The sequence below is a fragment of the Chrysemys picta genome, chromosome 1 (assembly GCF_011386835.1).
Source record: "Chrysemys picta bellii isolate R12L10 chromosome 1, ASM1138683v2, whole genome shotgun sequence".
Classification (NCBI taxonomy): domain Eukaryota; kingdom Metazoa; phylum Chordata; order Testudines; family Emydidae; genus Chrysemys; species Chrysemys picta.
In genome coordinates this window covers 318,469,725-318,737,201 of record NC_088791.1, presented here as the reverse complement: position 1 = coordinate 318,737,201, position 267,477 = coordinate 318,469,725, and the positions used below count along the sequence as shown (strand labels likewise).

At 43.0% G+C, this 267,477-nt stretch overlaps 2 protein-coding genes and 1 long non-coding RNA gene across 4 annotated transcripts; 1 reads left to right on the top strand and 2 right to left on the bottom strand.

The window, feature by feature from the left end:
• Positions 1-3,249: 3,249 nt before the first annotated feature.
• On the bottom strand, positions 3,250-8,048 carry LOC101948469 (vitelline membrane outer layer protein 1-like). Its single transcript, XM_005289994.4, has 3 exons — positions 7,858-8,048; positions 6,456-6,559; positions 3,250-3,623 (listed from the first exon to the last, which is right to left on the bottom strand). The coding sequence occupies exons 1-3, from the start codon at positions 8,026-8,028 to the stop codon at positions 3,329-3,331; spliced, it is 570 nt and encodes a 189-aa protein (XP_005290051.1). The 5' UTR covers positions 8,029-8,048; the 3' UTR covers positions 3,250-3,328.
• A 47,726-nt stretch (positions 8,049-55,774) lies between these two features.
• CWF19L2 (CWF19 like cell cycle control factor 2) lies at positions 55,775-226,415 on the bottom strand. The gene is made up of 18 exons (XM_005289979.5): positions 226,188-226,415; positions 204,560-204,670; positions 195,014-195,133; positions 193,202-193,312; positions 184,909-185,028; positions 182,832-182,925; positions 180,199-180,314; positions 177,837-178,546; positions 169,984-170,080; positions 165,952-166,044; positions 131,000-131,125; positions 129,557-129,694; positions 92,059-92,271; positions 86,464-86,580; positions 75,336-75,491; positions 73,682-73,762; positions 60,832-60,933; positions 55,775-56,975 (listed from the first exon to the last, which is right to left on the bottom strand). The coding sequence occupies exons 1-18, from the start codon at positions 226,272-226,274 to the stop codon at positions 56,835-56,837; spliced, it is 2,733 nt and encodes a 910-aa protein (XP_005290036.2). The 5' UTR covers positions 226,275-226,415; the 3' UTR covers positions 55,775-56,834.
• Positions 226,416-226,816: 401 nt separating this feature from the next.
• On the top strand, positions 226,817-242,509 carry LOC122174136 (uncharacterized). Of its 2 annotated transcripts, XR_010597852.1 has the most exons (4): positions 226,817-226,955; positions 237,982-238,069; positions 239,954-240,026; positions 242,373-242,509. It is a non-coding gene; the product is annotated as an uncharacterized LOC122174136 (long non-coding RNA). The 2 variants fall into 2 exon arrangements; XR_006175555.2 differs by lacking the exon at positions 239,954-240,026 and having other exon boundaries at positions 242,373-242,503.
• Positions 242,510-267,477: the final 24,968 nt, after the last annotated feature.

Sequence of the window (267,477 nt, the reverse complement as noted above, 5' to 3'; positions counted from 1 at the left end):
ATTTCTCCTATATTAACCAATCGTTCCAAAATACCTGGAAGGTGCAAGTGCATGCATGTACCATACGCCACTGCACCCTTGTCCTTTCTGGTATAGCTAATGGAGAGGTACAAGAAGTGTATCCGGTAGTATATGCAAGTGCCTGGGGAAATGAAACAGGGTACTATGAAATAGTGCCAGAAGGAAATGGACTATGATGAATACCCGGAGAGGGATGGAAACAAATAGGAGCCCAATGAAAATGGGGCACCTTAATTAAGAAAACTTGGGTAATGTAACAATAGAACAATCAACCAGAGGTGTAATAATTGTAAAAAAAAATGCACTTGCTGGAAAATATAAAATTATTGAAAAAGCTGTAGAGAATATAAGATCTAAAATGTGTTCCTGGTATGATGTTATATGTCAAATAACAGAATGGAATGGAATTAAATGGGCAATGGGCACAGCAAAGAATACCATGTGACTAAAATAGTGGGAGTCACTTTCCTGAATGGGTGTTAAGAGAGACAATTATCAAGATTGGGCCCCTAATAAAGAGGAACTCCATTAGTCTGGAGTTCTTTGTGAAAGTGCTGAAGGGGATTGGTCACAGCCCTTGAAAAAAACCCTGTGCCAAAGCATATTACGTAATGTTAAAAATGCTTCTCTGGATTTCAGGCTCCATTTAATACAACAAAAGATTTTATTCAAAATATATTGGACACCACAGAGATTGCCCAAGATAAAGGCCTTATCCTCTGATGTTAGTTGGCCCTGTAACAAAGAAAAAGGAACGCTGATGCATATGCTGTGGGATTGTCCAGTATCAGGTAGCTGTGGAAAGAGGGGGATAGAAAATGCTTTGCTTCAGCAGTCAAACCTCAGCTGAAAATTGCATTCAAAGATATTTACCTGCTAACCTAGTGTAACTACGCCAGAAAAGCTTTGGTTCTTAAAGGCTACGATGATTATTTTTGGGGTGGTGCGGAATTGGTGTGGCCATACTGAATGAATGGTGAGAGCATGGCTTGACATGACTGAACTGCGAAAGAGGATTCTGGGAGCAAAATCCTTCTCTTAGCATCAGGCAGATGGCAGAGGTGAAACTGACTGGCTCCATGCTGCGTGTATGATCAATACTGAACTTTGAGTCAGCAAATATGTCCACTTGAAAGCAGACAACACATGTAGAACCTCCTGGGTGGAGCATGGGCTGACCAGGACATCTCAACGCTGTTGAAGGACATCACACAGGGGGTTGAAGTGAATGATTGATAAGGGAGTGAATGTGGGGTAATGCTCAGTTGGCACCACTCTGCAGACTCCTCCTAAAGTATTAAGTAAAAATTAGTAGGACTGTGAACCAGAGGGGTTTCCAGGCAGCCAACGCCTTGCCTTGAGGGAATCCGAGACAGACCAGACGGCTGAGGAGACCAGACCTGGAGAGAAGAAGTCTTCCATAGAAATCTCTGTTTGCCAAGCAGGAACTGTGTGAGGCTAGCACAGGGCCTGTTTGTGTATGTTTGTGAAAGAGAGGCTCGCTAAGAGGAATGTATAGCTCTTAATGTATAGTTCTTTAATGTCTAACATAGGAGTTGTGTGCTTAATGTAACCCTATACTGCTTGTGTAATTCCTTCTCAAATAAACTGCAGTATATGCAAGTTAATTACTGTGGACCTTTTCCACTGGTATGATAGTAATCTGCTCCACTGGGAGCCATTAAAGATCCATTCAGGGGTAGTAGCCCCCTGGTGCCAACAATTATCAAGTGCATACATTTTACAAAAATGGTTGGGTAGGCTTATGCCCAGAACAGAGCAGTGGCATTAGGACATGGCTAAGTAGCAGCCAAAGAAAGAATAGGTTATCGCTACTGTTAGTATATAGGCTTCTTTGTCAGCCTGAGATAGAATTCTGGGTTTGACTTTTTGATACTCTTAAATCTTATACTAACATGTGAACAAGGGACAAAGACACTGTGTGTGTTGCTTCTACCTGGCCAGACGGGTTTATTAGTATAATGGGAAGCCATAAGGGATAGAACTAAAGGGTTACAGGGTATGGTGGGAGTGTAATATATGAGCATACACTGAAAGGTTGCCTGGCTTCTTTCTCAAGCTAAGGTCAAGCAACCACTTAGGACGGGCATGGGGGGATGGCAGGAGGGAAGAGGCATAAGAAACACTAAAAGCCAAAGAAAAGCCTGGCCTTGGCCAGAACACAAGCTCACTCCTTACCCCTCCCATGGGATACAAAAGAGGTGGGATGAAGACCCCAGACTCACTACCCTCCAAAACAGAACATGACCATAAGGTATAAGGGGTGGGACCGAGGGCATGCACTGCAGGTATATTTGGGGCTGCTAAGGGGAGCGGGGGGTAAATGGGGAACAGGGACACAGGCAAGCCTCTGCGGCATCAGAGCTGGGAATGGATCACTGGGAAACAGATTCTGCCAGCACGTAGAGCTATGGATATGTTTGCTTGGAACTAACCCCAATAAGCATCGCATTGCCTGCACTTCGGACTTCTGCTTTCTGTCTGCATGACAAGAACCAGGAGAGGGGGTGAAGGGAAAGTCCTCCAACAGCCACAGAGATCAATTATATGAAGTTGAATAAATTTGGACCCTGTTTCTAGATACATTTGGATAAAAATGTTGAGATGGCTCAAATAATGCCACACTCCCATTCAACCTTACCCCTCTGCTTTTTCACTCACCACCAGTTCCCTCCCTCCCTCTATTCATGTATGCCTTCTCTTATTGTATAACTATTACTCACGCTATAACATGTATGTCTATGTAGCATTGCCTGGATTTGTTGTGTCTGGTCTTGCAACTTTAACAAGTTGTAATTGCATAATTTTATTGGAGATCCTGTGAAGCATGCCATATTTGGAAACACACAGCTGTAAATCATTTATCTTTTTGTATCTTTCATTCTCTACTTCTTTACAAAAATCAGTCACACACAGACACACACACAAGATTTGGCCCCAGTCATTTCTTGGTTCTCTGGACAAAAAATTTTAACAATTTTTAGAATAAAATTACTTGATTCCCAACATCTTGAAAAACCCCCTTCTACCCAATATGGCCATGCCTCCCTTCTCCGTCCTTATCAGAGACATTATCTCTCCCCCTTCCACGCTCCTCCCTGTCTCCTCTCCTCCTGGCTCACCTCACAATCCAGCGTTCCCTTGTAGATGTGGAGATGGTACATGATCACATGTCTGATTTGGGTCAGTAAGACAGACACCTTCCTGTTCAAAAGCAGAGCTAAACTTTAATGGTGTTTAATGGGCAGGTGCTGGTGTTGGGCGTTGGGCAGGGACAGGTGCTTGTTTAGTTGCAGCAGAAGAACTTCACATCATTGAGCGCTGTGTCATCCCCACCTCCCTGGGGTGCCTCCACCTTCGTCTGGAGCCCACAAATGCCCCCAGAGCTGCAACGATTGCTCCATGGGCCAAAATCACCCCAGGAATTTCCAGTGCCCATCAGCCAGGTCCCATCTGAGCATGTGAACTGGATATTGTTGGCTGCTGTGTCATCGCCTTTTCCCTGGGATGGTTCCACTCTCAGCGAGAAGGAGATCAGGTTGCTCTTGGGGCACCGTTGGACGTCACTCCAATCGCCCCACCTGCCAGAGAAGAAAATAATTACCGGAGACTTATTCAGTATGCTATTCACCATGGGGCACCAGTCATCCTAGCTACTGTGCACCAAGCCCAGTGTTCATAGGACACACACCAGTGACCTGAAAACAGGCCTGGAAGGACCTAGGGTATTTTGTTTTCTTTTTCTTGAGTAGTGTTTTTTCTTGCTTGTATTTAACCTTAGAAATATCAGAGCCTGGTCTTCCCTGGTTTTGCTGGAGGACTCCCTGGGGGACTCAGGAGATGAGCCTTGAGTCACAATTTAGGAAAATGTGTGAAGAACTTATCAGGTCTGGTTGATATTACTGAGTTATGAAGAAATGCTACTATGAAAACCTGCTGTATCATAAATGTCTCTCTGTATGTGGATCCACCACTGCTGAGAGGACACACACCAAATATTCTCCAAACTGAAGACAACGGGGAGGCACTTAATGTTAATGATGATGCTTTGACCATGCAAAAGTTATGTAAAAGAGTAACTGCATTCCAATGCAAAAAATACTTCCTCCTCTATCTGAGGGGAGGGGATTTTTTGAGCAGTAGAAAGTTACCAAACACAGAACGAAAAAAGCAGCTAGGTGACCAGGACTCAGGAGGGATTTAAAGATGGGGAAAGAGTCAGACAAGAAGAGGAATCAATTGGCAGAAGAGAGCAAGATCAGAGAAGCTGGGAAAGGGAACTCACATGCCGGATGACTTCTCCCTCATGAACACCCTGCAAGAGGCAGGGGATACCCTGCCTGCCAGCCTTCCTGGACGCAGATGGCTCCCCCAGCATCCCAAAGGACGGGTGAGCTGGGAAGTGAGGGACATTGCAGTTAGGATGCTTATTGCTTTGTATGATCTGTACTCTCTTGGATTTAATATGCTTAAGTAAAAGCACAGTTGTGTTAGACTCTGGGCAAAGTGGCTGAGTGTGTGGGGTATCTTGGGGGTCAGCACTGGTCCTGGGGGCCTAGGGAAGGTGGGCGGAGCACAAAGCCACTAGAACAGGGAGGTGCCAGGGGGCTATGACCCCATCACTTTTCCTGCCTTAAGGGCGAGTGACAGGAGGAGGAGCCGGAGAGGAGCGAGCGGGGGGTGAGGCCTCTGGGGAAAGAGGTGGAGCGAGGGGACGGGACCACGGTTTGGGCACTGGCATTTCCCCCACTTTTAGGGAGCTTCCGGCGCTCCCATGAAGGATTAGCAGACAGTCATTGCCCAGGAAATGTGCCAGAGAGGCCACAGGAGGAACCAGTGTTGCAGCCTGCTGAGCCCCAAGCACATGGGGATCCAAGCACACAGAGGCTTGGCTTCCCCTCACAGCTGTCCACAGGATGGCTAGAAGGTGCCCCCTGACTGGATCTCAAGTATCAGAGGGGTAGCCGTGTTAGTCTGAATCTGTAAAAAGCAACAGAGGGTCCTGTGGCACCTTTGAGACTAACAGAAGTATTGGGAGCATAAGCTTTCATGGGTAAGAACCGCACTTCTTCAGATGCAAGTAATGGAAATCTCCAGAGGCAGGTCAAGTTTCTTTCTGACTGGATCTGTGACACTTTGCGCTGAATCTTATACCCACACATCCTTTTCCCAAGTTCCCATTAGACAGTAAAGAGAACCTACAAAGCCAGGTTATCAAGAGTCAGGCTCTGAGCAAAAGTCAGGCCCGGTTACAAAGCAGATGCTTGCTGTGTGATGCATGCACTTGGCAAAAAACACAGGTACTTCCAAGAAGTACTAGGCACAGGGTATTCATGTGTGCACATTCTAGAAGATGCAGGTACCCCCCAACATAAAGGTATGGCATAAACACAATAGTGGGAGATGGAACAGGAACACGCCGACCCCAAGAAAAAAAGGATGGGAGGACAGGATGGGATGATGGATGAAAATATTTTGTTTGAACCAGGAGGTACGAGAGGTAAATAAATAAATAAAATAATGGAGATATCTTATCTCCTAGACTTGGAAAGAACCTTGAAAGATCATCGAGTCCAGCCCCCGGCCTTCACTAGCAGGACCAAGTACTGATTTTGCCCCAGATCCCTAAGTGGCCCCCTCACAGATTGAACTCACAACGCTGGGATTAGGAGGCCAATGCTCAAACCACTGAGCTATCCCTCCTAACCACATCAGAAGGGTAATTCATTTATATCAGTGTATGAAGGGGTCACAAAAGGGGTGTCTGTCTGGCCTAGGGGGAAACGGAAAGTCACGCCACTTACTGAGCCAGTCTGTTGTCATGGGCATACATGTATTAGTGTTCCTGTAAAGTCTATGGGGTACTAGTACCCTGCTTTGTTGACAGTAAACCTGGCCATGTGCCTTCACCACTGAAACGAGTCTTTTGGAGTCTTCTTGGGCAGTTCGATCGAGGTCTGCTGTACCAACTACCTGGCCAGAGCCGGTGCAACTCACAGAGTTGAGAACTGACAACAATGTCAATGGCAAAATCCCTCTCATTCCAGTAGGGCCAGGCTTTCCCCCAAAGAATATGAAAGGATGTAGCGAAAATTCCTTTTCCCACCCCCCAATTGCTGCAGCTTTCACAGTGGACTCTGGGGTTGGTATCATTTTACTGGTTCTCTCCAATTCTTCACAGCAACTTCCAGGGCACACAAGATCAGAATTTTAACATGAAATGGCCAGCTGTGTCCATCATAAAGAAGCAGAAACAGAACAGCCAATGCCCTATTTTAATTTTCCTTTACAGATTACCTCCAAACAGAGGGAATAGTCCAAGAAGAGACCCTGTGCAAATGGCATTGTTCATGGTTATTCTCTCAGCACTTGCAGAGCAGGAGGGATGGGAGAGAAACCAAAGAGCTACTCACGGGCCCACCGTGGACTCGATTATGGTGCCATCAGTGCAGAACAGGCGAATGCCATTCAAAGCCGTGTCATCTTGTTTTTCCCCACCGCCTTGGTTCGGCTCCACCTAGGAGAGGGGTACAGGAGATGGTGGCACAGGTACAGATTGGTAGGAGAAGGGTTGGGAGTCCCCCCCACTCCCCACCAAGCTAATAAACCCTACCAACTTCCTGTTATTAAATTAACTGCATTTCTTAAAAGAAAGGAAAATGTCCAGTAATAATCAGCGCCAGCAGGCTCCTGACACACGTTACAGCTACTGCCCTGGGAAGCTGGGAGGCAACTAAACAACCGTTCCCATGTATTTTCCCCTGTATGTTTTCCATATCTTCAACATCCACTCTGTCAGGAAGAGACCCTGGATCCCAGCTGGGAAGGGTGAGCAGGCTGCCCCTACCCCACAACCCCCCACACTGGATTTTCACTCTTGCAGCAACACACAGATTCACAGCAGTTAGAGAGGCGAGATATCCAGGCTGGATTTAAATGCAGTGGTGATGGGACTCCCACTCATTCCCTTACTCCACAGACTAACAGTTCCTTCTCTGGCAGGGAAACCTGAGGCCTAGTCTACACTAGAATAGTTTTGCTGTTCTATCCTTACTCGCAATGTCCTCCTTGTGTAGCCGTAAATGTAGTAGCAAAAAAATACTTTTGCTGGTATAACTTATTCCAGTTTGGTGAGCAAAATATACTGTCCTGGCAACAGCACTTTTGTCACATCTACTAGGACTTTTGCCAGCACAAAAATATTTTCAAAAAATGAAATAAATCATACCCTTAACAGGCATAGCTCTGCTGGCAAAACTTTCTAGTGGAGGCCTGCCCTCAGAATGAGTTTCAAGCAAAACTTTCTTCACTCATTTTATTCCCTTCCTCCTACTTTTCCCCCACCCCCTTTCATGTTAACACCTTTCAGATACTTACAGACAGTGGTCACATCCCCACCTCTTACTCGCGGCTCACCCGAGCCAGACAGATTTAGCTCTTTTAGTATCGCCTCCTAACTCTGCTCCTACAACCCCTGACCCTGTCTGCTTTGACAGATGTCTCTGGCTGAGCCCAAAGCAAAGCCCCATTAACCCAGCTGTGCAGACAATTGTGTTCTCATCTCCTTTCTGCCCCAGCTCTGGGGTCACTGACATTCCCTGCCCCACATCCTTTAATAAACTCAGTGGCCCTGTATGCTGATGGCTGACCAGAGTCTGAGGAAGAGAGGATTTTGAAAAACCCTGGAACAGCCTAGAGTCAAGAGAAGTTCTTGCTGAGAGCCTAGTGATGGGATGGGATGGGATGGGATGGGATGGGATGGGGTGGGGTGGGGGGGGGAGTGAGGAAGTGGCAGGGAGCTGGGAAGAAATTTACCTTCAATGCAAATCCATAGGCGTAGCCACGGGGGCAAATATCCTTTTTCCCCCATTCACCCCACGGGCCTCCATTGGGTACATCGATGCTGTAGATGTACCTTTGTGCCCCTGCATCTTGGAAGCAGCAGGAGAGGAGCAGGTAGAGCCCTACATGGATGAGGGGCTGCATGGTACAGTATCAGCTCTGGAGCTACCCAGGGAGAAGCTTGTGAGTGACTAACACCCCTAAGCACCAGGGAGATTTATACCCAGGAAAGCTAGGCTGGGTTTCCTTGCTGGCACAGTGCCAAACCCATCTGGGAGTAATCACTTGTTGCCACGTCCCTGTGCCTAGGCACTGACCCAACCCCACTCACACACAATGGGCTCATTATTCCACAGTGAGACTGTCAGGGGCTGAAGGAAACTGCTGCCCAGAGCCCGGAAGTGGGCAAAAGTGGGACTGTGTGTCCTGAGGGCAGGCTATGGATTTTAGGGAAGCCGCTGAAGGTTCAGGGGGAAAGAGAAGCGGGGGAGAGGACCTTGCGGCTGTGTTGAACAGAGGATCCTGGGATTGCCAGGGGGAGAGAGAGAGAGATTTTTTTTTCTTTCATAGCTTTATCTCAGGGTCTCATTTCTGCTCCCTGCAGCTCCCTGGCACTGAGTGGTGAGATTTCCCCCCACCCTCCCTACCCCATCTCCCTGTCCATAAGTCTGGGCACCCACCAACCAAATGGTAATTTTATCCATTCCAGGCTGGAACCATGTGGTCCTGGATGAGCAAACACATCTGTTTTACAAACCATTGTTCCATGCTCTTCACCTACCAGATGCTGTCTTGCCTACCCCAGACTCTGCCCCATGGGCTGGTGCGGGAGGTGGTCACCGTTCAGTCAGGATGTGGCACACCCATAGGATAAAGCTAAGACACTTACCCTTGGCTACTTACCTTTATGAGGAAGCAAAGGCCATCTGCAGGCTCTGTCTCCTGAGAGAAAACAAGGCCAGTTAGACTGTTTCTTCTGAGGTGCCAACTCAATTCTTAGCCCTTTCTATTTAAATCTGTGGGACAAGCCCACCTCGTTAGGACAAATCCAATTTCTACAGAAAAGCTTCTTAAAGAACAAACAAGTCAGCTTCTGGGGAGAGAAGGGCCAACACAGAAAGGCTTCAAGAGCTGGGGTCATTGTTAACAGTTGCATGTGTCAGTCCTGTGATTGAAACTCCCAGAAGGCAGGGAGCTTGCTGCTATCATCTGTTGGTGAACAGGAGAAAGAGTGGCCAAGAGATGCTTCAAAGCTGTTTACCCAGAACTCCAGAGGGACAGAAGCTCTACAGCAGGGGTAATCAATTATTTTTTGTCAAGTTCCACCAAATTTCTTGGTCAAGGTATAGTCAAGGTCCAGATTCTAGAGAAAATACAAAAATAGTAAAAATAATTATAATAATAAGTAAAAAAAAAAGATTTTGTGGTCCATTCAAATGCATCTGGCAGTCTGGATTTGGCCCTAGGGCTGCCTATTAATTACTCCTGCTTTACAGGGTAAGGAGTTCTCTGCCACCATTGGTTGTTGAACAGGGAAAGTACAGCTACCGGGACTTCATTTGCATACGTTTTCTTCCCATGAATCCTCCAAGTGACACTTTGGGGAGTCACCAGAACAATACACGAATTCCAAATTGGTGTGGGAGTGGGACTGAGGTGCAGGGAGGAGAAGGGGTGCACCTTGCTTATGTCAAGGAATATGCTGGGGAGGTGCGGGTCATCTACAGATCATTAATCCCCCTTCATGGAAGAACTTGCAAAGAGATGTCAGAGGCTACTCTACAACAAGAGATTATTCAGAAGCAACTTTGTGGTGAGAGGCAGCAGTAGACAGCAGCAGAGTTGAGTGAACACTGGTTGAAATCACCATAGATGGGTTTTGTGGTGGAGCCTCAGGACCAGACCAGGCAGCACTTCCCCTGGGGGTGGGATGCAAGTTGGCCAAGTGCTGTCCTGGACTCTGGGACTATGCTCCTCATTGACCCCAACCATAAGTGGGGTTTAGTGGCGGGAAGGAAGTGATGTGTGAAAAAGGTAGTTGCTTATTGGACATTCACCTGGAGGGTGGGGAACTGAGTTAACAGACTTCTGCCAAAGATACCATAGGGTGGCTAGTTTATTCATTTATATGTATAGTTGGTGTGTTTCCCCAAGTTGATACTGTGTCCCCTTGCACCCAAATAAAGTCATCCTTGTTATATAGGCAGATTCAGTGCTTGCGAGAGGGGAAGTATTGCCTGCTAAGGGAACCCAGGGGAACCCAGTATGGCCATTCTTATGTTCTTATGTTCATTTTTCCCTGGTTTCTGGGTGGGGGCTCAAGCTGTTGGTGTTTGTTAATTTAAAGAGAAACCCCTTAAGATATCTGAACCCAAACTTTGTTACTGCTGACAACACCTGGAAGAAGGGGCCCATTTATTATTATAGACTGAGCTGCTGGCGCCACCTAGAATTAAAATTGCCCAACAGTTCTTCTAAGACTCTCTTTTCAGTTGCTTATAACTTTGTCAAACTGTAACAATTTGCCCTGAAATTTTCCATGCTGGGTGACTGCCTCAAGCTGAATTTTTCTAGATCTGCCTAGATCCTGCCTTGCCTCACCCCAGGGAACCCAGCCTGACCCTTGGATCCAATTCCTGACTTCTGGCTCCACCAGCTGGCCTTGGACTCAGGAGCTCAGGGTCAGAGCCTGTTCCGGGCTACCTGCTCCAACCACTAAGCATGACCACCCACATCCTGGTCTCTGACAGCAGCAGAAGAAACTCCAGCTCAGCCTCATAGAGCTAAGGGGAGGAGACCACGAGAGACATTTGGCTGGTGCTGGGATATGGCAGAAACCAGAGAAGAAAAACCTGGGATGTTTCAAAGGGAGAAGAACCAAAGAGCTATTTAAAGCCCCACAAAGGACTCAACAATGATGCTGTCAGCACAGTGCAGGCAAATGCCATTCAGAGCTGTGTTGTTGTGCTGTGCCCCACTGCCTTGGAAGGGCTCCACCTGGGAGACGGGCATCAAAGAGACAGTGAGTCAGGAAGGGATTGGAAGAGGAAGGGGGTTGGAAAAACCTCTCTAGCTCAATAACCCATATTCTGGACTTGGGGGAGGGGAAATGACACTTTTCCACACTTCCCTTTATTAAATCAAAATTAACTGAATGTTTTAAAAAAGGAAGGAAATTGCCCCAAAGGAGGCTTCTTCCACATGTACCATGCCACTGCCCAGGCAAACAAGGAGCTGGCTAATCATCTAATCCAAATAGCAGCCTGAATGTTTCCCACCCTATTGCTGCCTTGGCCTTACAGACTGGACTCTGGATCCCAGTTGTTAAAAGAAGAGGCTGCCCTGCTCCCCTCTACACCTGCCCCCTCATTGGATTTCCAGTGGGGGAAGTAACATATAGAACCACTAGAACCAGAGAGGGGAAGATTTCCAAGCCAGATTTAAATGTCCTGTGGGAAGGGGCTTCCAGCTTTTCCCTTAGGGAAAGACTCCACAGGCTAAGAGATCCCTAATAAACAGACTGAGCTTCAAGTGTAATAGCCTTCCTTCATTTCATTCCCTTCCTCCTAGTTTTACCCCTAAACTTCTCCCCTCAACCCCCAGATCCTAACCCCCTTCAGATCTTTACAGACAGTGCTCACATGCTCTCCACTTGGTCACTGCTTACCAGAGCCAGACACATGTAGCTTTTCCAGGCCTGTCTACACAAGAAAAGTGCTGGAGATCAGGCTGGGGTGTGATAGCTAACCTTCACAGTGAACATTTCCCTAGTGGCAATGCAGTATAAGTGCTCAATCTTGGTTTAACTAGCCAAGGTGGAGACTGTGGGGAGCTTGGAGAACCCCCTGAAAAGTTAACTGAGAAACTGGTACCCTGCACCTACATTGGTAAAAAGGTCACCTTTAAGGTGCGGTTAGCTAATGCATCCCAACCTAATCGCCATTTCTCTTTTGTTGTTGACACCTAGAATCTCTCCCCATTATTCAGCTACTGCAGGCCCCGAGCCTTTCTGCTTCAATAGACTTTCTGCTCCGTGCACAAAGAGAAGTCCCTTGCACTCAGCGATGTAGACAATTCTTTTTGTCATTGGCTCTTATCAGCCCCAGTTCTGGGGCAACCTGCTTCCCCTCTGGTAGTAAACGAAAGGGACCATGCACTGAGGGTTGGCTGGAGGGCTCAGGAAGAAAGGAGTCAAAAACCTAGATGCACCCTGGCATCAAGCAACATCCTCAGTGTGAGACTGGGTGATTTGCACTGTGGGGAAATGGCGGAGAGAAGAGGGGGTAATGTTACCATCAGAGAGAATCCAAGTCTCTGGAGTCCAATTTCTGAGCTCCCCACTCATCCCACACAGCTCCACTGGGCACAGTGAGGGTGGAGATAGTGTTCTGTCATCTTGGAGGAAGCAGGAGAGGAGCCGGCTGAGGACGGCACTGGCACAGGGCTGCATGGTAGTTCCTCTCACTGCAAAGGAAGAGAAGCTGGTGAATGACTAGCAGCCCTAGGCACCGGGGGAACGTATACCCAGATAAGTTGGAGTTCTTTTCACTGGCCTGGTGTCAACCACATGTTGGAGCAATCGCTCATTGCCACATCCCTGCACCCAGCACTGACCGGGCACTCACTGGCCTGACCACCCCTTGCACATAAAGGGCTCATCACTCCCGAGTGATCATAGAATCATAGAATCATAGAATATCAGAGTTGGAAGGGACCTCAAGAGGTCATCTAGTCCAACCCCCTGCTCAAAGCAGGACCAATTCCCAGCTAAATCATACCAGCCAGGGCTTTGTCAAGCCGGGCCTTAAAAACCTCCAAGGAAGGAGACTCCACCACCTCCCTAGGTAATGCATTCCAGTGTTTCACCACCCTCCTAGTGAAATAGTTTTTCCTGATATCCAACCTGGACTTCCCCCACCGCAACTTGAGACCATTGGTCCTTGTTCTGTCATCTGCCACCACTGAGAACAGCCGAGCTCCATCCTCTTTGGAACCCCCCTTCAGATAGTTGAAGGCTGCTATCAAATCCCCCCTCATTCTTCTCTTCTGGAGACTAAACAATCCCAGTTCTCTCAGCCTCTCCTCATAAGTCATATGCTCCAGACCCCTAATCATTTTTGTTGCCCTCCGCTGGACTCTTTCCAATTTTTCCACATCCTTCTTGTAGTGTGGGGCCCAAAACTGGACACAGTATTCCAGATGAGGCCTCACCAATGTCGAATAAAGGGGAACGATCACGTTCCTCGATCTGCTGGCAATGCCCCTACTTATACAGCCCAAAATGCCGTTAGCCTTCTTGGCAACAAGAGCACACTGTTGACTCATAACCAGCTTCTCGTCCACTGTGACCCCTAGGTCCTTTTCAGCAGAACTGCTACCTAGCCATTCGGTCCCTAGTCTGTAGCAGTGCATGGGATTCTTCCGTCCTAAGTGCAGGACTCTGCACTTGTCCTTGTTGAACCTCATCAGGTTTTTTTCTGCCCAATCCTCTAATTTGTCTAGGTCCCTCTGTATCCGATCCCTACCCTCTAGTGTATCTACCACGCCTCCTAGTTTAGTGTCATCTGCAAACTTGCTGAGAGTGCAGTCCACACCATCCTCCAGATCATTAATAAAGATATTAAACAAAACCGGCCCCAGGACCGACCCTTGGGGCACTCCAGAGAGGGAGGAGGTGGGGGACCCCCTGCTCAGTCCAGAGGCAGAGTGGGGAAAAGGGGCCCATAGGACAGGCTGTGGATTTCAGTGATTGATGCTTGAGGTACAGCGGGGCAGGGGAGAGGATTTCAGGACTGGCAGGCGAGGGATGCAGAAAGGTGCTGGTTTTTTTAAGTTTATAGCCTTCACTCTAGGGCCCCACTCTGCTCCCTCCCACCTCCTTTCAGGTCGTGGGGGCTCCGGCCCAATAGTACATCTGTTTGACCCCAGCTGGTGTGTGCAATGCTGGCTGAGCAAACTATGACAGAATATACTGCTGTGTTCACACTATACACATTGTTGTAATGGTGATCATAAAAGATACCTCCCAAGGCATACCTTGTAAATATTCATAATTTGTGTATCAGTAATATCATGGCAAAATGCCCATAGCAGCGTTATCTGTGAAGATGTAAACATAAGCTGAGATCATGACTAAAAGTATGTTTTCCAGAGAAGTCTGGGGAGTGGCTAAACCTGTTCCTCAGAAACAGAGGGCAAGCCGATGCCTCGGCCAAGCGTAAACAAGGCTGATGGACCATTACCTGCTCAGTGGCCATTCTTTGACAGGAAAGGGGGCAGGTGCAAAAATCTACATCTTAGCTGTGAAACAGCATGGAGTGTGCCTTGTGGAAGCAGAGCAAGGCCTGGCTGACAGGGATTTAAAGGGGATTTCAAATCCAACAATCTCTGTTAGCCAGAGTCAGACTAACTGACACACAGACCGCCTGTCACTTTGCTCCCAGCTGGAAATGCTTCTCAAAAGGGGCACGGGACTTTAAAAACAAGGGGCAGACACCCCCTTTCCCTCCTTGTCACATGCACCTGAAAAGACAAAAGATGCAGCCATTGGCCTCTGGGGGAGGGGTCCTGACCTAAAGAGTTTGTTCAGAAAGCTGCTGAAAGCATGGGGTGAGAAAACTTTAGTTTGAAACTAACCAGTGGTGAGCTGGAGCTGGTTCGCACCAGTTCGCAGGAAATGGCTGTTAAATTTAGAAGCCCTATTAGAACCGGTTGTCCCGGGACAACCGGTTCTAAAAGGGCTTTATTTAACAAAAACTCCTGCAGCTGTCCACCCTGCCCCAGCCCCAGCTCACTTCCCATTCCTCCCCTGAATGCTCCGCCCCCCTTCCCCTCCCCCTTCCCTGCTTCCCGCAAATCAGATGTTCGCGGGAAGCCTGAAAAAAGCAGCAGGCACGCAGGTAAGCTGGTGTGCGGGGGAAGGGGAGGTGCGGCCGGCTCAGCCCAGCCGAGCATCCCAACCTAACCGCCATTTCTCTTTTGTTGTTGACACCTAGAATCTCTCCCCATTATTCAGCTACTGCAGGCCCCGAGCCTTTCTGCTTCAATAGACTTTCCGCTCCGTGCACAAAGAGAAGTCCCTTGCACCCAGCGATGTAGACAATTCTTTTTGTCATTGGCTCTTATCAGCCCCAGTTCTGGGGCAACCTGCTTCCCCTCTGGTAGTAAACGAAAGGGACCATGCACTGAGGGTTGGCTGGAGGGCTCAGGAAGAAAGGAGTCAAAAACCTAGATGCACCCTGGCATCAAGCAACATCCTCAGTGTGAGACTGGGTGATTTGCACTGTGGGGAAATGGCGGAGAGAAGAGGGGGTAATGTTACCATCAGAGAGAATCCAAGTCTCTGGAGTCCAATTTCTGAGCTCCCCACTCATCCCACACAGCTCCACTGGGCACAGTGAGGGTGGAGATAGTGTTCTGTCATCTTGGAGGAAGCAGGAGAGGAGCCGGCTGAGGACGGCACTGGCACAGGGCTGCATGGTAGTTCCTCTCACTGCAAAGGAAGAGAAGCTGGTGAATGACTAGCAGCCCTAGGCACCAGGGGAAACGTATACCCAGATAAGTTGGAGTTCTTTTCACTGGCCTGGTGTCAACCACATGTTGGAGCAATCGCTCATTGCCACATCCCTGCACCCAGCACTGACCGGGCACTCACTGGCCTGACCACCCCTTGCACATAAAGGGCTCATCACTCCCGAGTGATCATAGAATCATAGAATCATAGAATATCAGAGTTGGAAGGGACCTCAAGAGGTCATCTAGTCCAACCCCCTGCTCAAAGCAGGACCAATTCCCAGCTAAATCATACCAGCCAGGGCTTTGTCAAGCCGGGCCTTAAAAACCTCCAAGGAAGGAGACTCCACCGCCTCCCTAGGTAATGCATTCCAGTGTTTCACCACCCTCCTAGTGAAATAGTTTTTCCTGATATCCAACCTGGACTTCCCCCACCGCAACTTGAGACCATTGGTCCTTGTTCTGTCATCTGCCACCACTGAGAACAGCCGAGCTCCATCCTCTTTGGAACCCCCCTTCAGATAGTTGAAGGCTGCTATCAAATCCCCCCTCATTCTTCTCTTCTGGAGACTAAACAATCCCAGTTCTCTCAGCCTCTCCTCATGAGTCATATGCTCCAGACCCCTAATCATTTTTGTTGCCCTCCGCTGGACTCTTTCCAATTTTTCCACATCCTTCTTGTAGTGTGGGGCCCAAAACTGGACACAGTATTCCAGATGAGGCCTCACCAATGTCGAATAAAGGGGAACGATCACGTTCCTCGATCTGCTGGCAATGCCCCTACTTATACAGCCCAAAATGCCGTTAGCCTTCTTGGCAACAAGAGCACACTGTTGACTCATATCCAGCTTCTCGTCCACTGTGACCCCTAGGTCCTTTTCAGCAGAACTGCTACCTAGCCATTCGGTCCCTAGTCTGTAGCAGTGCATGGGATTCTTCCGTCCTAAGTGCAGGACTCTGCACTTGTCCTTGTTGAACCTCATCAGGTTTTTTTCTGCCCAATCCTCTAATTTGTCTAGGTCCCTCTGTATCCGATCCCTACCCTCTAGTGTATCTACCACGCCTCCTAGTTTAGTGTCATCTGCAAACTTGCTGAGAGTGCAGTCCACACCATCCTCCAGATCATTAATAAAGATATTAAACAAAACCGGCCCCAGGACCGACCCTTGGGGCACTCCCGAGAGGGAGGAGGTGGGGGACCCCCTGCTCAGTCCAGAGGCAGAGTGGGGAAAAGGGGCCCACAGGACAGGCTGTGGATTTCAGTGATTGATGTTTGAGGTACAGCGGGGCAGGGGAGAGGATTTCAGAACTGGCAGGCGAGGGATGCAGAAAGGTGCTGGTTTTTTTAAGTTTATAGCCTTCACTCTAGGGCCCCACTCTGCTCCCTCCCACCTCCTTTCAGGTCGTGGGGGCTCCGGCCCAATAGTACATCTGTTTGACCCCAGCTGGTGTGTGCAATGCTGGCTGAGCAAACTATGACAGAATATACTGCTGTGTTCACACTATACACATTGTTGTAATGGTGATCATAAAAGATACCTCCCAAGGCATACCTTGTAAATATTCATAATTTGTGTATCAGTAATATCATGGCAAAATGCTCATAGCAGCGTTATCTGTGAAGATGTAAACATAAGCTGAGATCATGACTAAAAGTATGTTTTCCAGAGAAGTCTGGGGAGTGGCTAAACCTGTTCCTCAGAAACAGAGGGCAAGCCGATGCCTCGGCCAAGCGTAAACAAGGCTGATGGACCATTACCTGCTCAGTGGCCATTCTTTGACAGGAAAGGGGGCAGGTGCAAAAATCTACATCTTAGCTGTGAAACAGCATGGAGTGTGCCTTGTGGAAGCAGAGCAAGGCCTGGCTGACAGGGATTTAAAGGGGATTTCAAATCCAACAATCTCTGTTAGCCAGAGTCAGACTAACTGACACACAGACAGCCTGTCACTTTGCTCCCAGCTGGAAATGCTTCTCAAAATGGGCACGGGACTTTAAAAACAAGGGGCAGACACCCCCTTTCCCTCCTTGTCACATGCACCTGAAAAGACAAAAGATGCAGCCATTGGCCTCTGGGGGAGGGGTCCTGACCTAAAGAGTTTGTTCAGAAAGCTGCTGAAAGCATGGGGTGAGAAACCTTTAGTTTGAAACTAACCAGTGGTGAGCTGGAGCTGGTTCGCACCAGTTCGCAGGAAATGGCTGTTAAATTTAGAAGCCCTATTAGAACCGGTTGTCCCGGGACAACCGGTTCTAAAAGGGCTTTATTTAACAAAAACTCCTGCAGCTGTCCACCCTGCCCCAGCCCCAGCTCACTTCCCATTCCTCCCCTGAATGCTCCGCCCCCCTTCCCCTCCCCCTTCCCTGCTTCCCGCAAATCAGATGTTCGCGGGAAGCCTGAAACAAGCAGCAGGCACGCAGGTAAGCTGGTGTGCGGGGGAAGGGGAGGTGCGGCCGGCTCAGCCCAGCCGAGCATCCCAACCTAACCGCCATTTCTCTTTTGTTGTTGACACCTAGAATCTCTCCCCATTATTCAGCTACTGCAGGCCCCGAGCCTTTCTGCTTCAATAGACTTTCCGCTCCGTGCACAAAGAGAAGTCCCTTGCACCCAGAGGTGTAGACAATTATTTTTGTCATTGGCTCTTATCAGCCCCAGTTCTGGGGCAACCTGCTTCCCCTCCTGTAGTAAACGAAAGGGACCATGCACTGAGGGTTGGCTGGAGGGGTCAGGAAGGAAGGAATCAAAAACCTAGATGCACCCTGGCATCAAGCAACATCCTCAGTGTGAGACTGGGTAATTTGCACTGTGGGGAAATGGCGGAGAGAAGAGGAGGTAATGTTACCATCAGAGAGAATCCAAGTCTCTGGAGCCCAATTTCTGAGCTCCCCACTCATCCCGCACAGCTCCACTGGGCACAGTGAGGGTGGAGATAGTGTTCTGTCATCTTGGAGGAAGCAGGAGAGGAGCCGGCTGAGGACGGCACTGGCACAGGGCTGCATGGTAGTTCCTCTCACTGCAAATGAAGAGAAGCTGGTGAATGACTAGCAGCCCTAGACACCGGGGGAAACGTATACCCAGATAAGTTGGAGTTCTTTTCACTGGCCTGGTGTCAACCACATGTTGGAGCAATCGCTCATTGCCAGATCCCTGCACCCGGTGCTGACCGGGCACTCACTGGCCTGACCACCCCTTGCACATAAAGGGCTCATCAATCCCGAGTGATCACTCCAGAGAGGGAGGAGGTGGGGGACCCCCTGCTCAGTCCAGAGGCAGAGTGGGGAAAAGGGGCCCATAGGACAGGCTGTGGATTTCAGTGATTGATGCTTGAGGTACAGCGGGGCAGGGGAGAGGATTTCAGGACTGGCAGGCGAGGGATGCAGAAAGGTGCTGGTTTTTTTAAGTTTATAGCCTTCACTCTAGGGCCCCACTCTGCTCCCTCCCACCTCCTTTCAGGTCGTGGGGGCTCCGGCCCAATAGTACATCTGTTTGACCCCAGCTAGTGTGTGCAGTGCTGGCTGAGCAAACTATGACAGAATATATTGCTGTGTTCACACTATACACATTGTTGTAATGGTGATCATAAAAGATACCTCCCAAGGCATACCTTGTAAATACTCATAATTTGTGTATCAGTAATATCATGGCAAAATACCCATAACAGCCTTATCTGTGAAGATGTAAACATAAGCTGAGATCATGACTAAAATTATGTTTTCCAGAGAAGTCTGGGGAGCGGCTAAACCTGTTCCTCAGAAACAGAGGGCAAGCCGATGCCTCGGCCAAGCGTAAACAAGGCTGATGGACCATTACCTGCTCGGTGGCCATTCTTTGGCAGGAAAGGGGGCAGGTGCAAAAATCTACATCTTAGCTGTGAAACAGCATGGAGTATGCCTTGTGGAAGCAGAGCAAGGCCTGGCTGACAGGGATTTAAAGGGGATTTCAAATCCAACAATCTCTGTTAGCCAGAGTCAGACTAACTGACACACAGACAGCCTGTCACCTTGCTCCCAGCTGGAAATGCTTCTCAAAAGGGGCACGGGACTTTAAAAACAAGGGGCAGACACCCCCTTTCCCTCCTTGTCACATGCACCTGAAAAGACAAAAGATGCAGCCATTGGCCTCTGGGAGAGGGGTCCTGACCTAAAGAGTTTGTTCAGAAAGCTGCTGAAAGCATGAGGTGAGAAACCTTTAGTTTGAAACTAACCAGTGGTGAGCTGGAGCTGGTTCGCACCGGTTTGCAGGAACTGGCTGTTAAATTTAGAAGCCCTTTTAGAACCCATTGTCCCGGGACAACCGGTTCTAAAAGGGCTTTATTTAACAAAAACTCCTGCAGCTGTCCACCCCGCCCCAGCCCCAGCTCACTTCCCACTCTTCCCCTGAATGCTCCCCCCCCCTTCTCCTCCCCCTTCCCTGCTTCCCGCAAATCAGATGTTCGCGGGAAGCCTGAAACAAGCAGCAGGCACGCAGGTAAGCTGGTGTGCGGGGGAAGGGGAGGTGCGGCCGGCTCAGCCCAGCCGAGCGGCTCCCTCTGGCCCAGCTCCTGGTCCTGGCCGAGCGGCTCCCTCTGTCCTGGCACCCCCGGCCGAGGGCCCCCAGCCCCAGCCCAGCCCCAGCCCCAGACGAGCGCCCCCGGCTCCAGCCCCGCAGCTCCCTCTGGCCCAGCTCCTGGTCCTGGCCAGAGGGCAGGGAACAGGGGGATTGAATGGGGCCAGTCAGGAAGGAGCAGGGGTTGGATGGGGCAGTGGGGGGCAGTCAGGGGCAGAGGTTCCAGGGGTAGTTGGGTACAGAGAGAAGGGGTGGTTGGATGGGACAGGGGTCCCGGGGGGGCATCAGGAATGAGACGAGGGGTTGGATGGGGCGGCAGGGGGCAGTCAGGGGACAGGAAAGGGTGGTGGATGGGGCAGGAGTCTTGGGGGGGGCGTCAAGGAACGTAGGGGGTTGGATGGGGCAGGAGTCCTGGGGGGTGGCCACGACCCCCTCGTGGGGTGAGGAGGAGGGAACCTGTTGTTAATATTCTGGCAGCTCATCACTGAAACTAACATCGTGTAACTTTAGTGCCCTTGGGGGCAAGATGGAGTCCGCTCTGCAGGCAGCTCTGGCCAAGAAAAAGCGTGCGCAGGAACGCAGCAGGGAAAGTCCCTTCCACCCCTGGGGCATCTGTTCCAACCCCCCCGGAGTGAACACACACACACAGGAAGAGTAGAATGACTATAGGAAAGGGGAATATTTATTTACATTGGGATGAAAGGAGAAAAACAACAGGGGGAAACATAGAGGGAGCGGTAAAACAGGGTTACATTCAACACAAGGTCCCACAGGCCCAGTGGTACCACAGTCTGAAAGGGCAGACACTGAGCAGAGTTTAAGAGTCCTGGGCAAAGTTCCAGTCCAGTGGTGAGTCTTGGGTGCTCCTGGTCGTCTACGATGCCAGTAAACTTCCCCCAACAAACCCCCTCTTCTGCCGCTCTCTGCAAAGCCACACAGAGCGACAACCTCCTCACTTAACTAGCTACAGCCTCCCTCCTTGTTCCCAAGGCAGAGTCACAAGCCCCAGTACTCACAGCCCCACGCAGCTCTGGGCAGCAGTGATACTGACTCCAGCTCCGGCCTGTCCTTCTCGGCGATTCCTCCCTGGCACAGTGCCCCTCCTGGCTCCTGTCCTGGGGTGTCCCCGATCAGCCATTCTGGCCCTCCCAGGCTTCAGACAGGTTCTTGGCTGCTTCACTCTGTGAGGGCCTGCGGGCTGCAGCCCTTCTGTCTGGAGGTCCAGACACACATCCTCTTGCTCTCCCCTCTCACTGCTCTCCCTGCCCCTAACAGTTCTTCCTCCTTCTGGAACAATCAGCACTTCTCCCCCTCCGTGGTCAGGAAAAAGCTTTAAAGGGACCAGGCTCTCTAAACCCCAAAGGGGTTACAATAGTTTGTTAAATTAGCCACCAATAAGCATTTTATCTTTATTTTTCTTGTAACCATTCTGACTTTTATGCCTCAGTACTTGTACTCACTTAAAATCTCTCTCTTTTTAGCTAATAAATTTGTTTTTTTATTTTATCTAATCCAGTGTTTTTAAGTTGAAGTGTCTGGATAACTATTTAAAATAATAAACTGGCATATTATTCCTTTAAGAAATAGCACACTTAATATATTTGTACTGTTGAGGAGAGGGCTGGGCAGTACAGAACAGACATTTCTGGGGGAAGGTCGGGGACTGCAGGTGTATTGGGGTCACCCTGCAGCATTACAAAGGTTGGTAAGAGCCAAGATGTGGCTGGCTGGCTGCAGCACCCACAGACATACCTGGGAGTGACTCACATGCTGGAGGCTTTGTGAGCAGTCCAGATTGGAGGCTACAGCAGCAAGGCACTGTAAAGGGCACCCCAGGTTACAGGGCCAGGGAGACACAGTTACTCATTAGTCTGTATTGTGCTCCGGTATGTCACACAAACACCTGCTTCTCCATCCATTGTTCCATGGTCCTTGCTTGTGGAAACATCTTTCCTGTTGGCCTGTTTTGCTGTAAGATGGCTACCTTTACATCTGCTTCAAACTTCAGGACCAGACTCCAAAGAGAAACTGCTGAGCTCCAGTTCATTTGCAAATTTGACACCATCAGATCAGGATTAAACAAAGACTGTGAATGGCTATCCAACTACAGAAGCAGTTTCTCCTCCCTTGGTGTTCACACTTCAACTGCTAGCAGAGCACCTCACCCTCCCTGATTGAACTAACCTCGTTATCTCCACACTGATTTATACCTGCCTCTGGAGATTTCCATTACTTGCATCTGAAGAAGTGAGGTTCTTACCCACGAAAGCTTATGCTCCCAATACTTCTGTTAGTCTCAAAGGTGCCACAGGACCCTCTGTTGCTTTTTACAGGGAAGAAGGGTTCTTTATGCCACCTCAAAGTCCAGACAGTTTTTTTCTTTTCACTGCTTTACCCTCCCTACTTCTGAGAAAAATTGACCTGATCTGGATCCCATCTTGGCAGCAATTCAACTGTCCAGAGGAGGTCACTGTTGAGCAATATGAAGCATTGGCTCACTGAAGTAGCTGAGGGCACCGATCACATGGGAGAGAAGGTCTCAGGAGGCTTTAGGGCACCTTTGTCCTGATCCCCTAGTTCATTGCTTAAGGAGCTTGCAAAAGATTTGCTTTATTCTGTGTCCAGTTCCAGATCTTCTTAAAGGTACAGTGACCTACAGTGAGGGCCTATCACAGAGCACGGGTACTCTACGTGGCATTGAAGAGGAAGCAGATGCCATGTCTGACACCTGGCAGAATACTCAGCTACTTAAGAGCCTGTTTGGAGTTTGTCAATTCATTTAATTCTGAATGCGATGCTGAAACCTCGTGGCTGGATTGAATCCAAATGCTACAGAAAATCTTTCATGAGAAACTATATGAGGCAACTTCTAGAAAGAGAAGCTCTAACAGGGAAATGCTGCCAAGTGATGGGATCCTTGTTTGTGGTTGCATGGTATTTATTATACAATATAGGCAGGGCTCCAAAGCGTTCCACAGTTTTTTTTAACAGCCAGTCCTTTGGATCAGCATGACTGGGTGCAGAGAGAGTTTGGTGAGAGACAGGATTTATGGTTGATGTCAACAATTCATTCTGTCTGGTCAAACACATCCTTCAAAGGACAGCTGTAAGTCACAACAGCACCTGCCTTCTCCTCTGATTTGGAGGTGAAAGCACCAAGTGACAAACCGAATGGAAACCCAAGGACCAATTCCGCATCACCCCGCACCTTGTGCTATCATCTATATCAGTGCAGAGTGGGGGCAAAAGAGGTGCCAAGTGCTACCATTCTGATGCACTCAGAATGCACTCAAGTAAATGTCCATTGGGACCACAGTACCAGAACAGAAAGCACGCAAGTTGCTAATCACTTACATGTTCTCTTTTATAGCAGCTGTTTCAAGGCAACTCACCACAATTTACAGCACATTAGATAACATCGCATTAATATACAGATGCTGGAGACCTGAGTCTGGTGTCTCCTGCTCATGAGAGCATTTCTAGCAGTGTGTGTGAATCATTCATACTTTCCCGTGTTATACCTGGCATTTTACCCTATTGCATAAAATGTGTAACAGTACACTGTCCTGTGGGGCAGTTCTACTGTAGCAATGTCAATTATTCATGTACTGTTTTAAACACCAGCTGTTCTGTAAACATGTTTCCTCCCTTTGCTTTCTTTTTTGGAGCTAGAGAGAGAGAACATTGTCTTGTTCTACACAAGCAATTTACTCGTTTAGGAAACTCCTAGTTACTTACACACTAAGGACAAATTCACCTCCCCCTTATATCAGTGTTATGCCTGAGTCATTACAACACCTTGTATACTCTTGTGTGCTGTCAAGTAAATAATAGTAATAAAAGTGGGGATCAAAAGGTGATGTAGAAATGCTGACAATATTTTCTTCTAGGAGTAACAGAAAAAGATGCTGAACCCTCTGATCTTCTCCCCTTTCAATTCAAAGCGTAGACTTTTTCACACGTTGCATTAATAGCCTTCGGAACTCACTGCCACAAGATATAATTGAGGCCAGCTGTTAAACACAGTTCAGAAGAGGGGTTCACATACATATAGATAGCTATAACTGGAGTTGAAATAGCAATTATTAAAAATGGGGAAAAAAGTATTTTGGAAGCAATATAAACCCTAATGTTTAGCACACAGATCAACTTCTAAGTACTGGGGGCTTGGAAGAAACTCTCCTTTGGGGCAGGTTATCCCATAACTGCCTGCTGCAGACTTATTGTTCCTTCTCAAAAGCAGTAGGTGCTGGCTGCTGCTGACAGCTAGATTCTAGATTAGCTGGACCCCCTGATCTGATCCAATATGACAATTCCTACACTCCTATGATCCTTCTCACCTCAACCCATCTCTTTCCTTTTACTAAAATTTCAAAGAGGGCCCAATATAATTTTTTTTTGTGAGGTCACATTGGATAATATTGTGAAACTTTTACACACACTAGTAGCAATTTTGATCAGAGATTTTCTCTAAAGGAACTATGTCAATACACTGGGTTGATTTCTGTGTTGCAAAACTCCCTGTGTAATTTTGTTCCTTGTTATAGAGCAGGGGTGGGCAAACTTTTTGGCCCGAGGGCCACATCTGGGAAAAGAAATTATATGGCAGGCCATGAGTGCTCATAAAATTGGGGCTGGGGTGCGGGAGGGGGTGCGGGCTCTGGTTGGGGGTGCAGGCTCCAAGGTGGGGACAGAAATGAGGAGTTCAGGGTGCAGAAGGGGGCTCTGGGCTAGGGTGGTGGAGTAGGGTGCGGGGTGAGGAATGAGGAGTTTGGGGTGTAGGAGGGTGCTTTGGGCTGCGACTGGGGGGGTTCGGATGGCGGGAGGGGGATCAGGGCTGGGGTAGGGGGTTGGGGTGCGGGAAGGAGTGCGGCTGGGGATGAGAGGTTTGGGGTGCAGGAGGATGATCCGGGCTGTGATAAAGGGGTTTGGAGGGTGGGAGGAGGATCAGGGCTGGGGCAGGGGGTTGGAGCACAGGGAGAGGCTCAGGGGTGCAGGCTCTGAGCGGCGCTTACCTTAAGCGGCTCCCAGAAGCAGCAGCATGTCCCTTCTCCGGCTCCTACGCAGAGGCACAACCAGGCTGCTCTGCACACTGCCCCATCTGCAGGCACCGCCCCTGCAGCTCCCATTGGAGTGCCGGAAGGGGCCATTGGAGCACATAGGAGCCTGAGTGGGGCCATGCTGTGGCTTGTAGGAGCTGCGTGGTGCGGCCCCTGACCCTGTGCCCTGGCTGGAGCGCTGGAGCAGGGCAAGCCCCAGACCCTGCTCCCCAGAGGGAGCTTGCGGGCCAGCTTAAAACGACTCATGGGCCGTAGTTTGCCCACCCTGTTACAGAGGATAATGGTGTCCTTTGAAAGCCTCCCAGAACAAGGCTGCAATGGCCATACTGTTGGATTAAAATCTTGCAAGGATTAGGAAACAAGCATCTCACCATTCTCTCTCTGGAATAGCACTGAATTATACCAAGAAAAGCAAAAATATCACAGACCTAAGACAGTGGGTTCATCATGATGCTTCTAAGTCTCACATTTGCAGAAATAAGCTCTTGTTTTACTTTTGAAAAGGCTGCTACAATTGTAAAGCTTTGGTTACATCTGTGTCCTGGTTTGTAGACCCTGTACATATTCCAACGGCTTATTGTTTCGCTATTTTTCTGATTAGTGACAGGCCTTTGTGATGAAACAACTAATATCTAGACATCTGATTCCCCCGCCTTTCTCAATGTTGCTTGTCTGCCTTCGCAGATTTGTCTAAATGTACCTCTGTCACCTATAATGCGGTAATAGGCCTCAAAATTACTTCATCATCTCGCTTCTCCTACATAGGTATGGCTGATTTTCTTTATCCTAAATTGATGCCATAATTGCACCTCTCTCTTTCCTTAGTGCTAGTACCTTTTAGACATCAGCTTCCAGAATTTGCAAGCTTTCAGAGCAAGGAGGGAGAAAAAGCATAAGATAATTTTGATGGCGTCAGTAGTCTGTAGTGCAGGAAAATCCCTTTGGGTTTTAGTGACAGGGTTACAGCAGAGAGAGCAGCCATCTCTGGCACTGCCCCAAACACCTGGCCAAGGTGCAGTCAGAGGGGATTATATGGGAGTATCATGATACATAGGTTTGATTCCCCTCTGGCAGAAATTGGAATGTGGTTCAGGCAGCCCTACACTGAGACTCAGGAGATTTGGGTCCTTTTCCTGGCTCTCCCCCTCCACACTGTTGTGCGAACTTGAGCAAGTCACTCCATCCCTCTGTGCATCTGTTTCCCCTCCTTCCACCCATGGTCTGTTTGGAGCATAAGCCCTTGGGGACAGACACTGTCTCTTACTGTGCCTGTAGAGCACTTAGAATAGTATAGAAGTGTGTTGATTAGGGTCTCAATGCACGACCAAAGAAAGAGCTTGGCATCGCCATGGATAGTTCTCTAAAAACTTCAGTTTAATGTGCAGCAGCGGTGAAAAAGGCTAACAGTATGTTAGGAACTATAGGAAGGAGATAGAAAATAAACCAGAAACTAGCATAATGCATGCAGTTCTGGTCGCCCCATCTCAAAAAGGATATAGTGGAACTGGAAAAGGTTCAGAGAAGGGCAACTAAGATATGGAACAGCTTCCATATGAGGAGAGACTAAAAGGATTAGGGCTGTTTGGCTTAGAAAAGCGATGACTAAGGGGGGATATGATAGAGGTCTATCAAATCATGACAGGTGTGGGGGGGAAAGTGTTATTTACCCTTTCCCACAATACAAAAATTAAGGGGTCACCCAATGAAATGAATGGGGGCAGGTTTAACTCAAACAAGAGGAAGTACTTGTTCACACAAGGCACAGTTAAGCTGCTGAACTCATTGGCATGGTATGTTGTGATGGCCAAAAGTATAACTGGGTTCAAAAAAGAACGGGATAAGTTCATGGAGGTTAGGTCCATCAATGGCTATTAGCCAAGTTAGTCAGGGACACAACCCCATGCTTGGGGCAACCATAAACCTCTGACTACCAGAAGCCAGGAGTGGAAGACAGGTGGATCACTCCATAATTGTCCTGTTCTGTACACTCCCCTGATGTGGTGGTAGAGGCCACTGTCAGAAACAGGATACTCAGCAAGATGACAATGGTCTGACCCAGTCTGCAGCTCTTACGTTCTTGAGTATGTACTGTAATATAAATAATACAGTCATGTGGCTTTTCTGCTCTTTTTCACCCTCTTCAGGATTTCTAAGAGGACGCAATCTGGCCCTCAATGAAGACAGCTCCATGTAAAGTCAAATAGTTTTTGACTAGGAGAGACATGTCAAGAGTCAAAAGAGCTTTTCTTTTCCCACTGACACTGTGGCAAAGCAGGGCTATGTGAGCTGTTGGGTTAGATTTTTAGCCAGTGCCAAGAATGCTAAACTTCAGCCTGATGCACTTTAAATCAGTGGTTTTCAAACTACGGGTCGCAACCCAGTACTGGGTCACGGAATGGAAGGGACTGGGTCACAGAGGCTCTGGTCCACACTGCCAACCGGGCTGTTAAAAGTCCTGTTGGCGGTGCTGCCGGGCTAAGCCAGGCTAGTCCCTATCTGTTCTGACACTGTGCTGCACCCCGGAAGCGGCCAGCAGCAGGTCCGGCTCCTAGGTGGGAGGGCCACAGAGCTCCATGCACTGTCCCCGCCCCAAGCACCAGCTAGGCACTCCCATTGGCTAGGAAATGGCCAATGGGAGCTGGGGGAGGGTGTCTGCAGGCAAGAACCATGTGGAGCCACTTGCATGCCTCCGCCTCGAAGCCAGCCCTGCTGCTGGCCACTTCCAGGGTGCAGCATGGTCCGCGGTGCCAGGACAGGCAAGAAGCCTGCCTTAGCACCCCTGCTGTGCCGCTGACCAGGAGCCACCCGAGGTAAGCCTGTGCCCCAACCCCGCACCCCAATCCCCTGCCCCAGCCCTGAGCCCCCCCAAAACCTGGAGCCCCTTCCTGCACCCCAAACCTCTCATCCCCAGCTCAACCCAGAGCCTGCACCCCCAACCCATAGTCCTGACCCCCTCCCACACCCCAACCCCTTGCCCCAGCCCAGAACCCCCTCCTACACCCAAACCCCTCATCCCAAGCTCCGTTGGGTCGTGGGCATCAACAATTTTCTTCAGCCAGGTCACCAGAAAAAAAGTTTGAAAACTGCTGCTTTAAATGGATGTTAGAATCCCCTGGGGAGAGGGAGAGAGTGGGGAAGATTTGTAATGGAAATGTCTCTGAACCATGAGGGGTCCACAAAGCTGCCAGAAACAGAGCAGTCACTGTAGGATCAAATGTCCATCGCATCTTTTTCTTTTATACTCAAGAAATAAATTGTAAGTCATCTGTTCCCATAAGCTAATGGAATGTGCATCATTCCTTGATATATAAAGAATAAATTATACCATTAATCCAAGAAATACTGAGCCTTCTAAAATAAAAAAAATAACTGATATGTTAACACGAATCCTTATTAGGTGACATTGCAATGAAGTGCTATAAGGTATGGGCAAAACAGGCCGAGACACTGACTCACTCATTCAGCTTCCTAGGCTGCAGGGAAAACGTATTGCTGGGATGCAATCTTTTAAGAGCTCAACTTGGCAGTTGACCACAGAGGAAGTCAATTGACTCCCTGTACAATCCTTGCTTAACAGTCTAAAAAAACCCTCTTAGCTCGGTCTCACACAGACCAACCATCCAAATGAATGTTCAAAAGCAAAAGTGAGATTGTTTCAGAAAATCCCATTAAAAATAAACTGGAGCATCTAGTTAACCATGCTGTAAACATCATTAATTACCTGAGCAAACATATTTCACAGTCACTATGACCTGCAGGTCCAGAGAGATGAGGAAAACACTTTCATTAACCAGTAACAGGATCTGTCACCTTTGGAAATGTGCTCTTCAAATGTATATATGTGTTCATGTGATCAGTCCCCGTAACATACCCAGGACAATTCCTATTGACAGCCGGAAGGCAGTGAGTATCTAATGCAGTTTCTTCTTCTCAGAAAGCCAAGGACCATCTTAGAATTAGGCAGACCCTAGTCAGCCAGCATCCCAGAAACACAACTTTCCACAAGAGCTTTAAATGAAGAGGGGAATCTGGCTCTGGACATTCACCCCATGCAAGACCTAGCCACCCATTTTGAGGGCTCAAGTGGGACCTAACCATTGTGTGGTCTCTGTGTTTTGTACAGGGGAGAATTTCCCCATGAAGCTGAAGCTCAGGTGGGATTGCCTTAGACATGGCTCTTTAAATCCTCCTTGGTTCCATCAGCAGCATGGAATTCAATGTATATCAGTTAGTCAATATACTGAGACCATCAAACACAGGAGTGATACAATACTGAGTAACAGTGAACTATTCCAGTGAGCGGCCATGATCCAAGAGTGCACAGATCAGCTGAGCTCTGTAGCCAGCAGAACCACAAGGAAGAATTATAGCTCCAGGGTACAAAATGTGTCTTGCTTTTAATTTTATTTATTCCATGGATCCTCGCCCTGGATCTATGTCTGTTCTTCTTCCTTGTCTTGCTGCCTTTCCTGAACCCTCTTCCAGCTTCCCCCTTTCCTTTGCCTACTCAAACTCCACTTCTGTGCTTTCCCTTCCTTCTCGACCAGATTAAAAAATGTTGGGGACCTGTGCACTATGGAAATTAGGCCCCCCACCTTCCTTAAAGCACCTCCACCCATACATGCCCCACTGCACACAGACCCTCAAATGCCCCTCTCCCCAGACACACACACACCAACACTCCACCAGCACCCACTTATCCTAACAGCCCCGTCCCCACATGTCAGCCACCCTAACTTACATCCTGCTCACTGCAACCCCCTGGCGCAGCCCCCAACATCCCAACCCTTCCAATATCCCCCAACCCAATCCCATATCGCCCATTCCTCCCACCCCAAACATTTCTCACTTGCCCCCAGCCCAAACATTCTCCACTCACCCCACAGCCCCCACTCTCTCCACCACACCCCAACATCCCAGCCCAGAACCCCTCGTCCTACAGCCCAACAAAACTCCCCACTCGCTCCCATAGCCTACAAACAACTCACCCCCAGCCCCTCACCTACCCTGGGACCTTCCTGGCCACTAACTTGTGCCCTCCCATCTTAACACTCCATTCCCATCCTGGCCTACAGTGGTTCCTCACAATCCCGGCCACCCAGCTCTGCTCACTCTCATCCCCTGCCCCACACTCACATGGCCCCACGCCACTCACGTTTGGCCCAGTTACACCCTGTCACAATGGAAGGGTGTCTGGGCCAAATTGGAATAAGTGGCATTGCAATCTGGGGAGTGGGTTGCAGTGCCACTTGTTTTTTTGTTTTTTCTCTTGTGGTCAGGTGCTCCCCTGTGATGGGGCCCTTGGGCCAGTGCACCAAGAGCACATTGGTTAATCTGGGCCTGCCTTCCTGATGTCTGAACATTGTCCTTGCAAGGTTGCCAGAGCAACTCTCTGTCTCCCCATTTGATGATCTTTCCTTTCCCTTGGCATGCTGCTGGGATAGGGATTCCCCATTATGGCACTGTTTGGTTGATTCTTAATTCACAGATGTGATGGCACTCCAGTGAAAGACTAAAATCCTTTTTTTTCCACAGGTCACGTTGCAATGAGAGCTGGTCAGAAAATGGGATTTTTCTCCATGGAAAATATCAACTTTTTGATGAAAAAAAAATCAAAAACTGAAATTTTGCCAAAAGCTACAAAGTTTTGTTTTTGTTTTTTATCTGCATTTTTTTCAGTTTTCTAACGAAAAAGCCAAAATTCTCAAGGAAAAGAGACATTTTCAATCCCAATGTATATTAAAAAAAAAGTTAACAGCAAATTTACAACCAGCACAACTGCAACCCATAGTTTATCATTCCCCTGTCAATTGCCTTAGTCCAGAGGTTCTCACACTGTGGTCCGCGAGCTCCATTCAGGTGGTGCGCAGATAGTTCCCTCTAAGGTGCACGCCTGGGTGGCTGCACACAAGACAATGAAGGTCTGCCCACCTAATTAGTGGAGCTGCGCAGACGTGGCTCCACTAATTAGGTGCCTGGACCCTGGAGAAAACACACATGTAAGGTGAGGTGGTAGCCTCAGAAGGAATGGGGACAGGTGGGAGGGGGCAGTGGGGTGAGAAGAGGGGGTGGGGGGAATTTGGGATATGCAGGGCTGCGGTGGCAAGAGAAAGAAGTGACTTTCCCCAGCTCCTCCTTCCCCGCCCCAGCTCGGGGATTGCTGCGGTGGGGGAGAGAAGGAGAGACCCCTCTCCTTCCCAGCACCAGCGGGGGGGCTGCCGCGGCTGGGAGAGAGGGCACATCCATCACATTAGAAAGGTAAGACTACTGATATTAAAATATGAGTTGTGTGCTTTTATTTGTTGAAAAAAAACGTTAATTATTATGAAGGGTTTTTTTTATATAGCGCTTTTATCCTAAGCACTTTGCAATAGTTAGCTAACGGTACAAACAACATTTGGAAAGATCATTAAGTGGTCCGCTGAGACTCTCAGCAATTTTCAAGTGGTCCACCAAAAAAACAGTTGAGAACCAGTGGTTTAGTCATTAAACAGGCTCTCATGAACTTCTGACTCCCTTCTCCATGTTTGATCCTACTCAATGTTTTAAACATGTTCTGAAAATCAGGCTTCTCTGGAGAGCTAAAGCATGTTCTCTCATTTCTCATCCTTATGAGAACTCTGGTAAAGGGGACAAAACAACAACAACAACTGTGTTTACAATGATCTGGTTTCCAATTTAAAAATGGTTGGCTGAAATATCACCCTATCTATGTTTTAAAAGCTTCTGAGAATTTCCAAGACTTCCATGATTGGAAGGCTCCATATACATTTCATCTCTGACATAATTCCATCCTGAGAAGTAACCACTATACAGCACTATAAAGAGAAAGCCATTATAAAAGTGATGGCAGTGAGATTTGTTGAAAAAGCGACAGGCACAAAAAGCTTAAATTAGACAGCTACAAAGAAGCTTTAAAAATAAGGGACAGGGAATAACTACGAGTCATTCAACTCAGCGTTATGGGAGTTTCATTAGAAAATATTTCCTCTAACTGATGGGAATAACTGTGGCCCTTGAAATGACTAGAACTGGGTATTTTTTATTGTTAATGTAACCCTTCTGCCCATCTAAGTTGGCAGCAACAAGGGCCAGGTTCTGTATCTAGGGGTTCCGTTTCAATACCGCAATGCAAAACCGGCTCGAGCCCCCACCCAGTGACCTGGGACAATTACATACCACCCCCTGGGTGCCTCTAAGAGGTAATACTTCCCCTCTCGCAAGCACGGAGTCTGAGTGTAGCAGAAAATGTTTAATAACATGAGGTAAACGACATCAGCATTAAACTGGGAAAACACCACAAACAGCATTCATAACACAAACCATGAGCAAAAAAACCCACCCCAGCAAATTGGGCTGTGTCCTTTCCCTTTGGTTCTTGAATCCAGCAACCCAAAAATCACCCAGAGTCCCCAAAGTCCAACACCCCCAAAGTCTCGGTCCCTGGTCAGTGCAGCCAGAGTAAAAGGGGGGCAAGCAGGGTGTTAAGGGACACCTTACGTGATCCAAGGCCGGCCGGCCGTCTCTCCATGGGGTTCCGCCACAGCCTGCACCACGAGCCGGTCCACTTCCTGCCGTCCCACAAACCACTCCGCTCACCGACCTGTGAGCTGCTCCAGCCGTCCCTGCAAACAGCTCCGCTCACCATTCCTTGAGCCTCTCCAACCATCCCCGCAAGGCTCCACGCAACTCGTTGCTCCTCCAGTCGTCCCCACAGATTGCTCCGCCAGCTGCTTAGGAATATAGCTTCAGGCTCCCCCACTAGTTAACACAGCACTTAATAACTTTAACTCTTTTGTGATTTCAGCTCAGAGTAGGGGAGCCCCAGTGCTGGTGCACTATTGACCCAAAGTGAATTCAGCTCAGCAGCCTGTAACTAGACTCCTAATAGAATCAAATTTAGCTCTGACATTCAACAGTGGAGAGAGGAGATGGTGCAATTGGTGTTTCAAGCCCTCGGAGTGGGCCCATACCATTAGGTACAAACACCTGTCCCCATCCTCTCTTAATTCACTGGGTTTTGTAACCCATGCCCCTTGTCAAGCAAGTGCTACTTAGGTAATGGTGAAGGACTCACTCAGTCCTTCTGTCATACAACAGTTCCACTGGCCTTGATTCACAGAATCAGAGTAACAAAACTTTATTCTTCCTGCCCCAATAACAGAGAAACTGGGGATCCCTCACCAGCCAAAGTAACCACTTTCAGTTGCTGTTGTTTCATGCCAGGCAGGTGGGTGTGCCTATGCAAACAAGATCAGCCCCTGGAGTTCTTTTCCACACTCGTCATAATTCACCACCAGATGTCAGGGTAGAGCTCATCCTGACTCTGCTTACATTAACAGAGGTCAGTTTCCATTCAAAGGCAGCAGGTTATAACATGGCTACCAGTGGAAAGGGTTATGAAATTAAATCTTTGCCTCTACTTCCATGATGTGTATAGAGCTATGACAGAGTGCTGGGAAAGAGTAGGTGAGGCCTGCACTCAATTGCTTAGAGGCTAATTAGTGTCCCAGGAGAAGCTGATGGGGGTAATGAACTCAGCTGGCCCCATCAGCCCACAGCTGATAAAAGCAGCACAGGAAGGATGTGCAAGGGGAGAAAGGGAGGAACAGGGCTAGCTGAGCCTAGCCATACCAAGACCTCAAAGTAGGGAGATCTCTGTTCCCCTCAGGTCCTGCTGAGGGCAGGGCCGGCTGCAGCGTTTTTGACGCCCCAAGCGGCAAAAAAAAAAAAAAAAAGATTAAAAAAGCCGATCGGCAGCACTTCGGCAGCAGCAGCTCAACCGCACCACTTCATTCTTCGGCGGCAATTCAGCGGCGAGTCCTTCACTCCCTGTCTTCCTCTTCGGCGGCACTTCAGCGGCAGCTCAAAGAGGAAGAGAGGGACTGAGGGACTCACCGCCGAATTGCCGCCGAAGAGGGAACCGGAGGAGCTGCTGCCACCGGCGTGCTGCTGAAAGCCGCCGCAGTGCCGCCCTCAGACCACCCGGGAAGCCGCCCTTTCCCGTTTGCCGCCCCAGGCACCTGCTTGCTAGGCTGGTGCCTAGAGCCAGCCCTGGCTGAGGGGGCCTAAAGCTTGGCAAAGATTGTAAATAGGTGGGAGCATGGGGGACTGCGGTGATACTGGTGAAGGGAGAACTGAAATAAAGCAGTTTCTGCAGGGAAGATGACAAGGGCAGAGGTGGGCCCTTGTTACAAGGAGACCTGTGATATACAAAATAGGCCATGCCATATCTACCATGTGTGAAGCAGCCTTCCCAAGCCAGCTCGGCCTCACTGACTTAAACATATTGTGTAGCCATTTTACTCTGACCTGTGAGCTGGCCAGTTCTGACAAGCTAACGAGGATGGTGCTCGATCAGTACTTGGATGGGAGATCTCCAAAGAAAATTCAGGATGCTGCAGGGAGCAGTATTGGTGTTTCAGTAAGTGATGCTCTCCCCTCTGAATCTACACTCCATGTCCCAAGCAAGGTGTTAAGGTCACAGCGCTGTCTTTCATATTAAATACCAAACATATGCCCTAATCAGTTAGTCATTAAAAATCCACAAGAGCAGAGGTGTTAGCCCTAGTTTTCAGGCCAAACCCCGGTGTAAGGTCATAGAAGTTAAAGGAAGAAAAGATTTAACAGCATTAGATCATCAAGTCCACCTCCCCGCTATCAAGGCAGAACACATCACCATCTAGGGAATGCATCAGATATTAAATCAATTTACACTGTTGTCATGGGTAATTGCATTCTGCCTGTCTAAATGGTATTCTTCACTGCTGTTGAGTTTTTGCCATGCATTGTTAAACAGCTGCTACATTCTACCCCAATGATGGACGATCTAATTCTTACCTATAAAGCTTCTAAAGTGCTTTGGGACCCATCCACATGAAAGGTGCGGTGAAAATGTACATTTTTTTTGGTTCTTATTCACATAGAGGCTGAAAGCATTTAGCAAACACATGGCATAGAGCTAGTTCCATTGTCTGCTGGAAGTATTTATTTCAATTTTGTGAAAGGACTGTTATTTTAAAATATTAAAAGACACGACATTTTAGCACAACCAAGTTGTGTGCACAGGAAGCCAAATTGCAGTGGTAGTGACAGTAATCACAGCTGGGTGATCTTGGGTGAGTCACTTAAATCTCCGTGCCTCAGTTTCCCATCTGTAAATATGATTAATAATATGTCCTTTCTCCCACCCTTTGTCAATCTTGTCTGTTTACATTGTAAGGTATTTGGGACAGAGACTGTCTCTTATTAGGAATCTTTGCAGCATCTAGCAGAGTGGGGTCCTGATCTAGAGGCTACTGTAATACCAATAAAAAATAGCAATAATTAGATTTTTTTCTTTGGAAACATTTTTGAACCAAGAAATAATCATTGACTTCACTAGAAACCAAAATCAGCCATGCAAATAGGAAACTGTTAATTATTTGTCTGAAAACTAATTGGGAGAGAAAACAAAGCCTGAATCCCACATGCACCTCTGTTCCAAAATCTGAGCATCCGCAACAAAATAAAGTTGTTAAGAAAAGCTCCACGCCCTTTTCAAATATTTGCAACTTTAGCTTAATTTCAAAACACGATTGTGGGTTGAGCTAAGGCTGCTTGTGGGTGGGTGAAACCACGGCCTTTCATTCGAGATAAATGTATAGATGTGGTTGAAACAATAGCCGTAGCACTCAAAACTCGGGCGCATTGAAAAGCTTGAGTAGAAACTGAGTCATGTGGCCTCAGGGGTTAGGGCTTTGATTGGTGGAACTGTTTTGGTTTGTGCGTGTGTGAGAGAAGGGGCAGAGAGGAAGAGAAGCAGCCAAAAGCCAAGCAGACAGTAACAGAAGTGCTGGTGCTCGTGATGGCCCTGAAAGAAAGCGAGAGAGAGATTTTTGGACACAGACTGCTGGCTGCAAGGCAGGTTTGGCATAGTGAGCAAAAGAAGTTTGTCTCCTGCTGTTTGATTGTTACTGTGTTCAGGGAAACAGGACTTCATGTATAATCTTTGTCAGGAAACAAGATTGCATCAAAGAAAATACCTGCTCTGTCACCAATTTCTCCTCCTAGTGGAAACAACCTGCAGGATCCAGAACTTTGGCTATCAGCTTGGGTCCCAAAAGGGTAACACTAGTTCCCATATTGCAACCAAGGCACGGTGTATTGGAATCTTTTCAACTTCTCAAACAAAGAAAAATATCTGAGCTATTTATCATTTCAAAATAACCGGGCATGTGAGGCCAATGTCTGGGTTGCGTGTAGTTCAGTCAACCCGTTTTTTCATGCTTTTTGTTTGTTTTGTTTTGTTTTACCCTCTGAATGATGGTTAAAGAGAAGAGAGCCTTTCTTATTACTTCTGAGGCATTCATGGCCATGTGATCAAAATCCTGGTCTCCACAATATTGTACAAGATATATTCTAATAAACAAATAGCAACAGTTTGACATGCCCATAAAAACACCACAGGAAATACCCATTTATTCTGGGTGGGTTTATTTTCATTTTGATTTTTGTGGTACGCACAGACAGTTGAGCCCCTAGGACCATGTTTCCATGGTCAGCTGGGGACCCCGGAGTTCTCTACTGGTAACGCTATTAGAATTCAGTTGGTCTCAACAATTGAAAGGAGATTCTTAAACCAATTTGCATGTCAAATTATTGTCAATATTTGATCATGTTAGTGGAAAACTTATAGGCTAAAATATTGGACCAGATTCCTCTCTCTGTTACAGCTGTTCAGACTCTGCAGTGCTTCTCTGCAGCAGCATGGGTGGATTGGAGCAGGGCCAGCAGCTCTCCGGTTATGCAGATGGATTGACCAAAAGGAGAGGCGCAGTGCTGCTACTACACCTCTGCTAGCATAGAATCCATGGGGTAGTTGCAGTTGTGAGAGGTGCTGCATACCTGGGGATAGTATTGTTGCAGTGTGGATTCTGCCCTCCCAACATCCAGGCCTGTTCCCCCAAGTTTTGCACAGGGAACCAGAAAGTGGTCCTGAAAAATCAGCAGTTATATTAAGGAATTGTAATTCATTCTGCAAGAGTACAGAAATCAGTTGTGGGGCAAAGTTCCATAGAGATGACACTGCATAAGAACGGCCATACTGGGTCAAAGGTCCATCCAGCCCAGTATCCTGTCTACCGACAATGGCCAATGCCAGGTGTCCCAGAGGGAGTGAACCTAACAGGTAATGATCAAGTGATCTCTCTCCTGCCATCCATCTCCACCCTCCGACAAACAGAGGCTAGGGACACCATTCCTTACCCATCCTGGCTAATAGCCATTAATGGACTTAACCTCCATGAATTTATCTAGTTTTCTTTTAAACCCTGTTATAGTCCTAGCTTTCACAACCTCCTCAGGCAAGGAGTTCCACAGGTTGACTGTGCGCTGTGTGAAGAACAACTTCCTTTTATTTCTTTTATCGTTACGGTGGGCCAAAAACTCCTTCATGTCACAATGTGCCCAGCACAGGCCACTGCATGGTGAGAGATGAGGGGGGTGGGAGCCACCCTGGTCTGATAGCAGGGACTGTCTGGACCTCTTTGCTCTGGAGCTAGGCCTGGGCCACTCCCATCTCAGCATCCTAAGGGGTGAGAGGCACCATTAATATGGAAAAGCAGTAAATGATGATAATGCAAAGAACAGTAATAGAAACTCCAATGCGATCCCCCAAGTGGTCTTTATTCAACTTGAATTCAAATGATTTGATGTTTTTGATCTCTCAGATATGCTCCATCTGAATGGACTAGTATAGAACTATATAATAGTGCAAATAATAAATTATTAATAAACAAATAATAATAGAACTAAAGTGTGTTTTCATTGCGCTGAGGAAAGGAGACAAAATACCAGCACTGACCACATTTTCTCACATTAAAACTAATAGGAAAAGTGTATAAAAGATGCGGACAGCCTGTGAATATTTACTTTTCTTTTCAAAGAACTCCCACTGTGTTCACTAAGAGCTGCAGACACACAATTACCATAATTGACAGAGTACTAGAAAGTTCAAATTATATGTTTAAATATTTACAGACTCTGAGATGGATGCGATGATCTAATAGGGTCTTTCCTGTCTCTAATTTCTGTGATTCAGTTGTTGGATAGTTTTATTATTTTCTTTGAAGTAGCTTTGGCTTCCCCAGGTTTCCCCACCAGCCTTCAGAGGATGAGATAGTGACCCTCTCTCCAGATCTAGCACTCACATTGGATTGGCCAGTGGGGGTTCACTGGAGAGAAATAAGGAATTCCCACCCAACATGGGGTTAAAAACTCCACAGTTCCAAACCAAGAGGAGCTCAGATCTCTGAGCCCTAACATGGGAGCCGGCTGTGCTACACCAGGACAACCCACTGTCTTTGCCCTGAAAGAGATCTATTCCAGCTTCAAAGTGCAGTGACTATCAATGGGAATTGTGCATATAATTCTCCAGTGACTCAATGGGAAAATTAGAGCCCAGAGTCTCTAAATAAAAGAAAACACCGAATTAATTAATTTCTTTAATCAAGGAAATAAATAGCAATGGAAATTTTCTACACAGGCACGTTGTCCAAATGATGGAGTGACTCAGCAAGCTAAGTAATTGGCCTGTTATGTGACTGCACTTGAAGATGCAGTTGGGGTCTGTATTTTATTTTTTTAAAGCCTTGCTGGTAATGATTAAATTGAAATAGAAGAATTAGCACAAGGTTGTCAGACCTGTGATTATAAAAGGCCCTGCTGTCTGTTGTGATACAAATGAGGGTTCAGTGCCAGAGAATAATTAACTGCTGTAGCACCAAGCTAGAATTTCATAACTAAATATCATTAATAAGAGGATCCAGCTGTGGAACAAACTTCCCAAGGAAATTAGACTGATCTGCATGTGACCACGTTTAGATAACTCTGCAAGACCCTCTGTGCTACAGCTTTTCTGTGAGAACCAGAATGACATTAACAACTCTCCCCTCCCCCAAAAAATCTCTCTCTCGCACACAGATAGCCAAAGAAACAGAACATACCCCAACTGACACTTCCCACAACTAGGGTGACCAAATGTCCCAATTTTATAGGGACAGTCCCGATTTTTGGGTCTTTTTTTTTTTATATAGGCTCCTGTTACCCCCTACCCACCGTCCCGATTTTTCACCCTTGCTGTCTGGTCACCCTACCTACAACCAGGAAAGGGAGAAGAATCTCCATAAAGTCCACTAGGCACCTCATTATACCAGTCTACTCAATGTGGGAGATGCTATGATGATGAGTAGTAATACAAAGCCCTAAGATACAATGAATAGAAATGCACCTTCTGGTAAAGGACATAATGGTAAACTGAACAGCTTAATGTGGACAACACATATTCTGGGAGGAACAAAACCACAATGAAAACGAAACAACTAGAAACATTCCCTAAAGGTCAGAAAGGCACTAGGCAGGAATTGTGTGAAGAAGATTTTAATATTTATAAATGAATCAAAGAAAATAAAATCTTGCATTATTTTATTGTGCTGTGTGCAAAATGAGCCACACAGCTTCAGATGTGAACCATCAAATATTGCTCTAGCAGTACTGTAGAACTCTGTGATTATAGAGAACTTTTGTAATAATAGACTATACGAACAATTAAGAAATTTAAAGTTATTTTTAATATTAACTTATGTTTGTTCAGAATCGTTATACTGTCATTACCAAATTGTTTAAAGCTGCTTTATTATTGTTAATTACACTGAAAAGAAAATTGTTCCTATTGGAATAGCCTCCTTCAATACAGAACTTGGGTGGGTAACTAGTGAAGGAACTGATTTCAGATTACAGGACTCTACTAAATTTGTAGAGAAATGGGGTGTACCACTATTGATTTTTTTTCAAAGATCAGTATTGAACTGTACATACCATATAAATGTGGGCCCTTAAATAGTCTTTACTATGCCACAATCGCAAAAAAATAAGTGACGCACAGGTATTCCCAATTAGTTTTTCTCTATGAAAGTCCTAATGTTGGTGAGTGTGTGAGATAAAGAAGTGTTAATAACCCTGTCACAGTTCCAAGGTAAGCTGTATCTTTGACCCCTCACTCAGTCTCTTTGTGGGTCACCTGTCAAGCAACAGGCCAACCGCCCGTTCTTCTCTAAGGGTGGAATCCTGAGATTTACCCCACGTTTAGACTGGGTCACCTGGATACAACACCCCTGCTTACCAACCTGAGCAGCCCAGTTGGGTCTGGCGCCTGCCAGACTCATCCCTTCAGGGACCTGAGATCAGTATGGAAAGACAGTGACACAGGACAGCCACTACAAAACAAAATATAATTTATTTATCCACAGAAACAAAAACAGTGAGGGAAAGGGTTCAAACAACAAAGCCTATATGTATATTCTCTTATCTAAAAGCTGTCTAATTTACCCTATATCCCAACATCTGGGAGTGGAGGGACACTGTTTCCCAGCAGTCCCTGCTTCCTCTCTCCCTCTCAGATTCAGGGCTCAGGTTTTTATACCCTTTCAAATCCTTTGTTTTATATTTCCCACAATTTTCCAGATTGTGCATAACTGCCCTCCCCTCCTTGGGCTTACCAGCCTGTTGATCGTAGTGTGGTGAGAATAAACTGTGGTGAGTGACCAGAGAGATTGAAGTGTTCTCCTACTGGTTTTTTAATGTTATGATTCCTGATGTCAGATTTGTGTCCATTTATTCTTTTGCGTAGAGACTGTCCAGTTTGGCCAATGTACGTATCTGACATCAGGAATCAGAACATTCAAAAACCAGTAGGAGAACATTTCAATCTCTCTGTTCACTCAATAACAGACCTAAAAGTGGGAATTCTTCAACAAAAAAACTTCAAAAACAGACTCCAACGTGAAGCTGCAGAACTGGAATTAATTTGCAAACTGAATACCATCAGATTAGGCCTGAATAAAGACTGGGAGTGGTTGGGTCATTACAAAACCTAAACTTAATTTTCCCAATACTAATTTCTCCCTACTGTTATTCACACCTTCTTGTCAACTGTCTGTAATGGGCCTCTCTTACCACTTCAAAAGTTATTTTTCCTCCCTTGGTATCCTGCTGTTAATTGATTTATCTCGGTAGACTGACCTCACACTTGGTAAAGCAACCCCCATCCTTTCATGTATTTTTCCCTGCTCCTGTATTTTTCACTTCATGCATCTAATGAAGTGGGTTCTAGCCCACAAAAGCTTATGCCCAAATAAATTTTTAGTTTCTAAGGTGCCACAAGGACTCCTTGTTGTTTTTGCTGATACAGACTAACACGGCTACCACTCTGAAACCTGAATTAACTGTTTTAACTCATGTAGCAGATGGCACACTAGTGGTCAATTAAACATAGGTCCCCATAATATTAATTAAAAAAGAGAGATTTCCCATGTTCTTCACACCCAAAAGACACTGAGAGCTTTTCAACTTAGGGAACAAACTAGTATCTGAATCATAAGTGACCTCTTCAAGAGAAATGAGATTATGAATTTCCAAGAAGTTTAAAATAAATTACAGTGCCTGGTATTGTCAGTATTCACAGCATTAGTCAGAATGCTACATGCCTACCCTAAATACGACTCCCAGCAATGTAGAAATGAGGAAAAGTGAAAGTCTTGGGAACAGAGCTCCTTCTACACTATATACGAAGACCTAGTTCTAGCAAAGACCAGAGGAATGTATTTTAATGGCACAGGGACACAGGAGAGACATTATTTATTATTTGTGTTACAGTAGGACCTGAGACCATGAACTGCTAGACTGAGACCCTGCACTAGACTCTTCTTCCTATATGAAATAGAAAGAAAAGTGAATTAGTTTGGCTAAAACAGGTATAATGGATTCTAATGAAATTACTATTCCTTGCATGTATTAAACAGATCGTGTGTACATATGGTGTAATCCACTCATCTCTGTCTTTTCCAATACTACTACTCGGCACCAAACCCTTTGCTCAAAAAATAAAAAGTTACAAGAAAAGGGGGTGTCCTTCATGCTTCTTTACAGGACTGCTCAGCAGCGGCAGCAGCATTTCTCTGCCCTTGTATAAGTCAACCAGCAGAAGGCAGATGCCCCCTTTTGCTAACCAAGGCTGATTCTGGGATAAAAGCAACAACGCTCAGTCCAAAATATTAAAATTTTGCAAAGTTGCAAGCAACTGATAACAGGGTCTTATAATGGAAGTGTCCATCAATCTTAATTCTAGGTTGTGCTACCAGCTCTGAGGATGATATAGCCTGGTATTTACAAGATGATACGTCTTGCATTTCATTGATCACCTTTCAATAAGTAGTACATGAGCTGGGAAAAATGGATGGTTCAAAAGATTAGCTACAGAACAAAGAGACTTTTGTCTGTTGGTCATCATCTTAAATCTAGGTCAGAGATTTGGAGATCAAATACCATTACCATCAGATGGCTGTTCAGACATCAATGTGCAATGACATGCAGTTCTTGGTGCACATCCTAATGGATAGGGATCCATACCACAACTGGCTCCACTGCAGGCAAAGGTATCAAGGTGTGACAATATGGGAAATCTGACTGTACGATTTATGAATGCTGGTTGCATTGAGAAATTATTATGTGGCTGTTACTATGCAAATTGCTGTATTATGCATGCCTCTTAGGATGTGTATCCGTCATGAGCTGCAGGGTTGTGCCACATCTCCACCAGATGAGGGACAATGGTGGGTTGTTAGAAATCAATGACCACCTATTAAAGTGGAAACAGCTTGAAACAAAAGGTGATTTTTGCTCAGAGAAAACAGATGTCTCTTACCTGTCCATAGGGGACTGGAAGCTGGAGAATGGGAAGTTACCAAACATGGAACTAAAAAGCCAAGGAGTTGGTAGGGGGATATATAATCAGACTCTCAGAACCACCAGAGAAGCATGACACAAGAAGACGCAAGACACACAAGAAGTTTTGCCAGGAGGAAAAAAGAGGTCAAATTGGGCGAGCTCAGATGAAGCAAGCTGGCATAGGGAGAGAAGGTTCCATGTTTCAGAACACAAACCATGCCCTGGAGCAGGACGACTCTGCGAAGGACTGTGACCCAGGGCCGGCTCTAGGTTTTTTGCTGTCCCAAGCAAAAAAATTTTTGGCTGCCCCCCACCCCAGCCCTAGGCTCTCCCTCTCCCCCCCAACTGCACCCTCCTGCCGCCCCAGCCCTGGGTCACTGGTAACTCGCTCCCAGGGCGGGTCATTCAGCAGGAATTTTGGATGTGCACAGAACACAGACAGGATTGGTTCCCATATGGTTACAGAACTGCAGTAAAGTGGAACAATTTTCAGCTTGTGTGACTGGAGGATATCTGGATGCATATTATAAGACTGTCCTACATAAATGAGGAAAAGTTGAGGTGCCTTTATTATTCTTTTGTTCCATTCTTTGTTTCTATGGGGAACGCACTATCACGGTCTTCCTTTCAAATAAATAAAACTAAAACTTAAAAAATAAAAATAGCAATGGCTGTTGAAAATAGCAATTCCAGTCCCAATAACCACTGGGAAGCATTTCTTGCTCACTTTATTCTACTTTTTCTACAGCAAGTTACAGTGGATCAGTATATTTGATTTGGGGGAAATGAAGTAACAGCTGCCCAAATAGAGCTTGTGCACTCCTGAATTTTGAGGGTGTTCAAATCTGGAAGGCAGGTGCTAGATTCCCTTTTTGAATATTAGCTAAATCTGGAAAGGAAAAGTCAATTTCTGCTTCCATGGCTCAGAAGTGGAAATCCTCCTAAGTGCCTGGTTCTGTATCTAAAGCTGCCCAGGTCCAGAGCCTCTCCTCCCTTACTTTTCATTTTAAATTCTAGTGGGATCCACGGACCTCCCTTGCTAGGCTTCAGATAGAGAGGTGCAATGTCCATTTAGTCCCCCCAATTCCTTCTTTGGGGGAGAGCCCAGGGCTGGGGCGGCAGGGGGTGCGGGTGTGGGGGTGCGGGAGAGCTCAGGACTGGGGCAGCAGGAGGTGCGGGTGGGGGGGGAGCCCAGGGCTGGGGGAGCAGGGGAGTGCAGGTGGGGGCCAGTGTTGGGGCAGCAGGGGGTGTGGGCGGGGGAAAGCCCAGGGCTGGGGCAGCAGGAGGTGCGGGTGGGGGGAGAGCCCAGGGCTGGGGCAGTAGGGGAGTGCAGGTGGGGGCGGCAGGGGGTGTGGGCAGGGGAGAGCCCAGGGCTGGGGCAGCAGGAGGTGTGGGTGGGGGGAGAGCCCAGGGCTGGGGCAGTAGGGGAGTGCAGGTGGGGGCGGCAGAGGGTGTGGGAGAGCCCAGGGCTGGGGCGGCAGGAGGGTGCAGGTGGGGGCCAGAGCTGGGGCGGCAGGGGGTGTGGGCGGGGGAGAGTCCAGTGCTGGGGCAATACAGCAGTGCAGGGGGAGTCCAGGGCGGGGGGTGGGGGGCGGGCGGCAAAAAACCTAGAGCTGGCTCTGTTCCTACCATTCACAGCAAGCTGCAGATTTCAGTTCCATACTCCTTCCCCCACCCTTTCCTGTTGCTAGTGGCCAAGGGAATGCTGGGAAATGTAGTTCTTTCCCTGCTCCAGGGCTGGCTCTATAGGCAGGGAGCTAACCAATGAACTACAGCTCCCAGGGCCCCCTGTTGGTTCTCAGCTCCCATGCTGGATTCTTGCGCCCTTTGCAAATCTGCCGCCCCAAGCAACTGCTTGCTTTGCTGGTGCCTAGAGCTGGCCCTGCTGTGACCTCATCCCAAAGAACGACCTGGAGAGGCAAGGAAACTGAGGCATATATGGATCTATGTATTTCTCATGCGATTAAGTAAAGAGCAATGATGTATTAGACCTCTGTATAAAGTAACTGTGCAATATGCGTACACCTATCGCATGGCTCCTTGAAAAGGTAAACCAGAGGGGTCACAGATTTGGTGGGATTCTGGAAGAGGGTGTTCAAACTATGAGGGAGCCTGAAGAGTCAGCTCTGGTCCTGGGGGTGGCCAGGAGTCTGCATGATCGCACCTTGCAGTATGAGGAGGTAGACAGAGGCTCTGCACCTTGGGCGTGTACCTATGGATGCAAAGACGGACACAGTGCCTGAGCTCTTTTCAGACTCTGGACCCTGAATGAATAGTTCATTTAACCTGAAGCTATTCGTGAATTTGACACGAATAGTTTTGGCCATTCATAAAACGGCCAGAGGAGGAGGAGAAGATGGCAATACTGCTACTGCCATCTTTAGCCCAGTGGTTCGGGCACTCAGCTGAGATCTGGGAGACACCGGTTCAAGTCTCTGCTCTGGAACAGGTCTATAATAGACTTTTTCAATTCATCAAAAATTCCAACAAGTTGCAGGTTCAGTTCAACTCAAACCAATTTTCCCCCCATAACTGCCACCAAACTGAAACCTCAGTTATTCACGCACCTCTAATCCAGGGTGCTCTCCAGGGTTGCACCATCACAAGGCTAAGACATTGCTTGACACTGTTTGGGGGAACGCTTGCACTGCTGCCACTCACAATGCACCTGTTCTGGCAGACTTCAGATGTTTCAATCTGGTGTATTTCACAAATGCAACTCCCACCAAAAAACTAGACGGGGGCTGTCACATGCAAAGCTGGTGTCTGAAAACTGAGAAACATGGGTCAGTGATGTGTGCGCATGTAGGTCCTGTATATACTTAGTAAACCTTCAGTAATATGCTTAATCTGGTGCCAGTTTAAAGTCCCATTTTTCTAGCACTCGCATTACTGGATGTGGGGACACACAGAACCTACTTGCTTTGGGTTTTCATGGAGCACCATTAGTGGTTTGTATTTAGTATGCGAGACTGATATCAAGGGGCTCATCTGCTCTGCTGCTTTGCTTAACTTGTAGGAAAATGCACTAAGGAAAAGGCGAATGTTCAATTTAATTGCGAGGCTGGATTTGTTTTTCCTTCATGGCTAGGAAGACAATGCAATTATTACAGACAGCCATTGACGCAGCATTCATGGCCTACGTCCCACCCGGCCCTGATTTGAAATGTTCTGGCAAAAGTACAGAATAAAACTGAAATTATGTATACACGAAGCGTTTAAAAGCATGTGTTTGCACAAGGCAAAGAGCATCTCCAGGAGACACGCTATCAAATGGAATGGATTTCAGTGGGATTTTTTGGGGTGCACAAGGAATGCATAATCAAGACCTGAAGTAGGTTTTCTGAACTTTACTGATGATCCTGAACTCCAAGGGCTGTGGTAGGGACGGGAGATGTGCACACAGTAGGAAGATGGTATAAGACCAAATTCAGACCTGGCTATGGGACAGGGGGCCGCAACTTTAGTGAAGTCTGTGGGTGCTCAGAATCCCTTAGGCACAGGCCTTTAATGTTTGTCAAGTGCTTTGAAGATGAAAGTGCCCAGGATTAAGATCCCCAAGGGTGGTTGTTTTTTTTTAAACAAAATATTTTCAAGAGTTATTTTTAACATCTCACTTTTAATGGGAAAGAGAAATTTTCTTTTTCACATAATTCAGCAGACAGCTGTGTAAGGAGACAGGGGTTATTCATACAGGTGTAGGGTGACTGCCCCACAATCTATTTCTGTTCTGGTGCTGAGCAAAATATGGTTCCCTTGAGAAAAAATATTAAAAGGAAAGGCTAGAGATCAGAGAAAATTGGAGAGCAGATATGTAGAAATCTCTTGAGAAATTTAGAGAAAATAAAAGCTATTTGAAAAAGATGAATAATACTTACTCCCTGATTCAATGTCTATCCCAGGAAAATACTTATTAAAATGTTTAGAGGGCTTGAAAATCCTGGGTCTGTTTTGGACAAATTGGACAAAGTACTCAGGAACGAACAGATTAGGTTGCATATAGTACTCCACCTCTGCTAAATACAGCTATTACTTTGTTCTTTTATAGCACTATCTGTTTCGAATTCATCAAGCCTCCCGATGTCCCTGCAAGGTAGGAAAGAGGTAACATCACAGCTCTACAGATGGGAATGAGATGCAGAGAGGCTAAATTACCTTCTAAAGGTCACACAGGAAATCTGAGCTGAATGGAATGGAACCCAGACAACTGATTCCATACTAGCCACAACACTATCCTTCCCCACTCTCTTTGTATGAGTCTACACCTGCTGAATACTGGTACACCACACTGAGTGATGATGATGGGCGATCACTCGTTACCGAGTATGATCATTTTCCATGGGAGTTATGGGTCCTCAGGTGGCTAATAAGGCCAATCCTTGAACCACAAGTTGTATTGCAATGAGGGCAGATATTTTCAGGCTCAGCAGAAGGCTGTTGACCATGACTGGAAGCCAGTCTCTCCTTCCTCCTGCACCTCTTGTCCTCTTCAGCTTGTTGGTGAGCAAGTTCAAAATGCAGGGGACCATCACATAGGACTTCACTCCATTTTAAGCAATCCTGAGCAAGTGTCTCCCAAGTGTCAATGTCAATATTACACTTTTTTAGGCTGTGCTTCAGCAAGTCCTTAAAACGCTTCCGTTGTCCACCCACGTTATGGTATCCTTCTTTCAGCTGAGAGAACAGGACCTGTTTTGGGAGGCGATGGTCTGGCATCTGGACAACATGTCCAGTCCAGAGGAATTGCTGACGGATGATCATTGCCTCGATACTGGTGGTCGTTGCCTCCTCCAGAACACTAATATTGGTGCGCCTGTCTTCCCATTTGATCTTCAGAATCTTAGGAAGGCAGCGTTGATGGTGCCTCTCAAGGACTTTCAAGTGGTGTCTATAGGTTGTCCAAGTTTTGGACCCATACAACAGTGTTGGGAGAATAATGGCTTGATAAACAAGAGGCTTGGTGTCTGTTCGAATGTCGTGATCTTCAAAAACCCTGTGCCATAAACAAGAAAAAGCTACACTGACACAGCTCAGGCGATGTTGAATTACTGCATCAATATCTGCCTTGGATGAAAGATGACTTCCAAGGTAGAGGAAATGATCGACATTCTCCAGTGCCACTCCATTGATTTTGATAGATGGGGCATGTAATACCTCATTTGGAGAGGGCTGATAGAGCACTTTCGTCTTCTTGATATTAAGAGTGAAGCCAAGACATGCGTAAGCATCGGCAAACACATTCAAGATAGTTTGAAGATCTTTCTCTGAGTGGGCAAAGATTGCGTTGTCATCAGCTTACTGAAGTTCCACAATAGATGTTGTGGAAATCTTACTCTTGGCTTTCAGCCTGCTAAGCCTGAACAGCTTTCCGTCCATTCTGTAAGTGATTTCAACGCCAGCTGTAAACTTCCCAGCAATTATGTAAAGAATGAAGGCAATAAGAAATGCAAACATGGTTGGAGTGATGATACAGCCGTGTTTGACTTCTGTTTGTACTTTGAAAGGTTCATTCCGGGAGCCAGTGCTGCTCAGAACAGTCGCTTTCATGTTATCATGAAACAATTTTAGGACATTGATGTATTTATCAGGACATCCAATCTTAGAAAGTATAGTCCACAGGGCACGGCGATTCACTGAATCAAAGGCTTTAGTTGGATCAATAAAAGCCATGTACAGTGGTCGGTTTTGCTCCCGACACTTTTCTTGCAGCTGCCGTGCTGTGAAGATCATATCCACAGTTCCACGACATGGTCGGAAACCACTCTGTGACTCCGGTAAAATTTCTTCTGACAGGGGCAGAGGCCGGGTTGCAAGGATCTGCGCCAGAACTTTGCCTACAATGGCTAGGAGGGAAATACCACAATCATTTCCACAATCCACTTTATCCCCTTTCTTGAAGAGGGTGATACCCAGTGAAATGAGGGTATCTCCTCCTTTATCCAGATTTTAAGGATAAGCAGGTAAAGCTGCCGATTTAGCTCTGGCCCACCGTTTTTAAAGATTTCAGCGGGGATCCCATCTAGACCTGCTGCTTTGTTGTTCTTCATCTGCTTGGTGGCATTGTGTACTTCATACAAATTGGGAGTGTCTCCGAGCTCATCCCTAAATGATCATTGAGGGATTTGCTCAAGGACTTCATCTGCAACCATAGAATTATGGTTAAGGAGATCTTCAAAATGTTATTTCCAGTGAGAATTGATGGTGGTGTTGTCCTTCAGAAGTGTGGTTCCATCCTTAGAGCGAAGAGGATTCATACCATGACAAATTGGCCCATAAACAGCCTTGGTGGCACTAAAGAAACCACATGTATTGTGGATGTCTGTGAGATGTTGGAGTTCTTGCGCTTTCTCAGTCCACTATTTATTCTTGAGTTCTCTGGTTTTATGTTGGACTTCCGCCCTCGCCTTGGCATGGACTTCTCTCTTTATATTACCAATTTATGTCATTCTGCCAAGCATGAAATGCCATTCTCTTCTCATTGATAAGTTGCTCAATTTCAGCATCATTCTCATCAAACCAGTCCTAATGTTTTCTGGTTTGGTAGCCTATGGTTTCCTCGCAGGCATGATGCTTACTGCTTTCAACTGGCTCCAATGTTCCTCAATTTCTTCCAGAAACTTTTCTTCTAAGACTGCTTGGAAGTGGTCATGCTTAATAAGGTCCTTCAAATCTTGAACCTTCAACTTGCGCCTGACCTGCTTCTTTTGCAGCCTCCATCTTAATTTTCATTGTGGATCAAATAAGGTGATGATCAGTCCAACAGACATCAGCACTTATCATTGCTCTTGTGAGAAGTACGCCACTACGATCTTGGGCACAAACTATGACATAGTCGAGGAGATGCCAGTGCTTTGACTGTGGGTGTCTCCAAGATGTTTTGAACTTTTCCTTTTGTCAGAAAAGAGTGTTCGTAATAAGAAGTTCATGTTCAGCACACTTGGTCAAGAGCAGAATTCCATTTGAATTGCTTTTGCCAACTTCTTCTTTCCTGATTGTTCCTTTCCACAGGTCTGAGTCTTGTCCCAACACGTGCATTGAAATCCCCCAGAAAGGGTCTCCAATAAAATGGTTTCCAACTGAGAACAAAAATCTTCCTTTACATTCTCATGGGCATCCAGTGTTGGTGCACAGGCGCTCACAATAGTTGCCTGTTGATTTTTGGTGAGCCTCAATTGGAGTGTCATAAACTGCTCATTGATGCCAACTGGTACCTCAGAGAGGCACCTTACGAGTTTGTTCTTTATAGCAAAGCCCACTCCATGCAATCGGGGTTCATCTATAGATTTTCCCTTCCAGAAGTAGGTGTTTCCTCCTTTCACCTCCCTCACCTGTCCTTCATCAGCTCTTCTAGTTTCAGACAAAGCAGCAATATCAATGTTGAACCGACTCAATTCACGAGCAATGATGTCTCTACGTCGCTCTGGTTGGTCACTGTTTGAGTTGTCCATCAGGGTACATACGTTCCAAGTTCTGAAGTTGAAAAGTTTCTTACATTTTCAATCGCTGAGGTGGTGATCCTGCTGGATGCGGCTATTCAGCCAGTAAAAACAGGCAAGACTAACCCCCGCCCCATGTGGGGTGAGCAGAGTGGATCCTAAAAAAGAACTGCTCAGTCATGGGTGAAGCTGCCGAGATGCTCGACCCATCTCAATTCTCGAGCGAGACGACTGTATCACACACACACACACTGCCTGTGTGTCAGTCTGTGACTAGGAACTTGCGGATTTCACTGTCCTGTTCCCGTCGCCACTCGCTGATCGCCACCTGACTTTTGACTTGTGCAAATGTTATTTTCCCAAAAACTGGAAGATGTCTGTGCGGGACTTCTTTTAAAATGGGGAGACACTGCACAACAGTCACCACACTATCCTTGACAGATAGAGACTTGAAACCAATGGCATGGACACTATGACTATTGGAGATCCTCTATCTGCTGCAGCCTTCATCCACCTTCACAGCCGTTGTAACATTACACAACAGTTTCACCTCCATTGTGCAGTTATCTTCCGTCTGCTCTGCCGTTAGGGACTTCTTGGATCACACTTTGTCTGGAACTTCGCCCTTGACTATTCTGCCATGGGTGACCCTAAGGGAGTACATGACTCCAAGCAGCATCGCTCTCGGGGTCATTGAGACATGCAAGCCTCTCCACCACTACAAGGTACAGTATAAACAAAGCAATACAAATAGAGCTGGTTGGAATGTTTGTCAAAAATCTGTTTTGTCAGAGTGGTAACATTTTGCAGAGCTGCATCAGTTTCAATGAAATTTTTGTCAGTTTTAAGGTTCAGGGCTGTCTGGTCATTCCTGACTAGACACAGACAGAGCCTGAATTGAAAAGCTCAGGATTTCTATCTGAAAACAGCCACCTTGACACAATTCCATTGTGTGAAAACGTCAAAAGGTTTTCATTCCGGTACAGAACAAAAAATTTCTGAAACCCCTAAAATTGCCATCCTCCTGCCAGCTCTATAGAATAAGCTATTATACACCGAGGGAGAGACATTGTCTATATTGAAGTTTTAACACCAATGTAGGTTGAAATCCTGGCCCTATTGAAGTCAATGGCAAAACTCCTATTGACTTCGACAGGGATGGATTTCATCCCAGCATAGATGTGGTGTAACAGTATAGCCAGCGAAACTTGGTTTCATGCTACAGTGTAGCTACACTAGTGGCTAAAATCCCACCATAGACCAGGCTTGAGCTTGCACTACTGGTCAGGACAGAAAAATGACTTCTGACAGGGAAGTAAAGGGAAGCCACAAGAGTGGTCATGTGCCCCTCCCCAGCAGTGCAGGCAGGTTGGTTTGCGTGACCAGAGCAGCCGGTAGAGACATAAATCACTGCCAGAGTGGGGGGGCTGGGCAGTCATGCATGTGAGAGAGAAAAAGACACTTTGTCCCTCTCGCTCACTATTGCGGCACGTTCGGCATGGAGGGGCAGTGCTTTGGGGTGTTTCTGAGGACGTAGGTGTGGAGCTGGCTCCGTCCCCTCAGGCAGAGCAGAATGTAGCAGCCTGCCTGCTTAGTGAATTCTTCCCATTGTTCTTAGTGAATTCCCCCAGGAGTATAAAACAGGTGTAAAAATTTTAAGGCTCCTTTACATTGCCAGATTGGTGTAAATGAGCCTTATTGTAAAGGACAGTATGGCCTTATAAATGCTTATGGTGCTTTAGTGATTAGAGCTGATCTAAATTTTTGGACTGAAAAAATTTCCTATCAAAATGTGCTCCACGAACTGTGAGCTACTGACCTTTCTGGAAATGGTCAGTAACCAATATAAATTGTGAGTTTGAGTCCCCGGCCATCGCTTGCTCTTCAGTTGCCTATGATGTAACACTGAGCATATGGCTGCATATATTTGTTGACTAATAACTAGAAGTAAAGGGTCAATACTAACTACATTGCTATTAGACAGAGAGGGTTTGAGGATTTCCTCCAATGCTCCCCACTCCCATTCTCCATCCATTGTATTGTAGTTTAAATAAATTACCATAATAATTGAAACCAGTGTGATTATACTGCATTATTTTAACAAATAAAATATGCAGAATTTTAAAATATTGTGCACAGAATTTTTAATTTTTTGGTACAGAATTCCCCCAGGAGTAATAAGGGTTATTCTCTATTGTTTATATAAAGAGATCTTTGACTTGTCAAGGTACCACATATGGAAAAGAGGTACCTCAGTTTGGCATCTCCAGTAGATGGTATTGAGCAGTGCCTCAGCTAGATCTCCACTGCAGCAGCAGCACTGCCATAAAAGTCCAAGTCCTAATGCAGAAATTCAACCCACAATCATCTAAGGCTCCAACAAATAGTGTTACTGACATCAAGTGTGGTAGGGAGTATTCTTTACAGGCCAAGGAAAGAAGCATTAATGTTCAGCTTAATTCAAGCATTTTGTGAACATTTATTTGTCACATTTCATATACCAAATGTTATCAGAATTAGCACATGCACAAGTGAGAGATATACAAGCAGTTACAACTTGAAAACGCCCCCCATACAAAGGGCCATATTTCAATTTCAGTTACAATAGTGTAAAACTGGAGTAAGTCCACTGAAGACCAATGGAATGACTCTGAATTTGCACTCTCAGTAGTATCAGAATCTTGCCTAGTGTACATAGCAGTAATTGGTTATTCAGATGATAAATGACTGAATATTTGGACTAAATAAGCTCAGAAGCTTGCCTCTCTCGCCAACAGAAGTTGGTCTAATAAAATATATTATCTCATCCACCTTGCCTAATATCCTAGGACCGACATGGCGACAACACTGCATGAATATGTGTGTGACATTTACAATAGATCCCCCAAAAGGTGAAATTTATCTTCAGTGTTTCCATAAGCAGTATTTTCAACATCTATACTTTGAAACTACCTCTGTTGTGTCTTTTCTCTTGTTTAATTTAGATGCAATATTTTCTGTCCAAGGGCTTCAAGTCCATGGGGATTGTCTTTAAGTCTACATTAAAGGGTAATCTATTCGCTTGTCCTATTGCGGAGCTTTAGGTTTGGATTTGTATAACTTTTTGTGAACACCCACTTTGTTTTTTAGTGTTCTCTGGGGTACTTGCATTACAGGAGCGAAAATTAAATTAAATCATTCATTGTTTTTCTGGGACTGCAGGAAAGGACAACTTAAAATCAAATTCAGGGCTGTACATGTCCTTAAATTCCAACTCATTAATACAGAAATTCCCCTCAGCCTAAAGATAAAGAAAAGAAGACCGCTGGTGTGGTTGTGTCTAGCATTAGATGAACATGTAACCATGAAAATCAACTTTGTTGATACTTCTCATAGAGTACAAATGTTTATTACTACTAATTCTGACCCCCTCGCCTCACAACACAGGCAACTAACCAAGCAGATACAATAGACCCTCAGAGTTATGAGCACCAGAGTCACGAACTGACCAGTCAACCACTCACCTCATTTGGAACTGGAAGTACGTAATCAGGCAGCAGCACAGACCAAAAAAAACAAAACAAAACAAAAGAGCAAATTCAGTACAGTACTGTGTTAAATGAAAACTACTAAAAAAATAAAGGGAAAGCATCATTTTTCTTCTGCTTAATAACATTTCAAAGCTGTATTAAGTCAATGTTCAGTTGTAAACTTCTGAAAGAACAACCATAATGTTTTGTTCAGAGTTATGAACATTTCAGAGTTATGAACAACCTCCATTCCCAAGCTGTTCGTAACTCTGCAGTTCTACTGTATTGTAAAGACTTCTTTGAGGCAACCAAAGAGTTAATGATTAGCTTTGAAATCTGGTATGGAATTTTATGGAAAAGGTTAAACATTCTGGTAGAACTCCCACAGATTTTAATAAAAGATAGTAACAACGCGGATTAAATTCATGCTGGCTTCAACATCAGTGTAGCCAAAAACTGCCCCAACAGATTTTTTCTGCTGTTCTTAAAACAATAATTTTCAACTTTTCTTCAGTTCTGAAAGTTTCTACTAGTTTAAGAGAAAACATATAGCATGTATGTATGTCCCTATACATATAGCATCAGATTCTGCTATCCTTTTCCAGGTTGTGTAGTAACTTGCTCTACTGATTTCAATGGAACTACTTGTGGAGAAAGGTACTGCCCATTGTGAGGGTAGTAAAATGTAAGCCTGTATTGAGCAATACTGCCAGAACTGATAGAAACATTCAAAATGAAAGTTTTAAGAAAACCTACTGCACAGCAGTTGGAAATGGCAGTTATTCTGATCTGGAACTAAAGTATTTTGTTGTTGAACTGAACTTCAGTACACAAGCCAAGCAGTAGGGAGGGATAAGGGCTCATTGAATAAATACTGAGAGACCCTTAGGTAGAAGAAAGACTAATCTATCTACACATGAGAACTTTAGGAAATACACAGCCAGGAAGGCAGGGGGGAAGGGAGAATTTTTGGGAGAAGTGACATTTCTTTAGGAAAATGCATTCAAGATCATTATGTATTCTGGAGCTCCCCATCTGCTCCCACTCCAGGATACGAAAATGACTTTTCCCTGGGACCCAAAGACCTGAGACTTTGCCACTTTCATGGTTATTCCTTAAGGGACATGCTTGGTCAGATACAACACATGCTTTCAGGGAGAAGGCAGATTTCAGTTGTGCTTTAGATAGATAATATGGACTGCATAGTAGCCAAACTTGTTTTCTTGGCTTTACCAGTCCTTTCTAGGACCTGTGTAATGAGGCTATTATTTCATCATTTATCTTCACTATGGTCTCTCCAATGTAGTTTACTTTAGATCAAAAACCCATTAGATTTATATAATCAAAAATGAGAGCTGAGTCAATACACTTTTAGAGAATATTGTCCGAGAAATTCAAAGAGAAAAACTAACCACGTCCTCTTGCTTGAGTCAGATAAAAGTGGCAAAAGTTAACTTGAGAAGGGGTGATGTGCTAGAACAAAGACTGGCTTATGCTTTTAAAAGCTACAGCTTAAAACCTTGAGTGCACCCAGTGGAAGAATGTGTAAAATGGCTGACAAGATATGAGGGTGTCATAGTTAGAGCTGGGTGAATACATTGATTTTTTGGTTCAGTGGCCGAACCAATATATCTGTAAAACAATTAAGTTTTTTTTTTTTTCTCGACAAGATGAAAAAATGTTGCTTTGAATTAACATTTCATTTTGAACAAGTCAATTTGAAACACGTCCAAATGGTTTATTTTGACATTTTCTAGACAAACCATTTAGACATTGCCAAAAAAATTATTTTCTGGGGTTTTTCGGCCAAAACAATTTGCCAAAGTCAACTCAAATTTGCAAATACTTTCACAGCCCCCAAAATGCCTTTTTGGCATATTTAGTATTCACCAATTTTTTCCCCCCAGTTCTAGTCACAACACTTGGGGCCAGATTCCGAGCTGGTGTAAATCAGCTTAGATCCACTGACTTCAGTGGGACGACACCAATTTCCATTAGCCAAGGATGTGGCCCTTGATGTCCAAGAGATAAATTGTAATCTTGTCAAAGAAACATCGTAAAATGATATATTAGTTATTAAAACAAAGATGGCAGTTTATTTATAAAATGATCTTCTCAGCAGCAATACAATGAGACAGATTTGCAAGATTACTGTACAAAATAATTGACATACCACATTTGTGTAACTGGGTCATGCTTACTTTATTCTGTATGACTCATGTTGTACAAAAAGAAAATGAATGTTAAAGGAATACACTAATTATTGTGGCTGTTTAACCCATCAAAAGTTTATCTAATGAAATACCAATACTTTCTATAGTCCTTTGAATCTCAGCGATCCATTTCATAGCCTGACTGGGTCACGATAGCAAGCTGAACTGTATAAGAAAACGGTTCAGTGGGAAGCCTGCTTGAACCATATTTCAACACAGTTCACAAATACTGTTCCATTCTGAGCATAGGCCAGCACAGGGCCTGTCAATCACATAAATCCTGCTTTGAAAGCTTAAGTGAGACTTAAAGCCTTATTACAGGCCCTCTGGCCGAGGTGAATTTCACCCGCAGAGTGCACTGGTGTCCAATATATGTAATGATCTTCATCTGAAAGAGCAGAGGGACTAAAAATAGAAACAAAAAATTCCAATAAATATTCCTAATTTAACAGTGTATTATTCAAAATGTCCTTACGATTAAATCACTATCAGAAAATATAGTCATTCAAATAATTAAATATTGACTTTGTGCTAAATAGAAGATAAGTAACTCCAATTCAGAGATCAGAAAAATACAAAAGCGGAATTGCATTTTGCTGAATTTAACTAGCATGCAAATGTTGACCTTTTTATTGGCTTAGTTTACAAAAACAATTCTGTACATTTCTGATCCATTGGCTTACAGTTTAGTTTGATTCATCTGTCAAATATGTGGTGTGAAAAAAAGATGAGCGTATGGACAGTCTGGAGTTTAACAGTATTTCTAATTTTTAGAATGTTTACTAGCAACATATAAAACACCTGTGTTTTACTTAAAATATGAAATATCCTTTAAAAAATAATTTAGAGTATATACTGTCCTTGATTTCTGTCACTCTCAACATCTCTTTTGGATTCATCCAGTTGGGTAAAGGATTCATTCTTTAGTTTTGGTGACATCATATGGTTTCCACCACTGTGCAAATTGCAACACTTTCTTCCTCTGATCATCAAAGTTCTCTCTAATTCCTTTTTTCCAAAGCCTTGGTTCCAAGTCCAGCATGCCACCAATTATTTCCTTTGCAAGTATAAAAGAGAAAATAAAGAAAAAGGCTGAATGGTTGTATGACTTCACTTAAGGCTATTTTGCAATCAAACAAAGAATGTATATGTTTCCTCAAATGTCACTCACCCACCTTGTCTCTCTAATATTCTGGGACCAAGAGCCAGCCTTAAGGTTGCGTGCCATGGTCAAGAAGCAAGGAATGACATGGGCCTGGGGTGCGAGGCCATGGAAGGGAGCTCAGGGCAATGGGGGATGGGCAGCAGAGCCAGGGTGCAATGGGTGGGGAGCCCAGAGTGGCAGCGGGGCCTGGGGAAGCAGTGAGGCCTGGGGCAATGGGAGGGGGAGCCTGGATGGGGAGTCCATGGAGGAAGGAGAGACAGAGGCAATGGGGGCGGGGGGGAAAGCCCAGGGAGGCAGCGGGCAGGGCCGGCTCTAGGCACCAGCAATACAAGCTGGTGCTTGGGGCGGCACATTTTTAGGGGCGGCATTCTGGCGCGGGCCATGCCGCCCCTAAAAATGTGTCCCGGCCGCCCTAACTCACCTCCGCTGCTGCTGCTCGCGCGCCACTGCTCGCCCACCCTCCCAGGCTCTCAAACCCAGGAGGGAGGGGGAGATCCCGAGCGGCCGCGGCGCGCGAATCAGGTTTGAGAGCCTGGGAGGGCGGGGGAGCAGCGGCGCACAAATCAGCTGTTTCGCGCGCCGCGGCCAGTCAGGATCTCCCCCTCCCTCCCGGGTTTGAGAGCCTGGGAGGGAGGGGGAGCAGCGGCGTGCGAAACAGCTGATTCGCGCACTGCGGCCGCTCGGGATCTCCCCCTCCCTCCCGGATTTGAGAGCCTGGGAGGGAAGGGGAGACCCTGAATGGCTGCGGCGCACGCGCTGCTTCTCCCTCTCCCTCCCTCCCTCCAAGGCTTGAGAGCCTGGGGGGAGGAGGCAGGGCTGGGGATTTGGGGAAGGGGCGGAGTTCAGGCGGGGCCGGGGGTGGGGTAAGAAAAAAACAGGGGGGCGGGGGGAGCGGCCAAAATTGTTTTCGCTTGGGGCGGCAAAAATCCTAGAGCCGGCCCTGGCAGCGGGGGCCAGTGCGCCAAAATACAAGTTCGCCCAGGGCACCATTTTCCCTAAGGCCGGCCCTGCTGGGACCGACACGGCTACAACAACACTACATAGTCAAGGCTGAAAGAATAGAAAACCTGAATGTAGTTAAATGTAATATTTTAAGAAATTAAATTCTGAAAGCCTTAAACTCTCCAAAACTAGACTGCAAAATGGAAAAATTCAGCTCGTCAGGTGAGTGACTCAGCCAACAACTTCTAAGGTACAGCATTGAAATGCACTCTACAAGGATCGTACCACTGTAGGGCTATGTGGGTGTATTAGTAAGTTTGTGATTTAAGTAGACAAAAGCCCAGAAATTCACAGGCTCCCCCACTCTGTTCGTAGCAATATTTGAAAAAAGATTAAATTATTCCCCAAGTCCACTTATTGTCTGGTTTTTCATTACTGATTCTTCCAAGAAATTATTACTGTGGCTTAATAAAAAAACATAAAGCTCTTATTGCAATTCGTAGTTTATGCGATAAATTCTCAGCATATGCGTGCAAGGATTTAACCACATAACTCCTAGTAATATTATCAGTTATGTGTGAGAGAAATAGCGTATATGGGAGTACAGATGTTATACAAACTTGAATTCTTTTTATTTTTTAAATGGATTTCATCTAGAAAGGTTCTTAAAGAAATTTTTTTCTATCAAGATGAAACTTTCAAAGACAAGCTGTTTGACTTATGGCCTAGCTCCCAAATATAAAGATTACCAAATTGTCTTGTTTGTGAGAAGAACGACGATATCTGGTCATGGATTAATTTTGCTGATGGATGAATGCTGAGTGGCTTGTTGTTGCTAGGTCTTCTCAATTACTTATTTTGATAGGATTTTGGATAGACTCTTCTGTAACACAATGTCATCTCAAGACCTTTCACCTGGACAAAGCCACGTCAGCTTCCTCAAAAATGGTTTTGTGTTCTGTATTTTTGATATTTTGACAGTCTCTGTGGTCTCTCAGCAAACACTGAATATTTTTTAATTGATGGCTTAAGTGGGACTTTTCCCAAAAGTGAGTCTAGCTGAGGAAGGCCTAACTCAAATCTGATGGGACCAAGTTGCATGTCTCCAGAATAGCCTCACACTTAATTTTCTCAAAGGGCTTGGAGGGAGGCTCTCTGCAAGGTAGAGTGAGTGAAGCTTGCCTTTCGGGTCACTGAGCCACCTGAGGGAAGATTCACATTCCAGAAATTCTGAGGCGGATCACCTCAGGGAGAGGAAGGCAATAATCAACCGACGGGCTACACCAGCTTTTGGCCAATCTCCAGGCCTGAAAGCATGCTAGAGAGAAGTGCTGTGCCAGCAAGATCACCATCTGGCCCTTGTCTGCAGTTTCATCTCCTACTCCATGAGAATCTAGAAGATTCAGAGAGCTGAAGACTTTGTGAACCCCCATTATCTTAAGTATTTTAGTTCTAAAAAAACTTTGACTGTCACATGTAAATTTGGGTGCTAAATTGTCTAATTGTTGCTTATCTAAATATTATTATACAGACTAACAAAATATTTTTGTTGGGAGTTTGGGGAGTAAAGCAGTAGCCACCATGTTAGAATTGAAATCTAATCAGGAAGCTTTGTAATTGGTTTGTAGATGGTTGTTTTAGCATTAGCTAATTTAGGTTCAGTATCAAAATATCAACCAGGTCCCAATTATAGATTCAATTGACTTGGGTGAAATTCTTTAGTTGAGTTATAATCAAATGGATAGCCACCTTCTTAGGATTTATAAGGATTATTTGTTGTATTAATCTAACAAATGAAGTAATCTGATTATTTGAATCCACTTCAATATTGAGATTAACTTGTTGATTTGACCTTGATTTGATAGCTGCACTGTTTAATTCTTAGTTTAGTTTAGTATTATGAATAAGGCTAAGATTTTGTCATGGTAATTTTTGCCATAGTAATTTCGCAGACAGGTCACGGGAAATAAACAGAAATTCACAGAAGACCATGACCTGTCCATGACTTTTACTAAAAATAACCCTGACAAAATGAGGAGTGGGGGGGGGTCCAGCACCCACCGCTGCTGCTATTCACAGCAGCTGGGAGCTCCTGGACAGGTGGCTGGGAGTTGCTGGGGCCCCCCTGCCCCAGCTCAGAACTCCGGGGGGCTCCCCGCCATTACTTGGACCTCCAGGGGCCACCTTCCGCCCACGGTGGCTGGGCACTCTGGGGGTGCCTGCCGTGCAAAACAGTTGGCTGCTCTGGGGGCTGCCTGTGACAGCTTGGACCTGCGGGGGACCCTGCTATGGCTCAGAGCTCCGGGCAGGCACCTAGGAACTGCAGGGCCCCCAACTGCCCGCAGGGGCTGGGAGCTCCGGAGGGGCCCCCTGCCACAGCTCGGAGCTCCGGGGAGTCCCCCTGCCACAGCTTGGACCTCCATGACATAACCATAGCCTTCATTATGAACAGTAGGTTAGCTTTGGTGATATGCACTCTTGCTTTTATTTTTGTTTAATAGTTTTAATAAAATTTATTAAACTGATACTGAATCACACTTCTTTCAGTTAGCAATGTGGATTCAGAACCTTTGAGGACGAAGGTGGATATCAGCCAGCCCAAAAGCCTGACAAGATCCCCCTCAATTAGCCTTTGGTTCTCACGTATGTGACTTAAATCCCAATGCACTGCATAGAAAATCTACGACCATCTAGTAAACTGTGATAAAGTATGTTAAAATAACTCAGTGTTGGTGATGTCTGATTTAGTTACTGATACAAAAAATTCAATACATGACAGGTGCTTTGGACTTGTACATGTCAATACCTTTCCAAAATAATGAGGGAACTTGTGCTGATCTTCAATTACATGAGCAAAGCCTCCTTGAAGGCCGAAGTCCACAGAGAAGTAGGGCAAGCCTCTAGGAATCTAAATACATACAGAAAACATGCATTTTAGATATTTTAATAGACTGTATTTACAAAAGAACTGCTATTTTTAATTAAGACGCCCCACAATTTATTAAAAGTGAAAGTTGTTTTTAAAGTTGGCAGTCAGTATTAACACAGAAGAAATTTAGGCCCTGATCCTGCAAAGACTTAGGCAGGTCAATGGGACTAACAGTGTAAGTGAAGTTAAATATGCCCGTATGTATTTGCAGGATTGGGGCCGTATAGGGTATATCTACGCAGCATTCTGGGGTGAGCCTCCAGCCCGGGTTGCCTGACTCGGGGGAGTGGGTTCCTGCTAGCACTCTAAAAATAGCTACTATAGACAGCGCTTTGAAGTTGCAGATTGGGCTGTAGCTCAGGCTCTGACACCTTGGGAGGTGGGTGAGCTTCACAGCCCAAGCTCTGGTACAAGCCACAATTTCAAAGCACTGTCTATATCACTATTTTCAGAGTGCTAGCATGAGCCCCACTGGTCCAACTCTGACAAGCCGGGCTAGGAGACTCGCTCCAAAATACTGTGTAGACATATCCATATTGTACTGCATCTTTCATACAACCTGCATCACAAAAATATGTTTTTATACAGCTAAATAATCTAGCTGCAGAGTTAAAAAAAATGAAGGGGAAAAGAACAGGATACAGAAACTGGAAGAAGAGACGTTTGAAAATAGATGGAGAGATTATGACATGGAGTGATTCAGGAAAGCTGAATCCAGATGGCAGGAAGTGCAGAGAAGAAGATTATAACATCAAATGTGGCGAGATTGAAGGGATGGAGAGGAGACTGGCTTAGAGAGATATATGTATTAAGAGAGAACCATCATCATTAGAGATTTCCTTATCTTCTGGACTATAGTTGTGTCAAGCATGGGGAAATTTAAGAAGCAGGACTGCAAGTTAAATTATTGCCAGGAATGAAAAGTATGCTGCAGTAGAGACAAATGCCCCAGATTTTAGTCAGACACCTTTATTGGTGGCCATTTTGATGCCCTGAAAAAAGAACTTTGTAGAAAAAACAAAGGCAGGCATACAATGCTGGAACAGCCCCACTAAACAAGTTATGGAAATTATGGACTAACCTGTTGAAGGGGAGATTTTCATAGTTCACTGAGCCTGCAATGAATTGGCCAGCCGGCCAAGAGATACCGCTAAGAGAATTTTCATTGGGAGAAGCGGGAGCGGTGCCCTTGAAAGATTCATTAGTTGCTATGATGTTACAAGGGGAGTATTGCTGCTTCATGGCAGCACACTATTTTATCTCTACTCATTGCTGAGCGTGTTCCTGCATAGACAGATGGTAGGAGTTATTGAGTCTCAAACACACAGCTACTTCCTCTGTTCCAGGAATGAGCTTGGAAGAGGAAAAAAGGGGGTTGCATTGTCTTACTTGAAAACAGTTCCAAAAGGTTAAACAAAGTTCTTCCTTTCTCCTGGTAGGCTTTGTATAGTTTTGTGTAAGGACATGATTTTGATAATTAGCGAATCAGGTAATTTATGAGTGATAACACTGTGTGAGTTGTTTAACATGGCTTCAATATACAGTGTGTCCTACTGTATACAGGTCTTACTACAGCATATAGCAACTGTTATTGCTTACAATCTTTGTTAAATTTTCTTTAGCAGCCTGAACTATGTGGCTATTTCAATATTTGTGTTATTTTCCATTACTGCTAGAGATCCTTTTATAAGAAACTAAAATTAAAAGAAAAATTTTGATTAAGACATTTGTTAAAAGACAGTAGCAAATTAAAAAGATGAATTATTCAATAGCTGACCCATGGGATTATTATGTCTGCTTATCAACAGAATCTGGAATGCTTTAAAAAACAGTGTTGACTTGACAAATCACATTTGCTCCTGTAAATTAAATTCTGACCTGCTGTTGTTACAAATAACCTCTAAGATTACTACATACTGAAAGAGATTAAAGGAAAAAATATGTTTCTCCCTTTTTCATAGCTTCTCTCATTTAACAGCACTCTGTGTGAATTGCACTGTTTTGCTTAGGTCATCAGCACATCTTGTCTCATGCACTAGCATAATGACCTCACTCTCATGTCCTGATCTGGGGGGAGCTCACTGGCACACACTTTCTCTAGCCCTGCAGGAGGGTGTTTACCAGCAGCAAATAAAGTTGAAAGTGAAACTGATTAGGCAGCACCCAGATGTGTGCACACAGAGACAAAGGAGAGTGTGGAAGAGGGAGACTCCTCAGGATGTTTGGCGTTCTTGTTTTCAGGCCTGCCTAAAAAACTTTCTAAACAAGATCAAGAGAGCAGAAAAACCCTGATTGTTTTAAAGACATTTTAAAAAAATGTTTAAGACAAATCATTTAAAGGGAGCTACACCTCTACCCCGATATAACGCGACCCGATATAACATGAATTCGGATCTAATGTGGTAAAGCAGTGCTCCGGTGGATCAAAGCAAGTTCGCTATAACGCAGTTTCACCTATAATGCGGTAAGATTTTTTGGCTCCCAAGGACAGCGTTATATCGGGGTAGAGGTGTATTAGAAACTTGAATATTTGAATACTGAACACAGTCCAGCACTGACGTCAACTTTAAAAAATAATCAAGTTGACAGTTGATTCTAAAAAGTACCAATAATTAATGTGGGTAAGGTTGGTCTTTTAGTCTATGTCTAGGAGCCTTCTGTAGATCCTGTTTAAGTCTATGAAGGCAGTGAGGGGGAGAACTTCTACATCTTGTCCTAATCTTGACCAAGAGCCTTCCAAAAGGAGCAAGAGACAAGCGCAGACAGAGTCTCCTTAATTCTCTTCCACATACTGGGTCAAATTGAGCTATGGGGTAAGCAGGCATAACTCCCATTGACTGCAGTGGAAACTGCACCCACCAACAGCAGAGCTCAATATAGTCCACTATGTCAAGGATGAGCCCTAAATTGAAAACCATAAACTCATTATGCTGTCTCTCATTACTGCTATGCAAATCAACAGCATGTATTTATGTTTCAGTACTTAAATGGATTAGGAATATACACAACTAAACCTGCAGTGAGGGTATGCTGACAAATGCTTCCTGAATTATTTTTAACTTAAATTTAAATTTGCTTTACAAATTGTTCTGGCACTGCACTCCCATAACCAATTTAGTGCTGTAGTTATCAAAGAGGAATAATATAAGAGGAGAAATGCCAGGAGGGGGAAAGGGAAAACAAATTATGTTATGTTAGAAGCACTTATCCTTGAAATTTAGGTTTGTATCTAGAAAATGAAACAAAGCTTTGATATATTGGTTCTGACTGTCTTGAAACAGGTAACAACAATGCTTCCTAGTAACATTTCCTCATCTTCATGGCTTAAGTAAATGGAAACAATGCTAAATAACGGAAGAAGATGCACCAAGTCCCCAGTATTCCCTCGCTGCACAGAACACACAAACAACAATGAAGAAATCCTGTGGAAACAGGATGATGGGTGGAATGAAGTTTGTACCAGGAACAGTAACAGAACTACTGAGTAGCATCTGCTCACCACAGAGCTACCTCCATGAAAACTATACTGGAGCTGAAGGTTCTGTGTTGAAAAGTACTTTCTTCACATTTATAGAAGATCGGACTTTTACCTCCTGCTCTTCAAGTAAAACTTCACCCCCAGAATTGATATCCTCATCCTTTTATAAGCCTTTGTCCTGCCACACTCCAAACCACTCCAAACACAACGGTCTGTGTTTTCTCTCCGACTTTAGATTGTAAAACCCTTTGAGTAGGTAGGAACCTTTTTTATATTTGCTTGTTATTCACACTATAATAATAAGTGTTAATTTTAATGCATTTATTATATATATATACATTTTTATATGTGTGTGTGTGTATATATATATATGTGTGTGTGTGTGTGTGTATATATATACACACACACACACACATATATAAAAATAAGACAAGGAAAATCTTGGGTCCTTGTACTTATTTTGTAGAGTGCATACATAAATTCATCAGTTCATCTTTTGTTTCATCATATTCTTGGAACTTGCCATCTTTACTTAAAAGAAAATATATATCTTTTTTTAACGAGCCCTCAATGCCTCATTACAAGTAATCAATACATAAAAGATCAGGGTGCTTCCACGGCTAAAAACCTAAAACAGTGGGTGGAGACAGCATAAACTACTATAATGACCTCTTGAGACCTGCCCTGTCAGGGAGATCAGTGTTTTTAGGAATAATATAGCTCTTTTGACATGCAGATGTAGGCACAGTAACTCCCAAGTGATACCATAAGACCTACTGTGATACACAATAGAACAAAAGTGGTTGACCAGAACAAAGCAGTATGCTCTGCACTACAATATCAAAAATGAAAAGTAGGTCCTTGTACCTAGAGCTTTAGAACCTACCGGCTATGGCATTGATTTTGGGATGTTGGAGTAGAGAATTTGAAAAATCCTGGGTTTCGATAGCTGCCTAAAGAAATGATCTAAGCAACCTGTAACTGGCTATGAGAAATTAGAAATGGAAACATTTATTTGGATTTACTTGAATTGGGAAAATTAAATGCAAAAAGTGGTTGGCTTCCATGAGTCTATACTGGTTGTACTTTCTGGTATCTAGGATAATAAAACCAGAACATTAAAGGTGAAATTACATTAAGTGATGATTCATAGTTTGTCATTGGCATGCATGATGCTTTACCAAAAAAAAGTACAAGGTTCCTGACTCAAAGAGCTTTCAAGCGAAGGGCTAGATTGTGTCCCCAGGCTCAGCCCTGAGTCAGGGAAATTATGGGTTTGGCACAGGGGTGCTGGAACTAGGAGTGCTGGGGGTGAGGCAGCCCCCTCTGGCTTGGTGTCCATCATATACACGGTTTACAGTTTTGTTCAATGGCTTTCAGCACCCCCACTATAAAAATTGTTCCCAATGCCACTGGTTTGGCACAGTAATTACTAGGTGAAAGTATATGGCTTGTGTTATATAAACAACTGATTAAACAATAAATTTGTAAGCACTTAGAGGATGATACGGTTATAAGGAATAGGCAGCAGGGATTTATCAAGAACAAATCATGCCAAACCAACCTAATTGCCTTCTTTGACAGGGTTACTGGCCTAGTGGATATGGAAGCAGCAGCAGATGTGATATATTTTGATTCTGGTAAGGCTTTTGACACAGTCCCACATCACATTCTCATAAGCAAACTAGGGAAATTTGGTCTAGATGAAATTAGTATAAAGTGGGTGCACAACTGGTTGAAAGACCACACTCAAAGAGTAGTTATCAATGGTTCACTGTCAAACTGAGAGGGCTTATCTAATGAGGTCCCACAGCAGTCTGTCCTGGGTTTGGTACTATGCAGTACTTTGGTTACTTGGATCGTGGAGTGGAGAGCATGCTTATAAAATCTGTGAATGACACCAAGTTAGGAGGGTTTGCAAACACTTTGGAGGATGGGACTAAAATTCAAAACAACCTTGCCAAAATGGAGAAGTGGTCTAAATTGAACAAGATGAAAATTTAATAAAGACATGTGCCAAGTACTTCACTTAAGAAGGAAAAATTAAATGCACAACTACAAAATGGGGAATAACTGGCTAGGCAGTAGTACTGATGAGATCTGGAGGTGACAGTGGATCACAAATTGAATGAGTTGCAAAAAAGGCTAATATTACTCTGGAGTTAAAAAGAACGTTGAATGTCAGGCACAGGAGGGAGTTGTCCTGCTTTACTCAGCATTAATGAGGCATCAGATGGAGTAGTGCATCCAATTCTGGTCACCACACTTTAGGAAAGATGTGGACAAATTGGAGAGAGACCAGAGGAGAGCAACAAAAACTATAAAAGGTTTAAACTGACCTATGATGAACGGTTAAAAAAAACTAGGCATGTTTAGTCTTGAGAAAAGAGGGCTGAGAGGGAACCTAATAACTGTCTTTGAATATGTTAAGGGATGTTATAAAGAGGATGGTGATCAGTTGTTCTCCATGTCTACTAAAGTCAGGACAAAAACGAATAGGCTTAAACTTCAGCAAGGGAAATTTACGTTAGATATTAGGAAAAACTTTGCAACTCTAAGGGTAGTTTATCTGTGGAAATGCTTCTAAAGGAGGTCGTGGAATCCCCACTGTGACATTGCACTCCATATGTTTTATGGAAATATGCTAATGAGTGAATATAATGTAACTGGAATATGCTTTATGCAAAAGGTCTCTTGCAAGGTATCATTACAAAGCTTATAATCTACTGAGTGTGTTTATCCTATTTGTATGTATGTATCATTGTTGTACCTGAAGCTAGAAATATAAAGTATAACTCTGAGGTACTACAGTAATTATGCAAAGTGTGGGCCATTGATGATGGTTTAGAATCTTGATGGCTCCCGTTGACTAGGACAATTGGTTGTAAATGGCTTTGTTTACTTGCAAGCCTTCCTGTGTTCGCGTAAGCTAGCCCAGGAAGAATGGTGGAATCCATCTTAAAGCTGGTGCTTTTCCATTTAGAAGGAGGGGTGTGGATCCAGAGAGAAAGGATTCCCGCCTTGTGCCACAGCTATAAAAGGGGGTGGAAGAGAACAAAGGGGGGTCCCAGTAATGAGAAAGCCCCTGCTTTTCACCTAAGATGCCTGCTGGAACTAACAATGACTGTACCAGGGGAAAGGATTGGGCCCAGACTAGGAAGGAGTTTAGTCTGCGAAAGAAGCTTATTGGAACATCTCTGAGGGTGAGATTTACCTGCATTCAGTTTCTTAATGTATTAGGCTTAGATTTACGTGTTTTTGCTTTATTTTGTTTGGTGACTTACACTGTTCTCTCTGTTACTACTTGAAACACTTAAATCCTACTTTTTATACTTAATAAAATCACTTTTGTTTATTAACAGGTTTCAGAGTAGCAGCCGTGTTAGTCTGTATCCGCAAAAAGAACAGGAGTACTTGTGGCACCTTAGAGACTAACCAATTTATTAGAGCATAAGCTTTCTTGGACTACAGCCCACTTCTTCGGATGCATCCGAAGAAGTGGGCTGTAGTCCAAGAAAGCTTATGCTCTAATAAATTGGTTAGTCTCTAAGGTGCCACAAGTACTCCTGTTCTTTTTGTTTATTAATTAACCCAGAGTAAGTGATTAATACCTAGGGGAGCAAACAGCTGTGCATCTCTCTCTATCAGTGTTATAGAGGGCAGACAATTTATGAGTTTATCCTGTATAAGCTTTAGAAAGAGTAAAACGGATTTAATTTGGGTTTGGATCCCATTGGGGACTGGGTGTCTGGGTGCTGGAAATAGGTGACCCGCTGAACAGTTTTTGGTTAAAGTCTGCAGCTTTGGGGGTGTGGACCAGACCTAGGTCTGTGTTGCAGCAGGCTAGCATGTCTGGCTCAATAAGGCAGGATTCTGGAGTCCCAAGCTGGCAGGAAAAACGGGCTCAGAGATAATTCCAGCATGTCAGGTGATAGTCCCCTTGTAACCGGAACCCGTCACACCCATCACTGGAGGTTTTTAAGAATAGGATGGACAAACATCTGTCAGGGATGGTCTAGGTTTACTTGGTCCTTCCTCAGTACAGGGGACTGGACTTGATGACCTCTCAAGGTCCCTTCCAGCCCTACCCTTCTCTGATTCTATGTACAAGGTCAGATTAGCTGACCATAATAGCCTTAAAATCTATGAAGAGAGCTGGTGTGTAAGCTGTACTACCCAGAAGTAGTCCCTCTCAATCACAATTCCTCCTGTGCTCCCTTCTGGCTCAGGGAAGAGGGAGGAGGAAGTAAAATAATGCAGCCCTTGGGAAGGGGGCTGTTCTCACATACCCAGCCATATCTTCTGGCCAGCATGTAGGTGGGGATAGCCAAAGCTCCATACATTTACTATTCACAACACCCATACATTTGCTCCCTAATGGGAACATCCACAGAGCAGCTTCTGTTCTCCACACAGGACCCACACCTGATGTGGTCATGCCAAGGAGACTGGGAGAAGACCTAATTTCCCTCTACATTTGCATTAACATTAGTTAGGATCTGACCCTAGCTTAGAGAGATAACACAAGTAAAGGCGGGGGAATAGGCATGAAGCCAGAAAAAGGACAGTGAGCAATGGGAAAGGTATACAACTGATGGGTGAACACTGTTGTACCAAAAAAGCAGACTCCATAAAAAATTTTTATATTTCTTGTTTGCTTGTTTATATAGTATAGCACCAGGGTAGGAGCAAAGAGCCATAGAGACTAGTGGTAAAAAATACTAATCAAAATAAAGGAGAGACAAAGTGAGGGAAGGAATAGCTTTTATTGGACCAACTTCTGCTGATGAAAGAGAAAGCTTTTGAGCTACATAGTGCTCTTCAGGTCTGGAAAAGGTACTGAGAGTGTCACAGCTAAATACAAGGTGGAATGGATTGTTTAGAGCAGGGGTCGGCAACCTTTTAGAAGAGGTGTGCTGAGTCTTCATTTATTTACTCTGATTTAAGGTTTTGCGTGCTAGTATTACATTTTAACATTTTTAGAAGGTCTCTTTCTATAAATCTATAATATATAACTAAACTATTGTTGTATGTAAAGTAAATAAGGTTTTTAAAATGTTTAAGAAGCTTCATTTAAAATTAAATTAAAATGCAGAGCCCCTCTGACCGGTGGCCAGGACCCAGGCAGTGTGTGCCCCTGAAAATCAGCTTGTGTGCCGAAGGTTGCCTACCTCTGATTTAGAGTAAGTAGTTAGCACATACTCTAAGACTGTTGTAGCCGTGTTGGTCCCAGGATATTAGAGAGAAAAGGTGGGTGAGGAAATAGCTTTTACTGACTCAACCTCTGTTGGTGAGAAAGACAAACTTTTGAGCTTGTACAGAGATCTTCATCAAGTCTGGGAAACTTCCTTTGAGAGCAATGACTGAGGGGTCAGATATGGACTGATCACTTTGTGAAAAACATTTACTCACAGGTGATATGGTATTTTTGTCTTATTTTTCTATATGAGTTCATTTGAGAGCATAGTGATTGTCTGGTTGCACCCACAAAGTTGTTAGTGGGGAATTTAGTGCACTGGATGAGATATATCACATGTTGTGACAGGCATGTGTAGGATACATGGATCTTGAAAGGTGTGTTGGGGGTGAGGGTATTGATCATAGTAGCAGTGGAGATATTCTTGCAGATTTTGCATCTGTTGTTCTGGTAGGGTCTGGTGCAGCTTTGAGTTGGTGGGTCCTGGTCTGTGGGGAGCTTGCTTCTGATGAGCCTGGCGAGGTTGAGGGGTTTGAATGCCAGAAGAGGGGGCTTGGGAAAGATTTCTTTCAGGATGTGGTCCCCATTGAATATGGATTGTAAATATTTCATGATAAGGATGAACAATTTTTACAAAATGATCACTCCGTATCAGACCTCTCAGTCCTTCCTCAAAGGAAGCCTGTATAACACCTTCAAAAGACAAGCCTGGAAGCTTAAATTCATAACTTTGCTAGACAGTAAAGATCATGGTCTTAATAAAGATACTAGATTTCTGGGTCACTACAACAATCTGTAAAAGGGGCGGGGGGGGGGGGGGCTTTTGCCCTATGTTTGCATAGGTGTTAGTGGGCCCTTCACCTTGAATGGTCTCTTAGAATAACTACACCGCTACCTCAATATAACGCGACCCAATATAACACGAATTCGGATATAACGCGGTAAAGCGCTGCTCCAGGTGGGTGGGGCTGTGCACTCCGGTGGATCAAAGCAAGTTCAATATAACGCGGTTTCACCTATAACGCGGTAAGATTTTTTGGCTCCCGAGGACAGCATTATATCGAGGTAGACGTGTACTACTTATGCTAAACAATCTGTTCTACCTTGTATTTAGCTGTGATACTCTCAGTACCTTTCCCAGACCTGATGAAGAGCTCTGTGTAAGCTCAAAAGCTTACCTCTCTCACCAACAGAAGTTGGTCCAATAAAAGATATTATCTCACCCACCTTGTGTCTCTAATATCCTGGGACCAACACGGCTACACCACTGTAATCAGAATAAGTGGGTTTTGAGGAAGGGGTTGAAGAGGGATAAGTAGAGAAGAGGGTATAAAAAGGAAAGAGGATTAGTTTATCTTGGGGCATGTTTAGTTTAAGAAAGGAACTGGGATATGGAAATGTGGAAGATTTTAAAAAGAACAGGAGTCCAATCTATAGGTAGAGATTCATTCATGGTTATGCAGCACTGATAAACCACCCAAACAAAGGACAGGTTTCAGAGTAGCAGCTGCGTTAGTCTGTATCCGCAAAAAGAACAGGAGTACTTGTGGCACCTTAGAGACTAACAAAATTATTTGAGCATAAGCTTTCCAAACAAAGGAGTAAAACTATATAAGACACCGACAAAAACTGTTTCAAAGCATAGAGAATCATTTTACAATATAGTGGAAATTATACAGCTCTATTATTATACTCAATTATGAAGAGTAGCTAGGAAGAAAGAAGATAGGATTGTTAAACAGCATCTGAAACCCTTAGAAATATATTATGGTGACAGTCAATAAGGAGTTACATATGAACATCCAGTGCAATCTGGTAGCATAAGACCCACCAACAACCACCAATTCTGGGCTGCACAGGTAGAGAGGTCACAGAACTGGGAGACAGTGCAGCAGTGCTTAGACTACTGCATTTGGTTCTGTCTACCCATTATCAATCTCCTGCTCAAAAGTAAGACTGCATTAATTCATTACAATAGTGTCTTTCAATAAAGCAAGCTGATTTTTGTCATTACCATTCTTCATAATATACCATTAACTACTGGAAAAGATAAATAACTATAATCTAGCACTATACAGACACAATCAATCATAAGGACTTTAATCTAATGGGAAAAGAGCATGATCAGGATGACAAAAAAAAAATCTTAAAATTTATTCCTGACAAATTGAACATGTATATTCTCTTATACAAGACATCAAGAAGAAGGAAAATGTAAAGGGGAGATAGAAGAACCAAATCATCACAGCTAAAATCCCAGTTTATTAAAAACAATTTTCTAGAAACTAGGCTCTAAAGGACTTGATAAACTTTAGGGGTGTTTTGCCATTGACTTCAACAGGGCCAGGATTTCACCTAGGTATACAGTGTACTGCTCTTTAGACACGTGTTATGCATGGTCTATAGTTGATAGTGTTTTTAAATCAGGCTGAGCAAAATAAATATGCTGTTAGACATATCTGCTGAATAAACACAGATGGGATAAAGTAAAGAATTAATCTACCGTTGCAAGATCTGTTTTAGATTGTCAGTTGTGTTGTGTAAAACACCATGCACACCTTTGGCTCTATCTAACTAATGTATAATACATGGTGGGTCGCTCAGATATAATAAAAGGGAAGAGAATCAAGATAAGGAGCCTGAATGGCAGTCAGAAAGATGGAAACAATCAACCACTGCAAAAAAAAAAAAAAAAAAATCTACAATCTGTGGCAACCTTCCTGCAATACGATGCTTCAAGAAATAAAGATCCTCAATAAGATCACTGAGCAGACCCTGTGTTGTGACCCATTCTAAAAAATATGGAGCTGGTAATGCTAAGAGATGGATTACGAAATAAAAAGCCAAATCAATGGATATGATGAACTAAAATACCATGGCTTAATGAGACCATACAAAATCCATGGTATCAGCACAACACAGAAAAAAATAACAACAGGACGATAAAGAATATAAATGGCTTTTAACAAGAGAAGAGACAACTGCGTTAAAGAAAATAGTAGTGGAGAGATAGGTGTTTTGTCAGGAATACACAAGGTAACTAATGAAGCAGACAGAATACTTTATGAAACTAAGAATGGGTACAGAAAGCTCTGGAAAGATATAAGATCTAAGGAGGCTCACGCCCTGCAGTGAACTGACAGAAATGAAAATGTTAAAATTACTCAACTGTGTAACATTTCATGCTTAGATACACTTTCCTCATTTAAAGGGACATCTTCAAGGTTGTTAGTCTAAAAACTGACCTGCCTCAAAAGTGGTCTAATGTTGAAGGTCTCATCTTCTGATTCCATCTTTTTCCACCCCGCACAAACTGATTGCTGTTGCGGAAACTATATAGATCTTAAGAAGATATGCAACGTACCATTACATAGTAACACACAATAGATCCGATGTGTTTTTAACATCATATATGTGTGTGCATGTGTGCCAAAATTGCCTGGTGCTGCCCAGGCTCAGTTCATGGATTTCTAAAAGGTAACTTCATCAGGAGACCACTGTCAAGGTAGGCCAGTTTTTAAACTTAAAAAACCTGGCATTGTTCCTTTAATAACTACCCGATATGAAGATGTGTTTCAGTATAATGCTGTACAGATAGATACAATATTTTTCTCTCCTTTAAAAATAGGGTTGATATTTATACCTGAAATCTCCATGATATGTACTTTAATAGGATAGTAGTCCATACTGGGCAAACACAAAAATTATACCACACTTTTTCTAGCCCAGTAACCAACCTCCCTTACGATCTCCCCTCAATTTTTTAAATTGTTTACAAGGATATGGTGCTGGAAATTGCCTGCAGCCAGCAATTTGATCTCAGCCAGTACTTTGAGTCCAATTCAATGCCTACTGGAATCAATAGTAATCTTTTCATTGTCTTAAATGGAGGTTGGATCAGGCTCCTAATACCCACCATGTCTTCATCATCTGTGTTTATTCCATGGGACTTGGTCCTCTCACCTAATTGCTCTCTCTCTCTGAGATACACAATGATTTAGAGGTTGAGTGATCATACGAACATTTCATGTTAAATGATCTTCAGTACTTACAGACTTCCTGACATCTTTTGAAGAAAGATCAATCAACTTCTTGTTCATGGACCACTCTTCATCACATTCCAGTATAGCTTTCTGTAAAAGCATTGTATCTAAATGTGAAAACAGCCCCTCACACAGCAAAGCACGAAGTGTAACTTTTTAATGTAATAAAGTAAATTTTGAGGTATACTATGCAATGTGAATACCAATAATTCCTCTGCTAAGGAAGTAGCTTTATTTTTGGCAACATTTCTGCAATTTTCAGAAAGTAAATATTTTATAGAAATAGTGGGTAATGCTCACATTTTCATTTAATTGGTTTTTTTTTTTACTTCTTTAGTTTTATAACCACAACCTAACTTTTGCCTAACAAATGATCTTTAACAAGAACTTTCAATTTAATAGAGAATAAAAAAGTCACAGGTCACACATCCCTATCACCATGCTCACTAAAAGCCACTGATGAGTTCATTAAATTTTACTGTTCTTTTCTGCAGTAGACTCCAACTTAGAAGGCTACTGGCATTCAAAGACTTATAATGCTAAGTGTCTGCCCTCATAGTATGGAAATGGAATCTACTGCACCTACAGTTTAAATGTCAGTTGCCATGTATTTTAATAGCGGAAACACTTGAAAGATAATGAAAGTTATGTTCAAATAGCTCTGTATTAGATCTTGTGCATTACTTTCCTTTTAGTGTTTAAAGGGAAAGAAAGGTTTAGTAGCATCTAGTTTGATATTTAATGAACCCAAACAGGTGGAAAATTTCACATGTGGTGAAAGCAAGTTACTGTGTCTGCATTAGTCAGATTGACTGTTACACATTGTTGGAAACAAAACAAAAAATGTGATTTCATTCCAGGGGAACTATAAAAACCTCAAGAAGCAAGTCACTATCCATGTCTGCAGGCACAGAGGGCCCCATATGCTGTTTATTGCTATGGGAAGTAGACTCTTGACGAGCCCATGGGTAGGGGGGAAGAAGAGAGCACAGCCAGGCACTGGAGCTGCTACTATGCATATTCACTGCCTATTGCTCCCCACACAGCTGGGACGCAGGCAGTGCGGAGGCTAAGGCAGCCTCTGAGCTGCAGCAGCAGACATGGAGCAGCTCTGCTGGCACTCTGCAGTGTGAAATGGAGAAGTAGTGTTCCTTCCACACCTGCCCAGATGACCTCTCTAGTGCTGAGTCCACTTCCTCAGTCTGGGTGCTGAGCATAGGGTTTGGCCCTAATAGAATACATAGATACATCTAAATGGTATAAATTCCCACATGTTAAAATGTTTGAAAATCCTTTCCTCTTTTACTTACCTGCTAAGACCCAAATTCTGGGTTTTGAGTTTCTCCTGCAGGAACTAATGATATTGCAAACCCTTATAGCCCTGCAAGGAATTCAGCTTCTTGTGGAATCTAAGAGTGTCAGATATTAGAACCCTGCACAGAGAAGAACAGCTCTTCCACTGGCTCACGTGTCTGAAGAGAGGTTCAAACCCTGCTATAGTTCCTGAAGTGGGGTTAATAGGACCCAGCTAGTCTAACACCAAGGGTTATACCTTGACAGGCAAAAAAGATGTGTTTTTCAACAGCTGTACTCAAGAAATCAGAAATAAAAGTAATATGGGAAAGCCATTGAACTGACTGAAGGTTAACAACTTTTTAAATACCTTAAAGTAGATGGGAGCCATATCCCCCAGTTCTTTTGGGAGGGGAATGCATTCATATACCATATGATATCGTTTCTTTATACTCATGTTTGTCTCTAGGAAGACACAATCCAATTCTTTAGCTTCAAACATCTTTACCAAGGCCTTTCTGAACATCTGTAAGAGAAAAAGATTATAAATGGAAATGTTTAAAGCCCCCCAAACTCTGGAACTAAAAGCTCGAGTCTTTCACTAAGAACACCACCGATGCATGGTATGGAAAATCTAACCCCAGGAATGAACAGCCAGAATGACTCAAAGGACTGAGACTACCACATGATCAAATATACAGAGCACTAGACTGGGACTCAGGAGACCTCAGTTCTCTTTCCAACTTGGCCATTGGCCTGCAGGGTAACCATGGACGAGTCATTTCATCTCTCTATGCATCAGCTTCCCCATCAGTAAAATAGGAATGATGATATTTGTCTCCTTGGAAAAGCGCTTTGGGATCTATGGATGAAAATCACTCCATAAAAGCTGGGGATCACTATTCAATACTCTTAGCTAGCAACGTCAGGGACAGAAATCCATTTGCCTAGTAAACTAGTACTAAATTGGGAGGGTGGGTGGGAATTATCTTTCATTATGTGCTGCAGGCCTGCCATTGGCATGTCCCCTGCACTGGGGCTTGAAGGGGGCCTGTGGAGGGCGGTTTAAAGTGGCTCAACACCAATGCCAGGGAAGTTATTCCACGGCCCACTGCAGGGCTTTTACAGCTCCTGTATACCATCGCAACTGCATACAGCAGCCAGAGCGTGGGTGACACACACACTTCTTTTTTAAGACAGTACAACAGCGAGTGAAACTTTCTCTCCTCAGTTCAGTGACAAAGCATTTTACTGTTCAGATCTAGTCACATAAGAAGCTCTTAACTGATCCAAATACTTTTTAATGCTTGCGCTGGAATAGACAAATACTTTCCTTCATTCATCTTATCCACACAATTGCTTGCAGTAGAGTTTTTTTGTGTGGGGAGGGGAGTCAAATAGAGTCTCTAGCTTACCCTTTTCTCCATATTACATTTACTACCAAGACCTGGGACAAAAGAGTTCCTTAGAGTGTGAAACTGCAGAATGGCCTAATTCCTCCTTTTTTTTAAAACCAAAAGCAGAAAAATGAAAACTAAAAATGAAACAGAAGTAGCTTAATGTTTTCCATCAAAAATCTGATGCCTCATCCTTTCAAAATACACAACTAGCACACTACAAATCACAATAAGTTTCTGCCCAAATCTGTCAAACTACAGGGTTACATTTAGAAAGGAGCAGAATAAACTGTAAGCATGAAAAGGAGACTTTCATAATATTTTCAAACTCAGCCTTTTCATCATTAACTAGCCCTAGAATTTTGATGTCAGGCTGAGTATCACCAGTAGGTGATTGGATTCTTCCTCTCAGTTATGTTTTTCCTCTAGTTGATGACAGACGACTGTAAAATTATTTGCAAGATATCTGAATAAAGGCCATGTGAAACTTCCCCTCCCTTTGCTTCCCAACTCATCCCTAATTCTCTATAAAGGCACAATTTCCTTGTAGCTGCTGTGACAAGGCTACTGAGGCAGGCCAGGTGTTGCAAAATAAGAATATTGTCCCCAAGTGGCAATGGCATTTAAAATAAAAATTTCTTCCCTTCCCTGGCCAATAACTCCAAGAATTACACAATAATCACTGCTTTTTGTTACGTCATGCCAAGTTTCTGAGTAAAATTTAATTTAACAGTTGATGCCTTAGAAAACGCCACCTTCAGTGCCACCACATTGCTCCCTCTGCACTTGCATTAATGCCACATTCCTCCCCCGGAATTTAGGGGAGCATTAAACCAAAAACCAGGTGTGATACTACCATCTTCCCACTACCATCCAACAATACTAAACACTAATACTAAACATTCTAAAAGCTCAAAAGATCTTCAGATACAGTTTGTATTGAGTAACAGCCAGCCTACCATTTCTTAGTATACTTAGGACACTCTGTTTATTCAAATTCTGAAAGGCCTAAAAAACACCATGTAACTCAAGACAGTCAAAAACAGTTCACAACAGCATACAACAGAGCACAGCATATGCTCAGATGCAGAGCACTTTAATAAATTACTATAGTATAAGCAAAGGTTTACACACTTTTATATTATTTAAATGATTTTTACACACACATTGCTTTGGCAGCTGGACATGTGACAAATTAAATAGAAGGCCACCATAAGAAAAACTACCCAGCAATGATAATTAGCCAAAAGATGCAACTTGCAGAGCAGTATGAACATCAATAAATTCTTTATAAATATTTAAAATATAATCAAAGTGTCCGGCCAGTTTATTTTATTTTTATGTTTTCCCCCAAACAATAGCAGAGTAAAATATTGCCTTTAGGTCAGAAAAGTTTGCTCAGTTGTGAAGTAAAGGTCTGATCTTACGCTTATTGTAGTCAATGGGAATCTTTCCACTGAATTTAATTGGAGTTGGATCGAGCTCCAAAGCCCCTCTGGGTTTGATTCTTGTATTATCCCGAACATTTTAACCCTCTCTATCATTGTACATTCCACAATTTACAATGAGAGGTGACCACACTGGTTGGGATAAAGAAAGATTTTTTTGTTCCATCTATCAAACTGGACACTGCCCCCCCCTTTTTAAAATATTTTAAAAGTTGACCCTTTTCCCCACATTTATGCACAATTCTACACCCTGTCGCTCTCGATGAGATCAGAGGTGTCTAAACAGCAAGAACGGTCATTCTCGTGGTATTTTTGTCCCATCCATAAAAAGGAAGTACAAGAAGCCTTCTCTCTCAATATTTCCTGACAACATTTCCAAATGGGACTGGCTAGTTTAGCTGAGATCTGGTTTAAGAATCCAAACCTTTAGGATTCTTACCTAGAACAATCCTTTTGAAGTTTACCCATCATTAAATTATAGTCACAGATGCAGTATTTTCTGCTCTCAAAACCAGGCAGTATAATATATAACAAACATAGAGGTACAATACATATTCTATCAGCACTGCACTTTTTAATGTTAGGACACTGATCCTATCAGATGTAGAATTCAGAAGCAGATTTAAAACCTGCTTACCATTTTATTTCCACAGGAGTTTTGCCAGAGTAAGGACAGCCAGGTTTGGCTCAGAGGTTTAAATTTGGTAGCAGGGAATGCCCACTTTTAAACTCTCTCTACTCTTTCTCTGGGCCCCAGATGGGAAAATACTGCTATGCAGTCCCAGAATTACTGAGTCTGTATAGAGTGTGTGTATGTGGTAATTAAGATGACTCTGCTCCCATTCAGCCCCAGGCCAGTGAGCATCTGGAGAGTTCCTCCATTGGGCTACAAATTGATATGCAAAAAAGTCACTTGTATGGATGGTCATGAAAAACAAATAGCTGTGAATGCTAGAAGTGTCACTCCAGTGGGTCACTTGAATAAAAATTTTGGAATGCTTTTGCAGTAATTGCTCATTCCTAGTGTTGTACACCACTTTTATGTATAACAAATGCTCTCTCTTTTGCTATTCTGTATTATCCACTCACTGAACTGAAGATGCCTTTATAACAGACCCAATTCAGTAGCATCTGCAAACTTGACACACTTGCTTTCACTGTAATCATCCTAGTGTTAAGACAAAAAATAAAATAGCAACAATAGTTCTAACTACTACAGAACTCCACGGCTAATCACTGTGTAGCATGTAGCATAGGTAGCCTTTGTTTCCTCTGCTGTAACACAAATACAATCTGTGGACCTATTGTTGCAAGGCCTGTACCCTCGGATTGGAGCTCTGATTTGTTGAAAGTGGAAAAAATAACTGTTTTAACCTGGCTCAATACCCCTCCCTACAATCACCAATCTATTCTGAGTGGACCCACTCACTGGGGCCCACATGCTTCCAAGCCAAATGGCTCTGGGTAGAGTCTCGTCACTGTTTTTAGCTCTGGGTCCTTAGCTCACACTACTGGGCTCAGACCTCTTATCTCTTGGAACCACCCAGTTGCCCTAGACCAGAGGTTCTCAAACTTCATTGCGTGACCGCTTTTTAATAACAAAAATTACTACACCACCCCAGGAGGGGAACTGAAGCCTGAGCCTGCCTGGGCCCTGCCGCCTGGGTGGGGAAGGGCCAAACCCCGAATCCTGAGCACCGCTGCCCAGGGCTGAAGTCCTCGAGCTTTGGCTTCAGCAGTTGGGCTCGGGCCCCAGCAAATCTAAGCCAGCCCTGGCGACCCCATTCAAACAGAGTCGCGACCCAACTGCTGCCCTAGACCCTGAAACCAGTGTCTGAGACCTCCCAAGCCCCCTAGTTGCTTTCACATGATCTCTCAGAGCTCCACTAGGCTAAGGGCACCCTGAACTCTGGTTTAACCCCTTCAAGGACAACATGGCAGGTAAGCAAGGAACACAGGCTTAGCAAAGGAATTTCTTAACTACAGTCACTTTATTCTTAAAAAACACTCATGAGTTACACATCTTTGAAAACAAAAAAATCCTGAGATGCACCTTCCCCATAGCATAGTGGCTCTCAAACTTTTGTATTGGTGACCCCTTTCACACAGCAAACCTATGAGTGCGACCCCCCTTATAAATTAAAAACACTTTTTTTATATTTAACACTATTATAAATGCTGGAAGCGAAGCAGGATTTGGGGGTGGAGGCTGATAGCTCGTGACCCCCCACATAATCACCTTACGACTCCCTTAGGGGTCACGACCCCCAGTGTTAGAACCTCTCTCTCTCCCTCTGTGAGTCTGAGGTTTGTCAGCATTTCAGGCTGGTGGGTGAAAGGCATAACTGCAGCGTCACTCTGGAAGAATGTATTTTAATCAGTGGCAGATTTAGAGTTAGTGGGGCCCTGTGCTCAGCTTCATTTTTGGGGGCCCTCCTTGGGACCCAGCCAAGAAAAAGAACATTCTCTCTTATCTCCCCCCCCACACCTCCCATTTTTCATTCTTTTTTTCTTCATCCTCCTCCTATAAGTAATAGGAAGTAAATGAAAATAAAGTGAAGTACCTTGATTGTTTTTGTAGTCTAACTTGTTTTTCCACAGACTACTTGAGGGTCTCGGTGGACCACTTAATGATCTTTCCAAATACTATTTGTACCGTTAGCTAACTATTGTAAAGCGCTTGGGATAAGAGCGCTTTATAAAAAAAATGTAAAAAAACATTGGGATGTGGGGTCTGGCCAGGACTTAGGGTGCGGGAGGGGGCTCAGGGCTGGGAGTGCAGGGTCTGGGAGGAAGTTAGGGTGCAGGAGCAGGCTGGGGTGCAGGGTCTGGCCAGGAGTTAGGGCATGGGAGGGGGCTCAGGGCTGGAGCAGGGGGTTGAGGTGTGGAGCTCTTACCTGGGGTAGCTCCTGTTTGGTGCGAGGGGTGCAGGTGGGAATGTGGGGTGGTGGTGGTGCAGGAGTCAGGGCAGGGGGCTGGGGTTGTGGGGGTGTCTTTGCTCCGCCCTGCCCTGATTCCACCCCCTTCCCCAAGGCCCCACCCCTGCCTCTTCTCCGTCTCCTCCCCCGAGTGCGGTATGGCCCCGCTCTTCCCGCTCCCTCCTGGAGCATGCGGAGCGTCAGCAAACAGCTGTTCAGTGGTGGGGGCAGCGCTGGGAGGGGTGGGGAGGTGCAGGAACACAGCACGCTTGGGGGAGGAGGGAGCTTGGCTGCTGGTGGGTGCGGAGCCTGCAGCAGGAGCTGGCAGGACCAAGCTTCTGCCCCCACAGCTGCCCGGCCCTGGGGTCCTCTGTCATTGGGGGGCCCCATGCCAGGGCACCCTATGTTTCACTGTAAATCCGCCTCTGATTTTAATGTATTTTGTTTTACAGCATTTAACTCCCCAGTGGACACTCTTAGTTCGCAGTAAAAGTGCCCTCGGGCCGTTTACCTTAGTCACTTTAAAATGTATTAAGCTAATGTGCAGAAAAACACTTTTAACACACAGTTAAGTGTCCCCATAAAGAGTACAGAGTAATTAATGTGCTGTAAATTCACACCCTTAGCGCACACTAACTTCCCCATGTAGAGAAGCCCTAAAAGTCTAAAATATATAATGTCCATTTATTCTCTCTCATCAGTCTCATAAACATCCTCTTCTCATCTATCTTTAATCAAGATATATTCACCAGCTGTTCCAGAGATCATTCCTAAACTATTCAATTTTTCAGCATGTACCCTATTTCCAATAGCAGGATTATTCCATAACTGTTGGCATGAAGGGAATCACACTCCTTCCATAGCTTATAAACTAAATGTCTCTATTTTTTTCTTCCAAAAAAGTTTTTTTAAGCCATTTTTTGCTCTCTCAAACTTTCTTCTGAACATGTGAAAATGTTTAACAAAGCTTCTCCATTTCCCATCCCCTAGTCATTTAGGCATTTTTTTAAATAGGTAAGTTATCTAGATCTGATGAACTGCCAAGTTTAAGGCCATGTCTACACTACCCACCGGATGGGTGGGTAGTAATTGATCTATCGGGGATCGATTTATCGCATCTCGTCTAGATGCGATAAATCGATCCCCGAATTGACGCCCGTACTCCACCTCAGCAGGAGGAGTAAGCAGAGTAGACGGGGGAGCCGCGGCGGTCGACTTGCCGCCGTGAGGACGGCCAGGTAAGTCGAACTAAGATACTTCGACTTCAGCTATGCAAATAGCATAGCTGAAGTTGCGTATCTTAGATCGATCCCACCCCCCCAGTGTAGACCAGCCCTAAGAGCCTCTAACCTTTTTATACCCATTACAAGTGTTATTTTCACACTGCTCCAATGCATTCCCAGATGTCGATTTGTAGACTAAAGCAGGGGTTCTCAACCTTTTTCTTTCTGAGGCTCCCCCAACATGCTATAAAAATTCCATAGCCCACCTGTGCCACAAAAACTGTTGTTGGTTTTTTTGCATATGAAATAGATTAAAAGTCAGGGCTGAAGTTAGGGGGTAGCAAGCAGGGCAATTGCCTAGGGCCCCATGCCACAGGGTGCCCTGTGAAGCTAAGTTGCTCAGGCTTTGGCTTCAGCCCCGGGTAGCAGGGCTTGGGATTCAACTTTGTGCCCTGGGCCCCTGCGAGTCTAACGGCAGCCCTGCTCTCTGGTTTATTTTGGTGGACCCTCTGGTTGAGAACCGCTGGACTAAAGAAAGAAAATCCCTCTTATTTTTCTATCTCTGGTTCCTGACTTGTCACTATTTCCTGAAAATACACAAGCTTTTATTTAGCTATTACACTGCAGCCCACACACACACACACACACACACACAGTAATAGTTACTGTTAGCTGAGTTACTGTGTTTTACAGTATTTAAACTTTTGCTCTATTTTTCTTTTCCCCCCCCTTTGCCATGTTGATTTTACTTCCTATTTGAGATTTAATCTTTCAAGGAATTTACACTATATGCAGCAGGATTTCTTTCCTTTCCTTCCCTGTTTAGCAAGAGTCCAATTTAATAGATGACACTATGGCTGAATTATGTCAAATCTGTCCAATTCCATTCTTAAGCTATTTTTTCTTTGCCAATTTAAAAAAACAACAACAACTATTGCTTTTTGTTCATAATCACCAAGGTATTGAAGATCTGACATTTACAATGTTGTATCACATGTAACAGCATTCCTAATCTGAATGTGCAATTACTGTGACTACATACACAAATTAGGGAATTCTATATGTCAAGGACTAATTTTCTGCACAATCACATATCCCCAGAATACCTTTCTATGTCTCTTACAGGGTTGTTTGCACAGTCAATTCATTCACATCCAGAATAGTTTGCATAATCTAGTAATTCATCTAAGTTACAGCATGCAGGGATAGGGCACTGGCAGTTTTGAATGCCATTATTATTTGTTAAACAAGACCAGTGTGTTCAGCAGGAGGGAAGACCCAGAAGTGGACACAGTGACTGCCTCCAGAACCTTACGAAAATAGAAACATAGAACATGAGAGAATAACTGAAAGTTGAAGCTAGACAAATTCAGACTGGAAGTAAATAAGGCACATATTTTTAGCAGGGAGAGTAGTCAACCACTGGAATTTACCACGGGTGGTGGTGCATTCTCCATCACTGACAATTTTTAAATCAAGATTGAATGATTTTTTTTTTTTTTTTAAAGAGATGTGCTCTAGGAATTATTCTGAAGTTCTATGGCCTGTGTTATGCAGAAGGTCAGACTAGGTGATCACAGTGGTCCCTTCTGGCTTTGGAATCTAGGAATGTAACTGATTTCTTTTTTAAACTGTTAGTCTTGGTCCCACGTTGTCTTTTCTGTCTCTTATTTGCTACTTACAGCACTTTTTTTTCAAATGACATTTTAAGGTCTTTGGAGCAAGAAGCCTGTGTGATTTCTACAGCACGTAGTACAGTAACTCCTCAATTAATGTCATCCCCGGTTAACATTGTTTCATTATTAGGTCGCTGGTCTATTAGAGAACATACTCCTTTAAAGTCCTGCAATGTTCCCTTATAAGGTTGTTTGGCTCACCCCACTTGGCACTCCTGCCGAGGAATGGGGTGGGGACGCGGGGGCTTGCCTGCTCCCTGGCTGGAACGCTGGGCGGGCGGAGTGAGGCAAGCCCCCGTGCCCTAAACCCACTCCCCCTGGAACGGTGGGCGGGCGGAGTGAGCAAGCCCCTGAGCCCCGACCCGGTGACGCCCCTGCCTCAACCAAGCTTCACAATCATCATTGGTGAATACAGTATTAAATTGTTTGTTTGAAATTATTTAAAACATATACTGTATATGTCTATAATGTCTTTTGTCTGTTGAAATTTTTTCCCCAGGAACCCTATTTACATTAATTCTTATGGGGAAATTGCATTCACTTAACATCGTTTTGCTTAAAGTAGTATTTTTTCAAGAACATAACTAGGAAATGAAGTGAGGAGTTACCGTATAATAGAATCCCATCCTGATTAGGACATTTGGGTGCTATGATAATACAAACAATATACAATAAATGGCAACCGCCTCTGCTGTGCCTACTTCCAGTGGGCTTTCATTAGATGATTTACTACTATGTTGAAAAACAGATGAAAAATACACCTGTCACACTCCTACAGCTTTGAGTCACTTTTTTCCTCAGAGTCTTTTGTCCTTTAGTTCTTGGGCCTTAAAATTCCACCTGTCATTCAGGTATGGGATGTCAGTTTTACAGGATACCCATGCCATTGAATGGAAGTTGCCCTGAATTGAAGCAAATCTCCTACAAGACAAGTTGCCTGTTAAGGTTCCAAGGCTGTTTGCTATGGATTTCTTAGTGGATGGCCTTTGAGCTACGTCATTACATTTCATAAAATCTCTTTCTACATTTGGTCACGTCTGCTTTGACCCTTGGCTTCAAAGATCTTTAACATAGAAAAAGCAAGAGCGCGGCTGGGCTGCAGGCTATCAAGGGCCATGCATCTGCGCAGCCACAAGGGTCTGAACTGGAGAGGAGAGAGGTGGGGGTATGTAGGGCTGCGGTGGGGAGAGGAGCCTGTCCCCTGCCCTGGAGCTGCCCTGGCAGGGAGAGTTGCCTCTCTCCCAGTCCCAGCCCCGGAGCTGCCACGGCCAGGGAGACATGCCTCTCCCCCGGCCCTGGTCCCGGAGCTGCCGTGGTGAGGCGCTCTCCCCCAGCCCTGGGGCTACCGCGGTGGGGAGAGGCGCCTCTCCCCCGGCCCCAGGTGGTGGCAGCGAGAGAGGGTTGGGGTGAGTCCTCTCTCCCTGCCACAGACCCGGGGCAGCCTGTACCCCAAACCCCTCATCCCCAGACTCACCCCAGTGCCCGCCACCCCCCCCACCGGAGCCTCCTCCCACACCCCAACCCTCTGCCCCAGACCCGAGCCCCCTCCCGCACCCCAAACCCCCCATCCCTGGCACCACCCCAGAGTCCACACCCCCAGTCAGAGCCATCACCTCCTGCACCCTAACCCTCTGCCCCAGCCCTAAGCCCCCTCCCACACTCTGAACCCCTCAGCTCCACCCCCGCCACACATCACCTCCATATTGATGCACATAACAAAATTCATTTCGCACACAGATGTAAAAAATTAGAGGGAACATTGAAAAATATTATAATTTCCTTTTTTGGCACTTTTGACCATTGAAGTCAGAGTGAAGAAATGACCAGTTCAGTCACTCTCTTCTGAAGTCTTGATCTTTCCCATATTTGCTGGGCAGGTGCCTTTGACTGAAAAACTTCCTGGACAAGATTCATCAGGACTGTAAATATGTATAATGTTTTGAAGAGATATCAGAAACTAGGCCTACAACAAGCTAGATCAAAGGAATAATGATGAGAAACACACTGAATGTGAAATCCTGTTAACCAGGATTGGCAAACTGGTGAACCACTTGGCTTTCCAGCTCTTGACACAATTAATGCCCAATTTATCCATAAAAGCCAGCAGTGAATATAAGAATCTGAAAAACTGGCACAACCATATATTACAATATATATCATAACTAGGCACCTATTCAAATAATATTGAGATAAGATATTTTGGTCACAAAAACTGGTAACATGAAATCTGATGGTGCACATTTTTTTAAAAATTTGTGTACAGCTCATCATTGTACCAGTGTGTGAGTGTTATTCAAAGGTTTAAAAGGGCAACTAATGTAAAACTGAGCCCAATGAACAATAAAGTAGAAGCCGAAAGAAGGGCAAAGTAAAAATAACTCAAGAGATCATGTGAAAGAGGGAGGACAAAAAGATCAAACAGATTAATTAACTCAAACAGAAAGACCATGAGTAAAATTTTCAGAAGCACTTAGGTCTCACTGACTTTCATTGAGACTTAACTGCTTAAATCACTTTGATGCTTTTGAAAATGCTATCCCTTACACTATCTCTTGAGGACAACTAGCAAACTCTGGTGTATTTAGCTAGGATGGAATTCTATGGGGGCGGGGGAGGGGTGTCCCTGAAGTGAGATAGTTCTGTCCACAGCCAGAACCAGCTCAAACCTCGGAATGGAAAGCAGAGAAAACCCAGGCAACCTCAAAAGCCCCCAAGGGCTATGGATCGGAAGCAAGTCACTTACAATACGTATATTAATATATTAATCAAATTATTACAAAGTGGCTAGAAAATGAGCTATCTTCACAGCTGTAATAAGTAGCAGTGCTTTGCTGACCTGGATTTCTTCCCAGATGTCTTCATCCAGAAGTGTTGCAGCAGTGTGGTGCTGCAAAGGGGCTATCACGCAGTGGCCTTCAGTGAGGGACTGATAGTTCGGCAAGGATAAGTATACCTAGACAAAAACATTTTCACTCCCAATCACAAAAATACTCATTTCTTTCCAATGTCAAAAAACATTTTAATCCAGCTAAAGATGAACACGGGATTTTACTAAAATTTAATCTAATAAAGGCAGTTGTCCTCTTCCAACAATGTTTAAAGCAAGAAAATCATATTTAAGCCGATTTAAATTAAACAAACAGTAGGGTTCTGGCAAGTCAGTTAAGCTGATGAACATTGTGACTGAGCTTCTTAGCTTCTTTTGGGCCAGATCCTGAAAAGCCCTGAGCCACGACAAGCCCAAAATCATCAACAGGAGAGGAGGGTGCTAAGTAACTTAGAGCGGGCCCTTTGCATATCATATTTACTTTGCTAAAACAATACTAGTAGTATCGAGACAATGTGGTATCAGCATTTCTACTAAGGGTATGTCTACACTACCCACTGGATCAAAGGGTAATGATCGATCTATCAGGGATCGATTTATCATGTCTAGTGTAGACGCGATAAATCGATCCCCGATCACTCTGCTGCGACTCCTGTACTCCACCACGGTGAGAGGCGGAGTCGATGGGGGGAGCGGCAGCAGTTGACCCCGCGCCGTGAGGATGCGAGGTAAGTCGACCTAAGATATGTCGACTTCAGCTATGCTATTCTCGTAGCTGAAGTTGTGTATCTTAGGTCGATCCCCTCTCCGCCCCAGTGTAGACCAGGCCTAAGTATTATCCCAAATATAACAAAAGTCATGCTGTTCAGTCTACTGTGGTTGCAAACTCTCATAAAAAAAGGAGAGATTATTTTTACTTTTTTCATTTATTATTATTAATTTTAAATCAAGTAAAAATAATTAAAAATAAAGCATGAGGAATTTGGGGGGAATGGTAAAAAGCAAACTCTATATTAAAAGTGTTTCAGATTTAATGGGTCAAAAATATTTTGTAATTTTGTAAGATTTATAAATATCAACAGAAACAAACAGACACTCAGAATACAACTTGAGCTGAAGTATAGCTCCTTAAATAATGTAATAGCATTAGCATTTGATTATTATTTGTGCCAGGTTTCAAAGGAGAGTATGGGGCTTGGGGATTTAATCCCACAATTCTATGAAATAAAGGGATAGGACAGCCCCACGGATAATTGATGGAGTTTGGGCAGAAGGAGGTAGGAATCAACAGTCTAACATGTTTTGCCCAAGGAGAAATCAGGCCTAATGCCAGGTCTGCAAGGCAGGACATCCTTAACATATGACACACAGAATTTGCAAGGAAAGATGGAGTCAAGTTCCATCTGTTAGTCAGGATCAGGAAGCTCTCACTACCAATCCACTGAACATGTGAATGCAGATTTCATAGCATGTTTGAAATGGCTCTGTCAACTAAATGGGTTGGAAAATGGGTTTCACCTAAATTAAAAAATTTACAATGAGTGGATGGAGGTTGTATACAAATTTGGGAGGGGGTGTGTGTTTAAACCCAAATAAATAAATAAATAGTCTCTATTTACTTTATAAGCAATGACTGAATGATCAGATTCAATTTTATTCTTGATTTCATTACAATTGTAAATGCAATTTTATTACATCATAGACTTAAACACTGGACTATCCTATCCTGCCCTCACATACATGAATGGGAAGGCAGAATTTGATTTCAGCATATCAAATAGTCCTACTCTGAAAATATGTGGGTATCTCCTAACTCTATTGCATGAAGTATTTCTGAATTTGAAACCCCATGTAAAATCTCTCAGAAACAGAGATTTCCAAACATCTAGATACTTATTGCAAGGTTTTTATGGTTTCAGAGCAGCAGCCATGTTACTCTGTATCCGCAAAAAGAACAGGAGTACTTGTGGCACCGTAGAGACTAACAAATTTATTAGAGCATAAGCTTTCGTGGGCTACTGGTTTTTATGGTTTTTAAATAAAAGCTGTGTTACTCTGGCCTTAAGGTTGTAAACATTTATCAGTTACTTAAGAGGGGGGAAAGAGCATTTATTTATATAATTCTCAGAAAATACTAAAAATGGAAAGCTTGGATAATAAATGTGAAGTTACACTTTAAAAACTACACACACAAGCAAGGGAATTCACAGTTACGTTTGCCCAAAGAACTGTCCACATTCCCTACTTGCCTTCTACTCTTTGCATTTGTTCCATTTCCCTTGTGGCTTGAAATATGAAGATACTGATTTGAATTTTTGATGAAGGAAATTCAGGTACAGACTAAAATTCATGGCTTCTGGTTGCTGCCATCTTAAATCCAATCCATTTGTATAGTTTGTCTAAGCTGCAGATCAGCAAAGCTTAGCTACCCTCTTAGGTTTCCCACCCTAGGTTTGAAGGTACAGGGGGAGAATTTTTTATTTTGATGAGGGGATTGTAATTTAGACAACAGTTCAGTCATCAAGGTATGGATTTTTTTATTTCTATTAATACATTGTGTAATGTGATGTTACACCCCATATTCTTTATGGAAATACGTTTATGATATGGATATGGCATAACAGACATTTTATGCAAGATGGGTCTTGTAAGGTATCATTGGAAAGGTTATAATTTACTGAATGTGATTAATCCAATTTGTATGCATGTATCATTTCTGAATCTAAAGTTAGGAATATTGACTATGTAACAATTACAACTGGGTGTGTACTTGGCAAACACTGACATGACAACAGGCCATCAGCCTTGATGGGCCACTAGGAAGAAACAATAAGACTTTGAAGATACTAATCTCTCGCCTTCATGAGAGGTGTCCTGAGACGTATCTGTGACACTACTAGGTCATGTGGTCATGTCACCTGGTACTAAACATCATCTTGGACCTCTAATAATTTTCCACTAAAAGGAGGGAGAGGTCAAGACTGGGAAACAAAAGATTCCTGCCTTATGTAAATCTTATTTAAGGCTGGGGAGTAAGTTGATTCTTCACTGAATCCCCACCCAGGATGACTGCTGGAAACACCTAAGGAACAAGGACAAAGGGAAACGGGGAGGAGTACTGAACCCAGGCTGGAAAAGGAATCTACTCTGTAAATAAGATACCTGAAGATTTAAGCTGCAAGCAGGGTAGCTAACCTTCAAGAATTTCTGCAACCTGCCCCAAAAGCAACATTTAGAGTGAAAAATTACTTCTTGAAACCAGTCTCTAAGATCTTAAGCTTAGTATGCATGTTTTGTTTTATTTGTTTGGTAATCTGCTTTGTTTTGTTTGCTATCCCTTATAATCACTTAAAATTACCTTTTATAGCTAATAAACTTATTTCTTGTTTATAACATAATCCAGTTTGTGTAATTCATATCTAAGGTGGGGGGGGGAGGCAAGAAGCTGTGCATATCTCTCTCCACATTGAGGGAGAGGGCAAATTTTCATGAACTTGCGCTGTGCAGACTTGGGTTCACTCCCCACAGGAGGTGTGCACTTGAGTGCTCGACAATTTCCTAGCTGAATCTTCCCACAGAGAGCTGTTTGCAGACTCTGTGTGATTCTACAGCTGGTGCGTCCCTACCTCTTTGTGTGCGCTTCCAGAGACCGGAGAGCCTGATTCAACAAAACAGGGAGAGGGAGCCCAGGCTAGTGGAGCAGGCGGGCTCAGTGAAACCCCAGTACATCAGGTGGCATCCCGGGACAGGGGATGTCCAATCCATCACATGTACATTTACCAAGGGCTTTGAATGGATACATCTAAAATATGTATTTAATTTAGCTCAAACTTTATCTAATTGCTCTATTTCAGCACAAGTTGCACCTATGAAATTTCAGTGTGGTTGGTTTCATTCTGATGATGTTAAAATGGGAGTAAAGACAGAGGTGAAAGTAAGCCGGTATGGTCTGGTCTGGCGTACCGGTAAGAGCCGGTACACAGCTGACCGTACTGGCGGGGGGCAGCTTCCCCGGGGCTCTGGCGGCAATTTAAAGGGCCCAGGGCTCTGGCCCTTTAAATCGCTGGCAGAGCCCCGCGGTAGCAGTAGAGTCTAGGAGCCCCGGGGCTCCGGCAGCGATTTAAAGGTCAGCAGTCCCGGGGTAGCACTGGCGGTATCAGCCAGGACCCCCGGGCCCTTTAAATCGCCTCCAGGCCGTGCTGAAGGGCTGGCTGGGGTAGTCTGAACCCAGCCCCGCCTCTTCCGCCTGAGGCCCTGCCTCTTCCGGTTTAGCCACCCCCCTCTCCACCTTGCTCAGGACTCCGTCCACCCTGCATACCAGTAAGTCCCTTAAGTTACTTTCAGCCCTGAGTAAAGATGATAATAAAGTTTACCATAAAAGCTCTTCAGCCTCATCTATGGAGAGGCTAGCATTTCTCTATAATCAATATGTGATACAAGTGATTTTATGTGATGATTACACCTTACAAAACATGCTATTGCAACATCTTTCATTGTACAGTCCAAGACACTTCTTTTCCTAAATACAGCGTCAGTTCTCATCAAAAAAGATGCCAGCCAATACGTTATACCAAATACTGGTCAGGGCCAGCTCCAGGCACCAGCTCAGCAAGCAGGTGCTTGGGGCGGCCAACGGGAAGGGGCAGCACGTCGGGCTCTTCGGCAGCAATTCGGCGGCGGGTCCTTCGGTCCCTCTCAGAGGGAAGATCCTGCCGCTGAATTGCCACTGAAGAAGAAAGCGGTGCAGTGAAGCCGATCACGATTGCAGCTTTTTTCCCCCCCTCCCCCCGCTGCTTGGGGCGGCAAAAACCCTGGAGCCGTCCCTGATATTGGTAATGCTAAACATAGATGCATTTAATCAAACTGCAATTTCATGCTAACCTGTTTCAATCTACACTGTGTAGCTGTAAAGTAATCCAACTGTAACCTTCTGAACAGCAGTTATAGCTGTCTTTGGATCTATACTCACACACCACAGGTAGTTGTGTGTGCGCGGTGGTGGGAGGGAGGATAAAGGATGCAATTATACTACTTTCTGAATTATACTTTACTCCTTAACTGCTTCTAATTCCTTCCTACCCAAAGTGAACTTTTTTCTTCTTATATATTCTAGGGGGACCAAAAGTCCTGATGTTATTGGGATTGTCCCAATATTAGGGGCTTTGTCTTGTATATACAACCTATTCTCTCTCCTTCCCCCATCCCAAGTTTTCACACTTGCTATGTGGTCAGCCTAATCTATTGACGCTGACCCCCATTTGGTCTTTTGCATATTCATCTACCTTATGTAATCTATGTGTTCAGCTATTTTATCATTGTTTCAGTGCCCTTGAGGATTTTCCATAGATACCAAGGTCAGCTGCAAATCTGAAGAGGATCAAGTTCTGAGAATTAACTTCATCATGCAAGACAGATTCATGGTTTTTTTTAATCTCACCCTTGAGGAATTTTCCTTTCTGTTTAATTGGAAGGGCCAGGAAAATAACATGTGAATCAATAAATCATGCCAAAGAAGCAATTTTATTTTTAATCTCAGGAAATTCTAGCACTAAACTGCCTTCCTTTATTTTTTTCCATGCTCATGTCAAATTGCTACTTTCTTACCTTGATGCCAATTGCAATAATAAGATGTTTTGGAAGTTCAGGACTATCAAAACAATATGGGCACTTCTCCATACGTGCAACAAGCTGATGATGTTCATAGATTGCTTTTCTTCTGTGTCTTTCGTCTTCTTCTCCACTCCGCTCTCCCTTAGCTGCTTTGGAAACAAACATGTCATCCAGTGTGTAGTACTCTCTATCAGTTTTTTCTGCAAACTAAAAAGAGACAAAGAAAATATATATGTGTACAAATGAATAGAAAAGAACTAGAATTATGTAGGACATTCTAGTATTACTTAACCAGAGAGGTATGGTATCTAGTCTCTAAGATGCAACAAGGACTCCTCGTTCTTTTTGCTGATACAGACTAACACGGCTACCACTCTGAAACCAGCAACAGCAGTTTCTCCTTTCGCATGGCTTCTTCCAGACACATAATTATGAGATGCTTGGGTCAACTGACAGCAATCATGTGATACCCATGAAAGATAAAGTAGCAAACATACAGTTGACTGATATAAACAAGCAGAATATAATATCACATTCCATTTCAAGATAAACTTCCTTCTGGAGCTGAAAATATCTAGTCTGATATCTTGAATTTACATAGCTTAAATTTAAATTGATATACAAACTTCATCCAGTACTTTTTGATAATTTTGACCTTTGGAAGCTTTTATTTAGTATCCGTTGTGATTCCCAAACGTACCTAAAATGGGACAAGTGTCCAAAACTGTAAATATAGTTTTCTCTATAATTTTTTTTCATGGTAATTTTTTTTAAAATATCTCATTTTCACAGAACAAATACCACTGAGTTTTACTTGGCATTAACCACCTGTATGTTCTATCTAATTTTACATCATGCGACATAAATGTGATATGGATACTGTTTCTGTAAAAAAAAAATGTTTTGGCACCTTTTAAAAATAATTCTTACCACTGGAGTAATAACTACAAATAGAAAACATGGTTTTGTTATTTACATGCACTTTCTTTATGCTGAACAAGAGAATACATTCAAACAGATTTTATTAGTACTCTCTTTTCCTTCTTCCTTCTACTACCAGTGCTCATAAAATCATCTGTCCTGAAATACCCGACTCTATTGCTAGCATTCATATTTTGCACATACGCACCTATGCTAATTCTCCTTACCAATTAAACAGTATTGAGCTCACTTATGTAAAAATTTTATCTTCAGTCTCAATTTTTATTCTTCCTTGCAAGCAACTATTGCAAACATGGATTCACTAGCCTAATTTAACCTAAATAAAAATATACTCTCTCTATATGCAGACATTTTATATACACATTATCTGATTCTAGGTGGAAAAAAATGAAAGCTTTTAAGTCATTAGGCCATAAGCTGTAAAATTGTAGTTGACTCCCCAGTACATAAAACGAAAGCTGTCAAAGTGTTGGATTCCCTGCAGAGTGAGGTCTGAAAGTTTGTGGTATCTAGGTTTCAGTGTGGTTTCCATAGAAACCACACAGCTGCGCCTCTAAATTTTTCAAATAAATGACAGCAAAAATCCCTATAATTTGTGTGCACCACATTTAGTACTGATCAGAGTGTGCACTGCACCATCTATACAATTCATTCTATTTATCTTTACAATATACTTACAATATTATAAAAAAATATCATTTGCATCATTTTTAGAATTATATTTTTTCTGGAAATAATCTCCCCTTCTTTTTTCTTTCTTTCTTTCTTTTTTTTTTTTTTTTTTTGTGCAATGGAGAAACTTCTTGTGGGATTTCTTTTAAATTCTTAAAATCAAGAACTTCTCTATTAAGGTATTACTTCTATATTTTTAAAAAATGCTATAATGCTGTGTTAGTCTTTTGTTATTGATTCTGTCATGCCTGCAGAGTGGTGGTATACATTCCTTTCTGACTTCCCATGTACTGCCCTCTGTACCAAACAGCGATCCTGATTTAAAATGTATAATTAGCAAAGATTTGTTATGAATGCATTAAAAATACTTTCCCACAAAACTTTTCATTATGCATTTTTAAAAATGTGATGTACTACTATTAATATTAAAAGTGCTGCTCTCTTAGATTCCAAGGATTTTATTTTCAGTAATACATGTTTTTCCCAAAAAAAAGTGTTCAAAAGAAGGGACTTTACAATACTGAAGATTTACCAGTTATTTCAGAATCTGCCATGGTAAACTAAGTCAATTAATTTCTAAAAGAAAAGATGAAAAATAGAAGAGTGGGGCCAGGTTAAAAAAATCACAATAAAACAAAAAATAAGTATTTTTGGCCACCATCAATAAAAACAGGTGACTTATTGATCTGGTTACAGAAATTTAATAGAAAGAGGAGCTTTCTTGTTAGGTCTCTGTGACCCTAAGAACCTCTTTATGCCTACCAGCAAAGGGCACATTCAATGCAGTTTGGTCAGAATATTTAGTCAGTGATGTAAGGTATCGTATCTAAACTGATCATGAATATCATTTCATGATATATGTTTGGGTTGCACATAAAAAGTTATGTATGTATACTGGAAATATGTACTTAAAACATGTTGTGAAGGCAGCTAATAAACAAGCCTGCCTAGGGTTGCCAGGCATCCAGACCGGAATGCCCAGTTGAAAAGGGACCCTGGCGGCTCCGGTCAGCATAGCTGACTGGGCTGCTAAAAATCCGGTTGACCGCAGTGCCAGTGGGGTGGGCAGGCAGGCAGGCTCCGTGCCCGGCTCCCAGGAAGTGGTGATATGTCCCTCCAGCTCCTAGGTGGGGGACAGCCGGGGGGCTCTGTGCACTGCCCATGGGCTCTGGCTCCAGCCAAGTGCCGGCTCCGCAGCTCCCACTGGCCAGGAACTGTGGCCAATGGGAGCTGTGGTGGCGGCGCCTGTGGGCAGAGGCAGTGAGCGGTGCCCCCTGGCCACCCCTCTGCCTAGGAGCTGGCGGGACATGTCACCATTTCCTGGGAGCCTCATGAGGTTAGCGCCACCCGGAGCCTGCACCCTGAATCCCCTCCTGCACCCCAACTCCCTGCCTCAGCCCGGAGACCCCTCCTGCACCCCAAACCTTTCATCCCCACCCCAGAGCCCGCACCGCCAGCTGGAGCCTTCACCCACTCCTGCACCCGGTGAAAATGAGCGAGGTGGGGGGGGGAGTGAGCGGGGGAAGGACCTTAGAGATGGGGCGGGGGCCTTGGGAAAGGGGCGGGGAAGAGGGTGGGGCAAGGGTATTCAGTTTTCTGCAATTAAAAAGTTGGCAACCCTAAGTCTGCCCTAGACAAAGGAATGTGGATTTACCTGCAAGAATCAAGTTAGCAGACAGGAAACAAAACAGCATGGCTTGATTACAAGCAAGGACAGTGAAAGTACATTTGCATATATGGTAAACAAAGTGATCAAGCTGATCAATAAAGCAAACTGAGCAGAGCATAAAGAATGGGCTTGATGCCTGCACCCTCAAGAACAAGTAACAGGGAAAAGGAACTTTGGTTTTAGTTTTCAAAGAATACATTTCAAAGCTTTTTGAGATATAAAAGGGAAGAAAGGGGACTCCTTTGTTATGCATCACTTAGGAGACAAAGGAATCAGCACCCACAGATTCTGAGAACAGTGGATCCTCCTTCCTAAGGGGCTGGTAGCTTGATGTAAGTCACAACGTTGCTTATGCAAAGATTGTATCTTACTGAAGTTAAACTTTAGTGACTAGAAATTGTTATTTTTGTTTTGTTTGTGATCATAACTTTCTTGTGTTGCTTAATATCACTTAAATCTATGTTCTTTATTAATAAACATTCTTGTTTTATTATAAATTCAACTAAGTGCTGTATATTGATGTATAGTGTGCATCTTCAGCTAAACTAACAGGCTGGTATGTCTCTTTAGAGGTAGACTTGGTAATTTCTGTGAGTGTGCAATGATAGGGATTGGATTCTTCAGAGACACCACTCTGGCAATCTTGGGTTCACTGAATGTTACCCACAAGGCACGTGTTAGACTGGCATAGTCTTGAGGAATTTGCTGCCAAGGCAAGGAGGCTGGAGCGTTAGGGAGCTGACACAGTTTAAGTTCCAGCTTTACTGAAGCAAAGGGGTAACACAGTGGCTTACAGTCCTGGGCACCCTGAAGAGTGTCACAGTCTCTGACTCTGTATTTAATAAGTGATGCTGTACTGCTACAGTATGTCAATCGGCAATACTTTTATGCTAAACTTAGGTTGCTTCTAGATACAATTCACTGCAACTTTCACCTTGAATAATTGTAATGATTTTCTGCATCGAAATGGCAAGACAAAGAATATAGAAAGTGCACTCTACAGCACATTTTGGTTCTGAGACTGCTGTATTTTCTGAAGCGTAGCAGACTTGTGCATCATCAGTTTTGCATATAAATGCCATAGAATTCAAGAACAGCTAAAGAGAGTTAATACAGCAAATGTCCATGTGTAATAAATAGTGATATATATTAGACTCCTAGTATGGCAGGATAGATGTTACTGGGAGGTATTTTGTTCAATGGGCATAATAAATCAGCTTCCAGGTCTGTATGAATTACATCCCTCTCTTTGTTGTCTTACTGAAAAGTGACCTTGCAAGAATTTAGAAAAATAAACAAGTTTAGAGACATAACCAAATAACCAGGTAAGAGATTCATCCCATGAATGACTGAAAACATATCTGCCACTTCCCCTTCTTTTGCAGGTCCTGAAGTTCTGCCCTTTTATATAAGGTCAGTTCCCCATCAGTGCTGTCACATCCACCAGAGCTCTACTGAAGCCCACATACTGCCCATATGGCTGGCTAGTCTATATTTCTCCACAGAATTTTGCAGTTTGCTTGAAGTTATGCTATATCTTATAGGAAATAAAATATAAACAGCTTCCCAATCTAAGCATCTTATGGGGAAAAAACAAAACAAAACAATACAGGCTCATTTGGATGTTAATTTACTAAATGTCCCTTTTGCTTGGAGCACTGTGGCACGTAGATGTAAAGTTACATTTTGTAAAATTTGTTGGCAAACCACCTTAAATGTGTTGTACAAATGATGCTAGTTCAGACAGATCAACTTCCTTGTTCAGGCCACATTTGAGAAGCCTCTTTTTAAAAACAGAGGATCTTTTATTTAAAAGAGAAAAGCTCTTCAGGCTAAAGGACATTTCTTCTCAGAACGAAAAGCATTAAGCCAATCATATCAAACATTCTGAACATGGATTCTTAAATATCTGTGTGACTAGCAACTAAGGCTAAATAATAAAGATTCAGCAAACTGAAACCTCTGAGTGATAGTCCCCCTTGTACTGGCTCTTCTGCAATGGAGTCCTGTCAGCATGAACCACTGATCTATTTACATGAGTTGACTCTACAGTGCATGACTGCTTAATTCATTTTCTCTTTCCTTTGAAGACTAAATGTTCTTGGGGATGATCTCCCTGCCTGACATGTTCAGATTTGGCCACTTGTTAATTACAGTAATTGTAATTCTTGACCCAACTGGCAGCCACAGTAATTGAAACGCAGTCTTCTGAATACAGCAAAATTTGCGAAGTATCTCCTGAGCTTTCTGGGTCTCTCTTCAGGTAATCTGATGAAAAACACTTAGACCTTATTTTCCAGAGCAGAAAAGTAGCTTTTCCCTGCAAAATGGGACCACTAATACTACTTATTCCCCTTCAGGCTCCTTGAATAATTCTTATACTTCTACTCCATATAGTCCTGCAGGTTCTGAGCAATATGTTCAGGAGATAAGCACTTGTATTTCCAAATGATTGGAGACAGATTTTTAGGATGTTTGGTCTCCCTAATACCACTTTATTTTCCAGAAACACATATGACTTTTTCCACATACTTTCCTGCACAGCAAAATTAACTGTTTAAAAATGCTCTTTCTCCATTTTACTATGTTATTCTAGACCAGAGGTTCCCAAACTTATTTGGCCTACCGCCCCCTTTTCAGAAAAAAAAAATTACTCAGCGCCCCCCTTTTCAGAAAAAAAATTACTCAGCGCCCCCCTGGAAATCTACCTTCTTTAAGCGAACAAACAGAAAGATGCAGTGACAAATTTGCATTCTTTTATGTATCTATATTTCTACCTACATCCTACAATATAGTAAAGAAAGATGTGTTATTAGAATATCGCCCACAACATCAGGTATACAGTGGTTTTTGCGTAAGACGGCAAAAGACAACCAAACTAAAATACTAATGAAACTAATAAACTGGGTTTTGTTCTTTGCTCAGCATTAGATATATGTATTTGATATTAAATTGTCAAATATCAAACTAACTTTATCAAGAAATAATTAATTTTAAAAATAATATGCAATTAAAAATCAGTTAATAGTTTTAATTTAGTTTGCCCTTATTTAAATAATTGTTCCTTATTAACACACGCCTTATTTACCAATTAACACAGATGATTCGATAGATATAAATAAATGTTAATAGTTAACAGTTTTTTTACAATTTCATTCCCGTTTTTGTTAATATTGTAATAAAAAATATGACAAATATATTGACTGTACACTTCAAATAGTACTGTACCGACACAAGCCTGCTACAATTTTATTATTATTAAGCACTAGAGACACAGAAACGTACGGTAGATATGTAAGAAAATGTATAAAAATACTCACGTGTAAATTGCTGTTTTATTGAAACAACAATAATACAATTTGCTTTGTATGTGATCCGTAATCCGTAAAGATCGAAGGTATTGAATATGAATAAAAAATTTTAAATACTTATTGCACTATTGTTAACTGCTTTTTACACAACTCAGAAACAATCTAAATTAGATTTCATACATGTCGCCTATTTATAGTATCATATTGTAAACGAGTCATTACACGCACATATTCCTGCCGATGCATGCTGGACTTCCCGACAATGCGCGACACGCTCGCCTGCCAACACTTGCTTGTTAAGAGCTGTTGGCGGACTTGACACCTGATCGGTTATAATTTGTGAATTTATTTGGAAAATAAAGTAATCAGTACAACTTTAACTCTGTTACACAACAGATGAAACATGTACGAACGGTTTTTCAAAATTTTCTTATATTCTCTTGTTTCTTTATGCTTCCACCGCCCCCTTATTTTTATTCAACGCCCCCCAATTGCACCCGAGGCTACTACTGCCCCCCTGGATCGTTCCAGCGCCCCCCAGAGGGCGGTATCGCCCACTTTGGGAACCTCTGTTCTAGACCTACATTTATTAAATAAGAGAAGATTCCTGGGGCCTGAAAACAATTATTTAAGAAAAATGTTTTTGGCGTCAAAACCAAGTTTCTGTGTTCACGTCATTAAAGGGTATGGGGGAAAACAGAACTCAGTCTGAGGCACGGGTCTCAAACTCAAATGACCATGAGGGCCACATGAGGACTAGTGCATTGAACCGAGGGCCACATCACTGACACCCCCTCGCTGCCTCTGGCCCTGCCCCCACTCCACCCCTTCCATTAGGCCCCGCCCATGCCCCACCTCTTCCCACCCCATTCCAACCCCTTCCCCGAAGTCCCCACCCCAACACTGCCCCCAGGGGGTGCAGAAAGGGTGCAGGGTGCGGCGGGGGCTCAGGGCAGGGAGTTGAGGTGCAGGTGGTGTGCAGGATGCGGCAGGGGGCTCAGGGCAGGGAGTTGGTGGGTGGGGTGCAAAAGGGTGAGGGGTGCAGCAGGTGGCCCAGGGCAGGGAGTGCAGGAGGGGTACGGGATGTGGCAGGGGGCTCAGGGCAGGGGATTGGGGTGAAGAAGGGGTGTGGGATGTGGCAGGGGGCTCAGGGCAGGGGGTTGGGGTGCAGGAGGGGTATGGGATGTGGCGGGGGCTCAGGGCAGGGAGTTGGGGTGTGGGATGTGGCGGGGGATCAGGGCAGGGGGTTGGGGTGCAGGAGGGGTTCAGGGTGCGAGCTCCAGCCCGGCGCCGCTTACCTAGAGCGGCTCCGGGGTGGCAGCAGCGCACACTGGGGCCAGGGCAGGCTCCCTGCCTGCCTGCCCTGGCCCCCAGCTGCTCCATTCCAGGAAGCAGCTGGAACCGTGTCCCTGCAGCCCCTGGGGGGATGAAGGGGGGCTCAGGGTTCTGTGCGTGCGCTGCTCTTGCCACTCCTCTAGGTACCTCCCACGAAGCTCCCATTGGCCGCGATTCCCTATTCCTGGCCAATGGGAGCTGCGGGGGGCGGTGCCTAGAAGGAAGCAATGCAGGAGCCCTCTGCGTCCTTCCCCCTCCTCTCCCGGCCCGAAGAGGCGTGCTGCCAGTTGCTTCAGAGAGCGGCGTGGGGCTCGCAACGCCACAGGGGGCAATCCTGCGGGTAGGCGGGGCTTGGCGGGCCACACGCAGTAGGCCCGCGGGCCGCGTGTTTGAGACCCCTGGTCTAAGGGAATAAATGCTTATTTTGTTGCCTATTGTCACATACACCATAGGCTTCCATGGCATTTTTCAGACAATTAAAAGGCCTATTTTTTCCTACAAAATGTTGAATTCTAGTTTGTTAAAAATTAGAAATCGAACCTGCCTGCCTAAAAGAAATGAGCAAATAAGCCACTAGTTTCTAAACTATCTGGCAATCAATCCAACAGCATGCAAATAAGAGTCCCAAGCATGCTCAATGTGGGAGCTCCACTGTTCTCTTTAATTACTCCTTAAAATTGACAGAAAATAGGGAGTAGTAAAAAGTGATCAAGGGACCAGCACAAAAGAACATAAAAGGTGAGGGGAAAAAAGTGGTTGGCACTTGGAAGATAGGTTCTCTGTGTGTGATTAAGCCAAGTTACAACAAAAGGAGAACAGGATAAAAGGAGTATCACCTCCAATAGAATTTAAGAAAGGACCGTGCAAAAGGCTAAGTTAAAAAAGTTGACACCTAGAACTGCTACAAGTTACATGGGTTTGTTATGACCCTCCAGGTGCCATTATGTTGGTGGGGACTGATGAACATTCTGGTTTCTCAGCACAATATGGATTGCTGGCAGGGATGGTGAAGCACCAGCATACCAGCTGTGCACTACACATGATTTCCTCACACCTGGAAAATACTCATCTACTCGCTTAGGGCAGCTGTAAGGCTCCCTTGATGCTGGTACAGCAGTGCAAAGGGGACTTAGCAGGGCTGAGAATCTGGCCTATTATGCATAGAATGGAACAGCAAGTTAACAGATGAGAGACCAACTTAATAGATGAGAAGTAAGTATTCTATTCAGGTGAAATACTACCCATCTCTCTTATAGCAGAAAAGTTTGGAAAATAATCCCCCCCTTTCAATTTCGTAGGTTAAAAAGCTCTATAGTGAAAAAAATATATCCTACTTTTTTCTTCATATACACATTTCCTTCAAGCATTGTACACTGAACTTATCCTTTCTCCATACTTTTTCGTTGCTTCCACATGAGACTTCATAAGTTTGCTTAGGTTTCCTAATTTGTATTGTATTACACAATTGTCAAACTTCATCTGACTATTAGTTAATGACAGCCATTTTAAAGTACTAAAAAGAACCCAGGAGTTCGTGAAAAACTTGGCCAAATAGAAAAAAAAAACCCAAACACAGTCTTTAGTGTTAGCGAATAGTGACCACTGAGCCAATCAGCAAGACAACTGAAAATGTCTGTTTCTGTATGAACAGCAGAATACCTTTAACAAGCACTGGAAGACCAGAGTCATCCAGCTAATAGGCATTTTTCCATAAACTCAAGGTAGACTGGCTTCTTGATTCAGTCCAGGAACACTCACCTAAATACAAGGCATTCTCCATATTAAACGAAATCTTAAACTATTCTCTGTTTAAATGGAAAGATGCAACAACAACTTACTTTGGGGATAAGATTAAAATACTTAGGTTCAACTATAGATTGTTAAATACACTACCTGAATTTCTGCAAACGGGCGTTTAATGGCCAAAGCAGGAACAAAACCAAATTATCAAATTTGAGTTGAGGGCTAGATGACTCGGGAAACCGGTGCCAGGTATCTATAGATACAGCTCAAATGAATCTGGAGCCATTTAATATTGTCAGTTGTTCAAATCTAGACCAGACTAAAAAATCTTGTCATCTGATATCTGTTAAGTTGGTTTATGGTCTCAGTCCAGTTCCCATGGCCTAGCAACCGCAGACAAAAAACACATCCACAGCTGCAAGCAGAAAGATCAAGCATAAAGACTAAACCACCCACTCTAAGTTAGAGGCGATCTTCTAGAATATGGGAGACACACGAGTTGTGGGGAAGCATGAGAAATTATACACCTGTACTTGTGCTATAGATACAACTTTTCAGTTTCCTGGCTGAAAATACACGGTTTTTCACATGCACTAAATTCATTAAAAATGTATTCAACATGAGCAAATTTAATGTAATTTCCCATAAACCAGTTAACATCCTCGTATATATGTGCAGAATTGTTTATTATTATTACTATAACTATATTGCTCCATCAACCTGAAACTCTACTATTTCTGGACACCTAGACCCTCATGTATATCTTTTATTCCATGTCCCACTCCCTCTTTTCTAACTATTCTCCAAATCCATCTGTTGATATGATTAGCCAAATTCTAACTTGAGTAATTACATTCTGCCTGCCTACATTTCCCCATACTCTCAGTGGATAGGATATTTCCCTCCCTCCCCCCGCCCCCCCCCGTTCTTAACCATTGTATAATTTTGCTGTCTGCTATTAAACAGTTGCAGCATTTCACCCTAAAAGTGACAGAATTTCAGGGATAGATGGAGTAATCCTTGTATATAGTTTGTACAGAGTTGTAGTCTGTGTTGCACTCTGGAATGAACAACTTTGGCATAATCATAGAATCACAGAAATATAGGACTAGAAGGGACCTCAAGAAGTCATCATGTCCAGTCCCTCCATCTTGAGGTAGGACCGACCAAGTATATCTAGACCATCCCTGACAAGCTTTTGTCTAACTTGTTCTTAAAAACCTCCAATGAATGACAAGGTTTCAATAACCTTCCTTGGAAGCCTATTCCAGAGCTTAACTAACTTTATATAGCTAGAAAGTTTTTCCTAATATCTAACTTAAATCTCCCTTGCTGCAGATTAAGACCATTACTTCTTGTCCTACCTTCAATGGACACGGAGACCAATTTATCACCGTCCTCTTTAACAGCCTTTAACATACTTGAAGACTTATTAGGTCTCTCCCCACCCCTTGATCTTGTTTGTTAAAGACTAAACATGTCTAGTTTTTTTTAACTGTTTCTCATAGGTCAGGTTTTCTAAGCCTTTTATCATTTTGTTACTCTCCTCTGGATCCTCTCCACATCTTTCTTAAAGGGGTGGTAACCAAAACGGGATGCAATACTCCTGCTGATGCCTCACCAGTGTTCAGTAGAGTAGGACAGTTACCTCCCCTAGTTTACATATGACTCTCCTCTGAGTACACCCCAGAATGATATTATCCTTTTTTGCAACCGCATCACATTGTTGACTCATTCAGTTTGTGATCCATTATACCCCCAGATTCTTTTCTGCAGTATTACTGCCTGGCTAGTTATTCCCCATTTTATAGTTGTGTATTTGATTTTTCCTTCCTAAGTGTAGTACTTTGCACTTGTCTTCATGAATTTCATCTTACTGATTTCAAACCAATTCTCCAATTTGTCAAGAGCGTTTTGAATTGCAATCCTGACCTCCAAAGTGCTTGCAAGCCCTCTGATGTTGGTGTAATCCACAAATTTTGTAACATACTCTCCATTCCATTATCCAGATTGTAAAATTGTTTGTGAGGTAAAGAGTTCCAGTTATGTGCCATGTACAAGGTAAGTTTACTTCCTGACATGTCCAGGAAAACTGAAATTTGTGCATCTTTTAGAATACAAGCAAGTACTCCAGGTTCACTTTAGAGAGTGAAATCAAGATAATAAAAGGCTATTCCCTTGAGTTTGGGTCTTGTGTTCTATTACTGGGTAGGCAAAGGGGAGCTTGAGATGGCTGGATCTTATTTAATCTATTTATATATATTGAGCATATGGATTTTAGTAAAAAGTATTTGAAGAAAGACTTAACTTATCTTAATTTTTCTCCCTAGTGACTAGTGATTGTAGCAGGAACAATAATTTCAGGGATAAATGAGACTGAAGTGAATACTGTGACAGGCTGCCAGATTCTAGAACCCTTCATACAGATGCAGGGCTACTCTGCCGTTTCATCTTGGCTCCCAGACCAGACAAGTCTCATTAACTCCAACTCAGAATGACAGAAGTTAGAGATTCTCTAGGATAAGATGTGCTAGCAACAGATACAGGAGATCTTGCAGGAAAAAAAACATAGGAACAGTGAGCTCAGAAGAAAACTTAGGCTAATTCTTAGGTTTGCCATTTTATGTAAGGAATAAAGGAATACCCCACAGGAAAGGGGTTGAAGTTTAAAAACTAAAATAGTATGTTGTATTGAGATGGGAGTAGGGACTCGAACTATTACATCTAAACATATATAGTAAAGGGATCAGGAAGACAACCATTGTCCCTGAACATCTTATAGAAACATAACTTTTTATGGTGGAACCAAAAATTCCATGTTACCCTCTCAAAGTTTCTACCAATTCCCTTTTTGTGGTCATTTTGTGGGATGCAAGCAACTGGATATGACATCATTATTAATATTTAAATAAGACTTTTCACTTCTAGATCATCTCCGTATCTCAATACTTTAAGTGACTTACCCTAAGTCAGACAATTAATGTGACAGAGTGAGCAAAAGAAGTCAAAGTACAGGACTGGAAGTCTGGTGATCAAACTATGTACTTTCCTCAGCTATTGATGTATTAATGCAGCCAGAGTAGATCACTGTAATATTTTCACTTATCTTCAGTGCTAGCTGTACCAATATGAAGTTCCAACTCTGTGTATTTCCAATTTGCTGTGTATTTATACCTGCCTACTGTATTTTCCACTCCATGCATCTGATGAATTGGGTTTTAGCCCATGAAAGCTTATGCCCAAATAAATTTTTTAGTCTCTAAGGTGCCACAAGGACTCCTCATTGTTTTTGCAACTTTGTACTATTAGCTTGGTGTCAATTAAAATAAACTTGGGAGATTCCCTACTGCACCTGTTCTCAATTAAAAAATATAGAGATTAGATGCTAAGAAAAATCAGTTACATCATTGATTACCCCGGGGGGAAATTCTGGTGAGGACATTCTAATAAGAATCTAATGAACTGCATACTCTACAACACTTAAAAGACTTTACTGTCGTTTTAGTACAATTCAAGAATCTGAGCTCTTTAAATATATCAAATACAACTCAAAGGGAGAGACCAAGACAATCCATTCTTCAAGGAGGCCAAGTAGTACAGTGGAACCACAGGCGAAGAGTGCTCAGTCTCTGATTACAGAACATGAAGTCAAACCCATGGGACACAAAAATCAGGCAGCTGCAGTCTAGAGTAGACCATAAAAACACAAAAAACACAGAATAACAATTTCCTGCTGAAACTAACTGATGGGGTCCTAATAATAAAAATAGAAAGCAGTAAAACAGAAATCAAATGCTAAATCAACCCAGTCAGTGTTTCCTTCTTCTCCAAAAGATTTCATGATCCACCGTGAAGTTACAGATCGATCCAATAACACAAATATTGACAGGAACTATTATGTGAATATTGTCACAATATTACCAAGTTTAAAACCTTACCATCATTTTTCAAATATTCTGGTGGTGGAAGTGGATACGGAATGTCTCTGCCACTAGCCTCCATAGAAGAGAAAGTTTAGAAATGAAAAATGTTATAAATTAGGTAATCATTTGGCAACAAGTTTTCCTTGTGTTTGTTGTTTTAAGTAGCAAGGGGAATTCCTAATTTTAATATATGTTCTCTTCAAAATAAGCTAATAGTAATACTAAATTTTTTTTTATTTTCCAAGCACTATACAAACGCTGCAGATCTCTCTTTCCCAAGGACCTAACCCTGCAATATGAAGCACACACCCAGACTAGTGCAGCCAGGCCGCTACACTTGGTAGGACCAGGCCCTAATCAGCAAGGTTGTCAGTCTACAAGATATTGTCTCCAGGGATAGCTCCCAAAATAGATAGCTACAATCCAAAAGAGAGAGAGAGTGTGTGTGTATGTGTATTATTTCCTCACCAATACTGGCTCTTTTCCAGTAGCTACATTCACATGGAACAATCTTAACACCATACAACTGCCAGAAATGTGGCTGGGTACAGTTATCTAGCGGATGCATATCCCATACACAACTTCATCCCCCAAATCCCATCAAATGGACCTTCTACATAGTTCTCAAGGTACGCAAACAAGGGAACCCAGGCAGACCCACAGCACTCATACTGAAGGAACATCAGGACTCATAGACTTTAAGGCCAGAAGGGACCATAGTGATCATGTAGTCTGGTCTCCTGCACATCACAGGCCACAGAACCTCACCCACCCACTCCTGTAAAAGACCCATAATCTCTGGCTGAGTTACTAAAATCCTCAAATCATGATTTAAAGTCTTCCAGTTACAGAGAATCCATCATTTGCTCTAGTTCATATTAGCAAGTGACCCATGCCCCATGTTGCAGAGAAAGGTGAAAAACCCCAGGGTACGTCTATACTACCCGGCGGATCGGCAGGTAGTGTACGATGTATCGGGGATCGATTTATAGCGTCTTGTCTGGATGCGATAAATCGATCCACTAATCGACGCCCGTACTCCACCTCGGCAGGAGGAGTAAGCGGAGTTGACGGGGGAGCCACGCCAGTCGACTCGCCGCCGTGAGGACGGCCAGGTAAGTCGAACTAAGATACTTCGACTTCAGCTACGTGAATAGCGTAGCTGAAGTTGTGTATCTTAGTTCGAACCCCCCTGCTAGTGTAGCCCAGGCCCCAGTCTCTCACAATCTGGCCTGGGGAAAAATTCCTTTCTGACCCCAAATGTGGTGATCAGTTAGACCCTGAGCATATGGGCAAGACCCACCCGACAAACACTTGGGAAAGAATTTGCTGTAGTAACTGAGAATCACTTCATCTAGTGTCCCATCTCTGGCCATTGTAGATACTAGCAGTCGCCAATGAGCTACATGCCATTGTAGGCAATCTAATCATACCATTCCCTCCATAAAGGTATCAAGCTCAGTCTTGAAATCAGTTAGGTTTTTTGCCCCCTCTACTCCCTTTGGGAGGCCGTTCCAGAAATTCACTCCTCTGATGCTTAGAAACTTGTGTCTAATTTAAAGCCTAAACTTGTTAATAGCCAGTTTCTATAGAAATCATCCTCAAATCATTCACCACAGAAAGGGCCAGTTTCTTGCAGGACACAATCAACTTCTTTCAGAAACTCTTCAACATTAACAATCACTCTCAGAACATCATTCTTGTCAACATGGATGTTGCTTCCCTATATACCAACATCCTCACCATCATGGCATCGTTGCCGGCTTCAAATATATACAGTACAATGGCAAAACACATTGCCAAACTCACCCATTTCATCCTCACTCCTAACAAGTTTACACTGAAAATCAAACACTTTGTCCAAACAATGGGTGCAGCCATGGGTACTAGGATGGCTCTCCAGTATGCCACGCTCTTCATGGGCCACCTCCAGGAAGAATTTCTGGACAAATGCACAAAGAAATCCATTGATATACTCAAAATGAGTCAATATTTTCATCTTCTAGACAAATGACCTAAATTCCCTCATAGATTTCCATCACAGCTTCAACAACCAACACCCATCCATCATACTCTCTCCAGAACACTCCCACACCAGCATCAACTTGCTGGATATCACGATCAGCTTCAACAATGGAACCCTACAGACAACTCTATATAAGAAACCCACAGATCACCACACTTATCTTCACCACACAGATCCAGTAACCAAACACACCAAGAAATCTGCTATCTACAGCCAGACACTCAGGTACTACAGAATATGCTCTGAGGAGAAAGTCTGGGATACACACCTTAATACACTTAAAACCCCCTTCACCAAACAAGGACATTCTACCAGAGAAGTAGATTGAAGCATGGAACGGGCCACCCACAAATCCTGAGAGAAACTGTTTCAATACAGAAAAAAACCTCACTGAACACACACCCCTATTTGTCACCTACCACCCCACTTATATGGGGGATCATTACACAATTACAACCCATACTTGATGAGATCACATCCTGAAAGAAAACTTCCCCCAAACGCCTCATCTGGCCTTCAAACAACCTCCCAATCTTGCCAAGTTCATCATCAGAATCAAGCTCCCCACAGGCCAGCACACAACAATTCAAAGCGGCACCAGACCCTGCCATGACAGATGAAAAACCTGCATATCTTCACTGCTATGATGATCAATACCCCACCATGACATACCTTTCCAGATCCATTGGTCTTACACATGCCTAACATGACATGTGGTGTACCTCACCCAACACACTAAATGCCCCCAATAAAAATGATATGGGTGAAATGAGACAATCACTACACTCTCAAATGAACCCACACAGAAAAATGATAAAAAACAAAAACACCCTATCACCGAGGGCAAACACTTTTCACGAAACAATCACTCCATATCTCATTTGTCCTTGTCCTCAAAGGAAATCTGCACAACACCTTCAAAAGACAAGCCTGGGAGCTTAAATTCATAACTTTGCCAGACACTAAAAATCATGGCCTCAATAAAAACACTGGATTTATGGCTCATTAAAACAATCTGTAACCCACTAACCTGCCTTTGTCCTACGATCACAGAAGTGTTAGCTCCACAACCAGAGAGGCACAGAGCTGAGACACTCAGCCTCCACATTGCTCTGGGGCTAGAGAGGCCAAGAATCCCAGCTCTTTGGCTGCCTGAGTGTGAAACTCACAAGAGCCTTCCTGGCGGGCAGTGAGGAAGCTGAAAAATTCCATTTGTCAATTTTTCTGGAAACACCTTATCTCAAAACATTTTTCAAAAACACTAAATTTTTCACAGGAGGGTATTTCTGTTTTCCAGCACCCTCTAATAAATACACTAAAGATTGTGGAACACTCAGATACTATGATAATGGGGCCATGATGTTTCCAAGGTAGACACACTTGCATCAGCTTTTGAATAGCTTTCTCTCTTCGGCTCTGTTATCTTCAAAAGTGGATAGGTCTGTCATAGTGGTATAGAGCAAACATGGGTTAAATCCAACAAAAGGTGTCCAGAGGTTTCTAAACATCTACCACAGAGGTTTACAATAAAATCAATATCAGAATAATAGAAGATTAGGGTTGGAAGAGACCTCAGAAGGTCATCTAGTCCAACCCCCTGCTCAGAACAGGACCAACCCCAACTAAATCATCCCAGACAGGGCTTTGTCAAGCCAGACCTTTAAAACCTCTAAGGATGGAGATTCCACCACCTCCCTAGGTAACCCATTCCAGTGCTTTGCCACCCTCCTAGTGAAATAGATTTTCCTAATATCCAACCTAGACTTCCCCCACTGCAACTTGAGACCATTGCTCCTTGTTCTGTCATCTGCCACCACTGAACAGCCGAGCTCCATCCTCTTTGGAAACCCCCTTTAGGTAGTTGAAGGCTGCTATCAAATCCCCCCTCACTCTTGTCTTCTGCGGACTAAATAAGCCCAGTTCCCTCAGCCTCTCCTCGTAAGTCATGTGCCCCAGCCCCCTAATAATTTTCATTGCCCTCCTCCGGACTCTCTCCAATTAGTACACATCCTTTCTGTAGTAGGGGGCCCAGAACTGGATGCAGTACTCCAGATGTGGCCTCACCAGTGTCAAATAGAGGGGAATAATCACTTCCCTCGATCTGCTGGCAATGCTCCTACTAATGCAGCCAGCCCAATATGCCGTTAGCCTTTGTGGCAACAAGGGCACGTTGTTGACTTATATCCAGCATTTCGTTCACTGTAATCCCCAGGTCCTTTTCTGCAGAACTGCCGCTTAGTCAGTCGGTCCCCAGCCTATAGCGGTGCATGGGATTCTTCCGTCCTTGTTGTCCTTTCTGCACTTGTCCTTGTTGAACCTCATCAGATTTCTTTTGGCCCAATCCTCCAATTTGTCTAGGTCACTCTGGATCCTATCCCCACCCTCCAGTGTATCTACCTTTCCCCCCAGCTTAGTGTCCTCCGCGAACTTGCTGAGGGTGCAATTCCATCATCCAGATCATTAGTGAAGATGTTGAACAAAACCGGCCCCAGGACCGACCCCTGGGGCACTCCGCTTGATACTGGCTGTCAACTAGATATCGAGCCGTTGATCACTACCCATTGAGTCCAATGAGCTAGCCAGCTTTCTAGCCACCTTATAGTCCATTCATCCAATCCATACTTCTTTAAATTGCTAGCAAGAATACTGTGGGAGACCATATCAAAAGCTTTGCTAAAAATCGAGATACATCATGTCCAGCATTTTCCCCATATCCAAAGAGCCAGTTATCTCATCATAGAAGGAAATCAGGTTGGTCAGGCATGACTTGCCCTTGGTGAATCCATGTTGACTGTTCCTGATCACCTTCCTCTCCTCCAAGTGCTTCAAAATGGATTCCTTGAGGACCTGCGCCATGATTTTTCCAGGTACTGAGGTGAGGCTGACCAGTCTGTAGTTCCCCGGATTCTCCTTCTTCCCTTTTTTAAAGATGGGCACTATATTTGCCTTTTTCAAAGATAATGGCCAATGGCTCTGCAATCACATCCGCCAACTCCCTCAGCATCCTCGGATGCATTAGATCCGGACCCATGGACTTGTGCATGTCCAGCTTTTCTAAATAGTCCTTAACCTGTTCTTTCACCACTGAGGGCTGCTCACCAACTCCCCATACTGTGCTGCCCTGTGCAGCAGTCTGGGAGCTGACCTTGTCTCTGAAGACTGAGGCAAAAAAAAGCATTGAGTACTTTAGCTTTTTCAACATCTGTCACTAGGTTGCCTCCCCCATTCAGTAAGGGGCCCACACTTTCCCTGACCTTCTTCTTGTTGCTAACATACCTGTAGAAACCCTTCTTGTTACCCTTCACATCCCTTGCTAGCTGCAACTTCGATTGTGCTTTGGCCTTCCTGATTATACCCCTGCATGCTCGAGCAATATTTTTATACTCCTCCCTAGTCATCTGTCCAAGTTTCCACTTTTTTGTAAGCTTCCTTTTTGTGTTTAAGCTCACCGAAGATTTCTCTGTTAAGCCATTCTGGTCGCTGGCCATATTTGCTATTCTTTCTGCACATCGGGATTGTTTGTTCCTGTGCCATCAATAAGGCTTTTTTAAAATACAGCCAACTTTCCTGGACTCCTTTCCCCCTCATGTTAGCCTCCCAGGGGATCCTGCCCATCAGTTCCCTGAGGGAGTCAGTTTGCTTTCCTGAAGTCCAGGGTCCATATTCTGCTGCTCTCCTTTCTTCCTTTTGTCAGGATCCTGAACTCTACCATCTCATGGTCACTGCCCAGGTTGTCACCCACTTCTACTTCCCCTACCAATTCTTCCCTGGTTGTGAGCAGCAGGTCAAGAGGAGCACGGCCCCTAATTGGTTCCTCCAGCACTTGCACCAGGAAGTTGTCCCCATCAGTCTCCAAAAACTTCCTGAGTTTTCTGTGCACTGCTGTATTGCTCTCCCAGCAGATGTAAGGGTGACTGAAGTCCCCTAATTTTATTACTGAGGATGATATGTGAGAAGGAAAGAATCCAGCATAATATAAACCGATAAAGGCTATTTACCCCTGCAATATAACTTTGTGAAGATTGATGAAAAGGACATTTCAGTATTATCATATCCTTTCTGACCTAAGCAGGTCTAAGACAATGTAAGTATTACTTCTGCTTGGGTTATTGAGATGTTGTTTCTTTATGATGAGAAAATGAGGCCCAAGGGTATGGATGGTCTCTCTCAGAGAGGCAATCTGAGATCTGTGCTACAAACACTTTGCGGCGCAACTTTGTTTCATGCTCTTGTCAACACATACATTTAGATGGCCAGAAATACATAAATCAGTCTAATACTATATTGATTCAGTTTTTCCACTGCTATAGAGACCACCTAGAGTGTTACAAACTGCTGACAGTCTGTATATTCATACTGAGCTGCTCTATTTATTGCGTCCCTTATCCCTCTGACACTAGCATGCTCTTTGAGCGCAGCCTTTGCAAAAGGAGTAGTATTAAAGTAGTGTGTCAATATTATACTGAAAATAAGTCCCACTGGACAGGATTCTGCTCCAAGAGTAGACTATTAATGTCATAGATCTGACATATACATAGAAGAATTCTCTTTTTGATTTGAAAATTACCTCTATATATTTTGGTGCAAAGAGAGAAAATCTAATTAAATATAATACAAATGTAATGAAATAAACCTGCATTTTTCTATCAAGCTCACTTCCAGATTTTGGTACATGTTATTTTTATCTTTTTTCTCAATTAATGTTTTGCAGACACCTACTGAGCCTTAGTTTTTCCTGTTCGATCACTAACGCAATCGAATTTCAAGTTTATTCCATATAATTTAATAAAAGTGCAATGCTGCTATGAAAATCTGAGAGAAAGGTCTATAGATTGTATAAAATGTATCAGTTTGATTTTAAATTGCCATAGCAACACTTACGTCTTCAATGTTAAATGTCAGTTTATATTTATGGAATATTGTACTCGTAATATATTTTGGGAAACTGCAACAAAAAACACCACATTTTTATTTTAGAATATGAGTCTGAGTGACAAGAATACATCTCCAACATATTTAAATTTAGTTAGCATTTAGCACCTATTGTTTACGTCAAATCACTTCAGAAAAGTCTTCTTTCAGTTCTCATTCAAACAACATTTGCCTAAATCAAATCATTAATACTGCACTTACAAGGTTTAATTATGTTAATCTCCTTATTACTAGTCCAAGTTGCACTATGACCACTGACAACTAAGTTTGCAGGCTCTAATACAGAGGTATATGCAATGTATGCCACCAGACTCTGCTCATTGAAATAAATACAGCTAATAGTGTAAAATAATAATTACATCAGATTGATAGTATTTAAAATTGTAATATAATTGAACAGCATCCAACACAACAATGCCCCAATCCTGGTTAGGGCCTGTCAGTGTCACTGACATGCAAACATTATTATTAACAGCTAGAAACAAACGTAGGACTATTTTAGTGTTCTACTGCTTGAGTTTTAATGCTTTGATATCAGAATATTCTTAGGTAGATGGGCATCCCTATCAAACTTTCAAGTTTGCTTAGATGTCTCGTCGTATTTTTTAAAATGGAAAATTATATATTTTGTTAGAATTAGCCATTAAGAGTTAAAAATTCGGTGGCATGGCAGTAGGCAGGGAAGTCAGCAATCATATAAAATCTTTTTTAATAAACCAAACAAACACACATCTTTTAACCTCAGAACTCTGCTTTTAAATGTGGAACTTTAAATTCTCTGCACATTCTAGTTTAGGGTTACTTCATTTTATTTTTTAAAAAGGAGGACACTCCATGGGGCCCCGCCCCCGCCCCAACTCCGCCCCTTCCCCGCCCCAGTCCCGCCCCAACTCTGCCCCCTCCCCTGAACGCTCTGCCCCCTGCTCCTGCTCCTCCCCCTCCCCTGCTTTCCGTGAATCAAATGTTCGCGGGAAGCCTGAAACAGGGAGGCAGCTGGGACTGGGGCTGGGTGCGGCGCGGCCCCGTCCGGCCCCCCTGGCCGAGCGGCTCTCCCTGGCGGCCGGCCGGCCCAGGCCAAGAGGCTCTGGCCCTGGCGTCTCCCGCCCGGCTCGGCTCGGGCCCTGGGGCGCCGGCCCCCGGCCAAGCGCCCACGCCCCCGGCTGAGCGCCCGCGCCCCCGGCCGAGCACCACGCCAGCCCCCGTCCCCTGCCGAGCACCGCGCCGGCTCCAGCCCCTGCCAAACACCGTCGGCCCCGCCCCGCCGGCCCCAGCCGCCCCGGCCGAGCAACGCCGGGCCCTCCCTCCATATTTTCCCGGACATGTTCGGCTTTTTGGGATTTCCCCCCAGACAGGGATTTGAGGCCCAAAAAGCCGGACATGTCCGGGAAAATCCGGACGTATGGTAACCCTATTCTAGTATGCATAATTATAGTACACAGAACTACCACAACAATGTTGTATAGGACTTCAGTTACACTTTGATGTAATTCAGAATACTTCTGATGTTGACCTGGCAATTTAACATGGACTACATCTATGTGATTCTGGATGCTTCCAGGTTTTCTTTTTCATACTGTCTATGTTTTATTAATGTTGATTTGTTTTTATGTCTAAGATCTGATCTGTTTTTGCTCTGCTCTACATTTTGATTAAAAAGTAACAAAACTAAAGAAACAAGATCTGCCAGATACATTAAATTATGTAAAACCAAAGACAGGTGTTCAAAATAGTATTGAGTCAGTTATTTATAGAACACCATTCACATATTTAACCTTTTATAAAAATACCCTCCAAAAAGACATTTATAAAAGCCAACAGAGCATAAGAGCTCCTTTGATCCTGTCTTTGATATATTTGTGAAGTGTGTTGTGCCAAACAGGTTTCACCAGTTTAACTGACAGCAAATTAGGTTTATTATGTAACAGAGTTCACAGCAGCAGCATTAAGCTCTTAAATGATACTTTTCAGTCACAGATATCAAGTACAGATTTTACAGATAGAGAAACTTGTGAGGCACAAAGGTGAGGTAACCCCATTCAAGGTTACACAGCAAGTCAAAGGCAGAGTCTGGAACAGAACCTGGGTTTCCACCATATTGCCTTTGGAACCAGAGAGTGTTACCACGCAAATGTCTTTCATTTTGCCCTAAAATACTAATACACAAATGATTTTTAAGTTCCTGGGCAAATCCATAACTAAAAATCAAATATTAATAACACGATTATTTAGCCCTTTTTCCCCCCAAATAGTTAAAGGATTTAGTGCATTGTTATAAATTAATGAAAAGCAGATTTTTATTTTTAAAAGTTAAGCTATTTCTAATGAGTATCATAAGAAGTCAAGATGCCATAACATGTCATTATAATAAATCTGTCACATTCTTCAGTTTTTTGTGTAAATTTATCAAAAAGTGAAAGGTTTTGACTAAAAATAACAGAAATACCTTAAATATAATTTTCACATCATACCCTAAAAAATCATTTTTATTATGGTTGTGCCCAAAAGCTATGGATATCAAATTAGATAGATAGATAGATAGATAGATAGATAGATAGATAGATAGATAGATAGATAGATAGGATAAAGGTTTTATCAGCATGCATTTGGGATAGCTGAATTACTCACAAGAGTCAAAGCCACAAGTGACTTAAGCCAGTTATTTGAAATTAGCAGTAATAAAACCTTTATACTTCACATATATTCTTATATGCTACATATTTTGCAGAAAAGCTTTTCAGGGAGCTTTTATATATTTTATTGGCAATATTTCTATACTCCTCTATCTATAAAGTTAGGCTCCACTAGCACCACGTGTCCAACTCCTTTTCTGAAGGGGGAGAAGAAACCTATAACTAGAGTCATCAAAAGGTTATCTTGTGACGCTGGCAGACCAGGTCCCACCTCATGCCAAAGCCCCAGGCCAAATGATTTGTGTGTTACTATACATCAAAGTGATTGTTAAATGTGTAAGAGTGTATTTGGGTGTTTAAACTTAATGAAAATTAATGGGATGTTACATGCACTGTTTTCGTTTACCCGTACCCTGTTATAATATAGTAGCAAATGTTTACATTGTGCATACCTCTGTAACTAAATAATTCTTCAAACCAGAAAGAAGCCTTGTGGAATGCAAATGAAGAACTTTATCAGAAAAACGATAATTTCAAAGCAAGTGGTCATTCTGTGTGATGATCAGAGGTCAAAGAGTCTAAATGCATTTCTTACCCTCTGTCATCAAAGGAAGAGCCCGCCTGCCAGCTTGTTTTTTGTGAGAGGAAGCTATTAGTATGGATTCAGAGAAAGATTCTGCAACTCTGGATTATAACAGGGTAGAATAACTAAACAAGAAGTCTGAAATCCCCAGAGTTATATTGGGTAGCCCTGAGAGACTTTTGGGAAACTCGCAGATTGCTACTACACCTGCTACCGTTTGGAATTATAGACTCTGACTCACCTGTACATATATTTTATCTGTGCTAACCTCTCAATAACTCTCATAGAATCATAGAATGTCAGGGTTGGAAGGGACCTCAGGAGGTCATCTAGTCCAACCCCCTACTCAAAGCAGGAACAATCCCCAATTAAATCATCCCAGCCAGGGCTTTGTCAAGCCTGACCTTAAAAACCTCTAAGGAAGGAGATTCCACCACCTCCCTAGGTAACGCATTCCAGTGCTTCACCACCCTCCTAGTGAAAAAGTTTTTCCTAATATCCAACCTAAACCTCCCCCACTGCAACTTGAGACCATTACTCCTTGTTCTGTCATCTGCTAAAACTGAGAACAGTCTAGATCCATCCTCTTTGGAATCCCCTTTCAGGTAGTTGAAAGCAGCTATCAAATCCCCCCTCATTCTTCTCTTCTGCAGACTAAACAATCCCAGTTCCCTCAGCCTCTCCTCATAAGTCATGTGTTCCAGCCCCCTAATCATTTTTGTTGTCCTCCGCTGGACTCTTTCCAATTTTTCCACATCCTTCTTGTAGTGTGGGGCCCAAAACTGGACACAGTACTCCTGATGAGGCCTCACCAATGTCGAATAGAAGGGAATGATCACGTCCCTCGATCTGCTGGCAATGCCCCTACTTATACAGCCCAAAATGCCGTTAGCCTTCTTGGCAACAAGGGAACACTGTCAACTCATATCCAGCTTCTCGTCCACTGTAACCACTGGGTCCTTTTCTGCAGAACTGATGCCTAGTCATTCGGTCCCCAGTCTGTAGCAGTGCATGGGACTCTTCTGTCCTAAGTGCAAGACTCTGCACTTGTCCTTGTTGAACCTCATCAGGTTTCTTTTGGCCCAATCCTCTAATTTGTCTAGGTCCCTCTGCATCCTATCCCTACCCTCCAGCGTATCTACCACTCCTCCCAGTTTAGTGTCATCTGCAAACTTGCTGAGGGTGCAGTCCACACCATCCTCTAGATCATTAATGAAGATGTTGAACAAAACCGGCCCCAGGACCGACCCTTGGGCATTCTGCTTGAAACCGGCTGCCAACTAGACATGGAGCCATTGATCACTACCCGTTGAGCCCGACGATCTAGCCAGCTTTCTATCCACCTTACAGTCCATTCATCCAGCCCATACTTCTTTAACTTGCTGGCAAGAATACTGTGGGATACCGTATCAAAAGCTTTGCTAAAGTCAAAGAATAACACATCCACTGCTTTCCCCTCATCCAGTTATATCATCATAGAAGGCAATTAGGTTAGTCAGGCATGACTTGCCCTTGATGAATCCATGATGACTGTTCCTGATCACTTTCCTCTCCTCTAAGTGCTTCAGAATTGATTCCTTGAGGACCTGCTCCATGATTTTTCCAGGGACTGAGGTGAGGCTGACTGGCCTGTAGTTCCCCGGATCCTCCTCCTTCCCTTTTTTAAAGATGGGCACTACATTAGCCTTTTTCCAGTCATCCGGGACCTTGCCCGATTGCTATGAGTTTTCAAAGATAATGGCCAATGGCTCTGCAATCACATCCGCCAACTCCTCTAGCACCCTCGGATGCAGCGCATCCGGCCCCATGGATTTGTGCTCATCCAGCTTTTCTAAATAGTCCCAAACCACTTCTTTCTCCACAGAGGGCTGGTCACCTTCTCCCCATACTGTGCTGCCCAGTGCAGCAGTCTGGGAGCTGACCTTGTTCGTGAAGACAAAGGCAAAAAAAGCACTGAGTACATTAGCTTTTTCCAAATCCTCTGTCACTAGGTTGCCTCCCTCATTCAGTAAGGGGTCCACACTTTCCTTGACTTTCTTCTTGTTGATAACATACCTGTAGAAACCCTTCTTGTTACTCTTAACAACTCTTGCTAGCTGCAACTCCAAGTGTGATTTGGCCTTCCTGATTTCACTCCTGCATGCCTCAGCAATATTTTTATACTCCTCCCTGGTCATTTGTACAATCTTCCACTTCTTGTAAGCTTCTTTTTTGTGTTTAAGATCAGCAAGGATTTCACTGTTAAGCCAAGCCATTTGTTACTGGATTGGTGAAATCTAATTATTGAATACACCACCGGTTTGGAGTGTCTGCTCTGTTTTCTGCTCGGAAGTAGGCACTCACGGTCGTGAGCCACTCTATACAGCGTGACATACCTAAAATAGATTTTCCATACATCACAGTGTCATGATTTTAAAGTTTGCTGTCTTAAAATAGCAAAGGTAGAAATTTTTTTTCCCACCCTTGGAAATGATGAGTTGGGGGTTACTTTAAAAAGGCTTTATATCAAGATGTTCAGGGAATATAAGAACGGTTAATAGACATTGATGGACCTATCCTCCATGAAATTATCTAGCTCTTTTTTTACTCTAGTTACATTTATGGCCTTCACAACATCCCCTAGCAATGAGTTCCACAGTCTGACCGTGTAACAACAGTATGTTGTGTGAAGAAATACTTCTTTGTGTTTGTTTCAAACCTGCTGCCTATTAATTTATTTCGGTGACACCCTGATTCTTGTGTTATGTGAAGTGGTGGATAACTCTTCCTTATTCACTTACTCCACATGATTTTATAGACCTCTATCATATTAGTTGTCTCCTTTCCAAACTGAACAGTCCCAGTCTTATTAATCTCTCAGCATATGGAAGCTGTTCCATACCCTTAAATCATTTTGTTGCCCTTTTCTGTACCTTTCCCATTTCTAATGCATCTTTTTTGAAATGGGATGACCAGAACTGAACGCAGTATTCAAGGTGTGGGAGTACCATGAATAGTGGCATTATGATATTTACTGTCTTATTGTTGGGGCTCCGTGTCTGTCATGGAGGTCGCGGAAGTCATGAATTCCGTGACTTTCCACGACCTCTGTGACTTCTTCAAGGGCCAGTGTGGCTGACCCCAGCGCCGCCCATGCAGCTGGCTCCAGGGCCAGCTGCTCAGGTGACCTCCAGGACAGCCACACCAGCAGTCGCGGTCCTTGGCCCCGGGCAGCGGTTCCCGGTTGGCGGGCCAGAGCAGCCGCGGTCCTTGGTCCCGGGCAACGGTTCCCGGTTGGCCGGCCAGAGCAGCTGTGATCCTTGGCCCCGGGCAGCGGTTCGCGGATGGCTAAAGCAGCCGCAATCATGGGCTGCGGTCCCCGGCAGGCCGATCGGAGCAGTTGCTATCTGCGGCCCCAGGCAGCAGTCCCCGGCTGGCCTGCCAGAACAGCCACAGTCCACTGGCCTAGGCAGCAGTCCCCTGGCAACCAGCTGGAGCAGCCATGGTCCACTCACCCAGGCAGCAGTCTTCGGGCAGCCGGCTGTAGCACCCGTGGTCCATGGTCCCTGGCAGCTGGTGCCGCTGGCCCTGGGCACCACCCCAATAGCGGCCTCCCCGGCACCTCTTCCCCCACCCCCAAGATTAATCACAGGTATTTTAAATATAAGTCATGGACAGGTCACGGGCCGTGAATTTTTGTTTATTGCCACTGGATGATCGAGGTGCTGAAGGAACTCAAATGTGAAATTGCAGAACTACTAACTGGTATGTAACCTATCATTTAAACCAGCTTCTGAACCAGATGACTGGAGGATACCCAATGTAACACCGATTTTTTAAAAAGACTCCAGAGGCAATCCTGGCTATTACAGGCCAGTAAACCTAACTTCAGTATCAGGCAAACTGGTTGAAACTATAGTAAAGAATACAATTATCAGACACATAGATGAACATAATTTGTTGGGAAAGAGTCAACATGATTTTTGTAGAGGGAAATCATGCCTCACTGATCTACTAGAATTCTTTGAGGGGGTCAAGAAGTATGTGGACAAGGGTGATCCAGAAGATATAGTAGACACAGATTTTCAGAAAGTCTTTGACAAGGTCCCTCACAAAAGGCTCTTGAGCAAAGTAAGCTGTAATGGGATAAGAGGGAAGGTCCACTCATGGATCACTAACTGGTTAAAAGATACGAAACAAAGGGTAGGAACAAATGGTCAATATTCAGAATGGAGAAAGGTAAATAGTGGTGTCCCCCATAGGTCTGTACTGGGACCAGTACTGTTCAACATACTCATAAATGATTTGGAAAAAGGGGTACACAGTGAGGTGGCAACATTTGCAGATGATACAAAACTACTCAAGATAGTTAAGTTCAAAGCAGACTGCGAAGGGTTACAAAGGCATCTCACAAAACTGGGTGACTGGGCAACAAAATGGCAGATGAAATTCAATGTTCATCAATGCAAAATAAAGCATATTGGAAAACATAATCCCAACTATACATACAAAATGAGATGGGGTGTAAATTAGATGTTAATAATTAAGAAACAGATCTTGGCGTTGTCCTGGATAGTTCTTTGAAAACATCCACTCAATGTGCAGCGGCAGTCAAAAAAGCTAACAGAATGTTGGGAATCATTAGGAAAGGGATAGATAAAAAGACAGAAAATATCATATTGCCTCAATATAAATCCATGGTATGCCCACATCTTGAATGCTGTGTGCAGATGTGGTCACCCCATCTCAAAAAAGATATATTGGAATTGGAAAAGGGGCAGCAAAAATTATACAGAAAGGGGCAGCAAAAATTATTAGGAGTATGGAACAGCTTCCATAAGAGGAGAGATTAATAAGACTGAGACTTTTCAGCTTGGAAAAGAGACAACTAAGGGGGGGGGGATATGATAGAGGTCTATAAAATCATGATTGGTGTGAAGAAGGTAAATAAGGAGGTGTTATTTACTCCTTCTCATAACACGAGAACTAGGGGTCACCAAATAAAATTAATAAGCAGCAGGTTTAAAACAAACAAAAGTAAGTATTTCTTCACACAACGCATAGTCAACCTATGGAACTCTTTGCCAGAGGATGTTGTGAAGGTCAAGACTATAATAGGGTTCAAAAAAGAAGTAGATAAGTTCATGAAGGATAGGTCTATCAATGGCTAACAGCCAGGACGGGCAGGGGTGCAAAACCATGCTTTGAAGTGTCCCTAGCCTCCATTGCCAGAAACTGGGAATGGCAACAGGGGGTGGATCACTTGATGAGTACTTGTTCTGTTCATTTCCTCTGAAGCACCTGGCATTAGCCATTGTCAGAAGACAGGATATTAAGCTAGATGGACCAATGGTCCGACCCAGTATAGCCGTTCTTATGAGTATGCTTAACACAGTGGGCTATCTATAGAGGAGACAGCATAACCAAACACATTGATTTGGCAGATTCTTTCTGACAGGCAGTGTGGCTAAGCACAATGAGACTTGGGCCTGTCATACTGGGCTCTATTCACAGAATATGTAATCTCTCTCCCTGGGATATAAGGGTTTGCTCAATAAATAGGAAGTGGTAGGCAAGCTTAATAGAGGAACTGCTACTGTACCCCCGGTATGTGTGTGGGTATATTATATAATGCCTGTGTATTATAAATTACGCATATTTTAACATCTCGGCTGCAAGGGACAATTTATTTTATACCAATAGCCATGCCTAAGGAATAATGACAGACACTCGACAGCAGCACTTCAGCCTTATAAGATGAATGAAACTACTCAGAAGAGTTAAAGGGATGTTTTTCCTCCCTTCTAAGCAGGATATCATTTTTAGACTTTCAGCAATTTCCTTCTACTCCTCTTCTTGAGAATGATGGATTCCTTTTAGTGGATATATTTTCCATTTCTCTCTCAAATGAAAGCACAAAAGAGAAAGTAATTCTTAAGTGTCAATTTTGTGCAGTATATTATTAACTAAAACTGACAACAGGGGGTTTAGCTGCTAAATTTAAAATTCTACAGGACGAAAAAGAAATGCACTCTGCTGCATCCATTTACAATTGCTATCTTTGCTTTCTAAAGATTCACCTACAGAGCTCCCACACTGCAACACAAGATGGTCTAAAAGGACTATATCATCTTTATTTTTAACATTTTATTCATGTTTCAAGCTATGCAAAGTACACAAAGACTGCAGCACTCTGTACATCCACATCCAAACTTTCAGACTGTTCCCAAAGCTCATACACTAGCACTGTTATTGAAATAGCTGTGAACTGGAAGGCATTCTAAAAAATGGCATGCAAATTTAAAGGCACTTTAATGTCAGTTCCTTAATATCCAAACTCAGGTACACTCCTTCCTGTTCCTTAAGCGACAATATAAATTAGGTGTCACCTACATTTTGGGCAACTGAGAGCCAGACCCAATGTGCATAATATGAAGCGCAGAATACAACTTCATCTTTAAACGAGGTATAGCCAATGGAAAGTATAAGTTCCTAGCGTACAATGTTCTATCACATTGAAACACTTCTCTTTTTCTACAAGACCTAGCAAAGAGCAATCTGTAGGTTTCAAGAGAGTCACCCTGCTAACAGGCTCATGATGTAAGGCATGTTTGCTTAGTAGTATAAAAGAGAGAGCAGCCAGGTTTGAGACAAAGTCTATTGAAGTCAATGGGAGTCTATTTATTTCAATAGACTTTGGATCATACCCTCACGGAAGAAATGTAGGAAGATGATTAAAAGAGAGGAGACGCAGTAAGTCCAGATTTTTACAATATCATATAATCATAGAAGTGTAGGACTGGAAGGGACCTCGAGAGGTCATCTAGTCCAGTCCCCTGCACTCATAGCAGGGCTAAATTATTATCTAGACCATCCCTGACAGATGTTCGTCTAACCTACCCTTAAAAATCTCCAACCACAACCTCCCTAGGCATATAGCTTATGTGTATATCTTATTAGAAAGTTTAATGCCAAAAATGTTAAAGTAAAACACACTCCAACCATTGGCATAGTTTGACTTCTATATTTGGAGGGACAGAGGCAAGGCATGGAGGGAGGGCTCACAGGGTCACATTCTCCCCAGAGGCAACGTGTGTAGGGGGCACGTGGGATAACATGCTCACCCAGAAGTGACAGTGGGGGGCTGACGGGGCCATGAGATGCTTCCCGCCACTGCCCTGGCACTCCCGGCTCTGCGGCTGCTCCTGAGGAGCCAGGGCAGCAGTGAGGGAGCGCCTTGGGGAGCATCTCATGGCAGCCGGCCTCCGCGGGCGGAGGCCAGCTCTAGGGGGCATCTCTGGCAAGCGCCGGGCTCCTTGGGGGAAAGGCAAGAGCACATTAGGGGCACAGCTCGGAGCTGTGCTGCCCACCCCGTCTGGAGAGTGCCTAGGCATGAAGAAGCGATCCAGCTCAGGTTCCACAGCGTGAAGAGCTAGGGACCCGAGCGGGCCGGGTGGCTCCCACCAGCTTCCAGTCTGCCAGCTTCTGGCAGGAGGCAACAGTTTTCAAACTGTGGGGAGCATCCCCCTACAGGAGCAGGCCATGCAGTTTGAAAACCTATGTGCTAAATGGAAGGCAGAAATCTGGTGAGGCACAGAACCCCACATCCCCTTCCCCCACATGTGCTGTCTCCGGTTTGGGGAGACAATGCCCCCCATACTCCCTCCAATTTCCACCCCTGACTCCAATGTTTCCTTTCAGATCCCAAGATACATCTTTATACAAGGTGGAAAATTCTGAGAGGCCCGGTGGTAAATGGAAGAACACAGAAGTCTCATATTCTTAAGCATACAAAATGGAATAACCTATTTTCACAGATTTGGAGTACAATCAGTGGGTTTTTTAACGTTACATAATCCTGTCACCGGAAGTAGAAATAAATATTTTCTTTAGTTTTTCTTTTTTACATATATTTTGTTTTTTAAATGTCAGTCTTCCAAAATGCAGGAAATTACATATACTATTTCAAATTTTAACAGAAAAAGAATTGGAAATTATGGTTTCTTTAGATTGAAAACCAATCAAGTCTCTTTCCTGATAAATCTAAATGCCAACTTACATGGAATGGAGTGTTCCTGTAAGTCACATCACAATGATGAAGACTTCAGCAGGGATTCCATCAGGTCCAGATACCTTATTGTTCTTCATTTATTTGATGGCTTTCTGTACCTTGAGGAATGTTGGAGGGGTCTGAAGTCATCCTTGATAGGATATTGAGGAATTAAGTCAAAGATGCTTTCGTCAACAATGAAGTCACGATTCAGGTGGTCTTCGAAGTATTTCTTTCATCGTGCATTGATTGATTTGTTGTCCCTGAGGAGATTGGCTCCATCTCTGGACCTAAGGGGTGGTTAGCCCTTTAGTACTGGGCCCGTAGAGGGCTTTGGTGGCATTGAAGAACCTGTGCATGTCATAGGTGTCGCCGAGTTGTTGGTTCTCCTTTGCTTTATCCTCCCACCATTTGTTCTTCATTTCGCTTTTCTGCTTTGAATTGATGCCATTCAGCCAAGCACAGAAGGCCTTACGCTTACGGATCCGTTCTTGGATTTCCTGATCATTCTCGTCAAACTAGTCTTGGTGGTTCCTAGTTGAGAAGCCCAGTGTTCCTTCACATACAGCATGGATGACTGATCTGAGTGCTTTCCAATGATCTTCAGGGTTCTCCATCTCGGTTTTAGTATTCATCAGTTTCTTTGTAAGGCACTGCTGGAAAAGGTCATGTTTAGTTGGGGCCTTAAGACTCTCAAGGTTGATCTTCTGTCTGGCTGATTTCTTCCACATTTTTCATTTTGGTGCGAGTTTCATGGAAATGATGAAGCGGATAAGGCAATGGTCTGTCCAACAATCATCTGCACCAGTTACTACTTTGGTGATGTAAACATCTTCACGATCATGAGCATGGACAAACAGATGTCAGTGCTTAGATTGTGGGTGTTCCTTTCTCTCCCCCCCAAAAGTAGACGGAGAAGAACTGGCTCATCAGCTTCACGCTTTAATACTCAAGATTTGGAATTCAGAAGAAATCCCAGCTGATCTTAGGGATGCCATAATCATGACCTTCTTCAAGAAAGGAGACAAATCGGACTGTGAAAACTATCGAGGAATTGCCCTGTTGTTCACCTCCAGAAAGATTCTTGCCAGAATTCTGCTCAATCGGCTGCTCCCCTTGGCTGAAGAAATCCTCCCAGAATTGCAATGTGGATTCAGACCATCTTGGAGTACCATCAACATGATCTTCACTGCCCACCAACTTCAAGAAAAGTGTGAGTAACATCAACCTCTGTATATGGCCTTCAAACCTCACAAAAACATTCAACTCCATCAATCATGAAGCTCTGTGGAGAATGCTCCTTAAATTCACCAAAATTTGTTGCCATCCTCCAACTCCTCCATGACAACATGTCTGTGACGGTCGTCAGCAATGGATCTGAAAGGGATCCCTTCCTAGTCAAGACAGGAGTCAGTCAAGGCTGTGTCATCGCTCCAACCCTTTTCTCCATCCTCCTTGCTGTCATCCTCCTCCTCATTGCTGACAAGCTCCTCTCCAGAGTTGACATCCAATACAGAATGGTTGGCAAGCTCTTCAACCTCAATCGCCTCTGATCCAAGATAAAGACTATTACTAAATCATTCATTGAACTCCAACATGTGGATGACTCTTACATATATAAGTAGTCCCATGAACATGAAAATGAGCTACTCACACAAAGTTAAGAACTTTAGTATCTGTGAGATTGGGAATAAATATGGATTTAGGAATTAATTTTAGGCATCGAGGTTTTTAAATTTTGGCCAGCAGTTATAAGTACTCTATAAAATAAATTCCACTACCAGCTGACAAATACATTAACTGAAATCAGGATAAAAACATACACTAAAAAAATCTATGGGTCAGAGATAAGATTGTTGTGTTATGATGAAATATGCAGTTATTTAGACTGTGTTTAGTATAGCAGGTGGGAAATGGAGAGTTTATGATGTCCTTAACTATTCATTTGCTTACTTTTGTATGCTGGTATTTTGTAAATGATGCAATATGTAACTACACTTAATTAGCAAACTTAAATAGTGTTTGAAACCAAGTTTTTTGTTTTCTTCCCATTGACTTAACTGCAAGCAGAATCTGGTCTTTATCTTTTGAGTGTGCTGGTCGGAGACCAGAATCAAAATGTTTGTCAGAAGTCATGATAAAACACATCTGGATGAGACAACTCGTTTTCTAATGTTTTGATAATCTCTAGAAAAAGACTTCCGGACAGCTGGTCTTTCCTTATTCTTTCCTTCAGGCAGATGTTATTGCTTTTTAGATTTTTCCAACTGCTCACAAATCTTTTCCAAGTCTTGCCTGAAGGATTCCTCAAAGAAAGGACAACTTTACAGTTACATTAGAGGGTGTTGCACTTCCCTGCCAGATAAATGACAAAAGTCTTGTGTATGTTGCTGCCCAGTTCCACACTTGCAAGGCTTTCCAACACAAAGACTCCCTAATCCCACCCTCCTAACTCATGTACAAATCAGTGGTCTAACCATCCAGAATCAAAACCACCCTTTGAGAACCAGGTCTCTGAAAGCCTACAGAACACCCAGGACCATGCTTAATGATAGAACCTCTGTGAAGAGTAAGCATCCTGAACGTGGTATCCCTCTGTGTGAACTCTCCATGCCAGGCAGAAATCGTCCTTAGTTTGGAATCGGATAGGTTTTATTCTGCAACACAAACAGCCTATGAGGTGCAAACTCTTTGAATGGAGTCCAACATCCAACTGCAGTGCATAAGTCTCTGGTTGCTCTCTGATTACTGAGCCCTCAGGATCCACTAAGATTATCTAAGGGTACATCTACACTACAGGGGGGAGTCGATTTAAGATACGCAAATTCAGCTACGTGAATAGCGTAGCTGAATTCGACGTATCGCAGCCGACTTACCCCGTTGTGAGGACGGCGGCAAAATTGACTTCTGCGGCTTTCTGTCGGCGGCGCTTACTACCACCTCTGCTGGTGGAGTAAGAGCGCCGATTCGGGGATCGATTGTCGCGTCCCAACGGGACGCGATAAATCGATCCCTGAGAGGTTGATTTCTACCCGCCGATTCAGGCGGGTAGTATAGACCTAGCCTAAGGTTGGAGGTGTGCTTGACATCTATGACATGGTCCCTGTTGGAACATGAAAGCAAAGCAATTTTTCTTTTTCCTTCTTGGACTCTTGTACAAGAAAAGCAGGCTTTCAGGTAAGTTTCATGTCCAGCAGGGTTCTCCATTTGTCTTGCAGCAGAAAAACTGGCATCTGGGGTAGTTTACCATGAATCTTAGTGATTCTAGCACCTTGATGAATAGAATAGAGAGATATTCTTATCCTTGAGGAAATGGTAGCCATCATCCAATTAGAGGAACAAATGGTTCTTAAGTAGCCCTCTCAACTAATGCTCAGCATTTAATAAGCTCACACCTCACAGACACCAGACCAAACATTGATTTGGTTGTGCTATTCCTCTATCAGAAATCTGAGATATATCTAGTGGATGTTCTGTATTTCCTGTGTGCATATAAGTGCCCACTAGGTCCAGAGCACATAACCAGTCCATCCTCAAGTACAGGTAGAATTGCTGCCTGACACATAATCAGAACTTTTCTCTGACAACCAAGTGACTGAAGAGTGTGAGTTCCAGTCCTCCCCAATATTTTCTGTATCAGGAAGTACGTGAAATAAAACCTCTTCTGTCACTTGCCAAATGGTAAGGATTAAATCCCATTTTTGCCAAAAGGGTCTGGATTTCTTGCAGGTCCTCTTCCTGATACTGTTGTACTCAAGGTCATTATCAAATTTAACAAATTTTGCAACCATACTTGAAAATTATGAAGATAGGTGCCTAAGGAATCATCAGTAACAGAAGTCCCATATTCTTCCTCTTACAGGCAGATCTTTGGACTTCGATAGGCAGGCTGGATATGTGCTATTGAGCCTTTCAAAAACATGAAGCTTTTGTTGCATTTAGCTCTGTTGCCAAGGTCCCTCAGTCCTCTGCTGATACTGAGACTTTTAAATCTTATTTATCTTTCTCTGCTTCAATGGCCTTTCACGGCAATTTATTTCATGCAGCATATTCATTATGTTTTACACTAAATATTGCCAAACTGATGGACTTGAGGTTTATTATTTTTTTAAAAATAAATTGTTATAGTTCTGCATCACTGACCCATCAAAAGAACTTTTTCTATTAACACTTGTCAAAGTTATGAAGACTTCTCTTAGGTTAACCCAGCCCTATTCACGACAGAGGATAAATTTAACTTTCTTAACCTAGCCTAATAGGGACTTAGATTCTTGAGGTATGGTATTATCCCATCTGAAGGTTAAGTAGTACCTCCTACATGAACAGCACCAGTTCTTTAGTTTTATGTTCTCTTCATTTGTTAGTAAACCAAGTGTGTGTGTTTTATAATTGCTGTGCACTGAACTGATGGTTTTAAAGGTATTTCCACAATGGCTCTCAAATGGAACTAAACTTCCTGATCAGTATGCTAGATAATCAGTTTAGCACATATATCCAAGTTGGCTCCTTGATCCCATACTAATTATTTTACAGGTGTCTTCACTGAATTGCACTGGTCAGAATTTCATCAGTATCTCAGACTTGATATTATGGTCACTAAAAACTAGATGCTCTTTAATTTCTGCCTTATTTACTACACCAGACTCATTTCCCACTATTAGCTCCATGCACCATTACTTTTTTCCCACTACTGTTTTCTCACCAATATCTTGTAGCTAAAAGTCTACGGGGTGGGGGGTGGGGGGGGGGGAACCACACACACACTGGCCATTATATAATCCTACTTTATCTGCAAAAATCTCTCTTTGTTTAATCTTATCATCCTGTTCTAATGGTCTTTATCATCAGTCAATGCCCCCCATTTCTTTTTGTTTTTAAAAAAACCCTTAGCTTCAGTTAAAAAGGTCGCTGTTGCTGTGTCGGCATAAGCACCATCATTTTGCTGGCAATAGTCTGAAACTCATATTTCCACCCCACTTCCTTTACCTATCCTTTCTGAAAGTGATATTTGTAAACTCTACACACTAGGAATTTAACATCCTAATCAATGATTTAGCTTAACCAAGCTTTGCCTACTGCACCGCAGGACTCCAATTCATGGAAGTCACAGAATCCTATCTCATCAGTTTGAGCGTTACCCTATTTTGTTCTTCATGAAAAGATAGGTCTCCATCTCTACTCACTGTACTTGACGAAGAAGTAAAACACACCTAAATGCATTTACAGCTATAAGAAAGATTACACTAACATATACCTACCCCAGTAGACATTTGGAACATGGTACTAAAATATATTTAAAGCACTAAGGAAGGTAGCATACAATATTTGAGATGTTAATGCATAACATCCTTTATATGTGCAAATGTATTTCTAAAAGAAATCTTTTACAAGCCAAAACAACCACCATTCAGGACATGTGTACATGCCAAAATAAAATTTCATTTGAGTTATCAGGGTGCAAAGAAATCATCTTTACAAAATTCTTAATACGTGAAAAAAATTAATTCTTTCAAACGGCTGAACTAATTTTTACCCAGCTTTCAAAAAACAAAACAAAACAATCCACATCCAGGCTAATAACAAGAATAGGAAGATTAATCCCAAACAGTGATTTTTTAAAAGAAATTTGAAAATAAGGGTTTACAATGGAAATGCTATTTCAATCCTAAGTACAAATTCATTCACACTATGCCTTACCTTTGATGCCATTCGCATGAATAGTGAGTTTTGATCCTCTGCTGTTCTCATCTTTTCATTTTTGACCAAATCCTTCAGGCTCAGATCATCATCATCCTGAAAGTATCTGACCCTTTCTTTATCTATGTGAGTAGCACCCTGAAAATGGAGAGATTGAAAATGACTATTAATCTGGACTTCACTGGGACCAGGATTTCACTAAAAGGGTTTAAAGAGTTCAAGTGTTTAAGAAATGAACCATGGAAGTTAACTGAAAAAGCAAACAGTACATGAGAATGGGATGTTCCAAAGATATTCATAACTCAGATCAGTTTTTGAACTCCCAGGGAACTTTATGACCTGTGCCAGAAACAACAGTGGTCTCATGGAGAATTCATGCAAAGCTGATGTCTCTGTTGTGTGATGTCGCCATAGCTGGTGAAGCTCCATCCTAGTTCATACTAGATGTTTGTCCACAGCATCCTGATTTATACAATTGGTGGTATCTCTTCAGGAAAGGCTCAGGACTGAACACTGTAGATGGACACTGACATAAGTGGTGATGGTATTTTTCCAAAATGGATAACAATTCTTTCACCACACTCATTTGTCAAGTTGATCTGTCTTACTAGCCAAGGAATTACTTAATAAAGACGTGAATCCCCTGCTGCTCTCAGAAGCTCAAAACCCAAACTTAGAATCCTTCTGTGGATATTGAATGGGCTTTTACTAAAATGTCCCAGCCTGCAAGAATTAATTTTAAAAGTTATAGACATTTTTTGAAAAAGTAAAATGGAACTGAGTAGGAAACAGGAGCCCTCATTGCAATGAATATGACATAGACTAATAAACAGACACTGAGCCAGTATAATCATTTAATATTTACAATATAATATCACCCAGAGTGAGCTAGACATTGTACAGTGCTATAAGTAGACATGGCCGCTTCCCCAAAATGTACATAGGCCAATATTTTGCTCTACCGAAGAGGATGAAGATCCCCCTATTCATATGTCTTTTTCATTATTTAGTGTTTTGCTTCACATAACTACAAAATAGAACAAATAGCTTTTAGGACCTAGACAAGTTATCATCAAGGTATTTGGCTTGGTGTGAAAAGATGCTCTACTAATCTTTTTTGATTTAATATATATATTTACATGATTTATAAATAGTGTATTTTATTTGGCTAAGATATATTAATACCTTGAAAAGATTTAAAACATTTGGTTAAGTTTATATTTAAATAAATTCCCCATGAAAACTCTAAGGGGCAACACCACAACTTTAAAACAAAGCTATTTTTCACCATCTAGTTCATGTCACTATACTGAAAATTAACTCGTTTTCCCAGCTACCTACCTACTCTTTCGATAAATACATACACCAGTTATGCCCTCATAATAGTAAATTTACAAAGCAGTCTAAGAATTACATTCAATAAAGATGTTATATAAAGTGTACCATCTGTCTCTTTCGTCTTCCTCCTTTCGGCTCCAGTGGTTCTGCCATTGTGTTCACAGGCCATGCTCTTCCAGATTGATCTGTTCTGACAAGGATCACTTCATGGTCTTCTTGCAAGCTTGTAGCCTATGTCAGGTTTTAAAATAGGTTTTTAAAAATATGGTATAGGAATGGTAAAACAAAGCAAAAACATGGCAAGAGCAAATAAACTACTAAAATTCTGAAGCCTTAAGCATGTAACAGCTATTACTACTTGCTTAAAAATAATTTTGGAATAATACATAGTTCCTCTATCCTATACTCAAACAGGAACAAAGAATGACAAAATACTAGATCAGTGAAAAGAAGTGTTTTTCTCACAGAATCCAATGTAAAAAAAAAACCCTATTAAAAAGACTAGAGACGTAACCGTGATACCATCCAGAAAAACGATGATCTTAGTACTTTAACAGTCTATCAAACTAAATACAAAAACAGTAACAAAATACGTGTTCGCTAAAAGCCATCTTAAAAATTGTAAGATTCAGTAGCACATGGGCTGTTCCTGATGCTGCTGTGCCTTACTCACAGCTTATACAGTTTTACACACTTCATTAGATCAAAAGGATTTCAATTCCATTGTGTTAATGTTACAAGCCAAAATAAAAATGCACTAAAGATCATTACCATCTGACAGATGCTAGGTTACACAGCCAATTTTTCTTTACAGTTATGTTTGTCAGTAAAGATCTGTGGCTTTCCCCACAATATGAGGCTTGGAATTATTTAAATCTTGGCTATGTGATCTACAGCATTCATAAGAAATGCAACCCAGCCCAACACAGACATTTTTTTGTTTATCTAGGCCAATCGATGTTGTAAGGAAGCTACAGGGGCAGGAAAAATCATGACTGAATCATCAGGTAGTTTATGGGCTGAAATATTATGGTGATAGGAACTGGTATGAAACCCTAAGATAGGTATCAAGATTTAAATTGCAGTTGGGATAGCAGAAGGATTCCATTCCCCCACCCTCATGAAAAAAGATTTGATCCTATGGTTGGTTTATTCTTCTGCATAGCTTTCGGAATCACAAGCAGCATGGCTTCCAAACCCCACCCAGCCATGCTTGGAAGTACAGCCTCCTTCTTAGGTTGTTGATGGCAGAGGGATTTCATTTCATGCCATACCAACATTAAAGCTCAGATTGTCATCATCCATGAAGTGGACTTCTAGAACAAAGTGCAGGAATTTGCAGCTTTTTTAGGCAACTATACCAGTTTACCATACCAAAGTTCCCATGAAAGTCAAGGCCAAATCTCCTAACATACATCAAGCAGGACTTTATCCCAAGACTTCAGCTACATCAACTACTTCCAGTCATCTACCATTCAACTATGCAGGTCACAATATGCATGAGTGAGTGAGTGGGAGGCAGTTTCCAAAGGAGTCACTGAAACACACTTTTCTCTGGGAGACAATAGAGAGCAACTGAGAAGTCATGAACAGAATTTAGTGAGTGGTACACAATGCTGAAAATGAGACGATCCAAGTCTCTCTCAGATCATTAGTCATATTCCTGTGGGTGCTTCTGTTATTTTTGCATTTCCCCTCATCCCCTCAAACTGTGGTTCTATTCTGAAAAAGCAACTTTGTAAAAATGTCACTATAAAAATAGGGGGCAAGGTAGGTGAGGTAATATCTTAAGTTGGTCCAATAAAAGATGTTACTTCACCCACCCTGTCTCTCTAATATCCTGGAACCAACAAAGCTACAACATTGCAAACTAAAAAAAAAAAGGCACATTTATGTTGTCACGATGGATTTTCAATTCATATCAAATTTGCTTAATTTACCCAAAAAAAATTCAAACTGTCAGCCTTGCAAAATTATTGTGGAGTTTGACCCTCAAGTTATGTACTTTCTGGTTTGTGTATCACCAAAAAATAAGAATTTTCTGGGAAATACTGTACATCTTAGCCTTACCACAATGCTTTATATTGCAGATTAATTTCCTGTTTTTAAAGTAATTTTATATTGGTTTAAATAATTTTAGACACAAAGTAGCCTTTAAGCAGAACAAGATCTTGTATTAGCTGCATAGATCCTAAAATAGTGTTAAAATTGACAATATTGTGGTAAAATCCCCTGCACTGCTTTGAAATCTGAAGCTTGGGGTTTTGCTTTGTTTTTAATCATCAAACATCAGTAAGAAATCCTGAGTTTTGAGCAAAATGAACAGTCTATGTCCTGATATTTTGTAGTTCAACAAAGCACGAGACTGATTATATTTTTTAAGTGAGATACACTTATATGGATGCACAATCTTACCAGCTATTTCATTATCATCATCACCTGACAAAACATGGACAAAACAACATTACACAATACTGGGAAAGCAACGGCATGATGTATTTATTTTTCTCCTGACATACATCAAATATCCTTATAAGTAATACAAATGTTTATGGATTAGGACAGTCACTAATTGCTGTGCATGGCTATGCAACAAAATATCTGTTTCTTTAATTTGCTATACATCTGTTATTTAAACGAAAATGAAGACTAAAGGAACCCCTCTTTTACTTTAGTTTTCTCCAATAGTATCCGTGATACAACTATTTTATAATAATTAATACTGTTAAATCCTTGTGTCCCAAGACACATGCCAATATATTACAGAACTCGAAACTAGTTTGGGCTTTCCCAATTTTTTCACGTTCTTTTGACGCATTGGGGAAAAGAGGAAACCAGGCTAGATTGACTATTGGTCTGAAATGGTATGGCAATCTGTGTTACAACTTTGAAATGAGGCTAAAAAATGTGAAGTAAGGAATACTGAATATCTATTGTGTGTGCTGCCTCTAATCTCTGCTGCAGTGACATGGAAAGTCTATATTTTAATGGTAGAAAGATCTCATTTTGCAATATTATATCACAACAGCATTGCTAAAATCTATTTCACTAAAAAACTGAACATTTTTCATTTACATTTGTGAGTTAATCTAGTATTTAAAAAACAGAGATTAAGAGCAGTGGCTGGATTCCAAACAGATATAGGCTGTAAAAACCTTCCACATTCACCTGAATAGATATGATCATCTTGATACCCTAGATTCAAATGATATTCAGATTCAGAGGATGGGAGGTCCTGACATTGGATTAATCAAACATCTGAATTCAAATGTTGAACTATTTATACCAAAGCCCTCCCATGATGATCCCACTAACCGCAAAAAACTTTTTCTTTTGGCTTTAAGGTGTAGGGAGCTGTTTACCTAAGGACTTTCTCTTTATCTAAGAACTTCTCTCACACACTCTTGCCAACACACCGCAAAAAAAAAATGTGCAAAGAGTATAAATTTGTATTCAGGTAATATTTTAAATGAAATATCCCAATATTGAGGTAACAGTTGAACTTTCGAATCCCAATACCCTGGACCCCATCTCCCTACACGTTTCACTCCCCTATTGCTCAAATTAAGAGCTCAGGAAGTTTCTCCTTGCATTTGACGTCTTTGGAGCAAAGAAAAGGTAGTGACGCTCCTTTGTCTGGCAGGAGCTCCCCCTCTCTCCAATACTTCAGGGGGTGCCAGGCTGCTCCAGCCACACACCCAGTAACCAACTTCAGGAGACTGCTTTGTGTGGCCACACAAGATGATCTGCCCCTTCAGAATTAGCTATAGGTCTTCAAGGGGTCGTGAAAGCAGCCTCACCCCATACCAGAACAACATGAGCTGGAAATGGTCTTGACCCACCACTGCTGGTGGCAACATCAAAGACCCAGGATTCAAAGAAATGGTTCTTTATAAGCTGCTAGGGAAACCTCAGAGTGGTCCCTACCTATGTCTCTACTGCTAAGTCCACCAACTCCAGCCTCAGTGAGAAAGGAATTGGAGGTGAGAGCAATGCTGAGGGTTGGATTAAAGTTTTGTGGGGTGGATGGGGTGGTGGGAGAAGGAAAGAAACTAGGCTCCCACCCAACACCGGGCTGAGGCAGAGAATGCCTTAGTATATTTTGGAGTAATGAGTAGAGGAAGCCCCTACCTTTTATGTTCTACCCAGGAAGTCTCTATAAAGGATGCTAGCTGTGACAGCTACACCCCTTCTGTAGTTACCTTAGGGTGGCAAAAGAGGGATGGGCAATGCTGCTGAGAACTGGCTGAATGCTGATCCCTGCAGAGGAGAGATTTACATCTGTAGAGATCACTCTTGAGTCAAAAATTGCCAGACTGTAGGGATGGGCAAACAGAGAGCTATACTCCGACTGGTCCTTGCCATTTTGAAGCACATATACAATCATTGACATGGCTTAGGCCATAGTGAGAGAGATCTGTAACTTCAACACCACTGGCAGTGCTGGTTGTCCTTTATTGGAAGTATGGGGTGATGACTGCCAACAACCCTAGTCTTCAATTCATGTTGTTTGGTGAAAGGTCAGTAACTAGTAAGATCACTATTATCTATGATATTATAGATTAGGTCCCTCAATTTTCTTATACATCAGGAACCACATCGGATAGTACAGTAGGTCCCTTATTATACTAGATGTCTCCAGGCAGGTACTCTACTCAGAATAAGCCAAGGGAGCACTAGTGAAGTAGTGTGGCCATGCTGTTTGCATCTTCCCTTAAAGGAAAGAGGCCTCCCGTCCCAAAATGGGCTTTGGTAGTGTGTCTCCATCTTACAGGAGTGTCTTGGATGTTGAAAATGGTTGTCAAAAGGGTCTTTTCCAGAAACCCTCAACGGAAGTTTAAACTGGTTTGGCTGCTTATATAGACAGTACCACTAGAGAGTGATGGACTCCTTGCTCCCCCGAACTACACAAGCTGCCAAACCTTTTTCAACCCCAGAAGAGAGGCTAAAATAGATCCATTGCCAGCATGCATCTTTGCTTCTTTTTTCCCATCCTTTCCTCTAAGTACATTCAGGCTGTACATGTTTTCAACTATTTGGTAGAGAGCTGGAATTATTCTCAAAGAATGTATTTTACTTAACTTTCTGAAAGGTATAAGGGCAGATAGTAAGCAAGAAGCTAATACTCTAACTGGGAAAAAAGAAACTCAACATAAGTTAATTGATTAAATTAGACCTACTAAGGCAGACATCACTAAATTGGGTATTAAGACAGACATTGTCAAATTATATAAACAGCTTTATTAATCTCAATCTGAGGCTATTTTCAGTCAAATAATTGATGTGTCTGCATTACATCTGCTGTCCCTGCCTCGTAATGAGAGACTGTCGCTGTAAGCTCCAATAAAGTCTGAAAATTCTCTAGTTATAAAAGCATGCTGACTCCAATGGCTTAATTACATTTTTTTCAAGGAAACTGACACAGGAACATAGAAGTTATGGATTAAAAAAAACGTAGGTCCACCTCCCTTCCTCTATTATACCATAAAGTCCCATTATCCTCCCATTCTGCAGAGTAAACAAGTATATCTGAGATGCTGGCTTGGCTCCAATAGGAATTAATCTCTTTTTAAAAAAATCTGTATATCTTTAGTTTGAGAAGCAGTCTTTTACTGCATAGCTCTCACTATCTAAATTAGCCCTGCAGCCATCTTCTGGGCGATTTCCAACTCTTGGATATCCTCCTAAAGTTGGCGATCAACTCAGCACTTTACAGGCCTGATTCTATAAAGGGCTGAGCCCCTATTATGAGGAAGAGAGCACCATTACTATCGTCAGAGCACTCAACACCCCACAGGATCAGCAACTAAATAGGAATTTGCAAAAAGTGCGGTAGAGTAGAAACATGAACTCATTCATGTTTGTAACTCATTCCTAAGGCTGAGAGTTTGTCACAGAAGTCACGGACTCCGTGACTTTCTGTGACCTCTGTGACTTTTGCAGCAGCCGGTGCACCTGGCTCTGGGGCAGTCTCAGCCACCACTCCCGTGCCCGCCCAGTAGAGTTTGGGTGTGGGAGGGGACAGGAGGTTCGGGCATGGGATAGGGTGAGGCGGGCTCTGGGCAGCACTTATCTGGGGGGCTCCCTGGAAGTGGAGACATTGCCCTCACTCAGTTCCTAGGTGGAGGCGTGGCCAGGCAGTTCCGCCCACTGCCTCTGCCTGCAGGCACTGCCTCTGCAGCTCCCATTGGCCACGGTTCCTGGCCAATGGGAGCTGCGAAGCTGGTGCTCTGGGTAGAGGCAGCCCACAGAGCTGCCTGGCCATGCCTCCAACTAGGAACTGAGCGAGGGGGATGTCACCGCTTCTGGGGAGCCCCCAGGTAAGTGCCGCCCAGAGCCTGCCTCACCCCGTTCCATGCCTCAACGCCCTGCCCCCTCCAACACCCGAACTCTGCTGCTGCTGGTGTGGGAGGCGCGGAGCCAGGTAGGGAGCCTGCCGACCCCACCAAGACCCCCCCCCCATCACCAGCACGGGTCCTGGGCCACACATCATCACCCGCCTCCTCACCACCAACACCCGGGCTGCCCTCTCCCAGCACCCGCGACACCCCCAGGTAGCCCCCCGCCGCCAAGTTTAGTCCGGTTTATATAATAAAAGTCATGGACTGGTCATGGGCTGTGAATTTTTGTTTACTGCCCATGACCTGTCCGTGACTTTTACTAAAAATACCCATGACTAAAATGTAGCCTTACTTATTCCCATTTCATGCAGCCCTTTGCTTTCTTATTTGTAGCTACAGCTGCACTACATCTCCAACTTTCGGTCACTGCCATTGCAATGCAATACATCCAAAAAACTCTTTACTGATTTAAATAATAGCATTTCAGAGTTAAATTAATTAGCAACCAACTAAATTAATGAGAGGGAGAGAAATTAAGAGATACAAAGTAGAAAAAATATTGTATGCTTTGAAATGAGACTTGAAATAAGATATTCAGTGAGACAGACTGGTACAGGAATGGCATTCCCGATGTAGCAGCTGCAGACACCAATCTTGCACCAAGAGTAGCAAGAGCAGGGTCTCAAACTGGGGGTTGTGACCCCTCAGGGGGTCAAGAGGTTATTACGTGGGGGCTCATGAGCTGTCAGCCTCCACCCCTAAACCCGGCTTTGCCGCCAACATTTATAATAGTATTAAATATAAAAAAATATTTTGTAATTTATAAGGCAGGGGGGGTCACACTCATAGGTTTGCTGTGTGAAAGGGGTCACCAATACAAAAGTTTGAGAACCACTGAGCAAGAGCATATGGAGGGGCAAACAAGAGTTTGCTGCTACATGAGCATAGGGAATGAGGAATGAAGTAGAAAAAAGTAAGTTCAGTGAAAAAAGGAGGAACATGTCCCTGGCTGGATTTTAAAACAAGGAAGGCAGTTCTGTTCTGCATCCTGAAAAGAACAAATCACCAGTGAGGTTGCTGCAGAGGATGGAGAAGGTGGTTATGTTTGTGTAAAAGTGGGCAGCAAAATTCTACATGTTCTGAAGTTTAAGGAGCTGGGATTTAGGGAGGCTACAGAGCTGCCAATAGAGAGAGAGAGGAGATGAAGGAATGATGATGATTTCAGTAGCTGGGGGAAGAGGAGAAGTTCAGAGTTAAGGATGAAATCATGGTTATGGATGAATGGAGGCATATAGAAGGTCTGAATCGGGGGGGGGGGGGGAGGGGGGAGAAAGCAGAAAAAACAGTGTCTTAGAAAATGCTACTCTTGCCCAAGAGAAGCATCTCTCAGATATCTTGCTGAAACAACTTGAGACAAACTTTACTTGGTAGAAGACAAGCAAACAGGGTACATATATATTCCTAGGCTCCATCATTCGCTACTTTCTTCTAACTGTATTTTACATGTAGCATGCATGAAGATGACCATATAAGAACAAATCAATCTAAGCTAAGAAAGAGATGCATGCAAGAAACAACTGGAAATAAGAAAAATGTGAGAATGGTAAGAAGAGCAAAGATGAAGAAAAACTACATATGCATTACACAACATAAAAAATTCATCATTAAGGCCCTAATCCTACAGAGACTTAAGTACATTTAACTTAACACATGAATAAGTCTTTCCAAGATCAGGGCCAAAGAAGAAATAAGAGGTCATCAAAGGTGGCAGCAGAGCCTCTAAGAGATTGAAAGGTTAATTTATTAACAAAAATGTGGATGTTGTCAGGATTTGGCCAATTATTTTTGAACAATCTCATACAGGGAGTAAGGTGCCATGTGAGATGGTGGTGGGGTGGAAGAAGTGTAAATGTGGTGGGGGCGGGGACAAGAAGGGAGAGAATGTCTGTGAATGTGATGGGGGAGTGCTGCATACACTTGGAATTGGGATGCATGCAGTTAATAGGGGATTTCATAATAGTGCCTTTAAAAAGCCTGCCCCTTTCTCCATTGTCTCTCCCTCTGCCCACTGTAGGGACTGTGGAGGTTACTGCTGCACTGGGTCACTATTCCAATCGAGTTCCCACAGCGGGAGATGATGGGAATGAGGACAAGTCTCCAATGTGGATTAAAACCCCTCTCATCTCTACGCTGATGGGCTGGAAGAAAGACAGAAATTTTCTAGGGGAGGCAGTTGCATCCTTTCCTCTCCCTGATCTCTAGGTTGTATCTTACAATAGGATTCCATATACAAATGACCACAACGTATTACTACTCAGCAAGATGGCTATCAACAGCAATAGACTTCAAATCTCAACTCTAAACTAAGTCTGTATTTTAAATACATTTTTAGTTTATATAGTAGGTGGTGAGTCTCTTCTCAAACGATAGTGCTAAATAAAATAAAATTGATACCATCTGTGACTTGCCTTGTTGCAATATACCATACTTATCCGAAGACATCAGAACTCTAATACTGCTTTGTTCACTTTTACAGTACACGGTTTTTGTGATTTACTTACTTCAACTTGTAATATTTTCAAAAGTACCCAAATTGGTGCCTTTGCCAAAAAATTAAAAACACAATCAAATCAAAAGTGAAGCCAACAGCTGCTCCTCAACCCCAAGCCAAAAAACTAACCGACCACAACTAAATCAGTTCTAACTAAAACACATTTCTCTCCCACAAACGTCATCACTTATCACTCCATTCTCTCCCCCAGAGGAATAGGCCTTGCAGTATGGCTGAAGCTTTAAAAAAAAAAAAAAATTCAGGGAGCCTGAATTACAAGGGGACCAATGGGCTCCAAAATGGCAGACCCTCATGATGGTTTCAATTCACCTGTTTTTTCTCATTCCTATATCTGATGCAACAACACAATATGGAAGAAAAACCTCGTGTCTTGGAATGAATTCCTTCTATTTGAAAAAACAAAATCTATTTTTAAAAGGGTTCCCTGCCCAATCATATGTATTAGTCTTCTCTGTTATTGCACATGACCATCACATTTGCTGGCAAGCAAGCTAGTTTCTGCCCTTGGGAGGGTCAATTATCTGACTTCAAATATCTCACATTTGGTGGACTGTTAGCACAACTTTATAACAACATTTCACTAGAGATCTAAAAAGAATACAATGCAAGAAACAGCAAACAGGATTAAAAGTGATGTTTTGGCCACAAGACCTTTTCCAAGCTAAAGGAAGGAAGCAGAACAAAAATGTGTCTTTAAACAGTCATTTGCTTACTCAGTTTTGATTGGTTTCAGAGTATGCCAGAGGAATTTTGAAAACCCTACTACTCCTAGTTACATCAGCCTTGGTTCTATATTACATAATTTACTTCCATCCCTGGTGCTCACACATTTAATTTATGGACTTATGCCTCTTCCCCAACTCGTTACTGTTGGGTCAAGTTACATTTATTTAGCTCTTTTAATCTTACCTCAGAATTAACCCTTCCTACTTCCTGATCATTTTTGTCATCCACCTTCTTTGAATTCCTTCCAAATTCCTATATTTTTCTGGTAATAAGGAGACCAGAATTAAACACAATATTGTAGATGTGTCCATACAGGAGCTATATAAAAAGGGACTCCTTGTTCCATTACATAATGGCTTCTGTTCATGGAGCTTTAACCTATTTTGAAGCATTATCACATTGCAAACTCACGTCTAATTTGCTAAATAACATCTACCAACACCCCTAGGTGTCTTCAAAATTAATGCTTTACAGGTTATTCCCTCCAAATTAATCTAGGTTTTGGTTTATTTTGCCCCATATATATCTCCATTAAAAAAAGGTGAGCTATTGCGGTTTTACTAATTTTAATCAAGTAATATTAGCCAGTAATATTCTGGTAACTGTGGACTACAACAGACATCTTTGTTAGATAAAAGTAGGTCAAGGCATAACAGTTCTTTTATTGCAGAAGAACTGAAAAGCATACATGCTGATTGAGGAAGTGGTGAATTATTTCCTAACACTAAGTCATAAAGTCTCTTCAAGTGAAAACAATTCCCCTCCTCCCACCTCGTCTGCCAATCAAAAGCAGAGGAAACCTGAATCACAGCTTTTTTAATTTGTAATAACAATTCCTATGTTTCTATAAGGTCACATGATAAAAGGAAAATTTTAGCACCTGACCTATTCAAAATAAATGACACCACTCAGAGATACTGCAAAGATTCCCATGAACTCTTACTAATTCTAAACAGAAGATACAGTAATAAACTTACTGTGTTTTATATAAAGATTTTACTGTGGTGGTGCATAGCATACTTAGCGTCTTGTCCTTTATTGCTTCTTCTAGGGACCCAGCTGTCAGTGAACTTACATAACTGGCTTTAAACCATGAATGGCCTCTCGTATTATTTTTTATAATATTTATATTGCAGTAGCACCTACAAGCCAACCAGACTGGAGTCCCATTGTGCTAGGTGCTGTACAAACATAGTAATTACAGTCCCTCTCCCAAAGATCTTATAGTTTAAAAAGAAATATGTTTAATTAAATTACTAGCCTAGAGTAGGGTTATCCGTTACCACCCATGAAGAAATTATGAGTTCTAGTTCAGTCTAATATTCTATACAAAACATTTTTTTTCCTCACCAAAAAGTTACAAAATGCTATACAGCCACTGATGTACAACCTAAATCAGGAAAACAAAGTAGACAGTTTTAAAAGATGGTTGTGATGGGTTCCTCCCCATGGTGCCACCTGGAACTGGGGTACCAGTGAGCATCCCTGACCCACCAGCTTGGGTTCCCTTTACTCTGTACTGTTGTGACCAGCCTGCCAAGCCCTCTCCCAGGCTCCAGCCTGCACTTTTACCAGCAACATACAGGTAGGGACACACCCAACTGCAGTTACATACAGACTCTGGGATCAGTTCTCCATGGGCAGCCTTCAGCTAAGGAACTTCCCAGCTACTCAGGTACACACACCCCTTTGGGATATAAACCCAAAATTACACCATCTTGCACTGCACAGAGAATTTGCCCTCTCCCTCGATATGGAGAGGAATTATATCACAGCTTTCTGCCCTGAGTTATTACTCCCATACCCAATGGTTTTAGACAAAGCAAAAACAAATTTAACAACTACAAAAGATAGATTTTAAGTGATTATATGGGATAGCAAACAGATCAAAGTAGGGCTGTCAAGCAATTAAAAAATTTAATGACGATTAATCGCACTGTTAAACAATAATATAATACCATTTATTTAAATATTTTTTGATGTTTTCTACATTTTCAAATATATTGATTTCAATTACAACACAGAATACAACGTGTACAGTATCAGGGGGGTAGCCATGTTAGTCTGGATCTGTAAAAAGCAACAAAGAGTCAACAACATGTACAGTGCTCACTTTCTATTTATTTTTTAATACAAATATTTGCACGGTAAAAAACAAAAGAAACAGTATATTTCAATTCACCCAATACAAGTTCTGTAGTGCAATCTTTTTATTATGAAAGTTGAACTTACAAATGTAGAATTACGTACAAAAAAATAACTACATTCAAAAATAAAACAATGTAAAACTTTAAAGCCTACAAGTCCACTCAGTCCTACTTCAGTCAATCGCTCAGACAAACAATTTCAGAGTAGCAGCCGTGTTAGTCTGTATCCGCAAAAAGAACAGGAGTACTTGTGGCACCTTAGAGACTAACAAATGTATTAGAAAAAGTGGGCTGTAGTCCCCGAAAGCTTATGCTCTAATAAATTTGTTAGTCTCTAAGGTGCCACAAGTATTCCTGTTCTTTTTTCAGACAAACAAGTTTGGTTACATTTGCAGGAGATTATAGTGCCCGCTTCTTGTTTAAAATGTCACCTGAAAGTAAGAACAGGCGTTCTCATGGCACTGTTGCAGCCAGCGTCGCAAGATATTTACATGCCAGATGCGCTAAAGATTCATATGTCCCTTCATGCTTCAACCACCATTCCATGAGTCCATGTTGATGATGGGTTCTGCTCGATAACAATGCAAACCAGTGCGGCCTGGTGCATGTTCATTTTCGTTATCTGAATCAGATGCCACCAGCAGAAGGTTGATTTTCAGATTCTTAAACCTTGGGTCGAGTGCTATAGCTATCTTTAGAAATCTCACATTGGTACTTTCTTTGCATTTTGTCAAATCTGCAGTGAAAGTGTTCTTAACATCAACATGTCCTGGGTCATCATCCGAGACTGCTATAACATGAAATATATGGCAGAATGTGGGTAAAACAGAGCAGGGGACATACAATTCTCCCCCCAGGAGTTCGATCACAAATTTAGTTAACACAATATTTTTTTAACGAGCATCATCAGTATGGAATCACGTCCTCTGGGATGGTGGCCAAAGTATGAAGGCGCATGTTTAGCATATCTGGCACATTAATACCTTGCAATGCCAGCTACAAAGTGCCATGCGAATGCTTGTTCTCACTTTCTGGTGACATTGTAAATAAGAAGAGGGCAGCATTATCTCCTGTAAATGTAAACAAATTTGTTTGTTTTAGCAATTGGCTGAACAAGAAGTAGGACTGAGTGGACTTGTAGGCTCTGAAGTTTTACATTGTTTTGTTTTAAGTACAGTTCTGTAACAAAACAAAAAAAATCTACATTTGTAAGCTGCACTTACATGACAAAGAGAATGCACTGCAGTACTTGTATGAGGTGAACTGAAAAATACCATTTCTTTTGTTTATCATTTTTAAAATAATATACACTTTGATTTCAATCAACACAGAATACAATATAAATGAAAATGTAGGAAAACATCCAAAATATTAAATAAATTTCAATTGGTATTCTATTGTTTAACAGTGCGATTAAAACTGCGATTAATCGCGATTAATCTTTTTAATTGCTATTAATTTTTAATCACACGAGTTAACTGCGATTAATGAACAGCCCTAGATCAAAGCAGATTACCTAACAAATGAACAAAACACGCAAACTAAGCTTAATGTACTACACAAATCAGATATGAATAGCAAATTCTCACCCTAAAATGATAATACCAGCAGGCTTCAGATTCTTAAGGAGCAAGCTGCACTAATTTACAGCTTGGAATCCGCAGGTATTTCATTCACAAGCTAAAAATCCCTTTGGCCTGGGTCCAACACTTCCCGCCAGTTCAGTCTTTGTTCCTCAGGTGTTTCCAGGAGTATTCTTGGGCGGGGAAATCAATTAAGAACCACAATGATAGCACTTCCCTGCCTTATATAGCTTTTGCATATGGCAGGAACCCTTTATTTCAAAGCTTGGTTCCTATGCCAGTCAGTGGGAAAACACTGGTATCCCAAGATGATGGAGTCCAGCACCAGGTGACCTAGTCACATGTCCCTGTAGTGTCATAGCAGCCATGAGTCAGAGGCTGTTTGTAGCATCCTCAGGAAGGGCCCCTCGTCCGAGCCCCCCTCTCCCCGCCCCCCCGGTCTTCTAAGGTCTTCTTCTAAGGCCCACTGTTTTCTCCTAATGGCTCTTTAATCTGAATGGGCCCCTCCCAGCCAGCCATCTAGTCTGAGAGCCTTTTGCTTAGTGGGCATTCCCCAGGTGTAAACACATTAGTAATACAGATACATAGTCAATATTCCTAACTTCAGATACAAAAATGATACATGCATACAAATAAGATAATTATATTCAGTAAATCATAATCTTTTCAATGATACCTTACATGACCTATCTTGCTTAAAATACATCACAGTTATGCCATAATCATATCAGAATATCTCTATGAAGAATATGGGGTGCAGTGTCACAATGGTACTTTAAGTAAAACAGCTCTGGAAAGAGATTTGTAAAGTCTCCAGAGAAGGAGACTGTTCCATAATTTAACAGCAGAAAATGAAAAAGCCCTGCCACCAAGTGTGCAGTTTAATTTGAGGAACAGCCAGTTGACTGAATGGCTGAGCAACGGGAGTGAGCAGACTGATAACTTGAGAGCAGATCTATTAAACTGGAACTGCTTTTCAATACTAACAGTTAAAGTGAATAATAAAATTTTTAAAAGCCAATATACTGCGGGATAGGAAGCTACTGGAGCTCACAAAGAACTGGGAAATGAGATCATCGTTCTTCAAATTACTGATCAAATGAACAGCTGAATATTGCATGAGCTCAAAGAGATTCAAGGATGACTGCAGATCTTCACCAAAAACTAAATAAAGGCATCTAACCATATGAAGGAATAAAATTCAACAGAATATTCAGCATCAAAACATAGATATTGCCATTACAATGGCACTCTGGACACTACCTTTGACACTCCAGCACCTAGACCAAAAAGGAAAAGAACAAACACACACACTTTCCTTTCCTTGATGTTGAGGGAGAAAGGAAACACTTTGAAGTCCACTCTCACCTCACTCTTCCAGTGGAGAATTCTGCCCCAGATTATCAAATCAGTTAACAGCCCAAAGGGCCCCCTGAACTCCTTGCTGCTGCTGGACACAGTTGTTTTATTGGTTGTTGGTATTTTTGGTGGCTATTGCTTTCTACTTTCTATGACTATCCATTTTACTAAACAAAAGGACTTGTCCAGTTTGACCCATGCCTTTGGGACCTCAAGATTTGACTTTTTCCATTCATTATATCTAGATATGACCACTATGACAGTAAGAAAGGATCAGATATAGTCCAGCAGCTGCAGAGAATATATCCTGCCAATGCTGCTGTATTCATTACACTGGGTCCCCATATAATACCAGATCAGCTTCAAAGTCTCTATGTAAATCTTCAAGGTCCTCTATCCCTCTATCTAACTAGCAACTTTAGGGATGAAACCTGTTGAGAATGCCATGTCCCCTGAAATTACAACAAGGACAAGGTTTTGGAACGCATTACTAGTGCAAATCAGTATGATCATAAATCTATGCTTTCACACCACCATGTTAGTTTTGTATCAGACACAAGTCAAAACCACAAAGAAGAAAGAAATAGCATGAGAGGTAAGGCAAGAAAGGAGAGAGAAAAGAGGAAAACAGGATGGATGGAGGATGAGACAAAGAAATAAAAAAACTTCATTGACTCATTGGAATTAGGAAAGAAAATTAGACACATCAAACCCATTGTGATTTAGTATCTCTCAGGAGGCGCTTACAAACTATGATAATGAGCAACACCATAAGAACCTAAGATCCTAGGCAAGGAGATAGATATTTGATAAAATGAAGGATGATCGAAAAATAGCCATACAAGATTGGACCATTGTTTCATCTCATACAGTACTTTGTATCTGACAATACTCAGTATCAAACTCTTCAGAGGATGGTGCAAGACACCCTGTGATGGACAATTAGAGATTAACCTGCTCAAAGAGAAGTCCTAGCTACATCAGTCAGTGGCAGGTTTATCCATAAAGCATGAGGGCTTGTATCCTTTAAAAAAAATAATGGTGGCTAATGTAACTATGAATATTCTCATTATCCATATAAAAGATCTAATCCTTTCATAATTACTGCTAATTGCTTGGTCTCAATCATGTTTCAATCAGGGAGTGCCACAGGTTAATTATATGTTGTGTAACACTGTAATTTCCTTTATCAATTCAAAAATTATTGCCTTTTAATTTCAATGGCTGTCCCTTTGTTCTTGTATTATGAAAAAAGGTAAGTAGTAATACACAAACTATTTTCTCCATACCATTCATTATTCTGTACAACTATCATGACTCTCTTACTCACATCCTCTGTAAAAACTGCCAATATTCTCTCCCTCTCTCTCTCACATACACACGTCTAATCATTTTCAGTCCTTCTATTCCACTGAATCATTTTTGAGATGGGTAATCAGAACCCAATTTACAAGCTATAGAGACCATACATTACGTTCTGTAAGGATCAAATCCCAAATCATAAGAATACAAAATATATTAGTACAGTTAAACTACTGGACACCTGATTAGTCAAAAGATATTGAGTGTATAGTGGTGAGAAAGATCAAAGAGACAATTAGATCTAATTAAATAGTAATAACAGGTGTCATCAACCACCCACATATAAATTTGACAAATGTCACAAAATGAAAAGGTTTACAGAAACAATTTCTTGACATCTTAAATGGCTGGCTACAGCTTAGAACAGCTAGTTCTAAAATATAAAAGAAAAGAGGATATTCTTGATTTAGTCCTATGTAACACACAAGAGTTGTTTCAAGAAATATAACTGAGCCATTAAGTAACAGTGATGACAATAAAATTAAGTTTAACATCCATAGGTGGGAATTAAACAAAAACTAGAATGATGACATTACATTTTAGAAAGACAGCTTTCAAAAAATGAGGACATCAGTGAAAAAAAATTAAGTGAAACAACCCTAAATTCAAAAAAGGAATTTGAAATTTTAAAGACTTGTCTACACAGAGGAAAAGCTTTCAGTAGCAAGTGTGCACTAACTAGTGCACATTAGCTACTCTGCACTGATGCACCATATGTTACTGAGCACCAGAAGTGCCTTTGTGTGCATTAAGCTCAACTGCCTGAGGGCACTCTCCATGTGCAGTAAGAGTGTCCACCTGGGAACTTAGTGCAGAGTAGCTAATGGTCTTTAAATTCACATCCCAGTTTACTGCACACTAACTGCCCAGTGTAGACAAACCATTAGATTGAGCATGGAGGTTATTTAAGCATGTCATAACTGAGTTAAAAAGGGCACACATACGCCTCCATACAAAAGGATCTGGAAAGCAAGAAAAAAGCCACAGTATGATTAGATGGCAGATTTAAAGATGTTTTTCAATACAAACAGACATCCTTCAAAAAATGAAAATCCAGACCAGAACAACAGAAAGGAAAAGATATGCCAGGTAAGATAGATGAAAACTAGGAGGGATTTGAAGATTAATTGCCAATAGTCCAATTTGGTGCCGTATATGAAATGAATGGTACACTTAAGCTAGTTTCTAGCTAAGAAGAATCAACAACAAAAAGCCACTATCACAACTGGCACCTTTGTGCCCAGTATCAATAGAAAGCAAGAGAACTAAATAGACATGGAAACTAAAATGCCTTTTTGCCACTAGAGGCAGTACATCCAGGTCAGAGTTAAGGCATATTGGCAGGAATGGCATGGGAAAAGCTTGCTCTGCCATTGCCCATGCTGTACCCATTCTACATATAAATAGAAATCTTCACTCTCCAAAGCAGCCAATTCAATGTAAACAAAATACACTTTAAAAAACTTTACACACATTGCAAGCTGTGCAGTTAACTGAGATTATCACATACTCCAGATGTGTTGGCTGAAAGCCAAATGTCTTCATCCATCCTAGAAGTATGGGTACACAGTTTAATTGTTCTTCTTAAACTACATAATTACTTACATAAAATGTTTTTGTAACATTTTTGTAACAATTGGCTAATGAGTTGTTAGCCCAGTGATTACATCAGATACCCATATGGTCATCATTTTCTTCAGCTGATCAGATGCTCTTCATGTCCATTTCTTAAAAATTGAAATATTCTTGTGTCTTATTGCTGACATATAAAAAGCATGTTACTGCTCACATTTTACTAATTTATGGTTTACATTTTCAAAACAGGTTTTGAACACAAAACACTTTGTTCTTTGTACCTTCCTAGGCTTGGAATTTAAACTTACAGAGGCTGGGTTGACAGTTTACAACAGTACAATGCTTTGTGAAAAACCTGGAACAAAGAGGTAATCTCAGGATTCCTGTTTTGGGGCTAATTCAAGTGCAGATGCATTACTGAGGTTTTACATTCTTTGTGTTCAAAGCACAGAATGTCTGCTAAACCAGTCTGTCATTGCCCTATTTAAAGATAAGGCACTGAGACAAGCTTCACATTGGTTAAGCTTTGACAAAAGGGTGAGTTAAGAAAACCAGAAGTCTGCATTTATATTTCTATGCAGAAGTAAATTAAACTAAATTAAATTAAATTAAAATCTGGACTATTCTAAACTATTTGGAAGAGTCATAGCATTGCACCTGTGTCAGGAGCCTGTTTCATTTTGAAAGCACTGTACAATATGGTATTTATTGAGCAGCAGGTTATGCAACTGAGTTCATTACTTTAGAAAAATAGTATCCCACATCCCTTGCTACAAATAAAAGTAATCCTTGTGTCCCCAAGAACGTCTTAATGCCAACTGGCAAGGAGGTGCAGAGGGGCTACTGGAGTCTCATGAGTCTGGTATGTACATTCTAGTTCACCGAAGAAAGTAATGTGAGGTCTCAGATAAAAGCTGGAGTCACACTGGTCATCAATATCATTGCAATGCATGTACAGATGTTGCGTACGGAGTTACATACACATACAGGAAGTATGTTCTAAAAGCCTGTGTCTGGGCGGTGGGAAAGGGATGGTCACCAACAAAGATGAAAAACAGGTTTTCTGTCAGACAACAGATGTTTATCTATCTCTATGGGGAGATTTTGACGGACCAGTAAAAGGCCAGGGACCACTACCGTATCTTAGTTGTTGCTAACAGCAGTCAAAACTTGTGGGCCTTTTTGCAGGCCTGTGCAGTTTAGCATGACTAAGCCAGGAGGGGACAGGGATTGGATCAAAGGGACACTCTTTCTCAAGTTTTGCCTGACCCTACGCCCCTCCCTGATGAAATCTCTGTTGGATATGCTGGGGTCTGTGTTTTGGGAGAAAAGCAAGAAACTTATCTACATTTGCCTTCTGGAATGTGTCTGTCAGGGCATGCAGACTCTGCAGAAACACATCTGGCTAATTAGTAATCTGAGAAAACCTCTTATTTAGCTTTTGAAACTGCTTACCTAACAAGCTTTTTTGATTGACGTGTCATTGTATATGAACAAGGCTAAATAAGGGGGGAGAGGTTTAGACTCTTCAGGATCTCTTCAAGGACACAGTTTAGGTCCCCAACAGCAGCTGAAAGATGGGCCAATCAGAAGGCTGCTGCGGTACCACTCAAAAGTCACACCAAACTTCAGTAATTGTTGAGGGTTTGAGGTATTTTACTAACCTGTGGCAGATGTGTGTAAGTGCTTGACACTAAATAAAGTATAGCTTGAAGTGAGAGCACTCTTGTATTGTACTGTTTGTGCCAACCATCTATCAGTCAGATGGCCATGTCTCCATTGATCTATTTCCTCACACCACCTCGCACAGAGTAAAGTTACCAAGAGCTTTGGGTTGAAAGAATCCCGGGTAACACATCTCTCTGTTTACCTGTACATTGAGTATTGTCTCGTTCACAATGGGCTTCCTATCACCAGTCTGAACTGAATGCAAATGAAGAATTGTAAGAACTTCAGAAAGAAACTAACAAAAAGAAAAAAACAGTGAAGTTGGGGGGAGAGAGAACCTTATCTTGAGGTGCACTTCAAATGTTTGCTTTACTATATTTGAGGGGTGGAGAAGACATCTGGGTCCTCTTCACTAAGGAAGTAAATGTGTAGCAAGTTCACGAAAAAGGGGTCTCAACCAGACTTAGCTGAAAATGCTGAAGAGAATTTTGGGTGAGATAAAACTTCTTCACACAGAAAATTAACTCGTTAGTTAACATTTGTTCTCGAAACTAAACTTATGATTTTGTTTTATATGTAACTATTTGTTTCCAGTATTGTTCCTCACCACCACTGGAATCCCTGTTCTTTGATAATAAACTTATTGTTTTCACTATAAATATATCTAAGTGCTGTGATGTTAAGCAAAGTGATGGTCCTGGTAATTCTGTGAGTGTTCAATGGATACGGGGCTGGACACTGCAGGGAACACTCTGTGGACTTGAATGTTGATGTGTGTCTATCCCTACCTATAGAGAGAGAACGAGGCCAGAGGAGGTCTGGAAGCTAGTGTTTATGCTGTCAGAGGCTGGTGGTTTCAGGGAGCTGATCCACAACAGGCTCAGATAAGACTTCTTCACAACCTTAGGCATCCCTGGGGAGTGTTGCACTTCTAAAGTACAGTCTCATATCGGCACTACAACAGACTCTTATATTAGTAGCTTTGAAAAATTTGGCAAGTCACAGACAACACACATTATTTGCCTTGTCTATATTTAGGTTGATCTGCCTAAGCCTGAAAGAAAAAAATGTGGGATGGGGAGCACAACAGAGATAATATATTGAATTCTACTTATTTGATCATTACGAAAAACAATAAAAAGAGCTGGCACTATCAATTACAAATACTGCATGACATTTGAAAGGTCTTTTATCTCTAGTGTCAGACAGTACTTCAAATCTCTTTTAATATTAGCTTGATCATTCACAGAAGTTTACCCACTGTCTGTCCCATTATTCACATTACATGTATTGAAACCAAAAAGATCCTATATGGAAGACAGTATTTCTCTCCTTGTTAGTTTGAAAACCAGACACGTACTCTCTACTACTACTTTGCCCAAATACATTTAATTGGTCTGTGCAATTCCTCCTGCATTTTAATGACAAAATTAAAATTGCATACTCCAAGAATTTCCCATAAATTGTGCTCAAGAAAAGACACCTTTGCCTTAATGTGTTTTTCTTGTTGTTATAAATAGTTATTCAAACACTGTCTTTTAACATTAGCACATAAGCTCCCTTTGAAAGCATGTCCTATTCCCAGCATGATTTCAGAGTCTAGTTACTCATACTTTGCAAATCTGTAACTTTGGCACTTTGCTTAAACTCAAGCTTAAAAACCAGACATATGTAAATATTGGAATAGGAGCTTTTTGTAGGAAACCAAAACTGTATGGATAAAAGAAAAAAAAAATGTCCAGAAGTGGCCTTTAACTTCAGTTACTGTGATCCATGGTTGTGATATTCTGTACCTTGTGGGAACACCCTACACCCCTATTTTCATGCTTATAATATGATTGTGTGGTATCTAATGCAAAGTTTGTCATGTCGGGTGTCTTCGGAAGGCTCATGATGTACTGAGCATTGTTGTTATGGTAATGTTATAGTAATCATTGTTATAATAATGTTATAGGTTGTAATGTCATGTATATAGTTATGAGGCTCAAAATAAGCCCAGGCAAAAACTCCCCAACAGCAGAGGGGCAAACCCAGCCCAGCCTCACAGGAACAAAGGACACTAGCTTAGGCAACAACAAAGGATCGGTTGGACTCTCAAGTGAGTCAACCCCCCTCCTTTAGTCAGTTTGGGACTGCGATGAGGTAATGCTCACCTGACTCTGAGGGGTGCAGGGAGATGGCAAAGCCAAAAGAGAAGAAAACATGATAAAAGGGAGAGATGTTTGCCATGCTCTTTCTTTCTCTTCCACCTAAATCTACAGACACCACACCAACCGACCGAAGTGCTGATCAAAGGGGAGAGCCTGGCTGAAAAGCAACCAGCCAGCCTGTGGTGAGAAGCATCTAAATTTGTAAGGGCATTGAAAGTGTTAAGACCAGCTTAGAATGTGTTTTGCTTTTACTTCATTTGAGCAAATCCGACTTGTTATGCTTTGACTTATAATCACTTAAAATCTATCTTTCATAATTAATAAATTTATTTGTTTGTTCTACCTGAGGCAGTGCATTTGGTTTGAAGCGTGTCAGAGATCCCCTTGGGATAACAAGCCTGGTACATATCAATTTCTTTGTTAAATTGACGAACTCATATAAGCTTGCAGCGTCCAGCAGGCATAACTGGACACTGCAAGACGGAGGTTCCTAGGGCTGTCTCGGACCGGAGATATTGGCTCATGTCATTCGGTTGCAAGTAGCTGGGAGCAGCTTACATGCCAGAGGCTGGGCATGAACAGCCCAGGAGTGGGGGTTCTCACAGCAGAGCAGGGTAAGGCTGGCTCCCAGAGTCTAGAATTGGAGTGACCTAGCACAGCACCAGTCCAGATAACACCAGAGGAAAATGTCACAATGGGAAATCACTACTTTCTACCCCACTCTCAAAACAAATGCATGACATTGTAAGGTAAAAGTTGACACAAGCATAGCTGAAGCACTTGTTAAAGTCACAAATAAAGTCAGTTGTAAGACACTACCGGCTGCCAGACCGTTCTGAACAGTGCTTGACAAATACCTGTACTCTTTTCTTATGATGAGGTATTTTTAAAATCAAAACAGGAACATTAAACATCTTCATGTTTCCAAGGCCACAAAGTTCTTACCAGTTTGCAGAAAATTGTTCTGATATAAACTCAATGTACTTATACTTTCAATAAATTATGCATAGGAAACAAAAACCGTTCAGTGGAGAGATGCCTACCTTACTAACTGCTGACCTCAAAGGTACAAATAGTTAATGAACCTTTTGTAGGGAAAATGCAGACTTTTGCTGAAGGAAGAACGATTCAGGCATTCTGCAGACTTAAGATTCAAGAATGATGGAAAAGTGGGTTTTACAAATTATGATGAGCTGGGCAACATTTTGCAACTGGGTAAACAGGCAAAACCCATCTGTTATTAAAGTTCCACACCATTCAAGATTCTTTATTAGATTGCATATTTTCATTGTGCATTTAGCAGGTCAACTAAACTTCAATATTTTAAGTCTCTCTCAGACAGTTTTGGCAACTCTTCATGGGAAGTAGTTTTTGTAACTTTTTTAACAATATTTCGTTCTGTGTCTTGAATTGAGTATAAATTGTAAATGCATTCATATAACTATATATACAGTCCTGCCTAAAGTACCCCATAATGAAAAGTCACTCTCCTATCTAAAAACTAGAACTGTCAATGTAATAAAGCATCCTTTTAATTTATTCTTTGCATTATGGAACATCCTGAGATAAATCACGACTATTCTCCTCATTGTCTGGATCTTGTAATTGCATTTCCATAGTCCATCCCAGAAACTGAATACTTTATTTCAAAGAACTACTTAAATGCTTCAAAGTACTGTATGTAAGGTTAATGTGAATTTAAGGTCTGAACTCTCTCCTTAGCAATAATGTAGAACAGAAGTATTACGGGGGAAATATATCCTTTCCTTGATGTTCAGAGTGCCCTCAGAGACAAAGAATCTATTCTGCTATGTGGAGGTGATGAGGCAGGATTTGGTTAAATGATACAGCTCCTTTTGCACCTCTACACAGCAGGAACAGCCAGGGGAACACAGCTGGCGGGAATCTTCCTGCACTTGTTGGTAACAGGAGGAGGAAGAAGGCAAGAGTTAGTCCAATATGAGGATTTAGAGACTAATCCTACAAGGTGCTACGTGCCTCCTGAAATGTTCAGAGCCCCGTGAACTCGCACTGAAGTCAGTAGGAGATGCAGATGCTGAGGTACCTCTTAACATGCATTTCAGTTTGTGAACTACTTTTGAGAATGCCCCTTAATTGAAATTCTTTCCCAAATGCAACTGTCTGGCATACTTACAACCATGAACCCTAATTTTTGATTTTCCTAAAACCACTGTATTGAAAGTATTGTGTATGTTTCTTCTTTCATTTCTTGTTCCAAGGTATCAAAAGTTGCCTAAAGTTCTAACGATCAACATGTTCTCTATATGACTGGCTGTATCTCCAAAGAACCACTATTTTCCAATCAGATTTTGAGTTATTTCCATGAAATATCTGAGACATCAAAAACATTAAGAACTAACAAATAACTGTTACTAGAGCCAACAGAAGAATTATTTCACTTGTGCTCTATGGTTGATTCTCCTCACCTTCTTTTAATATCACGTGACTAATGGTCCTCTAGATAGCAACTATGCTATATGTGATTTCTATGGATAAAAATCTCATGTTCTATCCTGAGCTTGATTCTTCGGGATTGTGTATAAGGGATGAGGTTTTAGCATAAACACAATTTGAGTTATAGCGTAAATGTGTTTTGTAATCAATTTCTTGTTGATAAAGTGGAGAATGCTAATCTTAAGAACTGACTCCTCCATTTAGAGAGTTAACTTCTTTTTTCTGGGAGTTCTTTCTCTCTCTCTTCCCCCGCACCCCCCATTTCTAATGCACCCAAGTAGTACAAGACTAAATGAAAGCAAGCTATACCTAACAGACATCAGGCTTCTGACACATTGAAGATCGGGATCACTGGTAACTTGTTACTCTCCATAATGGGGAATGATTCGGGACTTGTTAACTAACTTTATTTATTTCTTTTCTCTCTCCTTAAAATTATTACTCCCATATGAAATCATCACGTAACTGTTCTTCCAAGCTCCTGCCATCTTCACGGAAAGAAGGCTTTTGTGAAAAGATCAGTCCTGAGTGGTGCCCCAAGGATGGATGAAAACAGAAGAGACATTTCTCTACACTAGCAAGTGTGCTGAGCCCAGTAGAACCCCAGGCACAGGCATTCTCCTGGTAAACTAGAGGATGATACATCTGCAAAGAAGGCAGTAGGTAAGCCTAGGGAATGTTTCCCTCTTCTTATCAGTATCCCCTCAATCATTTGCAGACTGTAACTTGATGTATTGTATCTGGCTATATTGAAGACTATCTATCACTCTCCAGGGATCTTTCATCCACTCTCTGTATCCAAAACAACTCTCAGAGATAAATCTGCATATCTTTAATTGGAAAAGTCTGATTAGAGATGCTTTTGAAATTGCTATATCTTGTGGCAAAAGATATGTCTATTGCTTTACCCTTAATTTGATTAAATAATTCCTACTCAACTGAAAGCAATTGCTTTTTAATTCAAAATCCAGTAGTTAAATATAAAGACTTGCTGTGCTGAAGTTATCTGTTTGTAAGCCTTCTCCTTGTAATTTTATGTGCCCACTGTGTAGCTGGGACCCAGAGATCCCACACTGAAGATCCTACATTTGTTTCTTTAATCTTTTAGTTATCTTCCCATATTTTTTTTTAAATAGTGGCAGTAGTACAGTGAGTGTATTTGCTAACTTCTTAACAGCCTAGGACGCTTGACATCTGAATGCTAATATGTGCAGCATCTGTTCACATTTTTCAAATATTTCTTTTACTGCTTTTAGTTATATATTGTGAGTGCGAAAGAGGGGATAATAAATAGTCCAACACCAATGGTAGAGTGGAAGCAGCCAGGGCAATTCCCCTGGGTTGGCACCATGTCTGAAACCTCTTCCATTTTTGAAGGAAGGTTTGGCGGGTAGCGCTCTTTCTACTGTGTAACAGCATCTCTTTCATCTCCTCAGAGCAAGATGCCTATATGAGCTGGAACCAGGAAGGAGCCACACTTTGAGCCATAAGTTCCTCAGATTTGGATGGAGAGTGCGACCCCCATTCTGCAACAGAAGATGAGGAATGACCGGAAGAGTCAGGACAGACAGACAGCTGTGACAGGTAAGGGTACCACGTCTGTCTGGACCAGGTAGGAGCAATCAAAATGATGCTCACCTTCCCTGTTTTCACTTTCAGCAGGACCTTCATCAGAAAGAGGAATGGGAGGAAAGGCATACAAGAGGCCTTTGTCCCAAGAAAGGAGTGGTGACCAATCCCTGCTCTGGAACAGTACTGGTAACATTTCCTGTTCCGGTGAATCGCAAAAAAGTCTACCATTGAAATATGTCACATAGGGATTTCATCTCTATCTCCTATTCATGGTCGCGTGGGAATTTTCAGCTGAGACTGTCTGCTGTCATATTGTGTATTCCTGGCAGATACGCCGCTGATATTAGAATGTGGTGGAAAATGCACCAGTTCCATAACTTCAGTGCTTCCATGCACAAGGAATGGGCTCTAGCTCCTCCTTGTCAGTTAACGTAGTACATACAGGCCATGCAGTTCATCATTACCTTTGTTTGAGAGTCCTTGATCAGTGGAAGGAAATGAGTGCATGCATTTCTGACTGCTCTGAGCTCGAGCGAACTGATGTGAAGGCATGTCTCTGCTGGGGACCATTTGCCCTGTATTGTGTGACCATTGAGATACACCCCCATCCTATGAGGGATGCATTGGTGGTCAGAAGAGATGGGGAAGGTTGCATAAATGGAACTTCCATACAGATGTTTGTCAGGTTTTTCCACCAGTCTAGGGATTGCTTGATCCTGGAAGGCACAGACATGAGTTTATTTATATAGTCTTTGTTTGGTTTGTAAACTGAGGCAAACCACGCTTGGTAGTATCTCATATGTAATCTGGCATGAGCAACAACTGATATGCCCGCGGCCATGTGCTCCAGAAGCTGGAGGTAGTGTCTGGCCAAGATTTGTGGGCTGGATTGAACTGTCTCTATCAATGAAGAGAAACTGAGGAATCTGTGAAGTGGGAGGAGCATCTTCGCTTGAACAGAGTCAATGTCGGCTCCTATGAACTTTGTACCAGAATCAAGGTCAATTTTTGTTTGTTGATCTGCAGGCCCAGGTCTGAGAACAGATCACATGTGACTTTGGTGACTTGTTGGGCCACTATGTAAGACCAAGCCCTGAGCAGGCAATCGTCCAGTTAAGGAAAAATCATAATACCCCGAGACTGTAAATGGGCTACCCTACCACCACCGAGAGGACCTTGGAGAATACCCTGTGGGAAAAGAGAGGCCAAATGGGAGGACCCTGTACTGGTAGTGGTCCTGATCCACAGTAAATCTGAGGTACTGTCCGTGGCTCAGAATGATATGGAAGCATGCGTCCTGAAGGTCAACGGCTGAGAACCAATCTCCTTCTTCTAGTGCTGGTCTGATCGTGGATAGAGTACCATCTTGAACTTCTGCGCTTTGATAAAACTGTTGAGTGCTCTGAGGTCCAGTATAGGACTCCAACCTCCCTTTTTCTTGAGTATCAGGAAGAAGCAAGAATAGAAGCCTTTGCCCCTGAGGCACATGAATACCGGCTCTATAGCTCCTACACTGCAGGGCTGGTTCAGAGGGAACTTTGGTTTCTTTCGGTGGAGTTCGTAGGGCCTTTGTGATTGATACTGAGGCATATATTATGATGAACGAGGCTTAAACTGTATCTGAGGGCTGTGTTTCCTCTTATAGGCTGGCGTAAGCAAAGGGTCGCCCGAGAATCCTTCAGTGTATGAAGGTAGGTATCCATCTTCTCAGCGAACAGCTTCGTTCCATCAAAGGTGTCTTCTACCATTGCCTCGACCTCTTTGAGGAAACCAGGTGACTACAATCACAAAGCCCTTCTCATGATCACCGCAGTCGAAATTGAGCAAGCGGCCATGTCTACTGCATCCAGGGCTAACTGGAAGGACGTTTTTGCTACCAGTTGGCCCTCTAACTATGGCTGTAAACTGTTCTTTATGAGAATCTGGCAGTTTGTCAATAAAGGCAATTAATGTCACATAGTTTTGGTAATCCTATTTGGCCAATAAGGCCTGGTAGTTAGCTACTCGGAACTGTAGAGTGGCACATGAGTATGCTTTCCCGCCGAACAGATCTATGCATTTTCCCTCCTTGTCGGGAGGAATGGACCGAGATTGGTATTGGTGGCTTTTGGCATTGAAAGAGTCCACTAAAAGAGTTCGGAGACAGGTGCGAAAACAGGAATTCTGTGCCTTTTGCTGGCACCCAGTATTTTTTACCTGCTTGTTTACATGTTGGAGAGGTGGGGTGGATGCCAGGGTCTGCCACACAAGTCTGGCTGCGTCCAGAAGCGCCTTGTTTACAGGGAGCGCCGCTCTGGTAGAGGTAGAAGCACGTAGAATATCTACCAATTTGTGTTGGGATTCAGACATCACCTGTAGTTGAATTTGTAGGCCATCTGCAACCCTGTGTGCCAAGTCCTGAAACAACTCAAAATCATCCACCATGGATGGTGGGGAGCATCACTGCCTCATTAGGCGATGAGGACAAAAAGCAGGCTTGAGGAGTGTCCTCTTTTTTTGCCTCAGGCTCCATTTCCTCCATCAGCTGTACAGGAGGTTCTGGAGCACTAGATGCCGCTGCTGAAGGAGGGTACCTCCTAGCTTGTTGGCGTGTAACACTAGGAGCCCGGGAGGTTTTCTATCTCTGGGATTGCCAGGGATCCCAGTAAGGCCACTGGGGATAGGGTGCTGGTGGTTGAAACGAGAGCTGTCCATACCATGGGGGGGTTGTGGGTTCAGTGGGCGATACCCCTGTTGCCCATGTTGGAATTGGTCCCCTTGTGGTGGGTAGGAGCAGCGCTGGGAGACCAGGTCCTCTTCCTCACTCTCCGACTCTGCTGAGGAGAAGCACAGTGCACAGCCCAGAGACACCATTAATTATAATGCCCTGGGGGAGCCTAGTACCGGGGCTTCGGTACTGAAGATGGGCGAGTCTGGTGCATCAGACACCGAGAGATCAAATGCGCACCAGAATTCCATTGGTGAGTGTTAGCAGAGATGGTGGCGCAGGCCTGACCATATTGTCCACCTGGGTTGGTCCTGGTTGTAATGATGTAGCCTTCCCCTGGGTGGATTTATGTCTCTCTCGCTCTTCAGCAGTCCAGGCAAACAATGCACGTTATAACAAAGCTTAAACTTGTTCTTAATAATAATTTTAAAAAACAATACTAGCTGCCTATTTAATTTTAAAAACAGCAAAAAATATCCACCTCCCTTTCCATTTCTAATAAGGAGTCTTGAAGTTTAAATCTCCTCCGTGTGATAGATATGCTTGCTTTAATCTGCTTAGGTCTTGGAAGTCCAGGGGCTCCGGGCTGCTGGCCCCGTGCTGCCCGGAGTCCTTAAGGACAGCTCTGTCCGCCATTAGGGAATTTTTTCCCCGAGAACCCCCTGTAACATTTCATGAACCCCAGTTTGGGAACCACTGGCTTAGAGGTTTTGAGAATGTCTTGTCTCCTTTAAATCACCTGCCTTCGACGTAGAAGGTTGCGGTGATGACTCACTCCGGGACTCTGGGGGTTGAAGGGCTGACTCCATAAGCAGGAGTTAAAGCCTCAACTCTCTGTCTTTCCTGGACCTGGGCTTTAGCTGTTGGCACCAGATGCACTTCTGTGGGTTGTGCTGTTCCCCCAAGCAGCGAACGCACTGCTAATGTCCGTCTGTTACTGGGATGGACTCTTTGCAGCTCAGGCACTTCTTGAAGCCTGGGGAGCCAAAGGAAGGCAAACCCTTTCTTCTTTTCTTTTCTTACTTTTTTGGGGAGGGCGGCATGGCCAACTAAAAAAAAAACTAAGGTACTTAAGAAAAAAAGCTTAAAGTGAAGCTAAATAAACAAGACTATAGAAAGTTAATGATCCGCAAATGGACAGCTCTCAGCTCGGTCTCTACCCAGGGGCGGTTGAGAAGGAACTGAGAGGGAAATGCCCGAGCATGCTAGCTAGCCTCATGGCAGGTGAGGCACCGTGCATGAGTGGGACGGACTGCAACTGAAATTCTCCAATCAGCAGCGCAGGGGTGAACGCACTCCTACAGTGGAGCACCCATATGGACCCTACTCGAAGAACAACTGTATAACTTAATATTCTCTTCAGCATTCCCATGTTACTTCGCCTAAAGTACTTACTTGTGGCTTTTACTCAATTAATTTCATACTTTAAACTTAATTCATCATTATTAAGAACTGTCTGCAACAATCACTCTGCTGTCAGAGTCTAACTTTGTTGCCAGTATTATGATGAAGAGCTATGAAATGGAAAATGACTTATTTCTTAAGCTCTATTGAAGTGCACATACTGTAGCACTGGAATCAACCAGAGTTTTATATGTTGACAGTATCCAATATCCAGTATCTTAATATTATCATAAACATAGTCAATTAGAGCATGTGTGTATGTGCAGTCGCATGCGCACACACCGTGCAGTTTGATTTATTTGCCCCCTACTGATTTTGTTAAATTTGGTCAAAAAGCACTGGTAAGAGAAATGATCAGGTTAAGAGACATTATTCTTTCACTTAGACTATAAAAAAGCATCTGAGTTTTTACATCTACCCTTAATCTTATATAGGTACTCCAAGGTGAAAAATGCTTAAGAAATAGCCAGCTAGCTAGCTAAGGATGCCAGTGTTACATTAGCCATCCAAGCATAGTTGGCTGTGGAACAAATGCTCTCCATTTCTGATTTATCCACCAGAGATGTACTCATCCCACTGGACCATTTCTTAGAAAGCTCTCTTAGACCTTCAACTACATTTAAAACCTACAGTAATTCAAACTGATCTCAAAGTCAGAGATGCCCTGTAAAACAAAGTTCTGACTGATATCTGAGACGCTACAAACTATATGAGAGACTTATATAAATCTAGTGGCCAAAGTCCCAAGACAGCCGTCTCTACTAACCATCTAAAAAAAATAAAAAATCAAGGTTCCAGAGCAAAGGATGATGTAGGGTGGAAAATATATTCCAAGAATCAGAAGACCAAGACATGCAAGTAATGCACTAATCCATACCACTAATTGCTTGAAAACTATCAAGGAAATAAACACTTCACGTAGTTAGACATTATTATTACCAACATTTGCCAAAGAGTTCTATAGCAAAACGGTACTCAAGTTCCAGTGATGCTTCATAAAGGTCAAAATATAAAATAAAGAAACTTTAAATAGATAATTTTCATCAGTATGGATCGATCCAATCCCCATAACCAAACAAACAGAATGTGATTAAAAGAGTAACAACCCTTTCACGTATCAGAAAGACAAAGCAGCTTTCTTTTCTACATAATCCTAATTTAATATTTATTTTTGAAATCCCTAAGCCTCCTCAAACTTTTGCTGGCACCTGATGTATTATGTGATCTGAACTATGTTTTCTGTGTGTGTACTAAATTATAAGCTCTTTGGAACAGGAACCTTATCTTAGACAATACAGAGCACATTGTCAAACAATAATATTTTTCCTCAAAATGTTCATTACAATTTGAACAGAAGAAGCTAAATTTTTATGTGAAATTAAAACACCTAGCCACATATTAATCACCACACCACGGCATGTAAGTACAAATTCTGCCCTTAGATGTTCAGTGAAGTTTGAGACTCCCAATGACTTTGAACAGAACTGAAGGGGCAGAATTTGGCCTTTAGTTTTAATCTTGTTCCCCAAATCATAGACTATTTTTTTTATACCACTGCCCTATTTTTTTCCACACTATCATTGCACATGGATGTACTCAAATTGTGGGGTATTTATTCCATGTAGTTCATACAATATGTTAATCAATAAAGTCTTCTAAGTTTAAGCACATAAGACGTCCCATTGAAGTGAATAAGACTACCCATGTGCTTTAAAATTATGCACCTGCCTGCCTAAGCATTTTGCTGAATCAGGGCCTAAGAATCAGAGCAATATTCTAGTGTTCTACATACAAAGTGCCTTTTCCCACCAGAGCTACTTAAACGAATAGTGCCAAAAGTCAGTCTATTTTGGAGGTTATAGGGTTAAATGTGATATGTTGTTATGCTCTAAACTCATGCTTCAGAACTAGCTAAATTGGGATCAGAATCCTGACTTCCAGTATATAGAAAATAATCTGCAATGCATTCAGGGATATCAGATATTGACATAATTAGAGGTGTGAATAGAAGAAAATCTAATAAAACTGCCTTATACTACCAATTATTTTCCATCCCTACCCTGGTGTTACATTTCACAACATCTTGTTACTGAAGAGTTTCCCTAACTTATTATGGTCAGATATTCATTTGTGTTCTTCAGTTTTTATATTTACTTAGTTAAAAAGATAAAACTTTTCACTCTGTAATGTGGACACAAATTTGAGACAACTTAAATATAATAATAGGGCCTTTCTTAGCTACCCCAAAAAAATGAAGTATGAAAAATTGCAAATAGCGCATTCCAAATCACAGTATCAGAAATAATTTATTCCCTCAGATTTCCAGTTTAGATTTATTTTTAAAAACAGTCTTTTACATGATGTGTTACCAAAACATTGCCTACAGGAAAGCAATAACAAATGTGTGATTAGGAAAGCTAGCATGATATTTAAGAATGTACAAATTATTTGAGAAAACTGTACAACTTCAATGGACCTAGTAAAAAAGAAAAAGCAAAATACAGGCAATCCTCGGACTTACGACACAGTTGGTTCCCTACAATTGCGTCGTAAGTCGGAACCGCAATCTACTCCATTGTGGGACCGAGCGCTGTAAACTCGAAACCTATAGTCAAATCAGGATGTCAATGTAGAAGTGTCATAAGTGCCGTTCGTCGTAACTCAAACGGCGTAAAGTCGAGGACAGCCTGTGACACCTACTCTTGCCCACAATAAACATAATAGTATAAACAAACTTCCCTATCCAGATTACAGAATTCAGATTTCAACACTGATACCTGAAAACAAACAACAGAATTAAAACTATTCCAATACGCTAAAAGCCAAAACCAATTTAAGATCTCAGCTAATAAAATTATAATTTTCCTGTATTTTGGGCACATGTAAAACTAGCAGCTGACATCAAATGAAATAAATGCCAAACATGTAAAATGAAGGTTGGTATTTCTCCAGTTCCTTTCCTGCTCCCTACAGTTGTTTTAGAACTGTCATTATCTCTGTTCCCTCACATAATCTTATGTTGGTACAAGAGCCTTTTCCTGTAACTCCTGCCCTCTTGTACAGAATCCTTATCGCTCTCTGCCTCATCAGTTCACCATACACAATTAAAAAAAACCTGTTTATCACCAAAATAGTGCTGCGGGAACCCCAGCAGCAGTGTAGTGAAGCATGAGCGATTACTGAACACTGTGCAGAACAGCAGGTGAGCCTCCCATGGCAACACTCCTGACTCTTCACAGCATGCTGTCTGAGGACCAGAAATTTGGATCCAACCTGGCACTCAGAAGACAGGTAGCACTGCTTATTCCATGCTTCTATGGCAGGTTTAATATAGCTACAAGAGGCGATTAAGCCTGACCACTAGCTCCCTGTGCGTACTCTTCTCCTGCCACTGAGTATCATGAGAAGGTACAGCCATAACATCCTTGTCAAGTTCTCTTTGACCTAACTCCCAACATCACAGTCAAAACTCGGCTGGGGCTTGTAATCAGAATTTGAGAATTCACTGGCATTTTTCAATAATAGCTGGGTTAACCCTGGTATGCTGGCCAACATTTCCCCATCAATAAAAGACAGACTGATATGCAAGTCTGTGTGAGAGCTATGCTGAGAACATAGTGGCAGGCAGTCGCATTAGTATACATAGTCCCACTCTCTGAACTCTCAGAATAAAAAGCCCCAATTACTACAATAAGCCCTATGCAGGCAGACTCCATGACTCGTTGCAGCCTAATCTTTTACAGTAAAATGCTTTGGTGTATGAAGGATGCTATTATATAAACCCAAAAGGAATTGAGTAGTTACACAGAAAAAACATTTTTCATTTGTAGTTACATGTGAATATAAAATTAACAGGTTTTTTTCACACATCCAATCATTTATTATGCCATTAATACCTCCTAATTATTAAATCTTAATGCATTTCTTTTTACAAGACCTTGGAATATAATTGCTGACATACAAAAATAGCCTATTTTTTCATCCAATCATAGCATCAGGTTTCCATATATAAGATATTTCAATACTGCAAACTTCCAGATATTTTTTAAAGTTTAAAACTGTACTTTTAAATTGGCAATATCAGATTGAACGCTACCAAGCTTTTCAGAAGTCATAAACCAACAAATGCACTTCAGCTGAAAAAATATCTAGGGCACTAAAAAATAATTAAATTAAACAGGACAGGAAGCAAATTTTTAAAATGCTTAATATTTGTAAGGTATATCTTTAGATGATTTATTGCTCAGCCTAATGTAGTAGTACCTTTTTGGTGAGAAATGGTATGCTAGTAACTTAAATATGCATTTCTTATGGCAATATGTACTGGTAATAATTTATCTTTAAATGGAAGTGAATAATCAGTATCTCTGTTTTCTTCTGTTTTTGGTGTTGGTTTTTAATGCCTTTTTCTGAGTTCACCCTAAAAGGCATAATTATGCTACTTATCTTATATTTACTTACAATATGCTTGCTCCCAGTCCTTCATGAAAAAGAGACATATTTAAATATAATGAGGTAAGTATATACACAACATATTTGCTTCTAAAAAAGATAATATGTCTCTTGTGATCTAGAAGAACTATACTGTACTTTGAAACTGTAATTACCACTTTGAAAAACTAACTAGTTTCACTTTCTATCTGCATACTTATTTTACAAAGTTTTTAATTTCTAGCAGCTTTATAAAGATCAAATACAAAAGCTGGCTAAACATGTTCACTGGACAATGTCCAATCTGATTTACTCTATATTGACTTTACACCTATTTTGGGGTCCGTAAATCTGAAGATTGCTCCATACAATCTAAAACTGTAATTTTCCTTCCAGCTTCATTTTTGTGGTCTATATTACCACCAGAAATTACTGTTAGAAATAGTATCTCATGCTGTCCAGATGGAGGCAGTTTGTTCTCTCTCTATATATATATATTTTTTTTTAAAGTAAATTACTGCAATGGGAATATGCTCAGCATCACCTGAAGAAATAAGACACAACGGACACTTTGCCATTATTTTACCAATGTAAGCAAAGTAAAGTGAAACCTGAATACTGGGGGCAAAAAATACCCAGTATCGAGGTGCCATGCAATGGCTTAACACACTGCTTAAGAGCTGTAGTAAGAGCCAAATCCTGTTCCCAATGGAATCACTGGGAGGTGTACTATTCAATTACAACAGGAATTGGACTCTCATGAAGGATGCACTGGGATGAACTGCACCCAGAAGGAGTTTATGACATTTTCCCTACAGCTATACACTCTGACATTTTAGCACTCACTAGCTGTCTTGGCTCTTTTACAGATAGCCTTTGTAAATTTCAACATCTGAATTTAAAAATATCATTGCTACAGGTACTTTTCACCTGCATTGTGATTTTTGTGCTAGCACATAACAATGGAGGAATATTTTTCCCTTACCTCCTTTTCAGGTTGTCTTGCAGGAGTCTCTGTTCTACTTTCTTTTAGTTTACGTGCATTTTCAAGCTGGGCTTGAAGCTTTGAAGCTAAATCCTTTAAAGAAAATGATAAAAATGAATTAATTCAGTTGTTTTAGCTCTTATTTACAAAAATATATATCCCAACTGTCCATTTCTCTTGCTTCTCCATATTTTGTTTATTTTTTAAAACACCAGCTCACATGTATAGAGAAGTACTATTAACTGTAATGCCAGTGCCATTTGAACAATTCCTTATTATAGGTACAAGATCAGAAATTTTTCCAAAAAATTTAAGACAGATGCATCTGAAGCATTATGGTACATATCATTTTAAAAATAGCACTCCCATAACACATTAGTTTTCAAACGCACTGTTCAAATATTAATCAATTTATGCTCATAAAATCTGTAGGTAAGCATAACAGCCATTATACAAATTGAAAAGCAAATAGAGGTAAGTCTAATCTAATGTAATGGACATCCTTTTCCAACAACACCCTTAGTTTATAAGTTCCACAAAGAGTCTAAGTGAGCAAATCTTACAGCTGCTTCTACTGCATAGATTTACCCTCCCTTAAACACCACCTCGGAATCTGGGCTGAGATTGAGTCTAATCTGGGTTCTAGATGACCCAAAGATGGAAGAGTAAGACCTATTTGCATTCTCTCATTAATTGTTTTTCCTGATATTTCCTCTCTTCCACTCCTCATTATACAGACAAGGTGGATGAGATAATACCTTTTATTGGACCAGTTTCTGTTGAGGAGAGAGACAAGCTTTTGAGCTACTCAGAGCTCTTCCTCACGTCTGAGAAAGGTACTGAGAGTTTCACAGCTAAATGCAAGATTGAACAGACAGTTCCCTTAGAATATGTGCTAACTACTTATGTTGAACTGTGTGTTCAATTTCGTATTTAGCTGTGACACGCTCAGTACCTTTCTGCAGACCTGAAGAAGAGCTCTGTGTAGCTCGAAAAGCTTGTCTCTCACCAACAGAAGCTGCTCCACCCACCTTGTCTCGCTAATATCCTGGGACCGACATGGCTACAACACCACTGCATAGTTCCTATTACATAAATCACAGCAATTTAGACTCAATGGGCTAAATTCAGAGCAATAGAGCAAAATGTAACAAATTAATTCATTTGATTTACATTTATTATTAAACAAGGGAAACAGGCCTAAATTGCTGATTCCACACAATGATAAAAATTAATTTCAATATAAATAATTAAAATAATTAATATGAAATTAACAGCAGCATTATAACAGTATAAAATACCTCACATATACATCATTTGTATTTACAAGAGTGCTTTTATTGAGAATATTTTCTTCTGTTACTTAAAAGAACACTGACAGCATAAAATCATACTTCTGTCCAAATGTTTCCCTGTATTGTTACATGTATCAGCTAAAATTACCATGACTAAAAATTAGAGAATTAGAAAAATTATGGGTTTCCCATATCCCCCACGATTTTGATTACTTTATGCATTTTATAGCACTTAGCGTATAGTCAGTTTCACTGGTTTCCCCTGGAGGGCCAAATATCCAATCTCTCTTATTTGCGTGGGTTTTTCCAAATATCAATAGGGAAGAGAAAAATATTAAAAAATACGAGTTTAAAATCCCCCAAATTGGCAGTGAGACTTAAGGGGAAAGATGTAGTATCTGAAATTACTTTTAGTTCACTAAAAGTTAGCTTTTAGGTCTTTTCAAAGCTGACTAGATTTCAGCTTGGCAATGTCTCTTTAAAAGCCATCTCTGTTTAAAAATATGCTGCATACACATTTATTCTGATGATTATGCAAAGGGGAAAACAAAATACTGATGTAAAATAAGATCTGCACATAGTTATTTATAATGTATAGGGTGACCAGATAGCAAGTGTGAAAAATCGGGATGTGGGTTGGGGGGGTTATAGGTGCCTATATAAGAAAAAGCCTCAAATATCGAGACTGTCCCTATAAAATCAGGACATCTGGCCACCCTAATAATATAAAACGTGTAATATTGACTTTGGAAATACCAATAGGACACACAGATCTGTGTGAAAAATAATCTGCGAGGGCATCCTGAATAAAAAAAGTCTGAAAGCCACTTCTTGTTCCCTGCACAAAGTTATAATCTTATTTGTGACTTCACAATTACAGCAGTTGCTGTAGAGATGATGTCAAACAGAATTATTGCTTCAGGGGAGACTCATGCAGGAAGCATAGACGCATGAAAAAAAATCATCCTTAGAAACAGAAAAAAAATACATAAAGGACCACACCAGTTGAATTGTTTCTAAAATGGACATTTTTCACCATTGTCCATTAGATTTTTGCAGTACGTCTTTAAGAGCATCTATGCACGACACAATAACGTGCAAAACATAGCCTCAATCTAACACAATGAGACTGACATGGTTGACACCTAAAGGTGCTACCACAATACACATGACAAATAATAAATAAATTCATAAATAAATAATACACAAAAATTGGGGGGCATGTGCCAATCTACTGGCGTTCCCAGAACTGTGCATTACTGTGTTACCTCTCTCAGCATCAGCAAACCACAAGGACCTCTGTGTCAGAGAGTGGAAGTTAGTTGGACACAGTTTTCACTTATCACCATTAGCTAAAAGGTATCAGATAAACCAGTACTATGTATTTATAGTGTTATGTAATAAAAATATCTTTTTTGGAAACAAGAGTCTTTCAAATCACACAGCGATGTTCTTGATTTTTCAGTCTGCTTTAGCAGTTCCAGTTCAGACTGTGGTGCCAAACTTGCAGCTGCTAGGCGCTCCAGAGACTCATGGGGAGCTCACCCCGCTAGGGCCAGGTTACAATCATAATCTTGATGCTTAGCGCTCATGTACTACTGCAGGGCAGAATGGACTACGCGTGTCTGCTGACTGAGCTCTGTGTAGGGTTACCATACGTCCAGATTTTCCCGGACATGTCCGGCTTTTTGGGCCTCAAATCCCCGTCCGGGGGGAAATCCCAAAAAGCCGGCCATGTCCGTGAAAATAAGGAGGGAGGGACCGGCGGTGCTCGGCTGGGGGCTGGAGCCGGCAGTGCTCGGCCGGGGGCCGGGCCGGGGCCAGGGCCAGCAGTGCTCGGCCAGCGGTGCGGAGCTGGGGGCCAGGGCCGGCGGTGCGGAGCCGGGGGCCGGGCGGTGCTCGGCCGGGAGTGCGGGGCCGGGCGGTGCTCGGCCGGGGGCTGGCAGTGCAGGGCCGGGCGGTGCTCGGCCCGGGGCCAGAGGCTGGAGCCAGTGGTGCGGGGCCGGGCGCCGGCGATGCGGGGCCGGGGTCGGGGGCCGGCAGTGCTCGGCCGGGGGTGCTCGGCTGGGGGCCGGCGCCCCAGGGCCCGAGCCAAGCTGGGCGGGAGACACCGGGGCCAGAGCCTCTTGACCTGGGCCAGACTGGGCCGCGCCCCCCCGCCCCAGCTTGCTTGCTGCTTCAGGCTTCCCGGGAACATTTGATTCGCGGGAAGCAGGGGAGGGGAGAGGGGGGGCAAAGCGTCCAGGGGAGGGGGCGGAGTTGGGGCGGGGCCAGGCTAGGGCAGGGAAGGGGCAGAATTGGGGCGGGGCCGGGGCCCATGGAGTGTCCTCTTTTTGGACACTTAAAATATGGTAACCCTAGCTCTGTGGTGGTAACAGGAAATCAGGATGCCTTCCACCTTTATTTTGAAATTGGCAGGAGCACATTGCAAGTTTCCCCTTCCTCCTGTTCAACAGAAAACCTCTATACACTGTTCTCTAACTCTCACCATAAAGAGAAAATTGTTTTTGACATGTTCCCTATTCTACAAATCTCTATGGGGCTGAAGCCCCTCCCCCCTTGACCACAGGGTATATCTGTTTGTAGGAGAAGTTATAAAGAAGGTTGCACATTAAATCTTGAGCCTGATCAAATGGCTTTTCATAGTGCTTTGGTCAAAAGGAGAGGCCAATTCAAGCTCTGTGAGCTATAGTACATGCCATCTGCAGTAAATCAGGGCAATCTTCAAAAACCTTACCAAATTTCCCATCAGTTCTGCTTTCACAATCTTGGCTCCCAGTCTGTTCATCTCCTCTTCACTAAGGGCCTGGGAAGTCCCATCCGTTGAAGTATGTCTGGTTGAAATACCACAAACATTCACAGCCCAGAGGAAACAAAAAAATATTTACCTAATTAACAATCATTGCACTGGCAAACATGTTCAAGTGCTGAAAGTAATTTAAAGCCATCATAACCACAGCTATCCTTCTACAAATCCTTTCATGGTCACTAAATCTTTCTAAAGGACAAGAACTTTTGAAAAAGATGCGTAAACACGATGCACATAAAGCTAAATATTCCTTTGGTTTTGGGATCTTTTAGGATGAAAGGCACTATGTATTGTGCATTTTCTTGGCTCGAGGGAGCAATAAATAACCAGTAGAAGGTAAAAGTGGGCTATGCATGCAGTATAGCTTCCTGACAGGACAGACCAGTTGGGTCCAAAAAGTCAGTCCTTCCAGCAGTACCAAATCATCCTGCCTGGCAATAGCCAAAGATCCTTCGTCCTCTCTAGCACTGAACTTTGGTCTCCATCTCATAACAATAAGTCTGTTTATAAGCCCTGATGCAATAATTCTGTTTATGACATCATCTCCACAGCAACAAGAAAACCTCCAAGTGGATAAACAACTGGTAGGTTATATAGTTCTTCATTTCCCAAAGCTTAAGTTGTTCTTAGATTTATCTGCTCAGAGGACAACCTTTGATTATGAAAATATTATAACTGATATGTTAGAATCTACACTGAAAGTTAATTGGTGAATCTCCCCTAGAAATTTTGTTCCTATTCTGAGGGATACAATGGCCTACTGAACTAGGAGTCAAACGCATGAGTCCCAATCCCTCTCTCTGCCACTGACTTACCAAGTGGCTTTACACAAGGTATTTCACCAGAATTGTTCCAAGAGTGAATTTCCTCATCTGTAAAATGGAGTTAATACTACAGAGGGCAGTGGTAGGAATAATTAGTGGTCATATTGTGGTTTAAAGATTGAAAGTGCTAATACTACTACTAATAATTTAAAAAAATGCAGGATAGCTGGGAATTATCCTAAAAAGATATCTCCAGAACATAAATTAATTTATAACCATTAGGAAGACTTAAAAACAAACTTAGATTGCATTCAGCAAAATAATTCATTGCTCTTTTCACTGCTCAGCTACTGAAAACCAAATATTGCTGGGCAGCTGGAACCATTTCCCAGTTACATGAGTAAGGCCATAGAGAACCAGATTGGCTGAAAATATATGAAAATCTCTTTTCCATGCAGACACATGGCATTTTGTGTCCAAATTACTCTAGCCTTAAAATAGTCGATTTATAGCTAATATAGCTGGAAATTCACACCTATAAGATGTGTATCTAGCCAGTAAAACAATTCCTATTGAGAGAGGAATGCACTTCCCACCCCAAGCTGACTGAATAGCTCTTAGCTCTGTTTTTGGCTGTTGGAAGACATGTTCCATTTTGAGGCTCACCCACGACAACCTTGTTATAGCAGTGTGATCCTCTGTACCCCAAAGTAGCACCCTGGTGATATGAGTATGATGTGTTTTGTATAAAGTATACCTTGTGAGGTATCATTTTGAAAATCTTGATCTGTTGAACATTAATATCCTGTTGGATTTATGTACTATCATTGTATGTGAAGTTATGAAGTATTGCTATGTGTGTTACTGAAATATGCTGTGAGGTTGGGAGATGCCCACAACCAACCTTTCAATTGCAAAGGATCAGCAAGACGTACTGACAGCTCATTAAAGGGAATCCACCCTTCCAATGGCCCTCCCAGAGACTTCTCATAGAAAGCATGTATGCAATGGAGACTGCTTGACCAATAGGGACTGCCTGATCCCACATCACAGCAAAAATCTTTCCAGCAAGCTGGTAGAAAATATAAAAGAGGGGAAGAGACATGATAAATGGGCCTTCCCCTAAATCCTCCCCCACAAAACTCCTGGAGGACAAAGACTTTGAACTGGGGAAGGGTGATCCAGTCCAGTCTGTGTACTGAGGATCTGTAACCTGCTTGTACCATCTGTCAGGGTGAAACACCGCTTGATTCAAATCCTACTTAGTTTGTAGAACTTAGACTGCACGTTTATTTTTGTTTTTAAGTAACCAACTCTGATCTCTATGCCTGCTACTTACAATCACCTAAAATCTCTTTCTGTAGTTAATAAACCTGTTTTATATTTTACCTAAAACAGTGGGTTTTGGATGAAGTGCTTGGGAAATCTCAGCTCAGTTTACAAAGACTAGTGTGCCTCTGTGTAAGTGCAGTGCACATCAGAGTTTGTAATTTGACATCAGCATCACTGTGTGAGAGGCAGCCCAGGCTGGTGGTTTGAAGGGCTCAGTGGTCCCACAATCAAGACTGCACCCTGGGAACCCAGTCACAAGCAGTACTGTCCACTTAAATGAGAGAAGGATATCCTGGAAATAGCATCAAGATTTGGAAATATAACCCTCTTTCAAACTCTGCCTCAAAATATAATCTTGCTCTGACATAGTCACAGTGCTTTTAGCCAAGTCTGTTCATATTGGGGATGTATTTGTTAGAAAGTTACGTATTTTATAAACTCTGAACAAGAATAAACATTTCTTGATCATTTAAGTGTAGGTAATGCCCTGTTGTATGATAAATTTCTGTGTGTGGTATTTATTGTTGCATTTAACTTTTCTTATTTATGTAACATAAAACAGGATTATAATTCTACAGAAAATGTTTATTATATTGCTCTATCTACATGTGTAAAAAACCTGAGCATAATCCTAATTCACTTGCCACAGTACTTCCTATACAACATTACATAACAGAGAAGTCATTTCAAAAGCATTACTGAATGCTACAAGAATGAGAGCAACCAAACTATTAAAAAAATTAAAGACATGCTGTCATAACAGAGAAAGAATATGCTGCTTAACGTGATGAACATAATGTGCATGATTAAATCCTGTGAGACTCGCAAAATGGAAGATCTTTTAAACAGGTCTCACATTTTAGTCTGAGCTATCACAGGGCTAACCTGGGGAAATTTTTCAAACCATTTCTGCCTGCATTTCAGGGGCCCAATCCAATATCCATTAAATCAATGGGAATAGAATCTGACCCCAAGGGAGGCAATGACAACAGTTTAACTCCTTATAAAAAGGAAATATACAGAAAAATTAAAGGTTCTGGAGCTCTTGTTTCTCATATCCCCTAAACCTACATATTGTAAAGCAATTAAAACAAACAGTAGGGGTATTACATTAGTCAGAGTAAGAGACATTTATTACTTTGTACATGCTCTCAGCAGAGTTATTGCTTGAATCATTATCTGCACTTTTTCAGCTCAAAAGTATTTTTCTCTCAGCTTGTCTCAAATTAAACTCCAATGCACATAATATTTTAGGCCTATTATTAAGCGTGATTTTCAGCAAACAGCATCCTATCTGGATAGACATTTCCTCTGAGGAGATCCCTTAGGCATCCAATCAGCCACGTATTACTAGGCCTGCAACTTTTAATTAACTTTTGTCATAATTGTCCAAAATTCTGATTTAAAAGCTAAAGAAACTCTGTATTTGTTGGGAGAGAGAAAATTAACAAGTACATTGTCAGTATGAGGCATGGATAATTGAGCAAACACCACCACACATGCACCTTTCATGGGAGATTTTTGGTGGCAGTGTCCATTCAGCTCTAGTCCTCCCCTTGGCCCATTCCAAGGATATATGTAGCTGCACAAGTGAACTGCCCCGAGGTCCTTCTCTACTGCAAAGTCCCAAGACGCAAGACTCTGAAGCAGTGAGAAGGGGCAAAAAGGAGGGTGTAGTGGGGCACTCATAAGGGACACATCTGCAAGAAGTTCAGTTACTGCACAACATGAATAATGATGCTGTACTTCAGGGTGACTCCCACGCAGTATCCCTTGATGGAGGTGGGAGCCTCAGAGTCACATATAACACTGAAGACAAGACTGCATTGCCACCTGCAGCATTTGCTCTAGAAGCGTGAATCAGAGCATAATATTTGGAAAAGATATGTATTGAGGACTAGGTTGTGGCTCTGCAAATTTCAGCAACTGGGACATCTTTCAACAGGGTCATAAAATTAGATTGGGACCTTGTAGAATGGGCTATCACTCTAGAAGGAGATGAATGTTGGCATTCAGTGGTTTGAGCTCAGTGGTTTGAGCATTGGCCTGCTAAACCCAGGGTTGTGAGTTCAATCCTTGAGGGGGCCATTTAGGGATCTGGGGATTGGTCCTGCTTTGAGCAGGGGGTTGGACTAGATGACCTCCTGAGGTCCCTTCCAACCCTGATATTCTATGATAATAACAAGAGATAATATGCACAGAAATCTACTTTGAAAGTCTTTGGATGAAATTGCAGATCCTCTGGATCTGTCAGCAATTGACACAAAGTCTAGAAGACTTCCCTGAAGCCTGTCTGAGTAGAAGGCCAGTGTCCTTTTGATATCCAAAGAATGTAAGGTGTCTCCCTCCCTGGACTGATGTGGCTTCAGAAAGAAACCTGGCAAATGAATAACCTGATTAACATGGAATTCAGAAGAAATTTTAGGTAGAAATCAAGGATGAGGATGTAATGCAACTTTGTCTCTGAAGAACACTGAAAGGGAGGGTTTGTCATCACAACCCCCATTTCTCCATACTTCAGGCAGAAGTGTTGGCCACCAAGAAGGCTGTTTTCATAGATAGATGTAGTCAAATCACAGAACTGTAGAGTGATAAGTCATCAATTCCAGCCCCCTGCACTGAAGCAGGACCAAGTAAACCTAGACCATCCCTGACAAGTGTTTGTCCAACCTGTTCTTAAAAACCTCCAAAGAGGGGATTCCACAACTTCCTTTGAAATCCTATTAATCCTTATAAAGTTATTCCTAATATCTAACCTAAATCTCTCGTTGCGATTAAGCCCATTACCTCTTGTCCTACCTTCAGTGGACACGGAAAACAAGTGATCGCCATTCTCTAACAGCCATTAATATATGTGAAAACGTATCAGGTCCCTCTCTCAGTCTTCTTTTCTCAAGACTATACATAGTTTTTTTTTAACCTTTCCTCAGAGGTCAGGTTTTCTAAATCTTTTATCATTTTTGTTCCTCTCCTCTGGACTCTCTCCAATTCATCTATATCTTTCCTGAAGCATGGCTCTCAAATTGGTCACAGTACTCCAGCTGAGCCCTCACCAGTGCCAAGAAGATGGAACAATTACCTGCTGTGTCTTACATATGACACTCCGGTTAATACACCCAAGGGTGATATTACCCTTTTTTGCAACTGCGTTACACTGTGACTCATATTCAGTGTGATCCACTATAACCCCCAAATCCTTTTCAGCAGTACTGGTGACTAGCCAGTTATTCCCCATTTTGTAGTGTGAGACCCACTATATGGAGGGACCCAGTCTGACAGCAAATCATTGATAACTACTCTTTGGGTATAGTCTGTCAATCAATTGTACACCCACCTTATACAAATTTCATCTTGTCCACATTTCTCTAGGACACTTATGAGAATGCCCTGTGGGACTGTGCTAAAATCCTTACTAAAATCAAGATATATCACATCTACTGCTTTCCTCCATCCATCCCAGTTAGAAACAGACACTCTCGGTGCCTCTGTTGTTTGGGAGACATCCACCTACCTGCAAAGTGCCAGGTAACTGTCGAACTCTGCTTGTCTGCTTTTATAACTGAAAAGACTGAATACTGCTATAAGAAACTCCTCCCTGATGTTAGAAACCAACTGTTCATCACCAAAAGCTAACTTATAATCTGCCCATAAGACCTGTTCATCAGTAACTTAAATAACGTAATATGGGGGAAACAAAGGCTATGTCTTCACTTACAGTGGTGTGCAGAGTGCAGGCAGTACACACATAGCTATACGCCACAGTGAAAGACAGATTGTGTCCACGCTTGTCACTGTGGCACGTAACTACACACTGCACTGAAAGGCTCCAGCAGCGGGGTGATGGGGGGAAAGCTCTGGCAAAGGGGAGATAATGGGACACTACACTGCTAAAAATTGCCGTGTAAATATGGGAGGCACTGCTTGGGCGTGTGGGGTCATGTAGGGTATATACCCAAGGAGTTCAGGAGTGTAGAGCACTCTAATTGCCTAAGCAGTGCCTAACCATCTACACCGCTATTTATACCTGTGCTACCTGGGCGGGCAGTGCCTGTACTCTACACACTGTCATAACTGTAGACATTCCTAAAGAAATCACTATTTTCATCAATTCCTCTTTCTATCTGGACTCCTATCAGCCTCCTCACATGTTCTTGTTGCTGAGCACTTCATTGCTTGCCCACTTTTCCTACATTTATTAAATTCTTCAAACTTAGATTTCATTTGGGCCTTAATCCTACAAACACTTACGCACATGCTCAACTTTACTACTGAGAACAGTCCCAGTATTTGAATAGGACTTACTACTCACAGTAGTAAACTTAAACACGTGCACAAGTGTTCGCAGGATTGGGGTCTTGGTGATGATATAAAGAATGGGTGGCCAGGACCTGCATAAAAGTCCAGTGATTTTCTAACTTCTTTCCATGATTAGTCTCCATTTTCCTTCATTATACCAACACAAACAGAAGAACAGTAATTCTTACTACATATTGCTTTGTAGTCGCTTTTTAACTCCCCAGAAAATATACATTCAGACTGATGCTTTCTCTGTCATTTATGTCTGAATAAAACCTAGTACTTTAACATATGACCTCATCTCTTTTAATCTACCAAATCTAGCCATGCTATATTGTTACCTTAGTTTTCCCCAGTTATTTTGCCATTCAGCATGCCCGGTCACTTACTTACAAGTAGGTTCTACTTGTTTAAGTTGTAGATGAAATATTATTCCACAGCCTATCTCAATAATAAGAAGCAGACTTTACTATACACCAATGTTCAAAGGAAGGGTAAAGTAATCCACGGTCATGGGCAATATGACTGAAAATACAGTACGTGTCAAATCAAAATAGATATTTCCTACATTACCTACTTTAGCTTTGAAAGCGATGACTCCCTACCAAAGGGTCAAGAAGGACGTTAAATTCCAAGATTAAAACACTATATTCTACAGAAAAAGAGCCACTTTAATGCACTTAAAAGCTAAAATGCTACATCACTATGGTGAAATGTATTTTTAAAAGCTGCATAAGTGTTCTCAGCCCTCCAACATATTCTAAGGAAAACAGTAATGTCACCAACTTTAAATTTACATGGTGCCTTTTCACCCCAAAAGATCCCAAAGAGACTTAATAAACCATATTTACATAAATATACGTTTCACTTCACTCAACACTGAAGTGCAGCCATCTCCAGGGTTGAATAAGTAGTTCTTTAAGTAGTTCAGTATACAGCAATACTATACAATTGTTGGGGTCACACAGGGTAGTATACTGTCAGCATCCAAAGGAAACCGCACTGGAAATATAGGTAGGCAGAATGAAGCTACTAAATTGTAAATTTTGCCAGGTTACTAATGCTTGCACCCCTACTCATGGGCAATTGGTCTTTAATGACTATCAGAGATAAGATATGCTTAAAGTCTTTCCAAAAAGACTACACCACCGAGCCCTACAGGGCCCCCTGCTACCATGCTGGAGCATTAGTTTATCACGGACTCGGAATGTCACATCTACTAAATCATTTTCTACAGATCTGAGTTTTCCATCGAAGAACTAATCAGGCTCAAACATGTTTGGAGATCTGATAAGATCACAGCCCAGTGAGATATGGCAGCAGACAGATACCTCCTACAAACTACCCTGAAAATATAAATGACATCTAGCAAAATAAATCATAAGATACCCAGAATATGATGCTTTGCTGTCTGGCAATAGCACTTTCTTCTTGGGGGTGTTTCCAAAGTTCTCTTCCTGTGTCTTCTCTCTTTCAGTCTTTGGAGCTCCCTCATAAGTAGTTTTTTCCATTTTCAATGGCTTTTGATCTAATGTTGGTTTCTCATTTTCATCTTCTATATGTGTTCTGCTCCACGGTGTTTTTTCTTCACTTTCCTTACCAGGTTTTTGGAAATTGCTGCTCAAAAAGCTACAAGATGGTAGTTTTAACGAGGATTGCTGTAGCTTGCAGTCTTTATTAACGGATGACAAATCATCTTCAGAAGGTTTCAAAAATTTATATTTCAAATTGCTTAGAGAGGAAACTGTCTCCTGACTTCGTTTTTCATCAGAATGTTTTGCTGCTTTGGAACAATTGTCTCTGAACTCAGAGTCTGTGCTACGATGTCTATATTCTCGTTCTTCTCTTGGCCTGTCTTTTCTATAATCTCTTTCTTCCAGTGGATATACCTTATTATGCCTATCTCTAGAATGTCCTTTACACATACCCTTGATTCTGTCACCTTCAACTTGTGTTTCTTTTTCCATGTGGTGCTCTCTCTCTTTTTGCTCATTCTCTGAATAGTTAAATTTCCTCCATCTTCTTTTTCTATATTCATTTTCCTGTTTTGATGCAGCTTCTTCAGCTTCTTCCCATCTTGACTGAAATATTTCCACTGACTACAAGACAGAAGGAAAAAATATAATGGCATTATTTTTAAAATTATGTCCATATTAATAACAAGCATGAGAGAGAGAATACATGATAGTGTTATATGGTATAACGGTTTTAGTGGTCTAAATTTGCGATGGCCACATAACTCATGCAGCTGTGATAATATCACAGGGGACATTTCTAAAACTAATCAGCCTGGATATTTAACCTTTAACCATCACTGGAAAGAAATCAATGTTTTACACAAGCAGTGAAGTTTCTACCCAATATTTAGGCCTAAAGTCTGACTGACCAGGGTCAAGGAAATCTAAGAAACTGTATGCTTATCCTGTCACAAACTTCTGAATTACCTCTTTTTGGTTTTTTTAAAAAAAGGATATTACAGAACAGTATAGCAGTTTGCAGGCTGCATGACATTCAGCATCAACTTTTTTCAGTAGGGACCTCATGGTAGTTTTCCTGAAGAATCACTGGCACCTTGCCTCACTTCGGGAAACACAATCTCATCCACTTGCTGCCCCCAGTACTACTTCTCTGGCATTCACAAGCCAAGGAGGACAGGAGTCAAATTTTCTGGTTGTAGTAAGAAGATATCCCAGCATCTCCAGAATGTCAGAGAGCAGCACTAACAAACTCAAATGAAGAAAACTCAGCATTTGTCCCTTTACAATATTCTTAAACCTATTCTTGGTATACAATTGAATACCATATATCCTGCACCTTTCACCAATAATTTTGAAGCCAATACCATGTTTTGCGGGGTGGGGTTGAGAGGTATGTTTTTGTGGCAGTTTGCTTTCTTAAAGGTTAGCTTTTGAAAACTACTCAGAGGGTTTAGCAAGTGAGAAGCATTCTTGGTAGAGATGGATTGCAGGTAAAGTGGCCAACAGATGCATGATAAAATTAATTTATCATATAACTCTCCAACTTGTTACATGGATAACACCATCACAAAGTGTATGTCTATACTTGGAGATCAGGGTGGGATTCTCAGCTCGTGTGGACACACTTGCTCTAGCTCTCATGGAGCTAGCATCCTAAAATTAGTAGTAAAGCCAGGGTAACATGGACAATGGTGAACAGCTGCGTGGGCTAGACGTCCGGCGTTCAAACCCGCATGGGGTACACTCCCAGCATGGCTACCCTGTGCTGCTGCCCACTGCTGCCCATCCTCCCCCAGCTATGCTATGCTTTATAGCGCACTAGCTCGATGAGCACTAGCACAAGTGTGTCCCCTCAAACTGGGAATCATAACCCTTGCTCATACCGCAGACATAGCCAAACTTCTTGTGCACACACCTGGGCAGAGGTCTGAAAGAAATATCTCTGCAAATACAGATAATTTTGGAAGGTGCTCAGATACCAGGATAATGGGGACCATATAAGAACCTGGGTGAAGTGAAAGATAGAAATATTTTAACTACAGTCTAGTACCCCATAGTGAAAAAAGGTAGCATGCAAAATCATGCAAATCGAAGTCTGACAGCATTAACGCCTTCATCACCTGATGGAAGTTTCAAGAATGGATTGTTTTCAGCAGAGCTTGATCATGTCTTAAGCTATACATTAAATACTTCTGCCTTTACAGGGATTTGACCTTTCCCAAAAGCTTAAAAACTGTAAACAAGGAGAATACTTTTCCTCTTAAGATGCTTACCCCATATCTTTCAGCTACAATTTCCTCAAAATTTCGTTTCTCTCTCTCAGCCTGCTCCTTCATCCTTTGATAGGATTTCTTTAACCAACTTAATCCACCATCTTCCACCATTTTAACTAAAGGAACAAAAGAATTAGATATGATATTTTTGTATTTCAGGGTTAGCTTTTATTACCTAACACTTATTGTATATGCTACATGCAGCACAGAAACTTAAATTAGCTCAGTTAGACTTTTGTATGCTGACATGGAGTACATCTAGCTTTCTACCTTCATGTTCGTGCCCCAACTGAAAATATTGTAATAAAATATTGTCTTTCTTCCTATCCTGAATACATGAAACTGAAAACAGATGCAAATCTTCTAGTCTTTCTCACCAAATATTTCTTCTTAGAAATTTACATTAGTTGAATTCAAAGATGGTCAGTTTCTTGAAGAGTTGTAGTTTGTTGGTTTCTCTACTAGAACAAGCAGAACCAAACAGGGCTACCTGGGAGTATGGCATGGCTGCAGCTGGCACAGGTCAGCTGACTCGGACTCACGGGGCTTGGGCTGCAGGGCTACGAATTGATGTGTAGATGTTTGGGCTCAGGCTGGTGCCCAAACATAGGATCCCTCAGAGGGTCCCAGGCTCCAGCTCTAGCCCTGGAACCCTCCACTCTTGCAGGGTCCCAGAACTCGTGTTCCAACCTGAGCCCAAACCCATATACAGCAATTTTTCAGCCGCACAGCCCAAGCTCTGCGAGTCCAGGTCAGCTAACTTGGCCAACTGCGTTTTTTTATCCCCATGTAGACATACCCATTGAGCCAGATGAGTCTCTCAGAGTTGACATTACAAAAAGTAGTAATTGAGGGTGCATGGTGGCAAGGTGCAGGGGCAACCCCAGAAATTTTTGACCTGGTACACACTATTAATCTCTGTGGAGCTATCCCCACTGCATCCACTGGCCCCTGTGCCTCGCCTGCCAAGTCTGTGTGACACTAAGCTGCTGCCTTCCAGCCTGGCTCACCCAGGTGCAGCATCACTTCCCATCCCTGAGGGGGGAAACAGGCTGCTGGAAGCAAGTCAAGGCCAGGCAGGCTCTTTTGGGGAGAGCCCTGGTGCAACAGCTATCTCCACAGCAATGGCAAGGAGCAGCAGCACTGGCTACCCCACTGCCCACTTAGGCAAGAACCTGTGGCACTGCAACCTCTGTGCACTAGGTTGCAATGCCACTCGCTCAATTGTGGCCCTGCTGCCCCCCATCCTGACACAGAAGGCCTGGAGCCAAATGTGAGGGGGCAGTCGGCATCCAACACCGCTGCTCCTAGCCATTGCCAATAGTACACCCCATGCATAATGTGCATATGGCCACAGGCCCCACTCGCAAGATGTTTCACTGATGGAGTGTGGAAAGGTGATGAATCTGAATTGCCTGCAAGTGTCACATTTGAGGGGGAGGGACAAACAGAGTGCATCTCATGGAGCAGGTGTTCCTGGGAGAGAGATGTATTATTTATACAGCATCGTAACACGTACAAGGGATAAGGCATGGAAATAAAATACACAGTCCCTGTTCTGGGGATCTTACAACCTAATTTTAGACATGATATGATATGAGCAAGAGCAACATACAGTAGGGGGAGAAAAAGGAAATCAGAGACAATAAAAGATTTCCATAGTTATTTAGTTTAACATTGTGCATATATTGATGGTACAACTGATTTTCTGTAATCTTCTCCATTTTGTTATTTCAACATATAATGGATGTTTTGCAGGAAGGAGCAGCACATGGACATTCCCCTTTCTTGAGTCCACTTTCTGTCACCTCCCTCACATGCAAATCAAATCCCCCTTTCCTGCAAAACTAAATTAGTAAATAGATTCTTTTGCTGGGGATGTTAGTAGGGTTCCCAAGATCATGAAGGACTCTGCTGCTCTTCGCCTCTTAGGGAGAAGAGATGGCTCTTAGAGCCAGGCCATGGGTGTTCCTGTCCATGTGATCGCTGGCCTGAGGGAGACCCCTGGAAGCCCATAGTCCATACAAACTGCCCACAGAATAAGTGGGTATGGACTCCCAATATGGGCCCCTTACTACTCCCTATAACCCAGCATATAAGAGTCCTTCTTAATGTTTTATAAATGCTATGTGACATTCTGAAAAAATATTTCATAGCTGCACTTGCTGGAAATAGACAGGATAAGCCAAAGGTAAGGACTGAAGTGAAAAGGTTACAGAAATAATGTTTTTCACAAACTGCATTCTTAATGTATTTCATTTAAATGTGACTCACAGATTTCTGTAGTTGAATATTTTAAAACTGTAATTTGTGTAATGGAATGAAAGGAATCAAATGAGATGACAACAATATATCATGTCCCGATGGAATCATTTTTTTCTTTAATTAGTTCAAATGAGAGAAAATCTGTGTAGAAACTGAAGGTCAAACCACTCAAGATTATAAATCAGTCAAGAAATATTCTGCGAAACAATGTATTATGATTTTAACCCAATATTTGCTACTGAAACAATTTTTATTTCATTTGTCTTCATTGTATGTAACTGGGAGCCCTGCTATGCTGACCATTTAACAATGTAAACGTCTCTGAGGGGAATATATATAGCTTTTCTTACTAAAACTTGTTTTTTTACCTTTTTTAACTGAAGTTGCTTCACCCTCTTCTGGCGGTAAACCTGTTCCACCATCTTTCCAGTAGGGGTTCAGCTCTCTTTCAGAAATTCTAGACTACAGAAAACAATTTTCAACTGATGCACAAAAATCCACTTTGTCTAACAGCTGCTGTTACAACTTTTTAATTATTTTGTATGATCCATATAGAAATGTAATCAGTTTAAATGTACCCAAATGACAATCTCATTAACAAACCTGGTGCTGGAACTTCAAAACAAAAAGTTTGACAGGGCACTGTAACTTTCAATTTTTTAAAAAAAATACTAATTCATTAAAAATAGCCAGGTGAAGAAGCAACTACAATTGTACGTAGAAAATATGTATGAATGTTTTGAGGAAATGTGGGTCTTTTCTATATACAGTAGTACTGGACATCATTTTCTTCAATATTTTCTTCCAAAGAATAATCTCTGTAAGACTTCCTTTTGCAGTTCAGATGAGTGTACTTTCAAAACTACAGTTTGTTAAACAAGAACTAAACTAAATATTCCGCTACATCACTTCATAGCACTAAAGAATCCCACCTGAGCAGTGGTCCCATGGGCAGCCAAAGCAGCGGCTCCGGGGACAGCCGCACGAGCCTCTGCTCGGCAGCCCCCGGCTGCTGGCCCCTGGGACCACCCGAGCAGCGGCCAGTGGGGCTGGCCTCAGGGTCCACCCCCAAAGCAGCGGCTCCCTGGAACCCCCGCCCAGAGCAGTGGCACCCGGGGCACCCCACCCAAAGCAGTGGCACCCCAGGGACCCGCCCCAGCTAAGATAGGGGTATTTATAGTAAAGGTCATGGATAGGTCACAGGCCATGAATTTTTGTTTATTGCCCATGACCTGTCCATGACTTTTACTAAAAATACCCATGACTAAATTGTAGCCTCAGTTATAAACTTACACTGGGCAGGCTTCTGACGAGGGCAGGACGGTACAGCCCTGGGGTCCTAGGCTGGGAAGCTGGGGGAATTATCTGCAGCCTCTCTATTGTTGGTTCATGAATTGGCTGGTGAAAGCATTCATGTAACTCAGATGGGTGTGTCCCGGTCTGTGGATGTATGTGTAAGTGCCGTATTTGGATGGGGTTTGCAGCTTGTCCCAGCATCACAGTGTGAGAGGGACCCGAGGTTGGTAAGACAGAGGGCTTAGCAATACCCCAGTTCCAGGTTGCACCCCAGGGAACCCGTCACAAGTAGGTAACTAGGATCTGTTCAAATATACCTTCTGAGAATCAGAAACTACATGTAAATAATCATATACCACATTCCTAATGCTAATATCCCTTAGAATTAAGAATTCATCATATATTTTTGGACTGAACACTGAAGACTCCTTTAGGAGTATAGAAAAGTTAAAAAAAATAACTGAAAAGGCAACAACAAAACATCACCCCCTTCACGCCTTCTCAAAAGCTAGTAAGGACAACAACTAGGATGCTATAAATTGAATCCAAATAGAAATTGCATGCCAACACTGATGTTTCGTAGAGGCATAACAGCAAACTGGAAAACTCTACAATAGTGGGTGGTCAAAGGGAGGACTAAGGGCATATAAATTCTAGGTAATATTTGTCTGCCATCTGCCTGCAGAACTGAACAGAAGGTCAGCCCCCCTAGTCTGCCAATTTCTACCTATTCAACAAATTCTGTAAAGTGATTCAAGTATTATGGCAGATAGGTGCCATAAAAATACAATTAACTTTTATTATTTAATCTTCTCACTCTAGTTTAATCATAATTTTTTTTAGTAGAATTGTCTTTCTTCTTAACTGACGTTTAATTTTATGGGTTTCCTATCACAGGGTAAGCTTCCTAAAGTAATTTCTCTCCCTCATCCCAAACAAGTAACCTACCAGTATAAAATCACCACCACCATATGGCCAATAAATACTATTTTAAGAAGATTTTAAAAATAAAACTAATCTAAAAGAGGATTCATTTAAGCAATTTAGAGTACATGTAGTTTATAAAAACAGAAGTGTATGACAAAACTATACACTGCATTTAGGAAGATACAGAGAAAACTGGTGCAATATATAAATAATTCCTTTTACCTGTTCAATTGCTTGGGCTTTCTGTTGCTCCAATAACTTTTCAGTCTCTTTTTCAGCTTTGAGTGATGCTGCAGATGTGGTTTTCAGAGACATAAAATCTAAGGTCATCCATTCATCCCTCTGTAATAATACAAACAGTTTCATCCAAAACAAAATAATGCCCACACTCAGTAAACACCCATTTTCTGTAACAAAAATACACAGCTCAAGTATAAATCAAACTCACAAAATTACTGGTATCATTTGATATCTATAATATATGGTGTAGATTTTACAGTAGTTTCTAGCTTTCAAAACATTTTTGCATGCAAAACAAATATTCTAAAGACTTCAATCATGAAATTCACAAACATATACAGACGTTTACAGCTTTTCTTTGTAATTCCAGGTGTATAGTCTAGATGTGATTTATTTATGAGCAAGCACACTAGTAAATATGTGGTTGCATACAAATTCATTAGAGTAAATATGAGATTAGGAATGTCGTTCTTCAGTGAACATTGTATGTTTGGACATCATTTTGCCAGATCACTTTACGTGCCACCTTACTCCAAAACCATTGAAGAATTAATGATTCTTACTGCATTTGGCTTCATGGTCTCTTTGGCCTAATTTAGCAGGCACAAAATCTGTAACTAATCATAGGGTGCAGTTGATAGCTCCCAGATAGTTAGGTACCCAAATGTGCCCATAAATCCGGTAGTTAAACACTTAACTTCTATTAATGTGTCAACAAATGCAGGTACAAAACCACATTCACAAATGCGAGATTGAGGCCATTTTAAATCTAAGGGCTATTATCTCAAGAAAAAAAATAGATTAAATAAACCATGATATAGGGCAATATACCACACTCAAACAGCTAAAGGCATATTTTCCTCCCTTCCCACAGCTCACACAACAACTACAACAAATACAATATTTGTGAAGCATGAAAAGAAAGCAGTAAAATACACATCGAAAACGACTAATTAACCAAAATCAAAATGTGAGACACATCCATGTGTATTCTAACAAAAAGAATGGAATTCTGATGCCATTCTAGAACAATGAAAAAATAGTGTTCATTCTGATCCTTAATCTTCAAGTCTTGAAGCACCAGTCTGAATGGCTGCCACTATGTTATGTCATGTTTCTGATTTACAACCAATGCTGCTAGATGATGCATCTGAGACAATTTCACATATATGAAATGGAAGATACTCCACTTCCTAAAGGAGATTTGGGCTAAGGAGGAGGAACAAAAAGTGGGGTCATCTACAAAACCTCATCAGTTTACCATGGTGTATGAGGATAATTAAGGGGACACGGTAATACTAAGGTACAAAATATATAGGAATGACAGAGAAGGTTGTGCTGGTGGGGGATTGGACTGGATGTGCAAGAAAGCATAGAATCAATTAAAGTAAAAAGCTTAAATGAATCAAACTGTACCAGAGAATCTCTATGGCTAGAAATTCCATGCTTCAACAATATTATATAGCAATAGGACTACACTACCAACCACATGACCATAATGATGACAGTGATTGTGAAATGCTCAGGGAGACTGGAGAGACTACAAAGGATTTCAACTATCCTCATTAACTATCCTCATTAACATATCACCTCAGGATAGGATGCAGAGATAATATTTCTAGACACATTAATGACTGCTTCTTGGAGCAGCTTGTCCTGGGGCCCACAAAGGGAGAAGCAATTCTTGATTTAGTCCTAAGTGGCGCACAGCCTCTGGTTCAAGAGGTGAATATAGCTGAATCACTCGGTAAAAGAAACCATAATGCAATTCAATTTCACATCCTTATAAGGGGGGAAATGTCAAAGAAACCCATCACAGTTGCATGCAACTTCTAAAAGGGGTACTGCACACAAACAAGGAAGCTAGTTAAATGAAAATTAAAAGGAATAGTCATAAGGGTGAAATGTCTGCAAACTGCATGAAGACTATTTAAAAACACCATAACAGAGGCTCAAGCTAAACCTATGTCCCAAATTAAAAAACAGCAAGAGGACCAAAAAATACCACCACTGCTAAACAGCAGAGTAAAAGAGGCAGTTAGAGGTAACAAGGTATCCTTTAAAAATTGGAAGTCAAATCCTAGTGAGGAAAAAGGAGAGGACCGTAAAAAACTCTGGCAAGTATAGTGCAAAAGTAATAAGGCAGACCAAGAAAGAATCTGAAGAGCAACTAAGTAAAGACACAAAAACTAACAGCAATTTTTTTTTAAGTACATCAGAAGCAGGAAGACCACCAAGCAGTCACTTGCACACGGGATGATTGAGAAGCGAAAAGATTATTCAAGGAAGATAAGGATGTTACAGAGAAGCTAAATGAATTCTTTGCATCGCGCGCTTCACGGCAGAGGATGTGGGGCACATGCAGGGCCGTCCCTACCTATGGTGGTGCCCTACGCAGCCCAAGCACCTGCACCACCCCACGGGGGGAGCGGCCATTCCGCTGGGGGGCAGGCCCGGCCCCTCCGCGGGGGGGTCTGCGCTTAAGGGCTGCAGGGCCGCGGGAGCAGGAGCTGTGAGGGGTAGCAGCAGGGCAGGGAGGCCCAGGGCAGTGTGGGGATTAGCAGGGGGCCTGTTGCCGGCAGCAGGAGTCGGGCTCGCCCCGCATTCACCGGTGGCAGCGGGAAGCAGAGTGACCCGACCCCAGCCCATTCCACTCCCCCAGCATCCAGCGCTGTTGCTTGGGGAGGGGGCTTGGAGGAAAGGGTCAGGCCTGCCCCCACACTCACCAGCGGCAGGAAGCGGAGCAACGCAGCTGGGAGCTGGTGGAGCAGGCTAGGGCCTGGTCGCTCTGCTTCCCACCGCCACCACTGATGAGTGCAGGGGCGGGCGCAACCCCTTCTACCAGCTCCAGTACCCCTGCTAATCCCACGGGCCGCATCGCTCAGGGGAGGGGGCTTCGGGGAAGGGGTGGAATGGGGGTAGGGTGGGGGCAGAGCAGGGGCGGGAAGAGGTGGGGTGGGGCAGAGCAGGGACAGGAGCTTGGGGAAAGGGGTCGAATGGGGGCAGGGCGGGGGCGGAGATGGGGGGTTGGCTTGTGGATGGGGCTGGCCGCTGGAGCCAGGGCCGCATACACAGCATGCAGCTGCCTAGGGAACCATGAAACTTGGTGCCCCAAATTACGTGGTGCCCTACGCAGCTGCGTATTCTGCGTATGCCTAAGGTTGGCCCTGGGCACATTCCCACATCAGAACCATTCTTTTCAAGTGACAAATCTGAGGACCTGTCCCAGGTTGTTATGTCCATAGAGGAGGTTATGGAACAAATTGATAAATTAAATAGTAAGAAGTGACCAGAACCAGATGGTATTCCCACAAGAGTTCTGAAAAAACTAAAATATAAACTACAGAACTATCAACTGTAGGATGTAATCAATTGCTGAAACAAGCCTCTATACCAGATAACTGGAAGGTGGCTAACATAATGCCTATTTTTAAAAAGGGCCTCAGAGATGATCCTGGCTATTACAGGTCAGCGAGCCTAACTTCAGTGCCAGGCAAATTGATAGAAACTATAGTAAAGAACAAAATTATCAGATACAAACACCATTTTTTGGCAAAGCATCAAGATGGCTTTTGTAAATGGAAATTATGCCTCAATCTATTAGAATTCTTTGAGGGCATCAACAAGCATGTGGCTAATGGTGATCCACTTGATACTGTGTACATGGATTTTCAGAAAGCCTTTAACAAGGTCCCTCACCAAAGGCTTAAGGAAACTAAGCAGTTACAAGATAAGAGAGAAGGTCTTCTCATGGATCAGTAACCGGTTAAAAGATAGGAAATAAAGGGTAGGAATAAATGGTCCATTTTCACAGTAAAGAGAGGTAAATAGCAGGGTCACCATAGGATCTGTAGTGGTACCAGTGCTCCTCAACATAGAATTATAGAATCACAGAACTGGAAGGGACCTCGAGAGGTCATCTAGTCCAGTCCCCTGCACTCAAGGGAGGACTAAGTATTATCTAGACCATCCCTGACAGGTGATCATCTAACCTGCTCTTAAAAATCCCCAATGATGGATTCCACAACCTCCCTAGGCAATTTATTCCAGTGTTTAACCACTCTGACAGTTAGGAAGTTTTTCCTAACGTCCAACCTAAATCTCCTTTGCTGCAATTTAAGCCCATTGCTTCTTGTCATATCCTCAGAGGTTAAGAAGAACAATTTTTCTCCCTCCTCCTTGTAACAACCTTTTATGTACTTGTAAACTGTTATGTCCCCTCTCAGTCTTCTCTTCTCCAGACTAAACAGCCCCATTTTTTTCAATCTTTCCTCATAGGTCATGTTTTCTAGACCTTTAATCATTTTTGTTGCTCTTCTTTGAACTTTCTCCAATTTATCCACATCGTTCCTGAAATGTGGTCCCCAGAACTGGACACAATATTCCAGTTGAGGCCTAATCAAGTAGAGCAGAAGAATTACTTCTCGTGTCTTGCTTACAATACTCCTGCTAATACATCCCAGAATGATGTTTGCTTTTTTTGCAACAGCGTTACACTGTTGACTCATATTTAGCTTGTGATCCACTCTGAGCCCCAGATTCCTTTCTGCAGTACTCCTTCCTAGGCAGTCATTTCCCATTTTCTATGTGTGCAACTGATTGTTCCTTCCGAAGTGGAGTGCTTTGCATTTGTCCTTTTGAATTTCATCCTATTTACTTCAAACCATTTCTCCAGTTTGCCCAGATCATTTTGAATATTAATCCTATCCTACAAAGCACTTGCAACCCCTCCCAGCGTGGTACCATCCACAAACTTTATAAGTCTACTCTCTATGACATTATCTAAATCACTGATGAAGATATTAAACAGAATCAGACCCAGAATCAATGTGGGACCCCACTCGTTATGCCCTTCCAGCATGACTGTGAACCACTGATAACTACTCTCTGGGAACAATTTTCTAACCAGTTATGCACCTACCTTATAGTAGCTCCATCTAGGTTGCATTTCCCTAGTTTGTTTATGAGAAGGTCATGCGAGACAGTATCAAAAGCCTTACTAAAGTCAAGATATACCACATCTACCACTTCCCCCCATCCACAAGGCCTGTTTACCCTGTCAAAGAAAGCTATCAGGTTGGTTTGACACCAACACTAACATATTTATAAATATTCTGGAAAAAGGAGTAAACAGTGAGATGGCAAAGTTTGCAGATGATACACAATTACTGGTTTGGACAACAAAGTTATATCCAAAGCTGACTGCAAATAGTACAAAGGGATCTCACAAGACTGGGTGACAAAATGGCAGGTGAAATTCAATGTTGATAAATGCAAAGTAATGCACATTGGAAAACATAATCCCAACTATAAATATAAAATGATGGGGTCTAAATGAGCTCTTATCATTCAAGAAAGCTCTTGGAAGTCACTGTGGATAGTTCCCTGAAAACATCCACTCAATGTGCAGCGGCACTCAAAAAATCTAGTAATATTAGGAACCATTAGGAAAGGGATAGATACTAAGGCAGAAAACATCAAAATGCCACTATATAAATCCATGGTATGCCCACATCTTGAATACTGAATGCAGTTCTGGTCACCCCATATCATAAAAGATATTAGAATCGGAAAGGGTGCAGAGAAGGAATACAAAAATTATTAAGGTTATGAAACAGCTTCCATATGAGGAGAGATTAAAAAGATTGGGATTATTCATTTTAGAAGAAAGGATGACTGGGGAGGGGATGAATGATAGATGTCTATACAATCACAAATGTTGTGGAGAAAGTGAATAAGGAAGTATTATTTTCCCTTTTCATAACACAAGAACTAAAAGATCACCCAATGAAATTAATAAGCAGTAAATATAAGGAAGTACTACTTCACAAAACGCAGTCGACCTGTGGATCTCATTGCCAGAGGATGTTACGAAGGCCATAAGTATAACTGGGTTCAAAAAGAATTAGACAAGTTCATGGAGGATAGGTCCAGCAATGGCTATTAGTCAAGATGGTCAAGAATGCAACCCTGCACTCTGGCTGTCCTTAAACCTCTGATGGCTGGAAGCTGGGACTAGATGATAGGGGATAGGTCACTCGATAATTGCCCTGTTCTGTTCATTCTCCTTGAAGCATCTGGTACTGGCCATGGTCGGAAGACCGGATACTGGGTTAGATGGTCTGGTCTGACCCACTAAGGCCATTCTTATGGTGTAAGTGATCCTCTCCAAAAAAGAAAAGGCTTGAAGAACACAATGCTCATAGGGAGTACAAATGCCCATGAGCTACAAAGGGTTTGTTTCTGAACTTTTATCCTGCCATTTTCAGCAATCAGTAAAGGGCATTTCTCTGATTCAGAGAGGCTTTTTGCTTCCCTTGACCAGATGCACTTCATAAAATCAGTCCCCTGGAAGCCAGAAGCATATTCAGAATTAACTTCACAGTGTAGAAAAGGCCATGAAACTTTTGACCATTTTTAGGTCATTAAAATGTGCTGGGGAAAATATGTATCTGTCCATTTGCCAATCCCGAAGGAGTCCACCAAGGGGAGGAAAAAAATCCTCAAATATCACACGTTAACTCCTCATATAAAGTGTAGAGTCTAATTGTGGACAGCCAAGTACCAGTCGACCAATTCACAGACCAAGTAGTGTTTGGATAAGAAAGAAATGACCTTGAAGCAAAAGCTATTGGTAGAAATCCAAAAACAGTTTTTTTACAGCCTCCTCAGTTTAGACTGCATTCAACAATCTACACCTTAAAGCCAGAGGTAGTGTTATTCAGGAAAGTTCCTGTAAGTTTACCTATATTGCCTTTAGGCCTGACCTGTCAGAAAAGAGAAGGAGAAACCTGAAAAGCAGCAATGCTGAAAGAGACTTGGGGGCAACAATGAACAGTAATTATATAGGAGTTTGCAATTCAACGTGGCAGAAAAAAAATCAATGTAATTTTGGACAACAGACACAGGGACATCACATCACAAAGCAGGGGGTGTATGGCCCTAAGGTGACTGCACTTGGAGTAAAGCATTCAATTCCAGATCTTTGATCACCAGATACGTTGGAGAGAGATTAAGAGAAGCTTACTTATGAGACCATATATACAAGGGAAGCTACCTCTCTTTCTAACTGCACTTAGGTGTAAAAAAAAAAGATGAAGGACATGGAGGATGCTACCCCAAAAATTTCCCTGTACAATGGTTTGACAGGATAAACAGAGACCTAGCCTAGTTTGCACACCCTCACCAAAAGAGGAGCACTTCTTTGTTTTCTCTCAGCATTCTTCAATTTGATGATCTTAAAGGACCCAGCCCCCTGCTGGTGTTACAATCATGGTATTACTAATAAAAACCTCTTGAAAGAAGGCTTAACTATACAGAGGGGAAACTAGAGTAGGGAAAGTGCTGGAAGCAAGGAAACCAGCCTTACTGGTCCTTGGCTGTTCCAAAATTTACCCTCCTAAGATTATGTGGGCCTAGCACACACAAGTAATTCATGTGCCACATACGAAGTAATTCACATGTGTGCCAAATATAATTGGACTAGACTTGCTTTCAGTAGGGCTAAACAACAGTTCAGCCTGAATCATTTCACTCTGCACTAGCTTAGTGTCATCATGGTCTCAGCTACCATAGTTAAGAGAGTCTTATTCTTACTGTCCTACAGTACATCAGTGGCCTTTCAAAAATCCCGCAGAATCTCCTCTATCTAGGATCTACATTAGCATCATGGGATAGGTAACCAAAACTGAACTGAGAGGATTAAAACGCACATCAACATAGCTAGAAAAGACACACTTAACAGTATGTGCTTAAACTAGTGCAATCACACTGCTTCAGTTAAGGACAGTTCAATTCTCCAGATGACACATAATTTGTGAGATGTAGAGGATAGCTAAGAATGTTGCAGGATCCCTGATGCAACCAGTCTTGCTGGTCAAACACTCTGCAGTTTCTTTAGTCACTATACCTCTTCAAGCACCATGTACTCAAAAAGTCATTGAAGATTGACTTGATCTATGCAGAGAAATTAACAAGGTTAGTCAAGATTTTAATCTGACCTTATTAAGAAAACCAGGCTAAATCACTACATGCTTGGGCATATGATGCACAAAACTGATGCTAGGCAACATAATTGTAATACTTTGCTAGATGCTTGATAAAACAGGAAAAAATGCCCAATTAACAAAATCTAACATCTACCTAAATATATATAATATTTACATTTTAAGTAGCTATTGATCAAAGAATTTACAATGAACTATAGAGCAAATGTAGCCACACTTTACACTAGGCCCAAATGATTTTACCTTTCCATAATTACCAGGCTACTCACCTGAACTGCAGGATTTTCTGTAGCATCCGACTGCTCCTTCTTGACTTTCCAAGCCTTTTCTGTGCAAATTGACTGTGATATAGTTGATTCAACCCATTCAACTGAAGAATCCTAAGAATAAGTGTTTGAGTAATTTAGAAAAATTCAAAAGCACTGAATTTTACAGAATGACCAAACCTTAAGCACTGTTATAAACTGAGGACACACTATTACTAAGAACATTTTACAAAGAAAATGCCATTTGATGTGATCTCATCAAAATAGCATGTTAGTCTCTCCCTATCCCACATCAACAGTTTATTAATATTGTATTGTCATGAAAAGAAAACACAATCGCCATTTGCCAGAAAGTTTAAACTGTCCTGCTGATACTTTGAAACAAACAAAAAATACGTACAAGTAAAACTTCTAAATTAGTGACAAAATAAAAAAAGAAATGTTTTATTAAGCTTTACTGGTGCAACATTTGCGTTTAAATTAAAAATGTAATAATTTATATAATCTCTTCACATTTTAATTGTATCTCATTCCCACCCAACATATATATATGCATCTCTCTCTAAGAGGAAGAGAAGTTTTCTGGAGTGCTGCAATTTTATACTCGGAACAAACCGCTCTCTGCTGATCAGACATTCCCTGTTATTTATAGGAACCTGACATGAGAACAAAAGATTTTGTATCAAAGGTATCAGGGTCAGAAGGGTGCTGCATCTTGATGACTCTCTGATGTAATTTGCAGCTTTGGGTGCTTCCGACAGGAAACATGGGACCAATCTGTGGTTTTGGTTATTTCCCACAGGTTAGCAAGTCAAAAACACAGTTCACTTAGCTGTATGTTCCTGCAGAAAAACCTTGTCCTATTGAACCTTCCTATGCATCAGGAAGAAAGGGTAATCTTCAAGAAAACAATAAAGCTACCGTGCTTGCACACAAATGCTACATTTAAAACTGGGGACTTCAAAACACATAGCAAATACTCAGAAAATCCAATCAGAACAAAAAGAACAGGAGGACTTGTGGCACCTTAGAGACTAACAAATTTATTGTAGCATAAGCTTTCATGGGCTACAGCTAAAGCTTATGCTACAATAAATTTGTTAGTCTCTAAGGCTAGGTCTACACTACTGGGGGGGGGTTTGACCTAAGATACGCAACTTCAGCTACGTGAATAGCTTGGCTGAAGTTGCGTATTTTAGGTCGACTTACCTGGCTGTGAGGACGGTGGAGAGTCGACCGCTGCCACTCTGCCGTCGACTCCGCTTCCGCCTTTTGCCGCGGTGAATTTCCGGAGTCGACTGCAGAGCGATCAGGGATCGATTTTATCGCGTCTTCACTAGACGTGATAAGTCGATCCCCAATAGATCAATTGCTACCCGCCGATCCGGCGGGTAGTGAAGACGTGCCCTAAGGTGCCACAAGTACTCCTGTTCTTTTTGTGGATACAGACTAACACGGCTACTACTCTGAACCAATCAGAACAGAATTTCCTGCTGGCCTGTTTACTCCACTTGATAAAAAATGAAAAACAAGAGGGCCAGGAAGCAGTGCCATGATTTCCAAGCAAGTCTGTGACTGCTAAAAATAAAATGGGAGCCCACTGGCCTCTAACTGGAAGAGAGAGCATTACAGGAGTATTAAAGAAACTGAAAAAAAATTAATAAAATACCAGCAAGATATCATGTAGCACTGTCTTTAGGAAAAGGAAAATATGCCTCAATATTAGTGGCAACTTCTTTCCAAAAAGGCAGGTTAAAAGTGATTTGTTTGTTTTTAAACATTCTTTCAAGATAATATTTTAAGTTTATTACTTACTGAAGAGCTATCACTTGAATCATCATTTTTTTCAAATTTTTGGTTTTTACTTTTCTTCTTTTCTTTCTTAAGTTTTCTTGAGTGTTTATCTTTTTTCTTCTTTTTCTTCACAGAATGTTCCTATATAAGCAAACATTTATAAATGATATGAAAACAAATCACATAGAAAAAAAAAGATAGACCATTAATCAAATTACATAGAAAAAAAATCTAGCTAATTCTAAACCATCAAAACTGTAACTGCATGTTCTTATTACTATTTCGATCGTCCTCCATCAACCATTCCTTCTGACTGTTTCTTAGCACTTGTCTACACAGGATTTATTTAATATATTTTTCCGCTACATTGAAAAAGTACATCTATACACTTTGTTTATTATGGCTTAAGCTATTTCTCTTAAGAACGTAAGAATGGCCGTACTGGATCAGACCAAAGGTCCATCCAGCCCAGTATCCTGTCTACTGACAGTGGCCAAAGCCAGATGCCCCAGAGGGAGTGAACCTAACAGGTAATGATCAAGTCATCTCTCTCCTGCCATCCATCTCCACCCTCTGAGAAACAGAGGCTAGGGACACCATTCCTTACCCATCCTGGCTAATAGCCATTAATGGACTTAACCACCATGAATTTATTTATTTCTCTTTTAAACCCTGTTATAGTCCTAGCTTTCACAACCTCCTCAGACAAGGAGTTCAAGTTGATTGTGTGAAGTAGAACTTCCTTTTATTTAGTTTTAAACCTGCTGCCATTAATTTCATTTGGTGGCCCCTAGTTCTTATATTATGGGAACAAGTAAATAACTATTCCTTATTCACTTTCTCCATATCACTCATGATTTTATATACCTCTACCATATCCCCCCTTAGTCTCCTCTTTTCCAAGCTGAAAAGTCCTAGCTTCTTTAATCTTTCCTCCTATGGGACCCGTTCTAAACCCCTAATCATTTTAGTTGCCCTTCTCTGAACCTTTTCTAATGCCAGTATATCTTTTTTGAGATGAGGAGACCACATCTGTACGCAGTATTCAAGATGTGGTCGTACCATGGATTTATATAAGGGCAATAAGATATTCTCCATCTTATTCTCTATCCCCTTTTTAATGATTCCTAACATTCTGTTTGCTTTTTTGACTGCCGCTGCACACTGCGTGGACATCTTCAGAGAACTATACACGATGACTCCAAGATCTTTTTCCTGATTAGTTGTAGCTAAATTAACCCCATCATATTGTATGTATAGTTGGGGTTATTTCCCAATGTGCATTACTTTACATTTATCCACATTAAATTTCAGTTGCCGTTTTATTGCCCAATCACTTAGTTTTGTGAGATTTTTTTGAAGTTCTTCACAGTCTGCTTTGGTCTTAACTATCTTGAGCAGTTTAGTATCATCTGCAAACTTTGCCACCTCACTTTTTACCCCTTTCTCCAGATCATTTCTGAATAAGTTGAATAGGATTGGTCCTAGTACTGACCCTTGGGGAACACCACTAGTTACCCCCCTCCATTCTGAGAATTTACCATTTATTCCTACCTTTTGTTCCCTGTCTTTTAACCAGTTCTCAATCCATGAAAGGATCTTCCCTCTTATCCCATGACAACTTAATTTACATAAGAACCTTTGGTGAGGGACCTTGTCAAAGGCTTTCTGGAAACGTAAGTACACTATGTCCACTGGATCCCCCTTGTCCACATGTTTGTTGACCCCTTCAAAGAACTCTAATAGATTAGTAAGACATGATCTCCCTTTACAGAAACCATGTTGACTTTTGCCCAACAACTGATGTTCTTCTATGTGTCTGACAATTTTATTCTTTATGATTGTTTCAACTAATTTGCCTGGTATTGACGTTAGACTTACCGATCTGTAATTGCCGGGATCACCTCTAGAGCCCTTTTTAAATATTGGCATTACATTAGCTATCTTCCAGTCATTGGGTACAGAAACTGATTTAAAAGACAGGTTACAAACCAAAGTTAGTAGTTCCGCAATTTCACATTTGAGTTCTTTCAGAACTCTTGGGTGAGTGCCATCTGGTCCCCGTGACTTGTTAGTGTTAAGTTTATCAATTAATTCCAAAACCTCCTCTAGTGACACCTCAATCTGTGACAATTCCTCAGATTTGTCACCTACAAAAGCCGGCTCAGGTTTGGGAATCTCCCTAACATCCTCAGCCATGAAGACTAAAGCAAAGAATTCATTTAGTTTCTCCACAATGACTTTATCGTCTTTAAGTGCTCCTTTTGTATCTCGATTGTCTAGGGGCTCCACTGGTTGTTTAGCAGGCTTCCTGCTTCTGATGTACTTGAAAAACATTTTGTCATTACCTTTTGAGTTTTTGGCTAGCTGTTCTTCAAACTCCTTTTTGGCTTTTCTTATTACATTTTTACACTTAATTTGGCAGTGATTATGTTCCTTTCTATTTACCTCACTAGGATTTGACTTCCACTTTTTAAAAGATGCTTTTTTACCTCCCACTGCTTATTTTACATGGTTGTTAAGCCACAGTGGCTCTTTTTTAGTTCTTTTACTGTGTTTTTTAATTTGAGGTATACATTTAAGTTGGGCCTCTATTATAGTGTCTTTGAAAAGTTTCCATGCAACTTGCAGAGATTTCACTCTAATCACTCTACCTTTTAATTTCTGTTTAACTAACCCCCTCATTTTTGCATAGTTCCCCTTTCTGAAGTTAAATGCCACAGTATTGGGCTGTTGAGGTGTTCTTCCCACCACAGGAATGTTAAAAGTTATTATATTATGGTCACTATTTCCAAGCAGTCCTGTTATAGTTACCTCTTGGAGCAGATCCTGCGCTCCACTCAGGACTAAATCGAGAATTGCCTCTCCCCTTGTGGGTTCCTGTACCAGTTGCTCCAAGAAGCAGTCATTTAAAGTATCAAGAAATTTTATCTCTGCATTTCATCCTGAGGTGACATGTTCCCAGTCAATATGAGGATAATTGAAATCCCCCACTATTATTGAATTCTTTATTTTGATAGCCTCTCTAATCTCCCTTAGCATTTCATCGTCACTATCACTGTCCTGGTCAGGTGGTGAATAATAGATCCTAATGTTATATTCTTATTAGAGCATGAAATTACTATCCATAGAGATTCTACAGGTCTTCACTTTTTTTAAATAGTTGCACAGTATTCTGGACAGGTATCCCATGGTGCAATCTTCCACTGCCAGGCTCCATACACACGGAGATTTTTCTCGCAGCTCATTATGGGATGCCTTCCAGAACATACTGGAATTCTTGGATTTGGGGTCAAAGAAATCAAATCCCATGATTCCTCTCCTGGCATCCCATCATTCATCTGCATTTTGCAGGCCAGCACCATTTTTCAAACTGCTGCCAGGTAGCATGGAGAAAACACTGCCGAGTGTCATGATCCTGACCTGGCCTGAGCTGATTGTGATTAACACAAACAAGCTTCTCCACATGTTCTGGCAGTCATGAGGCCAGCTGGCTTTGGTTGGTTTGGGAGATAGCCATGGTGATGCCATGGCAATACAGGAAGAGTACGAAATCAAGCAGTTACTTCTGCAGGACTCTTTCTTGGAGCGTCTTCACTCAATGCAATGCTGCTTCTGGGTTCAGCAAACTAGCACAGGCTGGTGGGAAAGAACAGTGATGACCAGCAGTGAGGGCAGAACTTCAGGACAACAAAGGCCACTTCCCTAAAAATCTGTTGAGCTCACACTGAAACTGCAGTGATGGAATACCAAAATGAGTGCTCCCCTCAGCGTGGACAAGCATAAGGCCATCGCCATCTGAAAGCCACCTCCCCCAGTTACTACTGGTCAGTAGCTAAACAGTTTGGTATTGGTAGATCAGCTGTCGGGCTGTTCTCGTGGAGGTGTGCACTGCTATTGATAGGGTGTTGTTGGGCTAGTTCATAAAGCTTGGCAATACATAGAAGGTATTTCATGGATTTACCTGAGTGCCTCTACAACTGGTCAAGGAAACGGGTAGGGATGCATTGTTCAGTATAGTGGATGGAAAATTAATGTACTGTAACCCAGGAAATTAATGAAATTTTTTGTATAAACATTTTATTATGAATAGATTATATTGGGGGAAACTGAATTTCATTGAAATTTCCCAGCCAAGTTTTTCATAATAAAAACCTTTATTGAGTCAATGTAACAGTGCTAACTTAAAACCAATGGAACTATGATGACAGAACACACAAAGTGCTGAGTCTTCAGATCTGAACCAATGGGCTCACAAGTGTGTAAGAGTGAAAATTGTTACCCTTATTCTGAGGTATGGAGTGTTGTGGGAAGGGACTATCTTGATGCAAAGGAAAGATAGGAAGAATAGTAAGTGGCCAATATGGCTGCATCAAGAGCTTTTTAATTACCTGAAAATCAAAAAGGAATCCTACAAAAAGTAGAAATATTGGCAAACTGCTAAGTACAAAACAATAGCACAAGCATGTAGGGACAAAGCATAAAATGAGTTACAGCTAGCAAGGGACATAAAAAGGCAGAAAGAAGAGGTTCTATAAAGACATTTATCTTGATTTTACTAAGGCTTTCGACACAGTCCCACATGACAATCTCATAAGCAACTTAGGGAAATGCTGTCTAGATGAAATTACTATAAAGTGGGTGCACAACTGGTTGAAAGACCACACTCAAAGAGTTATCAATAGTTCACTGTCTAACTGGGAGAACGTATCTAGCGAGGTCCTGCAGTGGGTCTGTCCTGGATCCGGTACTATTCAATATTTCTTGGATGAAAGAGTGGAGAGTATGCTTATAAAATTAGCAGATGACACCTAGGTGGAAGGGGTTGCAAGCATTGTGAAGGACATGGTTAGACTTCAAAATGGCCTTGATAAATTGGAGAATTGGTCTGAAATCAACAAGATTAAATTCAATCAAGATAAGTGTAAAATACTACACTTAGAAAGGAAACATCAAAAGCACAACTACAAAATGGAGAATAACTGGCTAGGTCAGTGGTTCTCAACCAGGGGTATGCGTATCCCTGGGTGTACGCAGAGATCATCCAGAAGACATATAAGCTCATCTAGGTATTCGCCTAGTTTTACAACAGGCTACATAAAAAGCACTAGTTAAGTCAGTACAAACTACAATTTCATACAATGACTTGTTTTATACTGCTCTATATACTATAAGCTGAAATGTAAGTACAATATTTATAGTCCAATCGTTTTATTTTATAATTATATGAGAAAAATGAGAAAGTAAGCAATTTTTCAGTAATAGTGTGCTGTGACTTCTGTTTTTATGTCTCATTTTGTAAGCAAGTTTTTAAGTGAGGTGAAACTTGGAATTCGCGAGACAAATCAGACTCCTGAAAGGTGTACAGTAGTCTGGAAAGGTTGAGAACCACTGGAGTAAGCAGTAAGACTGCTGAAAAAGCTCTGGGGTTATAGTGAATTATGAATTAAATATGAGTCAACAATGTGATATAGTTGTGAAAAAGATGACTATTCTGGGTCTTATTAACAGGAGTGCTGTATATAAGACACGGGAGGTAATTGTCCCACTCTACTCAGAACTGGTGAGGCCTCAGCTGGAGTAGTGTGTCCAGTTCTGGGTGCCACACTTTAGGAAAGATGTGGAGAGAACAAAAAAGGATAAAAGGTTTAGAAAGCCTGACTTGAGAAAAAGTTTAAAGAACTGGACATGTTTAGTCTTGAGAAAAGACAGCTGAAGGGGGGAGCTGATTTATCTTCAAATGTATTAAGGGCTGTTATAAAGAGAACAGTGATCACTTGTTCTCCATGTCCACTGCAGGCAGGACAAGTAGTAATGGTCTTAATCTGAAGCAAAGAGATTTAGGTTAGATATTAGGAAAAACTTTCTAACTATAATAGTAGTTAAATACTAGAATAGGTTACACAAAGAGTTTGTGAAATCCCCGTCATAGGAGACTTTTAATAACGAGTTAAACACACACCTGTGAATGATGATCTAGGTATACTTGGTCCTGCTCAGCACAGAGGGAGGGACTAGATTACTCTTCCAGGTCCCTTCCAGCCCTACATTTCTATGTTTCTACAATCTCTATGTATTTTGAAATACAGGTCTGTCGCATCTGAGGCACATTTAACATGTGCGATTTCAGCCTTACGTGGTCAGCAAAAACAAAAACAAAAACCCAACAAAGAGAAAAATAACAATTTAAATACAGTTTCTGTAGTGCAGGCGATTCCGCCCGCCATTACACTCAATGTAATTTTGACTATACACGATTTTCGCTTTAGACGCTGACTGCGGAACATAACCCCAGCGTAAGATGAGACAGACCTGTATCTCTGTAGCCCAATTTTGACAATTTACCTCACAAAACATAAAGTAGCTAAAAGTGATCAAACTGAAAGGCAAAGTACTTTTTCTATTGCTTCCTCTCTTTCTCTCTCTGCCATTACAATAAACATACCTGCCATGCAATATGTTTGATTTTTAACCTCAGCACTGCTGCCATCTCAAGTGTGGGAGTGGCAGCAGTCACCAGGAGGAAATGGGATAGTGAAGTGGCACAGTAAGCCTGATAAGAAGGCAGAACATTTGGTCAATGGTTGTGGGATTTGATACTTCAGGGAAATAAACCTTTTAGAGCCTAAAGTCTCCATTGCAGACGTAATCCTGAGCACACTACGAGGGGTGGGGGAGAAGCTGAGCAGTCAGTGAGAGGTTCTGCCCAGCCATCACCCAGAACTAAGTTGTCTAAACCAGCACCGCTTCCCGCAGCTCCCATTGGCCGGGAATGGCAAACCGCAGCCACTGGGAGCTGCAGGCGGCCGTGCCTGCGGATGGTCAATGTAAACAAACTGTCTCGCGGCCCACCAGCGGATTACCCTGACAGGCCGCAGGTTGCCCACTATTGGTCCAAACAAACCTTAACCTGAAAAAAAGCTCATTTCAGAAATAAGCTATTTCATTTCCATAGTGGATTAATTAATGTGTGAAAAGACACCAGATAATTTAAAAAAAACTTGTGTATGGACACAAGGCAGTTTATCTTGAAATAACTTAATATTCTAAAATAAACCTTTCCCATGTAGACAAGGCCTTTTACACACACCTGTTCGATCTTGCCAAACACAAGACAAATAAATCTTCTACTAAGGACTTGTCTATACAGTGTGTCAGTCCAAATCAGTTAGAGTGTAAATTCTAATGAGCACCAGCACACTGCATGTTAACTGGCCCATGTGGATCTGACTGGAGCACGCTAAAAGTTCCCTACTATGCATTAACATAGTCCCATTTCAAACAGTATTAACTATATTAACGCACACTAGGGAACTTTTAGTGCACGCCAGTAGAGTCTACACAGCCAGTTAGTGAGTGACATGCTAATACACATTAGAATTTATACCCCAACTGGTGTGGACTAACAAACTGTATAGACAAACCCTCACTGTTTACAGCACCCAGCAGAGCGGGGCCCAAAATACTAATGGGCCTCTCCAGATACTATATTAACAATGATTAACTCAGAGAGAACATAAGTGAGAGGCTCCATATCCCATTACTAGATTCACAGATTCCAAGGCCAGAAAGGATCACTGATCATCTAATCTACCTTCTCTATAAAACAGGCCATAGAACTTCCCCCAGAATAATTCCTGTTTGAACTAAGGCATATCTTCTAGAAAAACTTCCAATTTTAATTTTAAAATTGTCAATGATGGAGAATCCACCACAACCTTTGGTAAATTGTTCCAGCAGTTAATTACCATCACTGTTAAAAATGTATGCCTTATTTCCTGTCTGAATTTGTGTAGCTTCAGCTTCCAGCCATTGGATCTTGTTTTACCTTTGTCTGCTAGACTGAAGACCCCGTTGTGACAATGCCCCCCCAAGGCTTTATGGAAATATGCTTATGAATGTATATATGACATAACTAGAATATGTTTTATGCTACATATGCCATGTAACATATCTCTGTAAAGGTTATGATCTATGGAATCTATTAATCCTATTTATGTGCATGTACCGTTTTTGTATTTGAAGTTATGAATATTGGCTGTGTACTGGCTTGATTTTTAAGTAGCCTTTGTAAAGCATTTGGTCAGCTTCTTAAGAAAGGAATGTGCAAATTAAGTACCCAATCAAGAAGTACTTAAGGGTCAATGGATCTTGGGAGGCTCCAATCCACATAAGAAGTCTACATGAGGACGTTCAAGGTAGCAGGTAAGCAATGGCTGCTGCCTGTAAAAACTGAGTCATGCATGGACATGTGACTTGCCCATGTGACTCCAAAACTCCATCTTGGAGCTGGACTTTGCCTAGGAGAGAGGAGGGGGTCTCCACCCACAAGAGAAATGCTATTTAAGCTGGTGGGAGACTCCTCCATTTTGTCTTCAGTTGGCTAAAGAAATAGCCTCTCCACCCCCAAGGATACCTGAAAGAAACTGGAACAAAGGACAGTAATTACAGGGGGTGCGAGTGATTGCTGGACCCAGACTAGAAGGAGATTAGTCTGTAAAAGGAAGCTTACTGGAATTCCTCTAAGGGTGAGGTTTTTATCTGTACTCAGTTTTCTTACCGTATTAGACTCAGACTTGCGTGTTTTATTTTATTTTACTTGGTAACTCACTTTGTTCTGTCTGCTATTACTTGGAACCACTTAAATCCTACTTTCTGTATTTAAAAAAAATCACTTTTTACTTATTAATTAACCCAGAGTATGTATTAATACGGGGGGGGGGGAACAGCGGTGCATCTCTCTCTATCAGTGTTATAGAGGGCGAACAATTTATGAGTTTACCCTATATAAGAGTAAAATGGATTTATTTGGGGTTTGGACCCCATTGGGAGTTGGGCATCTGAGTGTTAAAGACAGGAACACTTCTTAAGTTGCTTTCAGTTAAGTCTGCAGCTTTGGGGCACGTACTTCAGACCCTAAGTCTGTGTTGGAGCAGACTTTATGGAAATGGCATGTCTGGCTCAACAAGACAGGGTGCTGGAGTCATAAGCTGGCAGGGAAAGCAGGGGCAGAAGTAGTTCTGGCACATCAGTTGGCAGTTCCCAAGTGGGTTTCTGTGATCCAACCCGTCACACCTGTTATCAAATATTTGTTCCCCATGTAGACTGTGATCATGTCACCCCTTAACCTTCTCTTGGATAAACTAAACAGATTGAGCTCCTTGAGACTATCATTATAAGGCCTGTTTTTAATCCTTTAATGATTCTCATGGCTCTTCTTAAATCCTCTCCAATTTATCAACAAATTATTTTCCTTTTCAAATGTCTAAAAATTAAACCTCGTTGTTGTATAGCCCACTAAGAACTCCAGGTGACTTATGTCTCTGCTGCCATTTTTACATGGTAGAAATTAGATGTAAAGCTCATCTAAAGCAATACTTCTACTTTTGTACAATCAAAACAAAGGAATTCTGAGATATATTTCCATTTAGTTTTTACCAAGGTTGCTTTTGAGGTCTGTGGCATTCAAAGATTATTTTCTACATCATTTTAAGTAACTGAATCTTTCAGTTTACTTCAAGATAATGGAAAGCTAGCCTGAAATTCAATGATTTACTGCTCCATCACCTTTTCGAGCTCTTCCACACGTTGGTTCACATCAGGAAGCATCCATGTATCCTCACCTCGCAGCCGCTTGAGTTCTTTGCGTCTCTCGTCCTTCTCGTAATCAGCTTTGGCCTAATATGAAAAAGAGGGAAAAGAAACAAATGGATTCTGGAGGTGTGGATGGAAATGATGATGCTGAAGCTCTCAGGTTGCAATCTGTCTGGATTTGAACTAGGTGGTCCCACTTCTGAGAACAATTTCACTTAATTTTGAGGATAGCATTACAAAATATTGATTGATGATATACTAATGGTAAATGCAACTAAAGACTACCCTATACCTCGTATCATTTCCAATGTGCTATAGCTTTGCAGTTCTGCCAGCACTAATGCCAACCTATTTACACAAATAATAGAGCTACACTAACTTGTTTTCCCTCTGAAAATGTTTCTATTACCAACCTCCATTAATTTTCCCATGTGTTATAATGATTGATTTGACTTTCTGACTTTCTATTCTTACTTATCTCATCTTTCAAAGGCCCCAGCGAGTAGTTTTGGGCAATTGCTCTTCTACTCCAAAGGATGGCTCACGTGGGAATTAGTTTAAAGAGATGGAGCTGCTGAGAGAGAATTCTCAATGGTGGGCCCTCAGCTTTGGAATTTACTTCCACCAGGTCCAAAACAGATCTGTTGAACTGTAGGACACACTGCAAAACTCCCCCTTTTTAGCCCAGGCTTTTGGGAAGCAGAGGGCTATTATTAATGGCTGGAGTAGGTTTTTCTCCTTCTTGGTTTTTGAAAGGTTGCTGGGTTTACTTTTGTTTTTTATTCTGGAGATTTTAACATATGGCAAAGGTACCTGTAACTTTGAAAAGATTTTTTTGAATTATATAAATTTAAATTAATAAATTAGTAGCTAATTAAATCATTGAGCCCTCTCCTACATTTGGCTCATTTTAAATAAAAGCAAAAGGTCCAATTCATTTTAGAAGTACAAATGTTCCTTAAACATATTCAAGGTATAATTAAGATGAATCACAGATGCATCCGAAGAAGTGGGATGTAGCCCACGAAAGCTTATGCTCAAATAAATTCGTTAGTCTCTAAGGTGCCACAAGTACTCCTGTTCTTTTTGCGGATACAGACTAACACGGCTGCTGCTCTAAAACCTTCCATTTAAAAAAGTTTCTAACCCTTGTGGTTGCAGATAAAAGCTTGAAAACGTGACCCAAATGCACCAAAAAGGTGCAAAAAACAGAAGGCAAACATTACCAAAAATTCATATTTTTAAAAAAACCCAGAAAGCCAATTTCATGATTTTTGAACACTTGGGGTTGGCAATACTGGAAATGACAAAAATAATTAGAAATTAACTAAGAAAGTTAAAGGAAATAGAACCAAAGTGTATGTCTGTGCCCAACTCAGTCACCAAAGCAGATAATCCACAGGAGAGAAATTTTGCACCCTTTATTTTCCTGAACAACTCTCTTCCACAACCCAGGAAGTGAATATCATAATTCTGCAGTAAACACTAAATCATTCTGGATATGTGGATGCCTCCAATCTTGAAATCTCTGGCACAAACTTTGATAATTATGAATTACAGTCCTCAAAAATTACAATTTTAAAACTTTCCTAGAATCAAAGTGGCAAACAGTTTGAGCACTGTCAAGACAGTATTTTAGGGCTTTAACAACTTCTTCTCAGAAGGCTTAGAACAAAATCAGGGCAAAACAGGAGCCATTCACAAGATTCAGAGAAACATGGGCGAGTTTCTATGGCCTATGTTATATATATGTCAGATTCATTGATCATTAAGGTTCTGTGGGTGAGAAATTTCATGCAAAAAATGTTATTAGTAAAATTACTATAATTTATTCTTATGTTACATTATTACAAACTTGCCTGTGCCTTTACTAAATTTTCAAAGATACAATTACTTTCATACACCTGATGTTTGAAGAATATAACTCATATACTTACATTTTTAGTTACTGATCTAATAAAATGAAACGTCAAGCTAAAGAAATTCCAAGGAAGTCTCTGCTTTCTGCAACCAGTAACACTGGCTGCTGGTTACTTCTGGCAGCAGGCAGTACTGCACCCATGCTCCCAACCTACCAACCACAGTGATGAAGAACCATTATGCTACCTTGGCAAGTAGGGATGAGGAATCGCCCCCAAAGGTGGAAGAGGAGAAGCTCTGTACCCCCAACGCTGGGAGGATCACAGCCACCACCACCCCAAGAGGAAACATAGTGTAGTAGTGGTTAGTGACTCCCTTCTGAAGAGGACAGAGGCACCCATCTGTCAGCCTGACATGGCATCCCAGGAGGTATACTGCCTGCCAGGGTTCTGTGTCCAAGACATTACAGAGGGACTGTCGAGGATCATCCAACCCTCTGACTACTACCCCATGCTACTCATCCATGTTGGCATTAATGATACTGTGAGGTATGACCCAGAGCAGATCAGAAATGACGACAGGGCTCTGGGAGTAAAGGTGAAAGAGTTGGGGGTGCAGCTGCTGTTCTTTTCAATCCTTCTGGTCAAAGGTAGGAGCTCAGGCAGAGACAGATGCATCGTGGAGGTGAATGCATGGCTGTGCAGATGGTATCACTAGGAGGAACTTCAACTTGCTTGATCATGGGATGCTGTTCCAGGAAGAAGGACTACTGAAAAGAGATGGATGGATACAGACTGGCTAACCTAGTAAGGAGGGCTTTAAATTAGGTTCGACGGGGGTCACAAGATAAAAGCTCACACTTAAGTCAAAATCATGGAGCCCTGGGAGAGAGGGTTGGAGTCTGGAGCTTGGGCCATTATAGCAGAGACAAGGGAGAGACAAGAGGGAACACAGAGGGGATATCAAATCAGTATCTTAGATCAGTGGTTCTCAAAGTTGGTCCGCCGCTTGTTCGGGGAAAGCCCTTAGCGGGCCGGGCCAGTTTGTTTACCTGCTGCGTCCGCAGGTTCGGCAGATCACGTCTCCCATTGGCTGCAGTTCGCCGCTCCAGGCCAATGGGGGCTGCGGGAAGCGGTGCCGGCCGAGGGATGTGCTGGTCGCCCTTCCCACAGCCCCCAGTGGCCTGGAGCGGCGAACCGCGGCCAGTGGGAGCCGCAACCGGCCGAACCTGTGGACGCGGCAGGTAAACTAACCAGCCCGGCCCGTCAGGGACTTTCCCTGAACAAGCAGCGGACCAGCTTTGAGAACCACGGTCTTAGATGTCTGTATACTAATGCAAGAAGTATGAGCAATAAACAGGAAGAAATAGAAATACTAGTGAATAAACACAAATATGAGTTGGCATCACAGAAACTGGGTCGGATAACGCACATGACTGGAGTATTGGTATAGAAGGGTACAGGTTGCTCAGGAAGGACAGGCAGGGAAAAAAGGGAGGATGTGTTGCCTTGTATATCAAAGATGTATACAGTTGGACTGAGGTTGAAAAGGAAATAGGAGACAGAACTGTTGACAGTCTCTGGGTAAAGGGGTAAAAAACAAGGGTGATGTCATGGTAGGGGTCTGCTACAGACCATCTAACCAAAAAGAATAGGTGGATGAGGCTTTTTTTTTTTCAAAAACTAACAAAAATCATCATAACTATGTTGTCTTGACATGTGCAGTCCCCTAAGGCAAGGGGGAAAAAAAGTGGCTAAAATAGTTAGTCACATCCCTGAATTAGCATTAAGATGGACAATTATTAAGATAAGGCTCCTACCATTTCCTGTCCTTTTGGCTGTAATTTTTTAAAGAGAGAACGTGGGTGAGATAATATGTTCTATTGGACCAACTTCTGTTGGTAGAAGAGATGATGAGCTTTTGAGATTTACAGAGCTCCACAGACCAGGACACACCAACTCAAAGTAGCACCAGACTCTGCCAGATCAACAGATGCAAAACCTGAAGACATATCTCCACTGCTATGATGATCAATACACCAATGGGACAAATAAGCTAGAGATCAACTTGCTGATTGCTTGCCTCTACAGTGGAGAAATACTGTCTTGCCTGATTCAGACTGTGTTTAAAAAAAAAAAAAAAAAATGTGCTCACTGTCTACTCCATCTTCCTTTTGGTCAAAAATGGCACACTGCAACAGCAACAGATCACTTTCACGCCCTTTTGGCAGAATATCTGCATCCACCATTGGAGAATTAGGAATATTCCCTTCCCACTGAACCTCCACACACATCATGAGGAGTGGCCATCTGCTTTCAACTAAGGAGGACTTGTTATAAAGGTCTTTGCAGTCGATAATATTCCTTAACTGACCAAGTAATCAACACTGGAAGACATAAAACTGTCTCCCTTACTCTTCAAATAGCTAATCACAGCTCTTTTTAGGGGTGTGAGGTGAAAGAGAGAGATTCTGGTGTGACACTATGCCCCATATTCTTCAGAGATATTGTTATGATATGATTATGGCATAACTATGATATATTTTATGCAAGATAGGTCATGTGAGATATCATTGAAAAGGTTATGATTTACTGAATATGATTATCCTGCTTGTATGCATGTATCATATTTATATCTGAAGTTAGAAATATTGTCTATGCATCTATTACAGATGTGTTTACTCCTGGGGTATGCCCACTAGACAGAATGCAATCAGTCTAGGTGGCTGGCTGGGAAGGGCCATTAAGGAGAACAATAGGTCTTAGAACAGGGGTGGGAAAACTGCGGCCCACAGGCCGATTCCAGCCTGCCAGCTGCTTTAATCCGGCCCTCGAGCTCGCGCTGGGGAGCGAGGGCTGGGGCTTGCCCTGCTCCAGCCAGGGAGCAGGGTCGGGGGCCGCTCCACACGGCTTCTGAAAGCAGCAACATGTCCCCGCTCCGGCTCCTATGCATAGGGACAGCCCAAGGGGCCCTGCTCCACACGCTGTGCCCACCCTAAGCACCACCCCCACAGCTCCCATTAGCCGGAAACCGTGGCCAATGGGAGCTGCAGGAGCAGCGCTTGTGGACAGAGCAGCACACAGCAGAGCCACCTGGCTGCGACGCCACGTAGAAGCTGGAGGGGGGACATGCCACTGCTTCCGGGAGCCTCTTGAGGTAAGCGCCGCCCCGAGCTGGCACCCCTGAGCCACCACCACCCCTTGCGCCCCTACCCCGTTCCCCCTCCTGCCCTCCGAACCCCTTGGTCCCGGCCCGGAGCACCCTCCTGCACCCCAAACCCCTCATCCTCAGCCCCACCCAGAGCCCTCACCCCTCCTCCCGCACACCACCACCCCGCCCCAGCCCAAAGCCCCCTCCCGCACCCTGACTCCTCATTTCTCACCCCACCCCAGAGCCCGCACCCCCTCCTGCACCCCAACCCCAATTTTGTGAGGATTCATGGCCCACCGTACAATTTCTATACCCAGATGTGACCCTCAGGCCAAAAAGTTTGCCACCCCTGTCTTAGAAGATGCTAATCTCCCACCAGGGAGCCTTTCTGAGGACAGTACAAACAGCCTCTGAGTCATAGTTGAGGCAGCCCTACAAAGACATGTGACCAAGTCACCTGGTACTCAATTCCATCATAGAATACTGGTATTTTTCCACTGTCCAGACATGGGAATCAAACAGGGAGACAAAGGGTTCCCGACATATGCAAAAGCTATTTAAGGCAGGGGAGTGACATCATCATGGCTCTTCTTCACTGACTCCTCGCCCAAAGGATATGCTTGGAAACACCTCAGAAACAAGGCCTGAACTGGGGCAGAAGGGATGAACCCAGGCTAGAGGGATTTCTAGCCTGTGAAAGGTATATCTGACATTTTAAGCTGCAAGCAACTGCAGCTTGCCCTCGAGGATATCTGCAAACTGCCTAAATCAACAATTAGGGTGAGAATTTGCTGCTCATATCCAATGTCTTTAGTATGGATTGCGTTTCTGTTTTATTTTCTAGGTAATCTGCTTTGATCCGTTTGCTATCCCTTATAATCACTTAAAATGTACCTTTTCTAGTTAATAAACTTGTTTTTGTTTTGTCTAAAACCAGTGCGTGGGAATCATAACTCTGGGCAGAAAGCTGTTGCATATCTTCCTCCACGTTGAGGGAGGGGGCGAATTTCATGAGCTTATGCTGTACAGTTCCCTGTGCAGTTCAAGATGGTATAATTTTGGGTTTACCCTTCAAAGGAGGGTGTGCATTTGAGTAACTGGGCAGTTCCTTTGCTGAGCTTTCCCAGGCAGAACTGATGTCAGCATCTGTGTGAAGCTGTAGCTGGGTGTGTCCAAACTGTATGTGTGCTGGAAGGGGCTTGCGGGCCTGTCACAGCAGGACAGTGAAAACAGAACCCGGGCTGGTGGGTCAGGCAGGCTCAGTAGTAGCAGAGTTCCAGGCTGCATCCCAAGGGGGAGGAGGGGAACCCGTCACACCTAGATATCAAGTATCAGGGGGTAGCTGTGTTAGTCTGTATCCACAAAAACAACAAGGAGTCTGGTGGCACCTTAAAGACTTAACAGATTTATTTGGGCATAAGCTTTCGTGGGTAAAAAACCTCACTTGGCACAGAATTCCCCCCAGAAGTAACACTTGTAAGAGTCACTCTGGACTGTAGAAGAGCTTCAATATTTCTTTTTTTAGAAGCACTTCTCTTTGTGTTTCAGAAAGCAGTGCAACTGGCAAGATTTCAGAACTTCTTTTTAATAAAACAGCAAGTTTTACAGGCTGTTACATCAGAAACTCAACCTTCTCCATTTCACCTTTTACGAATTATTTAAACACAACCATAGATAATGCTAACAAGCTTCAAACTTAGCAACTATTTATTCTTCCCTTGGTCTATTTCCCACATTCTGACATTTTCACCAGCTATATTTATCACCTGTGAACAACTACTTCTAAATTTTAGTTTATTTTTACCATTGAGACAATTTATGAATATATGAAATTTCAAGGACACAAAGGATCAACATAGATTGCACACATTCATAATCAAGAAATATACTGAGTATATAAACCAGAAGACTTTCACCACTGTTTAAAATCAAGTACTGATTTATCATTGGCTATTTCTTTCTAAACATTAGTGCACCAGTGGAGATGTCCACTTTTACACCAAACGGCCAATTTCCATCAAAAATACAAAATAAGAAACACAGTAATTGAAATATTTCAACAGAAAACATATATGTGGCTTGAAAAAATCTAGATTCCTACTGTCCTCTCCTTAGACATTATTACGGAGTAAACATGTCTATAGAATATTTAAAGAGATCTAGTTTATATAATTTAGGTGAGCTTTCAAAAAGCTTTAGACAAAATCCCTCAACTAGAGGCTATTTAGAAAACAAATCCATCACGTGGTGACATGTGTATGATGTATTAGGAACTGGTTGCTTTCATCAAAGGCTCCCAAGGAAATCAAGCAGCAAAGCCATGGCCGGTCACTCATTTTTGCTCCTTTCATTTCTCCCTTCTTCAAGCTACTTTTTTACTTAGATTTCACTTCTCTCTATCCCACCCTCTGCCTCCTCTTTAACCTATTTCCTATCATTTCTAGCACGTCCGCATTCTTTTTCCTTTCTCCTTTATTGTTTGCTTTCTTCCACTCTTCTCCTTTGTTCTGTATTCCTGATTCCTATTCTGCTGTTAATCACCCTCTACAATTGCTCCATCTATTCCTCTGATTTACATCTCAACTTCACCTACACCTTTCTTCTCTCTTTATCTGGGTCCCTCCACCACCCACTGCTTACTCATTTCCAGTAGGTTTTTCCACACACCCTTCCCTTGGTCTCTTCACCCAAGAAAGTGAAGAATTCCATTCCCTCTTTCTAATTCTCCCTGGTGCTGCCCCAATTTCTTACCTCTTTTCACAGTGGCAGGGTCTCTGACCTCCTCCCACCCCCAAAAAGCAGTGTTTATCACCTCTCATCCTTATTACTTCCCCAAAACAGGAACCTTTCCACCTCCCTCATACAAACCAGCCTTTTCCCTGCTTCTCATCCCCCCAACTATGACAGGAAATCTGCCATAAGCTGCCAGTTCCCCCAGCCAAGAGCTACCTCAATGCAGGGAGGAGCAGACACTGGTTAACACAGCTTCATTTAGATGAAAGGGTTAGCAATGGTCCAGGAATGTTATGAATAGGCAAATACATATGAATATAAAACATTCATTACGTAATAAAAATACTATTTTGTTCAGATGATAAAAATCTATTTAAACATTCATCAAGTGAAATGAAGTTAAGATTACACACATCCTTCACAACAGATTGATTTTAACTTTGGCAAAAGTATCTGGACTAGAAATGCATAGCCCAGTGACCATTAAATTACTGTGATCCCCTGAATATTAGATGAAATAGGATAGGTAAGAAGAATCAGTATACTGTTAAAAAGAAAAGACATGATCAAACAGGAGGCAAGGTTTGTTTTAAATTTAATATCTTGGCCAAACCAACAATATTCACATCAAATGAAAAGACACAGGAGCCTAGGGAGTTTTAGGAACTACATTGTGGCCCATATCATCAATTTAACACCAAGCAAGCTAGTAGCTGTAACATCTGATCCTTTCTATCTCCAAAAATGTACCTAACTCCCTCTAGCACTCAATTACAATATTCACTTTTTTATACAGTCAGTGTAAGTTTTTCTCCTATTATTTCAGCCATTCCTATGGGTAAAAAACTCTGTCTACACTACTTTCTTCCTCAACTTCAGACCATGACCTCCTGTTCTACTTGCCTATTAAAATTACACAGAGCTTATTGGCATCAATCTACTTTTCTTCCCTTTCTGTATTTTATAATTAAACCCCCACATCTGCTTTTGGGGGGGGGGGGGAGTGGGAGGTTATGCTATAGAGGCTAAATCTAATAGTTTCACATCTCTCAACCCAGAGCCGTTCAAGCACTTTATTTCAAATTAAGGTTCATTAATTCTTTGTAATGCCACAAAAATATACAACAATTTATCCTTTCACCCTTACAGATAAAATGCACAAGATGGTAGGAGTTTACGTCTTGTCACTGTGACAGCCTTTTTAGTTTCTTAACCATAACTATAGTATGCTACATTTAACTCCTTTTATCCCAAAATGCTTTATTAATTCTTAAATATACAGATACATACAGCACCACTAAGTGCCACAACTGTGTAGTAGGAAACTGGACACCATGCTGCCCAACATACTTACAGTCTTACCCTGCAAAAGAGGGTACCTACCCATTCTGTGCCTCAGTTTCCTTATCTGTAATAGGGTGATAATATTCCCTCAGTCACAGGGATGAGGTGAAGTTTAATTCTATAATGTCTGTAAAGAGCTCTAAAATCCTTATTTGGAAGATGCTATAAAAATGCTAGGTATTATAACAGCACTAATAATTTAGAAGGACGCACTTCGCCAAGGACAGGGGAGCTCTTTAAATCCATGCAAAACTTACAGCACCTTGTTTTTTATAGCCCCATCATTAAAAAACACCACACAATAAAATTCAGGAAACTCTATTTCAATGTCTCCCTCCACTCAACTCCTCAGCCCCGATGAATACCTCAAAGAGAAGTTGCTGTCCCAACCCTCATTACTACAAGATGTGGGGCTAGATATGCTTGGCTACACAGAAGGGGGTCTTAGCTTTAAGGGTTCCTGGGATTGCTCCCCTTATCACCCTGCAGCTGCTAACCATCTTCTATCTCAGGGGTGGACAAACTTTTTGGCCCGAGGGCCACATTGGGGAAGAGAAATTGTACAGCGGGCCATGAATGCTCACAAAATTGGGGTTGAGGTGCAGGAGGGGGTGCAGGCTCGGGGATGGGGATGAGGAGTTTGGGGTGTAGGAGGGTGCTCTGGGCTGGAACCGTGGGGTTTGGAGGGCGGGAGGGGGATCAGAGCTGGGGTAGGGATGCAGGAAGGGGTGCAGGTTCCAGCTGGGAGTGCGAGCTCTTGGGTCAGGCTGGGGATGAGAGGTTTGGGGTGTAGGAGGGCTCTGGGCTGGGATTGAGGGGTTTAGAAAGCAGGAGGGGAATCGGGGCTGTGGTAGGGGTGTGGGGAGAGGCTCAGGGGGTGCAGGCTCCGAGCGGCGCTTACCTCAAGTGGCTCCCGAAAGCAGTGCTATGTCCCTTCTCCGGCTCCTACACGGAGGCGTGGCCAGGCGACTCTGCATGCTGCCCCATTTGCAGGCACCGCCCCTGCAGCTCCCATTGGAGTGCATAGGAGCCGGAGCGGGGCCATGCCACAGCTTCTGGGAGCTGCGTGGTGCGGATCCGACTCTGCGCCCCAGCCAGAGAGGGGCCAAGCCACGTGGTGCGGCTCGCGGGCCAACTTAAAACGGCTCATGGGCCGTAGTTTGCCCACCTCTGTTCTATCTCCAACTAGACTGCCTCCCTCCCCTATTGTCATGAGCACTACAGCTGGGTCTACATCAGTCTTTTTCCCCCTTCAGTGTTTCCTGCTGTTGCTATCATCAGTATGGCTTCAATACCTGTGGCAGCAGTGGATGCATCAGTGTGGGCCAGTTGCCAGAATTTCAACCACGGTGTCATCTAATCCTGCTCAGAGCAGATCTAAACAACATGGCGATTAAAATGGCAGTTGCACCAGCACCATATCTACAGCAGTACTCCCACTGTTGCTACCAGGGGTAGAGTGATGGTTGGGAAATTTAGGAAAATATAGCGTAGGCAAGATCTATGAGGTTCCCTCAGAAAGCTCAATGGGAAGGAGCTACAGAATTTAAGAGGCAGGAAACCTGTAGGATTCTACAGAAGTTACTTTTAAAATTACGATATCTTCCATTGTTGTTTTCGATGCTGTTGTGGTAACCCCGTTGGTCCTGGGATATTAGAGAGACAAGGTGGGTGAGGTAATAGCTTTTACTGAACTAACTTCTGTTAGTCTCGTCTGGAACTCTGTGTAGCTTGAAAGCTTGTCTCTTTCACCAACAGGCATTGGTCCACCCTGTCTTTCTAAAACTTACAGCATTTAATAGAAAACCACCCTATAACATTCTAGAATTGGGATATAATTGTCTATTAGCAAGAGGACAGCATTTTTCAAAAGGATGGTGATTATCTCTGAGATGCCAGTTAAAATCCCTTGGGGTGCTAAATTATCCTCCCGGCATTTTTTTAATATACACCTCTACCTCGATATAATGCTGTCCTCAGGAGCCAAAAAATCTTACCGCGTTGTAGGTGAAACCGCGTTATATCGAACTTGCTTTGATCCACCGGAGTGCGCAGCCCCCTCTCCCCCGGAGCACTGCTTTACCGCGTTATATCCGAATTCGTGTTATATTGGGTCACGTTATATCGGGGTAGAGATGTACCAATATTGAGTTAATGATGCTGACCTCACCTCTTTCAAAGGTGAGAGTCAAGGATACAGAAACAATTCAAGGGGGACTTGACTTGGTGAAAGAACAATGAAGAAAAATGCTCAGGGTTCCAGTGTACAAATCACTGTGGGTGAGAGCATAACAAATAGTTCTGCCTCTCCTCTGGGGCAGCAGAGCTAACACCACTATGTGGTTCTCTTGCACTTAATCCCAGATTTAAGGTTCATTTCTGGAATTCTCCATAATAAAACCAAGTGAAAAATAAATGGCCAGGCATTATATCTTCGAGCAAAGTATCAACCACTGCACCAACAGCCAGATTTATAAGAAAAATAACTGACAGGGGTTCATTTGAAAAACGTGCAAATTTCAGTTTGTTTTCAGTTCATATACAGTATACTAAATACAGTCATTCATAGTTTTACAAATTAATTCTTTAAGGTTTCGCTTATTTTTTCAATGAATATAAAATATAAGAATCAATGTCAGACTACTGGTAAGGACTTCAGCTTTCCAAATCAACAAGCATCAGCCATGAAACCATCTTTTTGTTTCAAAATAGAGAAAGAAAGCACATCTTTTATGCCAATTTTTATACAAATCTAAATAAAATAGATAAGCCAAATGCACCATTCTATACTGTAGAATAAAAGTATTTCATGGTAAAAATGGTATTCACATTATTTCACAGACATATATATCTTCATATTTATGTAAAACTGCAATTTCAGATGAGGCCTTGTTTATATACCTCCAGAGGTATTTTGTATTGATATTCCTCATGTTTTATTGGCATATGACTACAGAGCGTAGTTTCTACTACAATTCCTACTAACTCAGGCTCCTCCTACATGAACTTGCAGCAGAAAAAGAAAAGATATTTTGATATTTGTTTGCCTTTTCAAAACACAAAAATGTATATAGTAAACTTTTATTTTGAAAACTTAGTTTGGACCTTTTTATTTCTTTATAATAAATGCTGGAAAGTTTTTCATCCATATATCACCAGCTCAAAGACAGAAGAAGTTTTACTGATTGGCTTTTATATTAGAAATTCAGGTACTGTCTATGCCTCATTACCCTGGCAGAGTCTATGGGCCACTGGAGAACTAGCATTATGAGGATATCATAAATATCAAGCAAGAGAAACATGGATTTGGGGAGGGTAGCAGGTGGCAGGAAAGATTTATATAAACTAACACTTTTGTTTACACCTATTTAAAATCAAACTCCAGATGGCAGATCACACATTTTGCAGCATCCCAGAGTTCAACTCTAGCTAGCTTCTTCTACCACTGACTTACAATATTCATTTATCTTACTGTCAGTTTAAGTTCTCCCCTCTTACCCCCTCATTATTTCAACCATCCCCAACTATTATAAGAAAGGAGGTGAAAATCTGGCACCAAATATGGGTGCTGAAAGATTCTGGCCTTCATTTTGAAGCATCTCTTATATACTGCTGAAGTTGAAAAGCATAGGGTATCGCTTGCACAGAAAAGGGGATGGATAAACTTATTTCAATGGGATACGGATATTCATTGTTACCAACTGTATAGTAAAAACTAGTTAGGTTATGGAAAAAGGGATGGTGCAAAAGAAAGCATTATTATAGACATTATTACGTGATTACATTAAAGACCACGTAGTAGAAATAAAGATAGACATTCCAAATAATAAATACAAATATAATAGTGGGAGTTAAAGACGCACTATCAGTTTCCAGTATCAGAGGGGTAGCCGTGTTAGTCTGAATCTGTAAAAAGCAACAGAGAGTCCTGTGGCACCTTTAAGACTAACAGAAGTATTGGGCGCATAAGCTTTCGTGGGTAAGAACCTCACTTCTTCAGATGCAAGTAATGGAATTACAATTTCTGATGGTGTCAAATTTGCAAATGAACTGGAGCTCAGCAGTTTCTCTTTGGAGTCTGGTCCTGAAGTTTTTTTGCTGTAAGATGGATACCCTTACATCTGCTATTGTGTGGCCAGGGAGGTTGAAGTGTTCTCCTACAGGTTTTTGTATATTGACATTCCTGATATCTGACTTGTGTCCATTTATCCTCTTGCGTAGTGAGACTGTCCAGTTTGGCCAATGTACATATGTACATAGCAGAGGGGCACTGCTGGCACATGATGGCATATATAACATTGGTGGACGTGCAGGTGAATGAGCCGGTGATATTGTAGCTGATCTGGTTAGGTCCTGTGATGGTGTTGCTGGTGTAGATATGTTGGCAGAGTTGGCATCGAGGTTTGTTGCATGGGTTGGTTCCTGAGTTAGAGTTGTTATGGTGCGGTGCGTGGTTGCTGGTGAGAATATGCTTAAGGTTGGCAAACCCTATAAGATCTTCACCAAGCATTCTCAAAACTACGATACCCACACAAGGAAATAAAGAAACAAATCAACAGAGCCAGACGTGTACCCAGAAGCCTCCTGCTACAAGACAGGCCCAAAAAAGAAACCAACAGAACTCCACTGGCCATCACCTACAGTCCTCAGCTTAAACCTCTCCAACGCATCATCAGTGATCTACAACCCATCCTGGACAATGATCCCTCACTTTCATAGACCTTGGGAGGCAGGCCAGTCCTCGCCCACAGACAACCCGCCAACCTTAGGCATATTCTCACCAGCAACCACGCACCACACCATAACAACTCTAACTCAGGAACCAACCCATGCAACAAACCTCGATGCCAACTCTGCCCACATATCTACACCAGCAACACCATCACAGGACCTAACCAGATCAGCTACAACATCACCGGCTCATTCACCTGCACGCCCACCAATGTTATATATGCCATCATGTGCCAGCAATGCCCCTCTGCTATGTACATTGGCCAAACTGGACAGTCTCACTACGCAAGTCAGATATCAGGAATGGCAATATACAAAAACCTGTAGGAGAACACTTCAACCTCCCTGGCTACACAATAGCAGATGTAAAGGTAGCCATCTTACAGCAAAAAAACTTCAGGACCAGACTCCAAAGAGAAACTGCTGAGCTCCAGTTCATTTGCAAATTTGACACCATCAGATCAGGATTAAACAAAGACTGTGAATGGCTATCCAACTACAGAAGCAGTTTCTCCACCCTTGATGTTCACACCTCAACTGCTAGCAGAGCACCTCACCCTCCCTGATTGAACTAATCTCGTTATCTCCATACTGATTTATACCTGCCTCTGGAAATTTCCATTACTTGCATCTGAAGAAGTGAGGTTCTTACCCACGAAAGCTTATGCGCCCAATACTTCTGTTAGTCTTAAAGGTGCCACAGGACCCTCTGTTGCTTTTATCAGTTTCCAGATGCTTGATAGAAGTATTGTAACAATATGCTGAACACGGTCAATGAAGAAAAAAATAATAAACGTAGCAAAGTGGCTTTAAATACCTTACTATTAACAAGCTAAACAGCTCAGAAGATATAGGGACTTGGTAGGGACAAGCATGTTCTCAGTACCACAAATGATTGCCCACTCAACTGAGTGGAAACCCATTGACTTCAATTAGCTTTGGATCCGATTCTAAATACAACAGTAGGAAGTTACTTTGTAAACAGCTTTATTTTAAAAATAACACCATTTAACTTTTGCTTTTAGGTTTTAAAGCAGTATTTCTCAAAGCTGAAGCAAGTCAGCACACTCCTAGAATTTTAAACTACTCTAGCTTAAGGACATCAAGAATATAAATATTTTAATGCATAGATGATGAAAAATCCATCTTCAGAAGCTTTAAAAATACTGAGTTAATTTTTTTTTCAAATATGGACTGTTTTTCTTTCCTCACTGAACAAACCAAATTCAAAGTTTCCAACTTCAGCTGTTTTGGAGCTACGTGTGCATAAGATTCCAGTCAGAATAGCACTGAAATCTTTTTATGACTACTCATACCTCAAAATAGACTACCGGTTTTGCTCAGACATTCCTAAAAATTCACCTTTGGGCTGAGACCAAACATAAAATGTTTCATGCAAATAGGAATTTGTTTGAAAAAATCATAACGAGAGGAATTAGAATGGAAAATGGAACTCATTCTCAACTAAACTATTATCTCCAAGCAAATGGTATGATATGGAAAGGGAGATGATCACTGACCTAAAATAAGCATAAAATTTTTTTAGCTGTTTCATCAAATGCTATTTTAAAACTAATTTGCCCTGAAGTCTGCACATTAGCATTCTCCACTAAGACATCTCATCTCCTGGCATCAGAGGGTTAATTACAAGTGTTTCCATTTGTGGTTTTGAGGAAGAGATTTTATTCTATGTCAGCAAAACAAAGAAAGGAGATCAATTCCATTTCAGAAACAATGCTAGAGAAAGCAATGACATGGCAGCAAATACATTACAATGCTTCCATGTGAGAAAATGCTTAATGGACTTTGAATAGAGTTGGTGATGTAGCAAACAGACAACTTCTCAAAATAATGCTGATTTGCATAGCTAAAGGCTAGTTCATCCCTACAAAGTAGGAGGAAAGAAAAAAAAACATAGGACCAAGAAAATCCATTAATCTCAACTCTGAATTTCTGTATCAATCCATTAGGATGAAGATGGAGGACAGGATGTGACCCCCTTTGCCCTCTGAAGGTATGTCTTGCTTAGGATAAAAGCTTTGCTGTTAAGGTGTTTGCTAAAAGTCTAGTGTAGAGTAGGTGTGTATACTTTCAACGTGCTAGCAAATCTACCTCTCGCCTGCTTCTACTTTTGAATCCTCCTCCCCAGTGAATAGCTCTAGTGCCTATAACTGTTGATGTTCACAGCTTTCCCAACCTGCAACAGAACGAAATTGATGTTATTCTTGTAAGTTTCAGTGCTGCCCAGAGTATCAACAGCAGCAATGAAAAAAAACAAGATTGTAGTCAGTTTTCACTTGACTGCAGCATATAGATGGACAAAAAATGTTCTATGTTTGCAAATTTAGGAAGAAATTCAGATCATATTAGGAAGATTTTTCTTTACAACCAAGTGGGCTAGAAACTCTTGTTTTAAAAACAAATATATATATACATACATATACACACACACACATTTATATTCTGTGGAAGTTAATGGCAATTTCCCAAGAAAGCTAACTACTCTCCACATGCAAATGGATTTTTCAAGCTCTAGTGTTAAGTGACATGCAAAGTATATTTAACAGGATTATCTGTATTTACACTGAATCCCCTCTATTCTCAGGTGTGTTGTGCTGAATATGATTGAATATCTTCCTTACCAAATTTAATAATTGAGTTGGAGAAAACAAGAGGAAGAACTTCTAGATTACCTGAAATTCTTAAATAAGGCATTTTTAAAATACATCTAAATTCAAAGGTACAAAACAAATAAAACAACCTATTTACATTTGGGAAGCATGACTGTGGAGCTACATCGCTACCAGTTTCAAATTCTAATACACAGATAAGAGTTCCATTTATTAAACTGCTCACAGCTCTATCCATACCTACTAGACGCAAAACCTCTGCCAACATGTATCTAATGAATGAAAGGTCAACAGTCAAAACCTAAAAGCAATACAGAGGAGGTCACCACTGAATCAGCTAAGCCAAAGTTTCTGCTTTAACTCATCAGTTGATGGAAGAAGTAAATGTTGTCTCTACCAAAGTAAATTATAATAATTTAGAGCCTATTATTATTACAGGGGGGTAGAGAAAGACAGAGCGAGAGTTTTGGGTTGATTTTTTCTGGATTATTGAAAATTTGCATATGTGCTTTTAAGATTTCTACCTAATGGCTATATTTATTCATGACATATTTTTTAGAAGTTGATATTAACTTTTCACAAACATTGTATAATACAACACAGCACACAGTACTGAAGTCAAAATATTAGAATAGATGGTTTCCACAGGAAGACACTGATACATCTCAACCCATAAATAAGAAAATTCAAAAGTAACTGTTAGATTTAGTTTTGTCCTGGGACCTCAAAAACATTTTGCAAACACTGTTCAACAAAGCTGATGAGCACCTTCTGAAGTGCAGACATCTATGGATAAGGGTGGAATATAGATATGAGAGACTTCCAGAGCCTACATGACCACCAAGGATTTCTTGTGATGAACCACCACACCGAAAGGTAGAACTGTAGTCACAAAATTCAAAGTGTTCTATTTATTTGGTGTAGCACACAGATTCTAATACAAACTCAATATCCTGCAGACGCTACCAGCATCTAATCCTCACACATCTCTTCTCTGTCTGCCACCTAAATGCTTCTTCAAAGTTGGCCTCTTCACTGCTACAGCAGCTGTGTCTTACTGTTCTGATGTTTCTGCAATGCCACCACAGTAATACCTCCTCCAATAGCATTGCTAATGCTAATGCACAGGAATGCCATTGGATTGGTTAAATCTTAATTCACATGATTTTTTAAAAAAAGATTGCATTGCATTGAAGACTGCAATCCAGGTATTATAAAACAACAAGGAAGTGTTTAATTTGACATTAACTTACATAGTATTTTATATATCACCTTAAAAATAATAATTTAGGAGGGAAAGTAAAAAAAATACTTTATCTTGACCCATATGCCCAATTTCTGGGGAAGATATGAGCTATAGTTAAAACAAATGTAAACTATGTTTTCATAGGAGAATTGTAAAAACCACCACTTATCTTATGTAAAGCTGCTAATAAAAATAGGAGTCTATATACAGTGGAAAATGGTTGTTTGCTAAGCACTGCCAATGTGCATGGCACTCTACAAGATATAAAAATAAATCTCTGCACCAAAGAACTTACAATTTAGAAAGCAGACACTAAGAAGAGATGATGCATTGGGAAATGATGGCCTACATGCGAGCTACCTGTTTTTCCAGATCAACACCTTTATGATGTGTTGCAGTGGTTGGGCAGAGCGAGACAGTAAAATCCTGGCTCTAGTGCCAGCTAAAGTTATTCAATCTGAATATACAAAATATTTCAAAAATCTATGTTCTTTTCAATTTGCAGGATTCTCAAACATAGTAGGCATATTCAAGACAAATGTTAATGAAACAAAATTACTTTGGCTTAGGGTGAACAGACAGCAAATGTGAAAAATCGGGACAAGGGTGGGAGGTAATAGGAGCCTATATAAGAAAAAGACCCAAAAATCGGGACTGTCCCTATAAAATCGGGACATCTGGTCACCCTACTTTGGCCACACATATGACTTGGTCCTAAGGGCTAAAAGAATTTCCTTCAATCAGCTGTGTTCATGTAAGAGAACAAGCTTCAGGCTTACAATGGAGATTTTGAGTGAGTGAGTGTGTATGTGTGTGTGTTTATATATATATATATATCAAATCTGTGAAAGTAATGGCACTTTTACTTATATCAATCATTTACGGCAAATCTAAAAACAATGGGTTACAAGTTATTTCTGTGATTTACAGATGCTTCTAGCGCTCTGAACAGAGAGCTTATAAAAAGTTGCACAGAAGAGATAAAGACCAATGATTTTATTTCACTGAAATATGGGGTAGCATATTAGAGAACATAGTTTTGCATTGTTAGTGGGACAGTTATATTTACAATCACCTATAACAATGTCTAAGTAATGTACCACTTGCTTTTAGTAAAACTTAAAAAAAAAAAAGGAACTTGATTTCATATAAGAAAGAATTCTGAGCCAATATATTCTCTAATGCCAGCAAGCTATAAATAAATAAATAGTAAAGATATTTGTATATACAACTTATTTGGATATATACCTCAAAGTATTGTAGGCTCTAGAATCTAGATCATCTACTAAAAGTCAGTGGGAAGGCAGGCTCTTAATTCAGTGCCATTTGTTACCATGCCAGTCCTCATGTCAAGATTTAAACCACATTCATACCTACTCAAGTATAGTTTATAGAATTAATTCACAATATGCTCTTCCATTAGATTTACACACAAACTTCGCCCATGCTTAGATTTGAAGCAACAAAAGTAAACATTTCCAGGATACAATTTGCTATTCTTCACTCATTTTGTTAAATTGTTTTCTTCTAAATCACATTCATGAATTAAAAAGGTAAGAACAGGAATAATTGGAAAACTAAATCACTAACAAATCTGGATTCTCAACATATCAATTCTGCAATATTTTTTTTAATTCTTCACAGTGTGATGCCTAACATTTAAGTGGCTGAAACCCACATTTAAAGGTTCTTACTTTATTGTAATAAAGTGCAAAAAGAGGTAATTCAACCAGTCCCGTTAACTGTAGGTGGAGAGTATGATGTTTCCCTGATGACTTACAAGGGGAAACTGTCAATTTCAAGTTCCAGTTAAAAATAAATACATAATTTCTAGCCTTCACTGATGCAAAAAATAATCTTGACTGTGAAGCCTCAGTGGTTCTCAACCAGGGGTATATGTACCCCTGGGATACGCAGTGGTCTTCCCAGGGGTACATCAAATCATCTAGGTATTTGCCTATTTTTATAACGGACTACATAAAAAGTGCTAGTGCAATCAATACAAACTAAAATTTCATAGAGAGAATTACTTGTTTATCCTACTCTATATACTATACCAGGGGTTGGCAACCTTTCAGAAGTGGTGTGCCGAGTCTTCATTTATTCACTCTAATTTAAGGTTTCGTGTGCCAGTAATACATTTTAACGTTTTTAGAAGGTCTCATTCTATGTCAATAATATATAACTAAACTATTGTTGTACATAAAGTAAATAAGGTTTTTAAAATATTTAAGAAGCTTAATTTAAAATTAAATTAAAACACAGAGCCCCCCGGACTGGTGGCCAGGACCCGGGCAGTGCGAGTGCCACTGAAAATCAGCTCATGTGCCGCCTTTGGCACGCGTGCCATAGGTTGCCTACCCCTGTACTAAACACTGAAATACAAGTACAATATTTATATTCCAATTGATTTGTTTTATAAATATGTGGTAAAAATGAGAAAGTAAGCTATGTTTCTGTAATAAAAAAATGCTGTGACACTTTTGTATTTTTATGTCTGATTTTGTAAGCAAGTAGTTTTTAAGTTAGGTGAAACTTGGGGGTATGCAAGACAAATCAGACTCCTGAAAGGGGTGCAGTAATCTGGAAAGGTTGAGAGCCACTGATCTAAGTAACCCTCTGCAGACAGATTCAGTGCCTCTGCTGTTGCTCAAAGCTTTCACAAATCCAGTGAACTTGACAAGACTGGCCAGTTTCATTGCTGTTATTCAAAACCCCAGACATCTATGAAACTGACAACCACCATGACAATTTCATGCTACTGCTTCAGGGGTCAGCAGCAGGGGCAAGCACAGGAAATGACAACACAGAGGTCCACCAAATAAAAGGTGGAAGAGGACTTCAAATGTATGAGACATCTGAGTCATACAGTTATGAGGCCAGTATAAAATATGCACAACTAGATCCAGGGACAACACACTGGTAGGGATGCCTGCACTCTTCCCTTTCCCAGGGTTAATGTTCACAATGGTGTGTTGCTTCTCAATCTCATGGCTAGGTGACCACACATTGTTTGATTTGGCCTTGGGCTAACAAGCTTAATCTTCTGGCTAGCAAGTTTTCAATATCTTCTTCAAACCAGGACTTTATTGCATTGCATAAGCAGGGCATTACTCAAAGTGCAACTTGCCCATGACACCGGGGCTAACTACGTACTCTCTCGCCAAGTTCCAAAAGGCTAAATTAACCTTTCCTTCCTGTCCTAAACTTCCGATACACTGTTAAAAACAGCTGCCAGGCCTCACTCCAGAGATGGCTGCATTTCACTTGTGAGTGAAGGGACTTCTTCGTATAGGTCCTGCTGTTTGAGCTGTGTTTTGCTCTGTGTTTGTACGCTGGGGAGCACAATGGGGCTCTGGCAATGTAAGTAACAATGAAATAGTCAGGGGCTGCTGAGGGACTACACCAATGTAAGAGTGTGACAGCCACCTCATGGCCCTGGAGACTCCACAGCAGCCGAGAGGACATAGAATATCAGGGTTGGAAGGGACCTCAGCAGGTCATCTAGTCCAACCCCCTGCTCAAAGCAGGACCAACCCCAACTAACTCATCCCAGCCAGGGCTTTGTCAAGCCGGGCTTTAAAAACGGCTAAGGAAGGAGATTCCCGCTGCTCTCCTGGCACTCAGTGCCCGGCCTGTGTACACAGCTTGGGGAGACTCTGGCCGGGCAAACTGGGCGAGGGGAGAAAGAGGGACTCGCGGGGGCTGGAGGCAGAGCCAGGGAGCAGGGCAGGGGATAAGAGCAGGGAACGGAGCGGTGCCCCCAAGGGATAAGAGCAGGGAGAGGGGCTGGAGAACTTCCCCCTGGCCGTGGGGATGGCGGCGAGGCGAGGCGGGCTGACGACCAGGGGACTTCTCCCACGCGGGGCTGCAGCAGGAGGCAGCGGAGGGGCGGCCGGGCTCTCACCTGCACCAGCAGCGCCTCCCGCTCCCGCCGCCTCCGCTCCTTCCGCGCCTCCAGGCTCCGCTCACTTTCAAACCCCCCGGACGCCATGGCCAGGAGCTGCCGTAAAGTGACGCCGGGGCCGGCGCCCAGTGTGCGGCGCTCGCGGAAAATGCCGTAAAGTGAGTAGCCGACGGCCCTGCGGTCCGTTCGCCGGGGAGTGCCCGGGTTTGCCGCCCGAGCCCGGACAGGCAGTTCCCCGCCGGGACTCACCCGGGAACCGCCAGCAATAGCCCCGGAGCCGCTCCGCACTGCGGGCCGGGCCGGGCGGCTCCATCCCGGGGCAGGGCTTGCCGGGGCATCGCCGGAGGGCCGGGGACCACACGGGGCTGTGCCCTGCCTCTCGCCTCTCGCCGTGGGAAACGTTTTGTTTCCGCTCACCGGAGGCCCCGTGTTTCCCTTGCTGGTCTGTGGGTTGGATGTTGAACTAGTCCAGCCCTTCCCTCGGGGTCACTCCCGCTCTTCCCAGGCCCCATGCTCCCCACCCACCAGTTCGGTTCAAAGCACTTCGCACAGCTCCCTCGAAAATACGTTGTGATGCCAGTGCTGCCGCAGTGCACACGCGTGAGATGACCTCAGCATCTGGCCTCTCCCTTAGGACGGAGCTTTCCGGAGCTTTAATCGCCTTCCGTCGTTTGCTATAATTTCCGAGTTTTGCTTTGGTGGTGGCTTAATAGACACCACAGTTTGTGTTTCCTGAAACCCAAACCTTGCTACCAGCTCCAAGAACAGGTCAGTTAAACGTCTAGAATGACAACTTCCCCCAGAGCAGATCACACCCAACCGCATGCCAGCTACCAGACTCCCACAAGGATCTTTCCACAAACTATTAGGAAAATGTCAGAGTAATGTCACCTTTTTTACACTTTATTACTATAAAGTAAGAGCTTTTGAATGTGGGTGCCAGCCACTTAAATGTTAGGCATCACGCTGTGAAGAATGTAAAAAAATGTACTGAAGAATTGATATGCTGAGAATCCAGATTTGTTAGTGATTTAGTTTTCCAGATATCTCTGTTCTTACTTTTATAATTCATGAATGTGATTTAGAAGAAAACAATTTAACAAAATGAGTCAAGAATAGCAAATTGTTTCCTGGAAATGTTTACATTTGTTGCTTCAAATCTAAGAATGGGTTAAGTTTGTCTGTAAATCTAATGAAAGACTACATAGCAACATGACTTCATTGGTAAATGTTTTTCCTTTACATTCAGCTTCACCCCATCACTCCCACATGGCAGCATGATCCAGTGGATAGAATGCTGGCCTGGGAGTCAAGATGAGACCTGGATTCTTTTCTCAGCTCTGCCACTAAGGCCTGGTCTTTACTGGGGGGGGATCAATCTAAGTTACGCAACTTCAGCTACGTGAATAACGTAACTGAAGTTGACGTACTTAGATCTACTTACTGTGGTAAGTCGACGGCTGACGCTCTCCCATCGACTCCTCCTGCGCCTCTCGCCCTGGTGGAGTACCGGAGTCAATGGGAGAGCACTCGGCGGTCGATTTAAAATTGACCCCCTCTGGATCAATCACTGCCCGTCGATCCAGCGGGTAATGTAGACAAGCCCTAATAAGTAGGGTCACAGGCAAGTTACTTAACTTCTGTTTCTCAGTTTATTTAGCATAAGAGATTAATGAAACTCACTTTGCTTTGTAAAGCACTTTGAAGTCTAAAGAACTATACATGATTATAAGTATCCCCACACTATAGTTTATGAGGTATAGATGAACAAACCAGTTTATTTATGGCAGTCTTCTTTCAAGGCGGGCAACTAAAATGGATATTTTGAGAAACTCATAAAAAAATTATGTGGTTTATCACTATCTGCCCAGAAAGGCTACTTCACTGGACAATGCCACATTGAGGTCAGTGCAGCTCCACACAGGCACAGAGTTCAACTGGTATGGATCCCCTTTCAGGTTTGGGGCCTGAGTTCATGATTCTAATCAATTTCTTTTCCCTTCACGTCCAGTTGATGTGTTGCAATGTTTCTGTGCTGGAACACTACTTCTGCTGCTGGCCAGTTGCCTACTGCCTAGGATGGGTCTGGGCAGGATGAAAGAAACTGATTAGGAAGTTTGCTGAGGCTCTTATACCTGGCAGTTAGCCAACAGCATGTGCCAGGTCCAGTACACCACTTATGTAACAAGTATTGTGCCAGGACCATAAGTCCCACATCACCTCCATATTGGTGCACATAACAAAATTCATTCCGCACATGGTTTGGGAAAAACTAGAGGGAACACTGCCTGTCAGGCCTGCTTTTTCATAAAGAAGCAGAAAAGGGCACAAGCCAAATTATTCTAAAATTCTTTGCAAGTCACCTTTAATGGCTAGCAGGCCATCCCCTGTTCTATACTCTCACTCTGACTTCAGAAATCAACAGTGCTAATAATAGAATATGGTCTACCCAAACTTGTACTCCAACAGTGAGACACTAACCTTTGCAGAGTGAGTTACCATTTCCCATTTAACAGTGTCCCTAAGAGAAGCTGCATGGTCAGTGGTGAGTGATTTTATAAATGTCTGTACTGCTTGTGTTCCCCACTTTCTTTTAGTGCTCTGTGTGAAATTTTCCATAGAAAAGAAAATTGTCAAAAAGTCAGGGGAAAAAATTCTTTCCACTGAGTGTGATTCTGTACAATTCACCTTAAGCAGAAAGCAAAATTTCACAAGAAAAACGTGCACTTTGCTCTGAGAATATGAAATGTGTTGGTCACAGTTACAGGGAAGCTGGACATATCCTGATTGTTGCTTTGTGAGTTCTCCATCTGAATCTTAACAATGTCTTCTGAAGCACTCACACAGAAGAAAGGTCACAGCCAATGAGGTGTGAGTGTGTGGGGTGAGGTGTGCAGAGGACAAAATGGACTGAATCTAATTCAGTTCCTAGTCTTCAGTTCATTTCTAAAACAATCCATTTCTCAGTTTGCTACTTGTGTTGCTGGGAGAAAATGATAGTTCAGATTGGTATGGGAATGTCCTGTGGTTCAGTGAAAGAAATAAAAAGTCAGTCCCATGAGAAATTATAGAAAAAAGCAAAGGATGATATAATTAGAGGGTATTTTTCTTTTATGGAAGTTTTACTAAGTCGGTGCCACAAAAAAATACCTTGTACCATGACAATGGAGCAGCAGCACCCATGTTATTTATTAGATAGCCATGCCTCAGTTCATTATGGAGGCTTGAATCAAGAAACAAGACATTTTTACCTCTGTAAAATCAAAAAGACAGGCAATGGCCTCTAACTTCAGCAATAAAAGGGTTAATGTAGTATTAATAATATTGACAGCCTACATTGTAAATTCAGTTTACAATGAAAATGAATGAAGAGACTCCTGGAGATCAAAGGATGATTAATCCATTCCTCCATATTCAGTATCAGACCATGTGTTTTCTGCCTCTAGGCAATAGTCTCTCCCTGCTTCTCTCCTCAGGAAAAAAGAGCCCGGACCTAGGGGAGTATGACCCCCTCACTCAGGCTGACAGCGATGAGAGTGAAGATGACCTTGTGCTCAACTTGCAGAAGAATGGGGGAGTCAAGAACGGGAAGAGCACCCTGGAGGAGGTGCAGGACCCAGACTCAGAAGTGGAGGTCGAGGTGACAAAGCAGCGGCTGTCAGAGAGTGCCCCAGATGGGTACCCTGCAGAGGCCACTGGCAGCCTGGAGCAGAAGGCAGCCTCCTCCCTGATGCCATACCTGCGCACAGCAGTCTTTTTGCTTACCATGGTTATCTCCATGATTCTGGTGCTGGTGTGTGCCTTTCTCATTCCTTGTCCTCCTAGAGACTTGCATAACACCTGGAACCGCAACCTAGGCCAGGAAGCAGGTGAGAGACCATTAGGAACAGCAGCTGTGTGAGATTGGGAAGGGGGTAGCTCACAGGCTGGGTGTGGGGGAAAGACCCACCTGGGAGAGTTTGTTTAGAGCAGAGGAGCAGCAACTTAATCCTCTTCACCACTGCAGATGCTCTGAGGCCATAAACAGGCATATGGCTGATGCACCCAGCCTTCCTCTGATGCCTATATGGTACACGTCACGGGCCAGTCGGAGATAAATCTGTTGTCTAATAAGGTCTTACTTTCTCCAGTGCCAAAAAAATAGCAGGGTTCTTCTGACTCTCCTCCCATGTCACCCCTCTGCCTGGATGGCGTTACCCATTTTGGAATTTGCCCCAGATATAGATGGGCAAGTCCACTTTGGTCCCCATCACTTCCCTATCCAGAGATTGCACTCCACAAGCTCCTCCATTCACATGGGGTTGGGGGAGGCAGAGACAACCCATGCCTGCCAATAGTGGGGGGGCAGAGTGAGGTCAGTTGGCTTCAACAGTATTAATGAGCATGCTCAATACAAGCCAAGCAGCAAATCTCGGGGGCGGAACATGACGCGTCACCTGGGGTGGGGAGGAATGGATTTTCCTTTGTGTCCGCAAATTGGCTTGACTAAAGTTGTTTCCTCTGCATATTTCTCTCCCTGTTAAATCTATAAATCAGTAATTTAAATGTTCCGAGGTCTTTGTCTTTCCTCAAACAGCCATAGAATAGCTAGCTAATCTGTGGTATTTTCTAAAGTGCTTCCCCTCTTGATATCTCCACTGAGACAGCAATGATCGGTGACGTGATTCTGTTAGGCCCCGATGGGATTCTACTCCTTTTCCTTCTTTCCTCCTCCCATTTCTGGGCTCTGAGAAGCCAGTCAGATGTGGGGCCAGATCACTGCAGTGGGTGCAGCTAATCATCTCTGCTGGCTCCTGTAGGCCCTTGCTGGATCTTTGGCTGAGCCCAGTGCTGGAGCTGTGCCGTGTGGGGAGGGACATGACACAGCTGAGCTAAACAGTGAAATCTTTGCTGATCTTAAACGCAAAAAAGAAGCTTATAACCAGTGGAAGATTGGACAAATGACCAGGGAGGAGCATAAAAATATTGCTCAGGCATGCAGGAGTGAAATCAGGAAGGCCAAATCACACTTGGAGTTGCAGCTAGCAAGAGACGTTAAGAGTAACAAGAAGGGTTTCTTCAGGTACGTTAGCAACAAGAAGAAAGTCAAGGAAAGTGTGGGCCCCTTACTGAATGAGGGAGGCAACCTAGTGACCGAGGATGTGGAAAAAGCTAATGTACTCAATGCTTTTTTTGCCTCTGTCTTCACGAACAAGGTCAGCTCCCAGACTGCTGCACTGGGCAGCACAGTATGGGGAGAAAGTGACCAGCCCTCTGTGGAGAAAGAAGTGGTTCGGAACTATTTAGAAAAACTGGCTGTGCACAAGTCCATGGGGCTGGATGCGCTGCATCCGAGGGTGCTAAAGGAGTTGGCGGATGAGATTGCAGAGCCATTGGCCATTATTTTTGAAAACTCATGGCGATCGGGGGAGGTCCCGGATGACTGGAAAAAGGCTAATGTAGTGCCCATCTTTAAAAAAGGGAAGAAGGAGGATCCGGGGAACTACAGGCCAGTCAGCCTCACCTCAGTCCCTGGAAAAATCATGGAGCAGGTCCTCAAGGAATCAAATATGAAACACTTAGAGGAGAGGAAAGTGATCAGGAACAGTCAGCATGGATTCACCAAGGGGAAGTCGTGCCTGACTAACCTAATTGCCTTCTATGATGAGATAACTGGCTCTGTGGATGAGGGGAAAGCAGTGGATGTGTTATTCCTTGACTTTAGCAAAGCTTTTGATACAGTCTCCCACAGTATTCTTGCTGCCAAGTTAAAGAAGTATGGGCTGGATGAATGGACTGTAAGGTGGATAGAAAACTGGCTAGATCGTCGGGCTCAACGGGTAGTGATCAATGGCTCCATGTCTAGTTGGCAGCCGGTTTCAAGCGGAGTGCCCAAGGGTCGGTCCTGGGGCCGGTTTTGTTTAATATCTTTATTAATGATCTGGAGGATGGTGTGGACTGCACTCTCAGCAAGTTTGCAGATGACACTAAACTGGGAGGCCTGGTAGATACACTAGAGGGTAGGGATCGGATACAGAGGGACCTAGACAAATTAGAGGATAGGGCCAAAAAAAACCTGATGAGGTTCAACAAGGACAAGTGCAGAGTCCTGCACTTAGGACGGAAGAATCCCATGCACTGCTACAGACTAGGGACCGAATGGCTAAGTAGCAGTTCTGCAGAAAAGGACCTAGGGGTTACAGTGGACGAGAAGCTGGATATGAGTCAACAGTGTGCTCTTGTTGCCAATAAGGCTAACGGCATTTTGGGCTGTATAAGTAGGGGCATTGCCAACAGATCGAGGAACGTGATCGTTCCCCTTTATTTGACATTGGTGAGGCCTCATCTGGAGTACTGTGTCCAGTTTTGGGCCCCACACTACAAGAAGGATGTGGAAAAATTGGAAAGAGTCCAGCGGAGGGCAACAAAAATGATTAGGGGTCTGGAGCACATGACTTATGAGGAGAGGCTGAGGGAACTGGGATTGTTTAGTCTGCAGAAGAGAAGAATGAGGGGGGATTTGATAGCTGCTTTCAACTACCTGAAGGGGGGTTCCAAAGGGGATGGAGCTCGGCTGTTCTCAGTGCTGGCAGATGACAGAACAAGGAGCAATGGTCTCATGTTGCAATGGGGGAGGTCTAGGTTGGATATTAGGAAACACTATTTCACTAGGAGGGTGGTGAAGCACTGGAATGCGTTACCTAGGGAGGTAGTGGAATCTCCTTCCTTGGAGGTTTTTAAGGCCCGGCTTGACAAAGCCCTGGCTGGGATGATTTAGTTGGGAATTGGTCCTGCTTTGAGCAGGGGGTTGGACTAGATGACCTCCTGAGGTCCCTTCCAACCCTGATATTCTATGATTCTATGAATGTGCTCAGCTAGTTAGCAGACAAATGGTATCTTCAGTTACAGTTAGATGGAGCAGAGCCACAATTTAAAAAAACAGATCCATTTTTTCCCCAAAAGTTCTAGGTTATTTGAATTCCGGGTTTTCAGTTAGACAGTTCTCTAGTTACAGTTTTGGACTAATATGTTACAAATAAAGGTTTTGTAAGGAGCCCATATAAGTGTAGATGGTACTGAATCATGTAAGTGATAATTTGCTTAATTAATTTATTAAGGAGGTTTGAATGTTTTGTTTCTTTTCAAGACCTGAAAACTATGAACAACATTGGGTGGGGGAACATATCATAATAATTGTCTCTTTATTCCTATCCCTAGCAGATGGTTGTGATTTTCAGTGCCCCACCATGGCCAGTCACTCTCTTCTTAGCCTATCATCTCTTTTGCTCTTATGTGTAAGAAATTGAGACTAGCCACGTAGTTCAGCTGCCGGCCCCTGTGACTTGCCATAATAAAAATCACTTTATTTCCAGGGAAATTGCTTCTTCTCAATATTTTCTGCACAGAGACTATATAAGATCCAGAGGTGCATATGACAGCAGGTCAGTGACTGCTAATATTTTCATGTGACATGGGTAACTTTATCTGGACCTGGCTGGATACTTTGGGAAGTGCTTGGTTCTGATTGTCCTGACATTTTGACTGCTTGAAAAATGCTTTATTTGTCCTCAAAGTCTTTTTTTTTTTAAATGGGTAAGTAAAATAAATCCTGAGCTGTAATCTAACCCCATTGTGCCACTTTTGCACAGGAAAAAAGTGAGAAAACACAGATCTTCCTAGCTGTGGATTCCGTTACTGTCATTTATAATAAGTCTCCTTTGCATCACTTTGGCAATGTAAAGGAGCCTTAAAAATTTTACAGGTTTTATGCTCTTGGGGGAATTGACTGAGAATGGGAACAGTTAACTAACAACAGAAACATTAACAATGTTACTATGTAAGCAGGCTGCTACATTTCTGCCTCAGAGAATGAAATCGATTAACTATCAATAGTGCCATTAATAATGATTTTTTTTTTCACATCAAGAACAGTGTTTTATTTCAAACATTGAAACAGTTTTATAGGAATGCACAGAGCAGACTCGGATTCTTCCACACCATATCCCCTCTCAAGCAAAAACTGACTGAATTTTGTTTCATCTGTTATCTGCTATAAAATGAGCCTCCAGGCAATTTAAGGGATAGCACTGGCTGATTGCATTTCCAACCCTGGCAATACAGCTGCTTGCTTCCTTGCAATGAAGGAACATAGCTAAATTTCTGCCTCGGGACAGACAGCGCCTGCCTCATGCTTAACAACCCAAAGCCCTACCCCTCCATGCCAGGTGCTCTGCAGTAGCAAGTGAGAAGGACAGTCTCTCTCGCTCGCTTGTTCACACTCATGCACACCCAGCCCTGCCCCCTGACAGTGATTAACATCCTTCATACAGGCACGCATGCCCAGCCACCCGCCTCCCCACAGTGATTTGTGTCTGTGACTGCTGCTCCAGGCATACTAAAACAGACGTACCACCTGGGCTGCTGGGGAAGAGGCACGTGTCTCCCGCAGACTTCTTCTGCATTTTTCTGTGTGGGGGGCACAGAAAACTGCATAAGTCTTCCGCACCCACGCAGAATTCTGTCAGGAGTAGCATTTGTATGTTATGCAACATTGTCTAGAGCATCATCGTGTAGAGTTTCATTACTATGCAGTGAGTTTAGAGTGCTTCGCCACCATTGATGCTTCAGATCCCTGGTCTTCTACCCGCTAGCTTCTACATCCTTGGGATGTGAGAACTATCTTCATGCTGCCGGGTCTCTTTGTGGGTCCTGCAGGACTTCCAGTTGGTGCTGTGTTCTCCTCATTCATGTGTTTAAGGCATAGCCAGAAGAGGAGATCCAACTAGAGGCACTGCAGGATTCATAAATAGACTTAGCTGTGTAGAAGCATCATACGAAGCTCTCCCACCACAGTGGGAAGGGGGAGGGGAAAAAAGAGCCAGAAAATCATGAGAGGACATGCATGCCTGGAAACTTCCAGAATGTTTGGGGTACACATTTCCTTTCTCTGAGTGAAAAATCATCATTGAAGAAACTGTTAGAAATCTGAATTTAACCACCATGTGGAATTTCCATGCTTTTTTTTCTTGGTAGAACATCATAAGGTCTTCTCCCCCTCCAGCTTCACTTACCTAATTTAGGAAAGTGTTTTTAATGTTTTAATTTTACAATGAGTTAAAAGGAAGGTATAATTTGATTTATAGTCATGGGATCTCAATCCCTGGCCCAGTAGTGGGTTAAAATACTACTGAAACAATGTTCTTAAGGCCTGAGGCTTTGCCCTTGTCACAGTCCTTGACAGCAAACCCTGTAGAGGTTGTAACATTTTTATTTAGCTTATATCACAAATAGAAAATCAGCTCATCTCATTTTGCAAGCACAAATCATCCTCAGGCCCACCTTATGGCAGGCAGGCAATAGTAATTATACAGTCCCCCAGCATGAGTTCCAGGTGATATGGACAGCCACTGAATTAGAGGATTGTATTGTGTGAGGCGTTTTCTATTAACTTTGTGTATTGACCTACACTGAAAGCAGATCCAGATCAGGCAGGGACAAATGCAATGTCTCTTCTGGTCATTGTCAAGTTTCAGCCAGAGTCTCTCACTATGATTCTGGATAGGTTAAGAGCTATAACCTGCAAGTTGGTTCCATTTCCTTTCGGCCTGGTAAAATAAAACAGGTGGAAGAGGGATCAGCATTAAGTCCACTGTTGGCTACTGTATTTAATGCTTTTCTGTTGAAGGGCAGTGTGCTAAAAAGAAAGGACAGAACTATTTAATAAGTTTCCATTAACCTCCCAAGCAAGCCAATAAATCCTCAAGATTAATAAAGGCTGCTGACACATAAAAGATAATAGGCATGGATAATTGACAGCTGTCCATTCCCAGGACATCATTTGCCAATTAATCTAGTATACTCTCCATGCCATACTCTGGCTGAGAACAGGCTTAAGAAAAGCATAAAACCTTAGATTACACCAAAATTGCTTTACTGCCCTCCTAATAATACTGGCCCAAAAGAGAAGGTTAGAGACATGGTGATCGTTAAAGAATGTCAGTTTAAAGAGATGTTTTCTTGAACATGGACCTAAGAACTACCCATATTTGAGGAGAATTCCAGCTTTTGTGTATGGTTCTATGAATCTCTGTTCTATCACCTCTCATTCTCAATGTGTACGTGAAACCACTGCAGAGAATGGACTGATTTAGGTTACCATAGTTGTAGCTCAACCCCCGCACGGACAAGCTTTGCCCTTATTGTAGGGAGCTCCATTATGCTAGTGGAGCAGACTTATGGACCAGTCTTTGCCCCCCAAAGCTTTAGTCATTCTTTTAGATGTTCAATGGCCCAGGCTCTCTTGAAGATAAGGATGAGATCTTGAACTTGGATTTAGTATTCTATGGGAAGCCAGGGTAGAGAGTGGAGGACAGATTTGATGTGTTTTCAGTAGCCTCTTTTGTTAAGGAGACACGCTGCATCCCCTTGTGCTGGTACAACGTTCTTTACTAGCTAGAATTGCCTAAGTGCTGAAGGCTTAATGCCCAGGTATAGTAGTCCAGCCACGAGGTGATGAAGGTGTGAATAACTGTGGATGGCATCTCTTAGCCAACTGAAGATGGTAGAAAGTGTTATTTACAGCTACTGCTATGGGAGAGCTCAGTGTCAGTGAAAAATCCAAGAGCACACCTCGCCACAGGCTGAACTGACCCTTTTGGAGGTGTGTATCTTCAACCAAAGCAGAGTGCATCATAGCTGCAATCTTTTCAGAATGCTCACCCAGGGAGCATATTACACCAGCTCTCCAGGGTAAGTACGTGCTTCCAGGTGCAATCTGATGTGTTGACCTATACAACCCTATATGATTTGGGTTCCATTTACATAAAGAGTCTTGTTACTCTTGTGAGAGTTGAGGCATTATTGCTTAATGTCCCTAGATTTGAATGGCTGCTGCCAGGGTGTTCTTAGTAGAGTGCCCTGTGCTCTAGAATTTGCTTCTCTGGTTGGATCAACAAAGCTAGAGACTGGTTGGAGGATTTGGAACAATTCAGATGCTTTGAGAGTGGGTGGCAGTTTCCCAACATCTTTGTAGTAATTTCACTTGAGACAAATTTCAGGGGTGGCAAGGAGCCATAAAATTAAGGTCAGACCAACTATGTCCTGTTATTCTGGATTGTTCTGTTGAGAGGCAATAATGAGCTTTGAAGAACATTCCATCAGTCTTTCGCTAGAATGGTGACTGATGCGATGCAGGGCTATGAGAGGGTAAGGAGGAAGTGTGGTGGGGAGAAGTGGCAAAAGTCTTTAAGAATAACAAAATGTAAATTAGAAGCCTCAGAGTGCTCTAGTGTGTGTGTGTGTGATCTCTGAGATTAAGGACAATTGAAACAGCAGCAAAAATGTTTACCAGCCAAGACATTCAAAAATACCTAGTGATGTTGGGTGACCAACTTGAGACATCTTAAAAGGGCCTGATTTTTGTAAGTGCTGAGCACCCGCTCTGAGAATTAGGCTCCTTTACGTTATTTCAAAATCAAAGTACTGTGGACAAGATTTTCAGAAGTGTCTAAACATATAGCTCGGACATGTCCCTGTCCCAAAGAGTTTACAGTTCAAACAACACACACATACACTCCTCAAGATACTTCAGTAAAGGGAAGGGGTGAACATTATTAATGAAAAGGGAGGATGCATTGCATTTATGGTAAGTTGCAAAGTAAATAAGAAATTAACAGGGTCTCAGTCCTATCTCTGTTTCTTCATGATACATAAAGAAAGCCAGATTTCCCCCTACCATCCCACCCCATGTTTATTCTTTTTTCTGCTTAATTGTTCCTTAGAGATATATGATTCCGAGTCTTGTCTTCCCTTTTAGGGTTGGGACTTCTAAAACAATACAGAAATGAGCAGGGATCCTAGAAATCTGTTTTCAACAGAAAAATGCAGAATTTGTTTTTTTACAGGTAATCTTTGGTTCTTACATTTTGTGAAAAAATAAAAACGTATGTTAACTATTAATTAAATTTTACTGAAAATATCAATGTCGCTTATTGAATGCGTGCAACCTCCCCCTCTTGTGGTTGATTTTTGAATGCGCTTTAATTTTACAGTGAAACCCAGTTTATCCAATCTAATTGGGAGCGGGGCCAGATCCGATAATTAAAAGAGCTTTTTATCCCTTATTTTAAGATGGAGGGAGGGACTTGGGCAGTCAGCCCCATGCCAGGAGGGTTTGGGTGGTCAGCCCTGCCTGGGACTGACCGCCACAGCCCCAACCACCCAGGGCTGACTGCCAGTTTGGTTAATATGTAGAGGTGGATAATGGAGGATCAGATAAACAGGTTCTACGGTATATCAATAAAACATGTTCAACTGATACCTATATATATTGTGGCTAGGGAATCTAAAGTTCAATGTTTCATTTTTATCACAGAAAAACACAGATTATGTTTTTTGAACAGATAATTTTGGTTTCTTTTGTCATGGAAAACTAGGATCCCTGGAAATGAGTATAGGGAGAATCAGCCTTTAGTTGAGGGAACGGGGTAAACAATCCTTAGGCTATATCTACACTTAAAATTCTACAGCAACACAGCTGCTATAGCGCTTCAGTGTAGACACTCATGACAGCGTTGGGTTCTTCCATCGCTATAGTTAATCACTTCTTTGAGAACTGTCTTCCCTGGGGGTTAGGTCAGCTTCACTACTTCTTTCAGAGGTGTGGATTTAAATCTCCAGTGAAGATCAGGCTTTAGTATGCCAAGTGTTTTGGTTCCATTCAACAGGTCTTGAAAGAGTTAATGAGTCAGACTAAAACTCATTTTTCTTTTCAAATGCACTTTACTTCCTTGTTACTTGTGATGTCATAATATGCTAGTTATCCAGCTGTCTGTAGAGTCTTCCAGTTAAGCAAGATCTGAATGTCTAATGTAACTCTCCCCCACATACAACCCAAACTTTTGAGTTTTCTTTAAAAGCCACTCTCTCCCCCATAAGGAAGCAAAAAAGGGGGAAAGCCCAATTATTTTCTCCTTCAACAAGGAATCTAAAGCAGAAGAGAAAAGATGCATGGCAGATGTCATAGTTTTCTGTACCAATTATGGACTGCCCACTGAGCTTGCTTGTACACACACCAGATGTGTTCATCATAAGATCCTTTAATCCACTGCCAAGTATGCCTAAGCTTTATTTAAATAAGGTATATTACACACCGTGCCAGCTAGTGGCTAAACGAGTATAATACAGGTTAGCATTCCGTTACATCCCCCCTTAAGTTCTACTTTGCTACCATTTAAAATATTTACATCTTTGAAGTTCAGTACCTATCAGTCTGATAAGTGTCTCTGATATTTTCATGTTTTTCATTTCCAGAATCAGTTTTCAGCCACTGCATGCACAGCTCTTATAAAACATTTAATATTTTCCCCTGGTTCTTGTACTCTCTGGTGAAAACATGCTCATGCACATTTCTCTGAGGTACAAAATATGCATCAAACATAGCCAGAACCCTTTCATAGTCTTCTTTGTGGCTGTCTTCAGTAAAGTCAAAGGATTTAAAGATCTGCTCTGCTTGCGTCCCCATCACATAAATTAAAGAAGATACCTGTATATCTCCCATTTCTTTGTGAAGTTTGTTTGCAGTTCAAAATCTTTCAAATACTGCTTCCAGTCTGTCCATTGGAAAGGTTTGTCAAAGCTAAAGTTCTCTGGGGCATTCAAGAGTGGCATGCTGATGAAATCCTGCAACCTTTATTGCTGTTCCTTCTGTCTGCAATTATTGTTGCTTTGTTCCTTCTGTTTTTGTTCTTGGTTTACTCCTGACATCATGTCATGTTCTTTTGTACCAGATATGGCCTGGTCACAGAGCTTGCTTATACACATCAGATATGTTCATCATAAGATCCTTTCATGCACTGCCAGGTATGGCTGAGGTTCATTTTAATAAGGTATTATTAAATACACTACCACCTAGTGGCTGAGCAGTATAATACAATTTAGCATTTCATTACAGGCTAGCGTTCCAGGCATAAGGAGTACACTAGCAACATAAAAAGAACAGGAGTACTTTTGGCACCTTAGAGACTAACAAATTTATTTGAGCATAAGCTTTCGTGGGCTACAGCCCACTTCTTAGGATGCATAGAATGGAATATAGAGTAAGAAGATATATATACATACAGAGAACATGAAAAAGTGGAAGTAGCCATACCAACTGTAAGAGGCTAATTAATTAAGATGCAACATAGAAGGCATGAAGCTGAGAGAGGGGAAAGAGAGAGTGGGCTACAGCTGTGGCCAGTTCTGTGCAGATGCACGAGATGCGAGAGAGATCAAGAAATCTTCCCCCCTTTCCCTCCCCACCCATCAGCAGAGGAGGCCCAATGCAGACGCAAATGTACACTGCACCTTTTCAGAGCATTGCAGAACTGCTGGTGCTGCTGCTGAAGCAAACAAACACAGAATGTCCCAGGAGGAATTCTGGCTGAGTGCAGCATTGCATCTCTCATATACTCACATTTTTAAAAGCCACACGCTAACCCAAAGAGAGCAATAAAACAAGAGGATTAGGAAAAGAAAAAATGCAGGTGGGGGAAAGGTCATGTAGAATGTTGTAGGTGAGGAGGAGAATCTTGAACATGATGTATCAAGTGGTAGGAAGCAAATGAAGGGATTCAGGCAGGGAATCAATGTAGTCTGAACAGGTGAGAGAATGATTTTAGTAGCATCATATTAAATACACTGACGTGTGGGAGAAGTTAGAGGCAGTGAAAACAGACAGGAGGTATTGCCAATAAACAAGATGAAGAGATGAGAAGCCCACGAATAAGAGCTTTGGTGTGGGGTATTATGAATAGAGGATAGATTTGGGAAATGTTGAGAAAGAAGAGACAGATTTATGTTGCTGGATATATACAAAGAGAACTTTGAGTCAAAGAATGGACCGAGATTGTATTGTGAAAACTGTTTTAAACTTGTAATGAGTTTTGCCTTTTGGAGCTAGTATTGCAGGATTCACTGTGATCCTTTTATCCTAGTTTTAAATATTGTCATGCCAAATTTAGAGTAATGGCTGAAGAGAGCTTCAGAAGTCTGCGAAGGACTGATTGCATCCCTGACAAGAATGCCTTAGCAGTCCTTTTATGGGCTTTGGTTGAAGTTTAAAATATTAAAGCCACCCAAGAATAAGAAGAAAAGTCTGAACCTTTATCCTGAAGTGTGACTAAAACTGATGAGAAATGTGTTTTTCATATATTTTGCCTTGAAATACACAGCAGAAAAAATAATGAACTAGTTGAGTAAACAAGATGGCCAAGTCAGCAGCAGCCAATAAACTACATTTTAATGTTTGCAATCTGTAAACTATGAGTAAGATTTGGAATGATTATTACAGTTTAGATCTAGGTATTAGACTAGATGGAATATTAAGAATCACAAGATCAGTTATAAAACATCTCACACCTATTTGTTCTACTGCACTGTACCTCTGATCAATAGTTTTCCATTTAATTTAGATTTTAATGGGAAAACTCTTAATTGTGTGTTCTTATAAACATGTTATTTGAGAAAATAATGCAAGGTAAGTGGCTTTTATTTTAGGATGGTAGTGGTTCGGTGTGGGCTCTTGGGGCAAGGAGGGTTGCAGAAAGAAGGATTAGGGCTAAGTGCATGCCTAGATGCGGAATAGGGCATTGATGTGCTCTCTCACATCGCGGTAATCGGCCTCCGTGATCTCTTCAGAAGTCTCATGCAAAAGTTGGGCAATCCGCTTGTGCAGATTCCTTGGCAACGCTACTTGCTCCTTGTCCCGGTCAGGCCAACATATCCATGCCACTGTGCCGTGACGGGCGGGGGGACCATTGCTGCACACAGGCAAGCGGCATAAGGGCCAGGGTGGAAGCCGCATTGTAGTAGAAGACCCTCCCTTGCTTCCCAGGTCACCCTCAGCAGCAAGGTATCTTCCAGGACGAACTCATCCTGTTGAAAATTGTGGGGACAGTGTTCAGTATAGGGTCCCTCTGCAGCTGTTTGCTCTCCCCAAGGCACAGAACCAACCTCAGAGGACACAACGGCCCTGAAACAATCAGTCCCACTTGCTCCTGTGCTTACTCACCATTTTGGGGCTCCTGTGGTTTATGTGCGCTCGTTTTGAGGCAGGCACTTTCTGCTATAGTCTACACTGTACTTGTCTTTAAGTATGGCCGAATCATTGCTCTGTCTAGTGTGAACAATGCTGCCTCTGTTAAGTGTTGCATTTTGGCTTTACAGATCCCAGCCATCCTTGCTATCAACGGCCAAAAGGCTGCAAAGAATTAGGAAGCATCCGTGAAGAACCAAAGAGGACCTGCTTCATGAAGTCACACAGCAGTCTCTTACTAAAAATCAAAAAGTACAGGAGTGGTAGGAGACTGAAAGGAGGCTCTGCCAGTAGAATGCGGATCACCAGCACCAAAGCACGGAGTGGCTCATAAGCATCATGGAGCGCCAAGCATACTCAATACAGGTGCTCATAGCACTGCAGACAGAGCCGATCCGCACCTGCCCCCTCCTGCAGCCCTTGTCCCAAAACTCTTTCCCTTGTGCCCCCATGTCACCACCAACCCACTTCCCCCAACATCAGGTTTCTTACCACCACCAGCTGCCTCCAACATCTGTAGCTTCACCGCCCAGCCCTGCAAACTATGACCCTTACCCATTGCACTCAACCCCCATCACCATGCATTTTAGCCAGCTTCAAATGCAGCACTCATTGCCTGGCACTCCAGACAGGAAGGTTGAATATGATAACAGGACATATACAAATCTGTGATTGTCCCGTTTCCCACCCCCGTTCCCTCCTCCCCCACAGCACAGATGTGTCATGCCCTTTCTGTTTCCCCAGCAGTTGTGTTTCTTTTCAATAAATGAATTTTTTGGCTTTGAAAACATTCTTTATTGCATTAAGTAAAAGATACCGTAGCCCAGGAAAGCAACAGGCACTGCAAGTCAGTGCATCATACATAGCAAACACAGATGCCTACTACCATTGGAACCACTGCACTTCACTCCCATGCAGTGCACCAAACATTAGTGGTGGCTTTCAGCATCGAATTGCTCCCTCAAGGCATCCCTAATCCTTACAGCCCCACGCTGGGCCCCTCTAATAGCCCTGGTCTCTGGCTGTTCAAATTCAGCCTCCAGGTGTTGAACCTCTGTGGTCCATGCCTGAGTGAAGCTTTCAACCTTCACTTCACAAATATTATGGAGGGTACAGCATGTGACTATAACCATGGGGATGTTGTCATGGACCAGGGCCAGCTTCCCATACAGACAGTGCCAGCAACCCTTTAAATGGCCAAAAGCACACTCAACAGTCATTCTGCACCGCCTTAGCCTGTTGTTGAACCGCTCCTTGCTGCTTTCGTGGGTAAGAACCTCACTTCTTCAGATGCAAGTCATCTGAAGAAGTGAGGTTCTTACCCATGAAAGCTTACGCTCCCAATACTTCTGTTAGTCTTAAAGGTGCCTGTAAGAGGGCCGGACTCACCCCTGCGGCGCCTCCTGCTGGTTGTCCAGGGAATTAGCTCACCAGCCTCTGGAGCGCCCTCTGTAGGCCGGTGATCCGCCTTGTCCTCTGCACTGGCCCCCGTGTCCCTCCCAGGACCCCGGTGCCCCTTGCCCTGGGTGCTGCCCCCTCCCAGGGGAACCCCCACCCACTAACCCCACCTCGCCTCAGGATAAGGCCACTGCCAGTCACCATCTAGCCCCCACTCTCTGGGGCAGACTGCAGTATAGGCCACTCATCATCGGCAAGGAGGGTTTGGACCTGCTGCCTTGGCCTAGCCCTGGGCTGCCCTCTGCAACCCCCAGTACCTCTTGGCCTATTACCAGGCCGCAGCCTGGGGCTATCCAGGCTGGAACTCCCCAGCTCTTCAGCCTTTCCCCAGCCCTGCTCCACTCAGGGAGGTCAGACTAGATGATCATAATGGTCCCTTCTGACCTTAAAGTGTATGAGTCTAGTTCCCTGTAGCCAGGCCCTTATCGCTCTGCACTCAGAGAGAGACTCTTGAGCTGCCTGGCTCCCAGCCTCCTTATACAGGCCAGCTGGGGCCTGATTGGGGCATGGCCCAGCTGTGGCTACTTCCCCAATCAGCCCAGTAGCTTTTCCCTTTGCCCCAGCCCTCTGCCAGGACTGTTTTAAACCCCTCAGGCAGGAGCGGGGTAACCACCCTGCTACAGTGCCACAGGACCCTCTGTTGCTTTTTACAGATTCAGACTAACACGGCTACCCCTCTGATCCTTGCTGCTGTTAAGGCATGTGTAGGGTTTCATGACCCACAGCATTAAAGGGTAAGCGGGGTCTCCAAGGCTCACAATGGGCATTTTGCCTTCCCCTACGGTGATCTTCTGGTCTAGGAAGAAAGTCCCGGCTTGCAGCTTCCTGAACAGGCCTGTGTTCCAAAATGTGTCATGCATCTTTCTGGACCAGCCTGCGTTAATGTCCACCATTAATGTCCACGGTGATCCACAAGCACCTGGAGAACCATAGAAAAATACCCATTCCAATTTATGTACTCGGAGGCTAGGTGGTCTGGTGCCAGAATTGGAATATGCATCCCATCTATCGTCCCTCTGCAGTTAGGGAAACCCATTTGTGCAAAGCCATCCACAATGTCACACACGTTGCCCAGAGTCACCGTTTTTCTGAGCAGGATGCGATTAATGGCCCTGCAAACTTGCATCAACACAATTCCAACGATCGACTTTCCCACTCCAAACTGGTTAGCGACCGATCGGTAGCTGTCTGGAGTTGCCAGCTTCCAGATTGCAATAGCCACCCGCTTCTTCACTGGCAGGGCAGCTCTTTATCTCATGTCCTTGCGCCGCAGGATGGGGGCGAGCTCAGCACACAGTCCCATGAAAGTGGCTTTCCTCATCCGAAAGTTCTGCAGCCACTGCTCGTCATCCCAGACTTGCATGACGATGTGATCCCACCACTCAGTGCTTGTTTCCCGAGCCCAAAAGCAGCATTCCACTGTGGTGAGCATGTCCATGAATGCCACAAGCAATATCATGTCGTGTGCATTATGTGAGTCAACATCATCGTTGGACTCCTTACTGTCACTTTGTAGCTTAAGGAGTAACTCGACTGCAATTCGTGACATGCTGGCAAGACCCATCAGCATATTCCTCACAAGTTCAGGATCCATTCCCGCAGACCGAAAGGGAAGATAGAGCGTGCAGTACAAAAAAGGTTAAAAGATGATGCCAAATGTGGACAGAAGCACAGGGATTGCTGGGATGCGAAGCGATGCATCATGGGGCATTGGGACAGGACCAGAATGCCCCGCCCCCTTCCCACAAGCCATAGCACCAGAATGGGAAGAGGTACTCTGTGGGATAGCTGCCCATAATGCACCATTCCCAATGCCGTGGCAAATGTGGCCATGCCACTGGGCTTGCAGCTGACAGTGTGAACACACAGCAGCGCTTTCCCTGCTGCGGTCTCTGAGGGCTGGTTTAACTCACAGCACTCTACATCTGCAAGTGTAGCCATGCCCTGAGTGTGTTACAGATTGTTGTAATGAGACATAAAACCAGTGTCTCTGCTGAGTCCGTGATTTTTGGTATCTAGCCGAATTATGAATATAAGCTCCCAAGCTCATATTTTGAAGGAGTTATGCAGATTTCCTTTGAGGATGAGAACTAAAGAAGAGCTCTGTGAAGCACAAAAGCTTGTCTCTTTTGTCAGCAGAAGTTGGGCCAGCCAATAAAAGATATTACCTCACCCACCTTGTCGCTCTCATATCCTGAGACCAACACAGCTGCAACAACACTGTGATCATCATTTTAAAGTATTTAAAACCTACTACTGCTGGCTGCAGATTCAGTCCATAGCAATGGTGAATGGTGACTCCAACCTCAAACCCAATTGCATTAGTCCCTCTGAAGACATGACAACTAACCCTAATTTATGAGAGTTCATTTTTCCTCGTAACCTCCTATGCAGTCTATGTTTTTACTTTTCAGATCTTAAGGTTCTCCATGAAATTGATTAAATTGTTTAATAAGACATTTACTTACCCACGTGGGGGAGGGAGGAGCCAAATCCATGATTCCAGTGGCACAAAAGCAGCTTCACAAATTATCGTTAACTAGTTGTGCAACTCAGACATTTCAGGCATTGCACTGGAGGTGGGGACTGGAGGGACTTAGACCACTGAGAGCGAAGTACAGAGCCTCCCAGTACTAGGTCAGATCTGGTCCAGACTAGTCATGACCATAAGGCCTAGATCCACAAAGGGAATCATGCACCTTAGTCCCAAATTTTGTTGCTATTGCAATTCCCAAAATCCACACTCAGCTTCAGCTTAATCCTGTATGCAGACTCCAACGAGAGACTGCTGAGCTAGAATTGATATGCAAACTAGACACAATCAACTCCGGTTTGAATAAGGACTGGGAATGGCTGAGCCATTACAAACATTGATTCTATCTCCCCTTGTAAGTGTGCTCACACTTCTTATCAAACTGTCTGTACTGGGCTATCTTGATTATCACTTCAAAAGTTTTTTTTTTTTCTCTTAATTAATTGGCCTCTCAGAGTTGGTAAGACAACTCCCACCTGTTTATGCTCTCTGTATGTGTGTATATATATCTCCTCAATATATGTTCCATTCTATATGCATCCGAAGAAGTGGGCTGTAGTCCACGAAAGCTTATGCTCTAATAAATTTGTTAGTCTCTAAGGTGCCACAAGTACTCCTGTTCTTCTTTTTCCTGTATGTAGTTAACTCAATGCCCAAATTTTTGCTATAAAAGTTCCCTTGACACCTACATTTCTACCACTGGGCATGCACGCTGCTGCTTCAGGCATGCGCCCAGATGCCTATCTCATGCCTTAGCCCCAGCCTCACCTCAGATCAGGTGAAGATAGGCTGGGCAACACCTATGTTGCTTGTGGAACCTAATCCATTAGGCATGTGCTGAGCACGCCAAACAGTTGCAAGGAGGGGAAGGCACCAATAGCCTCCCTTATAACCCTCAGCCTAGTAGCAAGGGTATTCACCCAGAATGTGAAAGACGCTGGTTTTATTCCCCTATTTACCTGCTGAGAAGAAGGGATTTGAACAGGGGTTTTTGCACTTCTCAGGCGAGTACTCTAACCACTAGACTATGAGACATTCTGATGCAAATTTCTTTCCGTCTCTCCTCTTGAAGCAGTTCCATTATGTATTAAAACACATTGGGACAGAGAAAATGGCATTATAGTCCAGTGGCTAGGGCACTCACTTGAGAGATGGGAAACCCTTGTTCAAATCCCTCTTCCATATCAGGCAGAGCGAGGAATTGAACCATGGTCTCTCACATCCCAGGTGAGTGCCCCAACCACTGAGTTAAAAGGGAAGCCATTTCCTCCTCACCCCCCAGCCATTTTGTGTGGCATTAGGTGTGCTGCCAATCTGGTAAGAAACAGCCGAAGCTGCCTGACTGTAAGAGAGGGTTTGTGGCTATGGATTACAAGCAGAAATAGTCAATTCCCTCCAGCCTAGATTTAGAGGCCTAACTCCTTGAGAAGAGTGGGGCATAAGACACACCCCTCTCCTCAGCACTTGCTGTTGACTAATTTAGGCAGCTCCTTGCCTACCCTGTTGAGTCTCACTCTCAAGGACTCTCACTGACAGCTTAAGAACAAAGGTATTCTGGAGGAAGGTCAGAGCAAGCCTTCGGTAGAAAGCCAATGGCTCAGGACATTATAGACACAGGGTCAGAATGGCTGTTAGAACTATTGTTGGTTTGGTTTTCTTCACCCTGGAAGGGATGGGGTTTTGGTTTCATTAGAGGGTTAACCTACCCAGAGAGTGAGGGAAGTTGTAGCAGCCAGGGCCGGCTCCAGGCACAAGCCCTCCAAGCATGTGCTTGGGGTGGCACCTGGAGGGGGGCGGCGCTCCCCCGGGGAGAGCGGGGCTGCGGCCGGGCTCGCCACCCTCCCCTCGGCGCTCCGGCCGGCCGGGAAGAGCGGGGCCGCCCTCCCCTGGCGCTCCGGCTGGTTGGGGAGAGCGGGGTCCCGGCCGGGCTCGCCGCCCTCCCCCCGGCACTCCGGCCGGCTGGGGAGAGCGGGGCCGTAGCCAGGCTCACCGCCCTCCCCCCGGCGCTTCGGCCGGCCGGGGAGAGCGGAGCCGCAGCCGGGCTCGCTGCCCTCCCCCTGGCGCTCCGGCCGGCCGGAAAGAACAGGGCCGCCCTCCCCCGGCGCTCTGACCGGGCCCTAACCAGGCTCACCGCCCTCCTCCCAGTGCTCCGGCCGGTCGGGGAGAGTGGGGCCCCAGCCGGGCTCGCCACCCTCCCCTCCCGGGAGGCTTTTTTGCCGCTCCAAAAAAGCCAGAGCCGGCCCTGGTAGCAGCAGTGAGGGGAGAAGAACTTTGCCATGTGCCCACATCACAAAAAACAATGTAGGTGGCGCCCTTGTTGACAGCAGAGAAAGCAAGGATTGAATAGGCATAGAGATCAAACTACCATCTCACCGCTCAAAAGTGGTCTCAACAGATCAAGACTAATACAGGCTAGCTTGCTTGCTGCTCCCTGTGGTCCCCACTCTGTGGCTAAATGAAAGGCTTTCTTCTCAGGCCAGTTTCTTTCATGAACACTAAAACTCATTCTAATGAGAGTAGCTAATAAGATTCAGACTCTGCTCAGAGTACCTATGTTGTTCTGAGGGAGCTCAAGGGCTTTAGGAGCTCTTGGGAACTCACTGACTCATCTCATTTGACCTGCCTATTGCCAGTGCTAGATCATTGCACAGGGAGGAATATTTCTGTTTAGTCATCACTGCTTACAGCTAAGCAGGTATTCTACTTTTCTTGCCAGGAACTTTTACATATTACTAAGTTAATAGCCACCTGTGATGTTTTGGGGATCACCCAGACCCTGTAAGGGGTTCTGTCACCATTTGCCTGGTCACTTTGGGTGCCTTAATTCTATGCTGCTATAGCTCTGAGCTCTGACACCAGTAGCCAGCCGACAAGCATAAAGGTGCCACCCTGGCTTCCACCAGCCTAGATACTCCTGGCAGGATTACCCCAATAGCCCTTCTGATCCCAACACCCTCCAAATCCATCTCCCCGAGTTCTTCATTACCATACATTGGACTTTTCTCCTCTGATTCATCACACCCAAAGGAGTGAAACCTGCCCCCAATTATCAGTGCACTTTGGACACACACTACAGAGACCCACTTGGGGTAAAAATAAACAAATTATTTCATACAAAAAAATCAGATTCAAAGATGAAATAATAAGGAAAAGCAAATACACAGAAGTTACAGAGAAAATAAACAAAGATGCAATCTCAGGCTTTACATTTCCGTATTAGCTAAAGTTCCTTCTCTAATAAAAGTTACCTGTTTCCTTTTAACAGTTTCCCAGTGAGCCTCCTGTCACAGAAGGAATCCAATGTTCCACAAATAGCCCCCTGCTTAGATGGTGGCCCTCAGTTTCTGGACAGACAGCCGTCACTTCAAACCCCTTCCCTTTTAACAGTGTTTTGTTCTTTTCTCTCAGACTACTGTAATTCATGGTTACACGGAGTGGGGGAAACTCTCTTGCCTTAGTTTTCCAAGACTGGAGTTTACTTTTCAGTTTTAGTGTCTTTCCATTAACTTTAAAGGTCCACCATTGTCTGTCCCTGGGTTGGTTGCTAGGTGCTTGGAGTTAGTTTCATTGAAACAACTACTGTGGGAGGTGCCCCTCCTTGCCTGATTGCTTCACCCCTTCTTGTGAGGTGATGCTGCAGTTGCATTCTAGTTACAATTACAATGTTCCACACAAATGTACGTGTATACATTCAGACCCATAACCTGTACACATATCTCCCAATGACCATCAAGTTCAGAACATTACACGCTTTCATAAAAGACCTTATTTGACATATATTTATACACAATAACATTGTATCTAACCAGTTGATTCAGTTGCTTGTCCTTTGGGGTTCTCATCCCCTGATCTCCGCTTGGGGTATCTGGACCCTGATTATCATACTGCCTTCAGAATCATACTGGAATGTCTGCACTTTATACAATCTAGTTCTGTGCAAAAGGTCAATTGCAAGGACTCTGCTACCAGCATAAGTAACAAACTGTCCATCAGAGATCTTCCCAGAGGTGCCAGAAGGGAAAAGGATTCAGGCTGTAGAACAACAGTTGAGCTGTGTCATAAGGCTGAAGTTATGCTTCAGGGCCTGTGAGGACTCCCTACTTCAGTGAAGGGAGAACAGGATCTATACGGGGTGGATTCACTGGCAGGGATAGATTCCATTGCCATGTCCCATGTAATAGGATAACTATGGATGTCTTCCTTGACCAGAGACATTACATTTCTAAACCCTTTTAGTGGCAGTCACCCAGCAAATTCTGACAATTTTTCTAACTCTGTCATGGAATTTGCAGTTCTAATTCAAAAGGTCACTACAGGTCTGTCGCATCTTACACGCATTTAACATGCACGATTTCAGCTTTACGCGGTCGGCAAAAAAAAAAAAAGAGAAAAACAATAATTTTAATACTGTACCTGCAGTGCGGGCGATTCCACCCGCCATTGAACTCAATGTAATTTTGACTATACGCGGTTTTCACTTTACGCGCTAACCGCAGAACGGAACCCCCGCATTCTTCAAATCTCACTTTGGCTTCATACAGCAGCATTAATTCATTTTCCTACCTTTCCCCCCTTCAGTTATGACTGCAGGTTTCAAACATTGGTTTGGTCCATTACCATATACTCTGTTAGTATGGTGTGATGTTGTATGATTGAAATATGACCATTTATATCATTAATATTGCCACTGTTAAACAATTTCAGCAAATCTTGTACTAAGCACATCATGTAAGGTGTCAATGGAAAATTTATGATTTCCTAAGTATGATTATCCTGTTTATATGCATGTATCAGTTTTGTATCTGAAGGTATACATATTGACTATGTACTGGCATCATACATGTGTGCTGTATTCCTGGGTAACACCCAAGTAAAATCTACAATGAAGTCAGACAGCTAAGTGTTGATGACCCATCAAAGACACTTAGCTATCACATATCAGGGGGTAGCCGTGTTAGGCTGTATCCACAAAAACAACAAGGAGTCTGGTGGCACCTTAAAGACTAACAGATTTATTTGGGCATAAGCTTTCCTGGGTAAAAAACCTACTTCTTCAGAAAGCTTATGCCCAAATAAATCTGTTAGTCTTTAAGGTGCCACCGGACTCCTTGTTGTTTTTGTTAGCTATCACAATGGGCCATAGAAGAAACTCATTCCACCCAGATGGCTCTTCCTGCAGATGCCTCAGCCTCCAAGGGGCCAATGGCTACCCTCTTGGGTCATCAAACCATGTAAGGACATGTGATATTTTCATGTGACCCTGGACTTCATCTTATGCCAGCAACTTTCCACAAACTGGGCTGTGACCTTTGTTTGAAACAGAAAATTTCCAGGCACATGGCAAAGGGTTATAAAAGACATGTGGAATGACTCAATTTTGCCTCTTTCCTGCTCTGACTCTCTGGAGTGTGGATTTACACCTAAAAGGAGAATATCAAACTATGGACTGAAGACCTTCCAATCTTTTGGAAGTTGCTAGAGAAACTTTACAAGCCAGAAGTCTGTAACATCACTGCTACAAACTTGATGCAAGAACATTGCAATTAATATATGTATATGATCTATTAACCATTTTAACTCTCTTCTTCTTTTCTTTTATTAATAAACCTTTACATTTTAGTTACTAAAGGATTGACAGCGGCGTAATTATTGGGTAAGATCTGAATTATATATTGACCTGGCTAAGTGCCTGATCCCTTGAGATTAGAAGGACTCTATATGTGATTAAATTGGTTTTCAATAAACACTCATCATAGAGTTCAGGTCTGGGTGGTGAGATAAGGGCTGGAATGCCTAAGGAGACCACACCTCTGACTTCTTGTTAACCAGAAGACAGACGTTTACTTTTGTTACTGGCTTGGTATAATCTAATGATAGAATAACCAACAGTTTGGGGCGAGTCTGTCCTATTTCTCAGCCGTTTGTCCTGAATCTGGCATTCTCAGCTGTGACCCACTGAGGCACGATGACATATGGTCAGATAGGAATGGGAGATAGGTGTAGAGAAGTAAGTTCACAGGCCAAATCTTCAGCTAATGTCAATGGAGCTATATGAATATACTTCAAACATTTTTTCTTCAAAAGATGTACCTGCAAGGAGGAAGTAGAATAGGCTGAGATGACACAGTCTATAAGTAACTACATTTTATGGTCATAGCATACAAAAAGATAAACATAAAATACTCTTTCTGGAAGGTTGCAACATAACACTAATTTATTACTTAGAATCCAGTCCTTAAACACATTAGAATCAAGAGTGGAGAGAGAGAGAGCGAAAGCAGGTTGCTCCCTAAGGCAAAGAGGCACAACTCACCTCCCCTCGCTCTAGGCTGGTTCTTTGTGCAGACTGACTGCTGCTAAACCCAGATGGCACACTTCTCTATAGAGCCCCATAGCCTACAAGCAGGACCAGGAAAACCTCTCAGAATTTAAAAGTGATAGCTTACAATTTTAACACAGTTTTCAATATACCACACTACATGGGAAACAAATAATGGGCTCTTCAACCTAGCAGACAAAGGTAAAACATGATCCAATGGCTGAAAGTTGAAGCTAGACAAGTTCAGGCTGGAAATAAGGCGTACATTGTTAACAGTGAGGGTACCTACAATGAAACAGCTTACCAAAGGTAGTGGTGTGCATCAGTATATTATATTTGGAGGGCAGATCTATACCAAACTCATGATGCAAAAACCTTTCCATAACACCACACCATCATGCATTCCTTATTTTTATTACATGCTGTGACAGGGTCGGTAGCTCACCGCTGTGGCGCCTCCTCCTGGCCACTTCGGGGAATTAGTTTTGCGCCAGTAGAGCGCCCTCTGTGGGCAGCGTTCCGCCTATCGTCTCGCCTTTGTGGGGTGCACGGACTTGCGTTGCTCCCGACATCGGCGTCCTCTTCCGGAGCACTGCCCTCCGACAGTGTCCCTTTGTCCAATCACACCCCCTTTCGGGGGGGGGGGGGTGGTTAAACAACAGCCCCACACCCTCGAGCCCGATCCTCACAGTCCAGGACCTGGTGTGGTGCTGACAGGCCGCTCCCTGCGACCCGTAGCTGTGCGTGGGGCAGCACAGCAAACAAAGGGGGAAAAAGGGGGGGGGGGAGACTCAGGCCCGCCCACTACTCTGAGTCCCGGTCCAGAGGCCCTCGGGTGACAGTCTCACTGTCCTTCTTCTCCTTCCTCCTCTGACTATCCCTCTGGACCACTTCCCCAACAGCCCTTCACTACGCTAGGCTTCCTCCTCCCAGGCCTGCCGCCTAGCAGGCTATGGAGTAGGGCCTTCTCCCACTCTCTCAGGCAGGCCTGCACTGCGCTGTCCGTGGTGCTGGCCTCCCAGCTCTGGAGACAGACCTTCCCCTCTGAAGGCCTGGGACAGACTGACTGCGCCTGCTCTGGGCAGCCTTTTATATGGCTAAGCCGGGCCCTGATTGGCTGGCTCCAATCTGCCTTCTTATTGGCTCCCAGTAAGCCCTCTCCTGATTGGCCGCGCGTCTACGCAGGCGCCTAGGCCTGCCGCAGCCCAGTCTCTCTAGGTGTGGGGTAATCGCCCCACCACACACCCTCCCCCTTAAGAACCCTCCCGGGGTGGGGGGTATCCTAACCGGCCTAATGGCCTAGAGCACGGAAAGCAACCTTTGTCCCGCAGCGGCTCGGCTTACCGGCTCAAAGTCTAGAAACTTAGCCCTTGTCACTGGGCCTTATGGCCTACTGGCTCCAAAGTCCCGGAAATTAGTCTTTGCCAACGGGCAACCCGGCTTATCCACCGTCTCAGCGGGGGGGTCCCACCGAAACACGCTGAGGCTTACCGGGTCTGACGTACCAGTCCGTCTCGTCCCTTAAGCTGCCTCCTATCTGTTCCGCTGCTGGAGTGTCCCACGGGTCTCCTGATTCTCCACGGGTCTCGTGGTTCACCGCCTCGGCTGGTCCCTCCCACAGTGAGGCTCCCTCTCGACCTGGAGAAGTCGCAGTCCTCGGCGGTTCCAGGAGTGTGGGCTGTTCCTCCACCAGGGCTTCCCGCAAGGGTTCTCCTCCCACGGCCGTCTGCCTAGGCTGGGGTATGTTCCCTCCTCTCGCACTCTCTGTGCATTTGAAACACACCCCGTACAAGCGTGACGGATCCTCTGCCGTCAGGGCTAACTGTTCAGGGCCTCGGCAGTTGGATGGGAGCTTAACTGCCCCCTTGCAGACCACCCCCTGCGCTAAAGATCCCCCTCCTTGACCCGATTCTTCGCCCTCCTCCCCTAGTCTGAAGAAGAAATCGGCGTTAGTATGGGCCTTACCCGGTCGGTGTAGCACCTGGAAGTCGTAAGGCTGGAGGGCAAGGTACCACCGCATAATTCTAGCGTTCGTGTCTTTCATGCTGTGGATCCATCGCAAAGGGGCGTGATCTGTGATTAATTTAAAACTATTCCCTAGCAGGTAGTAACGGAGGGCGTCGATAGCCCACCGTACCGCCAGGGCCTCTTTCTCTATTGTTGAGAAGTGTCTTTCTCGGGGGAACAGCTTCCGACTTAAATACAGTACTGGGTGTTCCTCCCCGTCTACTTCCTGGGAGAGTACTGCACCTAGGCCGACTTCCGAAGCGTCTGTTTGTAGTATAAACTCCTTCGTGAAGTCGGGGTGTCGTAGTACTGGTTCTTGAGTGAGCCGTTCCTTGAGCGTGTTAAAGGCTCGCTCGCATTGCGTAGTCCACTGTACCTGTCGAGGTTGGGAGTTCTTCGTTAGGTCTGACAGGGGGGCGGCTATAGATGCGAAGTCTGGTACGAAACGATGATAGTACCCAGCTAATCCCAAAAACTGACGCACTTGTTTCTTCGTCGTGGGGGTGGGTACATCTCTGAGGGCTTGTACCTTGCTAATCAGGGGTGTTAGTTTCCCCCCTCCTACCGTGTATCCCAGGTAGGTCACTTCTTCTTGGCCTAAGTGACATTTCGCCGGGTTAGCTGTTAGGCCGGCCGTTCTGAGGGCTTGTAGCACTGCTGCCAGGTGTTGTAAATGGCTCTCCCAGTCAAGGCTGTAGACCACGATGTCATCTATGTACGCCGCCGCGTATTGGTCGTGGGGTTGGAGGATCTTGTTCATCAAACGTTGAAACGTGGCCGCCGCTCCATGTAACCCGAACTGCATGGTTACAAACTGGAAGAGGCCGAAAGGCGTAGGGAAGGCCGTCTTCGCTCGGGAGTTTGGCGTCAGTGGGATCTGCCAATATCCTTTAGTCAAATCTAAAGTTGACAGGTACTTGGCTCCTCCGAGGCGCTCTAACAGTTCATCCACTCTCGGCATTGGATAGGCATCAAAACGGGAGATAGCGTTGACCTTCCTGAAATCGATGCAAAACCGAGTCGTCCCGTCTGGTTTTGGCACTAGGACGATAGGGCTTCGCCACTCGCTCATTGACTCCTCTACCACTCCCATCTCTAACATCGTCTCTACCTCCCGTCGCACTGTATCCCACATTTTCTTGGGCAGCGGCCGGTGGTTATCCGTCACCCTCTTCCCGGGGTCGGTGGCGATATGATGACTCATTAAAGTCGTCCGGCCCGGGCGGGCCGATAAAACGTCCGGAAACTTCTCTACCACCCGTTGTAGTTGCCCCCTTTGTCTAGGGCTGAGGCCTGACCCCAGCGTGGCCGGTCCGGGGTCGGGAAGGTCCCCTGCTAGGGGTCCAAGTTCCGAATCTGGGGTGGACGGGCCAATGAACATGGCTTCCCGGGTTTTCCAGGCCTTTAGAAGGTTAACGTGATAAATGCGGGTCTCTTTCCGTCGACCAGGTAGTCTGACCTCGTAATCGACTGGTCCCACTCGTTGGATCACTTCATAGGGACCCTGCCATTTGGCCAGGAGCTTCGACTCGGAAGAGGGCAGTAAAAGCAGCACCCGATCGCCTGGGGCGAACTTCCTCCCTCTAGCCCCTCGATTATAGAGGCGCTCCTGACCGGCCTGGGCCCGTTCCAGGTTTTCACGGGCGAAGGCCCCTAATGTTTGGAGTCGCTCCCGGAGTTGTAGTACGTATTGCGTGGTCCCAAGGACCCGCGTTTCCTGTGTTTCCCACTCCTCTTTCAGGAGGTCCAGTATTCCTCTGGGCTGCCTGCCATATAGGAGCTCGAAAGGCTAGAACCCCGTCGAGGCCTGTGGTACCTCTCTTATTGCAAACAGTAGGGCCGGCAACAAGGTGTCCCAATGTGAGGGGTCCTCCTCCACAAACTTCCGCAACATGGCTTTTAGCGTACCGTTGAACCACTCTACCAAGCCATCGGTCTGCGGGTGGTACACCGATGTCCGGAGGGTCCGGATATGGAGGAGGCGACATAGCTCGGCTATTAACTTGGAGGACACATTGGTGCCCTGGTCCGTCAATATTTCCCCGGGTATCCCAACCCGGGCGAAAATCTTTACCAGTTCACCCGCAATGGTCGGTGCTGTCGCTGTCTTTAGGGGAACGGCTTCGGGGTAGCGTGTTGCGTAGTCCACGACTACTAGTATAAAGCGGTTCCCTGTCTTGCTTCGCTCAAGGGGGCCAACGAGGTCCATCCCGATCCGTTCAAAGGGTACCCCCACGACTGGCATGGGTACCAGGGGTGCAGGAGCTACCCCTTTCGGTCCAGCTCGCTGGCATTCTGGGCACGAGGCGCAAAAGTCTTCCACTTCCCGGTGGATGCCTGGCCAGAAAAACCGGCGGGCCACCTTCTGTAGGGTCTTCTCGCGTCCCAGGTGTCCGGCCCAAGGGTTTGAGTGGGCTAAGTGGAGGAGGCCGGCTCGCAGTCTCCGGGGGACCAACAGCTGGCGGAACGTCTCTCGGGTCTGGGGTTCCTGCGCTATTCGGTACAGGCGGTCCTGCCATACCTCAAAGCGGGGGCCCTGCGGAGTCCGTACCGTCCCGTCCCCCTCAACAGCAGGGTTGGTGGCTTGTTCCCAGGCTCGGCTTAGGGTTGGGTCTTCCCGTTGCTCACGTAAGAAGTCCCCGTCGTGCTCTAACTCTACCCGGGCGTCCTCCACCGAACGGGGTCTGTCTCCCGGACAACTCGCAGGGGTCTCCGCCGTCGAGGAGGTCCCCTCGCCGGGGTCATCCCTTAGCCTGCTCCCAAGCAGCCCCATTCCTGGTGCTATATTTCTGTCTGGTCGGGGCTTGGGTGGCTGATATCTCAGGAGGACCTCTCCGAAGCCGGGCCAATCTCGTCCCAACACCACCAGGTAGGCTAGCCTGGGGGCCACTCCTACCCGGAGACCCTCCTCTCGGCAGCCTACTTCCATCTTAACCCAGGCTGTGGGATACTGGCAGATGTCCCCATGCACACACTGTAGGTAGATCGGGGGCCCCGAAAGATTGAGATTTGGGACGAGCCCCTCTCGTATGAGGGTCTGACTACACCCCGAATCTACGAGGGCATTGGTGGGGTTCCCTTCCACCCGGACCGGGACTATCAACTTTCCTGCCCCTCTCTTCCGGGCCCGTTGTCCGGCCATCCAGGCCTGCCCGTAGCTGCAGTCCATAAAAGGGCAATCTCGCCGGAAATGTCCTTCTTGACCGCAGTCCCAGCACCTCTCTCGGGTCTCGGCCGTGCTTGTGCCTCCTCCGGGGGGGCCTGTTCGCTCCGGGGGCTGTCGCTCCCTCCGAGTCGTCCCTGGTAGTAACTTGGGTCGGGGTTCAGGGTTGGGAGGCCTCGGATGCCCATGGCTGTGGCCTGCCAGTGGTTCGGAGGCTCCCGCCCCACGAGAGTTTACCTTCTCTGCGCCGCCCTTGCGACCAAGGCTTCCAGCCGCTCGGGGTGGCGCCTCCGCCCCCTCTGCCGACAAGTAATCCTCCATTAAGGCCACTGCTGCGGAGAGGGTGGCCGGTCGATGCCGTCGCACCCAGGCCCTCCCTCCCGGGGGTAGGATCTGGGTGAACTGCTCTAAGGCTACCAGCTCCGCCACCTGGGGTCCCGTCAGGCCCTCTGGGTCCAACCATCTCCAGCAGTGGTCCCGGATGCGTTGGGCCACGGCGCGGGGTCGGGCCCCCGGAGGATATTGTTCTTTACGGAGACGCTGTCGGTAGGTCTCTGGGCTAATGCCGGTATGGTCTAGGATGGCCGCCTTGACTCGGGCGTACTCGAGTGCTTCCCGGGGGTCGAGGCTCCGATATGCGGCCTGAGCCTGCCCCATCAAATAAGGGGCTAGTAACGTGGCCCAATGTTCTGAGGGCCACCGGGCAGCAGTCGCCACCCGCTCAAATGTGACCAGATAGGCCTCTGGGTCATCCTCGGGCCCCATCTTGGTGAGGCGTATCGGTAGGGCCCCTGGGGTATCCCCCAGTCCGGTTCCCATGGGGGCGGCAGGGGTGCCTCCTGCCGGCCGTAACAGTGCGGCCATCTGTTGCACCAAATGTTCCTGCTGCACCCGCTGCTGGGTGGCCAACTCTCGGAGGAGCTGCTGCTGATTCTCTTGGTGCTGAGTCATCAGCAGCTGCTGCTGAGTGGTCATCTGCTGCAGCATTTGCATCTGCTGCTGGTGCTGCTGGGCCGACTGCTCTTGCTGCTTCTCTAGCAGCCATTTTAATAACTTCTCAGCCTCCATGTTGGGGTTCAGCGGGTTACTCCCGGTTCAATCCCCTCACTCTGGACCCCTTTGGTGGGTCCGGGTCTGTACCCACAATCTGGGTCGACCGTCTGTCTGCGCAAGACACTGCTCTGGGCAATAGTCCGCAGTCTTGGCGCTGGCCCCTTGTATCAGGGGCGGACCGCTATGCCCGCATTCTCCACCACGTGTGACAGGGTCGGTAGCTCACCGCTGTGGCGCCTCCTCCTGGCCGCTTCGGGGAATTAGTTTTGCGCCAGTAGAGCGCCCTCTGTGGGCAGCGTTCCGCCTGTCGTCTCGCCTTTGTGGGGTGCACGGACTTGCGTTGCTCCCGACGTCGGCGTCCTCTTCCGGAGCACTGCCCTCCGACAGTGTCCCTTTGTCCAATCACACCCCCTTTCGGGGGGGGGTGGTTAAACAACAGCCCCACACCCTCGAGCCCGATCCTCACAGTCCAGGACCTGGTGTGGTGCTGACAGGCCGCTCCCTGCGACCCGTAGCTGTGCGTGGGGCAACACAGCAAACAAAGGGGGAAAAAAGGGGGGGGGGGGGGACTCAGGCCCGCCCACTACTCTGAGTCCCGGTCCAGAGGCCCTCGGGTGACAGTCTCACTGTCCTTCTTCTCCTTCCTCCTCTGACTATCCCTCTGGACCACTTCCCCAACAGCCCTTCACTACGCTAGGCTTCCTCCTCCCAGGCCTGCCGCCTAGCAGGCTATGGAGTAGGGCCTTCTCCCACTCTCTCAGGCAGGCCTGCACTGCGCTGTCCGTGGTGCTGGCCTCCCAGCTCTGGAGACAGACCTTCCCCTCTGAAGGCCTGGGACAGACTGACTGCTCCTGCTCTGGGCAGCCTTTTATATGGCTAAGCCAGGCCCTGATTGGCTGGCTCCAATCTGCCTTCTTATTGGCTCCCAGTAAGCCCTCTCCTGATTGGCCGCGCGTCTACGCAGGCGCCTAGGCCTGCCGCAGCCCAGTCTCTCTAGGTGTGGGGTAATCGCCCCACCACACATGCTTATTCCACACATTTTGTATAGAAATTAAAGTGTCCATTAAAAAAAAGAAGCGAGTCCAACTGGCACTTTCTCTTTACAGAACAGACAATTTAGCAGTCTTGCTGATACAACCCTGTGTTTCATTCCATGCTCAAATTGCGCCTATTAAGCAATCAAACACACAACTACACAATGGGGAATAACTGGCTAGACGGTAGAACTGCTGAAAAGGATCTGGGGGTTTCAGTGGACCACAAATTAAATATGAGTCACCAATGTGATGCAGTTACAAAAAAGGCTAATATCATTCTGAGGTGTATTAACAGGACTGTCGTATGTAAGACCTGGCAGGTAACTGTCCTGCATTACTTGGCACTGGTGAGGCCTCAGCTACAGTACTGTATGCAGTCCTGGTTGCCACACTTTAGGAAAGAAGTGGACAAATTGGAGAGAGTCCAGAAGAGAGCAACAAAAATGATAACAGGTTTAGAAACCCTGACCTATGAGGAAAGGTTTAAAAACTGGGTATGTTTAGTCTTGAGAAAAGAAGACTGAGAGGGTCCTGATAACAGTCTTCAAATATGTTAAGGGCTGTTATAAAGAAGACAGTGAACAATTGTTCTCCATGTCCACTGAAAGTAGGCCAAAAAGTAATGGTCTTAATCTGCAGCAAGGAAGATTGAGGTTACATATTAGGAAAAACTTTCTAACTATAAAGGTAATTAAGCTCTGGAATAGGCTTTTAAGGGAGGTTGTAGAATCTGCCTCACTGGAGGTTTTTAAGAACAGGTTGGAAAAACAAGTGTCAGGGATGATATAGGTTTAATTGGTCCTGCCTCAGCAAATGGGGCTGGATGTGATGGCTTCTTGACGTCCCTTCCAGCCCAAGCATTTCTATGATTCTATTTTCATTAATAGGCTACCTATAGTAAGATGAACTTGATGGTTCAAAAAGGGAGTTAATACTTTTTTTAACACACTTACATGAACTAAGAGAAGGAATGTTTGTATGTGACACACTGTACCTCAAGACAGCACCCTGTAACCCCATATTCACCACTTGTATATGGTTTTTGTACAAAGAATGACTTGTAAGGTATCATATGAAAGGTTGTGATCTGCTGAAACTCATTGTTCTGTGAAAATATGTATATCATCATTGTATATGGAGTTATGAGATTTTGCGATATGGTTTTGTTATTGAAATATGTTGCGAGTCTGTGAGAGGCCCACAGTTAACTCTCCAGTGGCAACAAAGGAGATGACCCACACCAAGATGGGTGTTAAGCAACCATCACCAGCCATTGACCAGCAGGGGAATTGTAAACAAGAGATTTACAATTCAGTAAGAGACAGTTACTCAACCTCTACACAATGGGGATTCCTTAACTCTGTGACTCAGCAAGTCATCAGGACACGTGATGCTTGACTCCATGTTTGACCCGTATTTTTCCAGGCACATGAACTGAGGGTATAAAATAAGGGACAGTGGCATCTTGAGATCACCTCTCTCTCTTCCCCCACCTACTCTGAAGGCAACAAGAACGATTGGAAGAAAAAGACTTTGAACTGGCGAGATTGGTCCCAGGCTGAACAGGGAATTTAGCCTGTGTATTAAGAACTGTGAACTGCTTACAATGCCTAGTGGGATGAGAAAAACTGTTTGATTCAACTCTTGTATAGTCTGATAAAGTTTAGGATTTAAAATATGTGTTTACTTTTTATTTCTTATGTAACCATCTCTGACCTTTGTGCCTACCACTTATAATCACTTAAAATCTATCTTTCTGTAGTTAATAAACTTATTTTAATGTTTAATCTTAACCAGTGAGTTGGTTCTAAGTGCTTGAGGGATCTGCTTAGATTACAGAGGCTGGTGCATGTCCACTATCCTTTGATGAAGTGGCAAACTAAGTAATGAGCTTGCATCATTCAAGAGGGTCTTAAGCAGTATAAGATGGTTCATTTCTGGGGTGCAAGGCTGGGTCTGGGGGGAATTTGCTGGCGTCTCCCTGTGCACAGTTCATGAGTGGCTTGGAGAACATTCATGCAACTTAGCTGAGTGTGTCTCTGCCTGTTGATGGCTGTGATAACAGCACCTGAAGGGGTTTGCAGCTTGTAACTAGCATAGTGTTGTAAGAGACAGTCTCGGGTGGAGAGTTAAGGGCACACAGCAGTCCCACAGTTCCAGGTTATAGCCTGGGTGTCTGTCACAGTGTCTTTTAGTTCAAAAGCATTAAATAACTTGACAATATCATGATTTCCTTTACAGCATATATTACCTCCTACGTAGCAATAAGCATGGACTCTAACCTTTTCTAACGAGTTCTCTAAGAACATAGATTTGCGGCTTTCAATTCCTGGAATATTTTCCTATTACATATGGAATGTCTTTTGTTTGGTTAATACTACTGATTGTACTAATATTCTACAGGTCTGGCGCTATTTAGTTTCTTCTCTCATTATTCTAAGTCAGGCCAGTCACAATCCTGATGTTCTTGAAGAAATGATCCCTCAGACACAGTTTGGAGTTGAGTGATGCTGCCACCATTTTATCAGAGAACCAGCATGAAGTGTGACTGTGACTATAATTTTAGTTGGTGGTGTGAAATATGGAATACAGTCCACTCCACACTGATTATCAATGGCACTTATAAAGCATTTACCAGTGTACTACCTAGGCACTTGTCTAGATTCTTATTTTCATAATCCACTGAATACAGTACTAGAATGGATAAGTGCCAAGTATTGTTATGCATATAAGAGCCATATTGTCCTAATCCTGTCCCAGGAGGTTGCACATTAGTTAATTGCAGAATTTGGTTATCTGCATACTAAATTAAGGTCAAATACTGCTGTTCGGTCTAATCACTTCAGATAAGTCAATTAGTCATCATATACAAGATTTTCCCAACGATGAAAGGTCGTTCTCCCTTCCCCCTCAGTAAATTATGGAAAAATTATACTGCAAAATATAAACAGTGTTTATGACAAAAAAATCCTTAATCATACTGGCAAGAAGAATGCAAAAAACAAAGCATAGCCAAGATAGAATGCAGCTATTGAATTCTCTATAGGAGTTGCTATTCAAATCTTTAAAGCAGAAAGTGTTCCCATGATATTTACAGTAAGAGTAAAGCTGACCTAAAATTCAGAGACTAAAAATCATCTATGTTCCTGCAAATCTGAAAGTCATACAGGAATAAATGCTAATGAGTAAACTTATGATTATTTAAGTGTTTCAAATGTCTCCCAAGATAATTTGGATTTACATGTATTTTCTATACTTAGTCTAGGGAGTATTACATTCATAGATAATAAGGCCAGAAGGGACCATTGTGATCATCTAGTCTGGCCTCCTGTACAACACAGGCCATAGAACTTCCCCAAAATAATTCCTAGAGCAGATCTTTTAGAAAAACATCCAAACTTGATTTTAAAATTGTTAGTGACAGTGAATCCACCACAACCCTTGGTAAATTGTTCCAATAGTTAATTACTCCCACTGTTAAAAACAATTATGCCTCATTTCCAGTTTGAATTTTCTAGCTTCAATTTCCAGCCATTGGATTGGATTATACTTTTCTCTTAGATTGAAAAGCCCATTATTAAACATTTGTTTCCCATATGCATACTTCTAGACTTCATCAAGTCACCCCATAATCTTCTCATTGTTAAATTAAATAGATTGAGCTCCTTGGGTTTTCTCTCTGAACCCTCTCCAACTTATCAATGTCCTTCTTGAATAGTGGGCACCAGAACTGGACACAGTATTCCAGCAGCGGTCAAACCAGCATCAAATGCACAGGTAAAATAACCTCTCTCTCCTACTTGAGATTCCCTTGTTTATGCAACCCAGGATAGCATTAGCTCTTTTGGCCACAGCGTCCCATTCAGAGCTCATATTCAGCTGATTATCCACCACAACCCCTAAATCTTTTTCAGAATCACTGCTTCCCATGATAGAGTCCCCCATCCTGTAAGTATGGCCTACATTGTTTGTTCCTAGATGTATACATTTACATTTAGCCATATTAAAACAAATATTGTTTACGTGCACCAGTTTAACAAGCAATCCAGATCACTCTGAATCAGTGACCTGTCCTCTTCATTATTTACTATTCCCTCAATTTTTGTGTCATCTGCAAACTTTATCAGTGATGATTTTATCTTTTCTTCCATGTCTAATAAAATTAGCCGAGGGCCAAGAACCCATTCCTGAGGGACCCCACTGGAAACAGACCTGCTTGATGACGATTCTATGTTTACAGTTACATCTTGAGACCTATCAGTTAGCCAGTTTTTAATCTATATAATGTGAGCTATGTTCATTTTATATCATTCTAGTTTCTTAATCAAAATGTCATGCAGTACCTATTACTTCAACACTATTACCTTTAATCAACCAAACTTGTAATCTCATCAAAAAAGGATATCAAATTAGTTTGACAGAATCTATTTTCTATAAACCCATGTTGATTTGCATTAATTTCATTACCCTCCTTTAGTTCTTTATTAATCGAGTCCCATATCAGTCGCTCCATTATCTTGTCTGGGATTGATGCCAGGCTGACAGGCCTTTACCTGGGTCATCCCGTTTACCCTTTTTAAAAACTGGTACATTAGCTTTCTTCCAGTCTTCTGAAACGTCCCCAGTGCTCCAAGACTTACTGAAATCAACATTAATAGTCCAGTGGCCTCCTGAGCAGCTTTTTAAAAACTCTTTGATGCAAGTTATCTGGATTTGCTGATTTAAAAATGTCTAACTTTAGGAGTCTCTGTTTAACATCCCCCAGAGATACTAGTGGAATGGAAAGAATGCTATCATCACCATATGATAGACTATATCATCTGTTTTTTCTCCAAATACAGAACAGAAATATTTACTGAACACTTCTACCTTTTCTGCATTATTACTGATAATTCTCCCATTTCCATCTAGTAAGGGACCAATACCATAGTCAGGATTCTTTTTGTTCTCATTATATTTTAAAAACTCCTTATTGTGCTTAAATGGCCATCGATTTCTCCTTCTCAGTGAATACCATGTCATGTTTATTATCTGCAATGACAATTGTAAATATTTTAATTACTACCACAGTAAACATCTAACTTTGGGTAACTACATATTCTACCCATTTGCTCATAGTGATGCACCTTAAGTGGACTGCGCTTTTTTCTCAAGTTACAAGTCTCAGGCATGAAGGTGCAGGGCAGAGCTAGGAAGTATATTTTTATTTTGTTTTTTGAAAATTCTCTAGCCATCCTGCTCAAGACAATCTGTCCACGTCACTCAATTTGGTTACTATGCTTCTAGGCTATACTCAATATCCATTGTGGACGTTTATTTTAATTGCTCCCATCTCTGTACCCATTGCGTTGGGCTGATTTCATGAGAATCATAGAATATCAGGGTTGGAATGGACCTCAGGAGGTCATCTAGTCCAACCCCCTGCTCAAAGCAGGACCAATCCCCAACTAAATCATCCCAGCCAGGGCTTTGTCAAGCCTGACTTTAAAAATCTCTAAGGAAGGAGATTCCACCACCTCCCTAGGTAACGCATTCTAGTGCTTCACCACCCTCCTAGTGAAAAAGTTTTTCCTAATATCCAACCTAAACCTCCCCAACTGCAACTTGAGACCATTACTCCTTGTTCTGTCATCTGCTACCACTGAGAACAGTCTAGATCCATCCTCTTTGGAACCCCCTTTCAGGTAGTTGAAAGCAGCTATCAAATCCCCCCTCATTCTTCTCTTCTGCAAATTAAACAAAACCAGTTCCCTCAGCCTCTCCTCATAAGTCATGTTCTGCAGCCCCCTAGTCATTTTTGTTGCCCTCCACTGGACTCTTTCCAATTTTTCCACATCCTTCTTGTAGTGTGGGGCCCAAACTGGACACAGTACTCCAGATGAGGCCTCACCAATGTCAAATAGAGGGGAATGATCACGTCCCTCGATCGGTTGGCAATGCCCATACTTATACAGCCCAAAATGCCGTTAGCCTTCTTGGCAACAAGGGCACACTGTTGACTCATATTCAGCTTCTCGTCCACTGTAACCACTAGGTCCTTTTCTGCAGAACTGCTGCCTAGCCATTCGGTCCCTAGTCTGTAGCAATGCATGGGATTCTTCCGTCCTAAGTGCAGGACCCTGCAGTTGTCCTTGTTGAACCTCATCAGATTTCTTTTGGCCCAATCCTCTAATTTGTCTAGGTCCCTCTGTATCCTATCCCCACCCTCCAGTGTATCTACCCCTCCTCCCCGTTTAGTGTCATCTGCAAACTTGCTGAGGGTGCAGTCCACGCCATTCTCCAGATCATTAATGAAGATATTGAACAAAACCAGCCCCAGGACCGACTCTTGGGGCACTCTGCTTGACACCGACTGCCAACTAGACCTGGAGCCATTGATCACTACCCATTGAGCCCAACGATCTAGCCAGCTTTCTATCCACCTTATAGTCCATTCATCCAACCCATACTTCTTTAACTTTCTGGCAAGAATACTGTGGGAGACCGTATCAAAAGCTTTGCTAAAGTCAAGGAATAACACATCCACTGCTTTCCCCTCATCCACAGAGCCAGTTATCTCATCATAAAAGGCAATTAGATTAGTCAGGCATGACTTGCCCTTGGTGAATCCATGCTGACTGTTCCTGATCACTTTCCTCTCCTCTAAGTGCTTCAGAATTGATTCCTTGAGGACCTGCTCCATGATTTTTCCAGGGACTGAGGTGAGGCTGACTGGCTTGTAGTTCCCCGGATCCTCCTTCTTCCCTTTGTTGCTAACATACCTGAAGAAACCCTTCTTGTTACTCTTAACATCTCTTGCTAGCTGCAACTCAAAGTGTGATTTGGCCTTCCTGATTTCACTCCTGCATGCCTGAGCAATATTTTTATACTCCTCCCTGGTCATTTGTCCAATCTTCCACTTCTTGTAAGCTTCTCTTTTGTGTTTAAGATCGGCAAGGATTTCACTGTTATTTGAATTGTTCATTGAATTGATTGCCATTAGTCTCACCTTCTCACTGCCATGCTCATTTATCTGTTGCCATTAAACCATGGCTGCTTTTAATTGAGCTCTTCTTCATGTCATCTTTCTGCACTTCCACCTGTTAGTGTATTGTCTTCTTCACATGCAGCTCTCTTCTGGACCTTCAAAGCCATCTTCCTCACTGGAACCTCCCCTTCCTTTGTTCCATCTACCCTTACTTTCTACCCTCTATATACACACAAGCTCTACCTCTAGTTCACACCTCCACTACACTCTTCATTCCCACTCCTTGCACTCGTGTTCTCTTTTAATATCTTCCTGCTCTTAGCCCCTGACCTTTGCCCCAACCTTGCCATGATCATATGTGCAACATCCTCACCGCTCCCAACCCCTGCCTCCCAGCTCCATGCCCAGTAAGGTAAGGCTGAGAGCTTCTTAATAAGGCTTTGATTTGTAAGCCCTTTAACACCTATTAACCCTTAACCAGCAGGCGGGGCTACTCAAGGAGAACAGAGATTTGAAAAGCCAGCTGCTAAGCGACCAGAGGAGCTAGCAAACAGGAGCAGCTAAGGGAGTTTTGCGAGGGAGTGGGAGAGATAGATACATCTAATTAACAGTCTCTAAATTTAGGGAAATAAACACCACTCCCCCTGAAAAAACAAAACAGAGAAACAAAACCCAGCAAAACAGCTGCAGGAGTAAAAA

Bases quoted from the DNA above. Each gene is read 5' to 3' on its own strand.
- CWF19L2 (XM_005289979.5), bottom strand. From the start codon at position 226,274: ATGGCGTCCGGGGGGTTTGAAAGTGAGCGGAGCCTGGAGGCGCGGAAG. The intron at 182,926-184,908 runs GTAAAAGGAATT...TGTTTTCTGTAG, and splicing joins AAGCCCAAGCAATTGAACAG to TCTAGAATTTCTGAAAGAGA. The intron at 131,126-165,951 runs GTAAGGGAAAAA...AACCTGACATAG, and splicing joins CAAGACAACCTGAAAAGGAG to GCTACAAGCTTGCAAGAAGA.
- LOC101948469 (XM_005289994.4), bottom strand. From the start codon at position 8,028: ATGCAGCCCCTCATCCATGTAGGGCTCTACCTGCTCCTCTCCTGCTGC. The intron at 6,560-7,857 runs GTAAATTTCTTC...CCCCTCTCCTAG, and splicing joins CCTATGGATTTGCATTGAAG to GTGGAGCCGAACCAAGGCGG. The intron at 3,624-6,455 runs GTGAGTAGCTCT...CTTCTCTGGCAG, and splicing joins ATCGAGTCCACGGTGGGCCC to GTGGGGCGATTGGAGTGACG.